The sequence below is a fragment of the Drosophila gunungcola genome, unplaced genomic scaffold (genome assembly GCF_025200985.1).
Source record: "Drosophila gunungcola strain Sukarami unplaced genomic scaffold, Dgunungcola_SK_2 000119F, whole genome shotgun sequence".
NCBI lineage: Eukaryota > Metazoa > Arthropoda > Insecta > Diptera > Drosophilidae > Drosophila > Drosophila gunungcola.
The window spans coordinates 1-233,508 of NW_026453280.1; the positions used below are offsets into that span (position 1 = coordinate 1).

Sequence of the window (233,508 nt, forward strand, 5' to 3'; positions counted from 1 at the left end):
GCTGGAGCAACTTATCACTCGCTGATGGCGTGTGTGGTCAAATTATGTTCCACTTGAAGAGTGCTGATCCTGCAGATTTGGCTAACATTGTTGCCGATGGTACAGTGTGTACTCTGTATGCATGCACCTAAACCCCTGCAAGGATATAATAGTATGAAAATAAGCCGGTGAGCGTTATGTAAATTAATTATAGTCTGTTTAGGATTTATTGTAAGACGCACTGTACTGCACGAATGAGAAGACTTTGTAATTGCGAGGTTTGACCGTCACAGTTTATTTCCAAAATTCAACATACACTCGTGCTGGTTTGCCATGGCGGCTGTGGCGGCCGTATCAGGAAAACGAAGAATTTCAGCCTTTTAAAGAAACCGAAATTTCAGGACTTGAAAATACTTAGCGAGAAATCCCATATAACTCACTTATTTGCTTGAATTAGTACGTTGGAAAAATCACTTTGCGGGAACTTCGAGATGCCGGTTTAATTAAGAAGGAAGTTCAAATATCATGCGGCGTCGGTTTTGGCCTTTTCCAGAAATTTCTGCCAGCTGAGAAATCCGCGATTTCGGCTTAGGACAAGCTTCTCAGCAACAGCTGATTGTAGAACTATCTGGCAACACCCGCAAAAATACTAATTATTGTTTTTTTTTGCTAAACACTAATTTCCGACACTAAATTTGGCTATGCATCTGGCTAGTCTCCAAAGGCCACTTAATACTAAAAATAAGCGCAACTTTTCAAGCTAAACAAAAAAAACCAAAAAAAATTAAAAAAAAAAAAAAAAAAAAAAAAATGAGGAAAAAGGAGGAAATTAATGCGACAGAGCAAAAAAAAAAGTTCGCACAAAAAAGCCAAAACATCATAACGAACATCATAAGCACCGGTCGCGTGTGGACGTGTATTCTTAACGCTCCGGAAAAACAAATAGTTGCTCAGTCGAAAACGTCGAAAATATTTATAAACGCGAGATTTTGCGATTCGCGATGCTAATTCGCATATCGTAAACTAAAGTTTCAATTAATTAATTAATTAATCTTTACGCACTAACAGTAAACAAATGAGTAAGAACGTGGATCAGCGCACTCAACGCCAAAAACAACAAGACGAAGCCCGTGAAAAAGCTTAGAGAGAGAAAGACAAGCGTCGTCTCTTTTTGGCCCGTAACAATGCTTATTTCTCTTTCACGAGTAACACTCTATAACCGAAAGTGCAAGAAAGTGCAAGTTTACTGACCGCCGAAAACCAGAGAGCTTATTCTTGCTCTCCCGCCTTAAAAGCACCGCTCAAACGCCATGGAGTGAGCAATGCAAAACTCCAACCAAGCTTCTGCCACCTAGTGCAACAACAACAGTAACTACTACGTCAACCACAACGGTCTCTGTCGCGGGTAATGCAACAACACAACTAAGTGCAAAAATCGGGTCAAACGGCAAAAACAAAGCTACGGTAGGTGAATTGACAATTCCGCAAGTTCGGCCATGCAGACAGGCATGGATCGCTACATTATTATTTCCAAGCGCAAGCTAACACCCCCAAAAAAATCGGAGGCAATATGCCCAAAATAAACCGTACCAACAAAGGCCCCGAAAATCTCGGTCCATTAAATGAAAATAGATTTTCCATTCTGGGGGAGCCTGAAACAGAGTCTGAAGAACTAGCCCCAAAGAAACTTAGCCACAACTATCTTTGTTCGGGAGTAGATCTCCAACGTCCTAGTCAACAAAATAGTTTGAGCTTGTCGGAAAAGATAACTTTCATGTGTATTCCGCTTATGAAAGGGAATATAGCGAAACCAAACTTCAGACCAAACCGAAGATGATTTCCGAGCATGTCGAAGTACCTAAACAATGCCAAAAGATTACTACACGTACCAGCTGAAAAAGTTGCAAAGGCTACAAGTTTGTGCTGAAAGGAATAGAACCCGATGTGACCCTCTCCGAAATTATAGAGGCTTTAAAAGAACACGGTTTTTAATCAAACATGTTAAATATTATAAACAAAAACAAAAGCCGCAACCCACTTTTCAAGGTCGAGCTGGAAGCCAGACAGCAGAACTTTGAAAAAAACGCAGTGCACCCAACTACATGTTGCAGTACCTTCTGCACCGTAGAATCACTGTAGAAGAGCCGCACAAAACGGAACGGGGCAAGTGGCAATGCACAAATTGCCAGGAATACGGACACACCAGGGCTTACTGCACCCTCGGGTCAGTTTGTGTAGCTTGTGGAAACTGTCACGGCTCCGAACCCTGCCCTGCCAACAATAAGACTCTCTCACTAAAAAGTGTGTAAACTGCCAAGGAAACAACACAGCAAACTACAGAGGCTGTCCAGTCTTAAAGGAGATGAAAAGTCGTATGCAACGAGCGACAACGGCACGCCAGAATATCTTCATGAAATCACAAACGACACCGGAAGTTTTCTTCGCAAAAGCAGCCAGGTCATCAATTGGGCCCTGAATTGCCACCAACGGCATTTCCTACGCCAGTGCTCTAAGATCAGGCACAGCTCACATAGAGCCGAAAATCGATAACATACAGCAGGCCATGGGGCAGCCACAAAGTAACATGGAAACTATGATGATAACTTTGCAACAAAATATGATGGAATTTATGTCCTTCATGAAACCACCATACAAACTCTAATGCAAAACCAAAATATCTTGTTACAAATGCTTGCAGCTCCAAATAAATTATGCCTAGCCTTCGAATAATTCTGTGGAACGCCAACGGTGTTTCACGGCATATACCTGAAATAACTCAATTTCTGAACGAAAAACCACATCGACGTTATGTTGCTGGCAGAAACGCATCTCACCAGCAAATATAACTTTCAAATACGGGGATACACGTTCTACGGCACCGATCATCCAGATGGTAAAGCATGGCGGAACCGGCATCCTAATAAGAGACCGTATCAAACACCACTTTCACCAACGGATTGCAAAAAATTATCTGCAAGCTACATCGATAAAATTACAATTGGGCAACTGCAACCTTGCCATTGCCGCTGTCTACTGCTTACCCCGCTTTACAGTCTCCGAAGACCAATTCATGGACTTCTACAATTCACTTAAAGAGCGATTATAGCAGCACGTGATTACAACGCCAAGCACACACACTGGGGATCCTGCCTTGTGACCCCCAAAGGAAGGCAACTATTTAATGCACTCATCAAAACATGCAACAAACTGAACTACGTTTCACCAGGCATCCTACATACTGGCCTACAGATCCTAGGAAACTACCTGATTAATTGATTTTGCTGTGACAAAAAACATTCCTCGCAATCTAATATCTGCGAAACCGCTTTTGGATCTATCATCGAACCACTCACCAGTGCTAATAACTTTTCTTCAAAACCTGGAACTAATCGAGCACCCATGCAGGCTGACGTCGCATCGAACCAACTGGCTGAAGTTCAAAAAGTATGTTAGTTCCCACATTAAACTAACTCCTCAGCTCAACATCAAGGATGACATCGACTGCTATGCCAATGCACTGGAGTCTGTACTCGTCGCAGCAGCCAAAGTCTCTACACCGCAAGGGAGGGATGGGCACACACAACAACACAAAACAACCTTGAAATCGAACAGCTTGTTTTGGAGAAAAGACGTTTGAGGCGTGCTTGGCAAACCAGCAGATCGCCATCCTCAAAGCATAGTCTTAAGGAAGCTGGTCGCAGACTTACCAGGGCTCTAAGGCACGAAGAAGAAAAATCACAACGCCAGTACATTGAGAAACTTTCACCCACCAGCACCAAGCATCCCCTGTGGAGGGCCCACCCAAATCTAAATGCGCCGGCCGAAACGTAATTCCCGTAAGAGACTCTTCAGGCACTGGGCCAGAAGCGACAAAGACAGAGCCTGTACATTTGCTTTACCACCTTCGAAATGTTTTCAGCCAAACCCTGCAAATAATTCATTCACACTACCGTCGCCGCCAATTCGAGGTGGAACTGAGACGGCGCCTATTCTGTTCCAAACAAACGAAGTTGCAAAAGTCATCAGCGAGCGATTAAAAACAAAAAAGGCCCCATGGTGGTGATCTAATAACTCCTAAGATGCCTAATTGAACTCCCAAACTGTGCAGTTGAGGTATTGTAAACTATTTAAACGGGATTACACGACTTGGCTACTTCCCAAAAAAAATGGAAAAAGTCGGTAATCATAATGATCCCAAAGCCATGAAAAGATCAACAATACCTGCCTCATATAGACCGATAGTTTACTCTCGTGTCTGTCAAAACTGTTCGAAAAATGCCTTTTGACACGCATAATCCCATATCTGGAAGAGCACAACATTATGCCGGCGCATCAATTTGGCTTTCGAGAAAGCCATGGAACAATAGAGCAAGTTAACAGATTAACAACAGAAATACGAACGCATTCGAGTCTCGGGAATACTGCAGTGCGGTATTCCTTGACGTTGCGCAGGCTTTCGACCGAGTCTGGCTCGATGGCCTTATGCATAAAATCAGAACGTTACTACCCGGAAACACTCACAGGATACTTGAATCGTACCTTTACAACAGAGCCTTCGCCGTGAGATGCAACACTACAATATCCGACGATTACACGATAGAGGCTGGAGTTCCTCAAGGTAGCGCCCTTGGTCCAACTCTATTTCTCCTTTACACCGCAGATATTCCTACGAACGAGCGGCTAACTACTTCTACATTCGCAGACGATACCGCGATCCTAAGTCGGTCCAAATGCCCAATTCAGGCAACAGCACAACTAGCTGATCATCTCGTTGTAGTGGAGAGGTGGTTAGTCAGACTGGCGTATAAAAATAAATGCGGCAAAAGTGTAAACACATAACGTTTACTCTTAACAGACAAACGTGTCCCCCGCTAACTCTGAATAACACGCACTTCCACAAGCTGACGATGTAACGTACCTTGGCGTCCACCTTGACAGAAGACTTATATGGCGGAGGACATATCGAAGCTAAGAAAATTCATCTAAAACTAAAATCCAATAACCTCCATTGCTCATAAACGCTCGCTCCCCCCTCTGCCTGGACTTCAAGGATTCTGCTCTACAATTCAACGCTTAAGCCAGTCTGGACTTACGGCTCTCCATTGTGGGGAAACGCGAGCAGCAGTAACATCGACATTATCCAGCGAGCACATCAAAAATCCTGAGAACTATCACTGGGGCACCTTGGTATGTTCGGAACGACAACATCCACAGAGATCTGGGGCATTCTACCCGTAAAAGATGAAATTTCAAAACAAAAGGCGTCCTACCACACCAAGCTAACTTCTCATCCAAACCAGCTCGCCAGGGGCCTAGCCAGGGGTTTCCAACCGGACCCGATTGCAACGAAATGACCTTCCAGCTCAGCAATAGTTATTAGAGCCCTTACATCCCGCGTCAGTCAACTTGACTGTCAGATATAGCTTTTTAATTTAAGATTTTATATACTTATTGTTAGTCTCAATTCAGAGAAGATTCAATAAATAAATGCATAAGTAAAAAAAAAAAAAAAAAAAAAAACCAAAAAACTCAAAAGTCTTCAGCCCAAGCTCATGAAGCTTTTCAATGAACATTTAAACTAAAGAACGCAGAATACAAGCCCCAGTACACCACGAAAATCATTAAGCAAGGAGGGTGTAGTGTATTCTTATGTGATTGCTTTTCCTACTATGAATTTGTCTAAATATTTGAATGGATTTTATGGATTTCAATCCATAAGGGATCAGCTGTTATTGCCAAGAAAGGATCCGCTACCATATATAGGCATATATTACAGTCTACTACGTTAAAGACAAAAATGAATCTCAAGCCGCCAATAAAATTTGTTCAGTTGGTTCAAGATGCGCCACGCTGTCGTCAAAAATTGCGAAAAAATCTTTAATTTGGTCGAGAGAAACTGGAATAGTAGCCGCCGTAGAATCATCAGACCGTTATTAACTATTTAAAAAAAGCTTGGATTCACAAATATATTTGATTCGCTCTATGTGTGCCACACGAATAGACGCAGAAAAACATTTTGACCATTTCGAAAGCGCGGTGAAGCAGCCCAGACGGTGGACAGCCCAGGTTGACGGCTAGAAAGACTCTGCTGTGTGTTTAGTGGGATTGGCAGGAAATCATCCACTATGAGATGCACCCCTATGGCCAAACGCTCAATTAGGACCTGTACTGCCAACAACTCGATCGCATTAAGGGAGCATTTATGCAGAAGTGGTCATCTTTAATCAACAGCCGAATCGCATGAAGTTTATATATACTTGATCAGAATCAGCCGAGACGCTCTAGCCATGTTGGCCTGTCAGTCAGTCCGTCTCAGTTTTAAAGTTATCTGAATGAACTTTCCCAAACATCATGTTTTTTATTGCATGTAGTATCAGTCGGAACTGACCAGATCGGGTCGACTTATATCCGAATAGCTTCGATTGGAACCGTTGAAGTACTATTCGGAAATACTGTTTTAGTTGTATTTAAATCGGACAACGATAAATGTTATAGGAAATATAAAAATTCTTTGGAAAACCGACAAAGCTTTTGTTATTTTAAACATTAATGTGGGGCTTTGCTTATTTATAAGGTCATGAAAAATTATATTGTTTATTACAGAACAAAAATTTTAAATTTAAATTAAAGTGTACTATTTAGTACTATAACTCCTCTTTTAAGTTGTTTGTACATTCAGCTTCCTTTATAGATGTTTCTCACTTGCTGCCCATCAGCTAAAAACAGACTTTTTAAAAAATTTAAGAAGACGACCCATCAAACCGGGGCTATCAATCTCACCACGTGTAAGGTTATAGATAAAGACAGAACCAAGCAACGTTCTACGGTTGTCTAGGGAGGTAAATTAATCAATAGTATTCTAGAATAAGAAGGTAATATAAGATTTGCATCCCAGTTGAGACGCCTCAAAACAAAACAAAACGCTCAATATTTCGCACTCCAGACGGGAGAATGCCCTGTTCCCATCTCAGTAGACTGATTTCTACATACAAATTTTACTGTTACCTCTGATAGGAATTTGTTAACAAAAATAAAATGTATGCTGAAATATTCAAAATTGTAACATATAATATAATAGTAATACTCCCGTTTTCTTTAGGGTACTAAGCTTGAAAGTAGCAAAAGATATTTAATTCTTGATTAGCGTCGAATTGAAATAAATGCACACGCATGTGTGTATGAGAACGCATGATCACGCATACATACAAAGACAAATTCAAGCGCAGGGTATAGCCCCTCTTAATGCGCTTCTCTGCGACTGAACGAACGAACTCGTGGTAATGAGTGCGCAAGCATAAACATGAGAATAAGAATGAGAAAGCAAAAAACCCGAAAGCACACGCAGCACTAGCACAATGCACAAGCATTTTTCGTTGTATGATAATGACAGTCTATTTTTATATGGGGAATCTAAATCAGTATGGGTCGTGTTTTTGAAATGTGGGGTGAATGTTCTGGTTAGCCCAAAGATATGTTGGACATAAATGGGCGTGACACCTAACAGCAATAAAAATAAAAAAAATTTCAAATTTTCTAACTTATAACTATTTTGGTATTTTTATACCCTTGCATAGGGTATTATAATTTCAGTCAAAAATTGCAACGCAGTGAAGGGGACATTTCCGAACCTATAAAGTATTACTAGGAGAGTTGATCTAGCCATGTCGTCCGTCTGTTCGTCAGTTTCTACGCAAACTAGTCTCTCAGTTTTATAAGCTATCTTCATGAAACTCCCAAAAGTTATCTTTCTATTGCAGGTAGTGATTAAGTCGGAACGCGCCTGATCGGACGAGTTATAGCATAAAGTTCCCATTGGAACAATCGGAAAAATAAATAAAAAAATAATAAGTGCTTTTTTTTTATTTTTTTTAGTTCGACATATAATAATGGTTAAATATTTCACAATTTTTGCAATAGCTGCAAGGGTATATGAATTTCGGCTTGCAGCACGGCTTATTTCACTCATTTCTATTTATTTACTTATTTATATTTATTAAAGATAATAGTAAAGTTTATAAAATAAAACTAACATAGGGTGTTGTAGTGCTAGTTTCGGGGTCCTCGACTGCGTATTTTTAGTAAGTGAACTTAGTTTAACAATATTTAATTTTTGATTTTAGATTAGGTTATATAAATTATTTTTTTTTTTTTCGGCAAATTTGCGATATTTGTTAAATTTTCTGCTTTTGGGGGCTTGAGTTAGTCGGTGGCCTTGAAATTTTCAAAAAGTAGTTGCTTTTCCTCAGACCAAAGAGTCTAGGATGTGTTCCATGTTAACGGGAGTTGATTGGCAGATTGGGCAGATGTGTGAGGCGTTTGGATCAAGAAGATGTTTATGTGTTATGTTTGAAGGTCCAACACGGAGTTTTATAAATTTAATTTGGTCAATTTTGGTGATTTCTTTTCAATTTATTTTAGAAAATGTTGGTATGTGGATGTTGTTTGTGTTCAAGTTTATTGTACCATGTGTTACATTTGTTTATTATTGTTTCGTTTCCTTGCGTTAGATGATTTTTTAGAAGTTTGTTGATGTCTTTTATATTTTAGTTTTGCGTATATATAAGTTGCGTTTTCGTTGTTTCTTTTGCCGTATTGTCTGCGAGTTCGGATTGCTCGATCGCTCCTAAGGAGTCAGAGCAGTTTTACAACTTCCTGCTAGATGCAATTTGATGTCTTGGAGGATTCCATTAATATGTGCTGTTAGGATTGATGAGTAAGGTGGCAAGTTTCCGTAGTGCAGTATTTGTGTTTCGGTGGTTATATCAAAAGCTGTGGTTGAATTTTGTTGATAATATGTATATAAATGTATGGGTTTTGTAGGTTTCTTTTGTTTTATTGAAAAGTTTTTGGAATGTTTCCGGTGAGGTGTTGTTTTTTTTTTTTGGGGCGAATCCATTAGTGTGAAGTGCATAGTAAATGTTAGATGTTAGTATGGCTTTTGTGGTGTTTAGTAGAGTGTTTGTGTTGCAGTTAAACTTGGGGGCTGGCCAAACATTTTGTTGTGTTAAGTTTGTTGGAGAGTGTCCATATGTGAGTTCTAGTTGTATTTCTTGTTTATGGTTAGTCCGAATGTTTTGAGTGAATTTTTATGCTAGAATTCTGTATTGTAATTATGCAGTTGCATCTGTGTTTTCAACATATTTAGAGATGTTCACATTTAGTTTGTTACAGCGATGCGCCTGAGTAACTTTTCCAGCAAAAGGATCTGCATATGCGCTAAATTTGATCTGTTTATATCTTGCCAGGATGTTGGCTAGTTTTTTGAAGGCTGTTAGAAATAGTACTACTGAAATAGGGGATCCTTGTGAGATTACGTTTTCCATAGGTTGAATGTTTGAGTTGTGTGTCCCTATACGGACTGTTATCTTTCTGTTTTTGGTGAAGTTTATAATGTAATTTGTTATTCTGTGGCCACATTTCCATTTTATTAGTTGGTCGATAATTGAGTGAGAGTCAAGACGACTTCGTGATGATGTGATCTGCATAGAGCACTTTATCCGAAGTCGATTTACCCTTTTTGAAACCGAATTGATGTGGGTGTAGAAGTTTGTCGTTCCTAAGGCACCAACAATTAAATGAGATTGGTCGGTAAGATGGAATGTCGGTTTTATCCTTTTGAGGTTTTAGAACTGGTATGATCAGGCTGGTTCTGTATAATTGAGATATGTAGTTGTAGAATATGTGAAAGTATTCTACTTTTTATTGATGCTGAACCTTTTTTTTTAAAATGGGCTATGAGATTGTATTGACTCCTGGTGCCTTTAAGTGATTGGAGAGCAATGGTTTATTCGATTTTGGTTATGGGCTTGTCAATTTCTATATCAGGTGTGGTTGGGTTAAGGACATAGTTTAGTAAAGTTTTTGTGTTTGTTTTATAATGTTCGTCTTGTAAAGTTTTGGTCTTTGTTTTTTTGCTTAAGATAGGATAGATTTTTCTTGGGTTTGTCTTCTGATTGTACGGTCGTTTGTTGATGTCGAGGGGTTTTGAGAGTTTTCATTAGTACGTGAGTGCATGCAGAATATGTCGTAGGCTGCGGGGGTTCGCGCTATCTTAGATATCTCTGCATATTGCTTTTCAATCTCGTTGATAATATCGTCTACTGAGGTTGGTTTCTTGCGGATTTCGATTTTATTATGTATATGTGTTTCAATTAATCCGGTGGGGTTTTCTTTTGGTGGTGGGTTTTTTAGGGTTTGAGAATATGAAGTTTTTTGGATAGGATTAGGACGTGTGAAGTATACGGAGCGGGCAGTTTTGTGGTCTACTTTTTCAATGATTCTGATGGCTATGAGTTCCTGTTCTTTGAGAAAGATTAAGCATTTTCTGCCCAAGAAAGGACGTGTGGTTGCCCTTGCAATTAACGCATTTGGGCTGCTGATTACAATCGTTGTTGTGAGTGGTTCAGAGCAGTTATTACATGTAGGGTTATCTTGCTTGCAGCCAGGTTTGGGGTGGTTGAAGCAAAGGCATTTTTAAGATTGCATAGGACGTGGTATGTATAGGCTTGTGATTACTATATCGTAGCCGAAAAATCACTTTTTCAGGGAGATTGTTAGAATTAAAGGTTAGCGTCATAAGTCCTGTTGGGACTCGATTTTGATCAACAAGTGGTCCATTTGTAGACCTCTGAACCTTTTTGGGACTTCAGTTCGGCTAGAATGTCTTCTTCTGGGACATTACTGAGAAAATTACAATATATAAGGTCAAGTTAAAAGTAATCCATTATTTGAACAATAGGTGACTTTAGTGATCTATACCTTGCGTTGTAAAAGTCCGATTTAAATTTAGTATGTGGCGTTAGAAAGTTGAGCTTTCGTACTAGAAAAGCTTCTTAGAAAAGATTTGTGATCGATAACACAAACGCTTTGAGAGCCCGATAAATATGGAGACCGGCAAAGAAAAAATTCGCTATTTCTTAAAATTTTTCTTTGACAGGCGAAAACGCAAGCCAGGCTGTTAAAAATGTAAATGGAGTATATGGCCCTAATACTGTAACTGCGAACTGGTGACGAAAACGGTCGTAGGATTGACGGCCAGAAAGGTAAGGAACTATCTACTATGAGCTCTTTTGTACTGTCAACATTTGGACCGTCTTAAGGAAGCAAGTTCCCCGCTTTGGCCAATAGGAATTGAATTGTTTTCCATCAGGTCAACGATAGACACACATCAATAGCGACTCGCCAGAAGCTCCGAAAGCTTGGATGGGAGGTTCTTCGGCATCGCACCAAGTGACTAACACCTTTTCCTATCAACGTCGAACGATTTGGATAGTGTAAACTTAGCTACAAGACAGGATCGGTTGGCTTAGTTTTTTTTAGGAGGGGTATAATGAAATTATTATCAAAATTATCGTTTGTAGAAAAATGGACCTTATTTAAAATAAATCGGATAATTCTAACCATGAAAAAGAGCTTTGAAAGTCGTGTCTGGTTAAGGTTCTTGTGTTCGCGTGCTTCTACGTCTACTTCACCAATTTTTTTAAGCTCGATTAGTTTTTCGGCTTGTTGGATGTTTTTTGTTTGAATTACTTCTTGTACTTGTACTTGCTCTTGTTACTTTACATTGTTGGATGTTTTTTGTTTGAATTACTACTTGTACTTGTACTTGCTCTTGTTTCTTTACATTTATCCACTTCACCTCCGCAGATGTAGACCATTGATTTTTTTTATAATGAATGGGTTTGTGTTTCCAGGGATATATTATCTTATCTTTTTAAAACAATGAATTTATGTTGAATTATTGAGTTTTTAGAAAATAGTTTGTATTTTTCTTGTGGTAACATTTTGCTTTAGTGGAGCGAACCCCTGCTTATAGTTTTGATCGCGTGACAGGTTTTTTTTTTGTTCAATTATTTGTTCTTGGTGATAAATAGTGATTTTAATCGAAGCTACACGTCTTTACTCAATGAGCTCTGGAGTAAAACTGTTCACTCATTTGTAAACAGAAGATCTTTGCTGCGATATGTGCTCTGTTAGAATACGATAGAATAATGTAAGTTATTTTCCACCAAAAAAGGAAAAGTGGTAAAAATACTTAATTTTTTTTGAAAAAAATTGAAAACAAATTTTGGTTTATATGAAAATTTTTGTTTTCGAAAGTGGATCAAAAATTGCCTAACGATTATGGAAAAATACCTAAAAGTGGGACCTGCCTCCACTGATTACGCGATGCAAGTGAAAAAACTAAACTTTTTCAACTGATGCTCGTTTCCCAGTGCAAATTGTGCATGAATTCCTACCTTTGTCTTCCAAACAAAAATTTGTTGTTTTGTTGATAGTTAAACAGTTGAACATTTCTAAAAGGGCTGCTATAAGTTGATCGACGTTAACCCAACAATAGTTCAATATTTGTTAAAAGTCCGCCTAGATTGGCAAATTCTAACTCTCGGTGTTTGTGATATAATACCATTGCACTTGTCGAGTTTATCGCTTTAGCCTGTTTTCGAGCTGTTTCACATTGCTCCATATACCAGTCCTGTTTGAAGTCTCTGGCCTTCCTACGAAATCGAGAATTGACATTTTTGGTAATGCATACTGTGAGGAAGCCTCCGATATCATCAGATTTTCTGAAATTACCAATTACCTGTTGCCAAGTTTCAGCTTAACTTCGTCTTATAGTTTTAAAAATCACTGTCTTTCCATATCAAGCTTTGAAGAAGGCCAAGCGGCTTTGTGGCTGAAAATGTTGTTGTGGACACTATGATCGCAGCCTCTAGGGGGAAAAGGTCCAAGCATATTTGGTTGCTCATTTTGGTCTAAATCCACGTACCGCGTGCCAAGCATAGGTCGGTGGTGGACCGAGCGTCTCCTCTCATAAATGTATGATCTCCCAAATGATCGCTTGGCCCTTAGATGCCGGTTATTTGCGTCTGTCACTTTGTCTTTTTGTTGTTACGGACTTTTTTGAAAAAGCTTGTCACTACATGTGTGTCACAACCCTGAAGTTGGGCTTTTCTCCCAGTCTTGCGTTGCATTCTCCTAAAATCATTACACTTTTACTTAGTCGGGTGTGGTTTATAACATTGTATAACTGCCCAGAATATCTTTCCCAGTGGCTAAAGTTTATATACACTGGCAGTAGGTGCAGGTTTTTATTTTCTTCACTCCTCAGTTTGATTTTAATACATCTATCTATATTAAATAAGCTGATATTCTTTTTCCATAGATTATTCCCCCCACTTGCACGACCGAATGGCGGGCACCAAAATAGAACTAAGTCTTTGAATTTGACTTTGACAGCATCCAGTTTGATTTAAAGAAATGTTTCAGAAAAAATACAAATTTAAAACGAAGCTATGTATCGAAAAAAATCATTATAAATAAGCTTTTTAATTTCAGCCACGTTATAGGACAGTATGCGTCTGTATGGGATCGACCTCATCAATTGCACTTGGACTTCTTCTTGACTTCAGATAATTTTAAACTGTATCCGTATATTTCTTTCAGATTTTCTTCAGCTGGGTTTTGGTGACACGTAATGAAGTTGCTGTTATTAAAAGCCATCCAGTTTTCGTTGATGTTGATCCTGTCGTTTTGTACTTTTCGCTGCTTAGGGTCAAAGAAATCTTTTTGAGCTCTAGAAGAGCTAGCTTGTTAGTATGTTTTTCTGCTGTCAACTCCTTATCAAGGAACAGCTGACTTCCACGCAATTTGTGAGCATTTTTCCAAATATTTTCAACTTCTCCTTGGGGTTTACATTCCACCAGAACCATAATTTTTCCATTCCGCTCTTTACAGCTTTCTCACATCGCTAGCCCTAGCGACCCCCTTAACGTGCAATTTCTCCTTAAAAAGGTTTTTGACAGCTACTCTGCAGTTTTTTTTTTAACTTTCAGCCCTTTTACAACTACGTTTTATATCTTTTGCTGTTCTAGTAGCCAATATATTTTTCGTTGATCGGGTTTTCTATCTGTGCGAATCACGCGTGATTTCTTTAGCAAGCTGTTTGACATGCAGAAAAATTGCTCCAATATCGCTTTTAAGATCTTGCTTCGACGTCGTATTTAGTTTGCAGATCTTTCAACTTTAAATCAAGCAGCTTCGACATGACTGATGTTAGATCTATTAACGACGCTCCTCCTTGCATGTTTTGAGAGTTATTTTCGAGCTGCCGCTTTTGTGATGCCTGCAGCGGGGGTAATACGAAGTTATCTTCTTCATCTGAATTCGACATGATTTCTTCCACCGTTTGCCCACGCGCCTAGGCGTGTGATCTACTTTGTTTCTAAAAAAAAAAACATCCTTAGCGATGACCACTACCCGATACGTTATAAGCTCTGGTTGAGTGTTAGGCAACTCACTGCGGCTGTGGGTAACCATTTCTATATTTGTTTACGTCTTCCCACGCCGATTTTCTTTCGTCTGCGCTCTTGTTGATTTTCCCGATTTTCCAAATCATTAGCCGAAATAATGAATAATCCACTTTCAGGAAAACCAGTTGCTGAACACTGCGGATTTACTGTGTCTTAATAAAAAAATCTTGTACAACAAATATTGTTTCTAATAAAAGAAAACTGTTATTGTATTTTTGATTTTAATTAACTATTTATTTATTACTATTTATTGTTTTCCCTGTTCGAAAATGTTTTCAAATTTCTTTCCGTATATTATTTTTACTATTTTTTGTTTTTTACAAAAATTATTTTTAATACCGGAAAAATAAAATAGGACCGGTGTCTCGCTTTTAAAGAATCCTCCAAGTGTGGACATATTGACTTAAGAGAAAGCGCGTGTTTGTTAGATTTCAATTAATTTCTTTGTTTTTTCCTTGCGCTATGGAAAAGCGTGAAGTGAAGTTGGTCGATTGGTCGAATGATGAACAACGCCATTAACCATTAAGCCCGTGGCCTCAAGAGATCTCTGGCCGCTCTTGAAGTTAATAGGTTGATTCGTAAGAGCAAAAAGGATTATTTCAAACCTGCTTAATGAGTTGCAAATAAATGCGACATGTCAAACAGTTCGCCCATACCTCAGGCAACATATCTTAAAAGAAAGGTACTACTTTTAAAAGCGAGACATTGCCAAGGTTATGAACTTTGCCAAGGATCATTTAAACTGGACGACCAAAAAATATTTTATTATGTTTTTTTTTATTTCTTCGATATATAGTAGTAATGGTTTATTCTTTTTATCAAACTATATCATATATCTTCCGTTAGAAAAAGCGGAATATTAAAAGTAATTTTATTGATTTCGAGAATGATCTTCAACAAACAAATTTTTCATATCGCTCTTCACAGTGAAAGGTCGTGTTTTTGTTTTGCGCTCCGATACTTTCCTTTTTGTCGTAAGCCACAGGGGATAAGTTTAGGTGTTATTGATAACATTCCGTTCGCTTCGCGGGTGTTTTGTGTTTAATTGGTGTTAAATAAATTAAATCATTTTGTTCATTTAGTTCGGTGATTGGTAATTCTGTTGCCTCCCTTTCAAGTTTTTTTTTCTGTAGCTCCCAGTCGTTAGACGCTGTTGGAACGGCAAGCACTCTAACGGTGATATTCTTATTTACCTCTCTGTAATTCTCTCTGAGGAGTTGAACGACGTTGACAAGCAAGCTCTTGACTCATTCTGTCCCTCACTTATTGTCGCTAATATCGGAGTTAATCGGTGTTACGCTCCCGCTCTCCCCTGCTCTTTCTAACTATCTCGTTTCGTGGTGTTACGCTCCCATTTTGTCACTCTCCCTTAGCTCTCTCTCTCTCAAAGTTCTTGAGCTTAAGATTTTTGTCCGCTATATTTGCACAGTGGTCCTGATTAAGCGTGAATATGACAATCTTTTCTTTGGAAAGTTTCAAGAAAGTTATCTCGACTGAACTGCCCTCAATTTCCTGCCATTCATGCGAAAAAACTTTTCTTGCTCAGATTCTAAGCTACTCTACCATGGTTTGCGATGCTATAAAAAAAGTGGATAACTATTGTGAAGACTGCATAAAAATTGAAAAAAACGCAGTGTGCTAGGAATGTATTGTCATTTAAGATTGGTATTCCTTGTGCGCACTTGTCAACCCTGTGCTCAGCCAGTTTCTCGCCTGAGGGTATACTTGTAAATGAGTAAGAAGCTACAAAAAAAAAAATAACAGGAAAAAATAAATTCCGTTAAAGAGCCATCCCCAGCGCCTACTTCTTCCTCTTCTATCCCAAAAATACAATTGTACTCTGATAGTTTACATTTTTATCCTATGTTATTGTATTTAGACAAACCTGGTTAAAACCGGAGGCTCTCAGCTTCGAAGTTTCCAGGTAAGTACATAATTTATAGGTTTGATCGTCCTAAGGCTTGGGTACATTTGCAATTAGATATCGGCTGATTCGTTTTGTATGTTTAGTCTAAGGCTTGGGTACATTTGCAATTAGATATCGGCTGATTTGGGTACTAAGGGTGTATGTGTGTGTAGGCGTGTGGACATGTGCATAAGGGTTATATGGGATTATGGATATGTCACTCCCCCATACTTTGAATTTGGCATGTCCTCAGGTGGAAAGGGTTGGATATAACATTATATTTTCTTCTATCTTAACTGAGTTTGGTAGATCGTTTACAATTTCTGTACTTTTTGGTGTTTCTTCCTTTGGTTTTACATATTTTACAATTAATTTTCTTGGTATGTTCTTAAACTTATAGAATAGATACAATATATGCTTATGATTGTAATTACAAAAGTAGTTGCTGTTATACATTATTATATTTTGTATGTGCTTTTATAATTTCTTTTGTTTGGATATATGACAGCGGTTCTAATTTTGTTACATTATTGTTTATATAAATGCTTTGTGTATATTCTAAATTGGTATTTGAAAGTATGAATTCATCGAGCTGTATTGAACAATTAAGAATTTTAATAAAATTATTACCAAATATAGAAATTTCTTTATTAATGCTTTAATGCTTTATTAATGATTTAAAAATGTTTTAGGGATATTCCATGTCAGTAAAATATTTGGTTCAACATAATTAATTTGGAAATTTTTATGTGTTTTGGTATATTTACAGCTTGTGGATTCTTGTTTGATTATTCCATTTATACATTCATCGAATACTACTTTTCCTGTTTCTTTATTAAATACTTTTTCTTCATGAACGTAATACTTATCAAATATATTTTCTGTTAGAATGGTATTATTATCATCTGGAAACGGAATTATTTCAAAAATTGGTGCTTTTATGATTTCTGTAGGAATGTGGGAAATTATCAAAATTTCATTTGTGTCTGTTTTTAGCCAAGTGGAAGTTTTAATTTTCAACAATTTCTCAGAACTTATTCTTGTTAAATCATCATGTTTTAATAATTTTGGATTAAATATACCAAGTCTCGTCAACTGCATTCCCAACTCAATATCCTCTATGTATTCCGTAAAATGTTGTAAGTTAAATATTAAAACACTAGCTTGTTGCTCCCTTTCATCATCTTCTTTCAACTTATTAATAACTTCAATGCCATTATTTATTACATCAATAATCATATTTAAATCCGTGTTTTGTATGCTATTTTTTGATAAGTTACTTATTTTCTGCTCTAACTCTTCCTTATCATCTTGATCTAATGTTCCGAATAAATATTTGTAAGTTGTGCCAATAATATTAAATAATCCTCGTTTGTTACGTTTGGCTAGTTTAATTTCATTTATTTCTCTTTTGAGTTTTGCTGCTAAATAACGAATTTGTAAAATGTCATTAAATTCATTTGCTTCTTTTAAAAGACTTTCAAATATTTGCTCAGTTTTGGTTATGTTTATGCTTAGATAATGATATTCAAAATTGGTTGGAATATCTATTGACCCGGTTTTGAATACAAGGTATCCATTTTGGGCTTTAATCGGATTTATCTCAATGTTTTGTCCCATTGCCATTTTAGTTATAGTCAATAAAATTATCGAGAGAGTGATAATCTTAAACAGATTGTTGTGCACGTTGGTTTCCTTCTGCTTCCCTGGAATTATCGTATTTACTTTTATTAATTTTCTTTTTCTTTTTAAACTTTGATTTATAATAAGTTATCTTTCTACCTCTATTAGTTTCTTCAAAATGTTTATCGTCTATTTTCCTCAAACTTCCTGTTTTTTTAAATGGGTTTGTAGTTTTCGACTTTACTAATGGTGATTGTCTAAATCTTGTATCTATTTCAAAATCATGTCGTTTCTCATTTAGCTTGTCAATCTTTTTCGTTTTTCTTTCTTGTGTATTATATTCGGGACTTCCTGCATACATGAATATGTCAGCTGGTAATTTATTCGTCGCATTATGTTTAGTTTTGTGATTATAAATGTAAAGAATTAATTCGAACTTAGTATACTTGTTTTCTATGTCTGTTTCGTTTCCTATTATCCTTAAATTTTCGTTTACTGTTTTATGGAACCTTTCTATATCAGAAATACCGTTTTTGCTCGTAGTTACTTGAATTTGTACTCCTTCTGAATTTAACCAATTGTGTAAGGCTACACATAAATGCTGAATCTTTGTCTGCCTTAATTTCTTGTGGTTTTCCCATTTCATTAAATACCTTTATTATAGCTCTTTTAGCTTCTAACCAATCCTTACCTGTGACTTCTATGAGAGTGGCGAACTTGGAGTAAATATCGATACAGGACAAGAATTGCTGGTTTCCTACTATATAAAAATCTATGATATCTCTCTTATGTTTTGTATTTCTGGTGTAGTTTCGAAAGATAAATTGGTGTTCCTATGTTCTGTTTTTGCTATGTTACAGATTTCACATTCATTATTTAAATTTTTTTATTAATTTTTGATAGTCAGGGAAATAATATTCGTCTCTAAAACAATTAGCTGTTTTTTCAATTCCCGGATGTAATAAGTCTTTATGTCTTTTTAATATTTTTTCTTTGAATTCTGCATAAGTGAGGATATCTTCTAACTTTTTGGTGCATCTTACTACTTTTGTTAAATGATTTGGATTGATTATTTCTAGATATGCTTGTTATAATATGAGAAAATCTGAATCATCATGAAAGTATAATGCACTCTTTTTTGTACACAAATATTCCTTGATGATATCTTTTGCGAAAGTGTTTGACATGTTAATGTAAGTTATTTTGATTTTTAGTTTATGAAAATAATGATGCATATTTTTAATTTCTTCATTTCCCTTAATAAATTCGATCTGTCGAGAATAATAGTTGATTGGTCTTTCTGTGATTGCAATGTAATTCTGATTATCTTCATTTGCGCTATGCACCGTTGCATCTATGCTATTTGCAGCTTCTCCTAATAAATTTTCTTCGGGGATGGCTTCGAACATATTTTCTTCTATTTTAACCCTTGATAGTGCGTCCGCAACATAATTTTCTTTTCCTGGTAAATATTTTATCTGATAATCGAATTCATTTAATTTAATTTTCCATCTTTGTAGTTTCATATTTGGTTCTTTTATATTGTTTAACCAAACTAAAGGTTTATGATCACTTAAGATTTCAAAAGGTCTGCCGTAAAGATATGATCTGAAATATTTCGTGGCCCATACAATTGCTAAAAGTTCCTTTTCTATTGTTGAATAATTAATTTCATGTTCATTTAATGTTCGGCTAGCATAACATATTGGTTTATGGTTTTGTGATAAAACGGCTCCTATAGCTATGTTGCTAGCGTCTGTCGTTAAAGAAAATGTTTTATCAAAGTCGGGATAAATTAATATGGGGTCAGAGGTGATTAAAACTTTCATTTTTTCAAATGCATCAATGTATGATTTTTCTTTAATGTTTTTTGTGGCACCTTTTTTCAATTTCATGGTCATGAGTTTAACTACGTTTGCAAAGTTTGGTATAAATTTCCTATAGAATCCACATAGTCCTAGAAATGATTTTATTTCTTTTGGCGTTATTGGTATAGGAAAATTTATAATTGCACTAATCTTTTTGGGATTTGGTTTTATGCCTCTTGTGGTGAAAAACTCGTATTTATCTAGTTGTAATTTTAAATTTGCATTTCGAAGTCTTCCAAATACTTTTCTCAATGATAAAATGTGTTCTTCCAATGAAGTGGAAAAAATTATTATATCATCTAAGTAAACTAAACAATCCCTATAAATTAAGTCTTCTAGTAAATTGTTCATACATCTTTGGAAGGTGGCGGGTGCGTTTTTAAGTCCGAATGGCATACGTGTATATTCGTAATGACCATTCTTTGTGGAGAATGCTGTTTTGGCAATTGATTCAGGGTCCATTGGAATTTGATGGAATCCTTTAGCTAAATCAATTGTAGTGAAATTTATCTAATATTTCATCCATTCTGGGTATTGGGAATTTGTGATTAATTGTTATTTCATTTAAACTTCTGTAGTCTATTACTACTCTGAACTTTGGTTTCTCTGAAGCGTCAGCTTTCTTAGGGACCATTCAGATGGGTGAACAGTAAGGAGATTTCGATTTACGAATTATTCCCTGATCTATCATTTCGTTCATTTGTTTATTGACTTCATCATCGAATGATTGAGGGTACTTATAAGGTTTCTTATAAATAGGGTCTTCATGTTTGGTTTGGATAGAATGTTTGATCGTACTTGTGAAAGTCAGATTTTCACCTTCTTTGTACTGAATGTCATTATATTCAAATAAGACTTTTTTCAAACATTCTTTTTCCTCTTCGTTTAAATGCTCTAATCTAAATTCATTGCATTCCCGAAGTTCGTTTTCAATGGCGAAAGTAAAAGATTGATCCTCAGATGAGGGTGGATTGGATTGAGGCATTTTACTGCGGTTTCATCCTCTTCAATCTTTTCCTTCTTTGGTGATTTGAGATTAAGGCGTTTTACAACGGTCTTATCTTTTTCACCTTTCTTTTCTGATGATATAGGATTAAGGCATTTTATTGCGGTCTTATCCTTTTTATCATCGTCACCATACATGACTGTTAATTTATCTTCACCTAAAGTTACTGTTCCATCTTCAAAATTAATTTTAGCTTAACAACCTTTAAGATAATCCCTTCCCATTAGAACATCATAATTGTCTGAAAATTTATGTAAATAGAATTTTTGTTCTACTGGGCAAACTTTACTTGGTTTTATCATAACGCTTTTATTTAATTCCATCGATCCGTTTTCATCGTTGATTTCGAGGTTCCCAAAATTTTCCCTCATTATATTAATGGATGAACCCGTGTCAACCATGGCTTTAAGAATTTTGCCCTTTATGATTACTCTAACATAAGGGTAGTATTTTCGGGTTCCGAGGCTGTTTGCTGAAAATTTACATCCATTCTGTTTTGGGTACTCTCACTTTCTCTTTGTCTTTTTATCGGAGAATGGTTTGATGTTTAAGCCTTGGGCTAGAGAATTTCTAAATTCTTGTTGAATGCGATTTTGGTTTGACGAAGACTGAGCATTGGTTGAATTTGAACTTGTACTTGAATTTGAATTTGAGTTTGAATTGAAATGATTATAATTGTTACTGTGTCTTGGGTATTGGCGTTGTGTTTTTGATAGTAGTAATTTTGGTGAGAATTTCTGGAATTCCTACGACTATCATGACGCACAGGTCTATAGCTTTCAAAAGGATCCGCATCCCAATGTCCCAACACCATTGCTGTTTCTTTCAAATTATTAATGGTGGAAATATCCCTTTTTGATAAAGCGTTATATAATCTGTCGGGAAGTTTCCTTTCTATGCAATTTCTAATAGTTTTATTCAAAGCTGCAGTGTAAATTGTTTTGTCTGTGGGGTCTGTTTCTAATTCTAACTTATTAATTATATTTGCAGAAAATTTTTTTTTTAGTTCGTCTACGAACTTACTGATGCTTCTTTTGTAGGTCGTTTGATGGATGATAGCTACGAGGTCTTTATAAGGTCTGTGATCCTTGAATGCTCGGATTAGGGCTGCTTTTGTGGACAACCAATTCACAGTTTCTTCCTCGGAAATGACGGCTTTGGCGGTGTCCACGATGGTCCGTTCGATGGCTCCATAAATTATGTGAACTTGTCGGGCATCCTGAGTTGGATATAGCTGTAGTAGGTATTCGACACGCCCAATGTAACCACCTGGGTCGGCGGGATTGCCATCAAAGAAGGGCAACTCTTTAATTTGACCAATTAGTTGGTTCAAATGGATCTCCGATAATTGGATTGGGTTTGCCATTCTGGTTTTGTTAAAGTTTCAATATTTCACTTTAAATTATTTATTTAAGCGAGATTGACCAAATTGGATTTTTATGTTTTTATGAAGTTTTTCAATATTCCACTTTAAATTTTAGTGGTATTGACCGAATTGGATTTTTTCACTGGTTTACGCGACGATTTGCACGTAGAGTCTTTTGCGGATTTCACTTGTGTTTTTAAACGATTTCTGATTTATTCGTACTGGTCAGGATATACTAGTTGTGTAGTATAATCCCTAAGACTAGTTTAAACCGACGTTTTAACTTTTTCACTTGAAATCCCACCGGCTGCGCCAATTAAATATTCGTACTATAAGTTTTACATAAAAGAAACTTTATTTAATTTAATTTATCAACTAGTACAATTATTATTATTTGGAAGAACACGTTCTAATTGTTTTAGGTCTCAAACTGAACTCGCTTCTTAACTTAAACTTCTTTGACGATCATACCTCGGTTTTGAGCTTTAGAGCTTTCTAAGAGTGGAGTTGGTGTTAATTGAGTGAGTTTTCTAATTGCCCTTTGGATTGTTGATTGATAATGCACCAGCCACTCAATCCGATTGTTTAGTCTAGAATCTTGGGGTTTTGCTCGCATGGTAATTTTCCATTGGGATCCGAAAGTGTGGGAACGAACTGATAACGTAATTTGATTCGTTCTGGATGTTTAGTCTAAGGCTTGGGTACATTTTCAATTATATATCGGCTGATTCGTTTTGGATGTTTAGTCTAAGCCTTGGGTACATTTGCAATTAGATATCGGCTGATTTGGGTACTAAGGGTGTATGTGTGTGTAGGCGTGTGGACATGTGCATAAGAGTTATATGGGATTATGGATATGTCACTATATATATAACTATCGTTTTTTAATTTTTTTTTTTTTTTGTTCCTTGATATTATTTTAAAATTACGGTTTAAACTTGATCAAAATTGGGTATCACATAGCTCCCATAAGAACAATAGGAATATTACAATCATATTAAAAAAAAAATTGTAAATTTTTGAGTATAAGCTACACTATTATTATTTTCGATGAATTATGCGAATATCTCGCTGTTTTGTCTAATAAAATAGTGTAAAACCATTTCCGACAATTTCAGTTAACGCAGCATATTCTCGGCAAGCTGTCATCAGTTTCGGCATAGTTGCAGTGGTATTACATTTTTATCAAAAGCGGATGACAATATTGTTAGCTGAGAGTATTTTGCGGTAAAAGTTGAAGAAAGTGGATGTTTTAAAGACAATGCGAGCGACGAACCAAATAATAAGCGTCGAAGCTCTGTGATCCGAAGAGACGGGTACTTTTCGTGTATATTATCAGCGCGCGATAGCGCAGGGTAAAAAACCACTAGTAAGGGTAGCTCGGCTCTACTAACGGTGAATAGCCAAGAGCACGGTCTTGCGCACCCTCTCTACTTACTCTCACTACTGGTAACGAATCTTAACATTGTAATTTACCTAACAGTATACAGTATACTGCATTCTGGTTGCGCATCCCTCAAGTCGGTTGCTGGGTAAGACCTCTCTCCAGGTGGTTAAATTGCAAAAATAGCTTGGTAAAGTAATTTGCCTTCTGTTCTGCGATGTTTAACACGGTACCACGGTGCCCCGGTGAGTGTTCTCCAGATCTTCGACTGAGCTCGCTGGAAATGTCAATATTGCTATTGCTGGCATTCCTACAGAACTGGGAGCCGTACATCCATATAGGTTTCAGTACCGAGTTATATACCAGGACATTATATTCAAGACTAAGAGTTTTGTCTGTTGTTGTCTGTTTAGGGTGAACGTAACGTGCTTCCATTGTTCGTTCATTTTAATTCGCCAATCTGATAGGCATTTTTCAACATCAACCAAATGAAGAGCTAGCTGCGCAGTTGGTTGGAGCGGTTAAGAATAGCTGTTTTATCAGCAAACGTAGATGTTGTTGGGCATGTGCTTGTCGGGATGTCTTTTGGCTTTTCACGAAAACCAAGTTGATGTGATGGGATTCTTAGGTATGCGTTTATCCGAGTCAATACGCAATTTTCAAAGAGTTAAGATAAGCATAGAAATAGGCTTATAGGTCTATACGACGTGGGAATTGCTATCATTATTATAAGTTTCATCTCACTGGAAAGTGGCAGAGTTTTGCGATGGCATTGAAAAGCTGGGTGATAGTGCAAACTTCGCAATATGGGAGCACAGTGATCATTTTGGGGGTTTGAGGTCGCAACCCGTGGATTTTTTCGGATTCAGCTGATTTATGATGATATTAACGATTTCGTTTGGGCGAAACTTAAAACGTGCTGGCCCAGCCGCCTTTGGGGATTTCTAATAGACATCACAGTTTATTTCGGTGATCTTAGAGTTGAGTGATCTCTTCATAGTGAGTGTTTTGTAATAGATGTTGACAATTGGTCTATGTAGCGATGTTGGACATATGCTCCTTCTTGCTGTAAAGCTTTAGTGAGTTGACATGCATGTCTTAAGCTTTGCCTAGCAGTTGGCGATCTGTGGAATTGCCGCTCTCGATTTGTAGATTTGTTTTTTTTTTTTGTTGTATTCTGTATTTGCAGTTTGAGGTGTTGATGAAACTCGAGCTGTAGAGACGAGTACAGACTCCAGTGTATTAACAAAGCTGTCTACGTTGTAAAAGTCAATTCACTTCCAAAGTTCCTGGATGTCGGAGTGGTCAGATGAAAAATCTGAAAGGCATTCGGCGCTTATCAATTTTTTAAAAAATTTTTTTTTGGTAATCGCAACGCTTAGTAAATCGGGTAGTTAGTTTCTTTCGGTCTACCGACCAGTATTTTGGTCTGCCAGAAGAAACAAAGTCGAGGTCTTCTTGGCTTTTATAATTGCATTATAGAGCTGCTTGCCTATTGAAGTCACGAGACAAGTTCCCATGTATGTGTGCTTGGCATTATAGTCTCCTGCTGCTTTGAAGTAGTCTCCTAGTGAGTTGAAAAACTGCATAAACTCATCTTCTTAGTGTGACGAGGGGCACGGTATTAAGCAGCTAGGGTAAGTTGGTTGCCAGTATTAAGTTGTATATTTATAAATGTGACCTGTACGTAATTTTTAGCAAATTCATTTTTTTTTACGGCTTCTGATTAGATTTCCAGTTCCACCATGTGCTTTACCATCTGGATGAATTGTTCCAAAGAATGAATAGCTTCGTAATTGAAAATTGTATTTGTAATTGTAAAGTGTGTCTCTGAAAGCACCATTACGTCGATATGATTGTCGAGTAGAACCAGCTGGGCAGTGAGCGGAGTCATGAAGCTTTCCATTTCATTTTCTCGGTTTCAGTATATTCTGCCGCCTCAACGTCAGAGGCGTCTAGCAATGTTTTAATTGTGTTTTTATAAATGGGCGTTTCTATTGCAGCTAGGCTAGAATTTAGAGGTCTCAGCTTCCTTTTGATTTGGATGTAGCGATCCATACCAGTCTGCACAGCCGGCTTAACATATTCACTATTTTTGTTCTGTTTTTCGGGCAGCGCAGCGGCAGACGTATTAATATTTGCGCTGCTAGCTTTCGTTAACAAAGTTGTTGGTGATGTCGTTAAGCGCGAAATCGATACAGTTGCAGTTTCTGTTGTTGATACAGTTGACGTTGTTAAAGATCATGCTGTGCTAGTTACTGCTTATGAGCGAGCATATGTATGCATACGCATATGTATGCATACTTTAAAAGAGAAGTATGCAATAATTCTTTGTACTGAGAGCCGTCTCTCGTCTTGCTCACGATGACGTTGCGTGCGAACAGTATTTTGACTCATTGTAATGAGGTAAGCCCCAGTAGTGTTATAAAGAAAACGGATTTTTTGCAAAGAATGTTAGTAACAAGAACAAAATTAACAAACAAAAAGAACTGGAGCCAGACATAAAAATGAAGTGCATCCTATCTATAACCTGCAATACCTATTGCACCACAGAATTAAAAACTGGCAGGCGTATGGACACACCAAGACATACTGCACAATACGATCAGTCTGTGTAGTTTGTGGAGACAAACGTATGACGATTCCAATGAGCAATGAATGGATAAAATTGACAGAACCCGATACCCGATAGTAAAATACAAGACGGAATTGGGCAACAAAAAAGACATTCGATAAAATACCACCGTGTGCTGATCCCAGCTATGGGGGAATGCGAGCAGCAGCAACAGACATCATACAGCGCGCACAATCGAAAATCCTGAGAACTATCACTGGGGCACCATAATATTTTCGCAACCAAAACATCCACAAGGACCTCGGCACTCTGGAAGTAAAAAATGTAATAGACAAACAAAAAACGACAAACATTAAAAAACTCTCTGTCCCCCCAAATCATCTCGCAAGAGGCTTGACTCGGGTTTCCAGCAGAAACCGCCTACAACGCAATGACCTACCAACCCAGAAATAATTTTCAGGGCCCCATAACTCAGTAACAATCATGCGACTGTTAGTTAGGCTATTACCATAAGATGTGATACACTTATTGTTAGTATAGGAAAGGAAAAAATTCAATAAAGTATGCGAATATCTCGCTGTTTTGTGTAATAATGTGGTGTAATATCATTTCGGACTATATCATTTATAGCAGTAAATTCGCGACTGCATATTACGTTTTTATCAAAATCGGATTCTTAGCTGATCGTATTTTCGTGTTATTATTTTGTTTGCAAAAATTTATTTGCAAAATATAACTACAAAATAACGGACCTTTTAAAATTTGTTAAAGTTCTTTTTTTTCAATGAACTATGAGTATAGCGTTCCGTATTTGGCATATAATGGTTTTACCTAATTTCGGAACCATTCCTTAAGTGGACAAATCCAATAGCTATACCTATATTCGCGCAGTGCGCGCTGTCGTAAATTTTCTTAATAAGGTGCAATGGTGCGCGTTTTGAATAATTTTTAATTTTGCAGAAACTTTCAAAAATTCCCTATTTCATCTAAAATTATTTAATAAAATGTCGATGGATCTGAACAATGAACAGGATCGACGAAGTGCATTATTTTAGTCAAATGCTTAACCGTTTTCGTAACAAAATTTGATATTATAAATTTTGTATGTCGTAAGTGCGATCGCCATTTTATCTCGTTAAGAGGTGATTTTGTTTTGTTAAGATACATTCTACTTCTACTAAAAAAAAAGTTTAAAAAATAAATAAAATAAACGTAAATAACACTAATCGACGTTCATTTGGCCAATTTAAATAATAGATTTTAAAATTTTTTTTCAGTTGTCTAATATAGTATATTTATATTGTGGTATTTCCAGTAATGCTATGGACGATGCAAAGAAAACCTTTTTATTAACATCTTTAAATGTCCATGTGAACATAACGTAAAAATTTAAAGGTTCACATACTTACAAAAAATAATGAAAATAAAATTTGAATTGTAATTTAATAAAAAAAATATTTTTTGTCAAACCCCGGTTCGGACATAAACCCTTTTGCAACATTTCAACGAACCGGTTCGTAAGCCGGTACCTTATAAATAAATATTTATGTTTATACTCTCTGTTTTTCCAGAGTATGTCAGGCAGGGGAAATTTGCTGAGTTTATTCAATCAAGAGACTCGCACATCGGAAATTTCATCTACAAGTGATGATCATGAAATCGACAGTGGCTTGGACGTGGACCATTCTGGATCAAGTGGAGAATCTCTTCGACTAGAAACAAATATTGGAACTGATCTTTCAACCACTTTGCAGCACTTAAACATTTCGGTCGGTCGTGGGCGTGCCCAGCTTATAAATACGTTAAAAAGAGACGAAACCACATTAGGAGAAATCATTCCTAATGATTATATGTTACAATTAAAAGATAGTGTTGAAACAAATTTTAAATCAACGGAATTGGAGCCAAGTACTGCCAAAAATGATTTTTTTTATCCCAGTTCAGTTCACGGATCAAAAGGTACTATTTAAAATGTCAATTTTACTATAATTTTTCAACATTTAAACAATTTATGAAAAAAAAAATGTTTTTTAATCTTAACTAATTTTTACACCCGTTACTCGTTTACTAAAAGGGTATACTCTATTGGTTGTAAAGAATGTAGCAGGGTAGAGTTATATATATTCTTGATCAGTATCAATAGCAGAGTAGTCAGTGGTAGAGTTAGATATATATATATATATATATACTACTTTCTTTACTACTTAAAAAAAAAAAAACATAAAATTCAGAAAATTTAATGAAATCTTGATTTGAATCGGTAGTATGGTCAATATAATTTAGTGTTTAAAGATGATTTCATTTAAGTGTTGGCCGCGACTTCGGCTTAAGTGCTCCATCCGCTTAGCCCAATTTTGGCATGCTCTTTCCAATATTTCTGCCGGTATTGATAATTCACGGTGTTCTTGGACATTTCATTTCGCCCATTACATGAACGTGTTGATTTCTTAATGTCCAATAAGGTAAATTTGGTGCAAAATGTCATCACAGCACCCCAAAGAGCCGACAGAGAAGGTCGACGAAACTGTCCATAAAATGAAAGAAGCGCGCGTTAACTATAAGAAGGTTCTTTGATAAATGTTCCTGGATAAACCCGACCAAATAAATGTTTGCACTTGCTGGCTTCAAGTTTAAAATCAGAATGAATTCTTTATTTTATAATTCTTTGCTCGAAGCCTAATGTTTACATATAATATGCTGACCTAGCGGAAGGGAATCGTAATTGGAGCGGATGCATATATGGGGCTTGGATGCAGCAGTGGTTGCGATGTTTGTTTGGCTGGCAACTTAGTTGCCAATAAAGTGTTTGGTTCTAGCTGCTCGCCAACCGTAATTGGAGCGGATGCATATATGGGGCTTGGATTCAGCAGTGGCTGCGATGTTTGTTTGGTTGGCAACTTAGTTGCCAATGAAGTGTTTGGTTCTAGCTGCTCGCCAACCGTAGGGGTTTAGGTGGGGAACCGCCGAGGGAATGTGCTGAGGCGGTAACTCGCGCGATAAACTTTCTTAACCGAGCACTCATTTTGATAGTAAAATTCAATTATTTTCCACCTTTGTTCGTTTTTAAACGATTCATGGTTAAACTAAAGGCCTAGCTGAAAATATTAACCAGGGTTGCAAGACAAAAATCTAGCATTAACTCAAAAACTAGGGCTGCCAAAAAGAAAGTTGCTATAAATCACTCTTATATATATTCTCGATTAGGATCAATAGCCGGAGTTGATTTAGCCATGTTTGTCTGACTTTCTGCTTGTCTGTATGTCTGTCCGTATGAAGATCATTTTCTTAACATTAAAAACCAAAGATTTGGGATATAATATGCTGATTGTTATGCCTACGCAGCGCAATTTTGTTACAAAATTTGGTCCATTCTAACGCCTACAAATCGCGAAACTCTGGTGATGCCAATTATTAGGCGGTGTATGTTTTTACGGTCATAGAAAAGTGTTATTCATTAAATTGGTTACAATCATTCGATTTATGTCAGATAAGCTACGTTTTAGTTCGACGACTTGTTCCCAGCGAGAAGCTCGCCTCCCTATTAGCCAAAAACTTGAAACCAATTTTCCCAGGCCTCTTTTGTGTGTTGATTTCAAGAGGTCCAGTTGCTGGCAGGACAGGTCGTACGTTGAACGATTTATGTAAAGTGCTCTTTCGACGGACCTAATATTGGAAGTGCTGCATAATGCATTTGTTACTTAGCTTGTCCAAGATAGACGGATACCAAATTACAACGATTTTTCAACGGATTTTTTTCAAGTTTTCAAGGGTATAGCATAGCAGCTGTTTTACAGTCAACAATTTTCAAAAAGTTTGTATGCTCTTGCAGACAAATGACATCCAATCAAATTATTCTGTATGACAGTGTTAAAGATTGATCTGTTGGTATTACAATTTTTCTTAACTTAAAAAAAACCTTTAAAAAAAAGCATAGAGAAAAATTTTTTTAGTGGTATATCCGTAATTTTTATCATCGGCTTGGATGAATTTCGGCTGTAAACTAGTGTAATTTATCTCTGTTTTCTTAAGTGTAGTTCTCTTTTTTGCACATTTCGGTTTTGCGACAAACTTTTGTAGGATTTTTCGAAATTATTTAATTTTCTTTTAATCTGTCTGAAATATTTTTTATTTCATTATTTGGAAGTCACTTTAAGGATGAATTTTAATCTACTTGAGAGAAAACCTTTCAGTGTTCTAATATAGATAGGACTATAGCCTTTTGCGTTCGATTGCAATGAGACAATGAAGAATAAACAAGATTATTTCTTTCCGTGTTAAATGTTGTTGAATTGGTATTGGGTATCGGTGTATTTTGAGGATAGTTCTTACCCTACAGTTAAGTATCTCGAGAACTTGTCAATTATGGACCAATTACAATCATTCGATTTATGTCAGATAAGCTACGTTTTGTTCGACGACTTGTTCCCAGCGAGAAGCTCGCCTCCCTATTAGCCAAAAACTTGAAACCAATTTTCCCAGGCCTCTTTTGTGTGTTGATTTCAAGAGGTCCAGTTGCTGGCAGGACAGGTCGTACGTTGAACGATTTATGTAAAGTGCTCTTTCGACGGACCTAATATTGGAAGTGCTGCATAATGCATTTGTTACTTAGCTTGTCCAAGATAGACGGATACCAAATTACAACGATTTTTCAACGGATTTTTTTCAAGTTTTCAAGGGTATAGCATAGCAGCTGTTTTACAGTCAACAATTTTCAAAAAGTTTGTATGCTCTTGCAGACAAATGACATCCAATCAAATTATTCTGTATGACAGTGTTAAAGATTGATCTGTTGGTATTACAATTTTTCTTAACTTAAAAAAAACCTTTAAAAAAAAGCATAGAGAAACATTTTTTTAGTGGTATATCCGTAATTTTTATCATCGGCTTGGATGAATTTCGGCTGTAAACTAGTGTAATTTATCTCTGTTTTCGTAAGTGTAGTTCTCTTTTTTGCACATTTCGGTTTTGCGACAAACTTTTGTAGGATTTTTCGAAATTATTTAATTTTCTTTTAATCTGTCTGAAATATTTTTTATTTCATTATTTGGAAGTCACTTTAAGGATGAATTTTAATCTACTTGAGAGAAAACCTTTCAGTGTTCTAATATAGATAGGACTATAGCCTTTTGCGTTCGATTGCAATGAGACAATGAAGAATAAACAAGATTATTTCTTTCCGTGTTAAATGTTGTTGAATTGGTATTGGGTATCGGTGTATTTTGAGGATAGTTCTTACCCTACAGTTAAGTATCTCGAGAACTTGTCAATTATGGACCAATTACAATCATTCGATTTATGTCAGATAAGCTACGTTTTGTTCGACGACTTGTTCCCAGCGAGAAGCTCGCCTCCCTATTAGCCAAAAACTTGAAACCAATTTTCCCAGGCCTCTTTTGTGTGTTGATTTCAAGAGGTCCAGTTGCTGGCAGGACAGGTCGTACGTTGAACGATTTATGTAAAGTGCTCTTTCGACGGACCTAATATTGGAAGTGCTGCATAATGCATTTGTTACTTAGCTTGTCCAAGATAGACGGATACCAAATTACAACGATTTTTCAACGGATTTTTTTCAAGTTTTCAAGGGTATAGCATAGCAGCTGTTTTACAGTCAACAATTTTCAAAAAGTTTGTATGCTCTTGCAGACAAATGACATCCAATCAAATTATTCTGTATGACAGTGTTAAAGATTGATCTGTTGGTATTACAATTTTTCTTAACTTAAAAAAAACCTTTAAAAAAAAGCATAGAGAAACATTTTTTTAGTGGTATATCCGTAATTTTTATCATCGGCTTGGATGAATTTCGGCTGTAAACTAGTGTAATTTATCTCTGTTTTCGTAAGTGTAGTTCTCTTTTTTGCACATTTCGGTTTTGCGACAAACTTTTGTAGGATTTTTCGAAATTATTTAATTTTCTTTTAATCTGTCTGAAATATTTTTTATTTCATTATTTGGAAGTCACTTTAAGGATGAATTTTAATCTACTTGAGAGAAAACCTTTCAGTGTTCTAATATAGATAGGACTATAGCCTTTTGCGTTCGATTGCAATGAGACAATGAAGAATAAACAAGATTATTTCTTTCCGTGTTAAATGTTGTTGAATTGGTATTGGGTATCGGTGTATTTTGAGGATAGTTCTTACCCTACAGTTAAGTATCTCGAGAACTTGTCAATTATGGACCAATTACAATCATTCGATTTATGTCAGATAAGCTACGTTTTGTTCGACGACTTGTTCCCAGCGAGAAGCTCGCCTCCCTATTAGCCAAAAACTTGAAACCAATTTTCCCAGGCCTCTTTTGTGTGTTGATTTCAAGAGGTCCAGTTGCTGGCAGGACAGGTCGTACGTTGAACGATTTATGTAAAGTGCTCTTTCGACGGACCTAATATTGGAAGTGCTGCATAATGCATTTGTTACTTAGCTTGTCCAAGATAGACGGATACCAAATTACAACGATTTTTCAACGGATTTTTTTCAAGTTTTCAAGGGTATAGCATAGCAGCTGTTTTACAGTCAACAATTTTCAAAAAGTTTGTATGCTCTTGCAGACAAATGACATCCAATCAAATTATTCTGTATGACAGTGTTAAAGATTGATCTGTTGGTATTACAATTTTTCTTAACTTAAAAAAAACCTTTAAAAAAAAGCATAGAGAAACATTTTTTTAGTGGTATATCCGTAATTTTTATCATCGGCTTGGATGAATTTCGGCTGTAAACTAGTGTAATTTATCTCTGTTTTCGTAAGTGTAGTTCTCTTTTTTGCACATTTCGGTTTTGCGACAAACTTTTGTAGGATTTTTCGAAATTATTTAATTTTCTTTTAATCTGTCTGAAATATTTTTTATTTCATTATTTGGAAGTCACTTTAAGGATGAATTTTAATCTACTTGAGAGAAAACCTTTCAGTGTTCTAATATAGATAGGACTATAGCCTTTTGCGTTCGATTGCAATGAGACAATGAAGAATAAACAAGATTATTTCTTTCCGTGTTAAATGTTGTTGAATTGGTATTGGGTATCGGTGTATTTTGAGGATAGTTCTTACCCTACAGTTAAGTATCTCGAGAACTTGTCAATTATGGACCAATTACAATCATTCGATTTATGTCAGATAAGCTACGTTTTGTTCGACGACTTGTTCCCAGCGAGAAGCTCGCCTCCCTATTAGCCAAAAACTTGAAACCAATTTTCCCAGGCCTCTTTTGTGTGTTGATTTCAAGAGGTCCAGTTGCTGGCAGGACAGGTCGTACGTTGAACGATTTATGTAAAGTGCTCTTTCGACGGACCTAATATTGGAAGTGCTGCATAATGCATTTGTTACTTAGCTTGTCCAAGATAGACGGATACCAAATTACAACGATTTTTCAACGGATTTTTTTCAAGTTTTCAAGGGTATAGCATAGCAGCTGTTTTACAGTCAACAATTTTCAAAAAGTTTGTATGCTCTTGCAGACAAATGACATCCAATCAAATTATTCTGTATGACAGTGTTAAAGATTGATCTGTTGGTATTACAATTTTTCTTAACTTAAAAAAAACCTTTAAAAAAAAGCATAGAGAAACATTTTTTTAGTGGTATATCCGTAATTTTTATCATCGGCTTGGATGAATTTCGGCTGTAAACTAGTGTAATTTATCTCTGTTTTCGTAAGTGTAGTTCTCTTTTTTGCACATTTCGGTTTTGCGACAAACTTTTGTAGGATTTTTCGAAATTATTTAATTTTCTTTTAATCTGTCTGAAATATTTTTTATTTCATTATTTGGAAGTCACTTTAAGGATGAATTTTAATCTACTTGAGAGAAAACCTTTCAGTGTTCTAATATAGATAGGACTATAGCCTTTTGCGTTCGATTGCAATGAGACAATGAAGAATAAACAAGATTATTTCTTTCCGTGTTAAATGTTGTTGAATTGGTATTGGGTATCGGTGTATTTTGAGGATAGTTCTTACCCTACAGTTAAGTATCTCGAGAACTTGTCAATTATGGACCAATTACAATCATTCGATTTATGTCAGATAAGCTACGTTTTGTTCGACGACTTGTTCCCAGCGAGAAGCTCGCCTCCCTATTAGCCAAAAACTTGAAACCAATTTTCCCAGGCCTCTTTTGTGTGTTGATTTCAAGAGGTCCAGTTGCTGGCAGGACAGGTCGTACGTTGAACGATTTATGTAAAGTGCTCTTTCGACGGACCTAATATTGGAAGTGCTGCATAATGCATTTGTTACTTAGCTTGTCCAAGATAGACGGATACCAAATTACAACGATTTTTCAACGGATTTTTTTCAAGTTTTCAAGGGTATAGCATAGCAGCTGTTTTACAGTCAACAATTTTCAAAAAGTTTGTATGCTCTTGCAGACAAATGACATCCAATCAAATTATTCTGTATGACAGTGTTAAAGATTGATCTGTTGGTATTACAATTTTTCTTAACTTAAAAAAAACCTTTAAAAAAAAGCATAGAGAAACATTTTTTTAGTGGTATATCCGTAATTTTTATCATCGGCTTGGATGAATTTCGGCTGTAAACTAGTGTAATTTATCTCTGTTTTCGTAAGTGTAGTTCTCTTTTTTGCACATTTCGGTTTTGCGACAAACTTTTGTAGGATTTTTCGAAATTATTTAATTTTCTTTTAATCTGTCTGAAATATTTTTTATTTCATTATTTGGAAGTCACTTTAAGGATGAATTTTAATCTACTTGAGAGAAAACCTTTCAGTGTTCTAATATAGATAGGACTATAGCCTTTTGCGTTCGATTGCAATGAGACAATGAAGAATAAACAAGATTATTTCTTTCCGTGTTAAATGTTGTTGAATTGGTATTGGGTATCGGTGTATTTTGAGGATAGTTCTTACCCTACAGTTAAGTATCTCGAGAACTTGTCAATTATGGACCAATTACAATCATTCGATTTATGTCAGATAAGCTACGTTTTGTTCGACGACTTGTTCCCAGCGAGAAGCTCGCCTCCCTATTAGCCAAAAACTTGAAACCAATTTTCCCAGGCCTCTTTTGTGTGTTGATTTCAAGAGGTCCAGTTGCTGGCAGGACAGGTCGTACGTTGAACGATTTATGTAAAGTGCTCTTTCGACGGACCTAATATTGGAAGTGCTGCATAATGCATTTGTTACTTAGCTTGTCCAAGATAGACGGATACCAAATTACAACGATTTTTCAACGGATTTTTTTCAAGTTTTCAAGGGTATAGCATAGCAGCTGTTTTACAGTCAACAATTTTCAAAAAGTTTGTATGCTCTTGCAGACAAATGACATCCAATCAAATTATTCTGTATGACAGTGTTAAAGATTGATCTGTTGGTATTACAATTTTTCTTAACTTAAAAAAAACCTTTAAAAAAAAGCATAGAGAAACATTTTTTTAGTGGTATATCCGTAATTTTTATCATCGGCTTGGATGAATTTCGGCTGTAAACTAGTGTAATTTATCTCTGTTTTCGTAAGTGTAGTTCTCTTTTTTGCACATTTCGGTTTTGCGACAAACTTTTGTAGGATTTTTCGAAATTATTTAATTTTCTTTTAATCTGTCTGAAATATTTTTTATTTCATTATTTGGAAGTCACTTTAAGGATGAATTTTAATCTACTTGAGAGAAAACCTTTCAGTGTTCTAATATAGATAGGACTATAGCCTTTTGCGTTCGATTGCAATGAGACAATGAAGAATAAACAAGATTATTTCTTTCCGTGTTAAATGTTGTTGAATTGGTATTGGGTATCGGTGTATTTTGAGGATAGTTCTTACCCTACAGTTAAGTATCTCGAGAACTTGTCAATTATGGACCAATTACAATCATTCGATTTATGTCAGATAAGCTACGTTTTGTTCGACGACTTGTTCCCAGCGAGAAGCTCGCCTCCCTATTAGCCAAAAACTTGAAACCAATTTTCCCAGGCCTCTTTTGTGTGTTGATTTCAAGAGGTCCAGTTGCTGGCAGGACAGGTCGTACGTTGAACGATTTATGTAAAGTGCTCTTTCGACGGACCTAATATTGGAAGTGCTGCATAATGCATTTGTTACTTAGCTTGTCCAAGATAGACGGATACCAAATTACAACGATTTTTCAACGGATTTTTTTCAAGTTTTCAAGGGTATAGCATAGCAGCTGTTTTACAGTCAACAATTTTCAAAAAGTTTGTATGCTCTTGCAGACAAATGACATCCAATCAAATTATTCTGTATGACAGTGTTAAAGATTGATCTGTTGGTATTACAATTTTTCTTAACTTAAAAAAAACCTTTAAAAAGAAGCATAGAGAAACATTTTTTTAGTGGTATATCCGTAATTTTTATCATCGGCTTGGATGAATTTCGGCTGTAAACTAGTGTAATTTATCTATGTTTTCGTAAGTGTAGTTCTCTTTTTTGCACGTTTCGGTTTTGCGACAAACTTTTGTAGGATTTTTCGAAATTATTTTAATTTTCTTTTAATTTGTCTGAAATATTTTTTATTTCATTATTTGGAAGTCACTTTAAGGATGAATTTTATCTACTTGAGAGAAAACCTTTCAGTGTTCTAATATAGATAGGACTATAGCCTTTTGCGTTCGATTGCAATGAGACAATGAAGAATAAACAAGATTATTTCTTTCCGTGTTAAATGTTGTTGAATTGGTATTGGGTATCGGTGTATTTTGAGGATAGTTCTTACCCTACAGTTAAGTATCTCGAGAACTTGTCAATTATGGACCAATTACAATCATTCGATTTATGTCAGATAAGCTACGTTTTGTTCGACGACTTGTTCCCAGCGAGAAGCTCGCCTCCCTATTAGCCAAAAACTTGAAACCAATTTTCCCAGGCCTCTTTTGTGTGTTGATTTCAAGAGGTCCAGTTGCTGGCAGGACAGGTCGTACGTTGAACGATTTATGTAAAGTGCTCTTTCGACGGACCTAATATTGGAAGTGCTGCATAATGCATTTGTTACTTAGCTTGTCCAAGATAGACGGATACCAAATTACAACGATTTTTCAACGGATTTTTTTCAAGTTTTCAAGGGTATAGCATAGCAGCTGTTTTACAGTCAACAATTTTCAAAAAGTTTGTATGCTCTTGCAGACAAATGACATCCAATCAAATTATTCTGTATGACAGTGTTAAAGATTGATCTGTTGGTATTACAATTTTTCTTAACTTAAAAAAAACCTTTAAAAAAAAAGCATAGAGAAACATTTTTTTAGTGGTATATCCGTAATTTTTATCATCGGCTTGGATGAATTTCGGCTGTAAACTAGTGTAATTTATCTCTGTTTTCGTAAGTGTAGTTCTCTTTTTTGCACATTTCGGTTTTGCGACAAACTTTTGTAGGATTTTTCGAAATTATTTAATTTTCTTTTAATCTGTCTGAAATATTTTTTATTTCATTATTTGGAAGTCACTTTAAGGATGAATTTTAATCTACTTGAGAGAAAACCTTTCAGTGTTCTAATATAGATAGGACTATAGCCTTTTGCGTTCGATTGCAATGAGACAATGAAGAATAAACAAGATTATTTCTTTCCGTGTTAAATGTTGTTGAATTGGTATTGGGTATCGGTGTATTTTGAGGATAGTTCTTACCCTACAGTTAAGTATCTCGAGAACTTGTCAATTATGGACCAATTACAATCATTCGATTTATGTCAGATAAGCTACGTTTTGTTCGACGACTTGTTCCCAGCGAGAAGCTCGCCTCCCTATTAGCCAAAAACTTGAAACCAATTTTCCCAGGCCTCTTTTGTGTGTTGATTTCAAGAGGTCCAGTTGCTGGCAGGACAGGTCGTACGTTGAACGATTTATGTAAAGTGCTCTTTCGACGGACCTAATATTGGAAGTGCTGCATAATGCATTTGTTACTTAGCTTGTCCAAGATAGACGGATACCAAATTACAACGATTTTTCAACGGATTTTTTTCAAGTTTTCAAGGGTATAGCATAGCAGCTGTTTTACAGTCAACAATTTTCAAAAAGTTTGTATGCTCTTGCAGACAAATGACATCCAATCAAATTATTCTGTATGACAGTGTTAAAGATTGATCTGTTGGTATTACAATTTTTCTTAACTTAAAAAAACCTTTAAAAAAAGCATAGAGAAACATTTTTTTAGTGGTATATCCGTAATTTTTATCATCGGCTTGGATGAATTTCGGCTGTAAACTAGTGTAATTTATCTCTGTTTTCGTAAGTGTAGTTCTCTTTTTTGCACATTTCGGTTTTGCGACAAACTTTTGTAGGATTTTTCGAAATTATTTAATTTTCTTTTAATCTGTCTGAAATATTTTTTATTTCATTATTTGGAAGTCACTTTAAGGATGAATTTTTAATCTACTTGAGAGAAAACCTTTCAGTGTTCTAATATAGATAGGACTATAGCCTTTTGCGTTCGATTGCAATGAGACAATGAAGAATAAACAAGATTATTTCTTTCCGTGTTAAATGTTGTTGAATTGGTATTGGGTATCGGTGTATTTTGAGGATAGTTCTTACCCTACAGTTAAGTATCTCGAGAACTTGTCAATTATGGACCAATTACAATCATTCGATTTATGTCAGATAAGCTACGTTTTGTTCGACGACTTGTTCCCAGCGAGAAGCTCGCCTCCCTATTAGCCAAAAACTTGAAACCAATTTTCCCAGGCCTCTTTTGTGTGTTGATTTCAAGAGGTCCAGTTGCTGGCAGGACAGGTCGTACGTTGAACGATTTATGTAAAGTGCTCTTTCGACGGACCTAATATTGGAAGTGCTGCATAATGCATTTGTTACTTAGCTTGTCCAAGATAGACGGATACCAAATTACAACGATTTTTCAACGGATTTTTTTCAAGTTTTCAAGGGTATAGCATAGCAGCTGTTTTACAGTCAACAATTTTCAAAAAGTTTGTATGCTCTTGCAGACAAATGACATCCAATCAAATTATTCTGTATGACAGTGTTAAAGATTGATCTGTTGGTATTACAATTTTTCTTAACTTAAAAAAAACCTTTAAAAAAAAGCATAGAGAAACATTTTTTTAGTGGTATATCCGTAATTTTTATCATCGGCTTGGATGAATTTCGGCTGTAAACTAGTGTAATTTATCTCTGTTTTCGTAAGTGTAGTTCTCTTTTTTGCACATTTCGGTTTTGCGACAAACTTTTGTAGGATTTTTCGAAATTATTTAATTTTCTTTTAATCTGTCTGAAATATTTTTTATTTCATTATTTGGAAGTCACTTTAAGGATGAATTTTAATCTACTTGAGAGAAAACCTTTCAGTGTTCTAATATAGATAGGACTATAGCCTTTTGCGTTCGATTGCAATGAGACAATGAAGAATAAACAAGATTATTTCTTTCCGTGTTAAATGTTGTTGAATTGGTATTGGGTATCGGTGTATTTTGAGGATAGTTCTTACCCTACAGTTAAGTATCTCGAGAACTTGTCAATTATGGACCAATTACAATCATTCGATTTATGTCAGATAAGCTACGTTTTGTTCGACGACTTGTTCCCAGCGAGAAGCTCGCCTCCCTATTAGCCAAAAACTTGAAACCAATTTTCCCAGGCCTCTTTTGTGTGTTGATTTCAAGAGGTCCAGTTGCTGGCAGGACAGGTCGTACGTTGAACGATTTATGTAAAGTGCTCTTTCGACGGACCTAATATTGGAAGTGCTGCATAATGCATTTGTTACTTAGCTTGTCCAAGATAGACGGATACCAAATTACAACGATTTTTCAACGGATTTTTTTCAAGTTTTCAAGGGTATAGCATAGCAGCTGTTTTACAGTCAACAATTTTCAAAAAGTTTGTATGCTCTTGCAGACAAATGACATCCAATCAAATTATTCTGTATGACAGTGTTAAAGATTGATCTGTTGGTATTACAATTTTTCTTAACTTAAAAAAAACCTTTAAAAAAAAAGCATAGAGAAACATTTTTTTAGTGGTATATCCGTAATTTTTATCATCGGCTTGGATGAATTTCGGCTGTAAACTAGTGTAATTTATCTCTGTTTTCGTAAGTGTAGTTCTCTTTTTTGCACATTTCGGTTTTGCGACAAACTTTTGTAGGATTTTTCGAAATTATTTAATTTTCTTTTAATCTGTCTGAAATATTTTTTATTTCATTATTTGGAAGTCACTTTAAGGATGAATTTTAATCTACTTGAGAGAAAACCTTTCAGTGTTCTAATATAGATAGGACTATAGCCTTTTGCGTTCGATTGCAATGAGACAATGAAGAATAAACAAGATTATTTCTTTCCGTGTTAAATGTTGTTGAATTGGTATTGGGTATCGGTGTATTTTGAGGATAGTTCTTACCCTACAGTTAAGTATCTCGAGAACTTGTCAATTATGGACCAATTACAATCATTCGATTTATGTCAGATAAGCTACGTTTTGTTCGACGACTTGTTCCCAGCGAGAAGCTCGCCTCCCTATTAGCCAAAAACTTGAAACCAATTTTCCCAGGCCTCTTTTGTGTGTTGATTTCAAGAGGTCCAGTTGCTGGCAGGACAGGTCGTACGTTGAACGATTTATGTAAAGTGCTCTTTCGACGGACCTAATATTGGAAGTGCTGCATAATGCATTTGTTACTTAGCTTGTCCAAGATAGACGGATACCAAATTACAACGATTTTTCAACGGATTTTTTTCAAGTTTTCAAGGGTATAGCATAGCAGCTGTTTTACAGTCAACAATTTTCAAAAAGTTTGTATGCTCTTGCAGACAAATGACATCCAATCAAATTATTCTGTATGACAGTGTTAAAGATTGATCTGTTGGTATTACAATTTTTCTTAACTTAAAAAAAACCTTTAAAAAAAAAGCATAGAGAAACATTTTTTTAGTGGTATATCCGTAATTTTTATCATCGGCTTGGATGAATTTCGGCTGTAAACTAGTGTAATTTATCTCTGTTTTCGTAAGTGTAGTTCTCTTTTTTGCACATTTCGGTTTTGCGACAAACTTTTGTAGGATTTTTCGAAATTATTTAATTTTCTTTTAATCTGTCTGAAATATTTTTTATTTCATTATTTGGAAGTCACTTTAAGGATGAATTTTAATCTACTTGAGAGAAAACCTTTCAGTGTTCTAATATAGATAGGACTATAGCCTTTTGCGTTCGATTGCAATGAGACAATGAAGAATAAACAAGATTATTTCTTTCCGTGTTAAATGTTGTTGAATTGGTATTGGGTATCGGTGTATTTTGAGGATAGTTCTTACCCTACAGTTAAGTATCTCGAGAACTTGTCAATTATGGACCAATTACAATCATTCGATTTATGTCAGATAAGCTACGTTTTGTTCGACGACTTGTTCCCAGCGAGAAGCTCGCCTCCCTATTAGCCAAAAACTTGAAACCAATTTTCCCAGGCCTCTTTTGTGTGTTGATTTCAAGAGGTCCAGTTGCTGGCAGGACAGGTCGTACGTTGAACGATTTATGTAAAGTGCTCTTTCGACGGACCTAATATTGGAAGTGCTGCATAATGCATTTGTTACTTAGCTTGTCCAAGATAGACGGATACCAAATTACAACGATTTTTCAACGGATTTTTTTCAAGTTTTCAAGGGTATAGCATAGCAGCTGTTTTACAGTCAACAATTTTCAAAAAGTTTGTATGCTCTTGCAGACAAATGACATCCAATCAAATTATTCTGTATGACAGTGTTAAAGATTGATCTGTTGGTATTACAATTTTTCTTAACTTAAAAAAAACCTTTAAAAAAAAGCATAGAGAAACATTTTTTTAGTGGTATATCCGTAATTTTTATCATCGGCTTGGATGAATTTCGGCTGTAAACTAGTGTAATTTATCTCTGTTTTCGTAAGTGTAGTTCTCTTTTTTGCACATTTCGGTTTTGCGACAAACTTTTGTAGGATTTTTCGAAATTATTTAATTTTCTTTTAATCTGTCTGAAATATTTTTTATTTCATTATTTGGAAGTCACTTTAAGGATGAATTTTATCTACTTGAGAGAAAACCTTTCAGTGTTCTAATATAGATAGGACTATAGCCTTTTGCGTTCGATTGCAATGAGACAATGAAGAATAAACAAGATTATTTCTTTCCGTGTTAAATGTTGTTGAATTGGTATTGGGTATCGGTGTATTTTGAGGATAGTTCTTACCCTACAGTTAAGTATCTCGAGAACTTGTCAATTATGGACCAATTACAATCATTCGATTTATGTCAGATAAGCTACGTTTTGTTCGACGACTTGTTCCCAGCGAGAAGCTCGCCTCCCTATTAGCCAAAAACTTGAAACCAATTTTCCCAGGCCTCTTTTGTGTGTTGATTTCAAGAGGTCCAGTTGCTGGCAGGACAGGTCGTACGTTGAACGATTTATGTAAAGTGCTCTTTCGACGGACCTAATATTGGAAGTGCTGCATAATGCATTTGTTACTTAGCTTGTCCAAGATAGACGGATACCAAATTACAACGATTTTTCAACGGATTTTTTTCAAGTTTTCAAGGGTATAGCATAGCAGCTGTTTTACAGTCAACAATTTTCAAAAAGTTTGTATGCTCTTGCAGACAAATGACATCCAATCAAATTATTCTGTATGACAGTGTTAAAGATTGATCTGTTGGTATTACAATTTTTCTTAACTTAAAAAAACCTTTAAAAAAAAGCATAGAGAAACATTTTTTTAGTGGTATATCCGTAATTTTTATCATCGGCTTGGATGAATTTCGGCTGTAAACTAGTGTAATTTATCTCTGTTTTCGTAAGTGTAGTTCTCTTTTTTGCACATTTCGGTTTTGCGACAAACTTTTGTAGGATTTTTCGAAATTATTTAATTTTCTTTTAATCTGTCTGAAATATTTTTTATTTCATTATTTGGAAGTCACTTTAAGGATGAATTTTTATCTACTTGAGAGAAAACCTTTCAGTGTTCTAATATAGATAGGACTATAGCCTTTTGCGTTCGATTGCAATGAGACAATGAAGAATAAACAAGATTATTTCTTTCCGTGTTAAATGTTGTTGAATTGGTATTGGGTATCGGTGTATTTTGAGGATAGTTCTTACCCTACAGTTAAGTATCTCGAGAACTTGTCAATTATGGACCAATTACAATCATTCGATTTATGTCAGATAAGCTACGTTTTGTTCGACGACTTGTTCCCAGCGAGAAGCTCGCCTCCCTATTAGCCAAAAACTTGAAACCAATTTTCCCAGGCCTCTTTTGTGTGTTGATTTCAAGAGGTCCAGTTGCTGGCAGGACAGGTCGTACGTTGAACGATTTATGTAAAGTGCTCTTTCGACGGACCTAATATTGGAAGTGCTGCATAATGCATTTGTTACTTAGCTTGTCCAAGATAGACGGATACCAAATTACAACGATTTTTCAACGGATTTTTTTCAAGTTTTCAAGGGTATAGCATAGCAGCTGTTTTACAGTCAACAATTTTCAAAAAGTTTGTATGCTCTTGCAGACAAATGACATCCAATCAAATTATTCTGTATGACAGTGTTAAAGATTGATCTGTTGGTATTACAATTTTTCTTAACTTAAAAAAAACCTTTAAAAAAAAGCATAGAGAAACATTTTTTTAGTGGTATATCCGTAATTTTTATCATCGGCTTGGATGAATTTCGGCTGTAAACTAGTGTAATTTATCTCTGTTTTCGTAAGTGTAGTTCTCTTTTTTGCACATTTCGGTTTTGCGACAAACTTTTGTAGGATTTTTCGAAATTATTTAATTTTCTTTTAATCTGACTGAAATATTTTTTATTTCATTATTTGGAAGTCACTTTAAGGATGAATTTTTATCTACTTGAGAGAAAACCTTTCAGTGTTCTAATATAGATAGGACTATAGCCTTTTGCGTTCGATTGCAATGAGACAATGAAGAATAAACAAGATTATTTCTTTCCGTGTTAAATGTTGTTGAATTGGTATTGGGTATCGGTGTATTTTGAGGATAGTTCTTACCCTACAGTTAAGTATCTCGAGAACTTGTCAATTATGGACCAATTACAATCATTCGATTTATGTCAGATAAGCTACGTTTTGTTCGACGACTTGTTCCCAGCGAGAAGCTCGCCTCCCTATTAGCCAAAAACTTGAAACCAATTTTCCCAGGCCTCTTTTGTGTGTTGATTTCAAGAGGTCCAGTTGCTGGCAGGACAGGTCGTACGTTGAACGATTTATGTAAAGTGCTCTTTCGACGGACCTAATATTGGAAGTGCTGCATAATGCATTTGTTACTTAGCTTGTCCAAGATAGACGGATACCAAATTACAACGATTTTTCAACGGATTTTTTTCAAGTTTTCAAGGGTATAGCATAGCAGCTGTTTTACAGTCAACAATTTTCAAAAAGTTTGTATGCTCTTGCAGACAAATGACATCCAATCAAATTATTCTGTATGACAGTGTTAAAGATTGATCTGTTGGTATTACAATTTTTCTTAACTTAAAAAAAACCTTAAAAAAAAAGCATAGAGAAACATTTTTTTAGTGGTATATCCGTAATTTTTATCATCGGCTTGGATGAATTTCGGCTGTAAACTAGTGTAATTTATCTCTGTTTTCGTAAGTGTAGTTCTCTTTTTTGCACATTTCGGTTTTGCGACAAACTTTTGTAGGATTTTTCGAAATTATTTAATTTTCTTTTAATCTGTCTGAAATATTTTTTATTTCATTATTTGGAAGTCACTTTAAGGATGAATTTTTATCTACTTGAGAGAAAACCTTTCAGTGTTCTAATATAGATAGGACTATAGCCTTTTGCGTTCGATTGCAATGATACAATGAAGAATAAACAAGATTATTTCTTTCCGTGTTAAATGTTGTTGAATTGGTATTGGGTATCGGTGTATTTTGAGGATAGTTCTTACCCTACAGTTAAGTATCTCGAGAACTTGTCAATTATGGACCAATTACAATCATTCGATTTATGTCAGATAAGCTACGTTTTGTTCGACGACTTGTTCCCAGCGAGAAGCTCGCCTCCCTATTAGCCAAAAACTTGAAACCAATTTTCCCAGGCCTCTTTTGTGTGTTGATTTCAAGAGGTCCAGTTGCTGGCAGGACAGGTCGTACGTTGAACGATTTATGTAAAGTGCTCTTTCGACGGACCTAATATTGGAAGTGCTGCATAATGCATTTGTTACTTAGCTTGTCCAAGATAGACGGATACCAAATTACAACGATTTTTCAACGGATTTTTTTCAAGTTTTCAAGGGTATAGCATAGCAGCTGTTTTACAGTCAACAATTTTCAAAAAGTTTGTATGCTCTTGCAGACAAATGACATCCAATCAAATTATTCTGTATGACAGTGTTAAAGATTGATCTGTTGGTATTACAATTTTTCTTAACTTAAAAAAAACCTTTAAAAAAAAAGCATAGAGAAACATTTTTTTAGTGGTATATCCGTAATTTTTATCATCGGCTTGGATGAATTTCGGCTGTAAACTAGTGTAATTTATCTCTGTTTTCGTAAGTGTAGTTCTCTTTTTTGCACATTTCGGTTTTGCGACAAACTTTTGTAGGATTTTTCGAAATTATTTAATTTTCTTTTAATCTGACTGAAATATTTTTTATTTCATTATTTGGAAGTCACTTTAAGGATGAATTTTATCTACTTGAGAGAAAACCTTTCAGTGTTCTAATATAGATAGGACTATAGCCTTTTGCGTTCGATTGCAATGAGACAATGAAGAATAAACAAGATTATTTCTTTCCGTGTTAAATGTTGTTGAATTGGTATTGGGTATCGGTGTATTTTGAGGATAGTTCTTACCCTACAGTTAAGTATCTCGAGAACTTGTCAATTATGGACCAATTACAATCATTCGATTTATGTCAGATAAGCTACGTTTTGTTCGACGACTTGTTCCCAGCGAGAAGCTCGCCTCCCTATTAGCCAAAAACTTGAAACCAATTTTCCCAGGCCTCTTTTGTGTGTTGATTTCAAGAGGTCCAGTTGCTGGCAGGACAGGTCGTACGTTGAACGATTTATGTAAAGTGCTCTTTCGACGGACCTAATATTGGAAGTGCTGCATAATGCATTTGTTACTTAGCTTGTCCAAGATAGACGGATACCAAATTACAACGATTTTTCAACGGATTTTTTTCAAGTTTTCAAGGGTATAGCATAGCAGCTGTTTTACAGTCAACAATTTTCAAAAAGTTTGTATGCTCTTGCAGACAAATGACATCCAATCAAATTATTCTGTATGACAGTGTTAAAGATTGATCTGTTGGTATTACAATTTTTCTTAACTTAAAAAAACCTTTAAAAAAAAGCATAGAGAAACATTTTTTTAGTGGTATATCCGTAATTTTTATCATCGGCTTGGATGAATTTCGGCTGTAAACTAGTGTAATTTATCTCTGTTTTCGTAAGTGTAGTTCTCTTTTTTGCACATTTCGGTTTTGCGACAAACTTTTGTAGGATTTTTCGAAATTATTTAATTTTCTTTTAATCTGACTGAAATATTTTTTATTTCATTATTTGGAAGTCACTTTAAGGATAAATTTTATCTACTTGAGAGAAAACCTTTCAGTGTTCTAATATAGATAGGACTATAGCCTTTTGCGTTCGATTGCAATGAGACAATGAAGAATAAACAAGATTATTTCTTTCCGTGTTAAATGTTGTTGAATTGGTATTGGGTATCGGTGTATTTTGAGGATAGTTCTTACCCTACAGTTAAGTATCTCGAGAACTTGTCAATTATGGACCAATTACAATCATTCGATTTATGTCAGATAAGCTACGTTTTGTTCGACGACTTGTTCCCAGCGAGAAGCTCGCCTCCCTATTAGCCAAAAACTTGAAACCAATTTTCCCAGGCCTCTTTTGTGTGTTGATTTCAAGAGGTCCAGTTGCTGGCAGGACAGGTCGTACGTTGAACGATTTATGTAAAGTGCTCTTTCGACGGACCTAATATTGGAAGTGCTGCATAATGCATTTGTTACTTAGCTTGTCCAAGATAGACGGATACCAAATTACAACGATTTTTCAACGGATTTTTTTCAAGTTTTCAAGGGTATAGCATAGCAGCTGTTTTACAGTCAACAATTTTCAAAAAGTTTGTATGCTCTTGCAGACAAATGACATCCAATCAAATTATTCTGTATGACAGTGTTAAAGATTGATCTGTTGGTATTACAATTTTTCTTAACTTAAAAAAAACCTTTAAAAAAAAGCATAGAGAAACATTTTTTTAGTGGTATATCCGTAATTTTTATCATCGGCTTGGATGAATTTCGGCTGTAAACTAGTGTAATTTATCTCTGTTTTCGTAAGTGTAGTTCTCTTTTTTGCACATTTCGGTTTTGCGACAAACTTTTGTAGGATTTTTCGAAATTATTTAATTTTCTTTTAATCTGTCTGAAATATTTTTTATTTCATTATTTGGAAGTCACTTTAAGGATGAATTTTTATCTACTTGAGAGAAAACCTTTCAGTGTTCTAATATAGATAGGACTATAGCCTTTTGCGTTCGATTGCAATGATACAATGAAGAATAAACAAGATTATTTCTTTCCGTGTTAAATGTTGTTGAATTGGTATTGGGTATCGGTGTATTTTGAGGATAGTTCTTACCCTACAGTTAAGTATCTCGAGAACTTGTCAATTATGGACCAATTACAATCATTCGATTTATGTCAGATAAGCTACGTTTTGTTCGACGACTTGTTCCCAGCGAGAAGCTCGCCTCCCTATTAGCCAAAAACTTGAAACCAATTTTCCCAGGCCTCTTTTGTGTGTTGATTTCAAGAGGTCCAGTTGCTGGCAGGACAGGTCGTACGTTGAACGATTTATGTAAAGTGCTCTTTCGACGGACCTAATATTGGAAGTGCTGCATAATGCATTTGTTACTTAGCTTGTCCAAGATAGACGGATACCAAATTACAACGATTTTTCAACGGATTTTTTTCAAGTTTTCAAGGGTATAGCATAGCAGCTGTTTTACAGTCAACAATTTTCAAAAAGTTTGTATGCTCTTGCAGACAAATGACATCCAATCAAATTATTCTGTATGACAGTGTTAAAGATTGATCTGTTGGTATTACAATTTTTCTTAACTTAAAAAAACCTTTAAAAAAAAGCATAGAGAAACATTTTTTTAGTGGTATATCCGTAATTTTTATCATCGGCTTGGATGAATTTCGGCTGTAAACTAGTGTAATTTATCTCTGTTTTCGTAAGTGTAGTTCTCTTTTTTGCACATTTCGGTTTTGCGACAAACTTTTGTAGGATTTTTCGAAATTATTTAATTTTCTTTTAATCTGTCTGAAATATTTTTTATTTCATTATTTGGAAGTCACTTTAAGGATGAATTTTATCTACTTGAGAGAAAACCTTTCAGTGTTCTAATATAGATAGGACTATAGCCTTTTGCGTTCGATTGCAATGAGACAATGAAGAATAAACAAGATTATTTCTTTCCGTGTTAAATGTTGTTGAATTGGTATTGGGTATCGGTGTATTTTGAGGATAGTTCTTACCCTACAGTTAAGTATCTCGAGAACTTGTCAATTATGGACCAATTACAATCATTCGATTTATGTCAGATAAGCTACGTTTTGTTCGACGACTTGTTCCCAGCGAGAAGCTCGCCTCCCTATTAGCCAAAAACTTGAAACCAATTTTCCCAGGCCTCTTTTGTGTGTTGATTTCAAGAGGTCCAGTTGCTGGCAGGACAGGTCGTACGTTGAACGATTTATGTAAAGTGCTCTTTCGACGGACCTAATATTGGAAGTGCTGCATAATGCATTTGTTACTTAGCTTGTCCAAGATAGACGGATACCAAATTACAACGATTTTTCAACGGATTTTTTTCAAGTTTTCAAGGGTATAGCATAGCAGCTGTTTTACAGTCAACAATTTTCAAAAAGTTTGTATGCTCTTGCAGACAAATGACATCCAATCAAATTATTCTGTATGACAGTGTTAAAGATTGATCTGTTGGTATTACAATTTTTCTTAACTTAAAAAAAACCTTTAAAAAAAAGCATAGAGAAACATTTTTTTAGTGGTATATCCGTAATTTTTATCATCGGCTTGGATGAATTTCGGCTGTAAACTAGTGTAATTTATCTCTGTTTTCGTAAGTGTAGTTCTCTTTTTTGCACATTTCGGTTTTGCGACAAACTTTTGTAGGATTTTTCGAAATTATTTAATTTTCTTTTAATCTGACTGAAATATTTTTTATTTCATTATTTGGAAGTCACTTTAAGGATGAATTTTATCTACTTGAGAGAAAACCTTTCAGTGTTCTAATATAGATAGGACTATAGCCTTTTGCGTTCGATTGCAATGAGACAATGAAGAATAAACAAGATTATTTCTTTCCGTGTTAAATGTTGTTGAATTGGTATTGGGTATCGGTGTATTTTGAGGATAGTTCTTACCCTACAGTTAAGTATCTCGAGAACTTGTCAATTATGGACCAATTACAATCATTCGATTTATGTCAGATAAGCTACGTTTTGTTCGACGACTTGTTCCCAGCGAGAAGCTCGCCTCCCTATTAGCCAAAAACTTGAAACCAATTTTCCCAGGCCTCTTTTGTGTGTTGATTTCAAGAGGTCCAGTTGCTGGCAGGACAGGTCGTACGTTGAACGATTTATGTAAAGTGCTCTTTCGACGGACCTAATATTGGAAGTGCTGCATAATGCATTTGTTACTTAGCTTGTCCAAGATAGACGGATACCAAATTACAACGATTTTTCAACGGATTTTTTTCAAGTTTTCAAGGGTATAGCATAGCAGCTGTTTTACAGTCAACAATTTTCAAAAAGTTTGTATGCTCTTGCAGACAAATGACATCCAATCAAATTATTCTGTATGACAGTGTTAAAGATTGATCTGTTGGTATTACAATTTTTCTTAACTTAAAAAAAACCTTTAAAAAAAAAGCATAGAGAAACATTTTTTTAGTGGTATATCCGTAATTTTTATCATCGGCTTGGATGAATTTCGGCTGTAAACTAGTGTAATTTATCTCTGTTTTCGTAAGTGTAGTTCTCTTTTTTGCACATTTCGGTTTTGCGACAAACTTTTGTAGGATTTTTCGAAATTATTTAATTTTCTTTTAATCTGTCTGAAATATTTTTTATTTCATTATTTGGAAGTCACTTTAAGGATGAATTTTTATCTACTTGAGAGAAAACCTTTCAGTGTTCTAATATAGATAGGACTATAGCCTTTTGCGTTCGATTGCAATGATACAATGAAGAATAAACAAGATTATTTCTTTCCGTGTTAAATGTTGTTGAATTGGTATTGGGTATCGGTGTATTTTGAGGATAGTTCTTACCCTACAGTTAAGTATCTCGAGAACTTGTCAATTATGGACCAATTACAATCATTCGATTTATGTCAGATAAGCTACGTTTTGTTCGACGACTTGTTCCCAGCGAGAAGCTCGCCTCCCTATTAGCCAAAAACTTGAAACCAATTTTCCCAGGCCTCTTTTGTGTGTTGATTTCAAGAGGTCCAGTTGCTGGCAGGACAGGTCGTACGTTGAACGATTTATGTAAAGTGCTCTTTCGACGGACCTAATATTGGAAGTGCTGCATAATGCATTTGTTACTTAGCTTGTCCAAGATAGACGGATACCAAATTACAACGATTTTTCAACGGATTTTTTTCAAGTTTTCAAGGGTATAGCATAGCAGCTGTTTTACAGTCAACAATTTTCAAAAAGTTTGTATGCTCTTGCAGACAAATGACATCCAATCAAATTATTCTGTATGACAGTGTTAAAGATTGATCTGTTGGTATTACAATTTTTCTTAACTTAAAAAAACCTTTAAAAAAAAGCATAGAGAAACATTTTTTTAGTGGTATATCCGTAATTTTTATCATCGGCTTGGATGAATTTCGGCTGTAAACTAGTGTAATTTATCTCTGTTTTCGTAAGTGTAGTTCTCTTTTTTGCACATTTCGGTTTTGCGACAAACTTTTGTAGGATTTTTCGAAATTATTTAATTTTCTTTTAATCTGTACTGAAATATTTTTTATTTCATTATTTGAAAGTCACTTTAAGGATGAATTTTATCTACTTGAGAGAAAACCTTTCAGTGTTCTAATATAGATAGGACTATAGCCTTTTGCGTTCGATTGCAATGATACAATGAAGAATAAACAAGATTATTTCTTTCCGTGTTAAATGTTGTTGAATTGGTATTGGGTATCGGTGTATTTTGAGGATAGTTCTTACCCTACAGTTAAGTATCTCGAGAACTTGTCAATTATGGACCAATTACAATCATTCGATTTATGTCAGATAAGCTACGTTTTGTTCGACGACTTGTTCCCAGCGAGAAGCTCGCCTCCCTATTAGACAAAAATTTGAAACCAATTTTCCCAGGCCTCTTTTGTGTGTTGATTTCAAGAGGTCCAGTTGCTGGCAGGACAGGTCGTACGTTGAACGATTTATGTAAAGTGCTCTTTCGACGGACCTAATATTGGAAGTGCTGCATAATGCATTTGTTACTTAGCTTGTCCAAGATAGACGGATACCAAATTACAACGATTTTTCAACGGATTTTTTTCAAGTTTTCAAGGGTATACATAGCAGCTGTTTTACAGTCAACAATTTTCAAAAAGTTTGTATGCTCTTGCAGACAAATGACATCCAATCAAATTATTCTGTATGACAGAAAGGATCTCTTATCCTTTAATTGTGTAATTAATACCTTCTTAATTTGATCCCAGTTGAGCTCTGACTCATCTAAGTCGAGAACCTTATCTGCCTCTCCTACAATCTTACTCCTCACTGCTCTAAGCGCTATTACCCCTACATTTGATCTTTCCTCTCTTTCGATCACTGCTCCACTGCTCCTATAAATCCATCTAATTTACCCGAGTCCCCTTCATATTTTGGAATAATTTCCACCAGGTCTATTACCTTGATGGCCTCTAATACACTTGTTGTTGCCATTGGTGCTAACCTTCCTTCTTCTGTCATTCCAACTCTTGAACTCTGTTGGCTACTTCTAATTTTTTTTAAATTATTGCTTTTAAGTATGTACGGTATGTATGCTACTTCTAACTGTTTCAAATTCTTATTTAATACTTATGTTATGAATTTATATTAGTGCCTAACTTAATTTTACTCAGGTATATGTATCCGTGTGAATTAATTGTTTAGTCGTGTTCTTCTGTAGTTAGTGTTTTTGGACTTCGAGTTTCCGTGTTGAAATGGAGTTATTATAAGGATAATTAAAGTGTTGCAAATTCCTTTCATCCTCCGCCGTCACAGATCCTTCCTTGAGCTTCTTGGGTAGAATCTGTCCTTAGTCGAAGGCCTGCCGACTGCGCCAGTTAACTATAAGTAGGTTCTTTGATAAATGTTCCTGGATAAACCCGACCAAATAAATGTTTGGACTTGCTGGTTTCAAGTTTAAAATCAGAATGAATTCTTTATTTTATAATTCTTTGCTCGAAGCCTAATGTTTACATATAATATGCTGACCTAGCGGAAGGGAATCGTAATTGGAGCGGATGCATATATGGGGCTTGGATTCAGCAGTGGTTGCGATGTTTGTTTGGTTGGCAACTTAGTTGCCAATGAAGTGTTTGGTTCTAGCTGCTCGCCAACCGTAGGGGTTTAGGTGGGGAACCGCCGAGGGAATGTGCTGAGGTGGTAACTCGCGCGATAAACTTTCTTATCCGAGCACTCATTTTGATTGTAAATTTCAATTATTTTCCACCTCTGTTCGTTTTTAAGCGATTCATGGTAAAATTATAAGCCTAGCTGAATATATTAACCAGGGTTGCAAGTCAAAAAACTAGCATTAACCAAAAAACAAGGGCTGCCAAAAAGAAAGTTGCTAAAAAATCACCCTTTTATATATTTATTCTCGATTAGGATCAAGAGCCGGAGTCGATTAAGCCATGTTTGTCTGACTTTCTGCTTGTCTGTATGTCTGTCCGTATGAAGATCATTTTCTTAACATTAAAAACCAAAGATTTGGGATATAATATGCTGATTGTTATGCCTACGCAGCGCAATTTTGTTACAAAATTTGGTCCATTCTAACGCCTACAAATCGCGAAACTCTGGTGATGCCAATTATTAGGCGGTGTATGTTTATTCGGTCATAGAAAAGTGATATTCATTAAATTGGTTACAATCATTCGTTTTATGTCAGATAAGCTACGATTTAAGCTACGACGACGTGTTCCCAGCGAGAAGCTCGCCTCCCTATTAGCCAAAAACTTGAAACCAATTTTCCCAGGCCTCTATTGTGTGTTGATTTCAAGAGGTCCAGTTGTTGGCAGGACAGGTCGTACGTTGAACGATTTATGTAAAGTGCTCTTTCGACGGACCTAATATTGGAAGTGCTGCATAATGCATTTGTTACTTAGCTTGTCCAAGATAGACGGATACCAAATTACAACGATTTTTCAACGGATTTTTTTCAAGTTTTCAAGGGTATAGCATAGCAGCTGTTTTACAGTCAACAATTTTCAAAAAGTTTGTATGCTCTTGCAGACAAATGACATCCAATCAAATTATTCTGTATGACAGTGTTAAAGATTGATCTGTTGGTATTACAATTTTTCTTAACTTAAAAAAAACCTTTAAAAAAAAGCATAGAGAAACATTTTTTTAGTGGTATATCCGTAATTTTTATCATCGGCTTGGATGAATTTCGGCTGTAAACTAGTGTAATTTATCTCTGTTTTCGTAAGTGTAGTTCTCTTTTTTGCACATTTCGGTTTTGCGACAAACTTTTGTAGGATTTTTCGAAATTATTTAATTTTCTTTTAATCTGACTGAAATATTTTTTATTTCATTATTTGGAAGTCACTTTAAGGATGAATTTTATCTACTTGAGAGAAAACCTTTCAGTGTTCTAATATAGATAGGACTATAGCCTTTTGCGTTCGATTGCAATGAGACAATGAAGAATAAACAAGATTATTTCTTTCCGTGTTAAATGTTGTTGAATTGGTATTGGGTATCGGTGTATTTTGAGGATAGTTCTTACCCTACAGTTAAGTATCTCGAGAACTTGTCAATTATGGACCAATTACAATCATTCGATTTATGTCAGATAAGCTACGTTTTGTTCGACGACTTGTTCCCAGCGAGAAGCTCGCCTCCCTATTAGCCAAAAACTTGAAACCAATTTTCCCAGGCCTCTTTTGTGTGTTGATTTCAAGAGGTCCAGTTGCTGGCAGGACAGGTCGTACGTTGAACGATTTATGTAAAGTGCTCTTTCGACGGACCTAATATTGGAAGTGCTGCATAATGCATTTGTTACTTAGCTTGTCCAAGATAGACGGATACCAAATTACAACGATTTTTCAACGGATTTTTTTCAAGTTTTCAAGGGTATAGCATAGCAGCTGTTTTACAGTCAACAATTTTCAAAAAGTTTGTATGCTCTTGCAGACAAATGACATCCAATCAAATTATTCTGTATGACAGTGTTAAAGATTGATCTGTTGGTATTACAATTTTTCTTAACTTAAAAAAAACCTTTAAAAAAAAAGCATAGAGAAACATTTTTTTAGTGGTATATCCGTAATTTTTATCATCGGCTTGGATGAATTTCGGCTGTAAACTAGTGTAATTTATCTCTGTTTTCGTAAGTGTAGTTCTCTTTTTTGCACATTTCGGTTTTGCGACAAACTTTTGTAGGATTTTTCGAAATTATTTAATTTTCTTTTAATCTGTCTGAAATATTTTTTATTTCATTATTTGAAAGTCACTTTAAGGATGAATTTTTATCTACTTGAGAGAAAACCTTTCAGTGTTCTAATATAGATAGGACTATAGCCTTTTGCGTTCGATTGCAATGATACAATGAAGAATAAACAAGATTATTTCTTTCCGTGTTAAATGTTGTTGAATTGGTATTGGGTATCGGTGTATTTTGAGGATAGTTCTTACCCTACAGTTAAGTATCTCGAGAACTTGTCAATTATGGACCAATTACAATCATTCGATTTATGTCAGATAAGCTACGTTTTGTTCGACGACTTGTTCCCAGCGAGAAGCTCGCCTCCCTATTAGACAAAAATTTGAAACCAATTTTCCCAGGCCTCTTTTGTGTGTTGATTTCAAGAGGTCCAGTTGCTGGCAGGACAGGTCGTACGTTGAACGATTTATGTAAAGTGCTCTTTCGACGGACCTAATATTGGAAGTGCTGCATAATGCATTTGTTACTTAGCTTGTCCAAGATAGACGGATACCAAATTACAACGATTTTTCAACGGATTTTTTTCAAGTTTTCAAGGGTATAGCATAGCAGCTGTTTTACAGTCAACAATTTTCAAAAAGTTTGTATGCTCTTGCAGACAAATGACATCCAATCAAATTATTCTGTATGACAGAAAGGATCTCTTATCCTTTAATTGTGTAATTAATACCTTCTTAATTTGATCCCAGTTGAGCTCTGACTCATCTAAGTCGAGAACCTTATCTGCCTCTCCTACAATCTTACTCCTCACTGCTCTAAGCGCTATTACCCCTACATTTGATCTTTCCTCTCTTTCGATCACTGCTCCACTGCTCCTATAAATCCATCTAATTTACCCGAGTCCCCTTCATATTTTGGAATAATTTCCACCAGGTCTATTACCTTGATGGCCTCTAATACACTTGTTGTTGCCATTGGTGCTAACCTTCCTTCTTCTGTCATTCCAACTCTTGAACTCTGTTGGCTACTTCTAATTTTTTTTAAATTATTGCTTTTAAGTATGTACGGTATGTATGCTACTTCTAACTGTTTCAAATTCTTATTTAATACTTATGTTATGAATTTATATTAGTGCCTAACTTAATTTTACTCAGGTATATGTATCCGTGTGAATTAATTGTTTAGTCGTGTTCTTCTGTAGTTAGTGTTTTTGGACTTCGAGTTTCCGTGTTGAAATGGAGTTATTATAAGGATAATTAAAGTGTTGCAAATTCCTTTCATCCTCCGCCGTCACAGATCCTTCCTTGAGCTTCTTGGGTAGAATCTGTCCTTAGTCGAAGGCCTGCCGACTGCGCCAGTTAACTATAAGTAGGTTCTTTGATAAATGTTCCTGGATAAACCCGACCAAATAAATGTTTGGACTTGCTGGTTTCAAGTTTAAAATCAGAATGAATTCTTTATTTTATAATTCTTTGCTCGAAGCCTAATGTTTACATATAATATGCTGACCTAGCGGAAGGGAATCGTAATTGGAGCGGATGCATATATGGGGCTTGGATTCAGCAGTGGTTGCGATGTTTGTTTGGTTGGCAACTTAGTTGCCAATGAAGTGTTTGGTTCTAGCTGCTCGCCAACCGTAGGGGTTTAGGTGGGGAACCGCCGAGGGAATGTGCTGAGGTGGTAACTCGCGCGATAAACTTTCTTATCCGAGCACTCATTTTGATTGTAAATTTCAATTATTTTCCACCTCTGTTCGTTTTTAAGCGATTCATGGTAAAATTATAAGCCTAGCTGAATATATTAACCAGGGTTGCAAGTCAAAAAACTAGCATTAACCAAAAAACAAGGGCTGCCAAAAAGAAAGTTGCTAAAAAATCACCCTTTTATATATTTATTCTCGATTAGGATCAAGAGCCGGAGTCGATTAAGCCATGTTTGTCTGACTTTCTGCTTGTCTGTATGTCTGTCCGTATGAAGATCATTTTCTTAACATTAAAAACCAAAGATTTGGGATATAATATGCTGATTGTTATGCCTACGCAGCGCAATTTTGTTACAAAATTTGGTCCATTCTAACGCCTACAAATCGCGAAACTCTGGTGATGCCAATTATTAGGCGGTGTATGTTTATTCGGTCATAGAAAAGTGATATTCATTAAATTGGTTACAATCATTCGTTTTATGTCAGATAAGCTACGATTTAAGCTACGACGACGTGTTCCCAGCGAGAAGCTCGCCTCCCTATTAGCCAAAAACTTGAAACCAATTTTCCCAGGCCTCTATTGTGTGTTGATTTCAAGAGGTCCAGTTGTTGGCAGGACAGGTCGTACGTTGAACGATTTATGTAAAGTGCTCTTTCGACGGACCTAATATTGGAAGTGCTGCATAATGCATTTGTTACTTAGCTTGTCCAAGATAGACGGATACCAAATTACAACGATTTTTCAACGGATTTTTTTCAAGTTTTCAAGGGTATAGCATAGCAGCTGTTTTACAGTCAACAATTTTCAAAAAGTTTGTATGCTCTTGCAGACAAATGACATCCAATCAAATTATTCTGTATGACAGTGTTAAAGATTGATCTGTTGGTATTACAATTTTTCTTAACTTAAAAAAAACTTTAAAAAAAAGCATAGAGAAACATTTTTTTAGTGGTATATCCGTAATTTTTATCATCGGCTTGGATGAATTTCGGCTGTAAACTAGTGTAATTTATCTCTGTTTTCGTAAGTGTAGTTCTCTTTTTTGCACATTTCGGTTTTGCGACAAACTTTTGTAGGATTTTTCGAAATTATTTAATTTTCTTTTAATCTGACTGAAATATTTTTATTTCATTATTTGGAAGTCACTTTAAGGATGAAGTTTTATCTACTTGAGAGAAAACCTTTCAGTGTTCTAATATAGATAGGACTATAGCCTTTTGCGTTCGATTGCAATGAGACAATGAAGAATAAACAAGATTATTTCTTTCCGTGTTAAATGTTGTTGAATTGGTATTGGGTATCGGTGTATTTTGAGGATAGTTCTTACCCTACAGTTAAGTATCTCGAGAACTTGTCAATTATGGACCAATTACAATCATTCGATTTATGTCAGATAAGCTACGTTTTGTTCGACGACTTGTTCCCAGCGAGAAGCTCGCCCCCCTATTAGCCAAAAACTTGAAACCAATTTTCCCAGGCCTCTTTTGTGTGTTGATTTCAAGAGGTCCAGTTGCTGGCAGGACAGGTCGTACGTTGAACGATTTATGTAAAGTGCTCTTTCGACGGACCTAATATTGGAAGTGCTGCATAATGCATTTGTTACTTAGCTTGTCCAAATAGACGGATACCAAATTACAACGATTTTTCAACGGATTTTTTTCAAGTTTTCAAGGGTATAGCATAGCAGTCAACAATTTTCAAAAAGTTTGTATGCTCTTGCAGACAAATGACATCCAATCAAATTATTCTGTATGACAGTGTTAAAGATTGATCTGTTGGTATTACAATTTTTCTTAACTTAAAAAAAACCTTTAAAAAAAAGCATAGAGAAACATTTTTTTAGTGGTATATCCGTAATTTTTATCATCGGCTTGGATGAATTTCGGCTGTAAACTAGTGTAATTTATCTCTGTTTTCGTAAGTGTAGTTCTCTTTTTTGCACATTTCGGTTTTGCGACAAACTTTTGTAGGATTTTTCGAAATTATTTAATTTTCTTTTAATCTGACTGAAATATTTTTTATTTCATTATTTGGAAGTCACTTTAAGGATGAATTTTTATCTACTTGAGAGAAAACCTTTCAGTGTTCTAATATAGATAGGACTATAGCCTTTTGCGTTCGATTGCAATGAGACAATGAAGAATAAACAAGATTATTTCTTTCCGTGTTAAATGTTGTTGAATTGGTATTGGGTATCGGTGTATTTTGAGGATAGTTCTTACCCTACAGTTAAGTATCTCGAGAACTTGTCAATTATGGACCAATTACAATCATTCGATTTATGTCAGATAAGCTACGTTTTGTTCGACGACTTGTTCCCAGCGAGAAGCTCGCCCCCCTATTAGCCAAAAACTTGAAACCAATTTTCCCAGGCCTCTTTTGTGTGTTGATTTCAAGAGGTCCAGTTGCTGGCAGGACAGGTCGTACGTTGAACGATTTATGTAAAGTGCTCTTTCGACGGACCTAATATTGGAAGTGCTGCATAATGCATTTGTTACTTAGCTTGTCCAAAATAGACGGATACCAAATTACAACGATTTTTCAACGGATTTTTTTCAAGTTTTCAAGGGTATAGCATAGCAGTCAACAATTTTCAAAAAGTTTGTATGCTCTTGCAGACAAATGACATCCAATCAAATTATTCTGTATGACAGTGTTAAAGATTGATCTGTTGGTATTACAATTTTTCTTAACTTAAAAAAAACCTTTAAAAAAAAGCATAGAGAAACATTTTTTTAGTGGTATATCCGTAATTTTTATCATCGGCTTGGATGAATTTCGGCTGTAAACTAGTGTAATTTATCTCTGTTTTCGTAAGTGTAGTTCTCTTTTTTGCACATTTCGGTTTTGCGACAAACTTTTGTAGGATTTTTCGAAATTATTTAATTTTCTTTTAATCTGTCTGAAATATTTTTTATTTCATTATTTGGAAGTCACTTTAAGGATGAATTTTTATCTACTTGAGAGAAAACCTTTCAGTGTTCTAATATAGATAGGACTATAGCCTTTTGCGTTCGATTGCAATGAGACAATGAAGAATAAACAAGATTATTTCTTTCCGTGTTAAATGTTGTTGAATTGGTATTGGGTATCGGTGTATTTTGAGGATAGTTCTTACCCTACAGTTAAGTATCTCGAGAACTTGTCAATTATGGTTAGCACACTTTTCTTGTTTATGAAGTACAAGTCAATGTGCACTATTTCCATAGGCCTCTCTGGTGTCTCTGTAAAACTATATTTGATTTTATTTGGTTTCCTATCGTACTTTTGAAATTGACAACTGTCACAATTATTAATTGTTTGGGTAATTATATGTTTCATACGAAAAACACCTTTTTCAGGTGTGCTAAAGTTTCGTCTATTCCCCTATGATTTGACCTTTCGTGATAGTCTTTGATGACCTGTTCCTGTTCACTCCTTTCCGTTATATCCGGTAATAGGACTGTACATCTTATTGTTCTATACAACTTGCCATAGGCGAAATACTTGCAATATGCCTCTTGAATTGTTATCACCAAGTTGTCTGGAATCAGGAGTGCCACCGTTCATTTAGGTTTTAGGATCTCCTTTAACCTGCGGCCAACTGTTTCCTCATCAAAATTGTTATCCGTCCAAATTATTCTCAATTTATTTCTGAACGGAATTTGTTTCTGTATACCCGCTAATCTACCTTCCTGTATGATCACCTGGATGTTATATTCGTTTAGTGGTCTCTCCGATATTGGGAATCCTAACTGGAGATCTTCTCCAGCAGAGTGAATTGTCTCTCCATTGATTGCCATCTCTGAGGCGTCTTCCAACACATTGAGCTCCGGTTGAATTCTGCTCAGTGCGTCAGCCACTACATTTAGAGACCCCTTCTTGTATACAATCTCGTAATCGTATTCCAACATTTAGAGTCTCCATCTTACAAGTTTGGAATCAGGTTCCTTGACGCTCATCAGCCATGTTAATGGCCTATGGTCAGTGACTATCTTGAACTTTGTACCGAATACGTAATGCCTAAAATGCTTAATCGCCCAAATAATGGCGAGCATTTCCTTTTCTATTGTGGCGTAGTTCACTTCTGATCCTGGCAGAGTTCTGCTAGCGTATGCTATTGGTCTGTTCGTTCCCAAATTTCCTTGGAATATGACGGTGCCAATAGCATAGTTACTTGCATCTGTGGTAAGTATGAAAGGCTTATCGAAGTCAGGAAACTGCAATATTGGATCATTGCACAGTAAGGTCTTGCATACCTCAAAAGCATCCTTGTATTCTTTTTTCTATCTGCACGGCCTTTTTTCCTTTTAACTGTTTTGTCAATGGTTTTGTTATAGCCGCGAAATCCTTTATGAACTTTCTATAGTATCCCAACAGACCTAGAAACGATTTTATCTGCTTCCTAGTCTTGGGAATCTCGAATCTTTTTATCGCTTCGATCTTTCCTGGTTTTGGTCTGATCCCTTGTCAGGTTACTACATGTTCTAAGTATTACACCGCTTTCCTTAAAAACTCTGTCTTGTCTAGTTGCAACTCGAAGTTTGCCTCCGCAAGTTTCTTTAAGACTTTTTCCGAATCCGTTACGTATTCTTGTAGGGATGTCGAGTACACCATAATGTCATCCATATATATGAGACAGCACTTTCCCAGCAACTCTCCGAAAACATTGTTCATTAATCTTTGAAAGGTTGCTGGGGCGTTATTTAGCCCGAACGGCATTCGGACATACTCAAAGTGTCCCCCTTCCGCCGAGAAGGCTGTTTTCGGGATGTCTTCTTCCTTCACCTCGATCTGGTGGTATCCACTCGCCAGATCTAAGGTTGAGAAGTGTTTCGCCCTACCCAAGCTCTCCAATACGTCATTTATTAATGGCATAGGATATCTGTCTTTAATTACCTTCTCGTAAAGTTTCCTATAGTCCACCACCATTCTCCATTTCCTCTCTCCAGAGGCATCCTTCTTTTTGGGCACTAGTCAAACCGGCGCACTCCAAGGAGAATGGCTATGTCTAATAATCTTCTGATCTAACAGCTTTTCTAGCTCTCTGTCTTTTCACCTCATGTCTGTCGTTGAATGCATACCTGTACGGCCTGGCGTACACCGGTAGGTCATCATTCGTTCTAATTTGGTGCTTGACCGCATTTGTGAATGACAAATGGTCGTCTCCTTCTCTATGAAATACTTTCGGATATTTTTTACAAATTCGTTGAAGAACTCTTAAGCTCCTCGCTATTTAAATGTTCAGTTCTGATCTTATCAAATGGTATCTTCTTATTTCCATTATCTGTCTCCTCTGTCTATATTATAGAGCTCGAAATGTTGGTCAGTTTCGAATTCAACAACTTCCAACGGTTCCTCCAAAAATAATTCCTGATCTTTTTCTGCATAGTTTGTTATTTCGACCAGGCTCTTTCCAGCCACTGCCCTATAGATTCCTTCTGAAATTATCAAATCCTCTTTAACTATTGTTTCGTTTAGTAACAAATCCCCATCGGGTACTCGTACCGGCATAGGAATGACTGCTTTTGTCCCTGCTTCTATTGAGTGGACCTCGCTGGGTCTATACTTAGTGGAATATACCTGCAATTCTGTGTCCGCCGTGCGGAACCAGCCCCTCTCAGTATCAATCACAGCATTCAATTGTTGCAGCAAGTCTATACCAATTAATCCCTCGAAAAACTGATGAAATCTGAAGAGCAATAATCTCATTTTTCCTACTCCTCCGAATTCTTTGAACATTGGTACGTGTGCTTCCTGCAAAATCGTATGTGATTGGGTAATTGTCTTAATGGCTATTGGGTCATGAAGCTCCTTCACATACTGTGGTTGAGCTAATTCTGGACGAATGATAGAGTAAGTGGATCCTGTATCAATTAGTAATTTTATTTTTTTGTGTGGGGTAATTCTGATCATTACATATGGTAGGGTGGAGTGGCCCCTCCTTTTTCCTAAATATCCTGTTGGTTGTTCGAGGCTGATTGCGAAAAATTTACCTCCTCCTCTTTGATATTATGCAATTTGACTGATCATCGACTGTCTATTTCCGTCTCTCTCTGAACTATTGGTCGAATTGTATGATCGCTTGGAGCTGGTCGAATTATTCGACTGCTTCGAATTATTTGAATTATATGAATGTCCCGAATAGTTTGAATACTTAAACATCCTTGATTGTCCACTACTTCCATCTCCCGCTGCCTGGATCGCTAACTGGCCTTCTCTTGGTTTGCTGTTGTTATAGCTGTTGCCATACCACTGCCTGTCACGATTATTTTGGCCATAGTTCCACTTCGTGTTTCTGTTGTAATGATTACGGTACGGTCTAACATAATTAGAGGCTTCTGTCTGATTAAGGTTATCTGTCCTGAATGGATTAACCATCATTGGATATGGGAACCCAAATCCTGGCCATTCATTCATGGTGGGCATTGAGAACGGCATCGGAAACTGGGGTTGGGTATTTGCAGCCCACCTATACTGCGGCCAAGAGCCCATCTGTGCCTCTGGCACTGGGTTATCCTGTTTTCCTAGCTTCTGTTTCGGAGCCTCCTTAACCCCTTTGGCCTGCGAACCTGTCATTTCTTGACCTATCTCTTCTACCCCTGTTTCCTCTAGGGTACCTTAATTTTCCTCCCTGCAGTCTATTTCATAAGCCTTTGCTATGTTCGGTACCCCCATGATTCGGATAATAACTCCTATAGGCCCCTTTAAAGCCGAAACAAAGGCGTTTAGGGCCATATCCTCGTACCATTTGATCTTTTCGCTTCTCAATAATATGCCCTGTTCGCTGGACTTGGCCAGACTCACCAGGGCCTTCTTCAGGGTCATGACTTTTGTCTTTTCTTTAATATGGGTCAACTCCATAATAAGGTCTTGCTCGGATCTCTTATCCTTTAAATGTGTAATTAATACCTTCTTAATTTGATCCCAGTTGAGCTCTGACTCATCTAAGTCGAGAACCTTATCTGCCTCTCCTACAATCTTACTCCTCACTGCTCTAAGCGCTATTACCCCTACATTTGATCTTTCCTCTCCTTCGATCAGGCCTAGTACCTGCTCCACTGCTCCTATAAATCCATCTAATTTACCCGAGTCCCCTTCATATTTTGGAATAATTTCCACCAGGTCTATTACCTTGATGGCCTCTAATACACTTGTTGTTGCCATTGGTGCTAACCTTCCTTCTTCTGTCATTCCAACTCTTGAACTCTGTTGGCTACTTCTAATTTTTTTTAAATTATTGCTTTTAAGTATGTACGGTATGTATGCTACTTCTAACTGTTTCAAATTCTTATTTAATACTTATGTTATGAATTTATATTAGTGCCTAACTTAATTTTACTCAGGTATATGTATCCGTGTGAATTAATTGTTTAGTCGTGTTCTTCTGTAGTTAGTGTTTTTGGACTTCGAGTTTCCGTGTTGAAATGGAGTTATTATAAGGATAATTAAAGTGTTGCAAATTCCTTTCATCCTCCGCCGTCACAGATCCTTCCTTGAGCTTCTTGGGTAGAATCTGTCCTTAGTCGAAGGCCTGCCGACTGCGCCAGTTAACTATAAGTAGGTTCTTTGATAAATGTTCCTGGATAAACCCGACCAAATAAATGTTTGGACTTGCTGGTTTCAAGTTTAAAATCAGAATGAATTCTTTATTTTATAATTCTTTGCTCGAAGCCTAATGTTTACATATAATATGCTGACCTAGCGGAAGGGAATCGTAATTGGAGCGGATGCATATATGGGGCTTGGATTCAGCAGTGGTTGCGATGTTTGTTTGGTTGGCAACTTAGTTGCCAATGAAGTGTTTGGTTCTAGCTGCTCGCCAACCGTAGGGGTTTAGGTGGGGAACCGCCGAGGGAATGTGCTGAGGTGGTAACTCGCGCGATAAACTTTCTTATCCGAGCACTCATTTTGATTGTAAATTTCAATTATTTTCCACCTCTGTTCGTTTTTAAGCGATTCATGGTAAAATTATAAGCCTAGCTGAATATATTAACCAGGGTTGCAAGTCAAAAAACTAGCATTAACCAAAAAACAAGGGCTGCCAAAAAGAAAGTTGCTAAAAAATCACCCTTTTATATATTTATTCTCGATTAGGATCAAGAGCCGGAGTCGATTAAGCCATGTTTGTCTGACTTTCTGCTTGTCTGTATGTCTGTCCGTATGAAGATCATTTTCTTAACATTAAAAACCAAAGATTTGGGATATAATATGCTGATTGTTATGCCTACGCAGCGCAATTTTGTTACAAAATTTGGTCCATTCTAACGCCTACAAATCGCGAAACTCTGGTGATGCCAATTATTAGGCGGTGTATGTTTATTCGGTCATAGAAAAGTGATATTCATTAAATTGGTTACAATCATTCGTTTTATGTCAGATAAGCTACGATTTGTTCGACGACGTGTTCCCAGCGAGAAGCTCGCCTCCCTATTAGCCAAAAACTTGAAACCAATTTTCCCAGGCCTCTATTGTGTGTTGATTTCAAGAGGTCCAGTTGTTGGCAGGACAGGTCGTACGTTGAACGATTTATGTAAAGTGCTCTTTCGACGGACCTAATATTGGAAGTGCTGCATAATGCATTTGTTACTTAGCTTGTCCAAGATAGACGGATACCAAATTACAACGATTTTTCAACGGATTTTTTTCAAGTTTTCAAGGGTATAGCATAGCAGCTGTTTTACAGTCAACAATTTTCAAAAAGTTTGTATGCTCTTGCAGACAAATGACATCCAATCAAATTATTCTGTATGACAGTGTTAAAGATTGATCTGTTGGTATTACAATTTTTCTTAACTTAAAAAAAACTTTTAAAAAAAAGCATAGAGAAACATTTTTTTAGTGGTATATCCGTAATTTTTATCATCGGCTTGGATGAATTTCGGCTGTAAACTAGTGTAATTTATCTCTGTTTTCGTAAGTGTAGTTCTCTTTTTTGCACATTTCGGTTTTGCGACAAACTTTTGTAGGATTTTTCGAAATTATTTAATTTTCTTTTAATCTGACTGAAATATTTTTTATTTCATTATTTGGAAGTCACTTTAAGGATGAAGTTTTATCTACTTGAAGAGAAAACCTTTCAGTGTTCTAATATAGATAGGACTATAGCCTTTTGCGTTCGATTGCAATGAGACAATGAAGAATAAACAAGATTATTTCTTTCCGTGTTAAATGTTGTTGAATTGGTATTGGGTATCGGTGTATTTTGAGGATAGTTCTTACCCTACAGTTAAGTATCTCGAGAACTTGTCAATTATGGACCAATTACAATCATTCGATTTATGTCAGATAAGCTACGTTTTGTTCGACGACTTGTTCCCAGCGAGAAGCTCGCCCCCCTATTAGCCAAAAACTTGAAACCAATTTTCCCAGGCCTCTTTTGTGTGTTGATTTCAAGAGGTCCAGTTGCTGGCAGGACAGGTCGTACGTTGAACGATTTATGTAAAGTGCTCTTTCGACGGACCTAATATTGGAAGTGCTGCATAATGCATTTGTTACTTAGCTTGTCCAAAATAGACGGATACCAAATTACAACGATTTTTCAACGGATTTTTTTCAAGTTTTCAAGGGTATAGCATAGCAGTCAACAATTTTCAAAAAGTTTGTATGCTCTTGCAGACAAATGACATCCAATCAAATTATTCTGTATGACAGTGTTAAAGATTGATCTGTTGGTATTACAATTTTTCTTAACTTAAAAAAAACTTTTAAAAAAAAGCATAGAGAAACATTTTTTTAGTGGTATATCCGTAATTTTTATCATCGGCTTGGATGAATTTCGGCTGTAAACTAGTGTAATTTATCTCTGTTTTCGTAAGTGTAGTTCTCTTTTTTGCACATTTCGGTTTTGCGACAAACTTTTGTAGGATTTTTCGAAATTATTTAATTTTCTTTTAATCTGACTGAAATATTTTTTATTTCATTATTTGGAAGTCACTTTAAGGATGAAGTTTTATCTACTTGAGAGAAAACCTTTCAGTGTTCTAATATAGATAGGACTATAGCCTTTTGCGTTCGATTGCAATGAGACAATGAAGAATAAACAAGATTATTTCTTTCCGTGTTAAATGTTGTTGAATTGGTATTGGGTATCGGTGTATTTTGAGGATAGTTCTTACCCTACAGTTAAGTATCTCGAGAACTTGTCAATTATGGACCAATTACAATCATTCGATTTATGTCAGATAAGCTACGTTTTGTTCGACGACTTGTTCCCAGCGAGAAGCTCGCCCCCCTATTAGCCAAAAACTTGAAACCAATTTTCCCAGGCCTCTTTTGTGTGTTGATTTCAAGAGGTCCAGTTGCTGGCAGGACAGGTCGTACGTTGAACGATTTATGTAAAGTGCTCTTTCGACGGACCTAATATTGGAAGTGCTGCATAATGCATTTGTTACTTAGCTTGTCCAAAATAGACGGATACCAAATTACAACGATTTTTCAACGGATTTTTTTCAAGTTTTCAAGGGTATAGCATAGCAGTCAACAATTTTCAAAAAGTTTGTATGCTCTTGCAGACAAATGACATCCAATCAAATTATTCTGTATGACAGTGTTAAAGATTGATCTGTTGGTATTACAATTTTTCTTAACTTAAAAAAAACCTTTAAAAAAAAGCATAGAGAAACATTTTTTTAGTGGTATATCCGTAATTTTTATCATCGGCTTGGATGAATTTCGGCTGTAAACTAGTGTAATTTATCTCTGTTTTCGTAAGTGTAGTTCTCTTTTTTGCACATTTCGGTTTTGCGACAAACTTTTGTAGGATTTTTCGAAATTATTTAATTTTCTTTTAATCTGTCTGAAATATTTTTTATTTCATTATTTGGAAGTCACTTTAAGGATGAAGTTTTATCTACTTGAGAGAAAACCTTTCAGTGTTCTAATATAGATAGGACTATAGCCTTTTGCGTTCGATTGCAATGAGACAATGAAGAATAAACAAGATTATTTCTTTCCGTGTTAAATGTTGTTGAATTGGTATTGGGTATCGGTGTATTTTGAGGATAGTTCTTACCCTACAGTTAAGTATCTCGAGAACTTGTCAATTATGGACCAATTACAATCATTCGATTTATGTCAGATAAGCTACGTTTTGTTCGACGACTTGTTCCCAGCGAGAAGCTCGCCCCCCTATTAGCCAAAAACTTGAAACCAATTTTCCCAGGCCTCTTTTGTGTGTTGATTTCAAGAGGTCCAGTTGCTGGCAGGACAGGTCGTACGTTGAACGATTTATGTAAAGTGCTCTTTCGACGGACCTAATATTGGAAGTGCTGCATAATGCATTTGTTACTTAGCTTGTCCAAAATAGACGGATACCAAATTACAACGATTTTTCAACGGATTTTTTTCAAGTTTTCAAGGGTATAGCATAGCAGTCAACAATTTTCAAAAAGTTTGTATGCTCTTGCAGACAAATGACATCCAATCAAATTATTCTGTATGACAGTGTTAAAGATTGATCTGTTGGTATTACAATTTTTCTTAACTTAAAAAAAACCTTTAAAAAAAAGCATAGAGAAACATTTTTTTAGTGGTATATCCGTAATTTTTATCATCGGCTTGGATGAATTTCGGCTGTAAACTAGTGTAATTTATCTCTGTTTTCGTAAGTGTAGTTCTCTTTTTTGCACATTTCGGTTTTGCGACAAACTTTTGTAGGATTTTTCGAAATTATTTAATTTTCTTTTAATCTGTCTGAAATATTTTTTATTTCATTATTTGGAAGTCACTTTAAGGATGAATTTTTTATCTACTTGAGAGAAAACCTTTCAGTGTTCTAATATAGATAGAACTATAGCCTTTTGCGTTCGATTGCAATGAGACAATGAAGAATAAACAAGATTATTTCTTTCCGTGTTAAATGTTGTTGAATTGGTATTGGGTATCGGTGTATTTTGAGGATAGTTCTTACCCTACAGTTAAGTATCTCGAGAACTTGTCAATTATGGTTAGCACACTTTTCTTGTTTATGAAGTACAAGTCAATGTGCACTATTTCCATAGGCCTCTCTGGTGTCTCTGTAAAACTATATTTGATTTTATTTGGTTTCCTATCGTACTTTTGAAATTGACAACTGTCACAATTATTAATTGTTTGGGTAATTATATGTTTCATACGAAAAACACCTTTTTCAGGTGTGCTAAAGTTTCGTCTATTCCCCTATGATTTGACCTTTCGTGATAGTCTTTGATGACCTGTTCCTGTTCACTCCTTTCCGTTATATCCGGTAATAGGACTGTACATCTTATTGTTCTATACAACTTGCCATAGGCGAAATACTTGCAATATGCCTCTTGAATTGTTATCACCAAGTTGTCTGGAATCAGGAGTGCCACCGTTCATTTAGGTTTTAGGATCTCCTTTAACCTGCGGCCAACTGTTTCCTCATCAAAATTGTTATCCGTCCAAATTATTCTCAATTTATTTCTGAACGGAATTTGTTTCTGTATACCCGCTAATCTACCTTCCTGTATGATCACCTGGATGTTATATTCGTTTAGTGGTCTCTCCGATATTGGGAATCCTAACTGGAGATCTTCTCCAGCAGAGTGAATTGTCTCTCCATTGATTGCCATCTCTGAGGCGTCTTCCAACACATTGAGCTCCGGTTGAATTCTGCTCAGTGCGTCAGCCACTACATTTAGAGACCCCTTCTTGTATACAATCTCGTAATCGTATTCCAACATTTAGAGTCTCCATCTTACAAGTTTGGAATCAGGTTCCTTGACGCTCATCAGCCATGTTAATGGCCTATGGTCAGTGACTATCTTGAACTTTGTACCGAATACGTAATGCCTAAAATGCTTAATCGCCCAAATAATGGCGAGCATTTCCTTTTCTATTGTGGCGTAGTTCACTTCTGATCCTGGCAGAGTTCTGCTAGCGTATGCTATTGGTCTGTTCGTTCCCAAATTTCCTTGGAATATGACGGTGCCAATAGCATAGTTACTTGCATCTGTGGTAAGTATGAAAGGCTTATCGAAGTCAGGAAACTGCAATATTGGATCATTGCACAGTAAGGTCTTGCATACCTCAAAAGCATCCTTGTATTCTTTTTTCTATCTGCACGGCCTTTTTTCCTTTTAACTGTTTTGTCAATGGTTTTGTTATAGCCGCGAAATCCTTTATGAACTTTCTATAGTATCCCAACAGACCTAGAAACGATTTTATCTGCTTCCTAGTCTTGGGAATCTCGAATCTTTTTATCGCTTCGATCTTTCCTGGTTTTGGTCTGATCCCTTGTCAGGTTACTACATGTTCTAAGTATTACACCGCTTTCCTTAAAAACTCTGTCTTGTCTAGTTGCAACTCGAAGTTTGCCTCCGCAAGTTTCTTTAAGACTTTTTCCGAATCCGTTACGTATTCTTGTAGGGATGTCGAGTACACCATAATGTCATCCATATATATGAGACAGCACTTTCCCAGCAACTCTCCGAAAACATTGTTCATTAATCTTTGAAAGGTTGCTGGGGCGTTATTTAGCCCGAACGGCATTCGGACATACTCAAAGTGTCCCCCTTCCGCCGAGAAGGCTGTTTTCGGGATGTCTTCTTCCTTCACCTCGATCTGGTGGTATCCACTCGCCAGATCTAAGGTTGAGAAGTGTTTCGCCCTACCCAAGCTCTCCAATACGTCATTTATTAATGGCATAGGATATCTGTCTTTAATTACCTTCTCGTAAAGTTTCCTATAGTCCACCACCATTCTCCATTTCCTCTCTCCAGAGGCATCCTTCTTTTTGGGCACTAGTCAAACCGGCGCACTCCAAGGAGAATGGCTATGTCTAATAATCTTCTGATCTAACAGCTTTTCTAGCTCTCTGTCTTTTCACCTCATGTCTGTCGTTGAATGCATACCTGTACGGCCTGGCGTACACCGGTAGGTCATCATTCGTTCTAATTTGGTGCTTGACCGCATTTGTGAATGACAAATGGTCGTCTCCTTCTCTATGAAATACTTTCGGATATTTTTTACAAATTCGTTGAAGAACTCTTAAGCTCCTCGCTATTTAAATGTTCAGTTCTGATCTTATCAAATGGTATCTTCTTATTTCCATTATCTGTCTCCTCTGTCTATATTATAGAGCTCGAAATGTTGGTCAGTTTCGAATTCAACAACTTCCAACGGTTCCTCCAAAAATAATTCCTGATCTTTTTCTGCATAGTTTGTTATTTCGACCAGGCTCTTTCCAGCCACTGCCCTATAGATTCCTTCTGAAATTATCAAATCCTCTTTAACTATTGTTTCGTTTAGTAACAAATCCCCATCGGGTACTCGTACCGGCATAGGAATGACTGCTTTTGTCCCTGCTTCTATTGAGTGGACCTCGCTGGGTCTATACTTAGTGGAATATACCTGCAATTCTGTGTCCGCCGTGCGGAACCAGCCCCTCTCAGTATCAATCACAGCATTCAATTGTTGCAGCAAGTCTATACCAATTAATCCCTCGAAAAACTGATGAAATCTGAAGAGCAATAATCTCATTTTTCCTACTCCTCCGAATTCTTTGAACATTGGTACGTGTGCTTCCTGCAAAATCGTATGTGATTGGGTAATTGTCTTAATGGCTATTGGGTCATGAAGCTCCTTCACATACTGTGGTTGAGCTAATTCTGGACGAATGATAGAGTAAGTGGATCCTGTATCAATTAGTAATTTTATTTTTTTGTGTGGGGTAATTCTGATCATTACATATGGTAGGGTGGAGTGGCCCCTCCTTTTTCCTAAATATCCTGTTGGTTGTTCGAGGCTGATTGCGAAAAATTTACCTCCTCCTCTTTGATATTATGCAATTTGACTGATCATCGACTGTCTATTTCCGTCTCTCTCTGAACTATTGGTCGAATTGTATGATCGCTTGGAGCTGGTCGAATTATTCGACTGCTTCGAATTATTTGAATTATATGAATGTCCCGAATAGTTTGAATACTTAAACATCCTTGATTGTCCACTACTTCCATCTCCCGCTGCCTGGATCGCTAACTGGCCTTCTCTTGGTTTGCTGTTGTTATAGCTGTTGCCATACCACTGCCTGTCACGATTATTTTGGCCATAGTTCCACTTCGTGTTTCTGTTGTAATGATTACGGTACGGTCTAACATAATTAGAGGCTTCTGTCTGATTAAGGTTATCTGTCCTGAATGGATTAACCATCATTGGATATGGGAACCCAAATCCTGGCCATTCATTCATGGTGGGCATTGAGAACGGCATCGGAAACTGGGGTTGGGTATTTGCAGCCCACCTATACTGCGGCCAAGAGCCCATCTGTGCCTCTGGCACTGGGTTATCCTGTTTTCCTAGCTTCTGTTTCGGAGCCTCCTTAACCCCTTTGGCCTGCGAACCTGTCATTTCTTGACCTATCTCTTCTACCCCTGTTTCCTCTAGGGTACCTTAATTTTCCTCCCTGCAGTCTATTTCATAAGCCTTTGCTATGTTCGGTACCCCCATGATTCGGATAATAACTCCTATAGGCCCCTTTAAAGCCGAAACAAAGGCGTTTAGGGCCATATCCTCGTACCATTTGATCTTTTCGCTTCTCAATAATATGCCCTGTTCGCTGGACTTGGCCAGACTCACCAGGGCCTTCTTCAGGGTCATGACTTTTGTCTTTTCTTTAATATGGGTCAACTCCATAATAAGGTCTTGCTCGGATCTCTTATCCTTTAAATGTGTAATTAATACCTTCTTAATTTGATCCCAGTTGAGCTCTGACTCATCTAAGTCGAGAACCTTATCTGCCTCTCCTACAATCTTACTCCTCACTGCTCTAAGCGCTATTACCCCTACATTTGATCTTTCCTCTCCTTCGATCAGGCCTAGTACCTGCTCCACTGCTCCTATAAATCCATCTAATTTACCCGAGTCCCCTTCATATTTTGGAATAATTTCCACCAGGTCTATTACCTTGATGGCCTCTAATACACTTGTTGTTGCCATTGGTGCTAACCTTCCTTCTTCTGTCATTCCAACTCTTGAACTCTGTTGGCTACTTCTAATTTTTTTTAAATTATTGCTTTTAAGTATGTACGGTATGTATGCTACTTCTAACTGTTTCAAATTCTTATTTAATACTTATGTTATGAATTTATATTAGTGCCTAACTTAATTTTACTCAGGTATATGTATCCGTGTGAATTAATTGTTTAGTCGTGTTCTTCTGTAGTTAGTGTTTTTGGACTTCGAGTTTCCGTGTTGAAATGGAGTTATTATAAGGATAATTAAAGTGTTGCAAATTCCTTTCATCCTCCGCCGTCACAGATCCTTCCTTGAGCTTCTTGGGTAGAATCTGTCCTTAGTCGAAGGCCTGCCGACTGCGCCAGTTAACTATAAGTAGGTTCTTTGATAAATGTTCCTGGATAAACCCGACCAAATAAATATTTGGACTTGCTGGTTTCAAGTTTAAAATCAGAATGAATTCTTTATTTTATAATTCTTTGCTCGAAGCCTAATGTTTACATATAATATGCTGACCTAGCGGAAGGGAATCGTAATTGGAGCGGATGCATATATGGGGCTTGGATTCAGCAGTGGTTGCGATGTTTGTTTGGTTGGCAACTTAGTTGCCAATGAAGTGTTTGGTTCTAGCTGCTCGCCAACCGTAGGGGTTTAGGTGGGAACCGCCGAGGGAATGTGCTGAGGCGGTAACTCGCGCGATAAACTTTCTTAACCGAGCACTCAGTTTGATAGTAAAATTCAATTATTTTCCACCTTTGTTCGTTTTTAAACGATTCATGGTTAAATTATAAGCCTAGCTGAAAATATTAACCAGGGTTGAAAGACAAAAAACTAGCATTAACTCAAAAACAAGGGCTGCCAAAAAGAAAGTTGGTAAAAAATCACCCTTTATATATATATTCTCGATTAGGATCAATAGCCGGAGTCGACTTAGCCATGTTTGTCTGACTTTCTGCTTGTCTGTATGTCTGTCCGTATGAAGATCATGATCTTAACATTAAAAACCAAAGATTTAGATTATGCCTACGCAGCGCAATTTTGTTACAAAATTTGGTCTATTCTAACGCCTACAAATCGCGAAACTCTGGTGATGCCAATTATTAGGCGGTGTATGTTTATTCGGTCATAGAAAAGTGTTATTCATTTAATTGGTTACAATCATTCAATTTATGTCAGATAAGCTACGTTTTGTTCGACGACTTGTTCCCAGCGAGAAGCTCGCCTCCTGTGTTGATTTCAAGAGGTCCAGTTGTTGGCAGGACAGGTCGTACGTTGAACGATTTATGTAAAGTGCTCTTTCGACGGCCCTAATATTGCAAGTGCTGCATAATGCATTTGTTACTTAGCTTGTCCAAGATAGACGGATACCAAATTACAACGATTTTTCAACGGATTTTTTTCAAGTTTTCAAGGGTATAGCATAGCAGCTGTTTTACAGTCAACAATTTTCAAAAAGTTTGTATGCTCTTGCAGACAAATGACATCCAATGAAATTATTCTGTATGACAGTGTTAAAGATTGATCTGTTGGTATTACAATTTTTCTTAACTTAAAAAAAACCTTTAAAAAAAAGCATAGAGAAACATTTTTTTAGTGGTATATCCGTAATTTTTATCATCGGCTTGGATGAATTTCGGCTGTAAACTAGTGTAATTTATCTCTGTTTTCGTAAGTGTAGTTCTCTTTTTTGCACGTTTCGGTTTTGCGACAAACTTTTGTAGGAAATATTTTTTATTTCATTATTTGGAAGTCACTTTAAGGATGAATTTTTTATCTACTTGAGAGAAAACCTTTCAGTGTTCTAATATAGATAGGACTATAGCCTTTTGCGTTCGATTGCAATGAGACAATGAAGAATAAACAAGATTATTTCTTTCCGTGTTAAATGTTGTTGAATTGGTATTGGGTATCGGTGTATTTTGAGGATAGTTCTTACCCTACAGTTAAGTATCTCGAGAACTTGTCAATTATGGTTAGCACACTTTTCTTGTTTATGAAGTACAATTCAATGTGCACTATTTCCATAGGCCTCTCTGGTGTCTCTGTAAAACTATATTTGATTTTATTTGGTTTCCTATCGTACTTTTGAAATTGACAACAGTCACAATTATTAATTGTTTGGGTAATTATATGTTTCATACGAAAAACACCTTTTTCAGGTGTGCTAAAGTTTCGTCTATTCCCCTATGATTTGACCTTTCGTGATAGTCTTTGATGACCTGTTCCTGTTCACTCCTTTCCGTTATATCCGGTAATAGGACTGTACATCTTATTGTTCTATACAACTTGCCATAGGCGAAATACTTGCAATATGCCTCTTGAATTGTTATCACCAAGTTGTCTGGAATCAGGAGTGCCATCGTTCATTTAGGTTTTAGGATCTCCTTTAACCTGCGGCCAACTGTTTCCTCATCAAAATTGTTATCCGTCCAAATTATTCTCAATTTATTTCTGAACGGAATTTGTTTCTGTATACCCGCTAATCTACCTTCCTGTATGATCACCTGGATGTTATATTCGTTTAGTGGTCTCTCCGATATTGGGAATCCTAACTGGAGATCTTCTCCAGCAGAGTGAATTGTCTCTCCATTGATTGCCATCTCTGAGGCGTCTTCCAACACATTGAGCTCCGGTTGAATTCTGCTCAGTGCGTCAGCCACTACATTTAGAGACCCCTTCTTGTATACAATCTCGTAATCGTATTCCAACATTTGGAGTCTCCATCTTACAAGTTTGGAATCAGGTTCCTTGACGCTCATCAGCCATGTTAATGGCCTATGGTCAGTGACTATCTTGAACTTTGTACCGAATACGTAATGCCTAAAATGCTTAATCGCCCAAATAATGGCGAGCATTTCCTTTTCTATTGTGGCGTAGTTCACTTCTGATCCTGGCAGAGTTCTGCTAGCGTATGCTATTGGTCTGTTCGTTCCCAAATTTCCTTGGAATATGACGGTGCCAATAGCATAGTTACTTGCATCTGTGGTAAGTATGAAAGGCTTATCGAAGTCAGGAAACTGCAATATTGGATCATTGCACAGTAAGGTCTTGCATACCTCAAAAGCATCCTTGTATTCTTTTTTCTATCTGCACGGCCTTTTTTCCTTTTAACTGTTTTGTCAATGGTTTTGTTATAGCCGCGAAATCCTTTATGAACTTTCTATAGTATCCCAACAGACCTAGAAACGATTTTATCTGCTTCCTAGTCTTGGGAATCTCGAATCTTTTTATCGCTTCGATCTTTCCTGGTTTTGGTCTGATCCCTTGTCGGGTTACTACATGTTCTAAGTATTACACCGCTTTCCTTAAAAACTCTGTCTTGTCTAGTTGCAACTCGAAGTTGGCCTCCGCAAGTTTCTTTAAGACTTTTTCCAAATCCGTTACGTATTCTTGTAGGGATGTCGAGTACACCATAATGTCATCCATATATATGAGACAGCACTTTCCCAGCAACTCTCCGAAAACATTGTTCATTAATCTTTGAAAGGTTGCTGGGGCGTTATTTAGCCCGAACGGCATTCGGACATACTCAAAGTGTCCCCCTTCCGCCGAGAAGGCTGTTTTCGGGATGTCTTCTTCCTTCACCTCGATCTGGTGGTATCCACTCGCCAGATCTAAGGTTGAGAAGTGTTTCGCCCTACCCAAGCTATCCAATACGTCATTTATTAATGGCATAGGATATCTGTCTTTAATTTCCTTCTCGTAAAGTTTCCTATAGTCCACCACCATTCTCCATTTCCTCTCTCCAGAGGCATCCTTCTTTTTGGGCACTAGTCAAACCGGCGCACTTCCAAGGAGAATGGCTATGTCTAATAATCTTCTGATCTAACAGCTTTTCTAGCTCTCTGTCTTTTCACCTCATGTCTGTCGTTGAATGCATACCTGTACGGCCTGGCGAACACCGGTAGGTCATCATTCGTTCTAATTTGGTGCTTGACCGCATTTGTGAATGACAAATGGTCGTCTCCTTCTCTATGAAATACTTTCGGATATTTTTGTACAAATTCGTTGAAGAACTCTTAAGCTCCTCGCTATTTAAATGTTCAGTTCTGATCTTATCAAATGGTATCTTCTTATTTCCATTATCTGTCTCCTCTGTCTATATTATAGAGCTCGAAATGTTGGTCAGTTTCGAATTCAACAACTTCCAACGGTTCCTCCAAAAATAATTCCTGATCTTTTTCTGCATAGTTTGTTATTTCGACCAGGCTCTTTCCAGCCACTGCCCTATAGATTCCTTCTGAAATTATCAAATCCTCTTTAACTATTGTTTCGTTTAGTAACAAATCCCCATCGGGTACTCGTACCGGCATAGGAATGACTGCTTTTGTCCCTGCTTCTATTGAGTGGACCTCGCTGGGTCTATACTTAGTGGAATATACCTGCAATTCTGTGTCCGCCGTGCGGAACCAGCCCCTCTCAATATCAATCACAGCATTCAATTGTTGCAGCAAGTCTATACCAATTAATCCCTCGAAAAACTGATGAAATCTGAAGAGCAATAATCTCATTTTTCCTACTCCTCCGAATTCTTTGAACATTGGTACGTGTGCTTCCTGCAAAATCGTATGTGATTGGGTAATTGTCTTAATGGCTATTGGGTCATGAAGCTCCTTCACATACTGTGGTTGAGCTAATTCTGGACGAATGATAGAGTAAGTGGATCCTGTATCAATTAGTAATTTTATTTTTTTGTGTGGGGTAATTCTGATCATTACATATGGTAGGGTGGAGTGGCCCCTCCTTTTTCCTAAATATCCTGTTGGTTGTTCGAGGCTGATTGCGAAAAATTTACCTCCTCCTCTTTGATATTATGCAATTTGACTGATCATCGACTGTCTATTTCCGTCTCTCTCTGAACTATTGGTCGAATTGTATGATCGCTTGGAGCTGGTCGAATTATTCGACTGCTTCGAATTATTTGAATTATATGAATGTCCCGAATAGTTTGAATACTTAAACATCCTTGATTGTCCACTACTTCCATCTCCCGCTGCCTGGATCGCTAACTGGCCTTCTCTTGGTTTGCTGTTGTTATAGCTGTTGCCATACCACTGCCTGTCACGATTATTTTGGCCATAGTTCCACTTCGTGTTTCTGTTGTAATGATTACGGTACGGTCTAACATAATTAGAGGCTTCTGTCTGATTAAGGTTATCTGTCCTGAATGGATTAACCATCATTGGATATGGGAACCCAAATCCTGGCCATTCATTCATGGTGGGCATTGAGAACGGCATCGGAAACTGGGGTTGGGTATTTGCAGCCCACCTATACTGCGGCCAAGAGCCCATCTGTGCCTCTGGCACTGGGCTATCCTGTTTTCCTAGCTTCTGTTTCGGAGCCTCCTTAACCCCTTTGGCCTGCGAACCTGTCATTTCTTGACCTATCTCTTCTACCCCTGTTTCCTCTAGGGTACCTAATTTTCCTCCCTGCAGTCTATTTCATAAGCCTTTGCTATGTTCGGTACCCCCATGATTCGGATAATAACTCCTATAGGCCCCTTTAAAGCCGAAACAAAGGCGTTTAGGGCCATATCCTCGTACCATTTGATCTTTTCGCTTCTCAATAATATGCCCTGTTCGCTGGACTTGGCCAGACTCACCAGGGCCTTCTTCAGGGTCATGACTTTTGTCTTTTCTTTAATATGGGTCAACTCCATAATAAGGTCTTGCTCGGATCTCTTATCCTTTAAATGTGTAATTAATACCTTCTTAATTTGATCCCAGTTGAGCTCTGACTCATCTAAGTCGAGAACCTTATCTGCCTCTCCTACAATCTTACTCCTCACTGCTCTAAGCGCTATTACCCCTACATTTGATCTTTCCTCTCCTTCGATCAGGCCTAGTACCTGCTCCACTGCTCCTATAAATCCATCTAATTTACCCGAGTCCCCTTCATATTTTGGAATAATTTCCACCAGGTCTATTACCTTGATGGCCTCTAATACACTTGTTGTTGCCATTGGTGCTAACCTTCCTTCTTCTGTCATTCCAACTCTTGAACTCTGTTGGCTACTTCTAATTTTTTTTAAATTATTGCTTTTAAGTATGTACGGTATGTATGCTACTTCTAACTGTTTCAAATTCTTATTTAATACTTATGTTATGAATTTATATTAGTGCCTAACTTAATTTTACTCAGGTATATGTATCCGTGTGAATTAATTGTTTAGTCGTGTTCTTCTGTAGTTAGTGTTTTTGGACTTCGAGTTTCCGTGTTGAAATGGAGTTATTATAAGGATAATTAAAGTGTTGCAAATTCCTTTCATCCTCCGCCGTCACAGATCCTTCCTTGAGCTTCTTGGGTAGAATCTGTCCTTAGTCGAAGGCCTGCCGACTGCGCCAGTTAACTATAAGTAGGTTCTTTGATAAATGTTCCTGGATAAACCCGACCAAATAAATGTTTGGACTTGCTGGTTTCAAGTTTAAAATCAGAATGAATTCTTTATTTTATAATTCTTTGCTCGAAGCCTAATGTTTACATATAATATGCTGACCTAGCGGAAGGGAATCGTAATTGGAGCGGATGCATATATGGGGCTTGGATTCAGCAGTGGTTGCGATGTTTGTTTGGTTGGCAACTTAGTTGCCAATGAAGTGTTTGGTTCTAGCTGCTCGCCAACCGTAGGGGTTTAGGTGGGAACCGCCGAGGGAATGTGCTGAGGCGGTAACTCGCGCGATAAACTTTCTTAACCGAGCACTCAGTTTGATAGTAAAATTCAATTATTTTCCACCTTTGTTCGTTTTTAAACGATTCATGGTTAAATTATAAGCCTAGCTGAAAATATTAACCAGGGTTGTAAGACAAAAAACTAGCATTAACTCAAAAACAAGGGCTGCCAAAAAGAAAGTTGGTAAAAAATCACCCTTTATATATATATTCTCGATTAGGATCAATAGCCGGAGTCGACTTAGCCATGTTTGTCTGACTTTCTGCTTGTCTGTATGTCTGTCCGTATGAAGATCATGATCTTAACATTAAAAACCAAAGATTTGGGATATAATATGCTGATTGTTATGCCTACGCAGCGCAATTTTGTTACAAAATTTGGTCTAATCTAACGCCTACAAATCGCGAAACTCTGGTGATGCCAATTATTAGGCGGTGTATGTTTATTCGGTCATAGAAAAGTGTTATTCATTAAATTGGTTACAATCATTCGATTTATGTCAGATAAGCTACGTTTTGTTCGACGACTTGTTCCCAGCGAGAAGCTCGCCTCCCTATTAGCCAAAAACTTGAAACCAATTTTCCCAGGCCTCTTTTGTGTGTTGATTTCAAGAGGTCCAGTTGCTGGCAGGACAGGTCGTACGTTGAACGATTTATGTAAAGTGCTCTTTCGACGGACCTAATATTGGAAGTGCTGCATAATGCATTTGTTACTTAGCTTGTCCAAGATAGACGGATACCAAATTACAACGATTTTTCAACGGATTTTTTTCAAGTTTTCAAGGGTATAGCATAGCAGCTGTTTTACAGTCAACAATTTTCAAAAAGTTTGTATGCTCTTGCAGACAAATGACATCCAATCAAATTATTCTGTATGACAGTGTTAAAGATTGATCTGTTGGTATTACAATTTTTCTTAACTTAAAAAAAACCTTTAAAAAAAAAGCATAGAGAAACATTTTTTTAGTGGTATATCCGTAATTTTTATCATCGGCTTGGATGAATTTCGGCTGTAAACTAGTGTAATTTATCTCTGTTTTCGTAAGTGTAGTTCTCTTTTTTGCACGTTTCGGTTTTGCGACAAACTTTTGTAGGAAATATTTTTTATTTCATTATTTGGAAGTCACTTTAAGGATGAATTTTTTATCTACTTGAGAGAAAACCTTTCAGTGTTCTAATATAGATAGGACTATAGCCTTTTGCGTTCGATTGCAATGAGACAATGAAGAATAAACAAGATTATTTCTTTCCGTGTTAAATGTTGTTGAATTGGTATTGGGTATCGGTGTATTTTGAGGATAGTTCTTACCCTACAGTTAAGTATCTCGAGAACTTGTCAATTATGGTTAGCACACTTTTCTTGTTTATGAAGTACAAGTCAATGTGCACTATTTCCATAGGCCTCTCTGGTGTCTCTGTAAAACTATATTTGATTTTATTTGGTTTCCTATCGTACTTTTGAAATTGACAACTGTCACAATTATTAATTGTTTGGGTAATTATATGTTTCATATTTACGAAAAACACCTTCTTTTTCAGGTGTGCTAAAGTTTCGTCTATTCCCCTATGATTTGACCTGTTCCTGTGACCTTTGACCTTTGATGACCTGTTCCTGTTCACTCCTTTCCGTTATATCCGGTAATAAGACTGTACATCTTATTGTTCTATACAACTTGGTTTCTGTATACCCGCTACTCTACTACTACTCTACTCCTGTATGACCACCTGGATGTTATATTCGTTTAGTGGTCTCTCCGATATTGAGAATCCTAACTGGAGATCTTCCAACACATTGAGCTCCGGTTGAATTCTGTTCAGTGCGTCAGCCACTACATTTAGAGACCCCTTCTTGTATACAATCTCGTAATCGTATTCCAACATTTGGAGTCTCCATCTTACAAGTTTGGAATCAGGTTCCTTCGGTACTGATTGACCCTAATTTTTTTGTGTAAAATTTCGGTGCCTGTAACTAGCATTTTCGGGCTTTGCCACCAATTAGTATTACTAATTTTTCGTCAGCGTGCCTTGCAAAGGTGACTGCAAAAACACTGCGTTCATGGCTAGAATGTGCCTCTTGATTTGTTCATACACTTCTACTGTGGGTGGCGTGACTTTTAACCCCTTTATCTGTTCAGAGAGTTCTTTAATTTTTTCTTCGAATAACTGAGCTTGTTGATAAAGTGCTGCCTGTACAGCTACCTCAAACATCTGTTTCCATTGATCGGTCGACATTTGTATCTTTTGTGACAATAAACTTCTTGTAGGCTTTTAATAGCTCCTTATCTAATTCTTTTAATATCTTATTTTCTGTGGTTTCTGTTTTTAATTCAAGTCTCTCTTCCTCGCTGCTATCTGTATCTGATTCCTATCTCTCCACCGCGAGAATATTGGTTTTATACCCTTGCAGAGGGTATTATAATTTCAGTCAGAAGTTTGCAACGCAGTGAAGGAGACATCTCCAACCTTATAAAGTATATATATTCTTGATCAGCATCACTAGGAGAGTCGATCTAGCCATGTCCTTCTGTCCGTCTTTCCCAAGTCGGAACGAGCCGGATCGGACGACTATAGCATATAGCTCCCATAGGAACAATCGGAAAAATAAATAAAAAAAAATTATAACTTTGGTGTTTTTAGTTCTTCGAGATATTGTAATGGTTGAATATTTCTGAATTACGTTTTAAATTTCATCAAAATCGGACGACTATAGCATATAGCTGCCATAGGAACAATCATAAAAAAATTTTAAAAAAATGTTAGCTTTGGTGGTTTTTAATTTTTTTTTAGTTCTTCGAGATATAGTCATGGTTAAATATTTCAGAATTACGGTTAAAATTTCATCAAATTCGGACGACTATAGCATATAGCTCCCATAGGAACAATCTTATAGCTGCCATAGGAATTATCGAATAATTAAGCTGCAAATCATCATAGCTTCAATGTTTTTAAACATACACGCAAGTAAATCATAATTTTAACGTTTTCAAGAGTATTTAGTTTTTGAAATAGCTGCAAGGGTATATAAACTTCGGCTTGCCGAAGCTTGCTTCCTTCCTTGTTTTCTCAGAATTTGACATAGATTTTTGCGCACAAAAATAATTTTAGTTTGTAATTCACAGATAAGACGAATAGATATTATTTATTTTTGTATTTGATTGATAAGCAAAAATGTTGTATTCTCAATATGATAACTTTTTTTAAGTAATCTGAATTATTTTATAAAAATTTTCCGAATAATTCAAATGGTTTCACGAAAAGTTCACTTACATGAACTTAACCTTCTTAAGGCTACGATTTGCCCATCCACCAGGTTCTGTATCCAAGAAGATGATGTAAATAGCGAGGGCCCTCCCCTACAACTCTTCTCCAGAAGGTTGTTGTTTAATAAATTTTGTTTTGAGGTGTTAACTGCAATTTTTTAATTATAGTTGCACAGGTTTTTGGTTTTTTGATATTTCTGATTGGATTGTTTTTTCTTTAAAGATTGCAGCTTGTTTCCAGAATTTTTTGTTGTTTAGTAGCTTTTGTTTAAACCTCTTGTTCCCACAAAAAAATTGATTTTTTTTGTTTAATCTTTTTTTTTACACAAAAAACTGAGCTTTCGTTAATCGGAATTTTTGAGTTATTTTCGCACAGGTTTCTCCTTATGATTTATGTTAAGGCTTTATTTTAAAATTGTATTTCAAAGATTTATTTTTTAATAGAGGTCTGCGGCTTGCAGTTAGTCTCCAGAATTTGTTGTTGTTTAACTTTTTGTTTAAAAAAGAGAGCTTTCATAAATTGCAATTTTTACGTTATTCTCGCACAGGTTTCTGATTGAGTTTTTTTTAAAGATTTATTTTTATAATTTTTTCTTTTTTACGGGTTCGCGTTTACTCGTTTAGGCGCCAGTAAAGACAAGACTATTTTTCAATAGAATTTATAATCTTTATTTTTTGAAATCACTCCCGTTTATTGTTATTCAATTTATCTGGGAATCCGTTTGGATTCCTTTCGAGTCTGTTAAGAACTGACTAATGCTAACTTAAATGTTCTCCAAGAAGGCCGGGCAGAAGGCCCGACGTCGGCAGCGACAAGCAGAATTGACGGCAGCGCTATGGGCAGAGTGCTAACCTTGTACTTCGCATCCGTTGCATAGCTGCATTACTTAACCGCCTTGGTCAACGGGACTAGCGTGGGACCGCTGACTTAGCTCCTGGTGCCCGGTGTATTCCCCTACCACTCCGCGACTCGGGTTTTGGATTTCATTCTTATAGACCGCTGATTTGGAGAATTGCATCCGGTCTTGCAACACCTTTGGGTTCGATGCTAACTTATACATATTTACTCTGAGTAAATATACATTCATACTACACAGACAGAAAAAATGTAAAGTTCCACAGCGCAAAACTGCATGACCTTCACAACTAATTTCTTACAATTTATAAGTTTTATAATGTTAAGGCTTTATTTTAAAATTGTATTGTGTTTTGCACTGTTGAGGTGCTAGGGGTTATACTGCTTAGTTAGTTCCACTAGTCCCCCGGTGATACAGAGGACAGTGGTGCCGACTGTCCTTTCTGCCTTTCGCCTTTACGCACTTTTCGCACTTTCGCCTCCACACGGTGGTAAAGTAGGCGGGGACGACTACCGTACTTTATTGCAATTTGGTCTCCACACGGTGGCACCATAGAAGGGGATGCTTACCGAACTTACGTCTTTACTTCTTCCAACCGGTGGTACAGTAGGCGAAGTGCCTACCGTACTTCTAGAGTTTCTGCCTTTCGCCTCCAACCGGTGGCACAGTAGGCGGGAATTTACGTACTTTTCGCATTTTCGCCTGCACACGTTCGTTAAGTAGGCGGGGACGACTACCGTACTTTATTGTAATTAGGTCTCCACACGGTGGCACCGTAAAATGGGATGCATACCGAGCTTTCGCTTTTCCTTCTTCCAACCGGTGGTACAGTAGGCGGAGTGCCTACCGTACTTCTAGAGTTGGGGCTGACGTTGGACTTTTTTTTGGATTTCTCTATATAATGTTATCGCTATGTACGGCAGTACAGTTAGTAACGATGCGCACAAAAGCGTATGTATATGAAAATACAATATATAAATTTCAATGCGACTTTGATTTTATAGTTCTAGTTGACATCTGGCTCAACATGAACTTTTACGAACTTGGAACGAACATCAGGGACAACCGGCGTATTTTGTATCGTTCCGCCGTGTGATTCAAATATAGTGAAAATAACCGAAATTTAATTGGCGAAAATACGCTCAGGGTAGGCATGAGTACGTGTGCTAGTGTCGCCCATGATAATTTTCAAATTTTTCAATAATAGTAAAACGATAAAGTAAAATAAAAAGATGACGTGTACGAGCGGAAGCTCTAAAAACAAGTTAAGCAATAAGCAATTTGTAAACAAGTCTACAAAATATCGAACACTAATTTTAATTTTTTGTAAATATTTTGTATGTTTCCGTCTCTGCCCACAATATAAATAAAGTTTATTTTATTTTATCATGTGATAAACTTAGGGGGAAAACTGGATTGTTTGGGGTTGAAAAGGGGGTACTGCGAAATTATTTAGGGGGAAAAATGATTTTTCATCTGGCTTTGAGCACTTTGTGCTGCCGTATCCCAAATGAACAGTTCAGTCTTCATTATGTCTAGGATTGTGTTCAGTGCAGCCGCTGGGCATAATCTTAAAGCCTCTGAGGCTCCTGCGCTAGCTGATATCTGTATTTTCGATAGTTTTGTGTCCACCAAACTAGGGCCCCATATGTTAGAATTGGCCTCTACACGACAGTGCTTTTGGGTGTATTCCCCAGTTTTTCCCGACCATTTTTTTACCGGAGTAGAATGCCATGCTCGACTTTTTGACTCGTTCGGATTTTTTTATCACTTCTAAATATTTTTCTTTCTCCGATAGCTCAAGCTCGACTCCATCTGTCTTGTGTCTTTGGTATGTCGAGATCTTTGTGCTTAATACCTAGTTCACAGGTTTTTTCCCATTCGTTGAGTCGGTTAATAATAATATAATATCTGGGAATGTTCCTGATACTAGCGGCACATTGAGGGAGCTCAAGATGGAATCGGCGTTCACATTGTTGAACGCACCTTCTATACCCAAGAAGGTGGCCATCGTGTATTTTTTTAAATGCAGAGGCTTGGTCTCTAATTTCTGTGTTTTTGTTGTTTTTCGAATACCGATTATTCTCTCCAGTGTTTTCATCATGAAAGAGGTTTCGTTGTTTGCAACATTACTTGGAAAGTGCTGTCTGGCCCCGGGCTCTTTTATTTGTCAAACCAGTCTATCGCCCATTGAATTCATTCAGTTGTTACTATGTCCTTCGTCTGAGTTGGTTGCCAGCACCCTGGCCTGCCGTAGATGCTAGCTTTAGTCGCAGGTTTCTTGGAAAGTGCGTATCCACTCATATCTCTTCTACTTTCATTGTTGTTCGTTTATTAAAGTTGGTCTCATGTGTCCCTTGTTTCTTTTATTTCTTCTAGCGAAAAGTCAAAAGTTCTTTTTGGCTGCACTTTTTTTATGCTCTTAGTGTTTTTTTATTTTAATTTCATTCCTTGGTAGAGTAGCTTTTGTTGCATATTGTTCTCGCTCTCTTACTGAGATTACAAAGTTCTTTGGTAGATACTGTTTTCTAAAGAATAATCTGGCTACACCGCTTAAAAGATCGATCTTCACAAGGTTTAAACCTTTTTTTTTAAATATTTTTTTTTCTGAATTAATAATATGTTGAATAATTTGGAACACATTTTAAGTCAATTCGAGTAGAACTAACGGAGTAACAGGGCTTCAAACGACCGGCCGTGCTACCAGATTGTCGGCTTATGAAAAACTTTAAATCGATTTTCCCGAAAACGTCTTTTTTGAAGTTCGTGAACATCAGAACTTGAAATCTTCAGAACCTTTTCTTTTGAAAATTTGAACATTACTTCTTCACATAAATCTATTTTTCAATAACAAATTAACCACATATTCACTTCAAAGTGCTCAAAAAAAAAACTCTTCGTGATTACCTTGAAAGATGTAGCAGCTTTAGAATTCATTAAAATATTTTTTTTTCTGATAATCCGGCCACGAGTTTAAACTGCCTCCCAAGATTGACGGTCACCAACTTATTACATTATTTTTCTTTGAATTTTTTTTTTCATTCTTTAAAAATTGTATAATAATGTGTAATTAAATTAAAAAAATTAATGTTAAAGATGTCGCATAAAAATATGGGTTTTTTCGTCTTGAAAACCATACAAAAGAATTTATTTATTAAACAGGGTTCACAACCCTGTTCTTCGGGTTTTTCATCGTCCAAATCATAGAGGACGAGTCCTGGTCTTGGTGTTCTTTAATAAAAAATATTAATTCTTGGTCCTCTGTACAAGTTAATAACAACAACTAACAAACAAATTTCAAATATATTAAACTTTTGTTTTAATGTTTTAAAAAAACTAACAATGGTGGTATTCCTTTAAACATAACAACATCACCAGTTAATTCTCAAATTCAAAAAGTAAAAATGATTTCAAATTTTATAAAAATTAATTTAAAACTAAATTTATAAAAATTAATATTAATTCATCAAAATATTTTTTTTTCTGATAATCCGGCCACGAGTTTAAACTGCCTCCCAAGATTGACGGTCACCAACTTATTACATTATTTTTCTTTGAATTTTTTTTTTTTCATTCTTTAAAAATTGTATAATAATGTGTAATTAAATTAAAAAAATTAATGTTAAAGATGTCGCATAAAAATATGGGTTTTTTCGTCTTGAAAACCATACAAAAGAATTTATTTATTAAACAGGGTTCACAACCCTGTTCTTCGGGTTTTTCATCGTCCAAATCATAGAGGACGAGTCCTGGTCTTGGTGTTCTTTAATAAAAAATATTAATTCTTGGTCCTCTGTACAAGTTAATAACAACAACTAACAAACAAATTTCAAATATATTAAACTTTTGTTTTAATGTTTTAAAAAAATTAACAATGGTGGTATTCCTTTGAACATAACAACATCACCAGTTAATTCTCAAATTCAAAAAGTAAAAATGATTTTAAATTTTATAAAAATTAATTTAAAACTAAATTTATAAAAATTAATATTAATTTAATTTTGTATAAAAATTCATTATAAAAAATAAACTTTTTTTTCATACAATTTTTTATAATTTTTTACATTAATTTTAACCTATTAAGGCATTTTATGAATTTCTGCATTCTCAGAAACTATTAATAGATTTAAAAACTGCTTCAATGGTCAGTACACTTGTACAACAGCTTGCAACGTTCATTTTAAATAAAACTGTGCTGTACAATGTTACTGCAGTGTCAGAACTACATATGTGCCATAGTTTTTTCAAAAGCCAAGTAATAATGGACGATTCATGGCAGTGGTTTTGAGGTAATATTTTATTGTAACTGGGTTTTAAAGCTGTGCAGTAATACGACTGTACTTTTAAACAAAAACTTCTGAATCAATCGAAAAAGCCTCTTGACGAGGTACTAACGAGACGATCGCACTTTCAACTCAAAAAACTTCTGGTATCAGATTGTGTATTTATTTTGTATTACGTTATATATTTGTAAATTAAGTGTCTTAAGATAAATGTTTATCCATACTCCTATGGCAGTCAGTCTTCGGCGCCCTTTCCAAAAATGTGGTCATGGCCATCACAAGGTAATTTTTCATTGTTTTTTTTCTGTTCGTAATTCCAACCTAAAACACGATGATCGAGTCGTTTCAACCGCTGTAACTTTGTCAGTTTTACCCCGATTTACTTAAAGTCTTGCCCTAACCATCTCGAAATATTGTACATTATAAACAAGAAAGAGTGCTATAGTCAATTTTCCACACTTGTTCGATACCCATTACTCAGCTAACAAATTTAAAAACAAATATTTTCACACAAATCAATCGGGACAAAGGTGGCGCCATCTGTCGATCTGCAGTGCCAGCACTAGAAGCTGAGAGTGTGCAGCAACCCCACCTCCCCCCTTCATTGGCAACCACAACTTCTAATGAGCATAGGGCGGCGGCAGGGGACTTAACAACTCAACTCAACTCACCCTAAGGGTAGGGCTTTGATTGCAGTTTACCGTCTAAGTTTGGCTATGGCTATGTCACCGCAACCTTAATAGTTGACATTATTATCTGCACACAGCAAACATTTTAATAAAATATTTTTTTCAGGTTCATCTGTAAATTTATCTTGTAATTACTTAGAGCTTACGACGGATAAATCAAAAGGGGTTTTTAATTACGAAGTGCGTTTTTTTCCACCTGTGGATTCTGTTCATTTAAGATTAAAAATTTTAAACGATCATAATGATAAGCTCGGAGGAACCAAAACATTCGACGGAAACACCTTATATTTACCAATCTTGTTACCAAATCAGATGACCGTTTTTGTTTCAAAGGTGGAAAACGTTGAATTGCAGATTCGTATTTTGTTCAAAAAAAAGGAGGCTCTTGCGAATTGCACTCATTTATATAATGTTTTATTTGATAGGGTCATGAAAACATTAAATTATGTAAAATTTGATCGGAAACAATTTGACCCCTCTCGTCCAAAAATTATACCGTTGGCAAAGCTAGAAGTTTGGCCAGGCTATGTTACAGCCGTAGATGAACACGAAGGTGGTTTAATGCTTTGCTGTGACGTTTCACATCGAATACTATGTCAAAAAACAGTTTTAGAAATGCTGGTGGATATATACAAGCAAAACGCACACCATTATCAAGAATGCGCTAAAAAGACGTTGATTGGAAATATAGTCTTAACAAGATATAATAATCGTACTTATAAAATAAATGAGATTTGCTTCGATCAAAGTCCGAAGTCTGAGTTTCTTGCCAAAACTGGAGCCACAAGTTATATAGAATATTACAAACAATATCACAACATAAACATAATAGATATTAATCAACCATTGCTTCTAAGTATAAAGAAATCAAGAACAAGCATTGAAGACAACGAAAGCATACAGTTCTGTTTAATTCCTGAACTGTGTTATCTTACCGGACTTCGAGATGATATTCGTTCAGATCATAAACTTATGCGTGAAATCGCAACATTTACAAGAGTGTCACCAAATCAACGGCAACTGGCGTTAAACAAGTTTTACGACAATGTTTCCAAAACTACTGCTGCTCGAGATATTCTGAACAGTTGGGGTCTTTCACTTACCAAAAATTTAAACAAGCTAAAAGGACGACAAATGGACGCAGAACCAATTTATTTTTTAAAAACGTCTGTGTCAGCAGGAAAAAATGCAGAGTTTTCCAAACACGCTGTCAGCAATGAAATGTTGGAAGTAATCCACTTAAATAAATGGATAATAATACATTTGAGGAATGATACACCAGCTGCAACCAACCTGCTTGATAATATGAAACAATGTTGTAAGCCACTCGGCATGAATGTTGCTAAACCAACAATGATTTCTTTAGACTGTGATCGAGCCGATGCATATATTCAAGCTTTACGGCGAAATATAGCTATAGATTCACAAATTGTCGTCTGTATTTGTCATAACAATAGAGACGATCGATATTCTGCCGTAAAAAAAATTTGTTGCTCGGAATTACCAACACCATCACAGGTAAGTCTATCGTGAAATATATTAATTAAACACCAAATGTTTTTAAATTTTTTTTAGTTCTTCGACATATAGTAATATCTTCAATGTTTTTAAACATATACGCAAGTAAATGATAATTTTAATGTTTTCATAAACTTCGGCTGGCCGAAGTTTGCTTCCTTTCTTGTTTAAAAATGTTTTAAGAGCTTGCGCTCTGCCTACCTCCCATAGTACCCCGAAGTGCAGTGCTCTAGCCGGTATGAACGCAAACTCGCTTCATTTTTTTGATGCGAATATTTAGATAACGCCCCCCTGCTCCTCCAGACGGGCTCGGAACTTCCTCAAGTGTCGATCTGCGCCGACGAAATTGGTTTCACCACACCTTCTTCGGAATCCCACGACGACTCACGAAAGGCCAAAAAGAACGCATCATTGGTTGGTCAGACACTAATTCTAAGTGGACCGCTTTAGACGCAAAACAAAAGAACAAGACCACGTACGACTTGTACCGTGTCTTACCACGGATACGATACGTTGAAGGGACCACAAAAATCAACGCCACAGGTTTTGAACGGGCGGAGAGCTAGAAGTCTATCTGCTGGCAAGTTCCCCATAATTTGCGTCAAGAGTTGCGGCTTACAGCGAAAGTAGCGCATGCACGACCGAACTGTTCGTCGGCAGACTTCTTGAGCATTAACTAGCCATATTTTCTCGCGCAGACGACTTACGAGAGCTCGTGGCCAGTGTGACAGTTCGTAACGTGCTGGTATGACACATAGGATCTGACGAACTGTGAGCTTTTAGACAGCAACAACGGGAATTTAGCTTCGTACGGGATAGGAGCATTCAATAACCGACCCCCAACTCGTAGCAATGTCGAGGAACACCAATATAATTTATTTTCCTGAAGAAAAGGGTTTACTTTAGCTTCAATATGCATACGCCAAGTAAGCCGTCTATCCAGGTGGACTCCAAGGTATGTTAATTCAGTTTCTTGTTGATGTTGCTTGTTTACATGTATGCAACATAACATAGCTTGTTCAATGGTTCCGCGCTTTTCGAGAAAACCAAATTGGTGCATTGGGATGGTATTATGGAGCAGCTTTTCAAATATACTTGAGAGACACGGCAAACGGCTGATTGGCCTATATAACGATGGTTGGGACAGTTTTTCAATATGCCTAGAATCACGACTGCTGTTGGAAGGCTTATTAGCAATTATAGTTGGAGTGTTGTGCAGCCAGTGACATAACAGGCACTACCGCATCTACTGAGCTGTCAATTTCTTCTTTACAAGAAACGATTGGGCAGTAATCAATATGGGTACTAATATACTTTCTGTTTTTAATCCAATCTGTTTTACTAGAAGTTCTGACAGATGTGGATGGTCATTAAGGTGAAGTAAGATCCGACGATAGATCTGATAAGTGTTCCGCGCGATTTTGAGACTTGGGCACTCTTCTTGTAACAGCAAAATCAAGTGACGGTTCTTTTTAGGATCGTGGGCCAGTATGTAACCTGTCTGGGAAGATAAAGTCTAGCTTGTTTCGTGGTGTAATTTTAGCGTTGTTAAGCTGTCTTCATTTGGACAGTATACAGCGGCTATGTTTATTTAACCACTTGTATATAGGCGGTAGCAAACGACAGCAATTGGTAATGCCTTATTCGATTCTTGATCAGAATACCAGTACCTTCATGGACCTTACCATCAGGATGGTTTGTCGCTTAAAAAGTGTGTGTTTAAGTAAAAATAATTTTTGTTCTGTTGGTGAGTCTATGATATGAGCATGGCGTCAATGTCGTGTTGATTTAGGAACTTCAAAAGCTAATGTTTGTGCTGTGAAATGCCATTTGCATTCTAGAAAGATAGTTTTAGAGAAACCATCTAAACAGATTTTAGTTGGATTAAGAGCTCGAGGAGCAGATTTTGAGTGCGCATATGCTCCTGCAGAATTTCCTGTATTGCTACTGTTTTGTTTGTTTGTGTTTGTTATAGCTACCAGCATTGATTCTAATCCATTTGGGCTATAATTTCAGCACAGGACAGGGCAGCCTCTTTAGATGGTAGTGTGGTTTCCTCCACAGTTGCTTCATTTCTTGGCAGAATGGTCTGCCTTATTTGCAGGGCAGGCCTCAGTTGGATGTGCATCCCCACAGGCAACGCAAACTGCGCGCAGAGTGCAAAAGATTCTCGTAGGTCCATATTCCTGGAAATTCGTGCATTGGAGGGGTCCGTTGCGATTGTGGAGTGATTTTACGGTGAAGTAAATATTGAAGCTTGTAGATTGGGTGAACTTAGTACTGGGTACTTAAAGCCGTCAACTCTACCTTGAACTTTGGTTGGGGAATTTTATTTCTATTTATTATCTTCAAAGCCATTTTAACAGCCCTTTTCATTAGGCTATCCATTTTTTCGTCGATAGGGACTTTTGACTCGATTCCTTTAATAACCACTTGTAGTTCCTTGTTACTTTTAAGTTGGTTGGTGTAGTATTTTAATTTTCCGGTGTCGAGATACTTGGCCACTGATCGACAATCTGGTTCGTCATTTACTTTTATTTTTTTGGGCTAATTCGTTGGTAAGGTTGTACGTGTCGGGGGACGGTAATTTTTTTCTTTGTCGGTTGGGCATTGTAATGCAGCGGAGAGAGAGCGTGCTCTCTCCGGCTAACGGCTATTGATAGCTCTTCCGTTCGTATAGACAAATAAGCGTTGTTTCTAATTTAGGAGCTTTGCACATTTTTAAACCCTTGCAGAGGGTATTATAATTTCAGTCAAAAGTTTGCAACGCAGTGAAGGAGGCATTTACGACCCCACAAAGTATATAGATCTAGCCATGTCCGTCTGTCCGTCCGTTTCAATGCAAACTAGTCTCTCAGTTTTAAGCTATCTGCAAGAAACTTTCCCAAAAGTTGTCTTTCTATTGCAGGTAGTACATAAGTCGGAACGAACCGGATCGGACGACTATAGTATAAAGCTCCAATAGGAACAATCGGAAAAATAAATAAAAAAAATAATAACTTTGGTGTTTTTAAATTTTTTTTAGTTCTTCGACATATAGTAATATCTTCAATGTTTTTAAACATATACGCAAGTAAATGATAATTTTAATGTTTTCATAAACTTCGGCTGGCCGAAGTTTGCTTCCTTTCTTGTTTAAAAATGTTTTAAGAGCTTGCGCTCTGCCTACCTCCCATAGTCCCCCGAAGTGCAGTGCTCTAGCCGGTATGAACGCAATCTCGCTTCATTTGCGAATATTTAGATACCGCCCCCCTGCTCCTCCAGACGGGCTCGGAACTCCCTCATGTGTCGATCTGCGCCGACGAAGTTGGTTTCACCACACCTTCTTCGGAATCCCACGACGACTCACGAAAGGCCAAAAAGAACGCATCATTGGTTGGTCAGACACTAATTCTAAGTGGACCGCTTTAGACGCAAAACAAAAGAACAAGACCACGTACGACTTGTACCGTGTCTTACCACGGATACGATACGTTGAAGGGACCACAAAAATCAACGCCACAGGTTTTGAACGGGCGGAGAGCTAGAAGTCTATCTGCTGGCAAGCTCCCCATAATTTGCGTCAAGAGCGAAAGTAGCGCATGCACGACCGAACTGTTCGTCGGCAGACTTCTTGAGCATTAACTGGCCATATTTTCTCGCGCAGACGACTTACGAGAGCTCGTGGGCCAGTGTGACAGTTCGTAACGTGCTGGTATGACACATAGGATCTGACGAACTGTGAGCTTTTAGACAGCAACAACGGGAATTTAGCTTCGTACGGGATAGGAGCATTCAATAACCGACCCCCAACTCGTAGCAATGTCGAAGTAACACCAATATAATTTATTTTCCTGAAGAAAAGGGTTTACTTTAGCTTCAATATGCATACGCCAAGTAAGCCGTCTATCCAGGTGGACTCCAAGGTATGTTAATTCAGTTGCTTGTTTACATGTATGCAACATAACATAACTTGTTCAATGGTTCCGTGCTTTTCGAGAAAACCAAATTGGTGCATTGGGATGGTATTATGGAGCAGCTTTTCAAATATCTTTGAGAGACACGGCAAAAAGCTGATTGGCCTATATAACGATGGTTGGGACAGTTTTTCAATATGCCTAGAATCACGACTGCTGTTTGAAGGCTTATTAGCAATTATAGTTGGAGTGTTGTGCAGCCAGTGACATAACAGGCACTACCGCATCTACCGAGCTGTCAATTTCTTCTTTACAAGAAACGATTGGACAGTAATCAATATGGGTACTAATATACTTTCTGTTTTTAATCCAATCTGTTTTACTAGAAGTTAAAAAGTGTGGGAGTTCTGACAGCTGTGGATGGTCATTAAGGTGAAGTAAGATCCGACGATAAATCTGATAAGTGATCCGCGCGATTTTGAGACTTGGGCACTCTTCTTGTAACAGCAAAATCAAGTGACGGTTCCTTTTAGGATCGTGGGCCAGTATGTAAACCTGTCTGGGAAGATAAAGTCTAGCTTGTTTTGTGGTGTAATTTTAGCGTTGTTAAGCTGTCTTCATTTGGGGTGGATGAGACGAGTTTCCCAGTGCGTGTCACCAGCTGCTATAAAGGGGTCATCTATTAACTCAAAGAATTTTACAAGCTCTGCCTTGGAGGTGGAGAAGCGCCGTGGACAGTATACAGCGGCTATGTTTATTTAACCACTTGTATATAGGCGGTAGCAAACGACAGCAATTGGTAATGCCTTATTCGATTCTTGATCAGAATACCAGTACCTTCATGGACCTTACCATCAGGATGGTTTGTCGCTTAAAAAGTGTGTGTTTAAGTAAAAATAATTTTTGTTCTGTTGGTGAGTCTATGATATGAGCATGGCGTCAATGTCGTGTTGATTTAGGAACTTCCAAAGCTAATGTTTGTGCTGTGAAATGCCATTTGCATTCTAGAAAGATAGTTTTAGAGAAACCATCTAAACAGATTTTAGTTGGATTAAGAGCTCGAGGAGCAGATTTTGAGTGCGCATATGCTCCTGCAGAATTTCCTGTATTGCTACTGTTTTGTTTGTTTGTGTTTGTTATAGCTACCAGCATTGATTCTAATCCATTTGGGCTATAATTTCAGCACAGGACAGGGCAGCCTCTTTAGATGGTAGTGTGGTTTCCTCCACAGTTGCTTCATTTCTTGGCAGAATGGTCTGCCTTATTTGCAGGGCAGGCCTCAGTTGGATGTGTATCCCCACAGGCAACGCAAACTGCGCGCAGAGTGCAAAAGATTCTCGTAGGTCCATATTCCTGGAAATTCGTGCATTGGAGGGGTCCGTTGCGATTGTGGAGTGATTTTACGGTGAAGTAAATATTGAAGCTTGTAGATTGGGTGAACTTAGTACTGGGTACTTAAAGCCGTCAACTCTACCTTGAACTTTGGTTGGGGAATTTTATTTCTATTTATTATCTTCAAAGCCATTTTAACAGCCCTTTTCATTAGGCTATCCATTTTTTCGTCGATAGGGACTTTTGACTCGATTCCTTTAATAACCACTTGTAGTTCCTTGTTACTTTTAAGTTGGTTGGTGTAGTATTTTAATTTTCCGGTGTCGAGATACTTGGCCACTGATCGACAATCTGGTTCGTCATTTACTTTTATTTTTTTGGGCTAATTCGTTGATAAGGTTGTACGTGTCGGGGGACGGTAATTTTTTTCTTTGTCGGTTGGGCATTGTAATGCAGCGGAGAGAGAGCGTGCTCTCTCCGGCTAACGGCTATTGATAGCTCTTCCGTTCGTATAGACAAATAAGCGTTGTTTCTAATTTAGGAGCTTTGCACATTTTTAAACCCTTGCAGAGGGTATTATAATTTCAGTCAAAAGTTTGCAACGCAGTGAAGGAGGCATTTACGACCCCACAAAGTATATAGATCTAGCCATGTCCGTCTGTCCGTCCGTTTCAATGCAAACTAGTCTCTCAGTTTTAAAGCTATCTGCAAGAAACTTTCCCAAAAGTTGTCTTATTGCAGGTAGTACATAAGTCGGAACGAACCGGATCGGACGACTATAGTATAAAGCTCCAATAGGAACAATCGGAAAAATAAATAAAAAAAATTATAACTTTGGTGTTTTTAAATTTTTTTTAGTTCTTCGACATATAGTAATATCTTCAATGTTTTTAAACATATACGCAAGTAAATGATAATTTTAATGTTTTCATAAACTTCGGCTGGCCGAAGTTTGCTTCCTTTCTTGTTTAAAAATGTTTTAAGAGCTTGCGCTCTGCCTACCTCCCATAGTCCCCCGAAGTGCAGTGCTCTAGCCGGTATGAACGCAATCTCGCTTCATTTGCGAATATTTAGATACCGCCCCCCTGCTCCTCCAGACGGGCTCGGAACTCCCTCATGTGTCGATCTGCGCCGACGAAGTTGGTTTCACCACACCTTCTTCGGAATCCCACGACGACTCACGAAAGGCCAAAAAGAACGCATCATTGGTTGGTCAGACACTAATTCTAAGTGGACCGCTTTAGACGCAAAACAAAAGAACAAGACCAGGTACGACTTGTACCGTGTCTTACCACGGATACGATACGTTGAAGGGACCACAAAAATCAACGCCACAGGTTTTGAACGGGCGGAGAGCTAGAAGTCTATCTGCTGGCAAGTTCCCCATAATTTGCGTCAAGAGTTGCGGCTTACAGCGAAAGTAGCGCATGCACGACCGAACTGTTCGTCGGCAGACTTCTTGAGCATTAACTAGCCATATTTTCTCGCGCAGACGACTTACGAGAGCTCGTGGCCAGTGTGACAGTTCGTAACGTGCTGGTATGACACATAGGATCTGACGAACTGTGATCTTTTAGACAGCAACAACGGGAATTTAGCTTCGTACGGGATAGGAGCATTCAATAACCGACCCCCAACTCGTAGCAATGTCGAGGAACACCAATATAATTTATTTTCCTGAAGAAAAATTCAATATGCATACGCCAAGTAAGCCGTCTATCCAGGTGGACTCCAAGGTATGTTAATTCAGTTTCTTGTTGATGTTGCTTGTTTACATGTATGCAACATAACATAGCTTGTTCAATGGTTCCGCGCTTTTCGAGAAAACCAAATTGGTGCATTGGGATGGTATTATGGAGCAGCTTTTCAAATATACTTGAGAGACACGGCAAACGGCTGATTGGCCTATATAACGATGGTTGGGACAGTTTTTCAGTATGCCTAGAATCACGACTGCTGTTGGAAGGCTTATTAGCAATTATAGTTGGAGTGTTGTGCAGCCAGTGACATAACAGGCACTACCGCATCTACTGAGCTGTCAATTTCTTCTTTACAAGAAACGATTGGGCAGTAATCAATATGGGTACTAATATACTTTCTGTTTTTAATCCAATCTGTTTTACTAGAAGTTCTGACAGATGTGGATGGTCATTAAGGTGAAGTAAGATCCGACGATAGATCTGATAAGTGTTCCGCGCGATTTTGAGACTTGGGCACTCTTCTTGTAACAGCAAAATCAAGTGACGGTTCTTTTTAGGATCGTGGGCCAGTATGTAAACCTGTCTGGGAAGATAAAGTCTAGCTTGTTTCGTGGTGTAATTTTAGCGTTGTTAAGCTGTCTTCATTTGGACAGTATACAGCGGCTATGTTTATTTAACCACTTGTATATAGGCGGTAGCAAACGACAGCAATTGGTAATGCCTTATTCGATTCTTGATCAGAATACCAGTACCTTCATGGACCTTACCATCAGGATGGTTTGTCGCTTAAAAAGTGTGTGTTTAAGTAAAAATAATTTTTGTTCTGTTGGTGAGTCTATGATATGAGCATGGCGTCAATGTCGTGTTGATTTAGGAACTTCAAAAGCTAATGTTTGTGCTGTGAAATGCCATTTGCATTCTAGAAAGATAGTTTTAGAGAAACCATCTAAACAGATTTTAGTTGGATTAAGAGCTCGAGGAGCAGATTTTGAGTGCGCATATGCTCCTGCAGAATTTCCTGTATTGCTACTGTTTTGTTTGTTTGTGTTTGTTATAGCTACCAGCATTGATTCTAATCCATTTGGGCTATAATTTCAGCACAGGACAGGGCAGCCTCTTTAGATGGTAGTGTGGTTTCCTCCACAGTTGCTTCATTTCTTGGCAGAATGGTCTGCCTTATTTGCAGGGCAGGCCTCAGTTGGATGTGCATCCCCACAGGCAACGCAAACTGCGCGCAGAGTGCAAAAGATTCTCGTAGGTCCATATTCCTGGAAATTCGTGCATTGGAGGGGTCCGTTGCGATTGTGGAGTGATTTTACGGTGAAGTAAATATTGAAGCTTGTAGATTGGGTGAACTTAGTACTGGGTACTTAAAGCCGTCAACTCTACCTTGAACTTTGGTTGGGGAATTTTATTTCTATTTATTATCTTCAAAGCCATTTTAACAGCCCTTTTCATTAGGCTATCCATTTTTTCGTCGATAGGGACTTTTGACTCGATTCCTTTAATAACCACTTGTAGTTCCTTGTTACTTTTAAGTTGGTTGGTGTAGTATTTTAATTTTCCGGTGTCGAGATACTTGGCCACTGATCGACAATCTGGTTCGTCATTTACTTTTATTTTTTTGGGCTAATTCGTTGATAAGGTTGTACGTGTCGGGGGACGGTAATTTTTTTCTTTGTCGGTTGGGCATTGTAATGCAGCGGAGAGAGAGCGTGCTCTCTCCGGCTAACGGCTATTGATAGCTCTTCCGTTCGTATAGACAAGTAAGCGTTGTTTCTAATTTAGGAGCTTTGCACATTTTTAAACCCTTGCAGAGGGTATTATAATTTCAGTCAAAAGTTTGCAACGCAGTGAAGGAGGCATTTACGACCCCACAAAGTATATAGATCTAGCCATGTCCGTCTGTCCGTCCGTTTCAATGCAAACTAGTCTCTCAGTTTTAAAGCTATCTGCAAGAAACTTTCCCAAAAGTTGTCTATTGCAGGTAGTACATAAGTCGGAACGAACCGGATCGGACGACTATAGTATAAAGCTCCAATAGGAACAATCGGAAAAATAAATAAAAAAAAATTATAACTTTGGTGTTTTTAAATTTTTTTTTAGTTCTTCGACATATAGTAATATCTTCAATGTTTTTAAACATATACGCAAGTAAATGATAATTTTAATGTTTTCATAAACTTCGGCTGGCCGAAGTTTGCTTCCTTTCTTGTTGAAAAATGTTTTAAGAGCTTGCGCTCTGCCTACCTCCCATAGTCCCCCGAAGTGCAGTGCTCTAGCCGGTATGAACGCAATCTCGCTTCATTTGCGAATATTTAGATACCGCCCCCCTGCTCCTCCAGACGGGCTCGGAACTCCCTCATGTGTCGATCTGCGCCGACGAAGTTGGTTTCACCACACCTTCTTCGGAATCCCACGACGACTCACGAAAGGCCAAAAAGAACGCATCATTGGTTGGTCAGACACTAATTCTAAGTGGACCGCTTTAGACGCAAAACAAAAGAACAAGACCACGTACGACTTGTACCGTGTCTTACCACGGATACGATACGTTGAAGGGACCACAAAAATCAACGCCACAGGTTTTGAACGGGCGGAGAGCTAGAAGTCTATCTGCTGGCAAGTTCCCCATAATTTGCGTCAAGAGTTGCGGCTTACAGCGAAAGTAGCGCATGCACGACCGAACTGTTCGTCGGCAGACTTCTTGAGCATTAACTAGCCATATTTTCTCGCGCAGACGACTTACGAGAGCTCGTGGCCAGTGTGACAGTTCGTAACGTGCTGGTATGACACATAGGATCTGACGAACTGTGATCTTTTAGACAGCAACAACGGGAATTTAGCTTCGTACGGGATAGGAGCATTCAATAACCGACCCCCAACTCGTAGCAATGTCGAGGAACACCAATATAATTTATTTTCCTGAAGAAAAGGGTTTACTTTAGCTTCAATATGCATACGCCAAGTAAGCCGTCTATCCAGGTGGACTCCAAGGTATGTTAATTCAGTTTCTTGTTGATTTTGCTTGCTTACATGTATGCAACATAACATAGCTTGTTCAATGGTTCCGCGCTTTTCGAGAAAACCAAATTGGTGCATTGGGATGGTATTATGGAGCAGCTTTTCAAATATACTTGAGAGACACGGCAAACGGCTGATTGGCGTATATAACTATGGTTGGGACAGTTTTTCAATATGCCTAGAATCACGACTGCTGTTGGAAGGCTTATTAGCAATTATAGTTGGAGTGTTGTGCAGCCAGTGACATAACAGGCACTACCGCATCTACTGAGCTGTCAATTTCTTCTTTACAAGAAACGATTGGGCAGTAATCAATATGGGTACTAATATACTTTCTGTTTTTAATCCAATCTGTTTTACTAGAAGTTCTGACAGATGTGGATGGTCATTAAGGTGAAGTAAGATCCGACGATAGATCTGATAAGTGTTCCGCGCGATTTTGAGACTTGGGCACTCTTCTTGTAACAGCAAAATCAAGTGACGGTTCTTTTTAGGATCGTGGGCCAGTATGTAAACCTGTCTGGGAAGATAAAGTCTAGCTTGTTTCGTGGTGTAATTTTAGCGTTGTTAAGCTGTCTTCATTTGGACAGTATACAGCGGCTATGTTTATTTAACCACTTGTATATAGGCGGTAGCAAACGACAGCAATTGGTAATGCCTTATTCGATTCTTGATCAGAATACCAGTACCTTCATGGACCTTACCATCAGGATGGTTTATCGCTTAAAAAGTGTGTGTTTAAGTAAAAATAATTTTTGTTCTGTTGGTGAGTCTATGATATGAGCATGGCGTCAATGTCGTGTTGATTTAGGAACTTCAAAAGCTAATGTTTGTGCTGTGAAATGCCATTTGCATTCTAGAAAGATAGTTTTAGAGAAACCATCTAAACAGATTTTAGTTGGATTAAGAGCTCGAGGAGCAGATTTTGAGTGCGCATATGCTCCTGCAGAATTTCCTGTATTGCTACTGTTTTGTTTGTTTGTGTTTGTTATAGCTACCAGCATTGATTCTAATCCATTTGGGCTATAATTTCAGCACAGGACAGGGCAGTCTCTTTAGATGGTAGTGTGGTTTCCTCCACAGTTGCTTCATTTCTTGGCAGAATGGTCTGCCTTATTTGCAGGGCAGGCCTCAGTTGGATGTGCATCCCCACAGGCAACGCAAACTGCGCGCAGAGTGCAAAAGATTCTCGTAGGTCCATATTCCTGGAAATTCGTGCATTGGAGGGGTCCGTTGCGATTGTGGAGTGATTTTACGGTGAAGTAAATATTGAAGCTTGTAGATTGGGTGAACTTAGTACTGGGTACTTAAAGCCGTCAACTCTACCTTGAACTTTGGTTGGGGAATTTTATTTCTATTTATTATCTTCAAAGCCATTTTAACAGCCCTTTTCATTAGGCTATCCATTTTTTCGTCGATAGGGACTTTTGACTCGATTCCTTTAATAACCACTTGTAGTTCCTTGTTACTTTTAAGTTGGTTGGTTTAGTATTTTAATTTTCCGGTGTCGAGATACTTGGCCACTGATCGACAATCTGGTTCGTCATTTACTTTTATTTTTTTGGGCTAATTCGTTGATAAGGTTGTACGTGTCGGGGGACGGTAATTTTTTTCTTTGTCGGTTGGGCATTGTAATGCAGCGGAGAGAGAGCGTGCTCTCTCCGGCTAACGGCTATTGATAGCTCTTCCGTTCGTATAGACAAATAAGCGTTGTTTCTAATTTAGGAGCTTTGCACATTTTTAAACCCTTGCAGAGGGTATTATAATTTCAGTCAAAAGTTTGCAACGCAGTGAAGGAGGCATTTACGACCCCACAAAGTATATAGATCTAGCCATGTCCGCCTGTCCGTCCGTTTCAATGCAAACTAGTCTCTCAGTTTTAAAGCTATCTGCAAGAAACTTTCCCAAAAGTTGTCTTTCTATTGCAGGTAGTACATAAGTCGGAACGAACCGGATCGGACGACTATAGTATAAAGCTCCAATAGGAACAATCGGAAAAATAAATAAAAAAAAATTATAACTTTGGTGTTTTTAAATTTTTTTTAGTTCTTCGACATATAGTAATATCTTCAATGTTTTTAAACATATACGCAAGTAAATGATAATTTTAATGTTTTCATAAACTTCGGCTGGCCGAAGTTTGCTTCCTTTCTTGTTTAAAAATGTTTTAAGAGCTTGCGCTCTGCCTACCTCCCATAGTCCCCCGAAGTGCAGTGCTCTAGATGCTCTAGATATTTAGATACCGCCCCCCTGCTCCTCCAGACGGGCTCGGAACTCCCTCATGTGTCGATCTGCGCCGACGAAGTTGGTTTCACCACACCTTCTTCGGAATCCCACGACGACTCACGAAAGGCCAAAAAGAACGCATCATTGGTTGGTCAGACACTAATTCTAAGTGGACCGCTTTAGACGCAAAACAAAAGAACAAGACCACGTACGACTTGTACCGTGTCTTACCACGGATACGATACGTTGAAGGGACCACAAAAATCAACGCCACAGGTGTTGAACGGGCGGAGAGCTAGAAGTCTATCTGCTGGCAAGCTCCCCATAATTTGCGTCAAGAGCGAAAGTAGCGCATGCACGACCGAACTGTTCGTCGGCAGACTTCTTGAGCATTAACTGGCCATATATTCTCGCGCAGACGACTTACGAGAGCTCGTGGGCCAGTGTGACAGTTCGTAACGTGCTGGTATGACACATAGGATCTGACGAACTGTGAGCTTTTAGACAGCAACAACGGGAATTTAGCTTCGTACGGGATAGGAGCATTCAATAACCGACCCCCAACTCGTAGCAATGTCGAGGAACACCAATATAATTTATTTTCCTGAAGAAAAGGGTTTACTTTAGCTTCAATATGCATACGCCAAGTAAGCCGTCTATCCAGGTGGACTCCAAGGTATGTTAATTCAGTTGCTTGTTTACATGTATGCAACATAACATAACTTGTTTAATGGTTCCGTGCTTTTCGAGAAAACCAAATTGGTGCATTGGGATGGTATTATGGAGCAGCTTTTCAAATATCTTTGAGAGACACGGCAAAAAGCTGATTGGCCTATATAACGATGGTTGGGACAGTTTTTCAATATGCCTAGAATCACGACTGCTGTTGGATGGCTTATTAGCAATTATAGTTGGAGTGTTGTGCAGCCAGTGACATAACAGGCACTACCGCATCTACTGAGCTGTCAATTTCTTCTTTACAAGAAACGATTGGACAGTAATCAATATGGGTACTAATATACTTTCTGTTTTTAATCCAATCTGTTTTACTAGAAGTTAAAAAGTGTGGGAGTTCTGACAGCTGTGGATGGTCATTAAGGTGAAGTTAGATCCGACGATAAATCTGATAAGTGATCCGCGATTTTGAGACTTGGGCACTCTTCTTGTAACAGCAAAATCAAGTGACGGTTCCTTTTAGGATCGTGGGCCAGTATGTAAACCTGTCTAAGAAGATAAAGTCTAGCTTGTTTCGTGGTGTAATTTTAGCGTTGTTAAGCTGTCTTCATTTGGGGTGGATGAGACGAGTTTCCCAGTGCGTGTCACCAGCTGCTATAAAGGGGTCATCTATTAACTCAAAGAATTTTACAAGCTCTGCCTTGGAGGTGGAGAAGCGCCGTGGACAGTATACAGCGGCTATGTTTATTTAACCACTTGTATATAGGCGGTAGCAAACGACAGCAATTGGTAATGCCTTATTCGATTCTTGATCAGAATACCAGTACCTTCATGGACCTTACCATCAGGATGGTTTGTTGCTTAAAAAGTGTGTGTTTAAGTAAAAATAATTTTTGTTCTGTTGGTGAGTCTATGATATGAGCATGGCGTCAATGTCGTGTTGATTTAGGAACTTCAAAAGCTAATGTTTGTGCTGTGAAATGCCATTTGCATTCTAGAAAGATAGTTTTAGAGAAACCATCTAAACAGATTTAAGTTGGATTAAGAGCTCGAGGAGCAGATTTTGAGTGCGCATATGCTTCTGCAGAATTTCCTGTATTGCTACTGTTTTGTTTGTTTGTGTTTGTTATAGCTACCAGCATTGATTCTAATCCATTTGGGCTATAATTTAAACACAGGACAGGGCAGCCTCTTTAGATGGTAGTGTGGTTTCCTCCACAGTTGCTTCAGGCCTCAGTTGGATGTGCATCCCCACAGGCAACGCAAACTGCGCGCAGAGTGCAAAAGATTCTCGTAGGTCCATGAACGTAGAGGGGGATGGCCGAGTCCTCTGGAGGGTCCTGGAAGGTGCACAGGTCCTGTAGTGGAATGACGAGTCGGTGGTGTTTCGGTGTTTGGTAGGGGTGTGGGAGCAAACACTTTTATGCACTATGAAAATCGAACTAACTATTCTAACTTATTCTAATGCTATTGAGAGCGCAGTGGAGACTTCATGGAGACTTCGTGGTGGGGAAAAAGGAAGCTGGGTGAGAGCGGAGAGCAGATGGGGAGAGCGGACAGCCGGGAATACCGGGTGCTCCTTCGTGGCCTGAATATTCCGCCCCCTTGCAATCGCTAGCGTTGCAAAAGAAGATGGCTTCTAAGGTTGGTGGCAGGCGCCGGAAATGATCCACCCAAAAACCGTCTTCTGGGCGACCGGCAGTCCTTCGTCGACCATCAGGAACCCCGACTGGATCACCTTTGGGTACACGTCCGCCCCAAGAATGACAGAAATTGTGGCGGGAAGATAGAACCGCTCATCCGCGAGCTGTATGCCCTTAAATTTGGTACGGACGGCGTCGTTGAGTGTCCGAGTCGGTGTGCGAATGCCCACCTTGGGCTCAACTTTGAACACCACCTCCATATTGGTCGTCCCGCATTTGGACTGTATCGTCGCGTTGCACACCTTGTCGTCACCAACACTGGTCGTTGGCAACCGAAATGCGGCGGCCCGAGAAGCGTCGATGCAGCTCACTGGTGTGCAAGGGTCGATTAAAGCTGCGGTCTCGAAAGTCTTGCTTCCGGTCTTCACCATCACCGAAGCAGTCGGAAGGACGTTGACGCTGTGACGTTGTAGCAGCGATGAAAGCGACGGAGCTGGTGTAGGGGAGGCTGAGCGCTGCCTTGACGTAGGCGTCGGGCGATTTGGCGGATTTTGCCGGCGCGAACGCTGCCCAGAATTAGACCGCTCATGCATATGCAGCAGCGTGTGGTGGTTCCGTTGGCACTTCCCTCATTTTCCACTGCGACAGTCAGCTTTCGAGTGGTCGTGGGCAAGACAGTTCGAGCAATACTTGTTTACCAAGACTGCACGAAGCCGCTTCTCAGCGCTCAGCTTCAGAAACCTGCTACACTTCCGTAGAGGATGGACTCCCTTGCAGACTCGGCAACGGTAGGATTTAATACCTCGAGTACGTCTGCCGTCCAGGGGTTCTTCGGTGCGTGTTCGGGGAGCCATTTTTCTGATCTAGATCATTGATGAATGAAGGTGAATAAAGGGAAATCATATTAGGAATTGTGGATAACAACTTAGGACTAAAAAAATGTGAGCCAATTTATTGTGGATGTTTTGAAGGCTCCACAGGCAGAAGTACGACTTTGTTTATTGGACGTTTGACAACCCCGCTTGCCGTGCGGATGTCCACTACACGGACATTGCCATCGGCTCCTGGGAAAACAGAGTCAATTCTGCCGAGCCGCCACTCATTGGAAGGCAAATTCTCGTCCTTTATGACAACCATGTCGCCGACGTGAAGATTCTTCGCGGGGGCCTGCCACTTATTGCGCTTGTGAAGTTCTTTAAGGTATTCTTCCTTCCATCGCATACGAAACTGCTGATGGAGAGCCTTTAGATGCTGCCAGCGGTTGATCATAGACCTGGTGTCCCCTTTGACTTCTGGTTCCACGGTAGACAGGAGAGGTCGTCCAACAAGAAAATGACCTGGTGTCAGGGCCAAGAGTTCGGTAGGGTCTTCGGACATAGGGGAGAGTGGCCTGGAATTTAGGCAAGCTTTAATTTTTGCCAGAAGCGTCGAAAGCTTTTCGAAAGTATATTTTCGAGTGGCTGTGGACTTATAGAACAGTGTTTTAAAGCTTTTAACACCAGCTTCCCATAGGCCTCCCATGTGAGGGGCTCCCGGAGGTATAAATTGCCAGGTGAGCTGCTGATGACCATAGGCATCTGTCACAGACTCTTTTACAGCCTGAAGGAAGTCGCGAGAAAGCAAGGCGGCAGCGCCAAAGAAGGTTTTTCCGTTGTCAGACTGGACTTGTCGAGGACACCCTCTCCGGGAAACGAAGCGAGCGAAAGCGGCGAGAAACTTCTCGGTCGTGAGATCAGAGGTAGGCTCTAAGTGGATGGCCTTGGTGGAAAAACAAACGAACACTAACACATATCCTTTTTTTATGAGACACGCTCTTCCGGTATAATTTTTAATTTCGAATGGGCCGGCGAAGTCCATTCCCGTGTACGTAAATGGTCGGGAGAACGACGCACGGTTTTTCGGCAAAGTGCCCATCAACTGTGTTTGTAGCCTTTTCTTGTAGATCACGCATACCTTGCAGGAGTTTACTATTGCCTTTACTAAGTTCTTTAGTTTTGGTATCCAGTATCTTGACCGAATGAGGCGTACCATTAACTGGTTGCCGCCATGGAGGGTTATGCGATGAGTGAACTGGACAAGTAGGCGAGAAAGTGGGCAGCTATATGGAAGGATAACAGGATGCCGTTCATCATATTGAAGGCTGTCGGAGGCCGTCACGCGACCGCACGCTCTTATCAGACCATGTTGATCTATGAACGGGTTCATGCTCAGGATGGAACTTGAAGAAGGCACAGAGCGCTTTTCACTTAAGCAGTGATAATCATGGGAGAAGTCTCTGCGCTGAGTATTCAGAATAAGTAGTCGTTCCGCGGCGGAAATTTCCGCCGCTAGCAGGTGCTTATCAGAATGTGTTGCTTGTTTTTTGCATCGCTGGATGAAACGATTGACATAAGCGAGAACCCGCAGTGCTTTGTCGAACTTGGAAAAACGGTCAAGGAAATCTTCAGACGGAATAATTGCGACGTGGGACTTAAGGGGACGTTTCTCTAGTTCGGTCGCTGGGGAATTTTCGCCCTGACTTGGCCATTGGCTGCGTGGCTTTTGCAACCATGCGGGACCATGCCACCAAAGAGGATTGTCGACCAATTCCTGAAGTGCTACCCCTCTACTGGCCAGGTCTGCGGGATTGTGTTCGGATTGAACATGCGACCACTTCTCGGCCTTTGTAGACTGGGTAATCTTGGTCACCCTATTGGCAACAAAAGTAGTCCACTGGCAAGCTGGCTTGTTTAACCATGCGAGCACAATGGTGGAGTCTGTCCAGCAGAAGAGTTCGGATGTGAGTATTGGCATACTCGGAAGAACACTTGCTGCCATTTCAGCCAGTAACAAGGCCCCGCAAAGCTCTAATCTGGGAAGCGATACCGTTTTTACCGGCGCAACTCGCGTCTTTGCAGTGAGAAGGTGCACCATAGTCGTATGCCCCACTTCCACCGTTTGAGACGCGTCACAAAAACCGTGATGCTCGACTCTGAATTCTGGTCGGAAGGAGACCCACCTTGGAATGCGGATTCGATTTAAAACAGAATAGCTTTGTAGAAAGCTCTGCCATCTCAGACACAGATCACTTGGAAGTTCGTCGTCCCATCCCAGGTCCTGCAGCCAAATCTCCTGCATGAAGATTTTCGCACGCACTACGAAGGGCGCGAGCCACCCTGCAGGGTCAAACAATTTGGCAATTTGTGACAGAACCTGGCGTTTTGTAAGGGACGATTCATCGGATAATTCGGGCGGAACAAAGAAATATTCATCAGATGTGGCTTTCCAACGGACACCGAGCGTTTTTGCCGTGCTTTCGGCATCGATCTCCAGAAAATCGGAGCGCAGGAGATGGTCACTCGGAATGTGAGCCAAAATATCCTTATGATTGGACGTCCATTTTCTCAATGGAAATGGAATGGACGAATGACATCACTCGCTTTAGGATGTGTTGTACGTCAGTTGCCAGTTGTTGAAGCACGCGAATGGCCAGGTACGGAGCGCAATTGACTCCAAAGGTGACCGTTTTCAACTCGAACTCTCGGATGTCCCCATCAGGATTACGGAACAATATCCGCTGGAAAGGCGTGTGCTTCGGATCTACCCAGATCTGCCGATACATCTTTTCAATATCGGCGCTAAACACGTATTGAAAATACCGCCACTTTAGGATTTGAATGGTAAGGTCGGACTGTAAGACTGGGCCAGCATGAAGGATATCATTTAAACTGGCCCCATTCGCAGAAGGACTGGATGCGTTGAATACTACGCGCAGCTTTGTAGTAGTGCTCTCAGGCTTAAGTACGGCATGATGTGGAAGGTAGTAGCTGGCGAAATCGTGGGTAGGAAAGACCTCTTTCATATGGTTCAGATCCAGATATTCTTGAATCACTGAGTCGTATCGTATCTTTAGCGGAATGTCTCTTTTTAAGCGTTGCTCGTTTCTCAAAAATTGAGATAACGCAAAAGACCTGGAGTACCCTAACCCTGACCCTGGATGTTCCGGGTCGCGAAAAGGTAAGGTTACGACGTATCTGCCGTTCGCATCTCTCGTGGTCGTTCGGAGAAAATTATCTTCGCAGACGGAATCGGATTCCTTTACCAACTTTATTGGTAGATCCTCCACCTCCCAGAATTTGGTGAGGATTTTATCTAAGCCATTGTCGTACGCTTGGGAAATTTGCGTAGAGAAGGTGGCAATCTGACTCTGGGTGGAAGCGGATACTGGCCCAGTGAGCACCCACCCGAAAATTGTTTCTTGTCCAAGGAGGAAGCCACAGATGTTGGTTTTTGCCCCATTTAGGAGAACCGAAGGCAGAATGTCGGCTCCTATCAGAACATGTATCTGTGCGCTGTCATAAAACTTCGGATCCGCCAATGGTAAATCGGGAAGATTTCGAAGAAAGTCTTGCGGAATTGGGTAGGAAGGCAGATTCCCTGCCAGTAGAGGAAGGACATAGGCTGACGTCTCTAACTGCAGAGCGGGCCTACTTGGAGATCTGATTGTAAAATGACAGAGCTTCTTGGACTGAGCGGACACTGTCTGATTTAAGCCTGAGACTTGGGCTTGGACGACTTGGAAGGGTAATTTGAAAAGATTGAACAGAAGCTCTGTCACAAATGTTGCTTCGGATCCTGAGTCGATAAGGGCACGAGCTTGGAAATTCGAACCCAGGTGGCAAATATTTATGATGGCTGTCCCCAGCAGAACCGATCTTGCACCTGACGCAAAACAGACTTGCACTCCCGACTGGTCATCGGAAGCGGCTGAACCTTCTGTCGAAGTTGCTGGTCGTTACATGGGAACATCAGGCCGACTTGGAGGGCTGGCAAAAGGGTTGCTTCGGTGCAGCAGCGTATGGTGGCGACTGCGGCAGGTGAAGCAGCTGTGGGTGCTTGTGCAGTCCCGAATTGCTTGTTTCGGATATAGGCGGCCCGCTCGTCTACTGTCATTTGGAGGAAACGTGGACAAGTGCGTATAGGGTGGCTTTCCCTTGAGCACAGATCGCAACGTCTCGGTTTCGAAACTATCTTAGTCTCATAAGAATTTATTCTGCTTAAAGACCCGCTAGCGTTCGTTGCTTTGGACTGCGAATGACTTGACCCAGAAGGTCGCACGTCATCTATGGCCTCGAGGGTTCGATGGCGCTCAGTGAGAAAGGTGTTCAGGTCAACCCATTTTGGAATTGCGGCTTTATCGTGCAAGGACTGCTCCCATAAGGAAAGTGTAAGCTTGGGGAGCTTTGACGAACACATATAGACAAGAATGCAGTCCCAATCTGTAATCAGGATTCCGGACAGTTCCAAGGCGTTCAGACAGCCTTGAATCGTAGTTTGCAGTTCCTTTAGAGCTTCCCCAGATTCTTGCGAAATCGACTGGAGGTTGAAGAGGATTTTAAGCTGGCTATTTACTAGCAATCGCTTGTTGTCGAACCGCTCAGTTAGGTTATCCCAAGCTGAGCGAAAGCCATCGTTGGTGAGAGGGGAATTTGCGATTATGGCATGCGCGTCACCGCTCGTTTTAGCGTTTAAGTGGAACAGCTTTTCCACAGGCGTGAGCCTTGGATTATTTATATATATCGCTGTAAAAAGGTCCCGGAAAGTGGGCCAGCGTAGGTAATCGCCTGAGAAAACCTCTGTGTCGCACGGAGGCAGCCGAGTTCTGGGCAGGGGCTTGAGCTTGAGCTGGCGGAGCTGTGCCCTGTTGGATTATATCTGTGAGCTGAGCGGCGTATCTCTCATACACTGTATAACAGTAGTTATACTTTGACTTGAGAATGGGCAATGTGGAAGCTGCATCCTCGCCTGCTGCCGTAATGCACTCTGAGCATACGTCGAACTCTTTCTCCACCTTGTCCCATAACACTCGGACTTGCTCCCGACGGATTTGGAGCATGGAAACGCTTGGAGTTTCGTTCCCAGGAGTGTTGGTTCTGCTTTCGAGATCGCTTAGACGATCTGAGACCGCAATGAACTTATTTAAAGCTAACTCGTAAGCAGTTGAAGCCATTTTTTGTATGGATCGAGTCACCCTTGAACTGGAAGTAGCGGGTTTGGCGTTTGGACTAAATGAACTTGTAGTTTTTGGCGTAGCCGGCTTCACCACGATGCTTGGTGGGCTCTTGGAGCTTTTGGTTGCCAGCGGCGAGAGCGTAGACTTGGTTTTGCTCAAGGGGGAAGCAGATACCTTTTTCTTATCGTCTCCACCGGGCATACTAAGACCAAAAAACGCTCGCGAATAGCTGTGGATCTCGCCACACTATGTTTGTGTCAGTTTGGATGAAAAAAAAAATGCGGAATTGTAGGTGTGTGGAACGATTGGAATGGATCACGCTACTTGAAAATTGTATTTTTTAGTTTTTTTACTCGGACTTTTCCGGAATGTTGGAATTGGAATTTGAATTTTTCAATTAACCAGACGAGAAAAAAACAAATATGCGGAATTGTAGGTGTGTGGAACGATCGGAATAGGACACGCTACTTGAAAAATGGTATTTTAGTTGTGTCAGTTTGGATGTGAAAAAAAAAACAGAATTGTAGGTGTGTGGAACGAGTTGAAAAAAATAGTATTGCGAAGTTTTTATGGATTAGGGCTTTTCCGGAATGTTGGAATTGGAAATTCTCAATTAACCAGAAGAGAAAAAACAGATATGCGGAATTGTAGGCGCGTGGAACGATTGGAATGGGGCACGCTGAAAAAATTGTATTTTTTAGTTTTTATGGACTCTGCCTTTTCCGGAATGTTGGAATTGGAATTTTTCAATTACCCAGACGAGAAAAAAACAAATATTGATTTTTGTGCATAAGCCTCCTGTTTCTTTTTGCACCTCCGCCCATGAATATAGTATCTCGGAGTTTTTTATGGACTCGGGCTTTTCCGGAATGTTGGAATTGGAATTGGAATTTTTCAATTACCCAGACGAGAAAAAAAAACAAATATTGATTTTGTGCAAAAGCCACCTGTTTCTTTCTGCACCTCCGCCCAAGAATAGCTGAAATCAAATGTTCATATATGTATTTTGGTCAAATAACCATATGTAAGAGGCTGCACTGTAAATGTGTATTTTCGCTCAGAGTAAAATATGTAAGTATGAAGCCTCTGTAAATATGTACACTCGCTCTGAGAAAAATATGTAAGTATGTGTGCTCGCTCAGAGAAAAAATATGTAAGTCTGAAGCCTCTGCAAATATGTATTTTCGCTCAGAGAATAAAATGTAAGTAGATCAGAGAGTAATATGTAAGTAAAAAATGCGATTGGACAATTTTGTATTTTATTTGCAGCGCCGACGGGAAAAATTAAATGTATGGTTGCATGAAATTTTTTTACCAGGAGAGGTGAAACATAGTTAATATTTCTTGCCGGCGGGTATGTGTATTGTTTGTAATTGTGATTTTTTTTGTTTTGGAGATAAGTGGACTGTAGAATGTATGTAAATGTGAATGTAAAATGTAACTTTGTGAGCGGAGGCTCTACACAGTGAAAAAGAACAAAAACAAATGGGGGCCAATATTGCCGGAACACTTTAATTGAAAATTGTTATATTTTTTCACTATGGCACGCGCAAAAAATTAACACTTTTTTTTAATTTAGGAGTTTGTAAAATTATTCGTAGGAATTTTTTGGAAAATTGCAGGTTGATGTATGAATGATGCACGGCCAACTGGACTTAGAATTTTTGTACATTAATATGCACAAAGGGGGGAACGATTAAGATGGCCGCACACAAATTGCAAGTGGAAAAGTGAAAATTTGAAGTTATTGATTGCCGTAATGTCGGATTGAAATCGGAATTTGATTTGACATGAATATCATCCAGAAAGTAAGACGAAATTGTATATTCGAAACACTTTCTGGAGACCGGCAATTAATAATTTATTTCGTACTTATCTTGCTGTTGTATGTTGAAGAGGATCGAGCCACCGAAGCGGGGTCCAAAAGAAAAATATCCGGCTGAAGGATCAAAATTGAATGTAGAGGGGATGGCCGAGTCCTCTGGAGGGTCCTAGAAGGTGCACAGGTCCTGTAGTGGAATGACGAGTCGTAGGTGTTTCGGTGTTTGGTAGGGGTGTGGGCGCAACCACTTTTATTCACTATGAAAATCGAACTAACTATTCTAACTTATTCTAATGCTATTGAGAGCGCAGTGGAGACTTCATGGAGACTTCGTGGTGGGGAAAAAGGAAGCTGGGTGAGAGCGGAGAGCAGATGGGGAGAGCGGAAAGCCGGGAATACCGGGTGCTCCTTCGTGGCCTGAACAGTCCATATTCCTGGAAATTCCGTTGCGATTGTGGAGTGATTTTACGGTGAAGTAAATATTGAAGCTTGTAGATTGGGTGAACTTAGTACTGGGTACTTAAAGCCGTCAACTCTACCTTGAACTTTGGTTGGGGAATTTTATTTCTATTTATTATCTTCAAAGCCATTTTAACAGCCCTTTTCATTAGACTATCCATTTTTTCGTCGATAGGGACTTTTGACTCGATTCCTTTAATAACCACTTGTAGTTCCTTGTTACTTTTAAGTTGGTTGGTGTAGTATTTTAATTTTCCGGTGTCGAGATACTTGGCCACTGATCGACAATCTGGTTCGTCATTTACTTCTATTTTTTTGGGCTAATTCGTTGGTAAGGTTGTACGTGTCGGGGGACGGTAATTTTTTTCTTTGTCGCTTGGGCATAGTAATGCAGCGGAGAGAGAGCGTTTGAGCTATTGATAGCTCTTCCGTTCGTATAGACAAATAAGCGTGGTTTCTAATTGAGGAGCTTTGCACATTTTTATACCCTTGCAGAGGGTATTATATTTTCAGTCAAAAGTTTGCAACGCAGTGAAGGAGGCATTTACGACCCCACAAAGTATATAGATCTAGCCATGTCCGTCTGTCCGTCCGTTTCAATGTAAACTAGTCTCTCAGTTTTAAAGCTATCTGCAAGAAACTTTCCCAAAAGTTGTCTTTCTATTGCAGGTAGTACATAAGTCGGAACGAACCGGATCGGACGACGCAAGTAAAAGATAATTTTAATGTTTTCATAAATATTTATTTTATTTAGCTGCAAGGGTATATAAACATTGGCTGGCCGAAGTTTGCTTCCTTTCTTGTTTAAAAATGTTTTAGGAGCTTGCGCTCTGCCTACCTCCCATAGTCCCCCGAAGTGCAGTGCTCTAGCCGGTATGAACGCAAACTCGCTTAATTTTTTTGATGCGAATATTTCGATACCGCCCCCCTGCTCCTCCAGACGGGCTCGGAACTCCCTCATGTGTCGATCTGCGCCGACGAAATTGGTTTCACCACACCTTCTCCGGAATCCCACGACGACTAACGAAAGGCCAAAAAGAACGCATCATTGGTTGGTCAGACACTAATTCTAAGGAGATGGTCACTCGGAATGTGAGCCACTTCGGATCCGCCAATGGTAAATCGGGAAGATTTCGAAGAAAGTCTTGCGGAATTGGGTAGGAAGGCAGATTCCCTGCCAGTTGAGGAAGGACATAGGCTGACGTCTCTAACTGCAGAGCGGGCCTACTTGTAGATCTGATTGTAAAATGACAGAGCTTCTTGGACTGAGCGGACACTGTCTGATTTAAGCCTGAGACTTGGGCTTGGACGACTTGGAAGGGTAATTTGAAAAGATTGAACAGAAGCTCTGTCACAAATGTTGCTTCGGATCCTGAGTCGATAAGGGCACGAGCTTGGAAATTCGAACCCAGGTGGCAAATATTTATGATGGCTGTCCCCAGCAGAACCGATCTTGCACCTGACGCAAAACAGACTTGCACTCCCGACTGGACATCGGAAGCGGCTGAGCCTTCTGTCGAAGTTGCTGGTCGTGACATGGGAACATCAGGCCGACTTGGAGGGCTGGCAAAAGGGTTGCTTCGGTGCAGCAGCGTATGGTGGCGACTGCGGCAGGTGAAGCAGCTGTGGGTGCTTGTGCAGTCCCGAAGCTGGTGCCCTCGGGCAAAGCAGTTCAAGCACAATTGCTTGTTTCGGATATAGGCGGCCCGCTCGTCTACTGTCATTTGGAGGAAACGTGGACAAGTGCGTATAGGGTGGCTTTCCCTTGAGCACAGATCGCAACGTCTCGGTTTCGGAACTATCTTAGTCTCATAAGAATTTATTCTGCTTAAAGACCCGCTAGCGTTCGTTGCTTTGGACTGCGAATGACTTGACCCAGAAGGTCGCACGTCATCTATGGCCTCGAGGGTTCGATGGCGCTCAGTGAGAAAGGTGCTCAGGTCAACCCATTTTGGAATTGCGGCTTTATCGTGCAAGGACTGCTCCCATAAGGAAAGTGTAAGCTTGGGGAGCTTTGACGAACACATATAGACAAGAATGCAGTCCCAATCTGTAATCAGGATTCCGGACAGTTCCAAGGCGTTCAGACAGCCTTGAATCGTAGTTTGCAGTTCCTTTAGAGCTTCCCCAGATTCTTGCGAAATCGACTGGAGGTTGAAGAGGATTTTAAGCTGGCTATTTACTAGCAATCGCTTGTTGTCGAACCGCTCAGTTAGGTTATCCCAAGCTGAGCGAAAGCCATCGTTGGTGAGAGGGGAATTTGCGATTATGGCATGCGCGTCACCGCTCGTTTTAGCGTTTAAGTGGAACAGCTTTTCCACAGGCGTGAGCCTTGGATTATTTATATATATCGCTGTAAAAAGGTCCCGGAAAGTGGGCCAGCGTAGGTAATCGCCTGAGAAAACCTCTGTGTCGCACGGAGGCAGCCGAGTTCTGGGCAGGGGCTTGAGCTTGAGCTGGCGGAGCTGTGCCCTGTTGGATTATATCTGTGAGCTGAGCGGCGTATCTCTCATACACTGTATAACAGTAGTTATACTTTGACTTGAGAATGGGCAATGTGGAAGCTGCATCCTCGCCTGCTGCCGTAATGCACTCTGAGCATACGTCGAACTCTTTCTCCACCTTGTCCCATAACACTCGGACTTGCTCCCGACGGATTTGGAGCATGGAAACGCTTGGAGTTTCGTTCCCAGGAGTGTTGGTTCTGCTTTCGAGATCGCTTAGACGATCTGAGACCGCAATGAACTTATTTAAAGCTAACTCGTAAGCAGTTGAAGCCATTTTTTGTATGGATCGAGTCACCCTTGAACTGGAAGTAGCGGGTTTGGCGTTTGGACTAAATGAACTTGTAGTTTTTGGCGTAGCCGGCTTCACCACGATGCTTGGTGGGCTCTTGGAGCTTTTGGTTGCCAGCGGCGAGAGCGTAGACTTGGTTTTGCTCAAGGGGGAAGCAGATACCTTTTTCTTATCGTCTCCACCGGGCATACTAAGACCAAAAAACGCTCGCGAATAGCTGTGGATCTCGCCACACTATGTTTGTGTCAGTTTGGATGAAAAAAAAATGCGGAATTGTAGGTGTGTGGAACGATTGGAATGGATCACGCTACTTGAAAATTGTATTTTTTAGTTTTTTTACTCGGACTTTTCCGGAATGTTGGAATTGGAATTTTAATTTTTCAATTAACCAGACGAGAAAAAAAACAAATATGCGGAATTGTAGGTGTGTGGAACGATCGGAATAGGACACGCTACTTGAAAAATGGTATTTTAGTTGTGTCAGTTTGGGTGTGAAAAAAAAAAACAGAATTGTAGGTGTGTGGAACGAGTTGAAAAAAAATAGTATTGCGAAGTTTTTATGGATTAGGGCTTTTCCGGAATGTTGGAATTGGAAATTCTTAATTAACCAGAAGAGAAAAAAACAAATATGCGGAATTGTAGGTGTGTGGAACGATTGGAATGGGGCACGCTGAAAAATTGTATTTTTGAGTTTTTATGGACTCTGACTTTTCCGGAATGTTGGAATTGGAATTTTTCAATTACCCAGACGAGAAAAAAACAAATATTGATTTTTGTGCATAAGCCTCCTGTTTCTTTTTGCACCTCCGCCCATGAATATAGTATCTCGGAGTTTTTTATGGACTCGGGCTTTTCCGGAATGTTGGAATTGGAATTGGAATTTTTCAATTACCCAGACGAGAAAAAAAACAAATATTGATTTTGTGCATAAGCCACCTGTTTCTTTCTGCACCTCCGCCCAAGAATAGCTGAAATCAAATGTTCATATATGTATTTTGGTCAAATAACCATATGTAAGAGGCTGCACTGTAAATGTGTATTTTCGCTCAGAGTAAAATATGTAAGTATGAAGCCTCTGTAAATATGTAAATTATGTTTTGTCCTCTGCGTTGTGTCCAGCGAAGACTCCCGTGTCCGCCGGTATGGCTAGTAGGATGACTTAAGTTTCCTCTTCCTTGATGTGTCCAGCGACGGCTTTTATATCCGCTGCAGTTGCCAGTAGGAAGATTATGGTGGAAAGTAACTGTACCTTCTATTGCTGGCCTTGGGCTCAGTCAATAAATAAAAGATATAACAATTAACGGCAAGTGCCGGAGTAGTGATATTTATTAAGCGACTTATTGGTTGAGCGCTGCATTCAAAACTGATTACAAATATTCTGCTAAAGCTAAACCTAAACTCGCATCACGCTACAATGTCATGGTCGGCAAGCCGACTCAGCATAAGCGTAACAATAACAAGAAACTCTTGCGACATAACAAAAGTCTCCGGTTGCTGCCGCTGACCATTGCAGCTATAGCGCGCTGATACAAAGTGTTTAGCTCCGCAATTGCGAGAGTTTATTAAACTTATGAATTATCTTATATCTTACAAAGTGTTTAGCTCCGCAGTTGCGAGAGTTTATTAAACTTATGAGTTATCTTATAACTTGTACACTCGCTCTGAGAAAAATATGTAAGTATGTGTGCTCGCTCAGAGAAAAAATATGTAAGTCTGAAGCCTCTGCAAATATGTATTTTCGCTCAGAGAATAAAATGTAAGTAGATCAGAGAGTAATATGTAAGTAAAAAATGCGATTGGACAATTTTGTATTTTATTTGCAGCGCCGACGGGAAAAATTAAATGTATGGTTGCATGTAATTTTTTTACCAGGAGAGGTGAAACATAGTTAATATTTCTTGCCGGCGGGTATGTGTATTGTTTGTAATTGTGATTTTTTTTGTTTTGGAGATAAGTGGACTGTAGAATGTATGTAAATGTGAATGTAAAATGTAACTTTGTGAGCGGAGGCTCTACACAGTGAAAAAGAACAAAAACAAATGGGGGCCAATATTGCCGGAACACTTTAATTGAAAATTGTTATATTTTTTCACTATGGCACGCGCAAAAAATTAACACTTTTTTTAATTTAGGAGTTTGTAAAATTATTCGTAGGAATTTTTTGGAAAATTGCAGGTTGATGTATGAATGATGCACAGCCAACTGGACTTAGAATTTTTGTACATTAATATGCACAAAGGGGGGAACGATTAAGATGGCCGCACACAAATTGCAAGTGGAAAAGTGAAAATTTGAAGTTATTGATTGCCGTAATGTTGGATTGAAATCGGAATTTGATTTGACATGAATATCATCCAGAAAGTAAGACGAAATTGTATATTCGAAACACTTTCTGGAGACCGGCAATTAATAATTTATTTCGTACTTATCTTGCTGTTGTATGTTGAAGAGGATCGAGCCACCGAAGCGGGGTCCAAAAGAAAAATATCCGGCTGAAGGATCAAAATTGAATGTAGAGGGGGATGGCCGAGTCCTCTGGAGGGTCCTAGAAGGTGCACAGGTCCTGTAGTGGAATGACGAGTCGTAGGTGTTTCGGTGTTTGGTAGGGGTGTGGGAGCAACCACTTTTATTCACTATGAAAACTTCATGGAGACTTCGTGGTGGGGAAAAAGGAAGCTGGGTGAGAGCGGAGAGCAGATGGGGAGAGCGGAAAGCCGGGAATACCGGGTGCTCCTTCGTGGCCTGAACAGTCCATATTCCTGGAAATTCGTGCATTGGAGGGGTCCGTTGCGATTGTGGAGTGATTTTACGGTGAAGTAAATATTGAAGCTTGTAGATTGGGTGAACTTAGTACTGGGTACTTAAAGCCGTCAACTCTACCTTGAACTTTGGTTGGGGAATTTTATTTCTATTTATTATCTTCAAAGCCATTTTAACAGCCCTTTTCATTAGGCTATCCATTTTTTCGTCGATAGGGACTTTTGACTCGATTCCTTTAATAACCACTTGTAGTTCCTTGTTACTTTTAAGTTGGTTGGTGTAGTATTTTAATTTTCCGGTGTCGAGATACTTGGCCACTGATCGACAATCTGGTTCGTCATTTACTTTTATTTTTTTGGGCTAATTCGTTGGTAAGGTTGTACGTGTCGGGGGACGGTAATTTTTTTCTTTGTCGCTTGGGCATAGTAATGCAGCGGAGAGAGAGCGTTTGAGCTATTGATAGCTCTTCCGTTCGTATAGACAAATAAGCGTGGTTTCTAATTGAGGAGCTTTGCACATTTTTATACCCTTGCAGAGGGTATTATATTTTCAGTCAAAAGTTTGCAACGCAGTGAAGGAGGCATTTACGACCCCACAAAGTATATAGATCTAGCCATGTCCGTCTGTCCGTCCGTTTCAATGTAAACTAGTCTCTCAGTTTTAAAGCTATCTGCAAGAAACTTTCCCAAAAGTTGTCTTTCTATTGCAGGTAGTACATAAGTCGGAACGAACCGGATCGGACGACGCAAGTAAAAGATAATTTTAATGTTTTCATAAATATTTATTTTATTTAGCTGCAAGGGTATATAAACATTGGCTGGCCGAAGTTTGCTTCCTTTCTTGTTTAAAAATGTTTTAGGAGCTTGCGCTCTGCCTACCTCCCATAGTCCCCCGAAGTGCAGTGCTCTAGCCGGTATGAACGCAAACTCGCTTAATTTTTTTGATGCGAATATTTCGATACCGCCCCCCTGCTCCTCCAGACGGGCTCGGAACTCCCTCATGTGTCGATCTGCGCCGACGAAATTGGTTTCACCACACCTTCTCCGGAATCCCACGACGACTAACGAAAGGCCAAAAAGAACGCATCATTGGTTGGTCAGACACTAATTCTAAGGAGATGGTCACTCGGAATGTGAGCCACTTCGGATCCGCCAATGGTAAATCGGGAAGATTTCGAAGAAAGTCTTGCGGAATTGGGTAGGAAGGCAGATTCCCTGCCAGTTGAGGAAGGACATAGGCTGACGTCTCTAACTGCAGAGCGGGCCTACTTGTAGATCTGATTGTAAAATGACAGAGCTTCTTGGACTGAGCGGACACTGTCTGATTTAAGCCTGAGACTTGGGCTTGGACGACTTGGAAGGGTAATTTGAAAAGATTGAACAGAAGCTCTGTCACAAATGTTGCTTCGGATCCTGAGTCGATAAGGGCACGAGCTTGGAAATTCGAACCCAGGTGGCAAATATTTATGATGGCTGTCCCCAGCAGAACCGATCTTGCACCTGACGCAAAACAGACTTGCACTCCCGACTGGACATCGGAAGCGGCTGAGCCTTCTGTCGAAGTTGCTGGTCGTGACATGGGAACATCAGGCCGACTTGGAGGGCTGGCAAAAGGGTTGCTTCGGTGCAGCAGCGTATGGTGGCGACTGCGGCAGGTGAAGCAGCTGTGGGTGCTTGTGCAGTCCCGAAGCTGGTGCCCTCGGGCAAAGCAGTTCAAGCACAATTGCTTGTTTCGGATATAGGCGGCCCGCTCGTCTACTGTCATTTGGAGGAAACGTGGACAAGTGCGTATAGGGTGGCTTTCCCTTGAGCACAGATCGCAACGTCTCGGTTTCGAAACTATCTTAGTCTCATAAGAATTTATTCTGCTTAAAGACCCGCTAGCGTTCGTTGCTTTGGACTGCGAATGACTTGACCCAGAAGGTCGCACGTCATCTATGGCCTCGAGGGTTCGATGGCGCTCAGTGAGAAAGGTGTTCAGGTCAACCCATTTTGGAATTGCGGCTTTATCGTGCAAGGACTGCTCCCATAAGGAAAGTGTAAGCTTGGGGAGCTTTGACGAACACATATAGACAAGAATGCAGTCCCAATCTGTAATCAGGATTCCGGACAGTTCCAAGGCGTTCAGACAGCCTTGAATCGTAGTTTGCAGTTCCTTTAGAGCTTCCCCAGATTCTTGCGAAATCGACTGGAGGTTGAAGAGGATTTTAAGCTGGCTATTTACTAGCAATCGCTTGTTGTCGAACCGCTCAGTTAGGTTATCCCAAGCTGAGCGAAAGCCATCGTTGGTGAGAGGGGAATTTGCGATTATGGCATGCGCGTCACCGCTCGTTTTAGCGTTTAAGTGGAACAGCTTTTCCACAGGCGTGAGCCTTGGATTATTTATATATATCGCTGTAAAAAGGTCCCGGAAAGTGGGCCAGCGTAGGTAATCGCCTGAGAAAACCTCTGTGTCGCACGGAGGCAGCCGAGTTCTGGGCAGGGGCTTGAGCTTGAGCTGGCGGAGCTGTGCCCTGTTGGATTATATCTGTGAGCTGAGCGGCGTATCTCTCATACACTGTATAACAGTAGTTATACTTTGACTTGAGAATGGGCAATGTGGAAGCTGCATCCTCGCCTGCTGCCGTAATGCACTCTGAGCATACGTCGAACTCTTTCTCCACCTTGTCCCATAACACTCGGACTTGCTCCCGACGGATTTGGAGCATGGAAACGCTTGGAGTTTCGTTCCCAGGAGTGTTGGTTCTGCTTTCGAGATCGCTTAGACGATCTGAGACCGCAATGAACTTATTTAAAGCTAACTCGTAAGCAGTTGAAGCCATTTTTTGTATGGATCGAGTCACCCTTGAACTGGAAGTAGCGGGTTTGGCGTTTGGACTAAATGAACTTGTAGTTTTTGGCGTAGCCGGCTTCACCACGATGCTTGGTGGGCTCTTGGAGCTTTTGGTTGCCAGCGGCGAGAGCGTAGACTTGGTTTTGCTCAAGGGGGAAGCAGATACCTTTTCTTATCGTCTCCACCGGGCATACTAAGACCAAAAAACGCTCGCGAATAGCTGTGGATCTCGCCACACTATGTTTGTGTCAGTTTGGATGAAAAAAAAAATGCGGAATTGTAGGTGTGTGGAACGATTGGAATGGATCACGCTACTTGAAAATTGTATTTTTTAGTTTTTTTACTCGGACTTTTCCGGAATTGGATTGGAATTGTTATCTTATAACTACTCCCCCCTCAAGTCCGTTACCGTCCTCGGTCACGTTAAACCTGCTGATAGCTTCTTGTGCTTCTCGGGAGTCTCGCCTTCTCCTTAACACTTGGAAAAGGAAAAGTGAACCAGTGAGGATAACGCTGAATCCTATTCCAACTCCGAACCAATATTTGGGTGGCCATGACGATGTTATCTCATCTTTGAATCTTTGTATGGTCATTAGGTTTTGAATATTCAACCTATGAAGGAGTGGCATGCTCAAAACCGGGTCGTGGCCTACAATGTTCAGTAGTGGAGACCCCGCGATGCCTGGCGCCTTGTTTAGGACCTCACGTATGTTAACATATTTGGTCCCGTTGACGGTTGCCTGATGCTCAAACGTGATGAGATGCGTGCCGTTTGTTGAAATCTCTGGTCCGCCGTCTGTGCTAACCTTTGCTGCACTTTCGTTGATAATTATTACGCCATCGTCCACCTGGGTGATCGGTTCTAAATGGCTGGGCTGCGTATGGCACATAGCTGTGTCTCCGGCGTGAAGTGCCCGCGCACAGGTGTCGTGTGTCGCCCTTTTGCAAAAGGTGGAATAGGTCGTTGCAGTGCACTCGGTTACTGCTAGGATATCTCCATCGCATTCGGCTACTATGTCATCGTGAAGCTTTAATATTGTGTGATGGTGTGACACGGGGAAGACGGTGATTTTTTTGCAGATGGACTTAACTCTAGGGTATGCTATTAGGATATGGATGATATTTTCGGACTGGAGGACCTTAATAGTCGATGCTTCCACCAGACTAACTATTGGTGTGTCTATTGTATGTTCTACCAAAAACCTCAAATCATTGTTGTCGAAAATAGTTGGATTCACTATGTTTGATTTGGCCAAAGTAACTGTTAACATTAAATTTTGAATTTCTGTTATTAGCATTCTGTTTCTGGCCAGAAGGGCCTCGTATAAGTGAGGAGTGTCAACTAAATTCTGTTGTTTGCTTTTAATAATTTGATTGATGGTATCAGTTAGGTTGTTAATTTGTTTCTGGGTTTCAGAGTTTATTAGAATTTGTCTGTTATTTGAGTCGACTAGTTGGGATTCTGTTACTTTTATTCGTTCGAGGTCTGAGGCGTCAGGGGTGCCTGCGATCACTTTGAGAGCTGTCCCCAGAAAATCTAGGCTTCTAGCTATCCTATGGTGTATTTTTAAAACGGACAGAAGACTCTTAATGTGGTCTGTATCGACCTCTAACAGCTTTCTCATATGTGATTGTGGGAAATGTTCGGACAATTTTTCGGTGCTCTCTGTAATTGCTACAAAATCGGACAAGTTGCTTGTGTGTTTTAAGTAATCCCTCTGCTCCCATACTAACGCGTCCCCGTCTATTATGGGAATGTAGTTAGAGTGCGAGTAATCGGTAATCCGAGCGTTCACTGATATTATCATGAGCAGGATTGTGCTAATCATCCTGTAAGACAAGGAAAACAAAATGAGAAAAAATATTGTGCAACTTACTCTATTACTAATCTAATCTTTGTGCGTGACAATGTTGTCCTTATGGACCACCCGCCCCTTTACAAGAACAGACGTTCCTAGGTCTGCTTGTATCTTTTCTTCTGAGCATAAGGGGGACAACTTGTTTCCAAGCCTTTTGTTGTTTTTTATGTATATTTTCTCACCTACCTCGAATACCCTATTCTGTCTGTTAGGATTACATCTTTCGATATTGTCTTCCTGGGCTTTCGTTATTTTTTCTTTAACGATTCGCCTGATATCGTCAGATTCCGAATGTAAGACCTCTATAGGTTTTCTACCGGTGATTGAGTGGAGTGTTCTATTATATTCCACCGTTGCCCTCATTATTAATTCAGTTGTGTCGTCGGCTTTTTTGTCTAATTTCAGACATCTCGCGATTTCGGTTAAGGTGCTGTGAAAACGCTCCACTTGACCATTTGAACTGCTGTGGAGTGGGGGTGCATTTACGACATCTATATTGTAGTTGTTTTTTAGAAGCGATGTTATTGTTTCAGACTTGAAAGCTGGCTCGTTGTCGCAATAAATGGTTCTAATGTTTGGGAATAAGTTTATCAGCTGTAATATAGGGGCTTTTACGTCGACTATTGTTCGGGATATTATTGGCTGAACTACGGCGAATTTTGAGAACTTGTCGATGCAAGTTAGAAACTGTTTTTTATCTGTGTTAAATACGTCGATATGGAGCATTTCCCCGGAGTGGGATGGAATTGGTGTTATTCCAAGTTCTTGCTTTTTGGGGTGCCTATCGTACTTTGCTTGTATGCATACCTTGCAATTAGCGACGATTTCATTGGCTAACTTGTTCATTTTGGGAAAATAGTAATCGCGAAGGACTTGCTTAGTATTTTCTTGAGCAGCTCTGTGCGCACGATTGTGTTCAGCTGTGATAATCTCTCTTTGTTCGTTTTTGTCAGAGATGCCGGCTACTAAATTCTTACAATGCCAAAATTTTGCTGTGGGGAAATTTAACACGACTTTGTGTTGAAAACTGGCCAGTGTCGGTAAGTCGCAGTGAATTGCATTTACGACATTTGGGTTAATTACCTCCTTAAGCGTCTCAAAAAGGTTACTTTTATCAGTGAAATTTATTAAGTGGCGAGTTTTGCTGCCGAAAAGTATAAAGTTGCGCTTTAATGGGAAACGTGCTTCTTCTAGGACTATTTGGTTCCTGAAACAATTTAAAGGTTTGTCCGTCGTTTCAATTGTGTAGGTCAGGGAAATTTCGCTGTGAATGGTGGCTGCATCTGAGTGGGGCTCATCTTGCAATGCGTTTACGTTTTGTCGTGATAGGGCATCAGCCACGAAATTTTCTTTACCTGGCTTATAGAACATTTTTGCATCATGTTCGTCAATGTAAGCCTTCCATCTTTTAATCTTTGCGTTTGTATTTTTTTCAGATACCGCAAAGGTTAAAGGCTGGTGGTCGGTAAATATTTTTATCTCCTTGGTGCCGTACAAGAAGTTTTGTAGCTTGCCAAGTGCCCACACAATTGCCAGTAACTCACGTTCGTTTGTGGCGTAATTCAACTCGCACTGTTTTAAAGTTCGCGAGATCATTGTAATGGGTCGACCCCCTTGGGACAAAACAGCTCCTATGCCATTTGCGGAGGCATCGGTAGTAAGGTCGAACGGCTGCTTAAAATCGGGATACATGAGGATGACATCTTCTGATGCTAAAATCTTCCTTAATCGTTCAAATGCATCGCGTTGTGAATCGCTAAATTCGATTGCCACCTTACGGGACCTGTGTTTACTAACCGTTCCGTTTTCCCCTTTCAGGATGTCTGTCAAGGGCCTAGCGATTGCGGCAAAATCCTTTACGAATCTTCTGTAGTAGCTTGCTAACCCTAGAAATGATCTGAGACTGTACAAATTTTTCGGTTTTGGGTATTCCTGTATGGTTTTTACCTTCTCGGGGTCAGTTTTTGCTCCACCTTTGGTAACTATAAAACCTAGGAATTCGACGCTTTCCCTAAAGAATTTGGTTTTTTCCTGGGACACCCTCATGTTCGCATCGCTTAAGCACTTTAGTACTGTCTCGATGTGCCGAACATGGTCAGCTTCGTTCTCAGAGAAAATTATTACGTCATCAACATAGACGTAACAAATTTTCCCAATTTGTTCTCTAAGAACGTCATCTATGGTTCTCTGAAAAATGCTTCCGGCATTTTTAAGGCCGAAGGGTAGGCGACAGAACTCATATTTCCCGCCGTTTACTGAAAACGAGGTTTTCTCTCGGTCTTGTTCCGCTAGGAAAATCTGGTGGTACCCTGATTTTAGATCAAGGGTAGTGAAAACTGTTGCCTTCCCTAGGTTCGCTAGAATCATGGGAATACAAGGCATTGGGTAGCGATCTGGAATAGTTTTTTCGTTCAATTTCCTAAAATCGATTACCAAACGTTTGTTCTTGTTGCCGTTGGCGTCGGTTCCCTTTTTGTCAACTACCCAAGTTGGGCTGTTGTATGGGGACCTTGATGGTCTAATTATGCCATCCTTTAACAACTGTTTTATTTCGTTGTTTACAAAATCTGCCACACCCATAGGGTGTGGGTACAACCTTGAATACACCGGTTCGTTGTCTTCCGTACGAATAGTGGAGACGACAGAAGTGTTAAAGGGTAGTGCCTCGTTAGAGGTCGAAAATACCTTTAGTTTTCCTAATATCATCTTTTTAAATTCCTTTTTGATGGAATTTGGCACCACTATGTCATTTACATCTGTGAAGTTCACGCTGTCACAGTTGTAGTACTGAAGCTTTTCCGATTTATTCTGGTATTCTAGAGTGCTATTGTTTAAGTTCAATGTCACTCCTGCCTCTGTTAAGAGGTCGAAGCCTATGATGGCATCAAACGTACTAAGCGTGTCTAGTAAGAAAAATGGTGAAATTTTTTGAAAAATTGACATTAAACATTTGTTTTTGATTTCACTGGAGCCGTGTATTGAGCTCACAGTGAAAGGCCTGTCGACTGGAATTACGTTTTTTAGCTCCTTTAGTGTCTATTAGGATTTTTAATTTTCTCCCAGCCAGCTGCCGTTCAATGACGGGTAGCCGGGACCTCCCACTAAAAAATTTAATGAATCGTTGTCATATGTTGAGTCGCTGTCGTCATTTATGTTCTCGACTGCGCTTTCGGCTGCATCTTTATAGTCCTCATCTAGGTCGGCCTGGGCACCTTGGACTACATTGTTGACTCGCTGCCGTCTCTGACCTGTAACTCGCTCTGACGAATTTTGCCGCTTCCTAGCTGGTGGACTATTGTTTGTTTGCGGTCTCTCAAAATTGGTGAGCTGCCTGAATCTCGAGGACGAATCTATCTCCATTGGTTCAGGAGCCTGGCCCTGGTCTCTTTTTCTCTGTTCAAAATAAGTGTTGTTATTTTGCCGCTTGGTAAAATGGGGGTTTTTGTCGAAGCTACGGTCGTCCCTATTTTTTTTTTCCTGTTTGGGGTGACCGCGGGACCTGATGGCCCCCATTGCATGGGATTTCTCTTCTAGAGCCTTGGCATACGAACTCGAGAACATGCTTCTTTCGATGCTAGACTCTGCCTCTTTCGCTAGGGCTAGCGCAGACGGCAGGTCTTTTGGCTGAGCTGGGAAAACAATTGCCTTTAATGATTTTTTTAGGCCCGAAATAAATGCGTGCAGCGCATCTGCCCTGATTTCTTTGTTCATTAGGTCAGCGCCTTCTTGGTCGTGTAACATAATGATTTTATTAGTTACCAGCGTTAATTTCTTTTCGACTTCGTCATAATAGTCCATTAGACTTGAGTCGTCTTGCCTAACCATCTCAAGCGCTTGCCGCAGAGTGCGCAATGATGTGCGATCTGCGTATGTGCAATCTAGTCTTGCTATAATTGCATCGAAATTCAGCACTGTGTTGTGTGAGACTAGCAGTGCCCGTGCGGGCCCTTTGAGTTTGTTTCTAATAATAGTGACGGCTTGATAATGTGAATTGCTGCCGTTATACGGCCTGAAAAGCTCATATGCGTCATTGGCAGACTGTCGCCATGCCACGTACTCGTCTTGGGTTCCATTAAAATCTGGTATTGATTTTATAATGTCCAAGGGAACGTCGCATCTGATTTCTGGGTTTACAGAAATCCTTTCATATACGTTGATCTGAGGGGTGTCGACACGCAAATTGCTAAGCTGATTCTCGACCGCTTGAATGCGCGCTTGAAAATTTATTTCCTGACGTGCTAACGCTGCGTTAACGGCAGCTGTTACTAAAGCTTGAACCTGTTGTGCGTCCATGTCTGTTTCTAAAAGGCACTGTTGGCTATCACTGTCGTGGTCGGAAATATTAAAACCTTGGTTAGAATTCCAACTGTCTTCACTGTCGTACTCTGTTTTAACCTCTCTATAGTCCTTTGACCAACTCATCAATCAATCATTAAAAACCTTCTCACTAATTTGTTTGGTATTCCGATTATTTTTAAATCGGTTATGCAAATTATGTTTGTATTATTTCGGCACAGTTTTTATAGGTCAAATCAAACACTTTAATTTTTTATTTAAATTTTTGGATTTGATGTTTTTTTATAGAACTTACATGTTACATTCCATGTGTGCGTGAGTTCTTAATTAAGTTGAGCGCCAATTATGTTTTGTCCTCTGCGTTGTGTCCAGCGAAGACTCCCGTGTCCGCCGGTATGGCTAGTAGGATGACTTAAGTTTCCTCTTTCTTGATGTGTCCAGCGACGGCTTTTATATCCGCTGCAGTTGCCAGTAGGAAGATTATGGTGGAAAGTAACTGTACCTTCTATTGCTGGCCTTGGGCTCAGTCAATAAATAAAAGATATAACAATTAACGGCAAGTGCCGGAGTAGTGATATTTATTAAGCGACTTATTGGTTGAGCGCTGCATTCAAAACTGATTACAAATATTCTGCTAAAGCTAAACCTAAACTCGCATCACGCTACAATGTCATGGTCGGCAAGCCGACTCAGCATAAGCGTAACAATAACAAGAAACTCTTGCGACATAACAAAAGTCTCCGGTTGCTGCCGCTGAACATTGCAGCTATAGCGCGCTGATACAAAGTGTTTAGCTCCGCAATTGCGAGAGTTTATTAAACTTATGAATTATCTTATATCTTACAAAGTGTTTAGCTCCGCAGTTGCGAGAGTTTATTAAACTTATGAGTTATCGTATAACTTGTACACTCGCTCTGAGAAAAATATGTAAGTATGTGTGCTCGCTCAGAGAAAAAATATGTAAGTCTGAAGCCTCTGCAAATATGTATTTTCGCTCAGAGAATAAAATGTAAGTAGATCAGAGAGTAATATGTAAGTAAAAAATGCGATTGGACAATTTTGTATTTTATTTGCAGCGCCGACGGGAAAAATTAAATGTATGGTTGCATGTAATTTTTTACCAGGAGAGGTGAAACATAGTTAATATTTCTTGCCGGCGGGTATGTGTATTGTTTGTAATTGTGATTTTTTTTGTTTTGGAGAAAAGTGGACTGTAGAATGTATGTAAATGTGAATGTAAAATGTAACTTTGTGAGCGGAGGCTCTACACAGTGAAAAAGAACAAAAACAAATGGGGGCCAATATTGCCGGAACACTTTAATTGAAAATTGTTATATTTTTTCACTATGGCACGCGCAAAAAATTAACACTTTTTTTTAATTTAGGAGTTTGTAAAATTATTCGTAGCAATTTTTTGGAAAATTGCAGGTTGATGTATGAATGATGCACAGCCAACTGGACTTAGAATTTTTGTACATTAATATGCACAAAGGGGGGAACGATTAAGATGGCCGCACACAAATTGCAAGTGGAAAAGTGAAAATTTGAAGTTATTGATTGCCGTAATGTTGGATTGAAATCGGAATTTGATTTGACATGAATATCATCCAGAAAGTAAGACGAAATTGTATATTCGAAACACTTTCTGGAGACCGGCAATTAATAATTTATTTCGTACTTATCTTGCTGTTGTATGTTGAAGAGGATCGAGCCACCGAAGCGGGGTCCAAAAGAAAAATATCCGGCTGAAGGATCAAAATTGAATGTAGAGGGGGATGGCCGAGTCCTCTGGAGGGTCCTAGAAGGTGCACAGGTCCTGTAGTGGAATGACGAGTCGTAGGTGTTTCGGTGTTTGGTAGGGGTGTGGGCGCAACCACTTTTATTCACTATGAAAATCGAACTAACTATTCTAACTTATTCTAATGCTATTGAGAGCGCAGTGGAGACTTCATGGAGACTTCGTGGTGGGGAAAAAGGAAGCTGGGTGAGAGCGGAGAGCAGATGGGGAGAGCGGAAAGCCGGGAATACCGGGTGCTCCTTCGTGGCCTGAACAGTCCATATTCCTGGAAATTCGTGCATTGGAGGGGTCCGTTGCGATTGTGGAGTGATTTTACGGTGAAGTAAATATTGAAGCTTGTAGATTGGGTGAACTTAGTACTGGGTACTTAAGCCGTCAACTCTACCTTGAACTTTGGTTGGGGAATTTTATTTCTATTTATTATCTTCAAAGCCATTTTAACAGCCCTTTTCATTAGGCTATCCATTTTTTCGTCGATAGGGACTTTTGACTCGAGTCCTTTAATAACCACTTGTAGTTCCTTGTTACTTTTAAGTTGGTTGGTGTAGTATTTTAATTTTCCGGTGTCGAGATACTTGGCCACTGATCGACAATCTGGTTCGTCATTTACTTTTATTTTTTTGGGCTAATTCGTTGGTAAGGTTGTACGTGTCGGGGGACGGTAATTTTTTTCTTTGTCGCTTGGGCATAGTAATGCAGCGGAGAGAGAGCGTTTGAGCTATTGATAGCTCTTCCGTTCGTATAGACAAATAAGCGTGGTTTCTAATTGAGGAGCTTTGCACATTTTTATACCCTTGCAGAGGGTATTATATTTTCAGTCAAAAGTTTGCAACGCAGTGAAGGAGGCATTTACGACCCCACAAAGTATATAGATCTAGCCATGTCCGTCTATCCGTCCGTTTCAATGTAAACTAGTCTCTCAGTTTTAAAGCTATCTGCAAGAAACTTTCCCAAAAGTTGTCTTTCTATTGCAGGTAGTACATAAGTCGGAACGAACCGGATCGGACGACGCAAGTAAAAGATAATTTTAATGTTTTCATAAATATTTATTTTATTTAGCTGCAAGGGTATATAAACATCGGCTGGCCGAAGTTTGCTTCCTTTCTTGTTTAAAAATGTTTTAGGAGCTTGCGCTCTGCCTACCTCCCATAGTCCCCCGAAGTGCAGTGCTCTAGCGATGATGCGAATATTTCGATACCGCCCCCCTGCTCCTCCAGACGGGCTCGGAACTCCCTCATGTGTCGATCTGCGCCGACGAAATTGGTTTCACCACACCTTCTCCGGAATCCCACGACGACTAACGAAAGGCCAAAAAGAACGCATCATTGGTTGGTCAGACACTAATTCTAAGTGAACCGCTTTAGACGCAAAACAAAAGAACAAGACCACGTACGACTTGTACCGTGTCTTACCACGGATACGATACTTTGAAGGGACCACAAAAATCAACGCAACAGGTGTTGAATGGGCAGAGATCTAGAAGTCTTTCGGCTTACAGCGAAAGTAGCGCAGGCACGACCGAACTGTTCGTCGGCAGACTTCTTGAGCATTAACTATCCATATTTTCTCGCGCAGACGACTTACGAGAGCTCGTGGGCCAGCGTGACAGTTCGTAACGTGCTGGTATGACACATAGGATCTGACGAACTGTGAGCTTTTAGACAGCAACAACGGGAATTTAGCTTCGTACGGGATAGGAGTACTCAATAACCGATCCCCAACTTGTAGCAATGTCGAGGAACATTAGTATAATTTATTTTCCTGAAGAAAAGGTTTTACTTTAGCTTCAATATGCATACGCCAAGTAAGCCGTCTATCCAGATGGACTCCAAGGTATGTTAATTCAGTTGCTTGTTGATGTTGCTTGTTTACATGTATGCAACATAACATAATTTGTTCAATGGTTCCGTGCTTTTCGAGAAAACCAAATTGGTGCATTGGGATGGTATTATGGAGCAAACGGCTGATTGGCCTATATAACGATGGTTGGGACAGTTTTTTAATATGCCTAGAATCACGACTGCTGTTGGAAGGCTTATTAGCAATTATAGTTGAAGTGTTGTGCAGCCAGTGACATAACAGGCACTACCGCATCTACTGAGCTGTCAATTTCTTCTTTACAAGAAACGATCTGGCAGGAATCAATATGGGTACTAATATACTTTCTGTTTTTAATCCAATATGTTTTACTAGAAGTTAAAAAGTGTGGGAGTTCTGACAGCTGTGGATGGTCATTTAGGTGAAGTACGATCCGACGATAGATCTGATAAGTGTTCCGCGCGATTTTGAGACTTGGGCACTCTTCTTGTAACAGCAAAATCAAGTGACGGTTCTTTTTAGGATCGTGGGCCAGTATGTAAACCTGTCTGGGAAATTTTAGCGTTGTCTGTCTTCATTTGGGGTGGATGAGACGAGTTTCCCAGTGCGTGTCACCAGCTGCTATAAAGGGGTCATCTATTAACTCAAAGAATTTTACAAGCTCTGCCTTGGAGGTGGAGAAGCGCCGTGGACAGTATACAGCGGCTATGTTTATTTAACCACTGTATATAGGCGGTAGCAAACGACAGCAATTGGTAATGCCTTATTCGATTCTTGATCAGAATACCAGTACCTTCATGGATGGTTTTTCGCTTAAAAAGTGTGTGTTTAAGTAAAAATAGTTTTTGTTCTGTTGGTGAGTCTATGATATGAGCATGGCGTCAATGTCGTGTTGATTTAGGAACTTCAAAAGCTAATGTTTGTGCTGTGAAATGCCATTTGCATTCTAGAAAGATAGTTTTAGAGAAACCATCTAAACAGATTTTAGTTGGATTAAGAGCTCGAGGAGCAGATTTTGAGTGCGCATATGCTCCTGCAGAATTTCCTGTATTGCCACTGTTTTGTTTGTTTGTGTTTGTTATAGCTACCAGCATTGATTCTAATCCATTTGGGCTATAATTTCAGCACAGGACAGGGCAGCCTCTTTAGATGGTAGTGTGGTTTCCTCCACAGTTGCTTCATTTCTTGGCAGAATGGTCTGCCTTATTTGCAGGGCAGGCCTCAGTTAAATGTGCATCCCCACAGGCAACGCAAACTGCGCGCAGAGTGCAAAAGATTCTCGTAGGTCCATATTCCTGGAAATTCGTGCATTGGAGGGGTCCGTTGCGTTTGTGGAGTGATTTTACGGTGAAGTAAATATTGAAGCTTGTAGATTGGGTGAACTTAGTACTGGGTACTTAAAGCCGTCAACTCTACCTTGAACTTTGGTTGGGGAATTTTATTTCTATTTATTATCTTCAAAGCCATTTTAACAGCCCTTTTCATTAGGCTATCCATTTTTTCGTCGATAGGGACTTTTGACTCGATTCCTTTAATAACCACTTGTAGTTCCTTGTTACTTTTAAGTTGGTTGGTTTAGTATTTTAATTTTCCGGTGTCGAGATACTTGGCCACTGATCGACAATCTTGTTCGTCATTTACTTTTATTTTTTTGGGCTAATTCGTTGGTAAGGTTGTACCTGTCGGGGGACTGTAATTTTTTTCTTTGTCGCTTGGGCATAGTAATGCAGCGGAGAGAGAGCGTGCTCTCTCCGGCTAACGGCTATTGATAGCTCTTCTGTTCGTATAGACAAATAAGCGTTGTTTCTAATTGAGGAGCTTTGCACATTTTTATACCCTCGCAGAGAGTATTATAATTTCAGTCAAAAGTTTGCAACGCAGTGAATGAGGCATTTCCGACCTTACAAATTATATAGATCTAGCCATGTCCGTCTGTCCGTCCGTTTCAATGCAAACTAGTCTCTCAGTTTTAAGGCAAGAAACTTTCCCAAAAGTTGTCTTTCTATTGCAGGTAGTACATAAGTCGGAACGTACCGGATCGGACGACTATAGTATAAAGCTCCAATAGGAACATTTGGAAAAATAAAAAAAGAAATTATAACTTTGGTGTTTTTAAATTTTTTTTTATTTCTTCGACGTATAGTAATATCTTCAATGTTTTTAAACATATACGCAAGTAAATGATAATTTTAATGTTTTCATAAATATTTATTTTATTTAGCTGGCCGAAGTTTGCTTCCTTTCTTGTTTAAAAATGTTTTAAGAGCTTGCGCTCTGCCTACTTCCCATAGTCCCCCGAAGTGCAGTGCTCTAGCCGGTATGAACGCAATCTCTCTTCATTTTTTTGATGCGAATATTTCGATACCGCCCCCCTGCTCCTCCTGACGGGCTCGGAACTCCCTCATGTGTCGATCTGCGCCGACGAAATTGGTTTCACCACACCTTCTCCGGAATCCCACGACGACTCACGAAAGGCCAAAAAGAACGCATCATTGGTTGGTCAGACACTAATTCTAAGTGGACCGCTTTAGACGCAAAACAAAAGAACAAGACCACGTACGACTTGTACCGTGTCTTACCACGGATACGATACGTTGAAGGGACCACAAAAATCAACGCCACAGGTGTTGAACGGGCGGAGAGCTAGAAGTCTATCTGCTGACAAGTTCCCCATAATTTGCGTCAAGAGTTGCGGCTTACAGCGAAAGTAGCGCATGCACGACCGAACTGTTCGTCAGCAGACTTCTTGAGCATTAACTGACCATATTTTCTCGCGCAGACGACTTACGAGAGCTCGTGGGCCAGCGTGACAGTTCGTAACGTGCTGGTATGACACATAGGATCTGACGAACTGTGAGCTTTTAGACAGCAACAACGGGAATTTAGCTTCGTACGGTATAGGAGCACTCAATAACCGATCCCCAACTTGTAGCAATGTCGAGGAACACCAGTATAATTTATTTTTCTGAAGAAAAGGTTTTACTTTAGCTTCAATATGCATACGCCAAGTAAGCCGTCTATCCAGGTGGACTCCAAGGTATGTTAATTCAGTTTCTTGTTGATGTTGCTTGTTTACATGTATGCAACATAACATAGCTTGTTCAATGGTTCCGCGCTTTTCGAGAAAACCAAATTGGTGCATTGGGATGGTATTATGGAGCAGCTTTTCAAATATACTTGAGAGACACGGCAAAAGGCTGATTGGCCTATATAACGATGGTTGGGACAGAAGCCTTATTAGCAATTATAGTTGGAGTGTTGTGCAGCCAGTGACATAACAGGCACTACCGCATCTACTGAGCTGTCAATTTCTTCTTTACAAGAAACGATCTGGCAGGAATCAATATGGGTACTAATATACTTTCTGTTTTTAATCCAATATGTTTTACTAGAAGTTAAAAAGTGTGGGAGTTCTGACAGCTGTGGATGGTCATTTAGGTGAAGTACGATCCGACGATAGATCTGATAAGTGTTCCGCGCGATTTTGAGACTTGGGCACTCTTCTTGTAACAGCAAAATCAAGTGACGGTTCTTTTTAGGATCGTGGGCCAGTATGTAAACCTGTCTGGGAAATTTTAGCGTTGTCTGTCTTCATTTGGGGTGGATGAGACGAGTTTCCCAGTGCGTGTCACCAGCTGCTATAAAGGGGTCATCTATTAACTCAAAGAATTTTACAAGCTCTGCCTTGGAGGTGGAGAAGCGCCGTGGACAGTATACAGCGGCTATGTTTATTTAACCACTGTATATAGGCGGTAGCAAACGACAGCAATTGGTAATGCCTTATTCGATTCTTGATCAGAATACCAGTACCTTCATGGATGGTTTTTCGCTTAAAAAGTGTGTGTTTAAGTAAAAATAGTTTTTGTTCTGTTGGTGAGTCTATGATATGAGCATGGCGTCAATGTCGTGTTGATTTAGGAACTTCAAAAGCTAATGTTTGTGCTGTGAAATGCCATTTGCATTCTAGAAAGATAGTTTTAGAGAAACCATCTAAACAGATTTTAGTTGGATTAAGAGCTCGAGGAGCAGATTTTGAGTGCGCATATGCTCCTGCAGAATTTCCTGTATTGCCACTGTTTTGTTTGTTTGTGTTTGTTATAGCTACCAGCATTGATTCTAATCCATTTGGGCTATAATTTCAGCACAGGACAGGGCAGCCTCTTTAGATGGTAGTGTGGTTTCCTCCACAGTTGCTTCATTTCTTGGCAGAATGGTCTGCCTTATTTGCAGGGCAGGCCTCAGTTAAATGTGCATCCCCACAGGCAACGCAAACTGCGCGCAGAGTGCAAAAGATTCTCGTAGGTCCATATTCCTGGAAATTCGTGCATTGGAGGGGTCCGTTGCGTTTGTGGAGTGATTTTACGGTGAAGTAAATATTGAAGCTTGTAGATTGGGTGAACTTAGTACTGGGTACTTAAAGCCGTCAACTCTACCTTGAACTTTGGTTGGGGAATTTTATTTCTATTTATTATCTTCAAAGCCATTTTAACAGCCCTTTTCATTAGGCTATCCATTTTTTCGTCGATAGGGACTTTTGACTCGATTCCTTTAATAACCACTTGTAGTTCCTTGTTACTTTTAAGTTGGTTGGTTTAGTATTTTAATTTTCCGGTGTCGAGATACTTGGCCACTGATCGACAATCTTGTTCGTCATTTACTTTTATTTTTTTGGGCTAATTCGTTGGTAAGGTTGTACCTGTCGGGGGACTGTAATTTTTTTCTTTGTCGCTTGGGCATAGTAATGCAGCGGAGAGAGAGCGTGCTCTCTCCGGCTAACGGCTATTGATAGCTCTTCTGTTCGTATAGACAAATAAGCGTTGTTTCTAATTGAGGAGCTTTGCACATTTTTATACCCTCGCAGAGAGTATTATAATTTCAGTCAAAAGTTTGCAACGCAGTGAATGAGGCATTTCCGACCTTACAAATTATATAGATCTAGCCATGTCCGTCTGTCCGTCCGTTTCAATGCAAACTAGTCTCTCAGTTTTAAGGCAAGAAACTTTCCCAAAAGTTGTCTTTCTATTGCAGGTAGTACATAAGTCGGAACGTACCGGATCGGACGACTATAGTATAAAGCTCCAATAGGAACAATCGGAAAAATAAATAAAAAAAATTATAACTTTGGTGTTTTTAAATTTTTTTTTAGTTCTTTGACATATAGTAATATCTTCAATGTTTTTAAACATATACGCAAGTAAATGATAATTTTAATGTTTTCATAAATATTTATTTTATTTAGCTGGCCGAAGTTTGCTTCCTTTCTTGTTTAAAAATGTTTTAAGAGCTTGCGCTCTGCCTACTTCCCATAGTCCCCCGAAGTGCAGTGCTCTAGCCGGTATGAACGCAATCTCTCTTCATTTTTTTGATGCGAATATTTCGATACCGCCCCCCTGCTCCTCCTGACGGGCTCGGAACTCCCTCATGTGTCGATCTGCGCCGACGAAATTGGTTTCACCACACCTTCTCCGGAATCCCACGACGACTCACGAAAGGCCAAAAAGAACGCATCATTGGTTGGTCAGACACTAATTCTAAGTGGACCGCTTTAGACGCAAAACAAAAGAACAAGACCACGTACGACTTGTACCGTGTCTTACCACGGATACGATACGTTGAAGGGACCACAAAAATCAACGCCACAGGTGTTGAACGGGCGGAGAGCTAGAAGTCTATCTGCTGACAAGTTCCCCATAATTTGCGTCAAGAGTTGCGGCTTACAGCGAAAGTAGCGCATGCACGACCGAACTGTTCGTCAGCAGACTTCTTGAGCATTAACTGACCATATTTTCTCGCGCAGACGACTTACGAGAGCTCGTGGGCCAGCGTGACAGTTCGTAACGTGCTGGTATGACACATAGGATCTGACGAACTGTGAGCTTTTAGACAGCAACAACGGGAATTTAGCTTCGTACGGTATAGGAGCACTCAATAACCGATCCCCAACTTGTAGCAATGTCGAGGAACACCAGTATAATTTATTTTTCTGAAGAAAAGGTTTTACTTTAGCTTCAATATGCATACGCCAAGTAAGCCGTCTATCCAGGTGGACTCCAAGGTATGTTAATTCAGTTTCTTGTTGATGTTGCTTGTTTACATGTATGCAACATAACATAGCTTGTTCAATGGTTCCGCGCTTTTCGAGAAAACCAAATTGGTGCATTGGGATGGTATTATGGAGCAGCTTTTCAAATATACTTGAGAGACACGGCAAAAGGCTGATTGGCCTATATAACGATGGTTGGGACAGAAGGCTTATTAGCAATTATAGTTGGAGTGTTGTGCAGCCAGTGACATAACAGGCACTACCGCATCTACTGAGCTGTCAATTTCTTCTTTACAAGAAACGATCTGGCAGGAATCAATATGGGTACTAATTTTTTTTCTGTTTTTAATCCAATATGTTTTACTAGAAGTTAAAAAGTGTGGGAGTTCTGACAGCTGTGGATGGTCTTTAAGGTGAAGTAAGATCCGACGATAGATTTGATAAGTGTTCCGCGCGATTTTGAGACTTGGGCACTCTTCTTGTAACAGCAAAATCAAGTGCCGGTTCTTTTTAAGATCGTGGGCCAGTATGTAAACCTGTCTGGGAAATTTTAGCGTTGTCTGTCTTCATTTGGGGTGAATGAGACGAGTCTCCCAGTGCGTGTCACCAAAGAATTTTACAAGCTCTGCCTTGGAGGTGGAGAAGCGCCGTGGACAGTATACAGCGGCTATGTTTATTTAACCACTTGTATATAGGCGGTAGCAAACGACAGCAATTGGTAATGCCTTATTCGATTCTTGATCAGAATACCAGTACCTTCATGGACCTTACCATCAGGATGGTTTGTTGCTTAAAAAGTGTGTGTTTAAGTAAAAATAATTTTTGTTCTGTTGGTAAGTCTATGATATGAGCATGGCGTCAATGTCGTGTTGATTTAGGAACTTCAAAAGCTAATGTTTGTGCTGTGAAATGCCATTTGCATTCTAGAAAGATAGTTTAAGAGAAACCATCTAAACAGATTTTAGTTGGATTAAGAGCTCGAGGAGCAGATTTTGAGTGCGCATATGCTCCTGCAGAATTTCCTGTATTGCTACTGTTTTGTTTGTTTGTGTTTGTTATAGCTACCAGCATTGATTCTAATCCATTTGGGCTATAATTTCAGCACAGGACAGGGCAGCCTCTTTAGATGGTAGTGTGGTTTCCTCCACAGTTGCTTCATTTCTTGGCAGAATGGTCTGCCTTATTTGCAGGGCAGGCCTCAGTTGGATGTGCATCCCCACAGGCAACGCAAACTGCGCGCAGAGTGCAAAAGATTCTCGTAGGTCCATATTCCTGGAAATTCGTGCATTGGAGGGGTCCGTTGCGATTGTGGAGTGATTTTACGGTGAAGTAAATATTGAAGCTTGTAGATTGGGTGAACTTAGTGCTGGGTACTTAAAGCCGTCAACTCTACCTTGAACTTTGGTTGGGGAATTTTATTTCTATTTATTATCTTCAAAGCCATTTTAACAGCCTTTATAACCACTTGTAGTTCCTTTAATAACCACTTGTAGTTCCTTGTTACTTTTAAGTTGGTTGGTGTAGTATTTTAATTTTCCGGTGTCGAGATACTTGGCCACTGATCGACAATCTTGTTCGTCATTTACTTTTATTTTTTTGGGCTAATTCGTTGGTAAGGTTGAACGTGTCGGGGGACGGTAATTTTTTTCTTTGTCGGTTGGGCATAGTAATGCAGCGGAGAGAGAGCGTGCTCTCTCCGGCTAACGGCTATTGATAGCTCTTCCGTTCGTATAGACAAATAAGCGTTGTTTCTAATTGAGGAGCTTTGCACATTTTTATACCCTTGCTAATGTTTGTGCTGTGAAATGCCATTTGCATTCTAGAAAGATAGTTTAAGAGAAACCATCTAAACAGATTTTAGTTGGATTAAGAGCTCGAGGAGCAGATTTTGAGTGCGCATATGCTCCTGCAGAATTTCCTGTATTGCTACTGTTTTGTTTGTTTGTGTTTGTTATAGCTACCAGCATTGATTCTAATCCATTTGGGCTATAATTTCAGCACAGGACAGGGCAGCCTCTTTAGATGGTAGTGTGGTTTCCTCCACAGTTGCTTCATTTCTTGGCAGAATGGTCTGCCTTATTTGCAGGGCAGGCCTCAGTTGGATGTGCATCCCCACAGGCAACGCAAACTGCGCGCAGAGTGCAAAAGATTCTCGTAGGTCCATATTCCTGGAAATTCGTGCATTGGAGGGGTCCGTTGCGATTGTGGAGTGATTTTACGGTGAAGTAAATATTGAAGCTTGTAGATTGGGTGAACTTAGTGCTGGGTACTTAAAGCCGTCAACTCTACCTTGAACTTTGGTTGGGGAATTTTATTTCTATTTATTATCTTCAAAGCCATTTTAACAGCCCTTTTCATTAGGCTATCCATTTTTTCGTCGATAGGGACTTTTGACTCGATTCCTTTAATAACCACTTGTAGTTCCTTGTTACTTTTAAGTTGGTTGGTGTAGTATTTTAATTTTCCGGTGTCGAGATACTTGGCCACTGATCGACAATCTTGTTCGTCATTTACTTTTATTTTTTTGGGCTAATTCGTTGGTAAGGTTGAACGTGTCGGGGGACGGTAATTTTTTTCTTTGTCGGTTGGGCATAGTAATGCAGCGGAGAGAGAGCGTGCTCTCTCCGGCTAACGGCTATTGATAGCTCTTCCGTTCGTATAGACAAATAAGCGTTGTTTCTAATTGAGGAGCTTTGCACATTTTTATACCCTTGCAGAGGGTATTATAATTTCAGTCAAAAGTTTGCAACGTAGTGAAGGAGGCATTTCCGACCCTACAAAGTATGTATATTCTTGATCAGCATCACTAGGAGGGGCGATCTAGCCATGTCCGTCTGTCCGTCCGTTTCAATGCAAACTAGTCTCTCAGTTTTAAAGCTATCTGCAAGAAACTTTCCCAAAAGTTGTCTTTCTATTGCAGGTAGTACATAAGTCGGAACGAACCGGATCGGACGACTATAGTATAAAGCTCCAATAGGAACAATCGGAAAAATAAATAAAAAAAATTATAACTTTGGTGTTTTTAAATTTTTTTTTAGTTCTTTGACATATAGTAATATCTTCAATGTTTTTAAACATATACGCAAGTAAATGATAATTTTAATGTTTTCATAAATATTTATTTTATTTAGCTGAAAGGGTATATAAACATCTGCTTGCCGAAGTTTGCTTCCTTTCTTGTTTAAAAATGTTTTAAGAGCTTGCGCTCTGCCTACCTCCCATAGTCCCCCGAAGTGCAGTGCTCTAGCCGGTATGAACGCAAACTCGCTTCATTTTTTTGATGCGAATATTTCGGTACCGCCCCTCTGCTCCTCCAGACGGGCTCGGAACTCCCTCATGTGTCGATCTGCGCCGACGAAATTGGTTTCACCACACCTTCTCCGGAATCCCACGACGACTCACGAAAGGCCAAAAAGAACGCATCATTGGTTGGTCAGAAACTAATTCTAAGTGGACCGCTTTAGACGCAAAACAAAAGAACAAGACCACGTACGACATGTACCGTGTCTTACCACGGATACGATACGTTGAAGGGACCACAAAAATCAACGCCACAGGTGTTGAAAGGACGGAGAGCTAGAAGTCTATCTGCTGGCAAGTTCCCCATAATTTGCGTCAAGAGTTGCGGCTTACAGCGAAAGTAGCGCATGCACGACCGAACTGTTCGTCGGCAGACTTCTTGAGCATTAACTAGCCATATTTTCTCGCGCAGACGACTTACGAGAGCTCGTGGGCCAGCGTGACAGTTCGTAACGTGCAGGTATGACACATAGGATCTGACGAACTGTGATCTTTTAGACAGCAACAACGGGAATTAGGCTTCGTACGGGATAGGAGCATTCAATAACCGACCCCCAACTCGTAGCAATGTCGAGGAGCACCAATCTAATTTATTTTCCTGAAGAAAAGGGTTTAACTTTTGAATATTCGTTGCTACCGGTTTATTCTTCCGAATTTTACTTATGTCGTCCCTGAACTCGTGAAATTGGACAATTTTATCAAAAGCGAAATCCAGTGCTCTTGGCGAAATACTTTTTTCAAAGGGCTTCGACACCTTTCTGCACCTTTGAATAAAACGAAAAACACACACGAAAACTCTCAGAAGCTTCAGGTGCGACGAAAAGGACTCTATTTTCTGAAGCACATAATTTGGCTCTGGGCTGACTACGAGAGCTATTGCCGATTTGCGTAGCTCCATCGACATTACATCAGCCGGCAGTTCGAAATGTTTATTTACAGGCCAATTATTTTCTGAGTCTAGCAAGAACGAAGGCCCACCAAACCAAATGGACGTTGTAAGCTCCTCTACGTCACATCCTCGGGACACTATATCTGCTGGGTTGACTTTCGTGGGAACGTGTCTCCAAATTGCTTTCTCCGACCACTCCTGAATTTCTGCAACCCGGTTCGAAACAAAAACCGACAACGACGAGGGATGGGTTTTAATCCAGTGTAAAGTGATCTCGGAGTCTGTCCACAGGAAAACATTCTCAATGGGAGAATTTAGCAATGGCCTGACACGATTATAGAGATCTGATAAATGGTGAGCTGCACACAGCTCAAGGCGAGGCAAAGTTTTTGTCTTGAGGGGAGCTACTTTCGATTTGGCGGTCAATAAAGACACTTTCAAACCTTCAGCAGTTTGAGTACGAACGTAGATGTACGCTCCATACGCTCGCATGGAAGCGTCAGCGAAACCATGTATTTGAATCGGGACTTGTGGATCTGTGTTGACGAATCGCGATACCTTAATTTTAGGCAGCAGTCACCGACAAAATATTTCGTTTTGTCGCGCGAAGATCCAGGAAAGAGTCATCCAACCGAAATTGAAAGTAATCTTTAACCGGTAACCAAACCACGCCAAGGGTCTTGGTTACGTCTGAGTCTGCCGTAAGTGGCATTACAGTGCTATCAGATGCGGATAACTCTGGGCAGTTTGAAAACCACTTTGCCAATTCAAAGCCTGCCTCTTGCAAGACCTGAGAAACTTCGTCTCTCCTCAACGCATCCGGCGCTAGTCAACAAATCGTCAACATAAAAATCATTCTGAAAAACCTTTGCGGCTTTTGAGAGTTGCTACTCTCCTAGCCGCATTAAACACCGAACAGCCAAAAAGGGTGCTGGTGAAGTTCCATATGTAACTGTGTTTAACATAAAGATTTTCAGGGACTCGGAAGGATCTCGTCTCCATACTATGAGCTAAAAGTTTCGGTCAGCTTCGTCCACCATCACTTGGCGATACATCTTTTTGACGTCGGCCGCAAGGGCAAACTTATGCAATCTAAACCGAAGCAGAGTCGGGTACAGCTCCTCTTGGATAGTTGGGCCTACCATCAAGATGTCATTCAACGCTACCTGCGTGGAAGTACGGCTACTCTCAACTTAGTTGAATTACTTTGTGTTTAACATAAAGATTTTCAGGGACTCGGAAGGATCTCGTCTCCATACTATGAGCTAAAAGTTTCGGTCAGCTTCGTCCACCATCACTTGGCGATACATCTTTTTGACGTCGGCCGCAAGGGCAAACTTATGCAATCTAAACCGAAGCAGAGTCGGGTACAGCTCCTCTTGGATAGTTGGGCCTACCATCAAGATGTCATTCAACGCTACCTGCGTGGAAGTACGGCTACTCTCAACTTAGTTGAATTACTTTGTGGCCGAAGAACACATTGGTGTGGAATGAAATAGTGCGGAGTATTCGGAATTTTGTCATTGGTGGAGGACATGTGGCCCAGTGAAACATATTCCTCCATGAATTCAAGATACATCTTCTTCAGCGAAGGGTCCTTGAAGAAGAATGGATCTGCCAACTGAATATTTTCAGGCACCCTCCACCCGCTGGTGTTCACCGCTTGATCCGGATGATAACCAGAAATATTTTTCGTAATCCAAAAATCGGACGACAACTGGCTGTTCCCTACTCGCGACTTCACAATGGTGTGTATTTTTTTTGTGGCTTGGGCAATGCCTCGCAAGCCCATGCACACGTCCTCTCTTGTAATTTTGAGCTTCTGAGTGAGCTCATCGGTCACAAAATTTATTTGTGAACCAGAGTCGAGCAACGCGCGAGCTAATACAAAATCGCCGCTTTTGGTTTGGACGCTCACAACAGCAGTTGCAAGAATGACTCGTTCCGATGCATTTGCATGCAAAACATGCGACGTGGATGGAGACTCCTGCATGAGCATGCGCTGAGAAGGGGGTGGCAACGCGAGATTTGTGTTTGGTGAATATATGTGTAGCAAAGTGTGATGTGAGGAATTGCACACTCTACATCTGTTCGATTGCATAAGGGTGCTCTTTTAGCGAAATCGAATCTTTGCTTAACTGTAAGGACTGCGAAGGAAGCGCAGTTTCCAATCTGATGTTTAGCTGAGTTGCAATACACGCATTGAACAGAGTCGTTCCTGGCAGCGACAAACGAAAAACTCCTATTTCCATCTTCTTAGGGTTAGATTGGTTCTGCTGAAAAGTTTTGGGCTTGGAAGCCTCTTCCGCTGCCATGTGTTGGTATCGCCTGTTGAGGGCCGCCTCACATTCGCTCCAAAGTGGAAGCGAAGTATAATCTAACTGTTCTTCCCATTTTCTTTTAGTTTTTGCATCGACCTTGCTCATTGCCAGATGTATTAAAATAGCATTAGTAATGCGTCTATCATTCCCAATAGGCAGCAAGGAGTCATACAAGGCTGTGACCGTGTCTCATGGATGTAGCTAAAGGCTTACAAATTTTTTGCAAATTAAAAAGTGTCCTTGCAGGCTAGCAAGGGCATTGGGATAATTTTCCGCAGTGACCTGAAAGGCCTTAACTGATCCTAAAGCGTCTCCAGCTAAACAAAATTAAATGATTGAATTTTTCAATATCGTGTAAAGTGTCATCTTTGTCAACAAAAGTTTCGAAAAGGCTTATAAAATGTTTAAATTCGGAGTGTTTTCCGCTAAAAGTTGGGAGAGCAACGCTCGGTAGACGGCATTGAGGCTGGCGATTTGCTGGCGGAGCAGATTTCTCGATATTATTTTGTTTGCACTTATTTAAAATCGAAATCAGCAATGACTTTGTCATTACGGCCCTCTCTTCCAACTCTTCGCGGTATACATCTTTTGTATCTTTCACTTCTATTTGGCTTTGCAAAATTGAAGCATTTTCAATGTGCGTACTTAGAATCTCTAATCGACACTCAAGCTCGACCGGATTTACTGATAATTCAGCTTCTTTTAAATGGCGATAAGTTCGGTTAATACTTTTCATGCAAACATCTCTTTGGTTTTGTTCCTGTTTATGATGTTACTAACGTTCTTTGCAGAAAACCCGTTTTCTTGATAGGCATCGATAACTTCATTAGGGGTTACATCGGGCTCGATTCTTTTATTACAACCTGTTAGCCCTTGCTGCATTTTAAGTTGGTACGTGTAGTAGTTTTTCTTAACTTCCTCAAGGTATTTTACGCAACTCGCAATTCTTTTTTAGATTTGGTCTAAAGTTTGGTTTCGTGAATACTATCTTTGGCGAGCGAAACATGAAAATTTCCGTCCCTCACCAGCGCAAAAATTTGTTGACCAGTGAGTTCGAGCTTTTCTCCCTAATGTAAATTGGTGGGGGCCTGGTTTTGGGTTGGGCCTCTTGACCCAGTTCTGGTTGAATTTTAGCTAGGAGGGCAAATCTGTTGTCGTTAGATCTCCCGGGTAATTCGTTGTCTCTTTGGACACGGTTTATTTTTGGTTTGTTACCAACTCCGGTGTTCTGCGGTCTAAACTTTCGCTTAATGTGGATGTAGCGATCAACGACGGTCTGTATGCCCAGGGCCTCTTGTTGAATGTTGTTTTGGTTTTGTTTAGTTGTCAAAGTTGTTGTTGCCGTTGAATTTGGCGCTGCAATTGACGAATTTGCAGTCGGTTTCGCGAATTGCTGTTAATTGCTGTTGCTATATTTGTTGCTATTTCTTTTGGTGCAATTGCAGAAGTTTTACCACTGCATATTGTTGGTGCGCCAGTGGTCGAGTCTGATGGTGGGGGGTTTTACACTGAGAACTCCACGCCGTAGAAGAAGGTGTAAAAGTAAGTAGAGAGGGGGAGCGAGACCGTGCTCTTTGGCTATCGACCGTCAGTAGGTCCGAGTTAGACGTTTTTTGCACTTCGCAATCGAGTTGATATATAGGAGAAGTACCCGCCTTTCGGACCGATGCTGTTTATTTGGTTTGTCGCTCATTGAGCTTTTTTTTTAGCGTGCCACTATTATACAATAATTATGCACTTGTTTTAATTAATCATACATTTTTTTGAGTTGAATAACTATTTATACTGTTTTAGCATGTTATATATTTGTATATATACATGCATATATTTTTTTCATTTGGCTTAAAAACATTCACAGGAGCTCACGCAAAACACGTACGCTCTCTTCAGCTGCACTTTTTAGCATGATCTCATAGGATCTGACGAGCTGTGAGCTTTTAGACAGCAACAACGGGAATTTGGCTTCATACGGGATACAAGCACTCAATAACCGACCCCCAACTCGTAGCAATGTCGAGGAACACCAATCTAATTAATTCTCCTGATTAAAAGTTTAGCTTTTGAATATTCGTTGCTAACGGTTTATTTTTCCGAATTTTACTTATATCGTACCTGAACTATTTTCAGAGTCGAGCAAGAACGAAGGCCCACCGAATCAAATGTACGTTGTAAGCTCCTCTACGTCACATCCTCGGGACACTACGTCTGCTGGGTTGACTTTCGTGGGAACTTGTCTCCAAATTGCTTTCTCCGACCACTCATGAATTTCTGCTACCCGTTTCGAAACAAGAACCGACAACGACGGGGGAAGGGTTTTGATCCAGTGTAATGTGATCTCGGAGTCTGTCTAAATTAAAACATTCTTAATGGCACAATTTAGCAATGGCCTGAAACGATTATAGGTATCTGCTAAAAGGTGAGCTGAACACAGCTAAAGGCGTGGAAAAGTTTTCGTCTTGAGCGGAGCTACTTTGGATTTGGCGGTCAATAAAGACACCTTCAAACGTTCAGCAGTTTGAGTACGATCGTAGATGCACTCTTCATACGCTCGCATGGAAGTTTAGCGAAACCATGTAATTGAATCGGGACTTGTGGATCTGTGTGGACGAATCGCGATACCTTAATTTCCGGCAACTGCAAAAGCGTCGCTTTAAACGTCTCCCACCATGTAAGGAGCTGCATCGATAGCGGCTCGTCCCAATCTAATTTTCGAAGCCACAGTTCCTGCAACAATACAAGAGGCCAAGTGTGTCGAAAAGTCGAGCAGTCACCGACAAAATATTTCGCTTTGTTGCGCGAAGATTCAGGAAAGAGTCATAATTTTTACCCGTTAACCAACCACGCCAAGAGCTTTAGTTTTGTCTAAGTCTGCCGTAGTGGCATCTCAGCGCTATCAGATGGGGATTATTCAGAGCAGTTTGAAACACTTTGCCAATTCGAAACCTGCCTCTTGCAAAACCTGAGAAACTTCGTCTCGAAGGACTTGCAGGTCCTCAACGCATCCAGCACCAGTCAAAAAATCTTCAACATAAAATCATTCTGAAAAACCTTTACGGCTTTTGGATGGGTTGCTGGCGCCATCTTTCCTACACGCATTAAACACAGAATCGCCAAAAAGAATGCTGGCGAAGTTCCAAATGTAACGGTATTTAAAGATTTTCAGAAACTCAGAAGGATCTCGTCTCCATACTATGAGCTGAAAGTTTCGGATTACGTCAGTCGCCAGGGCAAACTTATGCATTCTAAACCGAAGCTCCTCTTGAATAGTTGGGCCTACCATCAATATGTCATTCAACGCTACCTGCGTCGATGTACGTCACGATGCATCGAAAACTACTCTCAGCTTGGTTGAAGTACTTTGTGGCCGTAGAACGCATTGGTGCGGAATGAAATAGTGCGGAGTATCTGGAATTCTGACATTGTTGGAAGACATGTGGCCCATGGAAGCGTACCGAAACAACGCTGCACTGCTGCAGCGATCGAGAACGAAAACGACCAAAGATAACTCAAAATAGCGGCAGCGGTGTCGATGTACGTGTGTATGTGTACGCGGCTAGCGGCTCTTCCTAGGCAAATGCTACCGGAGAATGATAATACTGACCTATAACTAAGGGCAACGAATATATAAACCTGATGCCGCGGGAAAATTTGAAAAGCGCGGGAGATTTCTGAAATGTTTAGACAAGCTGCGGCGAAAATTATTGACGCTAATTTTTGAGAACTACACTTTCCACAACTTTATTTATACCCTAAATTGGTGCTCACTACGACGAAAATTGGGGGAATTAAGTTCGCACTAATTGGGTCGACGACGAGTATTTTATTTGCTTGTTTATGGGCCAAAGCGATTCACATATAATTCGAATAGATTATGTTTATTGCAGAATTTTGGTTGTTAGTACATGCATATTTTTTTTTCATGGTTAGAATGCTCACTATCTACCGATTTTTACACGAATGCAAAAGTTGAATATTTCAATAAATTCTCTTAAAACCTAACGTATGCTACGGTGGCGAGAGACGGGGCGAATTCGCAAGAGCGAACGGACGAAAGCTTTATTGGCTCCCGCTCTCGCCCTACAACTAGTGATTTAAAATACAAGCGCCAAGTGCGCAAACAGGATCATTATTATTATTATTTTTCTTTAATTGCTTTGCTATTTATTTATTGAATCTGTTCTTTTCGGATACTAACAATAAGTGTTTCAAATCTTATGGTAATAACCTAACTAACAGTCGTATGACTGAGTTAGTTAGGTTGGGAGGTCGTTGCGTTGTAGGCGGGTTCTGCTGGAAACCCGAAAAGCATGTTGCGAGATGATTTGGGTGGACAGAGACTTTTTTATGTAAGGTCTCTTTTTTCTAGTTTTTCTAATTAATCTTTTACTGCAACAATGCCGAGGTCCCAGTGGATGTTTTGTTTGGGAAAATACCATGGCTGCTCGCGTTCCCCCATAGCTGGAAACCATATGTCCAGATAGGCTTGAGAGTGGAATTGCGTTTGAGATCCAGTGGCATCTGCAGGCTTTTAGATTTAGGTGTAGTTCCTTGCATTCGATGTGCTTCTCCAGGTTAGTCGTCTGTCTAGGTGAACGCCGAGATACGTTACTTCGTTGCCTTGGTGAATCTGCGTACTATTCAAAGACATGCCCCCCACTATCTATTTTCTTGCATGTTCAGAGCAAACGTAATGTGATCACATTTTTGTTCAGATAGATCTCTCTACTACGATGCTGTGATTGGTGATTGTTGCTCGGTTTGGGCACCTAGAACGACTTAGGATTGCAATGTCGTCAGCGAACGTAGATTTTGTCAGCTGTTCGTTCATAGGAAATTCCGCTGTATATAGAACGAAGATAGTAGGTCCAAGTGCCTTCCTTGCACCTTACTGCGAAGACTCTGTTGCAGACATGCGACTCAAATAGCTTATGAGTGTTTGTAGGCAAGTGTATTTTGATATTATACATGAGGCCATCGAGCCAGATTCGATCGAAAGCTTGAGATACATCGAGGAATTTTGCGCTGCAGTATTCCCGATGCTCGTAAGTTGTGCGAATTTCTGATGTTATTCTGTTTACTTTTTCGATTGTTCCATGGCTTCGACGGAAGACAAAATGATGTGCCGGGATGACATTTTGTGCACCCAGAGTGCATTTTTCCAACAATTTAGACAGACACGATAAAAAAAAAACTAATTGGTCTGTAGGATGACGGAATTGTGTGGTCATTTCCGGGTTTTGGTATCATAATGATAGTAGATTTTTTTCCTAGGATAGTAGCCGAGACGTATTATTTCATTGAAGAGTTTACAAATAACCTCGATAGCAGAGTTTGGGCGTTCAATTATCATTTTTGAGGGTTAGAAAGTCACCGCCCGGATCTTTTTTCGGTTTCAATTCCCCGATGACTTTCGCGATCTCCTTTGGCTGAAACAGTGTTGGTCGCCTCTTTCTAGCACAAGCTGTTCAATTAGTTTTGAAATGGTTGGTTTGCACGTCCTTCTCTTGTGGTGTGGAAATAGTGGCTGCTGCCACGAGTATTTCTTCAAGAACATCGGTAGTGCAGTCGATGTGGGAACTTACATACTTTTAATATTTTAACCAGTTGGTTCTGTGCGATATCAGACTGTGGGGGTCGTCTGTGGTTTCTGAGCGTTGAAAAAGAGCTATTCGCACTGGCGAATGGTCAGTTATGTTGCGTGGAATGTTTTTTGTCACTGCAAAATCTATTAAGTCAGGGACTTTTCTGTGGTCTGCTTGCCAGTATGTGGGGCTACCAGGGGAAACATAGTCCAATTTGTTGCTCAGTTTTATGATTGCATTATACAATTGTCTTCCTTTGGGAGTCACGAGTCGTGATCCCCAGTGCGTATTTTCAGCATTTTGGTCTCCGGCAGCTTTGAAGCGATCTCCAAGTAATTTGTAAAAATCCATGAATTGTCCTTCACAAATTGTAAAACGACGCGGGTTTTATACAGCGACTATAGAAAGGTTTTCTTAACTGGCTGCACTATGATGGACGTGGCCTGCAAGAAGTTAGTTGCAAATGGTGCTTGGTGCGTTTCCTGATTATAATGGCGGTTCCACCGTGGGCTTTACAATCTGGAAGATCTGTGCGGTAAAAGGTGTAGCCTCTTATTTGGAAGTTGTATTTTCTTGTGAGGTGCGTCTCTACCAGTAGCATAATGTCAATATGATTTACAATCAGGAACTGTGTCATTTCATGTTTGTGCTTAGCTACAAGCAACTGTAACACCATGTTCTGGTTTGAACCAGTGTTTGCATGGTCGTATTCATGAAGGACATAAATTCCATCATACTTTGTTGCACGGTGACCATCATTGATTCCAGTGTCCTTTGTGACTGTCCTGGGGCCTGCTGAAGATTTGACTGGAGTGGGTTTTCCGTTCCTGATCAAAGGTCATCGGCATATGAGAAGCCCTTCTGGGTATTAAGCTGACCAAATGAGGATCTTGCAGCCGTGCCGAAAAAACTTCAGGCGTGGTTTTCACTTGTCGCATGCGGTTTCTAACTCTTTGTAGACCACTCAGCCCCTGTAGTTAGCCGTGTGATTACCTCCTGAATAAAAGGGTTAAGCTTTTGAATATTCGCTGCTAACGGTTTTTTTTTTTACCGAATTGTACTTATGTCGTCCCTGAATTCGTGAAATTGGATAGCCTTAACAATTTTCTCAAAAAGCAAATCAAGTTCTTTTGGCGAAATACTTTTTTCAAAGGCCTTCGACACCTTTCTGCACCTTCGAATAAAACGGAAAACCCACACGAACACTTTCAGAAGCTTCAGGTGCGGCGAAAAGGAAGCTTATAATTTTGCTCTGGGCTGACTACGAGTGCTGGTGCCGATTTGCGTAGCTCCAACGACACCACATCAGCCGGCAGTTCGAAATGTCTATTTACAGGCCAACTATTTTCAGGGTCGAGCAAGAACGAAGGCCCACCGAATCAAATGTACGTTGTAAGCTCCTCTACGTCACATCCTCGGGACACTACGTTTGCTGGGTTGACTTTCGTGGGAACTTGTCTCCAAATTGCTTTCTCCGACCACTCATGAATTTCTGCAACCCGTTTCGAAACAAGAACCGACAACGACGGGGGAAGGGTTTTGATCCAGTGTAATGTGATCTCGGAGTCTGTCTAAATTCAAACATTCTTAATGGCACAATTTAGCAATGGCCTGAAACGATTATAGGGATCTGCTAAAAGGTGAGCTGAACACAGCTAAAGGCGTGGCAAAGTTTTCGTCTTGAGCGGAGCTACTTTGGATTTGGCGGTCAATAAAGACACCTTCAAACGTTCAGCAGATGCACTCTCCATACGCACGCATGGAAGCTTTAGCGAAACCATGTAATTGAATCGGGACTTGTGGATCTGTGTGGACGAATCGCGATGCCTTAATTTCCTGCAACGGCAAAAGCGTCGCTTTAAACGTCTCCCACCATGTAAGCAGCTGCATCGATAGCGGCTCGTCCCAATCTAATTTTCGAAGCCACAGTTCCTGCAACAATAAAAGAGGCCAAGTGTGTCGAAAAGTCGAGCAGTCACCGACAAAATATTTCGCTTTGTTGCGCGAAGATTCAGGAAAGAGTCATAATTTTTACCCGGTAACCAAACACGCCAAGAGCTTTAGTTACGTCTAAGTCTGCCGTAGTGGCATCACAGCGCTATCAGATGGGGATCATTCAGAGCAGTTTGAAACACTTTGCCAATTCGAAACCTGCCTCTTGCAAAACCTGAGAAACTTCGTCTCAGTTTCGGCTTACGTCAGTCGCCAGGGCAAACTTATGCATTCTAAACCGAAACTTCTCTTGAATAGTTGGGCCTACCATCAATATGTCATTCAAGATACATCTACTTTTCATGCAAACATCTCGTTGGTATTTAAGCTCTTCGATATCTTTGGTTGCCAACGCAATGGCAATCAGTTTTTTGTTGGTATCGAAGAGAGGTGTTAAATATTTATTTTTATTAATATAATTTATTTTTTAATCTCGTTGGTATTTAAGCTCTTCGATATCTTTGGTTGCCAACGCAATGGCAATCAGTTTTTTGTTGGTATCGAAGAGGTGTTAAATATTTATTTTTATTAATATAATTTATTTTTTAATCTATAAAAAAAACAACGAGTAATATACTGAACGCACGCAGTGTAGGGGAGCTAAGTGCCGAGAGAAGTACAGCATAAAAAAATCTAAATAGGGTTTTTATATATATATTTTTTTTATTTTTTTATATATATTATGCCGCATACACGTAGGGGAGCTAACGCTAAAGCTTAAGCGTACCGAAAAAAACGAACAAATGTTTAAGCTGATCGAAAATTGCACTGCTCTAGCGATCGAGAATGAAAACGACCAAAGATAACTCGAAATAGCGGCTTAGGTGTCGGTGTGGGTGTGTATGGGTACGCGGCTAGCGGCTCTACTCCTAGGCAAATACTAACGTAGAATGAGCGATAACTAAGGGCATCGAATATGTAAGCCGCCTGATGCCGAAAGGCACGAGAAAATATTCAGACAAACTGCGCCGGAGGTTTTTTGTCGCTTATTTTTGAGAATTACACTTTTCACAATTTGCACTTTTTCCAGCTTTTTTTTATTTATATTTGGTGCTCACTACGACGAAAATTGGGGGCATTATGTTTGCACTAATTGGGTCGACGGCGAGTATTTTATTTGCGTGCTTATGGTCCAAAGCGATTCACTTATAATTCGAAATATATTTAAAATGGCAGAATTATAATTGTTAGTACATGAAATTTTTTAATTTCTTGTTTAGAATGCTTACTATCTACCGATTTTTAAACGAATGCAAAAAGTTGAAAGATAGGCCAAAAGACAATTAGACGAAACGCCACAGATTAACTTTCAACTTTGAGCACTCTATACCTGGTTAGCCGATTTTAGAGCGCCCTTCGTAAGAGCGAACGAACGAAAGCTTTATTGGCATCCACTCTCGCCCTACAACTAGTAACTTCAATTTAAATTAAAATAATAGCGCCAAGTGCGCAAACAGTATTTATTATATTTATGGTCATCACGAGCACACGCACCCAGGCCTTCGGTTAGTTTCACTTTATTTATAATCACACGGCGGAGCGGTGTAAAATTCATCTGATGTCGTAGACGGTTACGGTTTACACATTAGAACAGTTAACAATAATACATAAGGTAACAAAATTGAAAGCGTACATTTAAGTAAGAAAGATTGATGTTGTATATTACCATGCTTAAATCTCAAAAATTTGGAAAATAAATTCTAAATTTCTCGTTTGTACTTTTACCCATAGTTTTTTTTTTTACCGTTGCACAGAGTTTGATAATTCAGTCAGCACTTTGCAAACAGAGTCTCTCAGTTGTAAGACTATCTGAAAAAACTTTCCCAAAAGTTGTCTTTTTATTAAAACGTTTATATTTCTGGATACGTTGGAACGAGGCGGATCGGGCGACTATATCAGATAAATCCCATATTTAGAATTTTTTTAATATTCATCGGGTTATAGTGAAGGAATCACAGTTTTAGTTAAGCTAAAATTGGACGACTTTCTCATATATAGAATTTTTGTTAATATTCATCGGGTTATAGTGAAGGAATCACAGTTTTAGTTAAGCTAAATTGGACGACTTTATCATATAACTTTCATTGGAACAATTAAACAAACAATGTGTAACACTTGTTTTATTATTCTTTGAATACACCTCGATATGTTGTTCATCCGATGTTGTTTGGCACTCATTTTTTTTTAAATGAAAGCATCGAGCATATCAGATTTTGGTACGACTATTATATATTTTATCATAAAAAAAACTTTAATTTTATTTAGTTAGTTTTGCTCCACCGGTCTCAACAGCCCAAATATATGAACATTTTTTTTCGCACTTTTACCCGCATTTTCTCCGGAACCAAATGACTTTCTAAACTCTTTTGATCATTGGGTCTGTAAATAATGAACTTAATTATTTGTTGAATTCAATCACAATAAATTAGAAAATGAAGAATTTTTCATTTTAAACTTAATACTGCTCAATTATTTTATATCCTCTAAAATCTTTATTAAGGCTGTTGTGCAGCTTCTGAAGGGGCGAAAACCAGATTGTAAATTGTACATTAAATTGTTTTGCTGGATAAATTATTTTATCTGGGATGCCAATATTTGCTCAAAAGCTTATGGAAAAATCCCTTAGGTGTTGGAATTAGAAGGTTGAAATTGTAATTACAGAGTAAAATATATGTGTTATTAGTGGAGGAGGAGAATTTTTACAAATTTTTGATTGATATCGTCCAAGCCTGAGGCGTTAGATTTCGTTTTAAATATTGCGTCAAGGACATCACATTGAGTAACACACATAAAGCTAAACCTTTTATCACAGTTGGCCAAAGTAGCCATGTAAGAGTTAGAGACTGATTCAGGTACTTGGCCTTTAACGAAGATATTGTTGAGGCGGTCAACATCAATGTGTGGTTGATGGGTAATGGGTTTCCTCCCTACTCCTAGTGTTTTCAAGACTGACCAAGTTTGATTGACCCTGTTTACGACCCCGGTGTTCTGCTGGCTAATTTTACGCTTAATTGGGATGTAGCGATCCATGCCGGAGTGTATGGCCATGCCCGATTGTTGAATATCGTTTTGGTTTTGTTTAGTTGTCATAGTTTTTGTTGCCGTTGTACTTTGCGCAACAGTCGACGTCATTAAAGTCGGTTCCCCGATAGGAGCCGTTGCTGTGGTTGTTGTTGGTTTTTTTTACTGCCGTTGCTGTAGTTGTTGCTATTACTTTTGGTTAAATTACAAAACTTTTACCGCTGCATGTTGGGTGTGCGGCAAGGGTCGTCGAATCTGATGGTAGGGGGGTTTTACACTGAGAAACTCCGCGCCATAGGAGAACGTGTAAGAGTAAATAGAAAGGGTGAGCAAGAACGTGTTCTCTGGCTATCCACCGTCAGTGGTTATGTAGACGTGTTTTGCACATCGCTTTCGCGCGTTGATATATACGAGAAGTACCCCTCTTTATTTGGTTCGTCGCTCATTGACCTTTTTTTTTGTTAGAGTGGCACTTTTATAATATAATTATGCATTTGTTTAAATTATATATGATATATACGAGAAATACCTGTCTTTCGAATTTCGGAGCTTTGATGCTCTTCAAACGTTCAGCAGATGCACTCTCCATACGCACGCATGGAAGCTTTAGCGAAACCATGTAATTGAATCGGGACTTGTGGATCTGTGTGGACGAATCGCGATGCCTTAATTTCCTGCAACGGCAAAAGCGTCGCTTTAAACGTCTCCCACCATGTAAGCAGCTGCATCGATAGCGGCTCGTCCCAATCTAATTTTCGAAGCCACAGTTCCTGCAACAATAAAAGAGGCCAAGTGTGTCGAAAAGTCGAGCAGTCACCGACAAAATATTTCGCTTTGTTGCGCGAAGATTCAGGAAAGAGTCATAATTTTTACCCGGTAACCAACCACGCCAAGAGCTTTAGTTACGTCTAAGTCTGCCGTAGTGGCATCACAGCGCTATCAGATGGGGATCATTCAGAGCAGTTTGAAACACTTTGCCAATTCGAAACCTGCCTCTTGCAAAACCTGAGAAACTTCGTCTCAGTTTCGGCTTACGTCAGTCGCCAGGGCAAACTTATGCATTCTAAACCGAAACTTCTCTTGAATAGTTGGGCCTACCATCAATATGTCATTCAAGATACATCTACTTTTCATGCAAACATCTCGTTGGTATTTAAGCTCTTCGATATCTTTGGTTGCCAACGCAATGGCAATCAGTTTTTTGTTGGTATCGAAGAGAGGTGTTAAATATTTATTTTTATTAATATAATTTATTTTTTAATCTCGTTGGTATTTAAGCTCTTCGATATCTTTGGTTGCCAACGCAATGGCAATCAGTTTTTTGTTGGTATCGAAGAGGTGTTAAATATTTATTTTTATTAATATAATTTATTTTTTAATCTATAAAAAAAACAACGAGTAATATACTCCCCTAGGGGAGCTAACGCTAAAGCTTAAGCGTACCGAAAAAACGAACAAACGTTTAAGCTGATCGAAAATTGCACTGCTCTAGCGATCGAGAATGAAAACGACCAAAGATAACTCGAAATAGCGGCTTAGGTGTCGGTGTGGGTGTGTATGGGTACGCGGCTAGCGGCTCTACTCCTAGGCAAATACTAACGTAGAATGAGCGATAACTAAGGGCATCGAATATGTAAGCCGCCTGATGCCGAAAGGCACGAGAAAATATTCAGACAAACTGCGCCGGAGGTTTTTTGTCGCTAATTTTTGAGAATTACACTTTTCACAATTTGCACTTTTTCCAGCTTTTTTTTTATTTATATTTGGTGCTCACTACGACGAAAATTGGGGGCATTATGTTTGCACTAATTGGGTCGACGGCGAGTATTTTATTTGCGTGCTTATGGTCCAAAGCGATTCACTTATAATTCGAAATATATTTAAATATGGCAGAATTATAATTGTTAGTACATGAAATTTTTTAATTTCTTGTTTAGAATGCTTACTATCTACCGATTTTTAAACGAATGCAAAAAGTTGAAAGATGGGCCAAAAGACAATTAGACGAAACGCCACAGATTAACTTTCAACTTTGAGCACTCTATACCTGGTTAGCCGATTTTAGAGCGCCCTTCGTAAGAGCGAACGAACGAAAGCTTTATTGGCATCCACTCTCGCCCTACAACTAGTAACTTCAATTTAAATTAAAATAATAGCGCCAAGTGCGCAAACAGTATTTATTATATTTATGGTCATCACGAGCACACGCACCCAGGCCTTCGGTTAGTTTCACTTTATTTATAATCACACGGCGGAGCGGTGTAAAATTCATCTGATGTCGTAGACGGTTACGGTTTACAAATTAGAACAGTTAACAATAATACATAAGGTAACAAAATTGAAAGCGTACATTTAAGTAAGAAAGATTGATGTTGTTATCACCAGTGCTTAAATCTCAAAAATTTGGAAAATAAATTCTAAATTTCTCGTTTGTACTTTTACCCATAGTTTTTTTTTTTACCGTTGCACAGAGTTTGATAATTTCAGTCAGCACTTTGCAAACAAGAGTCTCAGTTGTAAGACTATCTGAAAAAACTTTCCCAAAAGTTGTCTTTTTATTAAAACGTTTATATTTCTGGATACGTTGGAACGAGGCGGATCGGGCGACTATATCAGATAAATCCCATATTTAGAATTTTTTTAATATTCATCGGGTTATAGTGAAGGAATCACAGTTTTAGTTAAGCTAAAATTGGACGACTTTCTCATATATAGAATTTTTGTTAATATTCATCGGGTTATAGTGAAGGAATCACAGTTTTAGTTAAGCTAAATTGGACGACTTTATCATATAACTTTCATTGGAACAATTAAACAAACAATGTGTAACACTTGTTTTATTATTCTTTGAATACACCTCGATATGTTGTTCATCCGATGTTGTTTGGCACTCATTTTTTTTTAAATGAAAGCATCGAGCATATCAGATTTTGGTACGACTATTATATATTTTATCATAAAAAAAACTTTAATTTTATTTAGTTAGTTTTGCTCCACCGGTCTCAACAGCCCAAATATATGAACATTTTTTTTCGCACTTTTACCCGCATTTTCTCCGGAACCAAATGACTTTCTAAACTCTTTTGATCATTGGGTCTGTAAATAATGAACTTAATTATTTGTTGAATTCAATCACAATAAATTAGAAAATGAAGAATTTTTCATTTTAAACTTAATACTGCTCAATTATTTTATATCCTCTAAAATCTTTATTAAGGCTGTTGTGCAGCTTCTGAAGGGGCGAAAACCAGATTGTAAATTGTACATTAAATTGTTTTGCTGGATAAATTATTTTATCTGGGATGCCAATATTTGCTCAAAAGCTTATGGAAAAATCCCTTAGGTGTTGGAATTAGAAGGTTGAAATTGTAATTACAGAGTAAAATATATGTGTTATTAGTGGAGGAGGAGAATTTTTACAAATTTTTGATTGATATCGTCCAAGCCTGAGGCGTTAGATTTCGTTTTAAATATTGCGTCAAGGACATCACATTGAGTAACACACATAAAGCTAAACCTTTTATCACAGTTGGCCAAAGTAGCCATGTAAGAGTTAGAGACTGATTCAGGTACTTGGCCTTTAACGAAGATATTGTTGAGGCGGTCAACATCAATGTGTGGTTGATGGGTAATGGGTTTCCTCCCTACTCCTAGTGTTTTCAAGACTGACCAAGTTTGATTGACCCTGTTTACGACCCCGGTGTTCTGCTGGCTAATTTTACGCTTAATTGGGATGTAGCGATCCATGCCGGAGTGTATGGCCATGCCCGATTGTTGAATATCGTTTTGGTTTTGTTTAGTTGTCATAGTTTTTGTTGCCGTTGTACTTTGCGCAACAGTCGACGTCATTAAAGTCGGTTCCCCGATAGGAGCCGTTGCTGTGGTTGTTGTTGGTTTTTTTTACTGCCGTTGCTGTAGTTGTTGCTATTACTTTTGGTTAAATTACAAAACTTTTACCGCTGCATGTTGGGTGTGCGGCAAGGGTCGTCGAATCTGATGGTAGGGGGGTTTTACACTGAGAAACTCCGCGCCATAGGAGAACGTGTAAGAGTAAATAGAAAGGGTGAGCAAGAACGTGTTCTCTGGCTATCCACCGTCAGTGGTTATGTAGACGTGTTTTGCACATCGCTTTCGCGCGTTGATATATACGAGAAGTACCCCTCTTTATTTGGTTCGTCGCTCATTGACCTTTTTTTTTGTTAGAGTGGCACTTTTATAATATAATTATGCATTTGTTTAAATTATATATGATATATACGAGAAATACCTGTCTTTCGAATTTCGGAGCTTTGATGCTCTTTATTTGGTTCGTCGCTCTAAATAGGGTTTTTATATATATATTATAAATAGGGTTTTTATACATATATATTTTTTTTTATTTTTTATATATATATTATGCCGCATACACGTAGGGGAGCTAACGCTAAAGCTCAAGCGTACCGAAAAAACGAACAAACGTTTAAGCTGATCGAAAATTGCACTGCTATAGCGATCGAGAATGAAAACGAAACAGCGGCAGAGGTGTCGGAGTGGGTGTGGGTGTGTATGGGTACGCGGCTAGCGGCTCTACTCCTAGGCAAATGCTAACGTAGAATGAGCGATAACTAAGGGCAACGAATATGTAAGCCGCCTGATGCCGAAAGGCGCGAGAAAATATTCAGACAAACTGCGGCGGAGGTTTTTTTGTCGCTAATTTTTGAGAATTACACTTTTCAAAATTTGCACTTTTTTCAGTTTTTTTTTTTATTTATATTTGGTGCTCACTACGACGAAAATTGGGGGCATTATGTTTGCACTAATTGGGTCGACGGCAAATATTTTATTTGCATGCTTATTTTCCAAAGCAATTCCCTATAATTCGAAAAATATTTAAATATGCAGAATTATAATTCTTAGTACATGCAATTTTTTAATTTCTTGTTTAGAATGCTCACTATCTACCGATTTTTAAACGAATGCAAAAAGTTGAAAGATGGGCCAAAAGACAATTAGACGAAACGCCACAGATTAACTTTCAACTTTGAGCACTCTATACCTGGTTAGCCGATTTGAGATTTCCAGTAGAAAAATTACAACGTTGAATAATAAGCACCTATTGCCGAGCCGTCGCGAATGTGTAAGTGTGTGATTAATGTTAATTTATCACAAAAAGAATATGGTAAACAAAATCGCGAATTCTTCTGCAATCACGTCGGGGTCACCATGCAAACTTGAGACTGCAGTAGGATCCGGCGAATTTAATTGCGAAAATAACATTTATAAAAGTTAGCCAAAATTGCGACGACGATAGAGAGTGGTTTTGAAAGAGTTCAAATGATCACTTAAATTTAATATACGAACAATTCTTTTTAATCAAATGCTAAGCTGGCGAGAGACGGGTGGAATTCGTAAGAGCGAACGAACGAAAGCTTTATTGGCATCCGCTCTCGACCTACAACTAGTAACTTTAATTTAAATTAAAATAATAGCGCCAAGTGCGCAAACAGTATTTATTATATTTATGGTCATCACGAGCACACGCACCCAGGCCTTCGGTTAGTTTCACTTTATTTATAATCACACGGCGGAGCGGTGTAAAATTCATCTGATGTCGTAGACGGTTACGGTTTACAAATTAGAACAGTTAACAATAATACATAAGGTAACAAAATTGAAAGCGTACATTTAAGTAAGAAAGATTGATGTTGTATATTACCAGTGCTTAAATCTCAAAAATTTGGAAAATAAATTCTAAATTTCTCGTTTGTACTTTTACCCATAGTTATTTTTTTTTACCGTTGCACAGAGTTTGATAATTTCAGTCAGCACTTTTTTTTTTTTTTAGCGTGGCATTTTTATAAAATAATTATGCGTTTGTTTTAATCATATCATTAATAATCAAAGTTTTCGTCTTGAGCGGAGCTATTTTCGATCTGGCCGTCAATAAAGACACTTTTAAACCTTCAGAAGTTTGAGTACGAACGTAGATGCACTCTCCATACGCTCGCATAGAAGCGTCAGCGAAACCATTTGAATCGGGACTTGTTGATCTGTGTGGACGAATCGCGATACCTTAATTTTCAGCAAGCTGCAGAATCGTCGCTTTAAACGTCTTCCGCGATGTAAGCAGCTGTTTAGTTTTACAGTGTGCATAAAATCCTAAATTAACTCAACAATTAAAAAAAAATGAACTAATTTTCAAAATAAATGGAATAGAATTAATTATAATTATAATTATTATTTATTTATTTCAAAATAGTTGGAATAGAATTTTTACTATTCCATTTATTTTGGAAATTAGTAGTGTTTTTTTTTCTATATATCATTTTGAGTTTATTTTTGATTTTATGCACGCTACAAAACTGAAAAATAGTGTGCATTTTTCAATGAGAAAAAGTTAAGATGGCTTTGGCCTGATCTTTTCTAAAAGAACTCTTTAGTTTAGGTATTGCAAGAAGCTGTTGCTTCTGCCCTTGATCTACTACCGCCTGCAGAATGTATATGAAGTCTCTTACACTCAAACGCCAACGATCTAAAGTTAAGGGTGTTATGAGACTTTTTCTACCTAAGGTTAAACTTTTTCAGGACATGCAATGTCTAGCAAACTCAGTTCAGAATTGATAAGCTTTTCTTCGTCCGGTTCTTCTTTCTCGGTAAATAATTGTGACACCAGCGAAACATCTCGGTCGACCTGGTTCTCTTTGTTTATTAAAATTTTCTTGGTCATTGAAAGTGACTTGAGTTTTCTTACAATTTATTTTATCAGCTCTCTCCAAACTTGATCTAATAGCCTGATTCCATTGGCGCATTAAAACGCATTTAGCCTTATGCGCATTTAATTACACAGGGAATCCCATAAGGCTAAGTGCCGCATTTAAAATAAATGCGATTATTAAATGCGATTAAAAACCACGATCGTTTTAAGAAAAAATACCGGAAAATACCGATGTTTAACGATATTTTGTTCGTGCCACCACAACAACAGCTGTTTTCTATATGCAAGGTTAGCGCAATTTTTGATGTCTTTTGAATATAAAATCTTTTCTGCCGTTCCTTTGGTTGTTGCCCAAGCCATTTCTTCGTCGCCGCTGCAACTTTAATTGTTTAATTTGCCTGCTGCCGCTGGAATTTAAATTTAAAATAAAAAAGTTGCAATGTCGAGTCGTCCAACCAGGTATAGAGTGGTAAAAGTTGAAAGTTAATCCGTGGCGTTTTGTTAACTGTGTCTTGGCCCATCCTTCAACTTTTTGCATTCGTGTAAAAATCGGTAGATAGTGAGCATTCTAACCAAGAAATAAAAATTTGCATGTACCAATCAATATTCTGCAATAAACCTTATATTTTTCGAATTATATGTGAATCGCTTTGGATCATAAACACGCAAATAAAATACTCGTAGTCGACCCAATTAGTGCAAACTTACATTCCCCAATTTTCGTCGTAATGACCACCAATTTAGGGTGTAAATAAAATAGCTGAAAAAAGTGCAAATTTTGAAATGTGTAGTTTTCAAAAATTAGCGGCAAAAAACCTCCGCCGCAGTTTGTCTGAACATTTTCCCGAGCTTTTTAAAATTTTCCCGCGCCTTTCGGCATTAGGCTTATATATTCGCTGCCCTTAGTTATCGGTTAGTGTATCAATCTCCGTTAAAACTTGCCTAGAAGGAGCCGCTGCCGCTATTTTGAGTTATATTTGGTCGTTTTCGTTATCGATCGCTGCAGCAGTGCAATTTTCGGTATGCTTAGTTCGTTTTTTCGGTACGCTTGAGCTTGAGCGTTAGCTCCCCTACAGTGCGTTCGTGCGGCATATACTGTTGCAGGGTTTATATAAAAAATATAAAAACCTTATTTAGATTTTTTTAGCCGTACTTCTCTCGGCACTAAGCTCCCCTAAACTGCGTGCGTTCGGTTTATTACTCGTTGGTTAAAAAAAAAAAATATATATTTAACATCACTTCGATACCAACAAAATTAAATAAAAAATAAACGCAATGGCAACCAAGGATATCGTAGAGCTTAAATACCAACGAGATGGAGATGTTAGCATGGAAAGTATCGCCTATAAAAGATGCTAAATTATCTGTGAACCCGGTTAAGCTTAAGTGTCAATTAGAGATTCTAAATACGCAAATTGAAAATGCTTCACTTTTTCAAAACCAAATAAAAGTGAAAGATACAAACGATTTATACCGCGAAGAGTTGGAAGAGAAGGCCGTATTGACAAAGTCATTGATGATTTCGACTTTAAATAAATGCAAACAATAATATCCTACGCAGCCCTAACACTTCAGCAAAGATTCGATTTTACTTAAAGAGCACCCTTATGCATTATGTCACACGGTCAAAAAATGCAAATCGAACAGATGTAGAGTGTGCAATTCCTCACACAACACGTTGCTACACATATATTCCCCTATCACAAATGCCACTCCCTGCTCAGCCCACGCTCATGCAGGAGACTCCATTCACTTCGCATTTGTTGCGCGCGACTGCATCGGATCGAGTCATTCTTGCAACTGCTGTTGTGAGCGTTCAGACCAAAAGTGGCGAGTTTTTATAAGTTCGAGCGTTGCTCGACTCTGGTTCACAAATAAACTTTGTGAGCGATGAGCTCGCTGAGTGGCTCAAAATTACAAGAGAGGACGTATGCATGAGCTTGCGAGGCATTGGTGGGACTAATGCCCAAGCCACAAAAAAAATACACACGTTTGTGAAGTCGCGAATATGGAACAGCCAGTTGTCGAACGATTTTTGGATCCTGAAAAATGTTTTTGGTTATCATCCGGATCAAACGGTGATCACCAGCGGGTGGAGTGTGCCTAAAAATATTCAGTTGGCAGATCCATTCTTCTTACAAGCCCCAAAAAATAAATATGCTGTGAGGAGTTGAATAAATCATACAAGCAGTGGCCTACCAGTTACCAGTTCCGCGGCGAATTCGCCCGTAGTAACGGTAGTGCGGCGAGAGGGAGTGATGCCCTGAGCATCAGACAAGGGCAGGGAGAGTCCGAAAGGAACAGCTATATAAGAGAGCAGCGAAGGGGCCGTTTGCAGAAGGAAGTAACGGGACGACACCGGACTTCGGACCCTGATATTGGTGCCGTGCGCAGAGAGCGAAATGTCGAACGGTAAAACCGTAGACTTTGGACCACGAGGCAAGGAGACGCCGATAACTAGCGGTAAATAGTGGCCTATATAAGCCGGCCGAGGGCAGGCTGCTGGATCAGTCGATTTCTACCAAGTCAACAAGTAACAGTCATCAAGTGAACCAGTAACCAGTGAAACAACGTGAAGGAGCAAGTAAAGCCGTGCGGAGTCATCGAGGAAACAAGATCGCTATGTCGAGGACGTTCGGGACTAAGAGCTAAAGTCTCCGAATTGACACACAGGTAGCTGAGGTCCTTACGACATCACGCGGCTAAGTCCAGGCGCTTTGTCACAACTTCTGTCGCGGTTTGAGCTTGGCATCCCACCTGGCGTGTTCGACAAAGTTGAACAAATAGAGTCCTTCGACGAAGAACCGTAAGTTCAGAAGGAAAGTAGTCTTGAACTAGCTGCCTGCCTACAAGGACTGCATTGACGAACTCCGGCGTACGCCTGTTCGTCCTGCAGGAATTGTACAAGGTCCTGGTGCGACTAGCCCGGATGTGTCTCGAAAGGCGTATGCGTTGAGAGCACAGCAGTTCACCGCTAGAGTCCCAGAACGGCAGCTTACCGAATCGTGAGCGCTAGACCAACAAGGAGCGGAGCCAGTCGAGACATCCGGAGGCAGAGCAAGGACAACGAGGACACCCAGGACGACGAACAACAAGCGCCGTGCGAGCATCAGATACGTCAAACTCTAAAGCCTGCGGCAGAGAGGGTAGGGTAGGAGCTAGGAGCTTGAGCGTTAGCTCCCCTACAGTGGGTTCGTGCGGCATATACTGTTGCAGGGTTTATATAAAAAATATAAAAACCCTATTTAGATTTTTTTGCCGTACTTCTCTCGGCACTAAGCTCCCCTAAACTGTTTATTACTCGTTGGTTTAAAAAAAAAATATATTTAACATCACTTCGATACCAACAAAAATAAATAAAAAATAAACGCAATGGCAACCAAGGATATCGTAGAGCTTAAATACCAACGAGATGGAGATGTTAGCATGGAAAGTATTACCCGAACGTATCGCCTATAAAAGATGCTAAATTATCTGTGAACCCGGTTAAGCTTAAGTGTCAATTAGAGATTCTAAATACACACATTGAAAATGCTTCTTTTTTGCAAAATTAAATAGAAGTAAAAGATTCAAAAGATGTATACCGCAAAGAGTTTGAAGAGAGGGCCGTAATGACAAAGACATTGTTGATTTCTATTTTAAATAAGTGCAAACAAAAAAATATCAAGAAATCCGCTCCGCCAGCAAATCGTTCGCCTCAATGCCGCCTGCCGAGCGTTGTTCTCCCAACTTTTAGCGGAAAACACTACGAATTTAAAAAAATTATAAGCCTTTTCGAAACTTTTGTTGACAAAGATGACACTTTACATGATATTGAAAAATTCAATCATTTAATTTTGTTTAGCTGGAGACGCTTTATGATCAGTTAGGGCCTTTCAAGTCACTGCTGAAAATTTTCCTATAGCCCTTGCTAGCCTGAAGCCGGTGTATGATAATGATTGTCTAATTTTTTTTGACAACATATCGACACTGTTTCATTTACAAAAAATTTCCCAGTCTTCAGCTACAGCCTTGAGAACCCTCATCGACACGGTCATAGCCTTGTATGACTCCTTGCTGTATATTGGGGATGATAGACGCGTTTCTAATGCTACTTTAATACATCCGGTAATGAGCAAGGTCGATGCAGGAACTAAAAGAAAATGGGAAGAACAGTTAGATTATACTTCGCTTCCACTTTGAAGCGAATGTGAGGCGGTTGTCGTTGTTGTAGCGGAAGAGGCTTCCAAGCCCAAAACTGTTCATCAGACCCAATCTAACCCTAAGAAGAATGGAAATAGGAGTTTTTCGTTTGTCGCTGCCAGGAACGAATCTGTTCAATGCGTGTATTGCAACTCAGCTGAACATCAGTTTGGAAACTGCGTTTGCTTCGCAGACCTAACAGTTCAGCAAAGATTCGATTTCGCTAAAAGAGCCCCCCTAATGCATTAACTCCTCAAGAAAGGGTCACACGGTCAAAAAATGCAAATCGAACAGATGTAGAGTGTGCATTTCCTCACACCTCCTGGCACCCCCTTCTCAGCCCACGCTCATGCAGGAGATTCCATCCACTTCGCAGGTTTTGCATGCGACTGTATCGGATCGAGTCATTCTTGAAATTGCTGTTGTGAGCGTTCAAACAAAAAGTGGCGAGCTTGTATTAGCTCGAGCGTTGCTCGACTCTGGTTCACAAATAAATTTTGTGAGCGATGAGCTCGTTCAGAGGCTCAAAATTACAAGAGAGGACGTGTGTATGAGCTTACGAGGCATTGGTGGGACTAATGCCCAAGCCACAAAAAAAAATACACACGTTTGTGAAGTCGCGAATATGGAACAGCCAGTTGTCGAACGATTTTTGGATCCTGAAAAATGTTTTTGGTTATCATCCGGATCAAACGGTGATCACCAGCGGGTGGAGTGTGCCTAAAAATATTCAGTTGGCAGATCCATTCTTCTTCAAGCCCCAAAAAATAAATATGCTGTGAGGAGTTGAATAAATCATGCAAGCAGTAACCTACCAGTTACTAGTTACGCGGCAAATTCGCCCGTAGTAACGGTAGTGCGGCGAGAGAGAGTGGTGCACTGAGCACCAGACAAGGACATGAAGAGTCAGAGAGGGACAGCAATAGAAGAGAGCGGCGAAGGGCCGTGGGCAGAAGGAAGTAACGGGCCGGCACCGGACTTTGGACCCTGATATTGGTGCCGTACGCAGAGGGCGAAAGGCCAAACGGTAAAACTGTGGACTTTGGACCAAGAGGCAAGGAGACGCCGATAACTAGCGGTAAATAGAGGCCTATATAAGCGGGCCGAGCGCAGGAAGCTGGATCAGTCGATTTATATCAAGTCAACAAGAAACAGTCATCAAGTGAACCAGTAACCAGTGGAACAATGTGAAGAACCAAGTCAAGCCGTGCGGAGTCATCAAGGAAACAAGATCGCTTCGCCGAGAGGTTCGGGACTTAGAGCTAAAGTCTCCGAATTGAGACACAGGTAGCTGAGGTCCTTACGACATCACGCGGCTAAGTCCAGGCGCTTTGTCACAACTTCTGTCGCGATTTGAGCTTGGCATCCCACCTGGCGTGTTCGACAAAGTTGAACAAATAGAGTCCTTCGACGAAGAACCGTGGGTTCAGAAGGAAAGTAGTCTTGAACTAGCTGCCTGCCTACAAGGACTGCATTGACGAACTCCGGCGTACGCCTGATCGTCCTGCAGGAATTGTACAAGGTCCTGGTGCGACTAGCCCGGATGTGTCTCGAAAGGCGTATGCGTTGAGAGCACAGCAGTTCACCGCTAGAGTCCCAGAACGGCAGCTTACCGAATCGTGAGCGCTATACCAACAAGGAGCGGAGCCAGTCGAGACATCCGGAGGCAGAGCAAGGACAACGAGGACTCCCAGGACGACGAACAACAAGCGCCGTGCGAGCATCAGATATGTTAAATTCTAAAGCCTGCGGCAAAAAGGGTAGGGTGGAAGCGTTCCTCTAAAACCTGGCGTTTGACCCAGGGACTGCATTGGCATACGCTTGGCGCCGACGTCCGGTGCGACCGGCAGGGACAAAGCAAGGGACAGGAGGCTGCGGCTGCGAAAGGCGTACGCCTTGGGAGCACAGTGCCTGTTTACCCTAGTCTGGGAACGGTGACGCATCCCTAAGCCCTGTAATCCCACCGAGCCAAAGGCAACAGAAGGCATAGCGAGCGAAATCGGCGAGGGAGACACCACTTCGCAGCGATCACAACCCAGCGAGACGTTCAGCGTGGGAAGGAGCCGACGGCGGAGAATATTTCCCCATTGTCAATACAAAACCCCGGCCGAGGGTGAAGTCGACGAATAAAAGATCATTGTATATTCCCAATCTTTCTTTGCTTTTTCACTGATCAATAGGGCAGTCACGTTAATATAAATTTGGTGGGACGAACGGACAAAAAAAGGAAATCAGTTCGTTACAATGCTTATCGGCGCAGATATGTTCTTTGAACTCTTATATATTGGCCAGATAAAGAAGGGGCTTGTACTTCCCATCTTACAAAAGACAGTTCTCGGCTGGATACTGTCAGGGGAATGTGCCTTTGAAAATAAAGTAAAGGCTGAAAAAATTATACATCTCAATTGCCAGGAGGAAGCGTTGGAGTCAATTGACACAACCCTGCAAAAATTTTTTTCTGTGGAGGACTCGCCGCCCTCCTGAGCAACAACTCTGTCAACAACACTTTGAGAAAAATACTCAAAGATTGTCGTCCGGTAGATTTTCGGTTCGGTTGCCGTTCAAATCTGACCCAAATACTCTTGGTTCGTCATACAAAGTTGCGAAACGTAGAATTTTGTCGCTAGAACGGAAATTGTCAAAGGACCCTTCGCTGAAGAAGATGTATCTTTAATTCATGGAGGAATATGTTTCAATGGACCACATGTCCTCCACCAAGGACAATTTCCGAAAACTCCGCACTAATTCATTCCGCACCAATGCGTTCTACTGCCACAAAGTACTTCAACTAAGTCTATAGTAGTTTTCGATGCATCGTGCCGTACTTCCACGCAGGTAGCGTTGAATGACATCTTGATGGTAGGTTCAACTGTCCAAGAGCAGGTGTACTCGACTCTGCTTCGGCTTAGAATGCATAAGTTTGCCCTTGCGGCCCACGTCAAAAAGATGTATCGCCAAGTGATGGTGGTCGAAGCTTACCGAAACTGCCAGCTTTTATTATGGAGACGAGATCCTTCCTAGTCCCTGAAAATCTTTATGTTAAACACAGTTACATATGGAACCTTTTTGGCTTTTCGGTTTTTAATGCGGCAAGGAGAGTAGCGCTAGCAAATCTTCCAAAAGCCGCAAAGGTTATTCAGAATGATTTTTATGTTGATGATTTGTGGACTGGCGCCGAATGCGTTGAGGACCTGCAAAGTCTTGGAGACAAAGTTCCTTAGGTCTTGCAACAGGCAGGTTTTGAATTGACAAAGTGGTTTCCAAACTGCCCAGATTTATCCGAATCTGATGTAATGTCACTTATGGCAGACTCAGACGTAACTAAGACCCTTGGCGTGGTTTGGTTACCGGTTAAAGATTACTTTCAATTTCGGTTGGATGACTCTTTCCTGGATCTTCGCGGGACAAAGCGAAATATTTTGTCGGTGACTGCTCGACTTTTCGACCCACTTAGCCTCACAAAAGCAAAGGTGTTGTTGCAGGAACTGTGGCTTCGAAAATTAGATTGGGACGAGTCGCTACCGATGCGGCCGAAAATTAAGGTATCGCGATTCGTCAACACAGATCCACAAGTCCCGATTAAAATACATGGTTTCGCTGACGCTTCCATGCGAGCGTATGGAGCGTGCATCTACGTTCGTACGCAAACTTCTGAAGGTTTGAAAGTGCCTTTATTGACCGCCAAATCGAAATTTGGAGACACGTTCTCACGAAAGTCAACCCAGCGGATGTGACTCAGAAAATAATTGGCCTGTAAATAAACATTTTGAACTGCCGGCTGATGTAATGTCGATGGAGCTACGCAAATCGGCAATAGCTCTCGTAGTCAGCCCAGAGTCAACTAATGTGCTTTGTGTGAAGCTTCTGAGAGTGTTTGTGTGGGTTTTTCGTTTTATTCAAAGGTGCAGAAAGGTGTAGAAGCCCATTGAAAAAAGTATTTTGCCAAGAGAACTGGATTTCGCTATCGAGAAAATTGTTGAAGATATCCAATTTTGCGAATTCAGGAACTACATAAATAAATTCACAAAAATAAACCCATAGCAAGGAATATTCAAAAGCTAAACCCTTTTCATCAGGAAAATAAATTAGATTTGTGTTACTCGACAGTGCAACGAGTTGGGGGTCGGTTATTGAATGCTCCTATCCCGTACGAAGCCAAATTCCCGTTGTTGCTGTCTAAAAACTCGTGAGTCGTCTGCGCGAGAAAATATGGCTAGTTGATGCTCAAGAAGTCTGCCGACGAACAGTTCGGTCGTGCATGCGCTGCTTTCGCTGCAAGCCGCAACTCTTGACGCAAATTATGGGAAACTTGCTAGCAGATAGACTTCGAGCTCTCCGCCCGTTCAATATTTGTGGGGTTTATTTTTTGTGGTCCCTTTAGCACAACGTATTGTAAAAGTCGTGCCACCGTACAAGTCGTACGTCGCCTTGTTCGTCTGTTTTGCGTCCAAGGCGGTCAACTTAGAATTAGTGTCTGACCAACCACTGATGCGTTCTTGTTGGCATATCAAAGGTTCGTGAGTCGTCGCCACCAACTTCTTCGGCGCAGTTCGGCATATGAGGGAGTTCCGAGCCCGTCTGGGAGCAGGGGGCGGTATCAAAACATTCGCATCAACAAAAGAAGGCGAGTTTGCATTCGGAGTTCTAAGCAGCGACCCGAACGACGGCGAAGCCCTGTCCCCTGGTCGTCTGCTCATCGGCGGATGCTCCCGGAGCAGATCAGCCTGACCTGCTTGCAACGATGGCGAGTTGTCTCATCTCTCTGGCACAGGTTTTGGCAGAGATGGTCTTGGGAGTACATCTCCAGCCTCCAGCAGCGGTGAAATTGGCACCAGTGGGGCCCAACATCGTCGTGGGAGCGCTCGTCGTCGTCCGTGCCTTTGGCGGTGCACGCCGTCGCCGATAGCAAGGAGGGGGAGTATCGGCGAGCAGTCCACCGACTGGCCCTGTTGCCCGTTCTGGGCTGAAAGACTTCGTCTCTTTAGAGGGGGCGGTGTTTGCGCACTTGACTCATTTATTTAAATTGAAGTCACTAGTTGTAGGGCGAGAGCGGGAACCAATAAAGCTTTCGTCTGTTCGCTTTTGCGAATTCGTCCCGTCTCTCGCCACCTTAACATTAGTTAGGTTCTAAGAGAAGCTATTAAAACATTAAATTCAGTGATAATTTAAACTCCATCAAAACCACTCCCTTTCGTCGTCGCATTATCGCTATCTTTTACACAAGTTATTATCGCAAATAAATCAGGCGAATCCTATTGCAGTCACATAAGTTTCGCGTTCGTTAATACAAACTAGTATTAAATGTATTAATTAAATTATCTTCACGCAGTTAGGTAATGCTTCTGTGGGAATTCTATTTTTTTTTTCTAAATTTTTAAACACTTCCTAGTCACAAGATGTGCCCTGTCCCTGAGAGTAAGCTTGACTTGTCAAATATTATAAAAAAGAGTGACAGAACCTGACGATTAATTGGTAAATTTGCACTAGTTATTTGATGGCTACGTAGCCCGATAAATAAATATTTACTCAACAATCAGTAGTGCGCCAATAACTACGAATAAAATGACGAGCGAAGCGTAATGCGTGGTCGCAGCTCTGTAAACGCGCCAACTTTTACGGTAAAGCTTAAATTGCAAGTCATACAACAGGCTAAAAGATTTTTTCTAGAACATATTGGGTTATTCTAAAAAATATTCTTAAATAAGTGATGTCGTCAAATTCACAGATGTTTATACCCTTGCAGAGGGTATTATAATTTCAGTCAGAAGTTTGCAACGCAGTGAAGGAGACATCTCCAACCCTATAAAGTATATATATTCTTGATCAGCATCACTAGGCGAGTTGATCTAGCCCTGTCCGTCTGTCCGTCCGTTTCTACGCAAACTAGTCTCTAAGTTTTAAAGCTATCTGCATGAAACTTTCCCAAAAGTTGTCTTTCTATTGCAGGTAGTATATAAGTCGGAACGAGCCGGATCGGACGACTATAGCATATAGCTCCCAAAGGAACAATCGGAAAAATAAATTTAAAAAAATTTGGTGTTTTTTAATTTTTTTGTTGGTTCTTCGAGGTATAGTAATAGTTAAATATTTCTGAATTACGTTTTAAATTTCATCAAAATCGGATGACTATAGCATATAGCTCCTATAGGAACAATCATAAAAATAAATAAAAAAAATTATAACTTTGGTGTTTTTTAATTTTTGTTTTTAGTTCTTCGAGATATAGTAATGGTTAAATATTTCTGAATTACGGTTTAAATTTCATCAAAATCGGATGACTATAGCATATAACTCCCACAATCATAAAAATAAATAAAAAAAAATTATAACTTTGGTGTTTTTTAATTTTTTTTTAGTTCTTCGAGATATAGTAATGGTTAAATATTTCAGAATTACGGTTTAAATTTCATTAAAATCTGATGACTATAGCATATAGCTCCCATAGAAACAATCATAAAAATAAATAAAAAAAAAATATAACTTTGCTGTTTTTAATTTTTTTGTTAGTTCTTCGAGATATAGTAATGGTTAAATATTTCTGAATTACGTTTTAAATTTCATCAAAATCGGATGACTATAGCATATAGCTCCCATAGGAACAATCATAAAAATAAATAAAAAAAAATTATAACTGGTGTTTTTTAATTTTTTTTTAATTCTTCGAGATATAGTAATGGTTAAATATTTCTGAATTACGGTTTAAATTTCATCAAAATCGGACGACTATAGCATATAGCTCCCATAGGAACAATCGGAAAAAAATACAAAAAAAATTATAACTTTGCTGTTTTAAAATTTTTTTTTTAGTTCTTCGAGATATAGTAATGGTTAAATATTTCTGAATTACGGTTTAAATTTCATCAAAATCGGATGACTATAGCATATAGCTCCCATAGGAACAATCATAAAAATAAACAAAAAAAATTATAACTTTGCTGTTTTTTAATTTTTTTTAGTTCTTCGAGTAATGGTTAATTATTTCAGAATTACGGTTTAAATTTCATTAAAATCAGACGACTATAGCATAAAGCTCCCATAGGAACAATCGTATAGCTGCCATAGGATCTATCGAATAATTAAGCTGCAAATCATTACAGCTTCAATGTTTTTAAACATACACGCAAGTAAATCATAATTTTAACGTTTTCAAGAGTATTTAGTTTTTGAAATAGCTGCAAGGGTATATGAACTACGGCTTGCCGAAGCTTACTTGCTGTGGTGGGTGGCAGGCGGCACCCCCGTTGATGGCTGGTTGCCCACACGAGCAAGGTGAGCAAATTTCGGCAAGCTGAAGTTTATATATATATTAAATTAAATAATATTAAATTAATCGCGAACAAATGCGTATATACGTAGAGCAGTTGTCGGCAATGAACTATCTCCAGAGTGCCAGCAGCGCGTCGGCAGAGGTCGGCACACATGCTAAAAAGTTTCGCAGTACTTATTACTTACAGAAAGAAGTGCGAGCATATTATAGTATGTGTGCCGACCACTGGCTTAAACACATTGAAGCTATGATGATTTTCAGCTCAATTTTTCGATGTTATATCGATATCGTTTTGTGAGTTCTGAATTAAAAGCGTAATTCTATCTTAATGAAATTTTAGTCGTAACCCTGAAATGTTAAAACATTATTATATCTCAAAGATCTAAAAGATATATTAAAAACAAAAAAAAAGCAAAATTTGGTAAGCTGATGTTTATATATAGCTATTGCAAAAATTAAATATTTTTGAAAAAATTGAAATTATGATTTGTTTGCCTATATGTTTAAAAACAATGAAGCTTAGATGATTTGCGTTCACTTATTCAATAGTTCCTATGGCAGCTATATGATATCGTTTTTTGATTTAAATAGTACTAAAAGCGTAAATTATTAATAAATCAAAAAGAATTTCTAAAACAAATTACAAAATAAAAACGTTAAATTAAAAAAAAAAATTTTTTAATATTTTTATTGTTTCCATGCGAGCTTTATGTTATGGTCGTCCGATTTTGATGAAATTTAAACCGTAATTCTAAAATATTTAACCATTACTATATGTCGAAGAACTACAAAAAATTAAAAAACAGCAGACTTATAATTTGTTTTTATTTACTTGTCCGATTATTCCTATGGAGCTTTATGCTATAGTCGTCCGATCCGGCTCGTTCCGACTTATGTACTACCTGCTATAGAAATACAACTTTTGGGAAAGTTTCATGCAGATAGCTTTAAAATTGAGAGACTAGTTTGCGTAGGAACGGACGGCCAGACAGACGGATAGGTGAACATGGCTAGATCAACTCTCCTAGTGACGCTGATCAAGAATATACATGCTCTATTGGGTCGGAAACGTCTCCTTCACTGCGTTGCAAACTTCTAAATGAAATTATAATACCCTCTGCAAGGGTATCAACAAATATTTCTTCAATATACAAGTCATATGGGGACGACTTCTACTCATGCTGCTGTTGTTCCTTAACAGAAAAATCTATACGGGTCTCCTGTAAAAGTTATAACCAAAAACAACTAAGCCACAAAAATAAAAATAATTAAAATTGTTGTTTAAATGTTTTTAAAAAATGTATAAAGGCCATTTAATAAAAACGGTAAATTGCTTTGTTGAAAAACAAAAATGTTATATTTTTTTGGTTGTTCCTTGGGATATGTGATATAGTCCTCCAATCCGTCTTATATACTACCTGCAATAGAATGGCAACTTTTTGGAAAGTTTCAAACATATATCTATTAAGAACTGAGTATTTCTGCATATTCGAAAATTTTAACTATCTAACTATTGTCAACAATGAACTGCTTGGTAGATTAATACACAACAACACGCTTCGATACTGCTTCCTGACTAAAAAATTAACTATATATTTTTATTTAATTAGTTTCGTAATCGGCACAATAAAATAAGTCTTGTTACTTAGCAATTCCAAAACAGCGTGTCGATTACAAATTCAATTGAATAAAAGTCATGTTAATAGCCATTTTGTAAATTTTTTTATTCTTACCTCGGCAAGGGGAGTTTTTGTTTGATTGTTTATAACTTAACATTCTGGTTCTCTAAGGTTGAGGATGATAAAGTTATGATGGATCGACTTTCAGATTCCCCTGAGGAATTTCACCAGTATACTCATTTACACAAATATGAATAAAAATTTGTACATATATTTGGAATTTTGCCAGTAGACTCATTAGTGAGTCCATGCATACCATACTTCCTGATGTAATAACACAAATATACGTAAAGTCGACGCCGAAAGAGCTCTGTTATTGTCGAAGCCTAAAACGCATTACTCTGAGAAACAAGCTATGAAAAACATTATCATTAAAATATTTGTGATTTTTGGTGTGGTATAAGTATATTGAACTTATATATTGAACACCTACATTGTTAAGCAGTATCTGAGATTTCCCTTACAGAGTTATAAACTAATTTTGTAATTTTTTACCGTGTCTGTTTTGAAGTTTAGTGTAGTGTTGTTTAGTAGTAGTATGATTCTTTATTTAAAAAAAAAACGTTGCGGGAACGTTATTACAAATCTATAGTTTAAAAGTTGTAAGTATATATATTTTTTACAAAAAAAAAAATTAAATGTAAACCGACTTTGTTATTTAAACCGTCTGTCGGTCTTCGCTTTTCTAAAGTCAAAACTGGTCAGTATAATACACGTGTCTTCCAGGGTCTTCCCCAGATATCAGATTGTTCCACCGTACAGTTAAACTCCAGGTGAGCTGAGTTTCGTGTATGAATTGACATTATAAAGAACCCATCAAAATGTTATTTCGTTACTTGAGCGCCTGGCTGATGTAGTTGTAGAGAGACGACCAACAACGGCCGTCCAGCGCGTTGTATACTTCTTAACTAACAGGCTTTCAACGGGCTTAAGTTTTTCCTGTAAAAAGTGATTGAAGCGACCGTTGTGGTAAATCAAAACTCCCAAATACTTGTAGGTCTTGACGATTTCTATCACATTCGACCCTTAGCTCCACATTTCGTTTTGTGCTAGCCTTGGCCAGTGTTTTTTTTTTTACTTTTGACTTCTCAGTGTTTACTTGCAGCCCCCAAACAGGAAGTATTTGTGCCGAGCATTGATCATTGCTTGCAGTTGAGCTGGTGAATCTACGAGGATCACAATCATCTGCGTGCAACAGCGTCTTAACCTCGCATCCGCCTATCTGAATGCCGGAAGGCAGAGATCCGTAATATTGTTTAAAAAGTGGGAAAGAGAGAAGGGCTAAGTAGACATCCTTGTCTAACTCCAGCTTCAGTGGTAAACCACTCGGATAATTGCTTTAAGTCCCACACTGCTGCCAAATTATCCGTGTACAAGCTCTGGAAAACGTGTAAATATTTGATTGATATTCCAATTATACTGAGCTTGTACAACAGGGTTCTTCTGTGTATGGAGTCAAAGCAGCTGTAAAAAACAAATAACCACAACTTTTTTTCGCTGTCAATGTATGACTTTGCTATACAAGTAGACTAAAAATGTTGTCAACTGTCGAATAATCTTTTCCAAAAGCGGCTTGGAATTCAGTTAATATATCGCAGTGTCTTACCCAGTTTTTCAGCCGATCGAGCAGAAGTGCAGAGAAAACTTTAGCTAACGCCTTCTGAAAATAGATTACTCTGTAGCTGGATGTTACTTTCGAGTTGCTTTTTGGGTCTGTTTCCGAAAGCAAAATCTTGTTGGAAGCAGTGACCATGTAGGCTTTGAACTGAGGGGTAGAGTAGATTGTTATAAATTTCAGCCCGATCATTTGTCAAGGTAACTTGTAACTTGATTTTGCCAATCAATAGAAGGACTTAAATCAGTTTGGTCGTTTTTTGAAATTTGGGGTGAATGTTCTGGTAAGCCCAAAGATTATGCTGGTTATAAAATGGGCGTGGCACATACAGCAATAAAAATAATAAAACGAAAAATTCAATTTATTACTTGTAACTTGATTTTGCCTATCTAGAAGGACTTAAATCAGTATGGGTCGTTTTTTTTTAAATTGGGGGAATTTTCTGGTAAGCCCAAAGATTATGCTGGTTATAAAATGGGCGTGGCACATACAGCAATAAAAATAATAAAAAAAATTTCAAAACTATAAACAATTTTTGAATTTTTTTTTCTAGTTTTTTTTTTTAATTTTTGATTTTGGTTATATGCTCATGCTTTTAGCTGTAAGTTTGAATCTATAAGCTAAACAACTGAAAATAGAGTTTTGTATTGAAGATTATTATTAGAAAAACCAAAAAAATTATTTAAAAAATTTGGTAAAAATTCAAACTAATTTGCCAAGTTAGTCCGACCCCGAATTCTAGTCACAGCTGTCGTCACTTTATCCATCTTGTGATTATAGTTGGGCTTTTCCTTTCTTGTGTTTTAAGAAAACACTCAGAAAATGTTTTTTTTGTGCCCTCCCTCCCTCTTTTCTGAGGTGGAAGCAATGACATCATTTCGAAAGTCTTCGGCATTTACTGTGACCCGAAGCCAACTTTCATGAAAGAATATTTTTTTGATGCGCAATTAATTTTAAAACAAATAGTAATAATAATAATTTGAATACAAATTTACAAACATGTGAACAAATTTTAGCTTTACCATTTAAGAAGCTTATCAGTGGTTTTTTTAATTCGTTCTTAATTTTTCTTTGCCTACAATTTTGCTACAGACCCAAAGGCACTTTATATCATCGCCATAAACTCAGCATGTGGACAACAGCAAAACTACTAATGCGGTATTTCAAGTTTTGATTACCACCTGGTAAATGTTGCTCTGTGTTAGGAACTAAGGAACGGACTGACAAAAAGTTAATTTTGTTTAATTTTTTCTATTTTAGAATCGCTCACCCCAACATGCGTGCTCCTTTAAACATTTTTTTATACCAGGTCGCTTTTGTTGTTCTCGTTAAATGGTTTCTCCAAAGACGTTTTTTACTAGTAGTTCAAAACAACTTCAAACTAATTTGAACCACTTTTAGTTGTAGGTAAATGATTTGGAATATGAGGTTTTTTTTACAACTTAAATATTCATTAACTTAATATAAAAATTTACGAAAAAAGATTTTAGATAATATACCAATGAATTTTTGTTTAAAAGTTGCTCTTAATTTATCCATTTGTTTAAAATATACAATTTTTTATCATGGCACATTATTTTGATAAAATGATTCTCCATGAAAATAAAGTTTTGGCATTTTTAGTTTTGTATGCTTTACAAGACATAGCGTCCTGAAACGATTCTTTGAGATAAATCGGTTGCGTAAAGTAAGGATTTATGCGTTTTTCCGCAAAAAAAAGTTTGCTTAAAGTATTTGTTGAAACAAGAGCTTTTTCTTGAGTATAAATAAGAAGTCAGGCGGTGTTAGTTTTTGAGTAAGTTTTTGATGATGATATATGTAAATATTGGCTGCACTCAACTTCCTTGTGTGAAGGTTACAATTCAAGTCTTGGTTTTTTATTATACTTTTTTACTCTCTTCTTCTGTTTTATCTGGTAACATCGTATAATAGTGATGGAAAGCGCATTCTATGTTTATTAACAGTAAAAGGGTGCAATAATTGAAATAAGTTTATGAGAAACGAATAATTGGGTTTTTGACCCAACAGTATTATTGAGTATAAAACGTTTTACAGAAAAATGTAATTTTTTAAAATTGTACGTTACATTGTATCAAAATAGATAACATGGGCGTAATGAGCTTTAATTTGATATGAAATATTAATGATCCGAGCAATGCGGGGTACTGATCTGTGGCCTTGTTCCCAAGCGAATACAGATTCATATTGAAACAATCAGGTTCGATCTATTAAATAGTAAAGTTTTAGTATCACTACTATCACTTTGGCTTGCCAAAGTTTTATTTTTATCTTGTTTTTATTTGTTAATGTTTAATTTTTGTATATTTTTAAAATTTTTTTTTAGGTTATAAATGCAAAGACCTTATTAAATGAATCGAAAAATCGCTCTGTTGTACAAAAAATTGTGTTACAAATGAACTGTAAAATTGGTGGATCGTTATGGACGGTCAAAATACCCTTTAAAAATGTAATGGTTTGCGGTATCGACTCCTATCATGACTCATCCAACCGGGGAAATTCTGTTGCTGGTAAGATTATGAAATCGTAGTATTCGTAGTAGTATGATTTTTATACCCTTGCAGAGGGTATTATAATTTTAGTCAGAAGTTTGCAACGCAACCCTATAAAGTATATATATATTCTTGATCAGCATCACTAGGAGAGTCGATCTAGCCATGCCCGTCTGTCCGTCTGTCTGTCCTTCTGTCAGTCTGTCCGTCTGTCCGTCCGTCCGTCCGTTTCTACGCAAACTAGTCTCTCAGTTTTAAAGCTATCTGCATGAAACTTTCCCAAAAGTTGTCTTTCTATTGCAGGTAGTATATTAGTCTGAACGAGCCGGATCGGACGACTATAGCATATAGCTCCCAAAGGAACAATCGGAAAAACAAATAAAAAAAAATTATAACTGTGGTGTTTCTTAATTTTTTTTTAGTTTTTCGAGATATAATAATGGTTAAATATTTCAGAATTACGATTTAAATTTCATCAAAATCGGACTACTATAGCATACAACCGGAAAAAAAAAAAATTACAACTTTGGTGTTTAAATTTCACCAAAATCGGACGACTTTAACTTAAAGCTCCCATAGGAAAAATAAAAAATATTTAAAAAAAAAATTTTAAAAATTTAACTTATTAATTTTGTAATTTTTTTTACAAGTTCTTTATGACTAATTAATAATTTGACATATCAGAATTACGCTTTTAATTTAATAAAATCGGAAAACGATATCATATAGCTGCCATAGGAACTATCAAATAAGCTTCATATAGCTTCAATGTAAACACACATGCAAGTCAATCATAATTTTAATGTTTTCAAGAATATTTAATTTTTGCAATAGCTTCAAGGGTATATGAACTTCGGCTTGCCGAAGTTTGCTTCCTTTTTTGTTTATTTATAAATAACGGCATTATACGAGTAAAGAATAAATATATATAATCTTGGTCCCATAGTCAATCTAATCAATGTAATACACCCGGGTTTTTCCAGTAAATATTAGATCTTTCCACCAAACAGTTCAAACAAAAAATACCGAACTTACGGATCCGGGCTAAATATCGGACTATATATATGATCTCTGCATTAACACCTCTCAGATGATGTATGCGAAATTTTTTTTTTGGGTTGATGCTTTTACTGCAAGAAAGCCTAGGTCCCTGTGGATGTTTTGGTTGCGAAAATACCATGATTGTGCGCACTGTATGATGTCTATATTGCTGTTGCTCGTGTTTCAAAGCTGGGAGCCATATGTCCAGATGGGCTTAAGAGCGGAGTTGTACAGCAGGACCGTGTAGTCCAGACGCAAGGGCGTTCGAGCCTTTAAGATCCAGTGGAAGCTGCTGTCTTTTAGTTTTAGATGTAGTTTCTTGCATTCGATGTGTCTTTCCAGGTTAGTCGTCCGTCTAGGTGAACGCTGAGATACGTTATTTCGTTGACTTCGGGAATCTGCGTTGAGAGTAATCTGACTGTTGAGAGTAAACGTAATGTGTTAATTTTTGTTCATTTATTTTAATACGCCAATCAGGTAGCCACCTCTCTACTACGTTGAGGTGATTGGCTAGTTGTGTTGTTCCGTTTGTGAACCCAGAAGGGCTTAGGATTGCAGTGTTGTCAGCGAACGTAGATGTTGTTAGCTGCCCGTTCGTAGGAATATCCGATGTATATAGGACGAACAGAGTAGGTCCAAGTACGCTTCCATGCTGGACTTCAGATTCGATAATTTAGTCGTCAGATGTTGTTGTGATGCACCTGACTGCGAAGTCTTTGTTGTAGAGATACGATTTAAGTAGCTTATGAGTGTATCTGGCAAGTTTGTTTTGATTTTATACATGAGGCCATCGAGCCAGACTCGATCGTAAGCTTAATACTGCGCTGCAGTATTCCCGATACTCGAAGGCTGTGCGAATTTCTGCTGTTAATCTGTTAACTTGTTCGATTGTTCCATGGCTTTGACGGAAACCAAATTGATGTGCTGGGATGAATGCAGTGTGTGCGAATTTCTGATGTTATTCTTTTAAATTGCCGGATAACATTTTGTGCTCCCAGAGTGCATTTTTCCAACAATTCAGACAGACACGATAATAAAGTGGGAAACGCCATAGGCGTTCCCCATGGTTATTCGTAGATTTGCATTAAATCATTTATTTGGACTGCTTAGCTACAAGCAACCGTAACACTATGTTCTGGTTTTGAATAAGTGTTTGTAAAGTGTACACGTTTTGAGGATTTTGATAGCGCGTGTTTGTCACTCGTCGCATGCGGTTTTTCAATTTCTTGTAGACCACACAGGTCCTGTATTTAGCAGTGTGATTTCCTCCTCAGTTTCCACATTTCTTCTTTTGGGGGTCTTCTTTGTGAAAGTCCCACAAACTACACAGAATGATCGGAGTGAGCAGTATGTCCTGGTGTTTCCATACTCCTGACAGTTTGTGCATTAGGGCGGGTCATTAAAAATTTTTTTTCGACTTTGAAACGCTAATAGGGCTTAAACATGTCCAGAATACGTGTTCAAAATCCGATTGCTGTGCGACGATGTCTTCCGTCTGCGCATTGACAACAAAAATAATAAAATTTTGGTATATTTACGAAAAATTTCAAATTCTAGCAATTTTTTCTCTACTTACATATTTCCAACTTTTACTAGTCAAAAGTGGTATCTCAGACACTAAAATATGTATGAATTGCTGTCAAACCTATACCTATTCTAGAGAACTCTGTCAAAAAGTCGGAAAAAGTAATCGAATCGGACCGTTTTTCTTCGAAATCCGCTGTTTACTTACTTCACCTTGTTGAAAGTTAATGTCGAAAGATTGCGTGTTCTTTACATTTATTTCTCGAGAATTATAATTTGAAATTTGCATCTCTTCGCCACCTTAGATTTATTTGTGTGAATCGTTAGGGCCCAATACTAACTTCTGCGTGTCAACGTAAAAAAGTGTGTATGTAGACCTGTTGTTCTACAGTTGTTTTGTTTGTGTATCTCAAATAGTTCACAAGTGAATCGTAGTAAAGCTGTTTATCTGCATTTATCCACATCGACATGAGTGTATGTCGAAGAAATCTTACATTGAACATTTTAGGGCATCCTACAGATTTCAATGGGCGCATGCTGCCAACTCGAGAGGATGCTTTAAAGTATTACTTTTACGTGTGGCATGGATTAAAAGAAGATAAGAAAGGTAACAACCCATCTTTTAGAGAAGCTGCTTCTTTAGTGCTGAAACGCGTAACTGACGTCTGGTCATCGGCTTCCATTCCTGTGGTGAGCGTTACAAGAATGGAGCAACTGTTAAAAAATGACGTTTCTACCTATCAACAGCTAAACAAGTCATTTAAAAGAGAAAGTGAGAGTGATGCTTTCAAAAAAAAAGTTTCTGTTTTTCATGCACAGTTTAGAGTGTTGTTTGATGTAGCTGCCTGCAAGTGCCACCACTCCATCTGTAAATGCTCTTTGCAAAACAAAGTGCCAGCAGCGGAAAGGGAGTTTTTGCAAGATCAGCGTAAAAATCGGAAAATGATCATAGGTCCGGTGGATAAGAAAACTACTGCTAAGCTGCGTAAACGAGAAGAGAGGAAAGCCATCGAGGATAACAGAGTTAACAAGAGACCAATTGAAGATGTGTTAGCCAGTGGTTCAGTGTGTGCTAGTGACGATGAAACAAGTGACAGTGATATCGCTGACTTTATCTGCTGATAGATCTAGAGTGAAACTGCCTAGATTGACCTCTTTTGCCAGCAAGTGTGACAGATTTGGAATTGTGGAGCTGCAGCATCTCTTGCATCATCTCTTCTCCAGGATCTTTCACGGCCAGAGGTTTCCTCTGGCAAAACAATGCCATCTACATCGAAAGGCCCACTTATTATTGACAAGAGGACGAAAACACAGCGTCAAGTCACAGAGAAAGAATGTCGAGATACAGCCATTGAAGCTTTATTTTTTGACGGCCGCGAAGATAATATTCTTACGATTGAAACTACGAGTGATGGCCGGCAACACCAAAGAGTTGTTAAAGAAAACCATTTATCCTTCGTAAAACAACCCGGTGATGAATATTTTGGTCATGTTGTATCAGAATCTCATGGGGCTGAAGAAGAGCTTAAGTCTATCTGGACTTATCTACAAGAAAAGACCTATGGTGATTTGTTGACGCTAAAACTCGTGGGATGTGACGGTGCTCCAACAATTTCAGGAATACACAACGGCATTATCCGCCGTATGGAAAAGGAACTTGGGCGGCCTCTGCAGTGGGACATTTGTCAATTGCACACTAACGAATTGCCATTGCGTCATGTAATTGAGAAAATAGACGGTCCAACTACAGGACCTACTGGATTCTCGGGCCCTATTGGAAAATTGCTACAAAACTGCGAAAGTTTGCCCATGAAGAGGTTCAAAGCAATACCCTGTGAGCTTCCTGAAGTTGAGAAAAAATAAGCTCAGCACTGACCAACTCTACCTATATGATATGTGCAAAGCCGTATCATGTGGTGTAGTCTCTGATGAGCTTGCTAACAAAAAACCTGGGAAGATGCATCACGCAAGATGGTTTACCACAGGTAGCCGTATACTTAGACTATACGTTTCTACTCCAAAAACTTTAGCCAATTTGAAGAATCTTACAATGTTCGTGATGACAGTGTACGCTCCCTCATGGTTCCGCATCAAACGTGAGGGCACTTTAAAAAACGCTTCTAAAATCCTATGGCATACAATGATTGCTTTACGTACTATCCCCAAGCAGTTGAAAGAAGTAGCACAAAAGGTTCTCCAAGATAACGCTTTCCACGCGCACCACGAAAATATTTTGGTGGCAATGTTACACGACGAGAGGATAGAAGTGCGGCAACAAGCAGTTCGTCGAATTTTGCAGGCCCGCAAACGCAGCAACCCTACTATCGTCCGGAAATTCATCCCACCGATCCTGAATTTCTCTGCAAATGATTATACAGAGATGATCGAATGGCCCGAGGAAAAAATTTCCGAACCACCGATAACCACCAACTTGACGGAAATCGAACTACAACGCATCATAGAAGCTCCGCTTGCCCAAATGCCTGGCGTCCGATTAGCCAACGTTGCATCGCATACGCAATTTGTAGAGAGGGTTGTCAAAGAAGTAACAGAGGCTTCGAGCAAAAAATGTGGACACACAGACTTTAAAACGTAAAACTCGTCCCGCACGAGAGGGTGGTTGGCTGGGTGTGGGACGGGAGGGACTCGAATTGCAGCCACCGCCAAGACGTGAGTCCTGGGCCCTTATGATTCACATATGTAAGTAAATCTAAGGTGGCAAAGAGCTGCACATATCAGAAAACTATTTTTAAAAAATGAAAAAAAAGAACTACAAAAACTTTCAATATTAACTTTTTCCACGAAGAAGTGAGTAGGCGGATTTTATGGAAATGAGGTCTAATTTGATTACTTTTTTAGACGTTTTGACAGAGTTCTCTAGAACAGGTATAGATTCTATAACAATTTTAACGTGTTTTGGTGGCCTAGACAACCGTTTTTGGCTAGTAAAAGTTGAACATTGATACAGAAAAAAATTACCAAATTACTTTGAAGAGTGGTTGTGGCTTTTTGTTTCTGTTTATGATGTTACTAACGTTCTTTGCAGAAAACCCGTTTTCTTGATAGGCATCGATAACTTCATTAGGGGTTACATCGGGATCGATTCTTTTATTACAACCTGTTAGCCCTTGCTGCATTTTAAGTTGGTACGTGTAGTAGTTTTTCTTAACTTCCTCAAGGTATTTTACGCAACTCGCAATTCTTTTTAGATTTGGTCTAAAGTTTGGTTTCGTGAATATTATCTTTGGCGAGCGAAACATGAAAATTTCCGTCCCTCACCAGCGCAACAATTTTGTTGACCAGGGTGTTCGAGCTTTTCTCCCTAATGTAAATTGGTGGGGGCCTGGTTTTCGGTTGGGCCTCTTGACCCAGTTCTGATTGAATTTTAGCTAGGTGGGCAAATCTGTTGTCGTTAGATCTCCCGGGTAATTCGTTGTCTCTTTGGAAACGGTTTATTTTTGGTTTGTTACCAACTCCGGTGTTCTGCGGTCTAAACTTTCGCTTAATGTGGATGTAGCGATCAACGACGGTCTGTATGCCCAGGGCCTCTTGTTGAATGTTGTTTTGGTTTTGTTTAGTTGTCAAAGTTTTTGTTGCCGTTGAATTTGGCGCTGCAATTGACGAATTTGCAGTCGGTTTCGCGAATTGCTGTTAATTGCTGTTGCTATATTTGTTGCTATTTCTTTTGGTGCAATTGCAGAAGTTTTACCACTGCATATTGTTGGTGCGCCAGTGGTCGAGTCTGATGGTAGGGGGGTTTTACACTGAGAACTCCACGCCGTAGAAGAAGGTGTAAAAGTAAGTAGAGAGGGGGAGCGAGACCGTTCTCTTTGGCTATCGACCGTCAGTAGATCCGAGTTAGACGTTTTTTGCACTTCGCAAGCGAGTTTATATTTAGGAGAAGTACCCGCCTTTCATTGAGCTTTTTTTTTTTTAGCGTGCCACTATTATACAATAATTGTGCACTTGTTTTAATTAATCATTGATTTTTTTGAGTTGAATAACTATTTATACTGTTTTAGCATGTTCTACATGCATATATTTTTTTCATTTGGCTTTAAAACATTCACAAGAGCTCACGCAAAACACGTACGCTCTCTTCAGCTGCACTTTTGAGGATCTGACGAGCTGTGAGCTTTTAGACAGCAACAACGGGAATTTGGCTTCGTACGGGGTACAAGCACTCAATAACCGACCCCCAACTCGTAGCAATGTCGAGGAACACCAATCTAATTAATTCTCCTGATTAGAAGTTTAGCTTTTGAATATTCGTTGCTAACGGTTTATTTTTCCGAATTTTACTTATGTCGTACCTGAACTCGTGAAATTGGATAGCCTCAACAATTTTCTCAAAAGCGAAATGCAGTTTTTTTGGCGAAATACTTTTTTCAAAGGCCTTCGACACCTTTCTGCACCTTCGAGTAAAATGGAAACCTAACGAACACTCTCAGAAGCTTCAGGTGCGGCGAAAATGACTCTATTTTTTGAAGCATATAATTTTGCTCTGGGCTGACTACGAGAGATAGTCCCGATTTGCGTAGCTCCATCGACACTACATCAGCCGGCAGTTCGAAATGTCTATTTACAGGCCAATTATTTTCTGAGTCGAGCAAGAACGAATGCCCACCGAACCAAATCGACGTTATAATCTCCTCTACGTCACATCCTCGGGACACTATGTCTGCTGGGTTGACTTTCGTGGAAACGTGTCTTCAAATTGCTTTCTCCGACCACACCTGAATTTCTGCAACCCGTTTCTGTGTTGACGAATCGCGATACCTTAATTTTAGGCAGCTGCAGAAGCGTCGCTTTAAACGTCTCCCAAGAGGTAAGCAACTGCATTGGTAGCGACCCGTCCCAATCTAAAAGTTGGGAGAGCAACGCTCGGTAGACGGCATTGAGGCGGGCGATTTGCTGGCGGAGCAGATTTCTCGATATTATTTTGTTTGCACTTATTTAAAATCGAAATCAGCAATGACTTTGTTATTACGGCCCTCTCTTCCAACCCTTCGCGGTATACATCTTTTGTATCTTTCACTTCTATTTGGTTTTGCAAAAGTTAAGCATTTTCAATGTGCGTATTTAGAATCTCTAATCGACACTCAAGCTCGACCGGATTTACTAATAATTTAGCTTCTTTTAAATGGCGATAAGTTCGGTTAATACTTTTCATGCAAACATCTCGTTGGTTTTTAAGCTCTTCGATATCCCTAGTTGCCATTGCGTTTATTTGTATTTATTTTGTTGGTATCGAAGAGGTGTTAAATATTTATTTTTATTATTTTATTTGTTTGTTAAATAATCTAATAAAAAATCAACGAGTAATATACCGATCGCACACAGTGTAAGGGAGCTAAGTGCTGAGAGAATTACAGCGAAAAATATCTAAATAGGGTTTTTATATTTTTATGTAAACCCTGCGACAGTATATGCCGCACGCACGCACTGTAGGGGAGCTAACGCTTGAGCTCAAGCGTACCGAAACAACGAACAAACGTTTAGGCAGTCCGAAAATTGCACTGCTGCAGCGATCGAGAAAGAAAACGACCAAAGATAACTCGAAAGAGCGGCAGCGGTGTCGATGTACGTGTGTATGTGTACGCGGCTAGCTCTTCCTAGGCAAATGCTAACGGAGAATGATATACTGACCTATAACTAAGGGCAACGAATATATAAACCTGATGCCGCGGGAAAATTGGAAAAGCGCGGGTAAATTCTGAAAAGCGCGGGAGATTTCTGAAAAGCGCAAGAAAATGTTTAGACAAGCTGCGGCGAAAATTATTGACGCTAATTTTTGAGATCTACACGTTCCACAACTTTATTTATACCCTAAATTGGTGCTCACTACGACGAAAATTGGGGGAATTAAGTTCGCACTAATTGGGTCGACGACGAGTATTTTATATAATTCGAATATATTATGTTTATTGCAGAATTTTGGTTGTTAGTACTTGCATATTTTTTTTTCATGGTTAGAATGCTCACTATCTACCGATTTTTACACGAATTCAAAAAGTTGAAAGATGGGCCAAAACACAATTGACAAAACGCCACAGATTAACTTTCAACTTTTGGAACTCTATACCTGGATAGCCGACTTGATAATTGCAACTTTTGGCCGAACCGACACGAATAAATTGCTTTTGGGTATTGTTGGTAACTTTTATAGTTTTTTACCGAAAAAAATTAAAACAACTCGCGAACTCTACTGCTATCACGTCGGAGTCACCATGAAAATGTAATACTGTTTTGTATTAACAACGCGAAAAACTTGTGACTGCAGTAGTTCGAGACGATTTATTTTGCGTTATTTGTAAAGAAACTATTTCGTAATCACGACGACGAAAAGGAGTGGTTACAATGACGTTCGATTGATCACTAACTTTAATATTTCAATAATTTCTCTTTAAACCTAACTTATGCTACGGTGGCGAAAGACGGGGCGAATTCGCAAGAGCGAACGGACAAAGCTTTATTGGCTCCCGCTCTCGCCCTACAACTAGTAATTTAAAATACAAGCGCCAAGTGCGCAAACAGGATCATTATTATTATTATTTTCTTTAATTGCTTTGCTATTTATTTATTGAATCTGTTCTTTTCGGATACTAACAATAAGTGTATCAAATCTTATGGTAATAACCTAACTAACAGTCGTATGACTGAGTTAGTTAGGTTGGGAGGTCGTTGCGTTGTAGGCGGGTTTTGCTGGAAACCCGAAAAGCATGTAGCGAGATGATTTGGGTGGACAGAGACTTTTTTATGTTAGGTCTCTTTTAGTTTTTTTAATTAACCTTTTACTGCAACAATGCCGAGGTCCCAGTGGATGTTTTGTTTGGGAAAACACCATGGCTGCTCGCGTTCCCCCATAGCTGGAAACCATATGTCCAGATGGGAATTGCGTTTGAGATCCAGTGGCAGCTGCAGGCTTTTAGATTTAGGTGTAATTCCTTGCATTCGATGTGCTTCTCCAGGTTAGTCGTCTGTCTAGGTGAACACCGAGATACGTTACTTCGTTGCCTTGGTTAACCTGCGTACTATTCAAAGATATGCCCTCCACTATCTATTTTCTTGCAGGTTCAGAGCAATCGTAATGTGCTCACATTTTTGTTCAGATAGATCTCTCTACTACGATGCTGTGATTGGTGATTGTTGCTCGGTTTGAACACCTAGAACGACTTAGGAACGAATGTCGTCAGAGAACGTAGATTTTGTCAGCTGTTCGTTCATAGGAAATTCCGCTGTATATAGAAGGAACATAGTAGGTGTAAGTGCCTTCCTTGCACCTTACTGCGAAGACTCTGTCGCAGACATTCGACTCAAATAGCTTATGAGTGTTTGTAGGCAAGTGTATTTTGATTTTATACATGAGGCCATCTAGCCAGAGGAATTTAGCGCTGCAGTATTTCCGATGCTCGTAAGTTGTGCGAATTTCTGATGTTATTCTGTTTACTTTTTCGATTGTTCCATGGCTTCGACGGAAGACAAAATGATGTGCCGGGATGACATTTTGTGCACCCAGAGTGCATTTTTCCAACAATTTAGACAGACACGATAAAAAAAACTAATTGGTCTGTAGGATGACGGAATTTTGTGGTCATTTCTGGGTTTTGGTATCATAATGATAGTAGATTTTTTCCTAGGATAGTAGCCGAGACGTATTATTTCATTAAGAGTTTACAAATAACCTCGATAGGGTTAGAAAGTCACCGCCCGGATCTTTTTTCGGTTTCAATTCCCCGATGACTTTCGCGATCTCCTTTGGCTGAAACAGTGTTGGTCGCCTCTTTCTAGCACAAGCTGTTCAATTAGTTTTGAAATGGTTGGTTTGCACGTCCTTCTCTTGTGGTGTGGAAATAGTGGCTGCTGCCACGAGTATATCTTCAAGAACATCGGTAGTGCAGTCGATGTGCGCTTTGATGTTTAGCTGCGGGGCTAGTTCAATGTGGGAACTTACATACTTTTAATATTTTAACCAGTTGGTTCTGTGCGATATCAGACTGTGGGGGTCGTCTGTGGTTTCTGAGCGTTGAAAGCTATTAGCACTGGCGAATGGTCAGTTGAAAGATCCGAAAGCGCTTTGGCGCTTATTATGTTGCGTGGAATGTTTTTTGTCACCGCAAAATCTCTTAAGTCAGGGACTTTTCTGTGGTCTGCTTGCCAGTATGTGGGGCTACCAGGGGAAACATAGTCCAATTTGCTGTTCAGTTTTATGATTGCATTATACAATTGTCTTCCTTTGGGAGTCACGAGTCGTGATCCCCAGTGCGTATTTTCAGCATTTTGGTCTCCGGCAGCTTTGAAGCGATCTCCAAGTAATTTGTAAAAATCCATGAATTGTCCTTCAAAAATTGTAAAGCGACGTGGGTTTTATACAGCGACTATAGAAAGGTTTTCTTAACTGGCTGCACTATGATGGACGTGGCCTGCAAGAAGTTAGTTGCAAACCTTCGGTGCAAATGGTGCTTGGTGCGTTTCCTGATTATAATGGCGGTTCCACCGTGGGCTTTACAATCTGGAAGATCTGTGCGGTAAAAGGTGTAGCCTCTTATTTGGAAGTTGTATTTTCTTGTGAGGTGCGTCTCTACCAGTAGCATAATGTCAATATGATTTACAATCAGGAACTGTGTCATTTCATGTTTGTGCTTAGCTACAAGCAACTGTAACACCATGTTCTGGTTTGAACCAGTGTTTGCATGGTCGTATTCATGAAGGACATAAATTCCATCATACTTTGTTGCACGGTGACCATCATTGATTCCAGTGTCCTTTGTGACTGTCCTGGGGCCTGCTGAAGATTTGACTGGAGTGGGTTTTCCGTTCCTGATCAAAGGTCATCGGCATATGAGAAGCCCTTCTGGGTATTAAGCTGACCAAATGAGGATCTTGCAGCCGTGCCGAAAAAACTTCAGGCGTGGTTTTCACTTGTCGCATGCGGTTTCTAACTCTTTGTAGACCACTCAGCCCCTGTAGTTAGCCGTGTGATTACCTCCTGAATAAAAGGGTTAAGCTTTTGAATATTCGCTGCTAACGGTTTTTTTTTTTACCGAATTGTACTTATGTCGTCCCTGAATTCGTGAAATTGGATAGCCTTAACAATTTTCTCAAAAGGCAAATCAAGTTCTTTTGGCGAAATACTTTTTTCAAAGGCCTTCGACACCTTTCTGCACCTTCGAATAAAACGGAAAACCCACACGAACACTTTCAGAAGCTTCAGGTGCGGCGAAAAGGAAGCTTATAATTTTGCTCTGGGCTGACTACGAGTGCTGGTGCCGATTTGCGTAGCTCCAACGACACCACATCAGCCGGCAGTTCGAAATGTCTATTTACAGGCCAACTATTTTCAGAGTCGAGCAAGAACGAAGGCCCACCGAATCAAATGTACGTTGTAAGCTCCTCTACGTCACATCCTCGGGACACTACGTTTGCTGGGTTGACTTTCGTGGGAACTTGTCTCCAAATTGCTTTCTCCGACCACTCATGAATTTCTGCAACCCGTTTCGAAACAAGAACCGACAACGACGGGGGAAGGGTTTTGATCCAGTGTAATGTGATCTCGGAGTCTGTCTAAATTCAAACATTCTTAATGGCACAATTTAGCAATGGCCTGAAACGATTATAGGGATCTGCTAAAAGGTGAGCTGAACACAGCTAAAGGCGTGGCAAAGTTTTCGTCTTGAGCGGAGCTACTTTGGATTTGGCGGTCAATAAAGACACCTTCAAACGTTCAGCAGATGCACTCTCCATACGCACGCATGGAAGCTTTAGCGAAACCATGTAATTGAATCGGGACTTGTGGATCTGTGTGGACGAATCGCGATGACTTAATTTCCTGCAACGGCAAAAGCGTCGCTTTAAACGTCTCCCACCATGTAAGCAGCTGCATCGATAGCGGCTCGTCCCAATCTAATTTTCGAAGCCACAGTTCCTGCAACAATACAAGAGGCCAAGTGTGTCGAAAAGTCGAGCAGTCACCGACAAAATATTTCGCTTTGTTGCGCGAAGATTCAGGAAAGAGTCATAATTTTTACCCGGTAACCAACCACGCCAAGAGCTTTAGTTACGTCTAAGTCTGCCGTAGTGGCATCACAGCGCTATCAGATGGGGATCATTCAGAGCAGTTTGAAACACTTTGCCAATTCGAAACCTGCCTCTTGCAAAACCTGAGAAACTTCGTCTCGAAGGACTTGCAGTTCCTCAACGCATCCAGCACCAGTCAACAAATCATCAACATAAAATCATTCTGAATAACCTTTGCGGCTTATGAATGGTTTGCTGGCGCCATCTTTCCTACACGCATTAAACACAGAATCGCCAAAAAGGGTGCTGGCGAAGTTCCAAATGTAACGGTATTTAAAGATTTTCAGAAACTCAGAAGGATCTCGTCTCCATACTATGAGCTGAAAGTTTCGGCTTACGTCAGTCGCCAGGGCAAACTTATGCATTCTAAACCGAAACTTCTCTTGAATAGTTGGGCCTACCATCAATATGTCATTCAAGATACATCTACTTTTCATGCAAACATCTCGTTGGTATTTAAGCTCTTCGATATCTATGGTTGCCAACGCAATGGCAATCAGTTTTTTGTTGGTATCGAAGAGGTGTTAAATATTTATTTTTATTAATATAATTTATTTTTTAATCTATAAAAAAAAAACAACGAGTAATATACTGAACGCACGCAGTGTAGGGGAGCTAAGTGCCGAGAGAAGTACAGCATAAAAAAATCTAAATAGGGTTTTTATATATATATTTTTTTTATTTTTTTATATATATTATGCCGCATACACGTAGGGGAGCTAACGCTAAAGCTCAAGCTTACCGAAAAAACGAACAAACGTTTAAGCTGATCGAAAATTGCACTGCTCTAGCGATCGAGAATGAAAACGACCAAAGATAACTCGAAATAGCGGCTTAGGTGTCGGTGTGGGTGTGTATGGGTACGCGGCTAGCGGCTCTACTCCTAGGCAAATGCTAACGTAGAATGATCGATAGCTAAGGGCATCGAATATGTAAGCCGGATGCCGAAAGGCGCGAGAAAATATTCAGACAAACTGCGCCGGAGGTTTTTTGTCGCTAATTTTTGAGAATTACACTTTTCACAATTTGCACTTTTTCCAGCTTTTTTTATTTATATTTGGTGCTCACTACGACGAAAATTGGGGCATTATGTTTGCACTAATTGGGTCGACGGCGAGTATTTTATTTGCGTGCTTATGGTCCAAAGCGATTCACTTATAATTCGAAATATATTTAAAAATGGCAGAATTATAATTGTTAGTACATGAAATTTTTTAATTTCTTGTTTAGAATGCTCACTATCTACCGATTTGTAAACGAATGCAAAAAGTTGAAAGATGGGCCAAAAGACAATTAGACGAAACGCCACAGATTAACTTTCAACTTTGAGCACTCTATACCTGGTTAGCCGATTTTAGAGCGCCCTTCGTAAGAGCGAACGAACGAAAGCTTTATTGGCATCCGCTCTCGCCTTACAACTAGTAACTTCAATTTAAATTAAAATAAAACAGTATTTATTATATTTATGGTCATCACGAGCACACGCACCCAGGCCTTCGGTTAGTTTCACTTTATTTATAATCACACGGCGGAGCGGTGTAAAATTCATCTGATGTCGTAGACGGTTACGGTTTACACATTAGAACAGTTAACAATAATACATAAGGTAACAAAATTGAAAGCGTACATTTAAGTAAGAAAGATTGATGTTGTATATTACCCGTGCTTAAATCTCAAAAGTTTGGAAAATAAATTCTAAATTTCTCGTTTGTACTTTTACACATAGTTTTTTTTTTACCGTTGCACAGAGTTTGATAAATTCAGTCAGCACTTTGCAAACTAGTCTCTCAGTTCTAAGACTATCTGAAAAAACTTTCCCAAAAGTTGTCTTTTTATTAACACGTTTATATTTCTGGATACGTTGGAACGAGGCGGATCGGGCGACTATATCAGATAAATCCCATATTTAGAATTTTTTTAATATTCATCGGGTTATAGTGAAGGAATCACAGTTTTAGTTAAGCTAAAATTGGACGACTTTCTCATATTTAGAATTTTTGTTAATATTCATCGGGTTATAGTGAAGGAATCACAGTTTTAGTTAAGCTAAATTGGACGACTTTATCATATAACTTTCATTGGAACAATTAAACAAACAATGTGTAACAGCTGTTTTATTATTCTTTGAATACACTTCGATATGTTGTTCATCCGATGTTGTTTGGCACTCATTTTTTTTAAATGAAAGCATCGAGCATATCAGATTTTGGTACGACTATTATATATTTTATCATAAAAAAAACTTTAATTTTATTTAGTTAGTTTTGCTCCACCGGTCTCAACAGCCCAAATATATGAACATTTTTTTCGCACTTTTACCCGCATTTTCTCCGAAACCAAATGACTTTCTAAACTCTTTTGATCATTGAATCTGTAAATAAATAACTTAATTATTTGTTGAATTCAATCACAATAAATTAGAAAATGAAGAATTTTTCATTTTAAACTTAATACTGCTCAATTATTTTATATCCTTTAAAATCTTTATTAAGGCTGTTGTGCAGCTTCTGAAGGGGCGAAAACCAGATTGTAAATTGTACATTAAATTGTTTTGCTGGATAAATTATTTTATATGGGATGCCAATATTTGCTCAAAAGCTTATGGAAAAATTCCTTAGGTGTTGGAATTATTTTCGTAACTTTCCATAGTTCAGAGAAGGTTCAAATTGTAATTACAGAGTTAAATATATGTGTTATTAGTGGTAATATCTGAGGCAGGAGAATTTTTACAAATTTTTGATTGATATCGTCCAAGCCTGAGGCGTTAGATTTCACTGTAAATATTGCGTCAAGGACATCACATTGAGTAACACACATAAAGCTAAACCTTTTATCACAGTTGGCCAAAGTAGCCATGTAAGAGTTAGAGACTGATTCAGGTACTTGGCCTTTAACGAAGATATTATTGAGGCGGTCAACATCAATGTGTGGTTGATGGGTAATGGGTTTCCTCCCTACTCCTAGTGTTTTCAAGACTGACCAAGTTTGATTGACCCTGTTTACAACCCCGGTGTTCTGCTGGCTAATTTTACGCTTAATTGGGATGTAGCGATCCATGCCGGAGTGTATGGCCATTCCCGATTGTTGAATATCGTTTTGGTTTTGTTTAGTTGTCATAGTTTTTGTTGCCGTTGTACTTTGCGCTACAGTCGACGTCATTAAAGTCGGTTCCCCGATAGGAGCCGTTGCTGTGGTTGTTGTTGGTTTTTTTTACTGCCGTTGCTGTAGTTGTTGCTATTACTTTTGGTTAAATTACAAAACTTTTACCGCTGCATGTTGGGTGTGCGGCAAGGGTCTGATGGTAGGGATGAGAAACTCCGCGCCATAGGAGAACGTGTAAGAGTAAATAGAAAGGGTGAGCAAGAACGTGTTCTCTGGCTATCCACCTTCAGTGGTTATGTAGACGTGTTTTGCACATCGCTTTCGCGCGTTGATATATACGAGAAGTACCCCTCTTTATTTGGTTCGTCGCTCATTGACCTTTTTTTTTTGTTAGAGTGGCACTTTTATAAAATAATTATGCATTTGTTTAAATCATATATGATATATACGAGAAATACCTGTCTTTCGAATTTCGGAGCTTTGATGCTCTTTATTTTCTTCGTCGCTCTAAATAGGGTTTTTATATATATATTATAAATAGGGTTTTTATACATATATATATTTTTTTATTTTTTTATATTTATATTATGCCGCATACACGTAGGGGAGCTAACGCTAAAGCTCAAGCGTACCGAAAAAACGAGCAAACGTTTAAGCTGATCGAAAATTGCACTGCTATAGCGATCGAGAATGAAAACGAAACAGCGGCAGAGGTGTCGGTGTGGGTGTGTATGGGTACGCGGCTAGCGGCTCTACTCCTAGGCAAATGCTAACGTAGAATGATCGATAACTAAGGGCAACGAATATGTAAGCCGCCTGATGCCGAAAGGCGCGAGAAAATATTCAGACAAACTGCGGCGGAGGTTTTTTTGTCGCTAATTTTTGAGAATTACACTTTTCAAAATTTGCACTTTTTTTCAGCTTTTTTATACCCTTGCAGAGGGTATTATAATTTCAGTCAGAAGTTTGCAACGCAGTGAAGGAGACGTTTCCGACCCTATAAAGTATATATATTCTTGATCAGCATCACTAGTAGAGTCGATCTAGCCATGTCCGTCTGTCCGTCCGTCTGTCCGTCTGTCCGTCCGTTTATATGCAAACTAGTCTCTCAGTTTTAAAGCTATCTGCATGAAACTTTCCCAAAAGTTATCTTTCTATTGCAGGTAGTATATAAGTCGGAACGAGCCGGATCGGACGACTATAGCATATAGCTCCCATAGGAACAATCGGAAAAATAAATGAAAAAAAATTATAACTTTGCTGTTTTTTAATTTTTTGTTTAGTTCTTCGACATATAGTAATGGTAAAATATTTCCGATTTACGGTTTAAATTTCATGAAAATCGGACGACTATAGCATATAGCTCCCATAGGAACAATCGGAAAAATAAATGAAAAAAAAATTATAACTTTGCTGTTTTTTAATTTTTTGTTTAGTTCTTCGAGATATAGTAATGGTTTAATATTTCAGAATTACGGTTTTAATTTCATCAAAATCGGACGACTATAGCATATAGCTCCCATAGGAACAATCGGAAAAATAAATGAAAAAAAATTATAACTTTTCTGTTTTTTAATTTTTTGTTTAGTTCTTCGACATATAGCAATGTTTAATTATTTCAGAATTGTGGTATAAATTTTATCAAAATCGGACGTCTATAGCATATAGCTCCCATAGAAATAATAAAAATATATAAAATAACTATCTAATAATTGAGCTGCAAATCATCATAGTTTCAATGTTTTTTTTTAGCACATACTCAAGTAAACCATAATTTAAATGTTTTCAAAAGTATTTAATTAATGCAATAGCTGCAAGGGTATATGAACTTCGGCTTGCCGAAGTTTGCTTTCCTTCTTGTTTTTATTTATATTTGGTGCTCACTACGACGAAAATTGGGGGCATTATGTTTGCACTAATTGGGTCGACGGCAAATATTTTATTTGCATGCTTATTTTCCAAAGCAATTCCCTATAATTCGAAAAATATTTAAATATGCAGAATTATAATTGTTAGTACATGCAATTTTTTAATTTCTTGTTTAGAATGCTCACTATCTACCGATTTTTAAACGAATGCAAAAAGTTGAAAGATGGGCCAAAAGACAATTAGACGGAACGCCACAGATTAACTTTCAACTTTGAGCACTCTATACCTGGTTAGCCGATTTGAGATTTCCAGTAGAAAAATTACAACGTTGAATAATAAGCACCTATTGCCGAGCCGGCGCGAATGTGTTAGTGTGTGGTTAATGTTAATTTATCACAAAAAGAATATGGTAAACAAAATCGCGAATTCTTCTGCAATCACGTCGGGGTCACCATGCAAACTTGAGACTGCAGTAGGATCCGGCGAATTTAATTGCGAAAATAACATTTATAAAAGTTAGCCAAAATTGCGACGACGATAGAGAGTGGTTTCGAAAGAGTTCAAATGATCACTTAAATTTAATATACGAACAATTCTTTTAAATCAAATGCTAAGCTGGCGAGACGGGTGGAATTCGTAAGAGCGAACGAACGAAAGCTTTATTGGCATCCGCTCTCGCCCTACAACTAGTAACTTTAATTTAAATTAAAATAATAGCGCCAAGTGCGCAAACAGTATTTATTATATTTATGGTCATCACGAGCACACGCACCCAGGTCTTCGGTTAATTTCACTTTATTTATAATCACACGGCGGAGCGGTGTAAAATTCATCTGATGTCGTAGACGGTTACGGTTTACAAATTAGAACAGTTAACAATAATACATAAGGTAACAAAATTGAAAGCGTACATTTAAGTAAGAAAGATTGATGTTGTTTATCACCAGTGCTTAAATCTCAAAAATTTGGAAAATAAATTCTAAATTTCTCGTTTGTACTTTTACCCATAGTTTTTTTTTTTTACCGTTGCACAGAGTTTGATAATTTCAGTCAGCACTTTGCAAACAAGAGTCTCAGTTGTAAGACTATCTGAAAAAACTTTCCCAAAAGTTGTCTTTTTATTAAAACGTTTATATTTCTGGATACGTTGGAACGAGGCGGATCGGGCGACTATATCAGATAGATCCCATATTTAGAATTTTTGTTAATATTCATCGGGTTATAGTGAAGGAATCACAGTTTTAGTTAAGCTAAAACTGGACGACTTTCTCATATTTAGAATTTTTGTTAATATTCATCGGGTTATAGTGAAGGAATCACAGTTTTAGTTAAGCTAAATTGGACGACTTTATCATATAACTTCCATTGGAACAATGGGAAATATACAAAATTAAATTAAACAAAAAATGTGTAACAGCTGTTTTATTATTCTTTGAATATACTTCGATATGTTGTTCATCCGATGTTGTTTGGCACTCATATTTTTTAAATGAAAGCATCGAGCATATCAGATTTTGGTACGACTATTATTCAGTTAGTTTTGCTCCACCGGTCTCAACAGCCCAAAAATATGACCATTTTTTTTCGCACTTTTAAACGCATTTTCTCCGGAACCAAATGACTTTCTAAACTTGGGTCTGCAAATAAAGAACTTAATTATTTGTTGAATTCAATCACAATAAATTAGAAAATGAAGAACTTTTCATTTTAAACTTAATACTGCTCAATTATTTTATATCCTCTGAAATCTTTGTTAAGGCTGTTGTGCAGCTTCTGAAGGGGAGAAAACCAGATTGTAAATTGTACATTAAATTGTTTTGCTGGATAAATTTTTTTATCTGGGATGCCAATATTTGCTCAAAAGCTTAAGAGAGATATGGAAAAATCTCTTAGGTGTTGGAATTATTTTCGTAACTTTCCATAGTTCAGGGAAGGTTAAATTTGTAATTAGAGAGTTAAATATAATAACACATATGGTGGTAATATCTGAGTCAGGAGAATTTTTACAAATTTTTGATTGATATCGTCCAAGCCTGAGGCGTTAGATTTCACTTTAAATAAAGCACACATAAAGCTAAACCTTTTATCACAGTTGGCCAAAGTAGCCATGTAAGAGTTAGAGACTGATTCAGGTACTTGGCCTTTAACGAAGATATTATTGAGGCGGTCAACATCAATGTGTGGTTGATGGGTAATGGATTTCCTCCCTACTCCTAGTGTTTTCAAGACTGACCAAGTTTGATTGACCCTGTTTACAACCCCGGTGTTCTGCTGGCTAATTTTACGCTTAATTGGGATGTAGCGATCCATGCCGGAGTGTATGGCCATTCCCGATTGTTGAATATCGTTTTGGTTTTGTTTAGTTGTCATAGTTTTTGTTGCCGTTGTACTTTGCGCTACAGTCGACGTCATTAAAGTCGGTTCCCCGATAGGAGCCGTTGCTGTGGTTGTTGTTGGTTTTTTTTACTGCCGTTGCTGTAGTTGTTGCTATTACTTTTGGTTAAATTACAAAACTTTTACCGCTGCATGTTGGGTGTGCGGCAAGGGTCTGATGGTAGGGATGAGAAACTCCGCGCCATAGGAGAACGTGTAAGAGTAAATAGAAAGGGTGAGCAAGAACGTGTTCTCTGGCTATCCACCTTCAGTGGTTATGTAGACGTGTTTTCCACATCGCTTTCGCGCGTTGATATATACGAGAAGTACCCCTCTTTATTTGGTTCGTCGCTCATTGACCTTTTTTTTTTTTTTAGCTTGGCACTTTTATAAAATAATTATGCACTTGTTTTAATCATATCATTAATAATCAAAGTTTCGTCTTGAGCGGAGCTATTTTCGATCTGGCCGTCAATAAAGACACTTTTAAACCTTCAGAAGTTTGAGTACGAACGTAGATGCACTCTCCATACGCTCGCATAGAAGCGTCAGCGAAACCATTTGATACCTTAATTTTCAGCAAGCTGCAGAATCGTCGCTTTAAACGTCTTCCGCGATGTAAGCAGCTGTTTAGTTTTACAGTGTGCATAAAATCCTAAATTAACTCAAAAATTAATCGGGACTTGTGGATCTGTGTGGACGAATAGCGATACCTTAATTTTCAGCAAGCTGCAGAATCGTCGCTTTAAACGTCTTCCGCGATGTAAGCAGCTGTTTAGTTTTGCAGTGTGCATAAAATCCTAAATTAACTCAAAAATTAAAAAAAATGAACTAATTTTCAAAATAAATGGACTAGAATGTTTATTTATTTCAAAATAGTTGGAATAGAATTTTTACTATTCCATTTATTTTGGAAATAAGTGGTGTTTTTTTTATATATATCATTTTGAGTTTATTTTTGATTTTATGCACGCTACAAAACTGAAAAATAGTGTGCCTGATCTTTTCCAAAAGAACTCATTAGTTTAGGTATTGCAAGAAGCTGTTGCTTCTGCCCTTGATCTATTACCGCCTGCAGAATGTATATGGAGTCTCTTACACTCAACCGCCAACGATCTAAAGTTAAGGGTGTTATGAGACTTTTTCTACCTAAGGTTAAACTTTTTCAGGACATGCAATGTCTAGCAAACTCAGTTCAGAATTGATAAGCTTTTCTTCGTCCGGTTCTTCTTTCTTCTTTCTCGGTAAATAATTGTGTACACCAGCGAAACATATCGGTCGACCTGGTTCTCTTTGTTTATTAAAATTTTCTTGGTCATTGAAAGTGACTTGAGTTTTCTTACAATTTATTTTATCAGCTCTCTCCAAACTTGATCTAATAGCCTGATTCCATTGGCGCATTAAAACGCATTTAGCCTTATGCGCATTTATTTACACAGGGAATCCCATAAGGCTAAGTGCCGCATTTAAAATAAATGCGATTATTAAATGCGATTAAAAACCATTCGCCCCGAACATATTTAGAAAAAATACCGGAAAATACCGATGTTTAACGATATAATGTTCGTGCCACCACTACAACAGCTGTTTTCTGTATGCAAGGTTAGCGCAATTTTTGATGTCTTTTGAATATAAAATCTATTTTTTTTAAAATGACCGAAACCTAAAGCGCACGCTGCAAATTCTGCTCGGAGTACCACAATGCATTACTGCTGGATCTCTGGCATAAAATAACTCCCACATATACGGGGATCCTTGCTCTTTTTAGAAAATGTGGGGGTCTCCATTGCAAACCCGACATAACAACGTAAGCAGCTTCTCTTCCTTGTCGTCCAAGTTGGCAAATGCCTCGGTTGCATTATGGATGCCCTGCTGCGCATTGCAGAGTTTAGTAAACTCACTCATGTTCATTAGTTTTAATTAATTTCTTTTAGATTTGCCAAAATTCAAAAGTAAACAAACCCAGATCAGCTGCTCGTGCCACTCACATGTCGGAGTAGCATTAGCTAAATGCTAATGCGCCAATGGAATCAGGCACATTTAAAAAGTCCACTAACGCCGCAATGGAATCAGGCTATAAATCACCCAATATGGAAACCGACACGTTCGAACGGGCTTTTATTCGCCACAAGCGAATGCAGCAGAACGGGTAAACCGATCCGTGCTAAAAATGCTCAGGGCAGCTACTGACAAAGACCAACGGCATTAGGACACACACATAAGTCGAATCTCGTGTACACTAAGAAGTGGATATCACGAAGATTTGGGACTGGAACCATATTATTCAATGTTTGGTACCAACATGGTCACACACGCAAGTGCGTATCCGATCATGTGACGTATCGGCGGCCTATCAGCAGCAGTTCAAGCTTTATGCTTAGCGGATAAGATGGAACTAGTACGCAGTGTAGTTAAGCAAGGATTACCTCGGGCACACACAGTAAGGAAATTGAATTTGCAGTAGATCAAAAGAACTACAAGTAGATACCGAAAGAACTACAAGCAGAGTATCCGAGTAGAAGGGTATAATGCAAAGCTAGGGCCCAATCGTTTACGGTGACTCATACTTGGACGCAAAGGAGGGTCGCTGTACGAATTAGGAAATTTAGTTGGAAAAAGTATAGCAGTATATTACGCCAAAAACCTTATCGCTGTTTGAAGCTTGTTGAAGAACAGCGATCAGTGCAATTGTATTACCCAGCGAAGAAGGAAAATTTTTATTCGTGTGACAAAACAAAAGAAAAAAACAAAATGAACATGTTGGAAAAAATTTAAATCACAAGGGAGGCCGTGAGGCAGCACCTTGAAAGGTGCGAGGCTGAGGGAAGACCCCTACCCTCAGAAGCCGACGCTCAAGACCGCAGGAAAAAACCGGTGGGTGGATACTGCCCTGGAAGACACGCTGCTGTCAACGCAGCGAGAAATCGAAAAAACCATGGCGAGGATAAAGGCCGACTACGTACGGCTTAACGAACTAGTACGGCTGAGAGACGACACGCAGCGGGACCTGCAGATATGGGAGGATTACTACCGCCAGGCACGGCTAGAGGCGCCGCAATTCGAAGCTGTTTGATGTTTGAATACATCCAAGCGAAGAACGAGCGGATCCGTCGAAAAAGCCAATTTACAATTCGCGGCGTGTTCATACAGAAGATGAAGACGACTACGGGCCGACCTCGGCAAGACGGCGTTTAGCAACATAAAAACAAAAAAAAAAATAAATCAAATAAATAAAGATAAAATAAAAAAAATAAATAAGTAAATATATATATATATATATATATAAACCATACATTTCCATCTGACTTTTTATTTATTGTGAGGGCAAATCAATTATAACTATAGCCCGGCTATTTCAGACAATAGAGCGTGAGACCCCTAAATCCTAAATAACAACATAATTTCAATAGCTCCTCGTAATTTTTTTTGCGAATGCATTCCATGCTGAATCAGCATCGACGACCCTCGAGCGTGTTACGGGAGCGGGCTAAGGCGGGGTAAGGAATAAAACAAAAAAAAATAATAAATAACATAACCATATATAGAAGACACTGTAAAGTGCAGGTGGCGAAACATCGAAATTGGCAAGAACATACATGCATGCAATGGGTGTGAGCAGCAATAAATACGAAACTTTGCATAATCGAGAAGTGGGCCTTTAAGCCAGAAAACGGGGAATGCTGTACCTAAGTGGGAACACTTAAATGACCCGGAAGTAACACCACCGGTATAAAAGGTCCCCTCCACCTTAGGATCGAGCAGTCACAGTCCAAGATAATTGAGAATCGAGAGTCGAGACAGAAACGTGCGCGGAACCGCGTCAAGTCCACTTCCCGATAGAAAGACACTATTTATATATCATGGGATCTACAACCTCGAAGGCATCCGACAATACGGCAAACGTGGTAAACAACGTCGAAATTGTAGGCCACAAGGAGGACATAACTAAAGTCTACAATGTTTTGTGCCTCATTACTGGACTCTTGATCCTTATATTGATTCTGAATTTCCTTCGGATGAATACGCGATCTGTGCAGATTCGTCGGGACCACGGACACGAACTGGAGAAAATAGTAGCTTTCACTACCAATTGGCCAGAAAGGAGCCAGCACTAAAATATAACCCCGTGCATAACTAACTATTACTTCATTAATAATTCTTTCAATTTCGGCAATATAAGACTCGTCTGAACAGTCAACAACACCCAACAATAGTAAGTGAACAATTAAATACAAGCAAAAGACCAAAGTTTTTATATGTAATTGGAACCACCAGGAGAAACCACTGCTAGAAGCGCTACCGTCAAACATCGCGAGTGCCGTTTTCACTCTTCTCTTTCTTGCAATTCGTATCGTAATAAAGCGAATACCTTATTTTCTGTTTGTGAAAAATGACCAACATTGCTCAATTCTAAAAATGTCAAATAAAATAATAATTTTTTATATAAATGAATTCAACAATTTATTAATAATGTTAAGTGAATTTGCACTGATTTATATATAAATTATAAAACCGTTGGGTATTTATTTTATATTTTATTTATTTCCATACGCCCGTAAGGGCATAGGTATTTTATACAGAGTTAGTTCTCTGGAGTACAATTTTTGACTAAACTAAAGAACCTATCCAACTGCAGCTTGAGACCTTTGCCTGACTGCAGCGCTGTCGCCACAGTGCCAGGTCAGCGTTTTGTCCTTGCCCGTGGCGATCACTCGCTCCGCGAGTGCTCTGTTCTGACTCCGGGTACTTGCACCCGGAGCGCGCGGTCAGCGGTTTCTTCGCTGCGCGTGCAGGCCACCGGATATGGTCTGCAACTCAGCAGTTTCGTCTCGTGGGAACTGCCTGTGTTAACTTCTCCCCCCTTCAAGTGGTCGACGTCCCGGGGACCCGCTCGTTCCACATCGTTGTCGGTTCTTGGTTTGGTGTGACTTCTGGCCCTTAGATAGCGATAGCCGAGCCAAATGGTGGAACACAGGAAGAAGGGCAAAGGAGTTGCTGAGGAAGGACCCCAGTGTAAGTTCTTCTCTGAGGGTCCCGATGTGGTGGAGATTGCTCAGACTCAGCTCGTGAAGAAATGGGAGACTCAGCCGGTTCTGGTGGGCCGTGATGTTGACTGCGGCCATGGCCGACACAGCAGGTTTTCTCATTGAACTTCCCAATTGATTTACGAACCAAGTTCCGTTGAGGGCTACCTTGTCAGAGTAGGTTACCAGGTAGGTTCCGGATATTTTTGTCTCTCGCCCTTGGTTGTCGGTTATGGTCACGTTGGCATCGTTCACGATGAGGGTGCCATGATCCACAATGGTAAACGGATCCAGGTGACCTGGGAGTGTGGAGCAGTGCGCAATAGCCCCAGAAACAATTTGCTGTGCGCAGGTGCCATTTTGCAGCTCCCTGCAGAAGGTGGCGCCGACCGTCGTTTTGCAATGACCGACAAGGTTCCCATCTTAAAGTCCAGGATTTTTTCTGGTGCTGAACTGGATAGACTGTTATCTTCTTACATATTAATTTAGGGCTAGGGAGTTTAATGAGAAAATGTAGAATTTCGGAATTTTGAAAAACACTAATACTAGATACCTCTAATAATTCTATCAAACTAACGTCAATAAGCTATCTGTCCTTGAATTCGCCAATATCGGAACTGTCCAAAATTGCTGGACTTACGATGTTTAATTTTGCCAGGGTTAAGTCCATTAAAATGTTTTCTAGATCTGTGATTACAATTCTATTTTTTGCTAGAATAATTTCCAAAAGGTGGGTTTCTTTGTCTGTTTCGAATTTATGGATTTGATTCATTGAGTTTGTGAGTTCATTTAGACGTTTCTGAAATTTGATATTTAATTCTGTTTGTCCTTCATCTGTTCTAATTAATTGTTCTTGATTGAATTTTATTTGCTCCCAATCGTTAAAGTCGGGTGTGCCGGCAATAACTTTTAGTGCTGTCCCGAGTAAGTTAATACTCCTAGCGGCTCTATGGTGGATTTTTAAGGTAGTCACCAACTTGCGAATATTTGTAAGGTCCGTCATTATGACTGGTGTACTGTGATCGTCTGTAAATGTCTTCGTCATTGTTTCCGTCTGGTCGGCGTAGTCTTCATAAGTCGTCACGTTCGTTGAGTGCTATAGGTATCCGTAGGACTCCCAGATGACAATTTCGTTGTCTTCTATCGGGATGTAGTCTGCGTTCGTGTAGTCATTAAGTTTTACTGTCGCGTCCGTCTTGACAGCCGTAAGTAAAAAAACTAAAACGAATTTTCCTAACCTAGAAAAACATAAAAAAAAAAATAGAAAAAGGGGTTCAGTAATCTCGCGAAGATGGTTAGCGTAGATTGTCCTTGTGGACCACCCTCCCCTCAATTTGGACCGTGGTCCCCAGGTCTGCTTCAATGATTTTTTCCGAACATAGTGGCGAGAGCTTGTTTCCTATGCGTTTGTTTGCCTTTAAGAAAACTTTTTCACCAGCTTGATAGCCCTTTTGGGTCCTATCTTTGTTTACCTGGTCGAGGGATTTTTCTTGAGCCTGTTGGATTCTCTTTCTAATTCTGCTTTCGAAATCCGCGGGTTTTGAGTGAACAATCTCTATGTGTTTTTTGTTGGTTACTGAGTGGATAGAATTGTTGTATTTGTTGGTTGCCAAAAGAATTAGTTCGGTCGTATCGCTTAAGTTGCCCTCTATTTTCAAGCATCTGGCTATTTCTGCCAGGGTACTATGAAACCTTTCTACTTGACCGTTTGAGGTGCTATGTAGGGGCGGGGCGTTGGCGATGGTGATATTGAAATGATTCATGAGTATCGATTTAATTGTTTCGGAGTTGAACGACCTTTCGTTATCACAATAAATTGTTTTGATTTTTGGGAAGAAATTTATTATGTGCAGTATAGGGGATTTTACGTCCACTATGGCCCTCGATGCGATAGCCTGCACCGTGGCGAATTTTGAAAATTTATCGATGCATGTTAGAAAAAGGGTTCCATCTGTTGAAAAAAATGTCGATGTGGAGAATTTCCCCCACAAAAGAAGGTATCGGTGTTTCTGCTACCACTTGCTTAGATGGATGGCGTTTGTATTATGCCATTGAACAGGTCTTGCAATTCAAAGTTGTTTCTGTTGCTAACCGAAGCATTTTAGGGAAAAAATAGTCCCTCAAGATTTGCTTTACATTTTCTTGTGCTGCTCGGTGAGCCCTGTTGTGTTCTGCTATGACAATTTCCCTCTGCTCAGTTGTATCCGTTATGTCCTGAACGAAGCTTTTCGTATATTTGAATGACGTGCTGGGGAACAGTTCGACTAGTCGATGTTGAATAAATGCCAAGATCGGTAGGGAGCAATATATTGCGTTTACCACCTCAGCATTAACTAAATCTTGTAAAATGTTAAGCAGATTTTCTCGGTTAGAAATTTTTATTACGTGTCGCACCTTGCTTTTAAACAAGATGAATGTGTCAACAGAGGAGCTGTTTCCTTCCTCAATAACTATTTGGTTCCGGAAACAGTTTTCTGGGTTGTCCGTCGTGTCTATGGTGTATGTCAGTGATTGTTCGCTGTGAATGGTTGCTACGTCTGATTCTATTTCGTCTTCTAAGACGTTTATGTTCTGGCGAGACAGCGCGTCTGCCACAAGGTTTTCTTTGCCAGGTTTATAAACTAATTTCGCGCCGTGATCGTCGATAATCCCCTTCCAGCGTTTTAGTTTCGCGTTAGGGTTTTTGTCCGAGACGGCAAAGGTAAGTGGCTGGTGGTCGGTAAAGATCTACAAGCCTTTCACTCCGTACAAGTAATTCCGGAGGTTTTTCAGTGCCCAAACTATAGCGAGGAGCTCTCGCTCGTTGGTTGCATAATTTTTTTCGTTGTCCCGCAGCGCTCGTGATATCATAGTGATGGGGCGGCCATCTTGTGATAGTACTGCTCCCAATCCAGAGCCTGACGCATCAGTCGTCAAGTCAAATGGCTTTTTGATCAAGATCTCTCTCAGCCTGTCAAACGTTTCTCTCTGTTCTTTGGTCATATCTATGTCGACTTTTCTCGACTGATATTTGCTAATTTTACCATTTTCTCCCTTTAGGATATTCGTTAAGGGTCTTGCGATAGTCGCGAAGTTTTTTATGAAGCACCTATAATAGCTTGCTAGTCCCAGGAAAGATCTGAGTTCGTATAACGTTCTAGGCGGGGGGAATTGTTTTATTGCTTTGACCTTCTCAGGTGAAGTTCGTAGCCCTGTTTGAGACACTATGAATCCCAAGTATTCGACGCTTTTTTTGAAGAACTTTGACTTTTCTTGGGACACTCTCATGCCCGCCTCTAAGAGTTTCGTTAAGGCCCAATCCACGTCCCTAACATGGTCCTCTTTTGTTTTGGAAAATATAACGTCATCGACATACACATAGCATATCTTTGAAATTCCTTCCCGGAGGACATCGTCGATGGCCCTCTGGAAAATGCTCGGGGCATTTTTAAGTCCAAATGGCAGTCTACAGAATTCGTATTTGCCGTTGTTGATTGAAAAGGCTGTCTTTTCCCTGTCCTTTTCTGCCAGCTCTATCTGATGAAAGCCTGACTTGAGGTCGAGTGTCGTAAAAAATTTCGACTCGCCCATATTCGACAGTATTGTCGAGATAGTAGGGATAGGGTATCTATCGTCTACGGTTTTTTGGTTGAGTTTTCTAAAGTCGATAACCAATCGCTTCTTTTTAACCCCATTTTGGTCAGTTCCTTTTTTGTCCACAACCCAGGTAGGGTTATTATATGGGGACTTGGATGGCCTTATTACGCCGTCCGCAAGAAGTTGTTTAACCTCTGCATTGACGAATTCGGTTACACCCATGGGGTGAGGGTATGACTTAGAGTATACCGGTTCCCCATCTGTTTTAATCGTTGCCAATGTGTTTATGTTGAAAGGCAGCGCTTCGTCCGGATCGGCGAAGGCTTTATGATTTTTTACAATCATTTTATCGAAGGTGGCTTTAATTGCCAGAGGAACGTCCTCGTCATCGATTTTTATGAAGTTAACGTTTTCCGCTTTAGCAAACTGGATCTTTTCAGTTCCATTGCTAGTGTGCAAAACATTGTTAGTAAAATCGAGCTTCGCATTAACTTGTTTAAGTAAGTCGAGTCCGATAATGCCGTTAAAATCCTTAAGGTCATTAAGAATGAAAAAGGGTGTTTTTACGTTGAACACTGAAACTAGACATTTTTTATCTATTTTAGTAAAGCCATGGATCGACTTTACTGTGAAGGGTTTATCCGCTGCCACGATGCCTTTCAGCCCCGGGAGTGGAGTAATGTAATTTTTAGAGGTGCCTGTGTCGATTAATAGTTTTATTTCTTTTCCTGCTACCGTACGTGTAATGTAAGGAAGCAGGGATTTTATTCTAAAAAATTGCAGGAGTCTTCTCCAGCTAACTCGTCCTCTATCTCCGTGGTGCTTGCTTGCGCAACGAAGTCATATTCCTCATCGTCGGTTTTTTCTTCCGGCATGAAGTTTATTTTTTGTTGGGATCGTGTCGACCCCCTTTGCCACGCCGTGGGCTGCTTGAACCTGGAGGAGGTGTCGACCTCCATTGGTTCTTGGACCTGCGCTATTATATGGTCTTTGTTTAAAGGAACCGCTCTGATTAGTTGCTCCCTTTTGGGTCCTGACAAAGTGAGGGTTCTTTTTTATTGCCCCTTGGCTTTGGTTCTGTTCATAGTTTTTCCACCCCGTTTGTCGCTGGTTGCTTGACCTAAATATCTTTTCCTCGCTGTGGCGGGCGAAGGTGGCTGCGAAAGCGCTTCTGTCATTACTTGCCTCAGCTTCTTGAGCTAATGCCAAGGCTGATGGTAAGTCTCTTGGTTGTGCCGGAAAAACGGCTATTTTCAATGACTTTTTTAAGCCAGATATGAACGCATGTAAAGCGTCATCTCTGTGCTGTTCATTTAGGACTGCCGCCGCGGTGGCGTCGTGAGTCATGATTGTTTTGTTGGTAAGAAGCGTTAGCTTCCGTTCGATCTCGTCATAATATTTAAGAAGGGGCAGTTCTCCCTGTCTTGATAGACTTAAATCTTGTTTAATTACGTGTGCTGGAGTTTTGTCCGCATACGTAAAATCCAACCTTGCCAGTATGGCATGAAAGTTAAACACTGTGTTAAATGAGGCTAATACAGCCGCTGCCGCGCCCCGTACCTTATTTTTAAGTATTCCTACAGCCTGGTAATGTCGGCTGCTGCCTTTGTATGGCTCAAATACCCTATATGCTGCAGTAGCAGCCTGCCTCCAGGAAACATAGTTTTCCTGCTTTCCGTCGAACTCCGGGACAGATTTTACCATGTCCAGGGGTTCGTTACATTCTTTTCCCGGCTCTATTTCTATTTCCAGAAAAGTCTGAATTTTCGGAGTTTTATCCTTTAATGAGCATAACTCCCCCATAATATTGGCTAATTTTTCATCGAATAACTCTTGTTGCCTTTGGAGCGCGCAGGCTATGGCAGCTTCCATGCTCGCAATTTGTTCAGCCTGCATTTCTTCTGTGTTCTGGGTTCGTGCGTTTTTAAAGTCAAGAACACTGTCTCGGATGTGTGGTACCCTGCTGGTCGATGGGTGACAATCTCTTTCAGATTGATTCTGTTCTGACTTCTGCCTTTCTACTCTTGTCTTCAAAAGTTTTTTGTATTCTTCTAGAACTTCTTCGTCCGATGAGATGTTGTCGCTATTTCTATACATGAGTCAGAAACAAAAATATCGTGGGTGCCACAAAATTCAATCAAGGGTTTGTTAAAAAAATATTTTTGCACCTATTATTTTTTGCAACAAAATTTAAATATTAAAAATAACGTTTTATTAAAAAAATGTTTTGTATTTTTTTTTTTTTGACGGAAATCAGGCATCAAAAATATAAATTTTTATTACTAAAAATTCTCCAAAAAATATAACTGGTTTATTTTATTATATGAAAATTTTAAATTTATTCGTTTTTAAGTGTCAATGAGATTTATTTTTGAAATATTTGCATTAGCGAACACTTAGGACAAAAAGCCTACTCACATGTTCTTATATTTATTTCGTCTTCGAGTTCTATGTTTTGCCGACGGCTTTCGCCGCCACTGGTACTGCCGCAGTCATTGTCACTGCCGCTGCTGTCGTCGCTGCCGCCGCTGTCGTCGCTGCCGCCGCTGTCGCTGCTGTTGTCACTGCTGCTGCCGTTATCGCTGCCGCTGCTGTTGTCTTCTTAGGGAATAATTTATTGCACTTCCCGTTGCAGACGGTTTTTTCCACTTGTTAAGAGGAATTTCTTAGATTTTGGATTGCAGATTTTGAGTTTCTTCCACTTAGATTTTGAGTTGCAGATTTTAGATTTCTTCCACTTGTTTAGATTTTGGGTGATTTCTTCCACTTGTTTAGATTTTGGGTTGCAGGCTTTTGGTTTCTTCCACTTGTTAAGAGGAATTTTTTTCAGTTTTCCTTCACTTTGTTAAAAGTTTTGGGAAATATTATGGTTCGATTTTCGTATTTATTTTTCTAGTGCCAGTTCTTGACCGCCCTTTATATTTTCACTTGCATTTATTGCACTGGATCGCATGTGTCGTTGATTTTAATTTTACTTTTTACTTTCACTTGCAATTTCTTGCACTTGGATCGCGTGAGTATCGTTGAGTTGGGCGACAATTATAAAACCGTTGGGTATTTATTTTATATTTTATTTATTTCCATACGCCCGTAAGGGCATAGGTATTTTATACAGAGTTAGTTCTCTGGAGTACAATTTTTGACTAAACTAAAGAACCTATCCAACTGCAGCTTGAGACCTTTGCCTGACTGCAGCGCTGTCGCCACAGTGCCAGGTCAGCGTTTTGTCCTTGCCCGTGGCGATCACTCGCTCCGCGAGTGCTCTGTTCTGACTCCGGGTACTTGCACCCGGAGCGCGCGGTCAGCGGTTTCTTCGCTGCGCGTGCAGGCCATCGGATATAGTCTGCAACTCAGCAGTTTCGTCTCGTGGGAACTGCCTGTGTTAACTTATATACTCGTGCATATGTGTATAATTAATGCTCCAAACCCAGAATACCACAATGATTTCGATGGAAATAAAAAGGGGTAAGTGAGTAGCGTTCGACTTACTGTCAAGCGTACTTATATAAATATATATAAAAAATATATATATATTATAAATAGTTATATGTGCAATTTAACCATTTATATATATAAACCTCATACATTAAACTTAAAGTCATGAAGTCATGTAGTATCCATATTATTATTTTTATAAATTAACTTTAAATATTATTCTTAAATTTTTATTCATTCATAACAGTTTTATTGCACGTTAATACAAATATTTTATACTCTGCTTAGAATATTTCTCAATTTAATTATTTATTTTTTAATTTTATTATTTTATTTATTTAATTTGGCACCTAAATTTTTATAATATGAAGCAGAACTCAATAATGTCTTGGTAAACGTCAAAAAAAGGGGGAATTGGCGCAAATGGAAAAACTCGGTTAAAGAACAATGACGTAACTTTCGACTGACGACATTGACAGTAGGAATTCGCATTGCAGTGGCCGGCAGCGATCCATCGGCATACGTGACGTATAAAGGGGCAGGGTAAAACAGCCACACGCTGCCGATCGAAATTCGGTCAAGCGCTCGAGATAGCTAATTCAGACGCTTGTGGGCAGCGACGATAAATGTCAAAACGAACTTAACGAGCTCTATCTTTTTCCTAAGGCACGATAAATTTATTCTCGCTATGCAGGGGAGGGAGTGGTTTCCAAAATACCCACCCCGTCCGGCGAACTGAGCCGGCACCCAGCGTGCCTACCCAGGACGCAACTCCCTCGGCCCAAGACCTTTGGACTGGGCTCTAATACATCGGCGTAACAGAATTAGCGCCCAACGAAGGATTCTTCGCATCCTTAGATCTAGGAAATTTTTAACATCTGAAGATTTTTGGTTTGTTTTACGTATTAAAGGTTACGATTTTAAAATCGGAATCGGATTACATGCCAGGCATAATTTTCAATTTTTCTGAACAAAGATCAAAAATAGTTTGTGTCGAAACCTAAAATTCCTCTCCCAGGTATATTTAGTTTAATTTTTTTCTTGTACATATTAAGTCCCCAACTTCAGCGACAGTCAGAATTGAGAAGGCCACTCAGAACTTTGTCTCAGAATAGCCGTGCGACTTTATGACTCTTTTAAATATCTAATATAATCATTTGTCTTTGTTTTATAAATTTAATTGAAAATTTTATAGTCCTTATATAATATTATCAAATCACGTGCAAGACCGACTTATCATTTTTAGGCAACAAAATTTGTGTTTGTGTTTTCTCTGGCCGACGCTATCAGTTTGAACCAGGCAAGAACCAGGTCGCTCGAAAGGTTCGAGTCTCTACGGAATCCACCAATACAAGGCGGGAACCAGGTCGCTCGAGAGGTTCGAGTCCAGAGAGAGAGGAAACAGGAAGACAATTTCTTTTGTCTGTCTGGAATAAAGCTCTATTCGTCTGTCTTCGAGCAAGTCTACCTGTTTCCGACGACTGGGAGGGAGGGAGTTTCGGACAGTTCCTTCTACGGGGAATCAGCATTCCGGTGGAGGCTGTAATCCTGGGAAGAGTTCAGAAGGAAATGAATGGAACTGGTATCTCAGTTGAATCCTATTATAGAATTCACTTATTTGGGGACCTTTTTATAACTTCTTGGGGGCTTAATTTTGAAGGGTTTCTTGACCCATAAATAACTTATAATGCCAGCGAACCCGATTTAAAAATTTCTGTATTTTGTTCATAATATAATTGTCAAATAAAACTGCTGTTATATGCAAAATGAATCAAGCAGTCTTTTTGAGTCGCGTCTTGGCTCAAGTGTATTTATCGTCGACATTCAAATTGGTAATTTAGGAGTTCCCGGGGTCAGCAACGCCGCTAGGATTTAAATCTCTGGACCAACATAATAATGAATGACTCTGGCAGACGGAACTGCAACAGTGCATGGGAAATATCCGCCGCTAAGCACCGAACAACAGAGAACCGGAACGTTAGATTGGACAAGTGGAATCTTAAATTAGATGGGACCAGCCGAGGGATGTCAATAGAAAGTTTTCTCTACCGAGTAGATCGCATGAAAGCACTGTATGGGTATACAGATGAACAGGTATTTCGAGAATTTCACTGTTTTCTCACTGGATCCGCCAGCAAATGGTATTGGCAAATGCTCGAAGACAAAGCAGACGACCATTATTTTGGGTACCACTCTTTAACCTGGGCAATGACCAGTGCCTTTTCAAGATCTGAGAACGAATATGTCACCATAAAAGAATTAATGGAACGACGACAGGGATATAACGAGAGTTTATATTTCTGCAATGCACAATTTGCAGTTTAAACTAAGAAATAAAATTCCAGAATCCAACCTTGTGAAGGAGAACCTAAATTCTCAATGGGGAGCCTTTTTGTTGGCGTCAAGCGTATCTACCCTAGCCGAGAGAAGGAATATGTGTCGAAAAATGGTTGAAGGACAAGAGGTCGCGCCCGCGGCACGTTAACGAGATCATGAATGAATCGGAAGAAGGATATAACCGATGACTACCAAGTAGAGGCTTTTCAGAACAACCGGCCAGCGAAGGGTGCTGGAATGGTGAAGACGCCAAGGGGAAATCCATTCCGCCAAAACTTGGACAAGAAAACCTTCCCGGAGATAATGGAAACAGAACCCGGAGGAGAATTGACACCGACACCAGACCCTGGAGACTGCACGGGAAATTAGTTGCGTCTATCAACAGCCTGAAAAATGACAACCGCCTTTTTGCCAAGATGAAAGTAGACGGCGATGAGATTATAGCCTTATTGGATACGGGGGCAAGTGACAACTGTATTGGCAAAGCAGCGGAGCTGCAATAGTATAGAAGTTAACAAGGCAGAACATACAAACCGCCCGTGGAATGGGAAGGCGAAACAAGAGAATTGGAATTTTTGGAATAGAATTCTGGGAGGAATTTAAGTTGCCTTTACCGGGGAAACGCCTATTAGAGATTGCGGAATTAGACACGGTAGAAGAGGAGAGTCCCGCACGCCACGAAACTGCAAACTCCCACACAAACTTACCGAACAACAGGAAAGCACCCTAAACACCTTTCCATCCTGTACAGATATGGGCTAAGGGAAAACCGAGTTAGAAGAACAAGCAGAGGCTTTATCCCATCTCACCAGCAAAACAGAAACTGGTGTCTGCCGAACTCGGCCGAATGATAAAATTAGGGGTAATAGAGGAAAGCAATAGTAACAGTTCCCCTGTGACCTTAGTGCAAAAGTTAATGCAAGGACTGTAAAGGAAGCATACCCGTTACCACACATAGAGGGTCTACTAGGTCGCCTACAAGAAACGTTCTATATATTTGTCGGATATTGTATAAGAAGCAAAATGTAAATTAAACTGTAAAGCGTTAGGAAAGAGAAAGAATATAGAACAAAAGAAACTATTTGTGGTTCCTTTTATTTGCATAATTGCTGAGAGCGAGGATTGAGAACGAGAGAGAGTGTCGTCTTGTCCGAGTGTGGCGCGGTCGCGTGTTGGTTGCCTATGAGAGAGAGAGAGAGATCAAAAAAGGAATGGACAATTGGATGAGGCAATGCTGCATGGCGCGTGCCATGGAAAGAATGAAGAAGGAAGAATAGGCAGTTTGCTCTGACATCTAAGATAGAGAAGTACACGTTGACCGCGACTAACTGTTGTTTAACCTCTGCATTGACGAATTCGGTTACACCCATGGGGTGAGGGTATGACTTAGAGTATACCGGTTCCCCATCTGTTTTAATCGTTGCCAATGTGCTTATGTTGAAAAGGCAGTGCTTCGTCCGGATCGGCGAAGGCTTTATGATTTTTTACAATCATTTTATTGAAGGTGGCTTTAATTGCCAGAGGAACGTCCTCGTCATCGATTTTTATGAAGTTAACGTTTTCCGCTTTAGCAAACTGGATCTTTTCAGTTCCATTGCTAGTGTGCAAAACATTGTTAGTAAAATCGAGCTTCGCATTAACTTGTTTAAGTAAGTCGAGTCCGATAATGCCGTTAAAATCCTTAAGGTCATTAAGAATGAAAAAGGGTGTTTTTACGTTGAACACTGAAACTAGACATTTTTTATCTATTTTAGTAAAGCCATGGATCGACTTTACTGTGAAGGGTTTATCCGCTGCCACGATGCCTTTCAGCCCCGGGAGTGGAGTAATGTAATTTTTAGAGGTGCCTGTGTCGATTAATAGTTTTATTTCTTTTCCTGCTACCGTACGTGTAATGTAAGGAAGCAGGGATTTTATTCTAAAAAATTGCAGGAGTCTTCTCCAGCTAATTCGTCCTCTATCTCCGTGGTGCTTGCTTGCGCAACGAAGTCATATTCCTCATCGTCGGTTTTTTCTTCCGGCATGAAGTTTATTTTTTGTTGGGATCGTGTCGACCCCCTTTGCAACGCCGTGGGCTGCTTGAACCTGGAGGAGGTGTCGACCTCCATTGGTTCTGGTGCTGGTTGGCTTGGACCTGCGCTATTATATGGTCTTTGTTTAAAGGAACCGCTCTGATTAGTTGCTCCCTTTTGGGTCCTGACAAAGTGAGGGTTCTTTTTTATTGCCCCTTGGCTTTGGTTCTGTTCATAGTTTTTCCACCCCGTTTGTCGCTGGTTGCTTGACCTAAATATCTTTTCCTCGCTGTGGCGGGCGAAGGTGGCTGCGAAAGCGCTTCTGTCATTACTTGCCTCAGCTTCTTAAGCTAATGCCAAGGCTGATGGTAAGTCTCTTGGTTGTGCCGGAAAAACGGCTATTTTCAATGACTTTTTTAAGCCAGATATGAACGCATGTAAAGCGTCATCTCTGTGCTGTTCATTTAGGACTGCCGCCGCGGTGGCGTCGTGAGTCATGATTGTTTTGTTGGTAAGAAGCGTTAGCTTCCGTTCGATCTCGTCATAATATTTAAGAAGGGGCAGTTCTCCCTGTCTTGATAGACTTAAATCTTGTTTAATTACGTGTGCTGGAGTTTTGTCCGCATACGTAAAATCCAACCTTGCCAGTATGGCATGAAAGTTAAACACTGTGTTAAATGAGGCTAATACAGCCGCTGCCGCGCCCCGTACCTTATTTTTAAGTATTCCTACAGCCTGGTAATGTCGGCTGCTGCCTTTGTATGGCTCAAATACCCTATATGCTGCAGTAGCAGCCTGCCTCCAGGAAACATAGTTTTCCTGCTTTCCGTCGAACTCCGGGACAGATTTTACCATGTCCAGGGGTTCGTTACATTCTTTTCCCGGTTCTATTTCTATTTCCAGAAAAGTCTGAATTTTCGGAGTTTTATCCTTTAATGAGCATAACTCCCCCATAATATTGGCTAATTTTTCATCGAATAACTCTTGTTGCCTTTGGAGCGCGCAGGCTATGGCAGCTTCCATGCTCGCAATTTGTTCAGCCTGCATTTCTTCTGTGTTCTGGGTTCGTGCGTTTTTAAAGTCAAGAACACTGTCTCGGATGTGTGGTACCCTGCTGGTCGATGGGTGACAATCTCTTTCAGATTGATTCTGTTCTGACTTCTGCCTTTCTACTCTTGTCTTCAAAAGTTTTTTGTATTCTTCTAGAACTTCTTCGTCCGATGAGATGTTGTCGCTATTTCTATACATGAGTCAGAAAAAAAATATCGTGGGTGCCACAAAATTCAATCAAGGGTTTGTTAAAAAAATATTTTTGCACCTATTATTTTTTGCAACAAAATTTAAATATTAAAAATAACGTTTTATTAAAAAAATGTTTTGTATTTTTTTTTTTTTGACGGAAATCAGGCATCAAAAATATAAATTTTTATTACTAAAAATTCTCCAAAAAATATAACTGGTTTATTTTATTATATGAAAATTTTAAATTTATTCGTTTTTAAGTGTCAATGAGATTTATTTTTGAAATATTTGCATTAGCGAACACTTAGGACAAAAAGCCTACTCACATGTTCTTATATTTATTTCGTCTTCGAGTTCTATGTTTTGCCGACGGCTTTCGCCGCCACTGGTACTGCCGCAGTCATTGTCACTGCCGCTGCTGTCGTCGCTGCCGCCGCTGTCGTCGCTGCCGCCGCTGTCGCTGCTGTTGTCACTGCTGCTGCCGTTATCGCTGCCGCTGCTGTTGTCTTCTTAGGGAATAATTTATTGCACTTCCCGTTGCAGACGGTTTTTTCCACTTGTTAAGAGGAATTTCTTAGATTTTGGATTGCAGATTTTGAGTTTCTTCCACTTAGATTTTGAGTTGCAGATTTTAGATTTCTTCCACTTGTTTAGATTTTGGGTGATTTCTTCCACTTGTTTAGATTTTGGGTTGCAGGCTTTTGGTTTCTTCCACTTGTTAAGAGGAATTTTTTTCAGTTTTCCTTCACTTTGTTAAAAGTTTTGGGAAATATTATGGTTCGATTTTCGTATTTATTTTTCTAGTGCCAGTTCTTGACCGCCCTTTATATTTTCACTTGCACTTATTGCACTGGATCGCATGTGTCGTTGATTTTAATTTTACTTTTTACTTTCACTTGCAATTTCTTGCACTTGGATCGCGTGAGTATCGTTGAGTTGGGCGACAATTATAAAACCGTTGGGTATTTATTTTATATTTTATTTATTTCCATACGCCCGTAAGGGCATAGGTATTTTATACAGAGTTAGTTCTCTGGAGTACAATTTTTGACTAAACTAAAGAACCTATCCAACTGCAGCTTGAGACCTTTGCCTGACTGCAGCGCTGTCGCCACAGTGCCAGGTCAGCGTTTTGTCCTTGCCCGTGGCGATCACTCGCTCCGCGAGTGCTCTGTTCTGACTCCGGGTACTTGCACCCGGAGCGCGCGGTCAGCGGTTTCTTCGCTGCGCGTGCAGGCCATCGGATATAGTCTGCAACTCAGCAGTTTCGTCTCGTGGGAACTGCCTGTGTTAACTTATATACTCGTGCATATGTGTATAATTAATGCTCCAAACCCAGAATACCACAATGATTTCGATGGAAATAAAAAGGGGTAAGTGAGTAGCGTTCGACTTACTGTCAAGCGTACTTATATAAATATATATAAAAAATATATATATATTATAAATAGTTATATGTGCAATTTAACCATTTATATATATAAACCTCATACATTAAACTTAAAGTCATGAAGTCATGTAGTATCCATATTATTATTTTTATAAATTAACTTTAAATATTATTCTTAAATTTTTATTCATTCATAACAGTTTATTGCACGTTAATACAAATATTTTATACTCTGCTTAGAATATTTCTCAATTTAATTATTTATTTTTAATTTTATTATTTTATTTATTTAATTTGGCACCTAAATTTTTGTTTTCAATAGATTATAATATGAAGCAGAACTCAATAATGTCTTGGTAAACGTCAAAAAAAGGGGGAATTGGCGCAAATGGAAAAACTCGGTTCAAGAACAATGACGTAACTTTCGACTGACGACATTGACAGTAGGAATTCGCATTGCAGTGGCCGGCAGCGATCCATCGGCATACGTGACGTATAAAGGGGCAGGGTAAAACAGCCACACGCTGCCGATCGAAATTCGGTCAAGCGCTCGAGATATCTAATTCAGAAGCTTGTGGGCAGCGACGATAAATGTCAAAACGAACTTAACGAGCTCTATCTTTTTCCTAAGGCACGATAAATTTATTCTCGCTATGCAGGGGAGGGAGTGGTTTCCAAAATACCCACCCCGTCCGGCGAACTGAGCCGGCACCCAGCGTGCCTACCCAGGACGCAACTCCCTCGGCCCAAGACCTTTGGACTGGGCTCTAATACATCGGCGTAACAGAATTAGCGCCCAACGAAGGATTCTTCGCATCCTTAGATCTAGGAAATTTTTAACATCTGAAGATTTTTGGTTTGTTTTACGTATTAAAGGTTACGATTTTAAAATCGGAATCGGATTACATGCCAGGCATAATTTTCAATTTTTCTGAACAAAGATCAAAAATAGTTTGTGTCGAAACCTAAAATTCCTCTCCCAGGTATATTTAGTTTAATTTTTTTCTTGTACATATTAAGTCCCCAACTTCAGCGACAGTCAGAATTGAGAAGGCCACTCAGAACTTTGTCTCAGAATAGCCGTGCGACTTTATGACTCTTTTAAATATCTAATATAATCATTTGTCTTTGTTTTATAAATTTAATTGAAAATTTTATAGTCCTTATATAATATTATCAAATCACGTGCAAGACCGACTTATCATTTTTAGGCAACAAAATTTGTGTTTGTGTTTTCTCTGGCCGACGCTATCAGTTTGAACCAGGCAAGAACCAGGTCGCTCGAAAGGTTCGAGTCTCTACGGAATCCACCAATACAAGGCGGGAACCAGGTGGCTCGAGAGGTTCGAGTCCAGAGAGAGAGGAAACAGGAAGACAATTTCTTTTGTCTGTCTGGAATAAAGCTCTATTCGTCTGTCTTCGAGCAAGTCTACCTGTTTCCGACGACTGGGAGGGAGGGAGTTTCGGACAGTTCCTTCTACGGGGAATCAGCATTCCGGTGGAGGCTGTAATCCTGGGAAGAGTTCAGAAGGAAATGAATGGAACTGGTATCTCAGTTGAATCCTATTATAGAATTCACTTATTTGGGGACCTTTTTATAACTTCTTGGGGGCTTAATTTTGAAGGGTTTCTTGACCCATAAATAACTTATAATGCCAGCGAACCCGATTTAAAAATTTCTGTATTTTGTTCATAATATAATTGTCAAATAAAACTGCTGTTATATGCAAAATGAATCAAGCAGTCTTTTTGAGTCGCGTCTTGGCTCAAGTGTATTTATCGTCGACATTCAAATTGGTAATTTAGGAGTTCCCGGGGTCAGCAACGCCGCTAGGATTTAAATCTCTGGACCAACATAATAATGAATGACTCTGGCAGACGGAACTGCAACAGTGCATGGGAAATATCCGCCGCTAAGCACCGAACAACAGAGAACCGGAACGTTAGATTGGACAAGTGGAATCTTAAATTAGATGGGACCAGCCGAGGGATGTCAATAGAAAGTTTTCTCTACCGAGTAGATCGCATGAAAGCACTGTATGGGTATACAGATGAACAGGTATTTCGAGAATTTCACTGTTTACTCACTGGATCCGCCAGCAAATGGTATTGGCAAATGCTCGAAGACAAAGCAGACGACCATTATTTTGGGTACCACTCTTTAACCTGGGCAATGACCAGTGCCTTTTCAAGATCTGAGAACGAATATGTCACCATAAAAGAATTAATGGAACGACGACAGGGATATAACGAGAGTTTATATTTCTGCAATGCACAATTTGCAGTTTAAACTAAGAAATAAAATTCCAGAATCCAACCTTGTGGAGATATTGAAGGAGAACCTAAATTCTCAAAGGGGAGCCTTTTTGTTGGCGTCAAGCGTATCTACCCTAGCCGAGAGAAGGAATATGTGTCGAAAAATGGTTGAAGGACAAGAGGTCGCGCCCGCGGCACGTTAACGAGATCATGAATGAATCGGAAGAAGGATATAACCGATGACTACCAAGTAGAGGCTTTTCAGAACAACCGTCCAGCGAAGGGTGCTGGAATGGTGAAGACGCCAAGGGGAAATCCATTCCGCCAAAACTTGGACAAGAAAACCTTCCCGGAGATAATGGAAACAGAACCCGGAGGAGAATTGACACCGACACCAGACCCTGGAGACTGCACGGGAAATTAGTTGCGTCTATCAACAGCCTGAAAAATGACAACCGCCTTTTTGCCAAGATGAAACTAGACGGCGATGAGATTATAGCCTTATTGGATACGGGGGCAAGTGACAACTGTATTGGCAAAGCAGCGGAGCTGCAATAGTATAGAAGTTAACAAGGCAGAACATACAAACCGCCCGTGGAATGGGAAGGCGAAACAAGAGAATTGGAATTTTTGGAATAGAATTCTGGGAGGAATTTAAGTTGCCTTTACCGGGGAAACGCCTATTAGAGATTGCGGAATTAGACACGGTAGAAGAGGAGAGTCCCGCACGCCACGAAACTGCAAACTCCCACACAAACTTACCGAACAACAGGAAAGCACCCTAAACACCTTTCCATCCTGTACAGATATGGGCTAAGGGAAAACCGAGTTAGAAGAACAAGCAGAGGCTTTATCCCATCTCACCAGCAAAACAGAAACTGGTGTCTGCCGAACTCGGCCGAATGATAAAATTAGGGGTAATAGAGGAAAGCAATAGTAACAGTTCCCCTGTGACCTTAGTGCAAAAGTTAATGCAAGGACTGTAAAGGAAGCATACCCGTTACCACACATAGAGGGTCTACTAGGTCGCCTACAAGAAACGTTCTATATATTTGTCGGATATTGTATAAGAAGCAAAATGTAAATTAAACTGTAAAGCGTTAGGAAAGAGAAAGAATATAGAACAAAAGAAACTATTTGTGGTTCCTTTTATTTGCATAATTGCTGAGAGCGAGGATTGAGAACGAGAGAGAGTGTCGTCTTGTCCGAGTGTGGCGCGGTCGCGTGTTGGTTGCCTATGAGAGAGAGAGAGAGATCAAAAAAGGAATGGACAATTGGATGAGGCAATGCTGCATGGCGCGTGCCATGGAAAGAATGAAGAAGGAAGAATAGGCAGTTTGCTCTGACATCTAAGATAGAGAAGTACACGTTGACCGCGACTACTGCGCATCAGTAGCAAAATTCAACGGGAAGAACAAGAAAAGTCTCAGCCCCTAACATATCCATTATCGACTTGAAAGATGCATTTTGGCAAATACCTCTGTAAGCTAAAAGTAGAGAAAAAACTGCTTTCACAGTGCCAGGACGACCTTTATACCAATTTACCGTCATACCGCTCGGCCTATGTAATGTTGCCCAGCGAATGTGCAGACTGATGGACAAAGTTATTCCAGCAGCACTAAGAGCATTTGTCTTCGGGTATCTTGATGATTTACTGGTCGGTTCTCCAACTTTTGAAGAACATTTGGAAATGTTGCGGCAGGGTAGTGATTGCTTGAGGAGATCAAAATTAACAATTAAAGTAGATTTTGCTACAGCCAAGCTAAATACCTGGGATATGTAGTAGGTGGGGGTTGCATAAAAACCGATTCATCCGCTAAGCAGATTCGGAGATTTTTGCGAATGACAGGGTGGTACCGGCGTTTTATACAAATCTACACCCAAAGTGCAGCACCGCTTCATGAAAGACTCAAAAAGGATCGAGTCAGGAAATACGTTCTCGATGGAGAAGGCATTAAAGCCTTTGAGGCACTGAAGGCCTGGTATCAGCAGCTGTATTAACAACACCGGATTTTTCAAAACCTTTCACGATTCAGTGCAATGCATCGACGACCGGAGTCGGAGGGGGGTTGTTCCAGACAGATGAAGTGGGTAGCGAGCATCCTATCGCATACATGTCCTCGAAGCTGACAAAGCCCAAAGGAACTACAGCATCGCTGAACTTGAATGTTACTCGACAACATTGACCATCAGAAAGATACGCTCATATGTTGAAAAGATGCCATTCAAGGTCATAACAGATCGTGCTAGTTGAATGAGGCTCATGGGCCAGAAAGATTTATCTGGCAGGCTAGCACTTAGTGATGTGGCAGGGGTAAACATCGACTTACAAACAACAGCTTTTCAGTCAAGAGAATATAAAGAATTAGTTCAAGCTGTTGAAAAGCACGCAAAGACTCCTGATACCCAGACGTCCTAAGGATACGTGTATAAGAAGTTATAATTTCGAACAGGCGAAATAATTACCGAGGACCGTGCTTGGAAGCTGTGGGTTCCATAGGAACGGCAAGACCTAGTTCATCAGGCCCACCAATCTCGAGTGGCAGGTCACGGCGGTATACTCAAAACTTTGTCTCGACTAAGGCAGTTATACTACTGTCCCGCAATGACGGTTGATGTACAAACAACTGTTAAGAATTGTGAAAGTTGCAGAGTCAGCAAAACAACGAACAAATCCAGCAGACCGCTTATGGGAAAACAACAAATAACTGATTGGCCAGGGCAAAGACTTTACATTGATTTCGTGGGACCCCGGACCAAATGCGGAAACACCGTGATCTTTGTGTGTCTGGACCATTTCACCAAGACGAATGTCTGGCTATAGGCAATGCGGAAAGAAACCGCAAAAGCCTTAGTAACCTTTCTCGAAAGAAACATCTTTTATCATGTTTGAGTGCCAGAAAACATTCCATTGGCGCATTAAAACGCATTTAGCCTAATGCGCATTTATTTTCACAGGGAATCCCATAGGGCTAAATGCCGCATTTAAAATAAATGCGATTTTTAAATGCGATTAAAAACCATTCGCCCCGAACATATTTAGAAAAAATACCGGAAAATACCGATGTTGAACGATATTTTGTTCGTGCCACCACTACAACAGCTGTTTTCTATATGCAAGGTTGGCGCAATTTTTGATGTCTTTTGAATACAAAATCTATTTTGTATAAAAATGACTGAAAACTAAAGCGCACGCTGCAAATTCTGCTCGGAGTACCACAATGCATTACTGCTGGATCTCTGGCATAAAATAACTCCCACATATACGGGGATCCTTGCTCTTTTTAGAAACTGTGGGGGTCTCCATTGCAAACCCGACATAACAACGTAAGCAGCTTCTCTTCCTTGTCGTCCAAGTTGGCAAATGCCTCGGTCGCATTATGGATGCCCTGCTGCGCATTGCAGAGTTTAGTAAACTCACTCATGTTCATTAGTTTTAATTAATTTCTTTTAGATTTGCCAAAATTCAAAAGTAAACAAACCCAGATCAGCTGTTCGTGCCACTCACCTGTCGGAGTTGCATTAGCTAAATGCTAATGCGCCAATGGAATCAGGCACATTTAAAAAGTCCACTAATGCGGCAATGAAATCAGGCTAAAAGCCAACTTTTTGCGCAATTGGCGCTTTTATTTAAATAGAATTCTCTAGTCGTAGGGCGAGAGCGGGAGCCAATAAAGCTTTCGTCCGTTCGCTCTTGCTAATTCGCCACGTCTTTTCGCCGTCTCATTTTCGCAAACTTTTACTTAAGTTATTATCGCAAATAAATCAACCGAATCCTACTGCAGTCACACAAGTTTCGTGTTCCTTAATACTACAAACTAGTATTAAATTTTCATGGTAACCCACCCCGACGTGATCGCAGTAGAGTTCGCGATTTTTTTTAACCAATTTTTTTCGGCGAAAAACTAGAACAATTACCAACAAACACACACAATCACATTATTCGTGGCGGTTCGACTTAATAATTAACAAGTTTAATCTTCCGAAATAAATTTCGTCGTTGGAACTTTTCTGCCGTTCCTTTGGTTGTTGCCCAAGCCATTTCTTCGTCGCCGCTGCAACTTTAAATGTTTAATTTGCCTGCTGCCGCTGGAATTTGGATTTAAAATAAAAAAGGAAGTTGCAATGTCGAGTCGTCTAACCAGGTATATAGTGGTAAAAGTTGAAAGTTAATCCGTGGCGTTTTGTTAATTGTGTCTTGGCCCATCCTGCAACTTTTTGCATTCGTTTAAAAATCGGTAGATAGTGAGCATTCTAACCAAGAAATACAAATTTTCATGTACTAGCAATCAAAATTCTGCAATAAACCTTATATTTTTTGAATTATATGTGAATCGCTTTGGGTCATAAACACGCAAATAAAATACTCGTCGTCGACCCAATTAGTGCAAACTTAATTCCCCCAGTTTTCGTCGTAATGACCGTCAATTTAGGGTGTAAATAAGAAAGCTGGAAAAAGTGCAAATTGTGAAAAGTGTTGTTCTCAAAAATTTGCGGCATAAAACCTCCGCCGCAGTTTGTCTGAACATTTTTCCGCGCCTTCCGGCATTAGACTTATATATTCGCTGCCCTAGTTATCGGTAATCATTCTCCGTAAGCATTTGCCTAGGAAGAGCCTCTAGCCGCGTACACATACATAAGCACACTGACACAGCTTTCGTTCTCGATCGCTGTAGCAGTGCAATTTTCGGTATGCTTAGTTCGTTTTTTCAGTACGCTTGAGCTTGAGCGTTAGCTCCCCTACAGTGCGTTCGTGCGGCATATACTGTTGCAGGGTTTATATAAAAAATATAAAAACCTTATTTATATTTTTTTGCCGTACTTCTTTCGGCACTAAACTCCCCTAAACTGCGTGCGTTCGGTTTATTACTCGTTGGTTAAAAAAAAAATATATATATTTAACATCACTTCGATACCAACAAAAATAAATAAAAAATAAACGCAATGGCAACCAAGGATATCGTAGAGCTTAAATACCAACGAGATGGAGATGTTAGCATGGAAAGTATTACCCGAACGTATCGCCTATAAAAGATGCTAAATTATCTGTGAACCCGGTTAAGCTTAAGTGTCAATTAGAGATTCTAAATACGCAAATTGAAAATGCTTCACTTATTCAAAACCAAATAAAAGTGAAAGATACAAACGATTTATACCGCGAAGAGTTGGAAGAGAAGGCCGTATTGACAAAGTCATTGATGATTTCGATTTTAAATAAATGCAAACAATAATATCCTACGCAGCCCTAACACTTCAGCAAAGATTCGATTTTACTTAAAGAGCACCCTTATGCATTATGTGACACGGTCAAAAAATGCAAATCGAACAGATGTAGAGTGTGCAATTCCTCACACAACACGTTGCTACACATATATTCCCCTATCACAAATGCCACTCCCTGCTCAGCCCACGCTCATGCAGGAGACTCCATTCACTTCGCATTTGTTGCGCGCGACTGCATCGGATCGAGTCATTCCTGCAACTGCTGTTGTGAGCGTTCAGACCAAAAGTGGCGAGTTTTTATAAGTTCGAGCGTTGCTCGTCTCTGGTTCACAAATAAATTTTGTGAGCGATGAGCTCGTTCAGAGGCTCAAAATTACAAGAGAGGACGTATGCATGAGCTTGACTTCACACGTTTGTGAAGTCGCGAATATGGAACAGCCAGTTGTCGAACGATTTTTGGATCCTGAAAAATGTTTCTGGTTATCATCCGGATCAAACGGTGATCACCAGCGGGTGATCCATTCTTCTTCAAGCCCCAAAAAATAAATATGCTGTGAGGAGTTGAATAACCCATACAAGCAGTGGCCTACCAGTTACCAGTTCCGCGGCGAATTCGCCCGTAGTATTGGTAGTGCGGCGAGAGAGAGTGATGCCCTGAGCATCAGACAAGGGCAGGGAGAGTCCGAAAGGAACAGCTATAAAAGAGAGCAGCGAAGGGGCCGTTTGCAGAAGGAAGTAACGGGACGACACCGGACTTCGGACCCTGATATTGGTGCCGTGCGCAGAGAGCGAAATGTCGAACGGTAAAACCGTAGACTTTGGACCAGGAGGCAAGGAGACGCCGATAACTAGCGGTAAATAGTGGCCTATATAAGCCGGCCGAGGGCAGGCTGCTGGATCAGTCGATTTCTACCAAGTCAACAAGTAACAGTCATCAAGTGAACCAGTAACCAGTGAAACAACGTGAAGGAGCAAGTAAAGCCGTGCGGAGTCATCGAGGAAACAAGATCGCTTTGTCGAGACGTTCGGGACTAAGAGCTAAAGTCTCCGAATTGACACACAGGTAGCTGAGGTCCTTACGACATCACGCGGCTAAGTCCAGGCGCTTTGTCACAACTTCTGTCGCGGTTTGAGCTTGGCATCCCACCTGGCGTGTTCGACAAAGTTGAACAAATAGAGTCCTTCGACGAAGAACCGTAAGTTCAGAAGGAAAGTAGTCTTGAACTAGCTGCCTGCCTACAAGGACTGCATTGACGAACTCCGGCGTACGCCTGTTCGTCCTGCAGGAATTGTACAAGGTCCTGGTTCGACTAGCCCGGATGTGTCTCGAAAGGCGTATGCGTTGAGAGCACAGCAGTTCACCGCTAGAATCCCAGAACGGCAGCTTACCGAATCGTGAGCGCTAGACCAACAAAGAGCGGAGCCAGTCGAGACATCCGGAGGCAGAGCAAGGACAACGAGGACACCCAGGACGACGAACAACAAGCGCCGTGCGAGCATCAGATACGTCAAACTCTAAAGCCTGCGGCAGAGAGGGTAGGGTAGGAGCTAGGAGCTTGAGCGTTAGCTCCCCTACAGTGGGTTCGTGCGGCATATACTGTTGCAGGGTTTATATAAAAAATATAAAAACCCTATTTAGATTTTTTTGCCGTACTTCTCTCGGCACTAAGCTCCCCTAAACTGTTTATTACTCGTTGGTTTAAAAAAAAAATATATTTAACATCACTTCGATACCAACAAAAATAAATAAAAAATAAACGCAATGGCAACCAAGGATATCGTAGAGCTTAAATACCAACGAGATGGAGATGTTAGCATGGAAAGTATTACCCGAACGTATCGCCTATAAAAGATGCTAAATTATCTGTGAACCCGGTTAAGCTTAAGTGTCAATTAGAGATTCTAAATACACACATTGAAAATGCTTCTTTTTTGCAAAATTAAATAGAAGTAAAAGATTCAAAAGATGTATACCGCAAAGAGTTTGAAGAGAGGGCCGTAATGACAAAGACATTGTTGATTTCTATTTTAAATAAGTGCAAACAAAAAAATATCAAGAAATCCGCTCCGCCAGCAAATCGTTCGCCTCAATGCCGCCTGCCGAGCGTTGTTCTCCCAACTTTTAGCGGAAAACACTACGAATTTAAAAAAATTATAAGCCTTTTCGAAACTTTTGTTGACAAAGATGACACTTTACATGATATTGAAAAATTCAATCATTTAATTTGTTTAGCTGGAGACGCTTTATGATCAGTTAGGGCCTTTCAAGTCACTGCTGAAAATTTTCCCATAGCCCTTGCTAGCCTGAAGCCGGTGTATGATAATGATTGTCTAATTTTTTTTGACAACATATCGACACTGTTTCATTTACAAAAAATTTCCCAGTCTTCAGCTACAGCCTTGAGAACCCTCATCGACACGGTCATAGCCTTGTATGACTCCTTGCTGTATATTGGTAACATCCGGTAATGAGCAAGGTCGATGCAGGAACTAAAAGAAAATGGGAAGAACAGTTAGATTATACTTCGCTTCCACTTTGAAGCGAATGTGAGGCGGTTGTCGTTGTTGTAGCGGAAGAGGCTTCCAAGCCCAAAACTGTTCATCAGACACAATCTAACCCTAAGAAGAATGGAAATAGGAGTTTTTCGTTTGTCGCTGCCAGGAACGAATCTGTTCAATGCGTGTATTGCAACTCAGCTGAACATCAGTTTGGAAACTGCGTTTGCTTCGCAGACCTAACAGTTCAGCAAAGATTCGATTTCGCTAAAAGAGCCCCCCTAATGCATTAACTGTTTAAGAAAGGGTCACACGGTCAAAAAATGCAAATCGAACAGATGTAGAGTGTGCAATTCCTCACATCACACTTTGCTACATATATATGCCCCAAACACAAATCTCGCGTTGCCACCTCCTTCTCAGCCCACGCTCATGCAGGAGTCTCCATCCACTTCGCATGTTTTGCATGCGAATGCATCGGATCGAGTCATTCTTGCAACTGCTGTTGTGAGCGTCCAAACAAAAAGCGGCGAGTTTGTATTAGCTCGAGCGTTACTCGACTCTGGTTCACAATTAAACTTTGTAACCGACGAGCTCGCTCAGAGGCTCAAAATTACAAGAGAGGACGTGTGCATGAGCTTGCGAGGCATTGGTGGAACTAATGCCCAAGCCACAAAAAAAATACACACGATTGTGAAGTCGCGAATAGGGAACAGCCAATTGTCGTCCGATTTTTGGATTATGAAAAATATTTCTGGTTATCATCCGGATCAAGCGGTGAACACCAGCGGGTGGAGGGTGCCTGAAAATATTCAGTTGGCAGATCCATTCTTCTTCAAGCCCCAAAAAATAGATATGCTTATCGGCGCTGAAACATTCTTTGAACTTTTATCTATTGGCCAGATAAAGCAGGGGCCTGAATTCCCCATCCTACAAAAGACAGTTCTCGGCTGGATAGTGTCAGGCAGATGTGCCTCTGAAAATAATAAAAACGCTGAAAAAATGGTACATCTCAGCTGCCAGGAGGAAGCGTTGGAGTCAATTGACACAACCCTCCAGAAATTTTGGTCTGTGGAGGACTTGCCGCCCAAGGCTAAAGTCCATACTCCTGAGCAACAACTCTGTCAACAACACTTTGAGAAAAATACTCAAAGATTGTCGTCCGGTAGATTTTCGGTTCGTTTGCCGTTTAAATCTGACCCAAATACTCTTGGTTCGTCATACGAAGTTGCGAAACGTAAATTTTTGTCGCTAGAAAGGAAATTGTCAAAGGACCCTTCGCTGAAGAAGATGTATATTGAATTCAATGACAAAATTCCGAATACTCCGCACTATTTCATTCCGCACCAATGCGTTTTACGGCCACAAAGTACTTCAACTAAGTTGAGAGTAGTTTTCGATGCATCGAGCCGTACTTCTACGCAGGTAGCGTTGAATGACATCTTGATGGTAGGCCCAACTATTCAAGAGGAGCTGTACTCGACTCTGCTTCGGTTTAGATTGCATAAGTTTGCCCTTGCGGCCGACGTCAAAAAGATGTATCGCCAAGTGATGGTGGACGAAGCTGATCGTAACTTCCAGCTCATAGTATGGAGACGAGATCCTTCTGAGTCCCTGAAAATCTTTAAGTTGAACACCGTTACATATGGAACTTCGCCAGCACCCTTTTTGGCGATTCGGTGTTTAATGCGGCTAGGAGAGATGGCGCAAGCAACTCATCCAAAAGCCGCAAAGGTGATTCAGAATGATTTTTATGTTGACGATTTGTTGACTGGCGTCGGATGCGTTGAGGACCTGCAAAGCCTTCGAGACGAAGTTTCTCAGGTCTTGCAAGAGGCAGGCTTTGAATTGGCAAAGTGGTTTTCAAACTGCCCAGAGTTATCCGCATCTGATAGCGCTGTAATGCCACTTATGGCAGACTCAGACGTAACCAAGACCCTTGGCGTGGTTTGGTTACCGGTTAGAGATTACTTTCAATTTCGGTTGGACGACTCTTTCCTGGATCTTCGCGCGACAAAACGAAATATTTTGTCGGTGACTGCTCGACTTTTCGACCCACTTGGCCTCTTGTGTCCTTTGGTCACAAAGGCAAAGATGTTGTTGCAGGAACTGTGGCTTCGAAAATTAGATTGGGACGAGTCGCTACCGATGCAGTTGCTCACGTCTTGGGAGACGTTTAAAGCGACGCTTCTGCAGCTGCCTAAAATTAAGGTATCGCGATTCGTCAACACAGATCCACAAGTCCCGATTCAAATACATGGTTTCGCTGACGCTTCCATGCGAGCGTATGGAGCGTGCATCTACGTTCGGACTCAAACTGCTGAAGGTTTGAAAGTGTCTTTATTGACCGCCAAATCGAAAGTAGCTCCCCTCAAGACGAAAACTTTGCCTCGCCTTGAGCTGTGTGCAGCTCTCCTTTTAGCAGATCTCTATAATCGTGTCAGGCCATTCTAAATTCTCCCATTGAGAATGTTTTCCTGTGGACAGACTCCGAGATCACTTTACACTGGATTAAAACCCATCCCTCGTCGTTGTCGGTTTTCTTTCGAACCGGGTTGCAGAAATTCAGGAGTGGTCGGAGAAAGCAATTTGGAGACACGTTCCCACGAAAGTCAACCCAGCAGACATAGTGTCCCGAGGATGTGACGTAGAGGAGCTTACAACGTCCATTTGGTTCGGTGGGCCTTCGTTCTTGCTAGACTCAGAAAATAATTGGCCTGTAAATAAACATTTCGAACTGCCGGCTGATGTAGAGCTACGCAAATCGGCAATAGCTCTCGTAGTCAGCCCAGAGCCAAATTATGTGCTTCAGAAAATAGAGTCCTTTTCGTCGCACCTGAAGCTTCTGAGAGTTTTCGTGTGGGTTTTCGTTTTATTTAAAGGTGCAGAAAGGTGTCGAAGCCCTTTGAAAAAAGTATTTCGCCAAGAGAACTGGATTTCGCTTTTGATAAAATTGTCGAAGTTGTCCAATTTCACGAGTTCAGGGACGACAATAAGTAAATTCGGAAGAATAAACCGGTAGCAACGAATATTCAAAAGTTAAACCCTTTTCTTCAGGAAAATAAAATCGGATTGGTGCTCCTCGACATTGCTACGAGTTGGGGGTCGGTTATTGAATGCTCCTATCCCGTACGAAGCCAAATTCCCGTTGTTGCTGTCTAAAAGCTCACAGTTCGTCAGATCCTATGTGTCATACCTGCACGTTACGAACTGTCACGCTGGCCCACGAGCTCTCGTAAGTCGTCTGCGCGAGAAAATCTGGCTAGTTAATGCTCAAGAAGTCTGCCGACGAACAGTTCGGTCGTGCATGCGCTGCTTTCGCTGTAAGCCGCAACTTTTGACGCAAATTATGGGAAACTTGCCAGCAGATAGACTTCGAGCTCTCCGCCCGTTCAATATTGTGGCGTTGATTTGTTGTGGTCCCTTCAGCACAACGTATCGTATCCGTGGTAAGCCACCGTACAAGTCGTACGTGGCCTTGTTCGTCTGTTTTGCGTCCAAAGCGGTCCACTTAGAATTAGTGTCTGACCTAACCACTGATGCGTTCTGTTGGCATTTCAAAGGTTCGTGAGTCGTCGCCGGGATTCCGGAAAAGGTGTGGTGCGACAACGCCACCAATTTCGTCGGCGCAGATCGCCACATGAGAGAGTTCCGAGCCCGTCTGGAGGAGCAGGGGGGCGGTATCGAAACATTCGCATAAAAAAAGGATGCGAGTTTGCGTTCATACCGCCCAGAGCACCGCACTTCGGCGGACTATGGGAGGCAGGTGTGAAGTCTGCAAAGCACCTGTTCCTTCGGACGGTAGGCCAAGACCTCTTGACCGCGGAGGAGCTCGGAACTCTGCTCACCAGCGTGGAGGCCGTGCTCAACTCCAGGCCCCTCGGCGCTCTAAGCAGCGACCCGAACGACGGCGAGGCCCTGACCCCCGGGCATCTGCTCATCGGCGGCCCGCTTCTGGCCCCACCATCAGCGGCGCTCCCGGACCAGATCAGCCTGACCTGCTTGCGACGATGGCGAGGTGTCCTCGTTCTCTCAGGCACAGGTTCTGGCAAGCGATGGTACCGGGAGTACATCTCCAGCCTCCAGCAGCGGTCCAAGTTGGCACCAGGGGGAGCCCAACCCTCGTCGTGGGAGCGCTCGTCGTCGTCGCAGAAGACAATCTTCCGCCCCAGCAGTTGGAGGATCGGACGGTGTAGCGGTGCACGCCGGCGCCGATAGCAAGGTTCGCGTGGCGGACGTCAGGACGCAGGACGGCGAATATCGGCGAGCTGTGCCACCGACTGGCCCTGTTGCCCGTTCTGGGCTGAAGGACGTCGTCCTTCAGAGGGGGCGGTGGTTTGCGCACTCAGCGCTTGTATTAAATCACTAGTTGTAGGGCGAGAGCGGGAGCCATAAAGCTTTCGGTCTGTTCGCTCTTGCGAATTCGCCCCGTCTCTCGCCCCACCGAGCATAAGTTAGGTTCTAAGAGAAATTATTGAATATAATTGTTAGTGATCCATCGAACGTCATCGTAGCCACTCCTTTTCGTCGCGCTTTCGACATAGTTTTCACAAGTTTTCGCAATTAAAATCGTCTCGAACTACTGCGTTCACAAGTTTTCGCGTTGTTAATACAAAATAGTATTAAATTTCATGGTGACCCCGACGTGATCGCATAGAGTTCGCGAGTTTTAATATTTTTTTTCGGTGAAAAACTTTAAACAATAACAACAAAACCAATTTATTCGTGTCGGTTCGGCCAATAAATTAAATTCAATAATTTTCGTCGCTGGAAATTTCTGCCGTTCTTGAAGTTGCGCCTGACGTTTCGGCAATTTAATTGCTCAATTTGCTGCTGCCGCCAAATGGAAGTCAAAAGGAAGTTGCAATTATCAAGTCGGCCATCCAGGTATAGAGTGCCAAAAGTTGAAAGTTAATCTGTGGCGTTTTGTCAATTGTGTTTTGGCCCATCTTTCAACTTTTTGCATTCGTGTAAAAATCGGTAGATAGTGAGCATTCTAACCAAGAAATAAAATGTGCATGTACTAACAACCAAAATTCTACAATTAACATAATATATTTCGAATTATATGTGAATCGCTTTGGCCAAAAAACAAGCAATAAAATACTCGTCGTCGACCCAATTAGTGCCAACTTAATTCCCCCAACTTTCGTCGTAGTGAGCACCAATTTAGGGTATAAATAAAAATAGCTGGAAAAAAGTGCAAATTGTGAAAAGTGTAGCTCTCAGAAAATTAGCGGCAATAACTTTCGCCGCATTTGTCTGAACATTTCCCGCGCTTTTCAGAATTTTCCCGCGCTTTTCCAATTTTTCCGCGCTTTTCATAATTTGCGCGCATTTTGGCGTCAGGCTTATATATTCGTTGCCCTTAGTTATCGGTCAGTGTATCATTCTCCGTTAGCATCTGCATAGGAAGAGCCGCTAGCCGCGTACACATACACAGGCACACCGACACCGCTGCCGCTATTTCGAGTTATCTTTTGTCGTTTTCGTTCTCGATCGCTGCAGCAGTGCAATTTTCGGTCTGCCTAAACGTTTGTTCGTTTTTTCGGTACGCTTGAGCTTGAGCGGTAGCTCCCCTACAGTGCGTGCGTGCGGCATATACTGTCGCAGGTTTTATATAAAATATAAAAACCCTATTTAGATTTTTCGCTGTAATTCTCTCGGCACTTAGCTCCCTTACACCGTGTGCAATCGGTATATTACTCGTTGATTTTTTATTTTTTTATTTAACAAATAAATAATTTAATAAAAATAAATATTTAACACCTCTTCGATACCAACCAAATAAATACAAATAAACGCAATGGCAACTAAGGATATCGAAGAGCTTAAACACCAACGAGATGTTTGCATGAAAAGTATTAACCGAACTTATCGCCACTTAAAAGAAGCTAAATTATCTATAAATCCGGTCGAGCTTGAGTGTCGATTAGAGATTCTAAATACGCACATTGAAAATGCTTCACTTTTGCAAAACCAAATAGAAGTGAAAGATACAAAGATGAATACCGCGAAGAGTTGGAAGAGAGGGCCGTAATGACAAAGTCATTGCTGATTTCAATTTTAAATAAGTCCAAACAAAATAATATCGAGAAATCCGCTCCGCCAGCAAATCGCCCGCCTCAATGCCGTCTGCCGAGCGTTGCTCTCCCAACTTTTAGCGGAAAACACTCCGAATTTAAAATTTTTTAAGCCTTTTCGAAACTTTCGTTGACAAAGATGACACTTTACACGATATTGAAAAATTCAATCATTTAATTTCGTGTTTAGCTGGAGACGCTTTAGGAACAGTTAGGGCCTTCCAAGTCACTGCGGAAAATTATCCCAAGCCCTTGCTAGCCTGAAGCGGGTGTACGATAATGATTGTCTTATTTTTTTTGACACCATCGACACTTTTAATTTGCAAAAAATTTCCCAGCCTTCAGCTACAGCCTGAGAACCCTCATCGACACGGTCACAGCCTTGTATGACTCCTTGCTGTCTATTGGGGATGATAGACGCATGACAATGCCATTTTAATACATCTGGTAATGAGCAAGGTCGATGCAGGAACTAAAAGAAAATGGGAAGACAGTTAGATTTATTTTGGATCGAATGTTCTCTTGTTCGAACAGATGTAGTGTGCATTCCCTCACACCTCCTGGCACCCCTTCTCAGCCCACGCTCATGCAGAGATTCCATCCACTTCGCAGGTTTTGCATGCGACGTATCGGATCGAGTCATTCTTGAAACTGCTGTTGTGAGCGTTCAAACAAAAAGTGCGAGCTTGTATTAGCTCGAGCGTTGCTCGACTCTGTTCACAAATAAATTTTGTGAGCGATGAGCGCGTTCAGAGGCTCAAAATTACAAGAGAGGACGTGTGTATGCTTACGAGGCATTGGTGGAACTATGCCCAATCCCCAAAAAAAAAATACACACATTGTGACGTCGCGAGTAGGGAACAGCCA

At 39.4% G+C, this 233,508-nt stretch overlaps 1 protein-coding gene and 1 long non-coding RNA gene across 2 annotated transcripts; one reads left to right on the forward strand and one right to left on the reverse strand.

Annotated features, from left to right (window-relative positions):
• The first annotated feature begins 27,405 nt into the window (after positions 1-27,405).
• On the forward strand, positions 27,406-177,619 carry LOC128265394 (protein argonaute-3). The gene is made up of 5 exons (XM_053001376.1): positions 27,406-27,532; positions 27,591-27,714; positions 27,774-27,978; positions 88,147-89,558; positions 177,416-177,619. The coding sequence occupies exons 2-5, from the start codon at positions 27,667-27,669 to the stop codon at positions 177,617-177,619; spliced, it is 1,869 nt and encodes a 622-aa protein (XP_052857336.1). The 5' UTR covers positions 27,406-27,532; positions 27,591-27,666.
• A 2,118-nt stretch (positions 177,620-179,737) lies between these two features.
• On the reverse strand, positions 179,738-180,709 carry LOC128265393 (uncharacterized). The gene is made up of 3 exons (XR_008268857.1): positions 180,355-180,709; positions 180,199-180,288; positions 179,738-180,117 (listed from the first exon to the last, which is right to left on the reverse strand). It is a non-coding gene; the product is annotated as an uncharacterized LOC128265393 (long non-coding RNA).
• Between the last annotated feature and the right edge of the window lie 52,799 nt (positions 180,710-233,508).

Excerpts from the sequence above, each read along its gene's own strand:
- LOC128265394 (XM_053001376.1), top strand. The coding sequence starts at position 27,667 with ATGATCATGAAATCGACAGTGGCTTGGACGTGGACCATTCTGGATCAA. Across the intron at positions 27,715-27,773 it reads CGTGGACCATTCTGGATCAA|CACTTAAACATTTCGGTCGG; the intron begins GTGGAGAATCTC and ends ACCACTTTGCAG. Across the intron at positions 89,559-177,415 it reads AATTACCAACACCATCACAG|GTTATAAATGCAAAGACCTT; the intron begins GTAAGTCTATCG and ends ATTTTTTTTTAG.